Source organism: Lycorma delicatula, chromosome 8 (genome assembly GCF_047948215.1).
Source record: "Lycorma delicatula isolate Av1 chromosome 8, ASM4794821v1, whole genome shotgun sequence".
NCBI classification, from domain to species: Eukaryota; Metazoa; Arthropoda; class Insecta; order Hemiptera; family Fulgoridae; genus Lycorma; species Lycorma delicatula.
The window spans coordinates 70,476,402-70,723,131 of NC_134462.1; the positions used below are offsets into that span (position 1 = coordinate 70,476,402).

At 29.6% G+C, this 246,730-nt stretch overlaps 1 protein-coding gene across 1 annotated transcript; it reads left to right on the top strand.

The window, feature by feature from the left end:
- The first annotated feature begins 86,482 nt into the window (after nucleotides 1–86,482).
- LOC142329569 (glutamine synthetase 2 cytoplasmic-like) lies at nucleotides 86,483–236,029 on the top strand. Its single transcript, XM_075374255.1, has 8 exons — nucleotides 86,483–86,637; nucleotides 197,394–197,583; nucleotides 219,795–219,956; nucleotides 223,845–223,990; nucleotides 228,932–229,060; nucleotides 231,474–231,673; nucleotides 233,728–233,867; nucleotides 235,736–236,029. Exons 2-8 carry the CDS (start codon nucleotides 197,403–197,405, stop codon nucleotides 235,882–235,884), a joined length of 1,107 nt encoding a protein of 368 aa, XP_075230370.1. The 5' UTR covers nucleotides 86,483–86,637; nucleotides 197,394–197,402; the 3' UTR covers nucleotides 235,885–236,029.
- The last annotated feature ends 10,701 nt before the right edge of the window (nucleotides 236,030–246,730 follow it).

Consider the following 246,730-nt stretch of genomic DNA (forward strand, 5'->3'; position numbering starts at 1 on the left):
AGTGTTTCTTATAGTCTTTTTCATTGACTTGAATGTACTATGGAATATAATAAGGCAGTAATTTCAAGTATTATGAACACCATACACTTGCTGAAAGCAGTTACTTTCTTTCCATTAGACTTGTATCTCAGATGCTTTACACAATTTGGGACTGATAATGAAAATCATAAATTAATATTCTCATTTCTTTGCTATACAGTGTATTATAATTCCTGTTAATGTTATACTCATTGTTCCACAGTAATGGAAAAATAATAAATTAATAAAAATGCAGAAATTGTTTGTAATAAAAAAAAAATCTGATAATACAGTTGTAGAACTTTCCTGTCAAATGGCTTTTTTCTGATGCACAGCTTACACACTCAATTTAATTTAAACTATCATTTTACTTAACTATTTTTTGTTTATTTAATTTGATGATTTTAAGTAAAGCGTGTATGCATACCGCATTTCATTTGCACGACTATGGTGGTACTAGTGGCCACTTTAATTACCCTTTTACACTTAAATACTATTAATTTTTTTAATTCTACTGCTCACCTGTGATGTCATAACATAGCAGATGACTACAGCAGCTGTACGTCAGTGCTACACTAGAGCTCCTTTTGGTGAGAGGGGGTACTTTTGATGCAGTATATCCACTTAGCCAGTAGTTTATTTAGAGCACTTTTTGGAATGGAAGTACAATTTTAAAAAAAATTTTTTTTTTTTTTTGTGCCTGTTATCAGTATTCATCACTATGAATATCTTTAATAATCACTAGAAGTTGACAATTCAAATAAAAAGTATGAGTTTTATATACTAATGAAGCACTTTTTAATAAAATATTTCTGTATGAAAATAAACGTGTAATTTTATTTGACATCAAGGAAATAAGCTTTACTGAACTGAACATATTCAGTTTAAGTCATCAGGCTTCTTGTAATAAATTACAAATTTAATGATCACAGTTGATTATAAATTAGAAATTGAAGGGTTATAAATTATGAAGATTGTAAGTCTTCAGTAAATAAAGGGTGATTAGTTACGAAGATTATAAATTATGTTCAAAGATTGATTACAAACATTTTGTGAATTTTTTCCCTCGTATGATTATTAGTTTCCCCTAATAAATTTTATTCATGAGAAGGGATGTTCCCTTGGTTTAAGATTCATGTTATCTTTACCTTACTTCAGGTAAATTTTTATCAATCCAAATTACGTAGGCCTGCATTGCATTAAGTAATTATGGGCAATTTAAGTTGATATTTTAGCAGTTTTTAGACTTAATTATTTTTTCTGTTTACTCCCTAAGACAATAACAGTTTTTGTTATATTTTTTTATTCTTATTACTATAAAAACTATTTAAAGTAACCGTTTTATGTTTTTGTAGGTTTATCACTTAATTCTTGCTTCGAATTGTTATTTCTCCTTTTTTCATTTATTTATTTATTATCTTATGCATACTCTTTCCTTAGTGTCAACTGAGGATGATTTTTTCCAAAACTGAGATTACTGTTTACTTTTAAATTTTAAGTAAAACACTTTTGTAACTGGATTTTCAATGTAATCTTGCTTTAAAATCTATTACAATAACTATCTTTTAATTTGTAGTTGTACAATCTTTATATTTAATAACTCAGTATTATTATGATCAGTAGTGTGGTATTGATTGGGTTTTCCCACTTCAATTGGAAAAACTAAATGCATTATTATATTTTATTTTAAAAATTACCTTTAGCTTGGCTCATAAATTTTCTAAAAGCAATTTGCATGGCACTAGATGAACAGAAAGGAGAACAGTGATGTATACTGTTCAAAATATATACTGTATAATTCTGGGTTGTTCAAAACTCATTAAATGAAACTAATGTTTAAGTTAATTAGTAAACATTTGTTCAAAATTATATTAAATAAAAAAATTAAATAATGAGAATTGAAGTATGGGTCACCTCCTAGTAGTGTTTGTCGGGTAATGCTAAGAACTGAGCAAAATACATTTTTACCCATATGAAGGACAGGTAAACTGTAACTACTATTTTTAAAATGGAGACCGACTATTTTCAAACCCGCAATCTTCAGATCCACTCAAGATTTTCAGGTTCTGTACTGACCAAACTGTTCTTCTGAAGAAATTACAATACCCTGCTAGTTTTTATAAATTGAACAGGGTTTAATTTTTATTTATCATTATTGTTCTCATAAGCATGAGTTTAATGAGCCCAGGGGTCCAGGGGACAAATCCACCTGGCTAGCAGGGAAGAATGAGCAAAGTGAGCCCTGATTGGTTAGTATCCATTTAAATAAAAAATACATATTGCTTTATTAAAAAAGAAATCACATTGTTTTTTGCTGCCTACTTAGGCAGCATTTGTAATCTTTACATTTCTGCCAGTGATTTGTCATATAGTTATTTTAGTATTTTGTTAGTTCCAAATTACACAAATTTTAGTAAGAATCCTTCCTTATAAGCTCTTCACTTAGTTTAGAGCAACATATGCTTGGCCTTTCACAAAAATATTTTTACCAAGATCACAGCTTTACTGAATGTAACATTGCGACCCAGCTTAGGATTAATGGATCCATTTGAAGTTCAACATCCCGATATCTTTTAGTAGCATGAAAAGTCACACTGACAGGCAAAATCAAGATGTAGCCATCTGCATTTTTCATACAATTAATTATCAATGGTGTCATCATCAAATTGAATTAAAGCAGTGGCTACTCTATATCTTATAAGTAATCATAAGACTACACAGCTTGATCCTAAAAGCTTGCTATTTGAAATCTTGACTATACCGATCTGTTTACAAAACCATCACTGACAGATATGTAAGTATATGTTTGTATTTTTATACTCATGTCCCCCACAGCTAATTTTATTCTGTGTAAAAGAACAGCATTTTTTTATATCAATTGGAATTACATAATTTGGAAGCTTTCTTCCATATATGGCAGCTTTCCAGGATTTGTCAGTTGCAGCAATATTATTATATATTTGACGTGTGGTATATAAATTTTTGTCATTTTTAATCGACTTCAAAAAGTAGAGGTTGTAAATTCCACATATATATTTTTATGTTTGTCTGGACAACTTTTGATCAAAGGTTGTGATTTTGATGATTAACTTTTTAAATGATAGATTAGATTGTAATGGTTGCTTAATAATATTAGATCAATGGAAAAAATTAATGGGCAAAAAACAATTCTCTTTTGTCTTTTTCTTACTGAAGACTATTTTGAAAGCCTGCCCATAATTAAATTTAAACGAAATTACAAAGTTAAAAACCATAAAATAGTTTCTTTTAAATTGAATCAACTCCAAATTAAATAAAATAAATTTATCAAAATTGCAATAAAAAAGAAAATGATTTTTCCTCTACACCTTCAATACTCTCTTAAAAAACTTACTTTTTGAAATCAATGCCAAATTTTAAATGAATTATGAGTGAACGAGATGCAGATTTCAAATTGGCACCAACTTCAAAAAATAGTTTCAAAGATTGTATTGAAGGTGTAGTGGAAGAATTTTTTTTTCCTTTTCAGTGCAATTTTTTATGGATTTGGTTCAATTTACAAAAAGGGTTTTTATTTTTATTTTAGTTCTTCAAGTGTTCATTTTTTTTCATAAATTTGTTTTTATTCTTTTTTTTTTGGTAGTTTACGTTTTTATTTCTGTTTTTTTTTTTATTATTTGTTTTTACTGAAGATGATAGTTTAATAATCAAAGAATGCATTTAATAATAAATTTTCATCTTTCATAAACAATTCTCAACTTATTCTCTTTTTTAATTTATTTAAAAAATTGTTTAACACACCTGTTTTTTAACGACTTTTCAAAGAAAAGTACAGTGTTAATTTCGGTTACATGGTTTGAGCAGGGGGTGAAAGTGAAAATTAATCTTCTTTGCATTTTGAGGTATGAAAATACCACTCACTTTAATTGGGGTTTTGTTGTGTATATGTATATATGTATATATATAATATATGTATATATATATATGTGTGTGTGTGTGTGTGTGTGTGTGTGTGTGTGTGTGTGTGTGTGTGTGTGTGTGTGTGTGTGTGTGTGTGTGTGTGTGTGTGTGTGTGTGTGTGTGTGTGTGTGTGTGTGTGTGTAGGCCTATGTATAAAATTTTGTTGGTCAAAAATCTCCAAAACTCCATAATCAATTTTTTTTAAATTTAGATATGCTACAGTAGTGTATCTGAAGTTGTGGATGAGAAAATTTTGATGAAGATTGGTTGAGTCATTCTTGAGCTACATCCAATTTAAGGCTAAAACATTGTGGCTCAAAAATCTTCAAAATTACTTGATCATTTTTATTGAAATTTAGATATGCTGTCATGGTATATCTGAAAATTTTATGAAAATTGGTTGTCATCTTTGAGTTACGGTCAATTTAAAATTGAAAAAATTTGAACAGGGTAAGTTAGAAGCATAGTTTGTTATAATGCTGCAAATAAGAATGTTGATGTTTCTTTACTGCGAGTATCTTTTGTTAGCAATATTAAAGCAAATTAAGAAAAAAATATTAAAATAAAATAAAATTAATGAAAAATCAGTCCTCTTTTAAAAATATTCTAATCGTACATCATTTTCTTTAATTAAATAAAATATGACTAAGTAGCTTACAAAAAGGATATTATTAAATATTTCTAACTATTCATTTACCAAAATGAAATTTAAGTAGAAATTCTTTTGTTAATAGGATAAAATGATTTTCATTAAATAAGTTTTCAACAGCTAAAACAAATTTTAGTTAATGAATCTTGTGTTAGTAAAGGAATGGCTCAATCAACCCAGCATTTGTTGTTTGATCACCCTTCTATATAAGCTCTATATACCATACTATCCTGAAATTGAAAGGTCATGGGAAAACAAGCCTTTCATTAACTGAAAGGCTCTGTGGTACAAATCAAACTGTTAGATTGTGTGGGAGTTCAACTAAGTTGCTATATTTAGTAGCAATTTGTAGTATTTCTACTTGGAATAGTATGTCTAACAAGACCTAAAAGGAGTATGCAGTAAATTTCAATTCAATATTAACTCATTTAAAAATATAAAAAGTTAAACTTAAAAGGTTTACCATACACTTAGTAGAACACAAAGAATATGAGAGAGATTTAAATTCGATTTTATTTTAGGGGCTCACCCAAAAATAATCAACTTTAATAACAGATTATTTCACAGAAGTCTATATTATTTCTTTGATTGATCAATAAAAATAAAATTAAACATTATAAACAAACTTAAAAAGATCTTTTAATAAAATTCTTACTCATTGTATTTTTTCTTAAATCCCATGAAGTAACCTGCATTTAACCATCCATATATATATATATATAAATATTTGTTGATAATTGCCTCAAGGTAGAAAGATAGAGTTGATAGCCTAAGAATAAATGGGAAAAATGCCAATAAATCATTCACTGATACATTAGTTTTTATATTTTCAAATGATTTCAATAGACATGGAGGTTGTCAATTCAATTAATTGAAATAACTTTTTTTAACGCATTTTTCTATTTTACTTTTCACCAAACAGAACAATTTTAATATATTTTTTCTTAATATTTTGTTGAGAAAGTAAATCTAGTTGGGTCTGTTGTAATTTCTTGCAGATAAATGGGTGATTTTTCAAATAACAGTTTACTTTCCATATCAATGATTTGAAAACAGTATTTGCTTATTATTGGATTATAAATAAACATTTTTAAAAAACTTAGAACAAAATAATAATAATAATATATAGTTTTACATTCAATATTGTCATAGTTTATGCTCAGTATCTCTGAATCCATTTTCTCAACTTTTTATCAAGACTAGCCTTTTTTTCATTGTGTTTTCTGTGGGTGCTTTTTTCATAAAACAAAAATATTTGTATTCATATGAAATGTTTAAACAAATATTAAAATCAAATAAAATTTAAAAAAAATAATAATAATAAAAAAAAAAAGATTAAAACTAATACTTTTTCAATCCGTTTAAAATTATGTTTAGAAATTGGCATCAAATTGAAAACAAACTACCACCAGATTTCTAAACCTAAATTTTTAAAAACTTGAAATTTAAAACAGAATTTTAAAAAAGTATAATTTTTTAGTAGTTTTAAAAAATTTATTTTATTATAGTTTTAAGTTTATTTTACTACCTGTTTTGTTTAATGTGTATAAAAATAAGTAGAGATATTCTTATCAATAAGTCTTCATTTTGCAAATTAGCCAGTTTAAATACATTAAACTGAAATACAGATGGTAACAAAAATGACTTGAATAGCCTTCAAAAATATATTGATTTGAAGAACAAGTACTTACATTGAGACAAAAACAGTAAAAGATAACAACCTTGCCATTCTCTAGTAGTGACCCACTACTTCTTTAATATTGTATGAATCTTTACAGCTATTTATTAAATTCAGTTATATGAGTATGAAAAAATTGTATTCATTCTTTACGTTCAAAGTTAATTTTCACAGCTGGTTTTTCAAAGTTATTTAATAACCTTGAAATACATATTAGTGAATACACATGTTAATCTTACTTAAAAATAGGATACTACATTTCACCCCGTTAATTTATTACAATGACATACTTTTCATAATAAAAATTGTTGACATAGACAATTTATTATTTCTATGTCACGGACAACCTGTTACTTGAGTAAAAAAATAATTGCAATTAAAAAAATGATTGATTACCCTTTGTTTAATTTAAATACTATAATAAATGAAATTTTAAATATTTAAAGAAATAAATTAATAATATTCAAAATTGTTTTTATTTTATAAGGCAAACATACCCATCACTTTTCATTTACACTGATATAAGTGATCTAATATGAATAAATAACAACACCATTCCCAAGAACAATAAGCTACCTGTGCCGGGTATATTGAGGAAAATGAAGAAGTGAAAATATTTTTTTTCTACTTTCTACAAAACAGTTGAATTTACTTTCTCCAATGAGCAGGAGATTGAAGACCGGGGCCGTGCGTCTTGGTAGGTCAGGTGGGATGAATCCCCCACAGGTCGCTGCACGCACGGTATATTTCCTATAGTGTCTAATTTAGGTGCGATTATATGGGTCTCCCCCGATCGGTATATCACACAGTTTCTTTCCGAGCATGGTGACTTTCGGTTGAGTTTGGCTAAGTTTTGTTTGGTGGATTCGAGTCAATGCCCGGATTGCGGGACTGATGATACAGTGGACCACGTCCTCTACATCTGTCCCTGATACGAGGTCGAACGTTAACGAGTTGTTAGGAAACTTGAGAAAATACATTCCTTTCTGGTCCATATCAACTGGATAACCCGCGAGGAATGGTCTATAGTGGCTGGTTTTCTTTACGCCCTTGCGGTGTGTAGGTCTGCAGAGGGAGATTAATCGAGGTTCTCGATCGAAGTAGGATTCCGGGTGGCTAGGGTTCCGGCTTAGGCATTGGATTGGTTGGAGGTAGGCATATTGGAATCGTGCCACGGTTATATTGGTATTGTTTGTGAATCGATTTGGGGCTCCCGCTGGTGGGGGTGGCTGCACTTCCAGGGTATGGTACCCGTGCGACCGGAGGTGTGGCTTCCCTTCGCCGGTGGCGGTCCTTATCGTGACTTGGTAATGCCACGCAAGACACCACGATGGGACCTGGTTGGGGTGCGGGATTTGTCCCTGGCTCCTGCGCGGACAGGAATGAGGTTGCGTTCCCCTTGTTAGGTGACCTAAACTGGTCGACTTATTTGGGTGTAGGTCTGAATTTCTACGTTGCGAAAAACACAATTTGGATTGGTATGAGTGTAGCACTGATTTAACTTTTAACTCGATCGTTTTCTGAGGCATTCACAGTCACGAATGGTGTTGTCAAATCTGTACTAGGCGCGGGGTTCGCGCTTCGGCGGTTTCGGTTAGTTAGTTTGAGGGAATCATGTTGGGCTGGATGTGAAGATGTCCGTTTGATGCCTACGTGAAGGCGAAATTTGATATGTATTTACTGATGAAAATGTCTGCCGAGGCATTTACATCGGTGGCATCCCGACCGAGGCCTGGCTGATGACTGTGAGATGCAATCAGTTAGAGGTCCTAAACCCCCGGTAAAGCTTCTCAGGGCTTGGAATGGTGGGAGTGGTGTGGCGACCGGTATTGTCACAAGGTGGGTGTCTTCCCCCTACGGAGTTGGAATGACCATTCCTGAGATGTGTAGTTAATTGAAACCGAACCACCAAAGAACACCAGCGACCTGACATGAGATAAAGCAACTCACAAAAACTCTACAGCCGTTGCAAAAGATAACGAGTATCTCATGCCAGGCTTCCTCAGATAGATGAGAAATAAAGCGTTTTCCTATTGCTTCTGTAACTTTTTAATGAGTATTACCAAGCCACTTTTTTGAAATACAGCTGATAGCGCTACAAATGACACTGTTCATCACGGGAACAGGATGTACTAGAAGTTATGTCTAAAGTAAAGACTATTTCATTGTAAAAAGATTTATTCTGAAAACTTTATAAATATTTTTTATTTCTCTTAAACTACATACCTTAAACTATTTCTCTATATAATCGCCACATAAATTAAGGCATTTGTAGCGATACGCCAGCTTCAATATACCCTAGTCGTATTCTTCTGCCGCCAGTCCATTTAGCTATTGATTAACAGCATTTTTAAGTTCATCGTCACCCATGAATTGCTTGCCACTCAAAAATTATTTCAATTTCCCATACAACCAGTCCGGACTATATGGTGGGTGATCGTAGATTTCCCATCCAAACGTTCTCAGTAAATCACGTTTCGGACCCGCAACATGTGGACGTGCATTATCGTGCCGCAGGATGACGCCTCGGTCAGCCGCTCAGGTCGCCATTTTGAATGGCGCGCCGTAACTTACGTAGAGTTTCGCAGTAGCCTACTGCATTTATAGTCGTACCACGTGGCATGAAATCAATCAGCAATTTGCCAAACCGATCCCAAAAGACTGTGGCCATCAGTTTCCTCCAAATGGCTGTGGCTTGACCTTCGTTGGTCTGTTGGTGATTGAGAATGACCCCATTCACTTGACTGCCTTTTTCTCTCTGGCGTGTAATACAAAATCCATGTTTCATCGCCGGTAACAATCAAATTAAGGAACTTATCAACTTTTTCTGTGTAGCGCATTAAAAATTCCAAAGCAGATCCGATTCGGAATTTTTTGAGATGTTCCGGCAAGACATGCGGCACCCGACTTGCACAAACCTTCCTGAAGCCTAAATAGTCATGAACAATGCGACCGATAACAGCTCTTGAAACATCTGGAAAACGAAGGGCCAGGTCGAAAATCGTTGAGCGACGATCTTTTCTGATTTCATCATCGACGCGTTTCAACAAGTCCTCCGTAATTATCATGGGCCTCCCCGAACATTCTTCATCATGCACATTAATTCTGTTTTTTCTAAACCGTTCACACTCTTTTCGGACGTTTCTTTCATTTATTACATTATCACTGAACACAGCAACCAACTCTTATGAATTTCAGCCGGCTTAACGTTTTGATGGTTTAAAAACGTATGACTCCATGTATTACACAGTCGGGGGCAACATCGATTTTCCTATTTGTTTTATAACTAATAACTCACACGTAATCAAAGATACTGCAACGCGACAACTTACAGACAACAATTCAGTGTATACATTACTAACGTGGCCATGAACGTCACAGGTTCGCCAACCTTAAGGAGAGAAATTTCCCAGCGTTCTTTACTTTAGAGATATTCCTCTACATGAAGATATGTCTCATGAAGATCCTTATCTCAAAGAAATCATTTCTGATTAATAAAAGCTTTACTCACATGATTTATATTCATAGTCATAAGAAACAAGGCAGATAAGTAAAGTAACAAAATAATGTATCCCTTCTCTAGGAAACAATCCATTATGTATAATATCTGTACTCAGTTGGAAAGATATAATTATAGGCTACACAAATAGAGACTTTACAAAATTTAATTAAAAGAATACATTCTACACAAAACTGCATAATAATTCAAGTTTTAATTTGTAGAAAATTAAATCTAAATAAACAATTTTTTAACATCCCTTTCTTCTAAGTTTTTCTAAAGTTAGGTGCATGGAATTTTATGTTTTTTTTTATGGTTGGATGCCCTTCTGATACCAAACCACTCAGGCAAATGCAATGTGGAAATTTTTTGCAGCATGTGAGAATGTTTTGACTGGAATTCAAACTTAAACTTTCCAAATGAATTTCAGAGAAAATATCACTCCACTATGAAGATTGGAAGAATTAATATTATTTACATATTTCAAGCAGAAGCAAACAAAATCAAAAAGAGAACATAACTAAGGTGTAAAGGGATTCCCATTAAAAAAAAACACAAAAAAAAAACAATAGACCAAGATGGATATAAAAAAACCAGAAGTGGAAAATTTAGAAAAGATAATAAAAAATTATAAACCTGACAAAGTTATAAGAAAAAACGTACTTAAATATGTAATTTTTGATTCTATGAAAATGGTGTAAAACTAAATTTACCGGTTGCACATAATCCGGTTGTTATTGCAAGCCACTAAAATGGTTACTGTCTTGAAATGGTGAAACATTTTTAATGGCAATAGTATGTTTTTTCAGGTGTAAAAACTGTGTTCATGCAAAAATTTCAGCTCAATCAGTTCAATAGGTTTTTTTTTACGAAAGAGTAGCAGATTCACAGAAATCACTATATATATATATATATATATATATATATATATATATATATTATAAAATATCAGATATAAATATTCATAAGTTGAAAGTAATTCAAGTGAGAGTAACTGGAATGTGGAAAAGCAATAAAAAAATAATAACAGTAGACAAGTCAAGTCAAACAAAGGCAAAATAATCTCGAATCAAGCTCACCTTCAAAAATTCTGATGAAGTAGGTAGCAGTACGTTTATATAGAGTAAGTTCAGGGTTGTATGATTGTATCAAATCATTTGATAAATATTAATTAATTTTATGTTCAAAATTCTGGTGTATAAAGTTTAAGTGTAAACATTTGCAATTTTATTGTTTTTAGCTGAAACAAAAAGTGTTGGAAGATATTATATAAAACAAATAGAACTTTTACAGCAAGAAAATGAATGCTTGTTTGTGTAAGAGCATTTGTAATTATCTCAATTATTTAATTGTGAGTGTCTACTTCTGGCTAATTACCTTAACAGACGACCTCTTTAAAAAAAAAAAATCATTCATTTATATTTCATGTGAGGAAATCGTAAACAATTAATTTTAAAGTACTGAAATCACCCAACAAAACATGTTGATCACAATACTTATTTTAATTAAACATAAAGTAATCAAGCACTCACACAAAGATAAAGAATGGAACTTGCCAAGAGCAACTCTCTATAACTTGTTCAAAATTTAGTATTTTGTTAACACAGTGCTTTGTAATTTTTTTTTGTAACAGCTGATATTACTGCCAACAGAATTCAAACCAGCTGTAAAAGTATACTTGCATTCACATTTTTAACAGATATATATACACTCACATTAGCACACAAGCATCACATTTGTTGGCTGTAATACAAAATATCACAAAACATTTATTAATCATTACCATCAGCCAAAATTTTATTTAGTTAAACCATATAGTATTATATTATATAATTTTATTATATAAATTAGAATATATATAATTCTATTATATTATTTAATAGAATGGCAAATATACTGATACACCACTTATATAAATAAACTCATATTGTGTAAGGTAGTTAAGGGACGGTTAAGGATGGAATAAATTAATGCATATTGATAAGTGGTGGATAAGTGGTGCATGTGGTGTTCTTTATTAGGATGTCCGCAGTTCGTTCAATCAGTAACATCTCATTGAGGGCTTCATTGTTCACTACATGGAGCATATCATACTATCGACTATCTCATGCCTAAACATATGTGCAAATTTATTGCTATCATTGCTTTTTTTATACTAATCAACTGTTAATTCAACAATTACTTCAAGCTTTATTATTTATTAATCAAATATTTTAACAAATCGTTAGAGCTTTTTTTTTTTTTTTATAAATAGTATGAGATTAATAATAATTAACACTCACTATATTTCTATTGTATAATATGTAATTAAAAATCTAATTGGTGTTTTTTTATTAAAAATATAACTGTCAGTTATAAAAATTTGTAGCAATACTTTAAATAAGTATTAATTATTTAATGTACAAATACATGAAATAATGTTAAGGTAAAATAAATGAAGATAGTAGATATACAAAAACAATTACAAAGTAAATTTATGTACACGTTGAATGATATGCTGAAAATTCAGATTTTTTTAATCGTTTATCACAGACACTGCTTGCTTTTTAATGGTGTATAATCCTCCATTCTCAATTAGTTTTTTTTGTTTTTAACTTTTTTTTTAGGTTTTATCTGGGCAAAAAACGCTTTGCATTATCATCCCCTAGCCACAATCTGTTTGTTGTAGTAAACAAACATATATCACATTTTTTGCCTCAATTAAAATACTAGACTTTCAAACTGCTGTATGGTAATTGGCATGAATAGCTGATACACATTACAGTAATTTAAATTATTGAATATAAACAGATAGCCCTAAGAAACTGTAAAACGTAATATAAAAACATTTCTGCATCTCCTAGAATAGTTCAAATGTTAGCCCCCAGCTTAAACTTGTGACGCAATGCCACATAACAGATACTATTCACGAGGATGTGGTGCACTGTCAGTTGGCAGTCTAATTTTTTGCTAATTATATGTAAGGCCTTATTAATGGCATAGAGTTCTGCAACGAAAATACTTGTGATGCTGGGAAGGCCAAACATGCATGTTCTGTTGCCAACCACAAAACCACATTCAACAGAATCAACATTTCTAGAACTGTCCATATTAAATATAACATCAGGATTCATGTGATTTTTAATATTATAGAATTTGTTTTGTAAGATTACCGGATTTGTGTACTGTTTATTATACTGACAAAGATCAAAGCAGTAATTATCATGATAAGGCTGCCAGGGAGGGTAATAACATGGTCTTCAAGAAATAGTTTGCGTAAATTATCATTGCCAACAGGAAGTTCATACAGAAGTGCATAAATTGCCATAAAAAAATTAGGTCTACATAAAGACCGAATACATTGTGTACAGGAACTGAAAACCTCAGACACTGTTAAAAGAATGAGGTACTTCCAGTCATTTATCAAGCAGGAGGGAAGTAATGGGATAGGCATACTGGATAATGTGTTTTTTAGTGATAAGATGTATTTTCACTTTAGTAGTCATATCAATAGTCAGAACAACAGATATTGGATTTGTGAACAACACAAAATCCATACATCTTACATGAATCACTGCTGCAATCACAGAAGGTACGGGGGGGGGGGGGTATATAATTGCTCAACGACAAATAGTTTGCCCGATTTTTTTTTATGAAACCCTTGACAGTCCAGCATACCAGGATATTATTATGCAACTTGTAGGTCTTCTTTAGCCTTTCTTTTTCTTTTTTCCTGTTTAGCCTCTGGGAATTACCATTCAGGTACTGATTCAGAGGATGAATGAGGATGATATGTATGAGTGTAAATGAAGTGTAGTCTTGTACAGTCTCAGTTCAACCATTCCTGAGATGTGTGGTTAATTGAAACTGAACCAGCAAAGAACACCGGTATCCACGATCTAGTATTCAAATTCGTATAAAAGTAACAACTGTCTTTACTAGGTCTTGAACGCTGGAACTCTTGACTTCCAAATCAGCTGATTTGGGAAGACGCGTTCATCACTAGACCAACCTGGTGGGTTTTCTTCTCTAGCCTCATGAACACAATTGTTATCTGCAAAAAGATGAGGCAACATTCCATACATCCAAAAACTCCATAGAATTTTTGGAAGAAATGTTTGGTGATCACATGATCTCAAAGGTTTGTGGCCCCCTCATTCCCCTTACTTATCATCCACCAGACTTCTTTCTCTGGGGTTTTTGAAAGGAAATGTATATGAGCAAACCCACGTACTCTACAAGACTTGGATTGAGCCATTAGTGCAGAGAAGAATTCCATTAGCCCTGATTTCCTATGAAGGGTGACAAAAAATATGGTGCAAAGGGTTTGGACCTGTCTTCAGAAAAATGGTGGACATTTCCATAATTTGCTGTATGACATTACTAATTGTGCATAACTACAATCCATGAATCAAATCAATTGTGAGTATCTCTGTATTACAGTCAATGGTAGAATTATGGTACATAATTTCATGATGTGTACGATAAAATGATGCACTGTATTTTTTAGTTAACTATATAATCTGCAATGGATGTTAACAAACTGAATGGAATAAATTTTTTTTTGAATTTTTATTAATTCAAGGAAATAATGTGAAAGTCATGTGATTGTTTTTGAAAGCTTTTTTTACCCTTTGATATCCACTTAAAGAAAAAAAAAATTGAAATTGAAATAAATGTGATGACAGTTACAATTAAAAAATATATCCTTAAGCAAAACACCAACAATATTATTGACAAAAGTAAGAAGCTCTTCTTTCAAGGTTATACAAATCATATATAATTTATGAATAAATAAATATATAATTTGTCAATCAATCTTTAAGTCGATAAAAAATTATTCTCAGTCTGTAAAAATATTTCTACATTCAAAATTATAGAATTAAAAAAAAAAACAGAGGTTACAATTTAATTTTAAAAAAAAATACACAAAATACTATTGCATGTTACTGAAATTATAGTTTTTAAATAAAAATTAAAATATATCATTGTGTCTACATCATTTTCTTATAATTTTCCTTTACTAAAAACAAAATAGAAAACGGATAATCAATGCCACTCACGCAATAATAAAAAAATAAATAAATTTTTATTGACATAAGTTATTTGTAGCCGACAGATATTCTTTGAAGTAACATAAGTACTGTATATACGCTTTACTAAACTGTAAACGATTTTCTATTTTAGAAAATTCGTGCCACTAAATATTAGTAATTATCCTCAATTATCTAGAGAAAAAGTTGATCCATTATTTATTTCCTTTCATGTCATCAAATATATAATAAAGACAGGTAATTGGGGACCAATAGCCCCGGGTAGAGGTAATGTTGCAATAAATCAGTTTTTTACGTATATCTCCAGAAATATTCGTCATATGAACGAAAAATTTACAACAAATTTTGTTCGTCTTTCCAAGCTCTACAATTTAAGGACAAGCATGATTAACTTTACTTATAAATGTTTTACTTGAACTACGTTTCTTTGACAATGAAAGCCTGAAACCTAATATTTTTATGCGTTTTCTCTTTTCTTACAAAAGAAAAGAGAAAATCCCTTTTATTGATTTCACAAAAAAAAAATGTTAATGAAAAAAATCGTAGCGCTTAAAAAACAAAAAAAAAAAAAATTGTTGTAATTTTTTTTCATTCGACGGATATTTCTCGAGAGTGAAAAAACTGATTTTTTATTCAATTTTTAATATAATTTGTCCATTTACACGATTGGCGGAAAAATCGTACCCAATTCTTAGTTTATAATATAAAGGAAGGATAAATATTAGGTTGAATAGTATTATGATACAACCATCATTTTATTCACACCTCTAGGTAATCTCTTTTCTTAAAATTTTCATTTCTTAAAACTATAACTCTGAATACAAAACAGTTAAAAACAGTCAAATATTATTGTGTATAATTTTCACGTTTAAAACTGATAAACAAACCTTTTCGTCCGAGAACATAAAATATTGTAACGGGATCAGTGTAACGAGTTTTTTCATTTAAAAAGAAAGAAAGAAAAAATAAATAAAGAGGAATCTAGAAAGAACTAAAAGGGATTCTTTTCTGAGAATAACGAGTCCGTTTAACAATTTGTTCTTTGTAATACAATGGCACCTCCAAAAGCTGTTGTCCGACGAGAAAGAATACCAAATCGGGAAAGAATTTACAGAATAACGTAAGAGTGCGGACAATGAAAAGAATGAAACGGGTACTGGTTCGGCAGGCCAGGAAATATAAATACTGCCGGGGGGACCAGCGGGCAGAGTTATAGGATAGGAACGCAAATCACCAAATCCATTCATAAATAAAACATGAAAAAATTTATAATCGCCACTAAATAACCATCCTGACCTCATAGGGGAAGACACCCTCAGCCACCCGCTCCATTCCGAGCCCTTATGGGCTTTACCGGAGATCATCTTCGAAAACTTTTGACATATCCAGTCCGCCTCGGTTAGGATGCCACCGATGCGAATGCCACGAGTCCCATCGGTGTACTACTAGTTAATGAACTCAAAACAAAACATCTCACCGAGTCTTAAGCAAGACTGAAAATACCTAACTAACAAAGGAATTTAACTACCTGCCCGTAGAAATTAAAGTGAATTCAACACACAACACGAAACATAAAAATATTACACGGAACAATAACGACACAGTAACATTGAAACAAAATAAAACATAATTTATCAACAAAAAAAGCAGAATAAAAGAGAAATCTAAGCAGAGCTCTAGATCCCCTCAGAAATCCCTTCCTTTGCTAAGTACACTACAAAACTCTACACTATTGCCCATTCGGCCTGGCTCCTCCAGTTTACATGGAGATCCAACGCCGACCCGATAAGATCTAGCCGACAGATGGTCACCGTACGCATTAACTCGTATTTCGAGCACTCATAAAGAACATGGTAGGTGTCCAATTATCCCACACTGAGGATACATCCCAGAATCTACTAGGCCGAATTTCTGCAGTCTGTCTCTAAAAGCACCATGGACGGAAATAAATTGCGTCACGTATATATTAGGGTGCACCCAAGAGGCGTTCCGCAAACCAATAACATTTGGAAAGAGATCATGCGTATAATGTCCACCCTCTGTCTCATCTCACCTGGCCTGCCACAAGGTACTGCCACGTTGTTCAATTTCTCGAACTTTAACCGAAGTCAACTCACCGGACTTCTTAGTAACATACCGCTGCTGCTTCTCAGACACAATCAAGTCTACCGGTTTCACGCCTGCAATCACCACGACTGCCTCTCGTAAAATAGTACGGTAACCACCCATTACCGTTACAATAATAGGCGTTGAGCCTATAATAATATGTCCGGATAACTTTTATATTTTAGCCTCTCCGCCCAACAGGCGCAGCGTATAGCATAATAGCCTCGCACTCACCTTTATACAGAATGCTCATGGTCTTAAAGTTAAGACACCAATCAGGATTAACCACACTAAAAAACCAATAACCCGTCCGATAATAGAAAGACATAATAGCAAGGGACTTTGTCCAGGATCTGCGATCTATAGGGAGAAATAATAAACTCCCGCCATCCTTGCGTTCCGGACAGAGTTAGTAGTTTTGCAAGCCCGAGTTTGATGCAGCTGCGATAACAGTAAACGTGTGGTAACGACGGCCGAAGAGTGCGTCATAGGTATTCCATCTCGGACAGTGGTTGAAAACCAATAAGCCATTAGGGGAACTATTTATAATGTAAAATGGAAGTGACAGTATTCCTTCCATTCATCCATAAAGTGTAGAATAGATATTTTGTAAATAGTAAAAGTAATTATACGTGCGGAATTTTATGAATTTAAAATTTTTCTATTGTTATCTTATTGTTAATGCGATATTAATTCTTATCAGTCATTATAACGTTTTTAGTAAATTGGTCGGCATTTTGGAGTTTATAATTTAATTGTCATTAAATCAATTTTGCCTTTTTATTTTAAATACTATTTTGTATGTTTTATATATATTTATAATCGTTGTTATTATTATTTACGTTATATTAAATACTTTTAGAGTAATAAATTGTATTTATGATAAATTTTTACTTTTCTAAGCCCAATTTATAAAAAAAACAAAAAAAAACGATTAAAATGTAAAACTAGATACTTATTTAGATATTTAAACAACCATTATAGGTAGGTAATGAGGAATTATTCTATATATAAAACAAAAGAAAATTAAAAACCTAATAATTAAAATATAAAATGACGATAAGATAATAGTAATAGAAAATAAATACATAAACAATTTTATGTAACACTATCAGAAAGTATTTACACAGCGTATATAAAGTAAAACTTCCTGTTGAAAAAATTGTGCAAGGTTTTATATTGGTTTTAATCACCCCAATGGAAAGCAGAATATTTACTTAAGAAACTAGTTTTTTATTTTACTCTATAAATACCAAACATAAAAACATGGGTATATAGAATTATTCTAATTTAAAGCTTTTATTCGATTTTTATTAACTTAAATTAAATCAATTTTCTCATAATTAAATTCCCTATAAATATTGTCTGCAAGTCTTTATTTTTTCCTTGGTGAGGGGAGGGATTCCAATTACGGACAGAGTGATGGACTCGCTAACACGTTCCGCAAGATCTTGTTTATGTGTGTGTATTAACCTGCGCCCTACCAACTAAACCTCCACCTCAAAAATTCCCCTCCCGGGGCAATTCTTATTTGGTTATTACCAACTTAACAAAGCAGATTTACGCCAAACCTAAAAAAAAATCCCTTTCGGCACGCTGGAAGGCAGAGGTAGATTTCACCGGTGCTAAGTAGGGGGATAAAAAAGATTTCCACCTTAAAGTTAATTAAAACTTCAAATTTACTCAATTCGATAATGGTTGTAAGTGAAAAAAAGTTTCACATGTTTAGCAAACGACAAGGCCCATCTTACAATTCCAGCTACATTTTTGTCATCCCTTGCCGTAAGAGTTGGTCATCAAAGACTTCGTCCGCGATATTAGTTTTGAGTTTTATTTCACTTTTTTGACTTTTGTTTTAATAAATTTTTATTATATGATTAATATTAATTTTTCACCTTATAAGTTTTATTATTTTGGAGCTACTTTACCCTTTTATTAATAAAAATTCCGGGCGATGAAACGCTTAGGCGTTTTTCGACCCAAAACAAAAAAAAAAAACAAACAAACAAAAAAAAAAGAATTGGTCATATCAAAACTTGTTTCGGACAAACGTTTTAGGTAATATTTACAGGACTAACGACCACTTTAAACCGATTCGATGCTGTGATTATTAAGGAAGGTATGATTCTTTTTTGTCTTCGAAACCCCATTTTTTCCACCCCGTGGGCCAATGGTTGGTAATATCAAAAAACTTTACTTAGAGAGGTTTTAGGCCGTTATCCAAAGAATAATAGAAACTTTAAACGAATTCGATATTTTACTTAATAAGAAAGTTATAGCGATATTTTGTTCTTTTCGAAAAAGTCCCCTTATTTTCACCCCCATGGCCTGATTTTGGCCGTTAACGAACTCGATCGAGATTTTTGGACGACTTATTTTTTAAGGAACAATTTGAGAGTAATTAGCGCAAAATTACAGCAATTATCGTGTCTATAAGTAAGTGAAATATATATCTAAACGTATAATATATAAATAATATCTAAATTTATATATATACTTTTGAGCTGAAGGTGGTTTTGAAGTATGGGGGATTTGAAACGCGAAGATATGTCAAAAATTTTCGGGAAGTCTAATCAAGGGACCCATTACAATAGGTAGCTTTCTTATGAAATCTACCTAAAATGCTTTTAGATTTAAATTTTGTAATTTTACAACTAATATAAGTAACAGTGATAATGCACTAGTTTTTCTGAATTGTGACAATGAAGAAAAATTTCAAATGTGTCGTGAGTTATTTCTTTAATACAGAATGTCAATTTTAAAAGTGTATGATGTAGGAGTCTAAGTACAAAATTTAAATTTTGATGGTATTTATATCACACATGTGTTACGGAAAATTTTGGATGCATGTTTCCTAACAAACCGTTCATTCGAATCGACGGAATTAACCAAAATATTTGTGTTACATTAGATCCTTCTCACTGCTCTTAGAAAATAAGGCGAGTTAGGCTCTAAGGAAAATAAGTTCAGGTATTATGATTATTAAATCCAAAACCGGATTATTGGTTTTAAATGTATAGAATCACCTAATGAATCTCAAAAATAACAAGGGCTAAAACTTGCTAATACTCGTAAGTTATCCGGAAGTTATATTTTACAGAATACATACTAATATCTAAAAAAAAAAAAAATAATAAGGAAAAGCCGCTGCGCAGACGTAAACACCGTTGGCTGTTTAAATAATAATCCCTAAGGGCTATTGCATTTTTATTTATTTTAGTGTTTCTTCCTCTTTCTTTGGCAAAAGTCCGTGTGCGCCACGAAGTTTCCTCAACTTCTGGGAGTCGCTCGTGTGGGCCACATTCATCGCAACATAGGACGCAACATAATGGATTAAATAATTTTTTTTTCAATTTAGTTTATTTTTTGTTAAATATTTCTGATTAACATTCAATTTTTGTTATTTATTTTTATTCATATTTTTATGTATTTTGTTAAATAAGTAATACATTTGTTAAGTAAATTTGTAATAGAATATCAGTATTTGTTTTATTTTAAGTCAATTCATCAACACCGTCATACTTTTACAAATGTTTGTAAATGTTACAAATGTATTGCTTGTTATTGTATTTTATATTTCATTGTATTTCCTTTGCAAGTAAATAAATAAACAAGTTGAATAAAAAAAAATAAATATTTTTCGTAATACAACTAGATTAGAAATTGAACAATTTTTTTAGGGTTTGTACAGCTTGTATGGACTTTATTATTCCATATAAAACTTCTAATTTTTCTCAATAATTTGTGTCCGTAGAATCTCAGTATCGCATTACTTGCTCTTCAGAGAAGAAACCTGAGCAACATTTTTTGTCGTAACTTGAAAATAAAGCATACGTATGTTAATACGTTTTTTTTTTTTATGAAAGGAATACGCCTTTAAAGTACGGCAGAAACTTCCTGAAACACTCTGTAATTCTGTATGTGGATATACAGAATGATTCAAAGAAACGGGAAATTTTGAAAGTTGTGTTGGTTGCCGTGGGCGATTGGTATCACTTGATAAGTGGCGCCAGCCTCTCTAACTTAACCTGCCATTTAGTTGCCATGGATCCTTGGAGTGGTGCGCAACGTGCATTTGCTATCAAAGCGTTTTACAAAAAACAATGACAGTGTGGAGGGAGCGCGTAGAGAATTTCGCCGTCATTTTAATCTGAGACGGCACGACCGTGTTCCATCAGCACATGTATATCTAATTTTGAGAAAACTGGTTCGGCAATGAAAAAGAAACCTCCAGGCAGTGAGCGAACCGTCCGTACACCACAGAATGTTCAAGCTTTACAAGATGCTGTCACACGAAGTCCACATCGGTCAATCCGTCGTCTCTCAGTATCTTTACAATCGCATAGTTCAAGTGTTCGAAGAATGTTAGTGAAGGACTTGCAATTTCATCCGTACAAGTTGCAGATCGTCCAGGGACTGAAACCGAACGATGCAGTTGTGCGAGCACAATTCTGTAGTGTAATACTTCAGAAGATAAATGATAACGAAGGGTTTGTTCACGAACTGTGGATGTCAGACGAAGCGCATTTCCACCTCAGTGGATTTGTTAACAAGCAAAATTTCAGATACTGGGCACAAGAAAATCCTACGCAGCTACACCGGCGTCCGTTGCACAGCCAGAAAGTGACCGTGTGGTGTGCTATGTCATCTTACCGTGTTATAGGCCCTTATTTTTTTGAGGATGACAACGGTCTTGCGATTACAGAGACGTCGGCTCGTTACGTAGCCGTGCTTGAAACCTTTGTTGTGGAACAACAAAAGAGATTTCCACCGATTCTTAACACAGCCTGGTTTCAACAAGACGGACCAATGTCACATACTGCACGAATATCCATGGCAGCTGTACGCCGATTGTTTGGACAACGTGTCATTTCACGAAATGGTGACATTAGATGGCCTCCCAGATCGCCTGATCTCTCAGCTTGCGATTACTTTTTGTGGGGTCACCTTAAAAGCAAAATGTTCCACAGTCGACCTGCTACAACGGAAGAACTGAAGGCAAAGATCGGAGAAGCAATTGCGGAAATTCCAGTTGAGATGTTACGTCAAACCATGAACAATTTAACAAAGAGACTTTGTGAGTGTTTTCATAGAAGAGGAGGTCACCTGCAAGATGTCATCTTTAAAAAATAAACTAAAATGTATGTATCCTAAAATGGCAACATTTGTACAATTACATGAAATAAAATTCATTTTCTAAAAAAATTTTTTCATTAACGTTATTTAATTTTTTATATTTCCCGTTTCTTCGAATCACTCTGTATATATATATATATATATATATATATATATATATATATATATATGTGTGTGTGTGTGTGTGTGTGTGTGTGTGTGTGTATATACAGAGGGAGGGAGAGAGAGAGATTCACGAATAATGAAACAAACTTTCAGAATAGGATCTACTGGTGAAAATAAAGAAGAGAGATTTTTTCTACTCCAAGAATAAAATGAAATCATTCTGAAATTCTTGTTACCAAATTAAGATGGTTTTATACTGAAAAACTGAATAATATAAATTCCAGAACGGCAGGTTGTAGTTTTCGAGAAACTTGTTACATAGCCCAAAAAATTTGAGCCCATCACTCACGTTAACAAAATTAGCAGTCGCTATTTTGAAAATTTTATGGTAAAATATACATCGTTTCATGTAACAGCAAAGAACCTTACCGAAAAATTTCATAAAAATCATTAAATGCGTTACAAGTAACCGAAACAACGACAAAGGTTGAGTTAAAATAAAATGTCTCTCTTTTTGCTTGTTCAATAATTCCAAATAGTGAATGAATGTAAATTAAGAAGAAGACAAAAGCTCACTCATGGAATTTAATAATTTACAGTGAAATCTATTAAAATTAAAAAAATTAGAAATTGTCAAAGAAATATATTTGTATTATACATAATTGTTTTATCTCAGAAGATGATTATAATAATAGTGTCAAAAATAAAGTTCGATAAAAAAAGTTGAGAGAATACTTGAATTAATTTATTTTATTACTGAAGGAAATAGTATACAGCATGTTAACTGTTAAAAAAAAATTAAATACATAAATCAGGTTGTGAAAGATGACAGATGAGGAAAACCAAACGATTAGTTCAAATAGAAACGAATGATGCATGAGTAATTGTCAACTACCATTAAATATTAAACAATTAGACGTAAATTAATTTTATAAAATGTTAGTTAAAGAATATTATTCAGTAATTTTCAGTTATTTATTTAATTTTTTTTAATGCTACGTATATTTAGTTTTTTGTTAAATTAAAAACACTTGTAATATTTTTGTTTAATATTATTGTTTATATATATATATATATATATATATATATATACATATATATGTAGAGAGAGAGAAAGAGCTAGCGCCTTATGTTACAGCTCATTAAACATAATTTTATTAAATTGTGTAATTTTAACATTTATCCTTTAAGTAAAAGTAACAATAAAAATATGTTTTCTTCAATAAGAACAAGGTAAGCGAGTTAAAAGCAGTACTTCGTATATATATATATATATGTCATGGTGTAATATCCGTAACTTCGAATACATGAAATTAACTATAGATTAAAGAAAAATTAAACCATTTTACTAACAATAAAATACACATACTTAAAACAAATTAATACCTATTAAAAATTATTTAATTGCTTTCAGTAATATATTTATTGTATTAAAAAAAAGTAATGATAACATTTTATGTCATTTAAACCTAGATAAAAATAAGCTGTGAAAAAAAGTGTTATAAAATTTTTTTATTATAAAAATTTATTTATAAATATTTTAACGAGTTTTTATTTTATTGTAGAAAACTAAAAGTGGTTTGAACTCCTAAATGATAATAAAATATCACATTTACAACTCGTCGTCCTGTAAACCTCATTTGAATAAATATATAACAAAGTAAATTAAAATAGAATTATTTATAATAAATTGAAATGAAATAAAATTTTTTTTAAATTTGTGTGGACACCACGTGACTTCCTTGTACACCTATTAAATTACGTATACACATTTTTTTTTTTAATGAAAAGTACATAAAATTTTATTTCATTAATAACTTCTGATTTTTTTTTATTGTTATTATCGAATTTATTGGACTTTTTTTTACAATCAGAGGTTAATAATTATTAATAAATCAATATATTTAAATTAATAAAAAAGGAAATGAAGTCGGATTCGAACCTATGTGCCTTCGCCTTGTAAGATTCAAATATTTCATTAATTAAAATTTTATTTGGCTATAACTCTGGAACAAATGAAAATACGTACCACTTACGATATATTATTGAAAAACTCTCAATGAGGGCTTATTATTTCAGTTAATAAAAAGTCCAAAAAACAAATGTTTTGGATTTTGGGCTTTTTTGGACACTTTTGGTTTATTCGATTGAAATCAAAAGGGGAGGTGCACAATTAGATATTACAGCAGTCGTAAATCCAAAATTTCAACATCCTACGGCTAATCGTTTTTGAGTTGTGCGAGACAAGTACATACGTACGTACAGAGGTCACGCCGAAACTAGTCAAAATGAATTCAGGGATGATCAAAATGGATATTTCCGTTCAAATCTGAAAACTGAAATTTTTTCACGATCACAATACTTCATTTACTTCGTACAAGTAAAAAATAAATAAATAGATTACTATAAGGTTATAATGTAAATAAATTGAACATGTTTTATAAGTTTTATTGTACAGTAAAGTGAAAAAGTTGAAAGAAAAGTTAAAAGAGAATGGGAGAAGAGCTTAAACAGTAAACATATACGAAAACATAAAAATGGCCACTACAACCAAATTCATAAAAACAAACATTCTGATCTTCTCAGACGATATTGCAATTGTTGTAAGAGATGTAGACGAGGTTAAAATCAAAATTCAAAGACTATGTGAATGTCCAAACAAAATTGCTCTTCAAATTTCTTATGAAAAAACTAACTGGTTTTTCAATGAAGAAGAGAACAGAACTCAAACCCTAAAGATTTCCGACAACAAAGAAATAGAGTTAAAAAATTTTAATATTTCGGAGAAATCATAACACCGAGTATAACTGAAAAAATGGGATGAAGAATAGAATACGAAAAATGGAACCTGCCTATCATCGCCTGAAGAACATCTACAATGAAAAATTCCTTTCATATAACTCCAAATTGAAGCACTATAACACTTTAGTTCTACCGGAAGCACTGTATGGTGCAGAATGTTTGCAGTTTTTTTAGAACAAGAAATAGCAAAAGTAAAAAAAAAATAATTTTAAGAAAAATTTATGAACCAAATACAGGTGGAATTTACAAAATGAAAAGTGAAAAAATAGAAGACTTAATCGGGAAAAGAAGATTATAGTTTTATGGACATTTATGCAGAACGAACAACCAAAGATTGTCATAACATATATTTAATTTCAACATAAAAAAAGCCACAAAGACTAACCGGTTTAAAGAAATAGAAACAGATCTAAAAATATTAATCATTTCTAAGGATCTGTATGAAGACAGAGATAAATTTAGAAAAGTGATTCGAGAATGTAAGTTTCCACAGAAATAGAAAAAGAAGGGTGTAAACCTGAGAAGATGGACGGAAGAAAGGCGACAAACAACAAAGAAAAAGAATGAAAACCTTTTTGAAAAAGAAAAAGAAGTCAAAACTATGTAAACGAGTCCATAGTGGTCGGTACGAAAGAAGAAAAATATGGTAATTTAGTATTTGATTAATAATTATTGAAAAAAAAAAATATGTATATATATTTATTAATCTACTAAATAAATTATAAATATTTATGTAATTATGACCGTAAAATGAAATCAAAATCGGTCACATCATTTTAAACTCGAAAAGTAAGTAAGTACCTACATTATACTACTAGCAGTGCCTATTCAAAATGTGCTTACAGTAGATGTAGACGATTAAGAGAGAAATTTGTTTTCACATATACTATTAGATCACGTGATCAATGTGGACAAACAGTGGTCGACAATCATTGCACTACAGTCAATCATTTAGTACAGTCTGTTACATAAGATATTTTGTTTGTTACAATCTACGCGTAACATTAAATTATTTTTTAATAATTGTGTGTGTATGTGTGTACTCACGTGTGAAACAGTTTGTAATTTCTTTGTGTTTGTTTATTTGTTTTGCATTTACGTATACATATTTATTATATTTTTTTATTCATCTTTGATGAATAAACAAAAAGAAACAATCTTTAACACCCAGCTTAAAAAAAAAAAAACAAAAACAAAATTCTACGTAATAACCTACGTAGTGTTTTGAAAATTTTGTTTAATTTAATACATAATTAAAGTCTGCCATTTTTTAATATGTTTGGTTTTTAACAAACTTCAAACTTATGTTCGTATTTACTTTCTGTGAATTTTATTCTTAGTACTTTACTCAAAATCAAATTCTCTACAAGTTTATCTATTTAACAAAGTTATTTTACGTTAAACATAAGATAGTGTGTTTTTCGACCCCAACCTTATATCTTTTACCCTAGATTTCTCAAAAAGTACTAAAATATAGTCTGGGAGCTAATTTTTCAGGTCGGGTTTCATATAAAACCACTGAATTTACACCTTAATTTGTTCCCAAAAATTACAACATCGTTAATTTTACTGAAGACGCAGAAATCAGGGAGAAATCTTTCTCCAACTGACACTCGCGAACGAATTGTTTTCGAACCTACGTAAATATGCCCTGAAAGTTACATTCTGCGTATGTACCACCCTGTAAATTTATATATATATATATACCCATCTCATGTCAGATTTATTTAAGAAGCCGAGGGGTAAACTGCTTTCCCATTAATTTCTTTACCGAGCCAAACATTCTGTAGTACTTCGGTATACTAAGACAAAAATCAGGACTTTTTTGGGCTCTACAAATAACATTTTATCTTGTTCTCCACGGACCTGACTATGACAAACACAAATAAATCTTTTATTCTGATTGGTATTTAATAATACATTATACAGACCACGTTAAGAATGCATAAATATGGAACTCCGCGATTAAAATAAAAAGAACTGCCTCAGTATTTACCTGAATAGATCAAGGGAAATCGTGTAAAACCTTGATCAAGGCAGAATCACGTAATATACGATTAATCAAGTAATGGGTAAAAGATAGATGTGATTAACACATAAAATAATGTGAGAAATAAGACAAATACATAAAGATACTAAATAAAAAGATTAACTGGAAAATAATATATTATTTTGATAATATATTAACAAATATTCCAATGTAAAATGTTCTGTGTTTTTTTTTTTTTTTTTCATTTGTGAGGTCAAAAAATAGGTTATTTCATTTGAAAAATCTTGTTAAGCTTGAAATAAGGTCAAGGTGAAGGTAAAATCCAAGGTCACCATGAGGTGTTTCCCTCCACTGTGAATAACTTTTATTTAGATCTTTTTTTTTTATTGGGCATATTTTACGAGAAAATTACCTGGAGGCGATTAAAATGATACAATATATTACTGGCTCATTGAAGAAGGCATAGGGAAACTACTTCCCCGTTACTCTTTATAATAAATTTACCTTTGGTTGCTTGCTTTTTTTTTATATTGGATGACTTATTTTCGGAAATGAATTATGATTCATGTCAGATCGTCTATAACCATTACAGCTGTGGCACCAATCACAAATAACGTAAAGTAAGTTTACTGGTTAAAAACTGAGATTATATAATCTCAGTTTTTAACTGAGACCCTATAGGCTTTTTTGGGTAGATTTCGGTCCATCATTACATACATTTATACAAATATAGCTGAAAAAAATACAAATCAAAAACTGTTGCGATTTTTTATATTTTAAAGGAAATGATATTTACAAATTAAGGAAGTGAGTAATAATTCGGTTATATTAGTTTCTGTTGTATAAAAATTGGTTAACAAATCTTCAAAAATAGATCCGGTTACATTTTCAGAAGAGAACTAAACGGTTTAGTTTAAATTTATTTATTATTTAATTATAAATAGGAATCCCTTATTCCATTGTGTGTATGTATGTATGTGTGTGTGTGTGTGTGTGTGTGTGTGTGTGTGTGTGTGTGTGTGTGTGTGTGTGTGTATGTGTGTGTGTGTGTGTGTGTGTGTGTGTGTGTATGTGTGTGTGTGTGTGTGTGTGTGTGTGTGTGTGTGTGTGTGTGTGTGTGTGTGTGTGTGTGTGTGTGTGTGTGAAAAACCATTTGTTTCGGTCTCTACGGACTCTCTTTACGGTAATAAAAATGGCTTCAAAAGAAGCCTATGAATATCGCTAATCACTGTTTTTTGGTCAAGAAAACAGTAGTTCTACAGTGACCGGATTATAATTTTACCTCAAAAATGTCAAACGATGGTCGATCTAAACGGCATGAAGTTTTATAAACTTCATTTGAAATATAAAAAACGTTATTTTATTTTTGCATTAGAATAAAATTATTTTTGCATTCGGGAGACGATCATCTTGTTGCAGAAAGTTAATGAATTCCGAAAAATTATCGTGTACATTTAAAATTGTCTTTTTAATTTTAGCATTATCTGATTGCAAGAGAAACATTTTCCAAAGGCAGGTAAGGAAGATTTGGATAGGGGTTTTTTAAGATAGTCCTAAAATTCCTATTAAATTTATTCCTGAAATTAAGCGAATCGTTTAAAATTTATAACAAAAAACATAAATTTTTCTTTAATAAAAGTCTTCATGTACCGATTTTTAATGGAAGTAATAAAAAATGACTAATAATTTAATAACATGATAACTTCTGTATGGTGACATTTAAAAATAAATGTGGTTTAGATTACACCGCAAAAATTTCAAGAAAAATAATATATATCCAAATTATTAAAAGTTTAGCAATAACAAAGTCAGTGTGTGGTCAGATATATATATATATATATATATATATATATATATATATAAATCTGATACATATATAAAAAAACCACATTGATTTTTTGATTTTTTTTTCATTTACAGCTGTATTAGCAGCTGCAAACAAAAATATACGAATCATTGCTGCAAAAAAAAAAATAATATTAATAATAAATAATAAAATAAATATATATATATATATATATATTTTAAATAGAATAGAAAATATATTTTTATTTTTTTTTTGCAAATTTTCAAACAAAAAGCTCGATAGCGTTCACCATTTACTGCAACAGTGTCTATTGCTCTCTTCGAAAAAAAACGGCCCAATGACGCCACCACCCCATAATCCACGCCAAATAGTATTTTTGTTCGGATGTAACGATCACTGTTGAATCGAATGTGGACTGACATCATCCGAAATAAGGCAATTTTGCTTATTTACAAAGCCAAATAATGATGTTTACAAAACGATCAAGCCAAAAATTAGCCTAATCTGAAAATATGACTTTTTAAATGAAAATTTGGATCCACTTTTAGCTGCTCTAGGGTTCAATTAGCAAAGAATGGTCCTGTGATTTTAATTCTTGGATTAGTTAAATCTTATATAAGTGTTGACCAAAAGTAGAGAAATGTTTCTTCGAATTTTTTAACCAAACGTTTGGGCGATTATGCACGCCATAAATATCGTGAAGTGTATCATAAATATACACTCGTAGCCGTAACCGAGTCCATATTTCGATAATAAATTTGTATGATTTGTAAACATCGTTGAAACGAGTAGAGTTCCATGATGATTTGTCGTAAGCTAATTAAAACAAATGACTCATTAAAAGGTTTTAAAAAAATCATTGTCAGGACCACAATCTGCTAATTTTTTGAGTTCGATATGAAAGATCTCTTATATGAAATAAATATGTGTTAAGAGGTAGATTTAAATAATAATAGTAATTCAACGCTCAGAAATGGTATCCTCATGTAATATTAAATTTTTTCCAAATTTTCGATTAAAAAAAATTTAAACATTTCCTGTATATCCATTCATTGTAATATGTCTGTGTTCTAATATATATGGCCAATCATAGCGGTCCAAATTGATTAATAATATGATTAAAATTTTTAATTAGAATTCTAATTTTCAATCTAAATTATGTTTTTTTTTTTAATTTGAACTGAAAAACAATGTAAAAAAATAATAAAATTAAGAAATTATTACGTATATCTCCACCAAATTTACCAATAAAGAAAGTAAAAAATTCCTTAGCCTATTTTTGTTGACATCAAAACAGAGCGTGACGTTTATCGAACGTCAGAATCATGTTTTTTTTGGATATTAAGATAAATTGTTCGATGGAAACAAGAAAAAGAAGTACTACGTCAACCAAAGATACATAATGAATCCAGCATTAATTAATTTAGAACTAGAAAGAAGATTAGAAGATGTAAAACAAAAAATTCTAATATAATAAACAAGAAAATTGAGAGTAGGATAAATCGAATATTTTGAGGTTATAAGATTTGAACAAAAAACAGAAAAAAGAGAAGTGAACCAAATAAATAATGATAAAAAAATTAAATTAGATTTAGTAACTTGTGGACGGTTTTGTTTTTAAAGTAGTTAATTTATATATATATATATATATATATATAGAAAACTCTTTTAAAGTAGTTAATTTATATATATATATATATATATATATATATATAAATTAACTACTGAAGCAAATTACAGCGAGGTAGTCTCCTTAAATGTAAAAATTCAAGCTTCAGTTATCCAGAAAACTAATTATTCTAGAAAACAACAAAGAAATGCTCATCTCACTTCACATTTTCTTTTAAAAATCTCATTACTTTCGTTTTATAGTTTCATCCAACATTTTTAAATATATATATATTTTTTTTAAGTAAGCAACCGGAACTTATAAAAAAAATCTACTTTACAAAAAAAACACAATTATTTTTGAATTTATTGTTTTCACTAAACTTATCTTATTTTTTTTCAAAAGCTGGTTATGGAAAATGTTAATTTATTATTTATTTGACGAAAAAATGGATTTCCCTGTTTTGTATGATATAATTATACAAGTTTCTACCAATCTATTAATGTTTTTGGTTTTTTTAAATTAACCTATAACCATATCAATAAATCAATAGTTCAGTAGGTTAAACTAATGATAAATAGCTAATTTTAATAAAAAAAGTCAATAATAAATTAATTGTTGATAAGCGGTTACTTATCTTACGGTATGATGCTCTAATACATAACAAGATAATTTGTTTTCGCTCTAACTGTTAAGTTTTCTAAAGAAAAAAAAAAAGGGAAAATGTAACTGATTAAGCATATTCTATAATCTCATAATCCTATAACTTAAAATAAAAGAGGATAGATATCAGTTCGAAAAAACAAGTTTAGTAGAACTTTGTTGCCAAACCGAAGAAAAGAGCAAAGTACAGACATCCCCAGTGACAGCCTAAGTAATAAATAATTCAATAAAATTTTTAACCTTAATATATAAGCTGAACTCTGTGGTATAGTAGTACCATCTATGACTTTGATCCGCAAGGTTCGAATCTTGAACTGGTTTGGGATTTTTTCATTCGCAATTTACGTATGCTTGGTTGTACGTATATCTGTTTGTATACATATTTAAAGGAGGCCAAGTTTTACTCGAAAAGTACCTTATTTTAAAATTAGCTTGTTTTATAATCATCGGATAGGCAAAAGTCTTAGGTAGATGTTCGGTCAAAACAGCTTTTACCAAACTAAACCAATACCAATGACAAACAGTCCTGAAAATCCCTCCATGTTTAGCGAGGATCAAGTGAATGTTTAGTCAGAACTCATAGAATACTTACTAGCCGTAGAAATGATTTAAAGGCCCAAAAAAAAAGGATACGGACGGATTATTATTACTAAGAGATGATAAGTTTAGATGTGATAAATTAATATCTAACCCTTCCTGAAAGATATTTGACATTAGAGAACTGTCATAAATCTATGGTTAAAATCCTTACGGTAATACAATACCAATCCATATGGTAATAAATTTGCTGAATTTCGAAGACAGTACCACATAGCGCAATCCTCTTCTCACAACTGAGAAACCAATAACTGTGAAAGAATCCAGCACCCGAATAACATTATATCTGATGGTTAGCCGTATGATTTTCAAAAAAGTTCCTAAGTCATATGAGTGACCACATATTCAAATCTAAAATTTTCCGCTTTTTTTCAGAAATTGGTGGGGCAAAAAATAGATCATTCCATTAAAAAAAAATCGTGTTGACCTTGAAATAACGGTCAAGGTCACCATGAGATATCCCCTTCCAGTCCGAGTAACTTTTGTTTAGATCATTTTTTTGTATTTTGCGTAGTTTACGAAAAACTCGCCTGGGTGATTAAAATAAAACACTCGATATACCGTATACTACTATATATACTGTATATATTTATCTAAATATATATATATATATATAAATATATATATATATTTAGATAATGATAATAATAAAAGGATTTTTTTTTTAAATATACCGATATAAACTAAAATACAAATCTTAAAATCGACTTAATCATTTAATCTTTAAATATCGACTTTTACATGAATTCTGCAGTAATAAAAAAAAATCTATTGAAACAATAATTTGGTACCAACTTCAAAAAGGTATAATTTAAAGTAATATATTAAAAAGTATGGTTTTTAGTGAAGTTTTTTTTGTTGTAAGGTTTCATTCTTTTTTCCTTTTTCTAAATATGGTTAGGAGTAGAAAAAGACCGGTATTTGTATGGAAAAAACCCAAGTGGTGAAAAACCGCATTGATAAAAAAAATTTTTTATTCGCAATATGTATCTTGCAATCTGTTTAACTTGTGAACGATAGCCAACGCCGTTCCCCAATGAGATGAGGTTGACGTATGGCATATCAATGAAATCTAATCTTGTATAGAATCAAGCCGACCAATTCTGAGATGTGTGGTTTATTTAATCCCAACCACCAGAAGTATTATAGAGAAACAATTGTAAATAGACTGCTACCATTCCTGTGCTAAACTTCTATAGAATATGGAAAAATATATTATTTTTACTTTTCCGGCATCATAGCTCTAGAGCATTGATTTCCAAAGTGGACCAGGTGGACCCCCAGGGGTCCACGGGAGACTTGACGGGGGTCTACGTTGGCGTGACAAAAAAATGGGGGTTCACACTTCGTAAGCGGGGGTCCACGAAAATTCATCTGGTTTCGATAGTGAAGAACTAAAATGTTGGCTTGACTTTGCGTATCAATCTAGGCAGATAATGTTTTCAGAACCTCAACAAATTTTTTAACTAACTTCTGAATAACACTTTTCACTGGTGCATTCTTTTCAAACTTCTCCCTGAATTTTCACCACTGTTACTTGTAAAAACTTGCATATTCCATATTCACTTTTTTCGGAAGCTGTTAGTTCGTGGAACTCAGCCGTAACGCAAATTTTCATAGTTAGATCTAATCTTCACATTTTCCGTCGACTGGAAATATGGTAGAAATGTAACTGCAGGGGTCCACCGGAACCAGCAAAATTTTGAAAGTGGTCTATGAGAAAAATAAGTTTGGAAACCTCTGCTCTAGAGCTATGCTGGAATAGTCAAAAATGGAGTATGGGTTTTTTCATTTCTCGAGGTTCCTTGACCCAGGGACCCCCAAAAAAAACAAAAAAGTGGGGGTAATGTTAGTACGTATGTACATGTCTTGGCGTGCTTGAAGCTTAATAACTTTTGATTGGATAAATTAATTTTGATGAAATTTTGTACAGACTCGTGTATATGGGGCTATTTGTTGGTACAATTTTGGGGTAAATATCTTCAGGAAGTAGGGTAAATAGTTTCTTTGGGGTCAATTTTCTCAAAATTGTGCAAGCATAACCTCACTTTATATTAAGTTCATTACATACATGCATACTTATCTTACCATTTTTAAAAAAAATTCCCCCAAAATTCTCCCTTCTCTAAAAATTAAAAAAAAGTTATATTTTTATTTATTGCATATTGTTTAACCAAATTTTTTGGAAATTTATAAAAATAATTTAAATGTCAGAATGACATCATTTTTTTTTTTTGGACGGGAAAATAATAAATAGATAATATTTATAATTTCCTTATAACAGTCTACTCTAATGTAAACAATGATAATGACAAAAAGAAAAAAATTATCTTCAAATCATCTGGGCACGATATGTAATTTTTCGTTTAAAAATTTCAACTTTCAATTTTTAACTAAAATTATATACAAAAAATTGGGTGGGGCTGTGTCGGGTCACGCGGCCTTTGGTTTAACGTGAAACGTTATACACCTTGGATAAAGTTCCTCCGAGCTGCAGACCGATCAACTTACCTGTAGAGTTGAATGGGAGAGCCACCATCGTATTTTTTAAAAATAAAACTGAAAGTCTCCAATGGAAAATTTTAGTTCCTTCATTTAACTCTACAGATAAATTGGTCGGTCTGTATGTCAGCGAGTCATTTTTAGTGTATTGGATTGAAATAAAAACGAGACATTGACTGCGTACAAAATTTAATTTTAATATAAAACAGACACTAAATGGTACATGATATTTATTTCAACTAATATTTTACGACAGTTTTGTTCAATATTGGTCTCTGATATGAGACGTAAGAGACATAAGGCGTAATAAGCAGCGGTAGAGGTGCTTGCGCCGTCGGCGTCGTTCACTGAGCCCACCGTTCCAGCTTTGCGACATACCCGAAACAGTTTCGCTCGCTCGGCACCAGATATTCGGGTACCTGTGCGTGGCCCATAACCTCCCCTTTCCAACGATATGCGTAATTTATATTTCCGGATGGCTTTTGCAGCCGGAAATTTTACATATTTTACATTTTTTAATTTTTTACATATAAATATTGTCAAAATACAATTATTATTACTTAAATCGATCTATCTTGACAAAGTCTAAATATAAACACACGAATCACCGCGTTTTTACATCTAACTGTGAGGTACACTGAATGTAATTGAGCGAGAGCGCCAGTTTTGGCCGATCTGCGCTATGTCCCCTCCCCGCCAACCCACTCGCCATGACGTAAACTCAAAATCGTATCGGCGAGCTGACCATGTAAGTTATAAAATGACACCGCATTTACGTCTCTGAGTTTAATAAATAGTTAGGGAGTTATAAAACAGGACGATCCTTTTCGCTACTCTACAAATTTCTGTTCTGATATTCCTATGTTTCGATGTGACTTTAAAGACGTTTCACGTCAAAAACGTGTAACAGGATGAGAGGAACTTTCTTTGGAAACAAAAAAAATTTCGGAATCAGTCCATTTGATAAATAATAAATAAAGATTTTCGTTTTTGAATTCGGTAAATAAAAATATTAGTTTTAGATAAAATAATGTGATTTTAACTCTATGGACCTTACTATTTCAGAAACGCTTTTCCTAATAAGATAAACATAAAAATTTACCTAGAATAGCTAAATTAAACAGAAAAATTTCTCATAGTCTTACGTTATGAATTATCCCTGTTTTCCCAATGTAAGACGTTAAGCATTCATGATTCATATTTCTTTCGCTTGGCATTCTTCTTTACCCTCCAAAATTCTCTTTCTCCAAAATTCAAAATAAAAATTCTTTCGGAAAAGACCTTCTTCCGTTCTTCAGACCATTTCGGACGTTGTTGTTTAGGCTTCGGCGCATCTGATTTAACTTCCCATCTATCTATTTTGTTTCTGTATGTATTTCTGTCTATGATAATTCCGGCGTGTTCTAAATCTTTTTGTGTTTCTGCCAGCCAGGGGATAGCAACTTTTAATGATGCTAAGTACGCGATATTCTGTTGGTCAGTCGGTTTTTCATATAATTTATTATTATTACTTTATTCTATTATTATATTTTTTCTTTAATGCAATGATAGATGTTTAAAATTATTGTGATTTATTTATAACTGTAATATATTATTTGAGTTTCAACTGGTATGTGTAGGTTTTTATAATGAACCCACCGGGTTGGTCTAGTGGTGAACGCGTCTTCCCAAATCAGCTGATTTGGAAGTCGAGAGTTTCGGCGTTCAAGCCCTAGTAAAGCCAGTTATTTTTACACGGGTTTGAATACTAGATCGTGGATACCGGTGTTCTTTGTTGGTTGCGTTTCAATTAACCACACATCTCAGGAATGGTCGAACTGAGAATGTACAAGACTTATACTTCATTTATACTCGTACAAATCATCCTCATTCATCCTCTGAAGAATTATCTAAACGGTAGTTACCGGAGGCTAAACAGGAAAAAGAAGTAGTAAGTTTTCATAATGAATAGCATAATTAAAACGTATGTAATTTATAGCCTGTTAAATAAGATAATGTGATCAGATAAGATAATATAATGAGATAATCACAAACAATATGTCGTTCTGAGCATTCAAGATGAATTTAACGATCAAGATTGAGTGTACTCAACGGTACCTTACACGCAGATATTTTATACAACGCGCGCTTCACCGAGACAACTGCAGGCCGTTTAGTAGGCTGCTTTTATGAACGGTATTTTCTGTTGATCGAGATATAACAACAGAAAAATTTGATTAGTGGAATAAACAACACTTAATCACTGCCAGTTTTGCACAAGCAGTTTTAACTGGTACAATATATGAAACAAGCCTCATTCTTCCATTCTGTAATTCATCTATCATTACCTTTAAGCAAAAGAAGATGGAATGTTCATTCAGTAAATTCTGTTAAATTCGTAGATTTATAGTATTTCGAAATATTTTTGGAGAATTATATTGATGAAAACAAATTTTTATTATTATTTTAGGATGTCAGCGGCATCATTTCATGATCGATTTGAGTGTTATTACCTGTACTTCCCAGCATTGCCACTTTAACATTCATACCTGACGCGTTTCTGAAAACTGAAACAGAATGGAACATAATTTCTGGCAATCTTAGATTCTTAGCCCTGCGGAAGATGGCTGAGGGGCTCTGATGCTGTTTTTTATGTATAGGTAGAATAGCAACACAAATGGCTAGGAGCCCACTGGGGTGCTTACTTTGTCAAGATAGGCGTTTTAGCATCATCCCTGATTAGCTGAGATATTTGCTGTTAGAATGACAATGAACGTGTGGAGAACTCTGTGATAGAATTGCGATGTGGGAAGATGTAGGCATTGAGTATTGACCTCGCTCCTGAAAGCGGATCAGAGCAGAGAAAGATAGGTATGTTTTCATTAGAGCTTATTAAATTTGTGAATCTGTTTCTTGATTTTTTTTTAAGTACTTCCATTCTCAAAACTACTCGTACTTTTAGTACTGAGTCTGACTTTTATTTTTATAATAAAATAAACTCATCTCTGTATAAAACAATAACAAAAATGTATTGGCACGAATAGAAAACTCTTTTGGAACCAAATTTCTTAATTTTATTAATAAGGAACTATAATGTAAAACATTTATTTATTTTATTTTCTAATGTGTAAGATGCAATCTTTCAACTAGTGAAACCCCATGGTCAAACCCCCATGGTTCAAATAAGCAACGCCTCATGGTGCAATGAGATGAGGATGATATGTATGAATGTAAATGAAGTGTAATCTTGTACAGCCTTAGATGTATGATTAATTGAATTCCAATCACCGAAGTTCACCGGTATCCACTGTCTTGTATTCAAATCCGTATAAAAGTAAATAGCTTTTACTAGGATTTTAATCTCAGAACCTTCGACTTCGAAAATCAGCAGTTAAACAACTAATTTGCGATGACGAGTTTACCACTAGATCAGCCCCCAGTGGGCTAATTTGCACTAAAAAAAAAAACCAACAAACGTATAAATAATTTAATTATTAATAAAAAACAACAAAAAAAAATATATTTTTTATAGTAGGGAACAAATTTTAAGAAAACTTTTATAAAAATATTCATATATAGGTTAAGCTTAACAAATCTGCTTAAGTAAAGTTCTCTCTAATCTAATATCCCCTTCAACAAAGGCTAAAATAAGAAAAATAAAATTTCCAGAAAAACCTTTCTGCATTTTAGGTCCGGGGTAATTTAATTTTTTTTGGACATTTTCTGATAGCTATATATGAATTGTAAAATTTTTAAAGATTCTGAGAAATGTTTAAATCGAAAGAAGATAGGGCAAAAGAACAAATATATATTTCAATTTTAAGAGGTGGGGGTTGATTTTTGGAAAAAAATTTTCCGAATATTTATATATGCAATATAGCATATATGTATTATATGGATTATAGGTGTAAACAAATTTTGTTTAATAAAGTTTTTCTAGTATGCCTTTAAATAGAATCAAAATTGTTTTTCGGCGATATCCCCATCCCTAAAGCAATTTTGAAAAAATAATGTTCAATGCCTTGTATTAGAAATATTTGAGGCGAATTTGAAGAAAATTGGTTTTGTCAGACCTTAGATATAAGGCCATAAGCAATGCAACATATATACATACATATTATGTTTTTTTTTTCCTGTGCATGAACTAACTGGACTCTAAAACGTAAAGACTTACAAAACATCCGATATCCTATTTGTGACATGATCGCCATACTTTACCCTTTATTATAACTATATTCGCAATCGCTACGAAATAATAAATTGACTATTTTGTTGCACTCGTAAACAATTCTAGTATTATTGCTAGTGAACATACTTGGGAATTTTTTTTTAGCCTCCGAGAATTACCGTTCAGGTATTACTTCAGAGGATGAGTGAGGATGATATGTATGAGTGTAAATAAACTGTAGTCTTGAACAGTCTCAGTTCGGCCATTCCTGAGATGTGTGGTTAATTGAAACCCACCCACCAAAGAACACCGGTATCCATGATCTGGTATTAAAATCCGTATAAAAGTAACTGCCTTTACTAGGACTTCAACGCTGGAACCCTCGACTTCTAAATCAGCTGATTTGGGAAGACGCATTCACCACCAGACCAACCCGGTGGGTTTCTTGGGTACTTTACTCGTCCCGTTTACACAGTTACTCAGAGCTTGGGCAAGATCAGTAAAATGGTTTGTTTAATGAATATAAATTTTAATGCTGACGTTTGTTAAAATAATTTTTTACTATAGTCAGACGTAAAGTCAATCCAGTTTCACAAACAGTTGTTTTGCAACGATATAATTTTTTTAAATATAACTTAGCCCGCGTATTCCTCAGTGGGCTAGGCGGAAAAAAACGTATTAAACGGTAGGATCTAGACTGGTGGGTGTTTATAAGGCGATCAAGGTTAGTAAGTTTGTTAATTAAAGAAAAATAAGAGGTTAAAAATTAAGATAAAATTTAAAAAGAAAAATATATGATATTTATTGTGTAGGTTGTAATAACAATGTTGAGATGAAAATAATGGAGAATTTCGTCAAACAGGAAAAGTAACTAATCAACGTTGTGTGTGTATAATAATTTACAGTAACTACTGTGTAATTTCTTTTAGAGGATAGTTATTACAACAATAAACTGCGTCGTTTTTTTACTACTGAAATTGTCTCTTTTTAAGAATATCATACTTACGGGAGTGTTGTTAATCATTTATAAGATACGAAAATAATAAAAATTCATAGCTTATAACATAAATAATTTTTTATTAGATATATTGTGTACATATATTTTAAAAGACATATTAAACCGTAAAAAGGACAATAACTTTTATGCAATGATTAAGGCAGCATATAAATTCGAAAATAATTATTTAATGTATTTATTTTAGGGCAAAATACATCCTGAGATGTACAAAATATTAACAATATTCCGTGTTTGAAAATACAATGTCTATTTTAATGAAGATCGGAAGCCATGATAATCTTATTTTATTTATTAAGTAATAAATACATTACGGCAGCGCTATTTATATTTTAAATACCTACATAAGAATTTCATTAGTATCTTGATGATATTCGAATCTAAAAACAGAAAATATAAATTACAAATTACTTTAACTTTTTTTAACCTGAATAAGATCGTTTTCAATCGACCATGAAAGAAACCTAGTGACCACTATTATTATGTAATTAACACCAGACGTTTATCATCCATTTATTACTATATTAGGTAATACGACAATATTTAATTACATATAAACCAGTATGAACATAATTAAATTATTAATAACTATAATTAAACATCTATTCATGAATATATGGTTACAGTAAACAACCAATTATAAGGGAGTGAATTAACTCGCTTTCCGACATCTGGATGACAAAAACAATTATTTAAATTTTTTAAGAAATATTTAGGTATTATAAACGAAGTTTTTTTTAAGTGTCAAAAATACAGATCATTTTTAAGTGTCAAATATACTGCTTTTTTTAATTTTATTAAAAAAAAAACAAAAATAAACCCTTTTCCACCCCCATGGTCCGATTTTGCCCATTAAGAGCTTGACTAATATTTCGATAAGTTTTAGGCAGTTATCCAAAGAATAGTAAGAACTTTAATTAAATTCAATATTTTACTTAATAAGAAAGATATAGCAATATTTTGTTTTTTTTTTCGAAAAAGCCCCCCCCCCTCCTTTCAACCCCCAAGGTCTAATTTTGTCCATTAACGAATTCGACCGAGATTTTAGGTCGTTATATTTTATGTATCAATTTGAAAGTGATTGGTGCAAAATTACGGCAGTTATCATATCCACAAGAAAGTGAAATATAAATAAATTTTATATATGAGTGTATATAAAAATGTTGAACTGACGGTGGTTTTGAGGTCTGGGGAATGTGAAATGCGAATATATGTCGAAATTTTCCGGAAGTCGAATCATGGTACCTATTGTAATAGGTAGCTTTACCTATTACAATAGGTAAAACCTAAAAGTACTTAAAAAAGTAGTACCTAAAAAACAGTTGGTAAAATCATATTTAAAGAAGGCCAATGGAATGTGGTATTCTGTATTTCTACACTAAAATAAAATCAGAATCCGAGGAACGAGGTTAATTTTGGTAGATTGGTTGAACCCATCTATACGAACAGATGAATTTCGGTGCTGATTCTTAAATAATTAAAGTTATAAAGTTGATTTTATCAATTTTTTATTACATTTGAAAATACTTTTGTATATACAAACTGAATGTTTAATATACCTGAAATATTAAATTAATTATTTATACAATATTAAATGTTTACTATAATTGAATTATGAACTGGAACTCTTACTGAATGCGATTGTACAAGAATAATGCGATTGCCATTTGTAGGCGACTGGCTGGAACTGAACAAGAATGACGACTGAAAAATGAATAATGAATGACCACAAGAATGACGATGGACTTACTTAAAAAATGTTGCTGTAGCCGCTGCTTCGTCAGGAGCCGAGTGTATCCGAAAGGAGCCGAGTGTATCCGAAAGGAGCCGAGTGACGTGTAAGGAGCCGCTGAATCGTCAGCAGCCGAATGCATACGAAAGGAGCCGAGTGTACTGTATATATCCGAATGAATCCGACCGAAGCCAAAGATATTTAAATTTAAAAATCCTATTAAATACATTAAAGGTCCCACATTTAAATGATAACAAAATATAAATATGAAAAGAGTGTTTAAATATTAAGGAAACTAAAGTCCGAACACCATCATCAATTTCTATGATCTTTTCACGTTCTTTATTAAAAAATTATTAAGCTAATAATAAAAAAAATAAAACTGTAATCGAAATAAGAGAAGGAGATGAAAAAAGGGAAGTTCTGTTTCAGAAAGGTGAGGGAAAAACATAACGTTTGTCTCGTTTGTTTTTTTAGAAAAAGTAATACAAGAATTGAAAAAAAATAAGTGGTAAAATTATTCGAAGACAAAAAAATTAATAACATTAAAATTAGTTGATGGTTTTTTTGGAAACATTAAAAACGAGTTACAAGAAATTTTTAATGATTTAGAAAAATTGTTAGAAGAGTTACTTTTAATCTGACGTATATGATCGTTAGGTGTCATCTTACGGTAATATCAAAGCACTCCATGTGTCTTGTCTCCTCTGTGCTTTCATTGCTGGTGGTCTCACGTATCGAACTTGTCGGGACCCTGCTTTTATTTTATAACTTCAACTTTTCGGGGCCAGGGACCTGCACCAAGGGAGACTCAGAGGTAGTTATTCACCCCTGGACATCTTCTGCCAACTTGGTTCGAATGATCTTAACCAGCATCGTGGACATCGCGTACCACGATCGTTTGGCCTGTAGCGTAGTACCGATGATCGGGTATGCACGCCAGTTCTCTCCTGCATGCTTCCCTAATGCTGCTGAAACCGATCGCACACGAACACCGTGTGTTCCGCGGTGTTCTCCTCCCCGTAGTAATCGAATTCCGCTGAGGGTATCAGCGTCCGCGCGCACAAATATGCCTTGAAACATCCGTGACCGTTAAAGAACTGGGTCAGCTCGTACTCTAGTTCCCCGTTTTTTCGGCACAGCCATCTCTGGAGGTCCGGGATCAGTCTGTAGGTGCATCTGCCTTTCGTCGGTTGATCCTATCTCTTGTTACATGTGAACAAGCGATCCCTCCGCATTCGCCTTACCCATTTCCCTGTACATCTGCTCCCTCTACTGAACGAGGAAATCCAGGGGCGCAAATCCGGCCAATATATCGGTGGCATCACCTGAGATGGTCCTGTACCCGCAGCGTACCGGAAGGGAAACAGCCCTGTGCATCCGGTTAAGAATTGCATGGGCTTTCCCCCTCTGCAGCGCGACGGACCAGAATGGTTCTTCATACAGTACTTTTGAGAACACCACCCGAGACAAATACCTATTTGATGTGCGAGAACCTCTGTTGTTGGCCATTATCCGACCGAACCCCATTCCACCACTAAACCTTCCAGGCAATGCTCGAAAGCATCAAATGAACAATTTAGCGAGTTATCCAGACATCCAGTCGGTTTCAAACCGATTATGCCATCGACGAACGTAATTCTCTATCGGAGGATTACAATTAAGCTTTCCACGGAACGCACGTCGAACCGCAGCAACAGGTACACATTTAGCAAACTGCAAAACACAAAAGTCTTTGAGTTCAGAAGTCGTCATTTTTGCTAGATGGCCCTGTCAAACGGAAAAATAAGGAATCAACCTACGGCCGCTCGCACAACTAAAACTGACCTTTTGTTTCTTTGATTTCAGCCTTAAATCGGCTCTGTACACCTTTCCAACGAATTAAAACCCCGTTATTTTGTACACCTGATATTTTTGATCGTAGATATTGATTATACAGTTTTAAATCGACTACAAGAAAATGAAAATATATGTATTCAAAATAAAAAACATAAAATCCAGATACGTACACATTTAATAATAATAAAAAAAAATAAGATGAATAATTTATTCGGGTAAAATATTCTCAATTTGACTGCGTATGATGTTTTTAATAGTTCAAGCCTTATTTTTCTTGAATTGCATCGATTTTGATGATTATTTTTTATTGTATAAAGGAATTCATCAAAGGATCCTGTTGTATTTTTTCAAGACAAATCAAATTTTTTAATGTAAAATTACGTTGTCTACGAAGCCGATTTGAAAATATTTTTATTTTTTTTTTAGTATTGGATTTTATGATTTAACTCATATCGCAGATGTTATTCTGATATTTAAAATAGTTATTTTATTTAATTATAATGAGAAAAAAACACTAAAGTAAATTTATGTTATATAGATATAAAGATAATTTACCTTTTTTTCAATTTGAGGTTATGTTGACTTTATATTGGTATATTTTTCAAACGCGCTGATGCAGTGGATCACAGTGGTGAGAGAATTTAAAGTTGATGTTTGTGTGTAGGGTCTCCTAGTTACTTTTATAATAACAAATAAAATAAACATCAAGGTTATAATAACTTAATTTTCTTATAAAGAGAAAATGTATTTTAATATTAAATTTAAAAAAAATGTACCTCTCTTAGTTTTCACATTTAATTTAGGTTTGGTGTATTTCTTGCGCAAAAAAAAAATTATACAAAATAATTATACAGAAGATATTATACAAAATAAAACAAGGAAAAATCGGTCTTCTTGTGCAAAACTGCACAAGACATTTTATAGTTTATTTTACTTTTGATTTTTAACAGCATTATTGATATTTTTATCAGTATATTCACTGACGTATGAATTTAAAAATAAATAAATGAACAAAATAGAAATTTGTACTAAAGTAATACTGAACAAAATAATTATTACACTGAGTTCATCAAACAGCAAAATCCTTTTATTCTTTTTTCCTCTAACCTCTAATTTCATATTACGAGAAATCTATCGGTGAGGAAAAGAGTTGAAATTCAAATGAAGCAGCTTTCTGTTCTTGGAAAGGAGCAACGCTGCTTCATTATATTAGAAATATTACCATTCCTGGTCGTGAGAAGATGATGATTATATTTCAAGGTTAAAAATTATTATTGTTAATTAATTATTGCTTATTATTAATTTCCTTATTCAAAGTACAGCTGCTTTATCCTTATAAGTACTTTTTAAACATTACAGCTTATTTTCATAATTATATAAATATATATGGTAAGTAATTATATCATGTTCAGCGTAAAATATTTTAATTTATACGCTTGTTGATACGTATAAAATGGTACTTATTTTAATATTCTTAGTTTATTTCTCTTAGTATTTCTTTTATGAGTATTTAAATCCGAAAATTTCCTTAGGAAAAAACTTTACTTAGTTACTGTTAAATTTTAACAAATGCTAAAATAATATGTGATAATTCCGCAAAGCTTAATTATTTTGTCGATCCAGTTCCTCAGCAGGCTTACAGAATTCACTTTTTAGTTTCTTTTCATAAAATTTACTTTATTTAGATACTAGCAGACACGGCAATGCTTCGCTGTTGCTAGATTTGAGTATATATAGTATATATTTGAGTGTATATATATATATATATATATATATATAAAATAAGAAAAAAGTCTGTTTGTATATTTATTTGTTTGTTTCGTAAATACCTCGACACTGGCGCCACCTAGCGGGTATAGTTTTTGCAAACTTTTTCCTTTCACGTAACTAATATATATTCTGAATATAAACCAAATCGGTCCTTAAATACAACTTTTCTAAATGTCTCAACTCCAGTGCCACCTAGCGGGTCCAAACTGATTCAGAAACTTTCGCGGGCATGCGCACAACAACCACTGAAATATAGAAATACTGGAATGGGCACTAGCGTTAGAAATCCGTGCCAACAAAGATAGCTGATTTAGAGGTATACCTCTCTTTGTCAACAGTCCGTTCAAAAAGTTTGTGACGATCTCTCATCACAAATCACAAGTTATCTTTCATAATTCAAGTTATTGTAGAAAGTTTTTATAAAAACATTTATATGATACAATGATTAACTCAATATTTATTTAATATTCATAAGCATTGAAATTTTTCTATTAATTAATAGAATTATGAGATTTTATCACTTAATATTAACTACAATTAAGTTTTATGGAATCACTTTCTGAAGGGACGGTACGTTAGGTACAATGCGCATGCGCTGCACTGTGCGACAATGAAAACTATACCTATAAATCAATCTGTCTCACGTTCGTTTTCCGGTCACGTTGGACATAGGCAGTGCCCATTCCAGTATTTCTATATTTCAGTGACAACTCACCAAAGTTTCATTGCAATCGGATGAATGGTATAGTAACGCCTACAGGACAAACAAACACACATTCATTTTTATATAAATAGATAATATTATAATTTTCATGTTAAGTTTTATTCCACCTATTTGAATGACATAGCAAGGTTAACTTCTTTTTTATCTGTGTGTATGAAGTGTACCGAATTTTCACTGTTCGCAATTATCGCATGACTTAAAATATCTATCAAATTAATAATCCGATCCACGGAAACTAAATAATTTTTTGCGTAGGTATTTTTATAAACTGATTTTAAATTAAAAAGGTTTCAGATTTTTTCCCAAAAGAATTTTATAATTAGCTTTATTAAAATTAATTCTGATATATATTGAACTGAAAAAAGATATGTTTTTAAAAAAAATACACCTTATATATATATATATAAGGTTTTTACATCCCGACCAATTATTTTTTTAATAAATTGGTTTAGGTTAAAATAATGTTTTTAAAAAATAGATTTGAAAAGTTTTATTTTTGTTATGTTTACATTCATGACAATCAGGAATGATATTAGTTTAAAAATTAACAATTGCAATTTGATAATAAAATGATTTTCAGTCACAATCATCTTCAGTGATTAGTATTATTGACTTCACACCTGACAGCTAATGTTGCTGGAGGCTATATATTTTTTTTCAATCAGACATATAAATACTTAGAATGTAGTTGAATAGTTACAGCCACATTCGCCAGTCATCTCATGGATATATATCCATCAACACTGACAGCAACCTTGATATTATACACACACATAAAAAAGGACTGTATCTTAACACACTTGAGATTATAAAATATAATAACTTACAATATACCAAATGAACAATTAGAACTCATATCACGTATACTTTTCAATTACATTCTTAATATGTGTATACCTGATTGAAAAATAAATGCTTGCAGTAAATCAGTTGAGTGAGGTCAACGTAAGAATAGTAGCATCAATTATTGAATACGGTGACTAAGCTAAATGTTTAGATGTAAATTTTTAAATTCGTTTTATTATAAAATATGATTTGAGTTGTAATTATAAAAGTTTTCTTTTTAAATTAAAAGTTTTAAACTTTACAAAACAAAGATATGAAATATTGAAATGGAGAAAATATAACAAAAATGATTTCCATTGTAGACTTGACTGAATGGTTTATAGCCCATTTAGATATGGCACACAATTTTGAGGATGAGTGTAGTTGCTGCTTTAGAAACCCTGAATATTTTATTAAATGACTCTGCAGTTGTAGCAAAAATGTAAATATTGATATATCAATTCAAAATCGTTGATCAGTTAGGTGGTGCATCCATCCTGGGAAGAAATGGATTACACCCAAAGGAGTGTAGGCAGGATAGATATCCACTGCCAAAAAGGAGCCTATCTGGATGAAACTGCTTGTTTTGTGCTATAATTCCTCCATACGTAAAAGTCTTTTCTCCCCTCATTTGCCCTTTTTTCTAATCTCTTGTTTCTTCTTTCCTGTTCTGATTTCTATGAATGAAAGTCGGATCTTAATAAGTCCATTTTGAATATATAAATACCTGGAGAACCAAAGTATTCTAAGTATTATGTGATGTGTTACGAGAAAACTGATTGAATACCGGGTTAAGGTCGGCTGGGTGAATTGGCGGGCCTCCATTAAAAATCCTGATGACAAATGTTATCGCTGTTGGGGCCAGGGCCTCATGTCCTCGACCTTTCGCGGGACTAATCGCTCGGCGTTGTGTTATAATTGTGGGCAACCAGGTCATTATCGGGCTGCTTGTGGGAACCCACGTGTATGCGTTATTTGTGGGAAAACGGATCACCGGACGGATGAGTGTGCTGCCCGCGAGTGAGTTGATGCCCTGGTGTTTACAGGCTTTGTGGAAGGTGCCCAGTGTCTAGCTTTTCAGTTTCTCCTACGTGAGGGCGTTCCGGTTTATCGTAATACCGTGAATGGGGTACTGGACAGCCCCTTGTAGAGTCGGCGTCTGTCTACGCTTGGGTGGGTGGCCGTCGATGTTGAAACACGGGGACTCTGGTGCCCCGGAGCTGATAAGACCGAGTCCCGGCAGGTGCGACCTGTAGGTCGCGCTTGTTAGAGGCAGGCGCTTGAAAGACCGAGTCCCGGCGGAGGTGACTTTCGGGTTGGCTCCGTTTGAGGCAGGCAATGCAAGACCGAGTCCCGGCTTCCTGGGTGGGGTCACTGGTCACGACTTTGTCAGACCTGGTGGCTTTACACTGAGGTTAGAGGCAGGGCATGGACCTGCCTGTCATGCCAGACTTACAGCCGGTAGGCCGGTAGGCTCGTTAGAGTAACGGACACTCCCCCGGGCTATGTTTATGCTTCACGTAGATCCAGCTCTGGGGAGAGATGAAAAAGAAAAAAGTATTATGTGGTGGGAAGGGGTTCAGTCAGAAGGGTTGGAAAGGAACTTTGTTTGTTCAGTGCCCATAATGTATCGTCAAAACTCTAAAATATGTATACAGATCACGGAGATAACAGTTAACTTTAAATGACTTAAGTATAGTTTTGCTTACGGGGGGGGGGGGCACTTACGATGGAGAGTATGTTGATGAATGAGATACAATTCTGTGCTATATATCTGACTTTATCACACAGGTCCATCAACAGAAGGTTAGGGCTGCTAGGGCAACGAGGGCATGAGGAACAGCTCCCTGTTGAGCTGCTATTCATTTGTGCATGCACAGATGGGTAGCAGTTATGAGGCACAGGGACTCTCCTGTCCTCTTTTCTACAAGAGGACAAGAGAGTTATTCTTGACCGTATTCCCATCAAGAATGCTCTTTTGTGTGTTCTCATTTGAGGCAAAAAGGCATAAAGACTGAGTCCCGGTTCCTAGGGTGGGGGAACAGTAACGACATAATCGGGCCTGGTAACCCTGCTCTGGGAGTTAGAGGGCAGGTATTAGTAGATAAGATCCAGATGGCTTATAAAAGGACACTACCCCAGATTGTGTTATGCTTCACTGTGGAATCTGATTCGGGGAGAGAGGAAAAAATAGTATAATTTTAAATGAATTTTATAAGTTTTTTGACTCTTCTATTATTGAATAAACCAGGTATATCACATGAATAACAATTTAGTTTCAAAAAAGAATATATACAAAATAAATTAGTTTTAGAAGGCAGGCTTAAAATAAATAAACCATTTATATGGAATTTATGAATATGGAAAAAGAACTTTTGTAATATAGAATGTGATAAGAAATTTAAAATTTTAAGAAAATTTAGATTTAATACTGTAAAAGAACTATTTATAATTTTTCAGGAAATAAATACCAAGTATAAAAGTAAAAGAGAAAAAAAGGCAAGATTTGAATTGGAAAGAAGTAAGATAATATAGTTGGCCCAAATTTCTTTAAAGAATATAGAAGGAGCAATAGAGAAAGAAATTATTTTAGTGTGAGTTGAAATTTTTTCACCAAATCATCTTAAAAAAAATCAATTCTGCATCACATGAGATTCCACCAACCTATATTTCTAAAATGGTAGCCAATAAGTGTAAAGCAAATTAAATCAAAAAATATTTTATTTTCTTCAATAATTATGTGACAATTTTCTCTTATTTGCAGATAATATTATGTATATATTAAAAATATATACATAAACTTAATACTCCAGCCAGTGATGAGTCCTTCTTATCATATCTCTCTATTCTCTATAATTCACTTTCATTCTCCAACAATCATTCTTTTAAAACTATAACTACTTGATTCAAATATCTAATTGCATGTTCACCCTGATTTCTCCAATTTGATAACCTTTAACTCAAAAAATTTTAGTATCCTGATTTTTGTCCATTTTTTCTACCTGGGGAAATTACAGTATTCTTTTTTAAAATATATACTTTTTTCTTGACAAACAAAAAAGAAGAAAAATAAATCTGTATAAAATAATGAATTAAGAAGACTAACACAAAAAGCAAATGAGAAACAACTTGCAAATAAATGTTCAGGTATGGAAAATTTGCAAAGAAAAGGATGGTATGAACCACTATTTAAAAAAAATAAAAGTAACACATAAGATAAATGGAGGAAGAATTTATTAAAAGAGAACTAAAAGAGATTACTAGGAGAGATGGTGAAGTGTAATGTAAAGAGAAAGAGATATAAAAAGAAGGAAGAAATATATGAAATATTTATACCACTCAAACAGAAAGCCTTATAAAAGATAACGGTGAAATGGAAAATGATGAAGTAGCCCCTATTTCATCTTTTTCAGAATAAATATTAAGAAAAAACATGAAAACATGAATGATAAGAAAACATAAATAGGATAGAAAAGAAAAAGCCAAAGAATACCTACACAAAAGAAGGAAAAACTGAACTAATAAAAAGATAGAGATTTACAATATTAACAATAGATTGCAAAAATTAAAGTAAAATAGACACAAGAATAGCAGTATTTAAGGAAGAATTTAATAGATAGAAATAGTTATTATGGCATAAGTTAGAACTAGACTTGAAAAAGATTCTTGAGGATTATTTTGTCTGAAGTGTAGTTCTGTAAAAATGAGAAACATAGATACAAAGAAAAAGAAATGCTGGATAATTGGAAATACAGGTTTGGAGGATGTTGTAAAATATTAAATGGATAAACAGAGTAAATATGAAGAAATAATGAAAAGAGTGAAAGAGAATAGAAGTCTAATCAGAACAATTTAGAATAGAAACCTATTTGGCTGGGATATATTATAAAAGGAGAATCCATGTTTCTAACTACCTTGAAGCAAGGAAAAATAGTAAAATAAAAAATATGAACGTAAAAATATAAGAAAAAACTTAAATAAACACCAAAAAACAATTTAGTAATAAAAAATTATACTTAAATAAGGCGCAAAATTGTTAATTGTGAGGATGGGTCATATTTACCTTTTTGACAAATGCGCGCGTTTAGCTCACACCGCGGTCACCGCTCGACTGATTTCTTTTCAAACACGTTTAGAATACAGCGTTGGCTCCAGCTACTGAGAAGAATGGCAACGTCGCGCGCGTACGTAAAAAATATTTGCATTTTTAAACACACTGTATCATTTTGACCCAACCTCAATGACGCCGGGTTAAACTTAGTTGGATATTTTGTTCAATGAAAATTATAAATGTATTAAAATTCTACTATAATTAATATAATCATTACAGATTGTAATATAACAATTTTCAAAAATATCTACGGGTAACTGGGATAAGTAATTTTATTGGTAAATGTTTAATATACAGATTGATCAACTCAAATGGACACCAGATCTCAGAAACTATAAGATTATAAAAAACTTTAATCAGGGAAAATTCCCTAGATTTTTCCCTACATTAGAAATACAGTACTACCATTTTTGAAATCTTCGCCCTTTTTGCAATATGGCGGCCAACTTCATTACTTCAAATGGAAACCTAATGTTTTTATTACATTTTTTGGTAGAAAATATTATTTTAAAATATTTTTATTCTTGGGTATTTTTCTGTAAACGCAGCTGTTAGGGAACTAAGGAATTAAATTATAAACTTAAAAGAAGAATAAGACATCTTAATGGTAAATAATTATCAGCTGTTGCATTTTTGAAAAATTTCGTAGAATATCACAAAACATTGACCACAATTGTTAATGACTTTTCAGGAGAGCAACTGTTTGCATAACAGCATAATAATAACAGAATAGTAAGAATAATTAATTAGATAAAGCTTGATAAAACAGCTATTCTTGTAGTTAACTGTTTTATTAAGCTTGTTATTGTTTTATAACGACTGGGAAGACATGTTTAACACGTCTGATTTCCTGTGTAACTAACGTTGTTAGACTTAATTGCATTCTGCTGTAAAAATACAATTCTAATATCATCTGAAACGTGCATAGACAAAACAGTGAGTCATTCCTTTACATCAAAGTATGACTTCTGTAGGATTCATTGTAAAATTTTATTAGTCTGTTATATTTGTAAAATAATGTTTATAACAAATAGCACGTACATGTTATTTGTAATTGTACAAACATAAGTACACTCAATGATGCTGATAAGACAAATCAACGGAAGAAAAATAAATAAAATAAAATAACAAAATATTACATTGTATTTCACATTGTTGTGTTTTGTTACCATGACACACAACAACAACAAAATTATATAAATATTTACTTATATTTATACATTTTATACAGTTTGCTTTACTTTTAATATAATATCTTAAGATTAGTGTAAACTACTAAATATGTTACTAAATAATGTATCAAATTCGAGTTTAATAGCCTGTTAAAAAAAAAATGTATCTTTGTACGTATGTCAAGTACCACAACCAAACTGTTACAAGAAACCTGATATGGATACATGAGATATTAGTCACTACTGAAAATGACATAGTCATTTTATGTTATATAACATACTTTATGTTATGTAGCATAGTCAATGACATATGTTAGACTTATTTATATGTTAGAGAACGACTATGTCACTCTGAAGAACAATAGGTCTTATAGGAATAAAGTCAGCCTATAGTAAACTTTCCTCCAATGTCAGTCTTACTATAATAAAGTAAGGAGAGACGTAGTTTGTTGTCGGCTTCTTAATTGAATCAGATATACTAGTGCACATAGCACATCAAGCTTGTTCAGCTTGATGTGTTAATCACATCAAACTTGTTCAGCGTACGGTGGGTTAAAAAAAGAAACTTGGGTACTGTTATCTCCACAACCAGATTATTTTCACCTGGTCGTCAGGTTAATTAAATATATCGCTAAGTAAAATAATTCTCCATTCGTCTTACACATATCAGTGAACCTTGTACACTGATATGTACAACGTGTACACTCAGTACAAGGTACACATTTATATTCTAGTGTACACTCGTTTTCTCCTTTTCATAAAAAATTTGCAAACTGTCTTTTGTTTTTTAAGCTAAGGAATCGAGAAATGGTACAAAGAATTTGAATGCAAAAGTCATCTTCATCTTAACTCTATGTTTATAAATTGTTTGACAGCCAATTCCGTCAATCAAAGTTCGTTTTGAAATATAGCTTTACATGCTTTACAACCATAAGAAAGACGGGAATTATAGTATAAAACAAAAAATTAACGTACGCTTTTTAACCGAGAAGTAATGAGTTACATTTATTCAGTACATTTAATTAGCTGGAGAAACAAATTCTTATCGTTTAAATTATGAAATTTTGACTCATTAAATAAATCTTTAATAGAATTTTATATAATCTCGTACGTCAAATAAATGAAATTAATAAAAAATAAATACATTGCGAAATTTTTTTCGCGATATCCCCATCCCCTTAACGAATTTAAAAAAAATTAACATGATCAGTGTCTCTCATATATAGAAATATTTTAGGCAAATTTGAAGAATATTTTCTTTGTCAAACCTCAGATATAAGGTCAAAAGCAATGCAACACACACACATGTTTTTTTTGGTCTGGATAAACTAATTGGATTCTAAAACTTAAAGATTTGTTGAACAAATAAAAAACAATAATATTTTCAAAATAAATGTCCAAAATCTGTTCACCCACCTCAAAAAAATTTCTAAATAAATAAATAGTGGCTAAGTATACTGCGTCAATGGTATCCCCTCTCACCACAAGAAGCGCTAGTGTATAACAGACGTACAGCTGTTGTAGTCATCTGCTATGTTGTGGCGTCACAGGTTAGCGGTAGAATTAAATAAATGAATAATATTTAAAGTGTAAAAACGTATTTAAAGTGACCACTAGTACCGCCACACCCGCGCGAAGAAAATACGGTAAGCGTGCGCGCTTTAGTATGAATCATTGAATTAAATAAACAAAGAATATTATTTAGATTTAATTTACTAAACATTTGGCACCGTTGGTATTAATACAATTGTATAAATTAAATTTCCACTTACCAATTAATTTTATTCTTGACGACCGACTATTATAAACGTAACAGTTTAATTTAGAAACGATTATTGATTTGAATTTAAATTAATATCCCTGAAAATTCCTGAAGATGGAGTAACAGCTTCAAAAGTAACAATTTAAAAAGTTACACTTTTGAAATTGTTGGTAAGTGGAAATTTAATTTATACAAAAAGTATTATATTTAAATAAAATGATGAATATTTTAAAATAAGTTGTGTGAGTGTGTGTAAGCCGTGCATCAGAAAAAAATACCGTGTGTTGTTTGTGTTGTCACTTTAACTGACAACTGTGTTGTCAGTTTTTTTAATTTTAACTCTGCCGAATACGCAGGCTCAGTGGCTAGACGGAGAGAAAGCGTTTTAAACGGTATTAATATCGATAAATATTCATAAAATGTTTATTTTATTGTTTTCTAATGTCTATTTTTTTATTTTTTTTCATAATTTTATTATTTTTTTAATGCAATAATCAATATCTTTCTTCCTGGAATTAATTTTAAAAGCAACATTATTTTTATAAAGGTTATCACAAATACAACAGAAAAATAAAATTTTACAAGGATTCTTGTAAAATGTACAATTCACTTATCATGGAGATATATATTTTTATAACTGCATAGGTCATAAATAATTGGTTATAAACATGTTTATCTCTAAAAAAGAAAAATAATAAAATAAAATATGAAAATATATCTGCCAAACTAAAAACACTGTATCTTTTTAATAATTATTACTAATTATACAATTTTTTTTCTATAAATAAGTATTTTCAAAGGAAAAATGGAGATGTGCACTAAATTAAATTTTCATACAGATATTTCTATCACAAATCAAGAAAACCTAAAATTATCTATTTTTAATACCATCAATTTCTAATTAAAACCTTAAATAAACACATGTATTTATTAATCATTACAAACAATGTTTATTTATCAAAAAAGGGTAATTACTAAAAAATATGAAATAGGTCATTAACGTTCAATAACATTAAGCTCTGTCTTAAAAAATAAAATAAAATACGTATTCCATAAAAAGCTTTTTCATTAATGTGTTTTGACGCAATTATGAGTAATTTGTTTTAAATTTTAATGAAAAAATTAAATTTTTTTGATGAATTTTTTAAAATTATTTTATTAATGTTTAGACGGTATCTTTTACGGTATGTTTATAATGTTTTAATGACGTTTTTTTTAATTCCAAAACCGTAATTTTTTTTTGTTTTGCATTAACATTTATAATCAGCTTTATTATTCAATAAATATATATTTAATCTGTATCGCTACGATAAAATAAATACATAAACAATATTTTTTTCTAAAGTTGATCTTTTCAATACTCTTATCACATCTGTACTAATAATTATTGTATATATAAAATAGATTCAACTTGATCCACCCAAGTACAGAAGTGAATAAAATAAAATGATACACACAAACACACATACACACACACACACACCTTATTTTTTCATGCAATCTCTATAAAAGCGCTTTCGCGGCAACCCGGATCTTAAGTTGTGGATTTTTTCTTTTTTGTAAAATATTTAGGGTTAAATTATATATTAAACTTAAAATTAAAAATGATAAAATTAAAAATTTCATACAAAAATGTGACGTCAAGTATAAGATTCAGTTAAATTAAATAAATAATAATAATAATATACTACACGTTTTTAGCCAGCCAATATTATAATGAATTTAATTTTTAATCTTAACATTTTTATATTTTTAATTTTGAGTTTAATATGTAATTTAACACTAAATATTTTAAAAAAGTAAAAATCTACTAATGAATATGCGAGTCGCCGCGAAAGTGCTTTTGTAGAGATTTAATGAAAAAATAAGGCCAGTGTCATTTAATTTTATTCAATTCTCTACTTGGGTGGATCAAGTTGAATCTATTTTACATATACATAAACAATAATGCAAAAATTCTACCGACAATTTTGTCAAAATATCATAACTGCTCTGCATTACCATTTCAGAACCGCTCCACTTACTGTTTATTTAAAGACAATTTTTTTTTTAATTTAATAGGTTGCTTTACCTCTTAAAAACTTGGTACCAAGTTTTACTACAATACTGCTTAGCGTAGAAACACAATAATTTAAGAAATATATTATTTCAACCAGTTATTATTATTATTTAAAAAAATATATATTTAACTATAATCGTATTAATAATTGAAGTCAATAGCGACTTATTGGTGTAATGCAACTGTACAGGTAAATGTGTTGTCTTGAACACACTCAGGTCGACCATTCCTGAAACGTGTGATTAATTGAAAACCAACCACTAAAAAACATCGGTTCCCACGATCTGGTATTCAAATCCGAATAACAGCAATTATCTTTCTTAGGAATTAAACTTGAGAATCTTGACTTCGAAATCAGTTGATTTACGACGATGAGTTTGCCAATTGACCAACCCAGTAGATTTTTTTTTTTATTAATATACTCTATCTAATTAAATATAAATAATGTGCAGACGATTAATTTTTACCCTTTATATTGATCTGATCTTGATCTTTACCCTATATCAATATTAACTGATGTTCTATCGTGTTCAGAAGGAATCGTATAAATTTTTCAGTTAAATTACAATAAATTTGAAACTTAGATAAAATTTGGTTCATTATTCATTTTATCACTAGAAAGCAAAAAAATGTTGGTTTTGGCTTGAAATTTATAATTTTATAATTTTCTCTGCTGAATATAATGTATGGAAGGGTATATAAATTTCTGGTATTACAATAAAGATATTATTTATTAACTATAAATTAAATTTTATATTACATAATAAAAAAAAATTGAAAATAAAGTTGTTAGGTATTTTACTGGCATTGATTATTTATTCTTATACAGTAGAAAAATAACGTTAGGTAAATTTTTTGTTAAATCTGTTTCTTACTTTTTTATGTTCCCCATCTCTAAAATCATTTTCTAATAATTTTTTTTTTTGTTTTTTCTACGTTTATTATTTTGTTTTATTTGTTTTTTCTACATTTTCTTTTTTGGGACATTTAAAAATATAATTTACAGTATACCAATGTTCGGTATTGATCTTTAACAGAGAATTGAAGGTTTTCGATGTATCGGATTTACATCAGGATTTCTGAAAGAGTGAGACAACCCTAAAAAAGTGTTTTCTCTGTCTTAGATATTATTCGATAATTGAAAAGGTCTTTTGTTTCATACTTGTATGTTTTTTTATTATTGTTTAAGGGCTTATTTATACTAACCTAAGCGTAAGAATTCTCTACTTAAGATATTCTTAGTTATATCAAACTACAAATAAGTTTCTTAGCATGCATCTCTATGTGGTGATTATCAGTATTTTTCTGTATCTTTTCGTTAGTGGATTTAAAACTGTTAGTAGAGTTAAACAAAGATCATCAGTTTCTTAATTGAAAGTATATACGAGGGTTATTTTTTTTTCAAGGTCCGATCGGTCACGAAATAAAAACCCGTGCAAAAAACGGATGAATATTTGCGCATATGTGTTGCGCAGCGTCTCTAGTATGGCCTTCAATCACGCCGCGTCACTTCGTTTGGTTCTGAACACGCAGCTAGCACGTAAACATGTCTACAACAATAGCATCTCCCGTCAAGTGTGAAGTTCGGATGGTAATACCATTTCTTCAGGCTGAGGGGTGTAATGCAGCTGAAATTCATCGACGAATAAGTAATGTGTACGGTGAAACTTCAATGAATGACAACAAAGTGCGACAATGGTGCAGGAACTTTAAAGCAGGACGTACAGATGTTCCTGATGCAGGCGGTCAGGGAAGGAAGCGAGTGTCAACTGATGATCTCGTTGAGCGAGTGGATGAGGCGATTCGAGAAAATCGTCAGTTCACAATTTCTGTATTGAGTGATTCGTTTCCTGAAATTTCAAAGTCAGCTCTCTACACCATTGTGAGTGAGAGACTTCAATACCGCAAACTGTGTGCGACATTGGTTCCCAAGATGCTGTCCGACCATCACAAAACAATGAGAATGGACGCCTCCCTAACATTTCTCCAGCGCTACCACAATGAAGGAGAAGATTTTTTGAGAATTGTCACAGGGGCCGAGACACGGGTCCATTTCGAAACTGAAGAAACAAAAGAATAAACAGTGGATGCATTCTCATTCTCCCAGTAAACTAAAGAAGTTCAAGCGAACCTTCTCCAACAGAAAGTGTATGGCTACTGTTTTCTGGGACCGGAATGGAGTTCTCTTGGTGGAATTCAGAACGTGGCACGACCATCACTGCAGTCTCATACAGCGTAACTTTTCAACGTCTACGAAGGACAATTCAGAATAAGCGGAAAGGAATGTTGTCATCAGGCATTATCTTTCTCCATGACAATCCTCGGCTGCACACTGCAGCTGTAACAAAGAAGCTCCTGCAGCGTTTTCGTTGGGAAGTGTTTGATCACCCACCATATCGCCCGGACTTAGCTCCATCCGATTTTCATCTCTTTGCTCACATGAAACGCTAGTTAGGATGACAACATTTTGGCACAGACATCGAGCTGCAGACCAGCGTATAAACATGACTGAAAACACAGGCGGCTCCGTTCTATGACGAGGGTATTGGAAAGTTGATACCACGCTACGACAAATATCTAAATCGGAGTGGCGACTATGTAGAGAAATAGCGTAACTATGTAAGTACTTGTTACAAATAAAAAATTTTTTATTTTCACTGTGGTTTTAATTTCGTGACCGATCGGACCTTGAAAAAAATAACTCTCGTAGTAGAATTATTTGGGAGAAAATTAGCTAACTAGCTGGAAAGCGGTGCACCAAACTTATTACTAATTACACTTATTGGTTACTAACTTGGCGATTAATATTTATTATAAAGAGGATGCAGTGTAATTCCTCCCTTAAAAATATATCCTAAGAATTATAATTTACTACTAAAAATTCAATGTTTTAACTAACCTACTGGGTTGTTCTAGCGGTAGAATCGTGGTAGGAAAACCGCTGTTTAATAGCTGATTTCTTCGAATGTTTTGAGGTTCTAATCGTAGTAAAAGTAAGTTACTTTTTACGGATTTGAATACTGAACAGAGGATATTGGTGTACTTTTGTGGTTGATGTCGTTGGGGTTCAATTAACCACACGTCTCAGGAACCGTTGGCCTAAGTCTGAACAAGACTACACCTTATTTACAAGTCATATGTATTATCCTCATCTCACTGGATCATGAAGTTGCTTGTTGTTCACTAGTTGGACAAATTACAGCGTACACATTGGGAACAGAAAGTAAAAAAAGTTTGATGTGAACATCACATGACTTCCTTGTACGCCTGTTAAATTAAATATACACATTTTTTGCTGCACTTCATTTAAACTTATTTTATTTGAAAGTGAGATACGACCCACCAATTCTTTAATAAAGTGGACAGTAGATACAATTGCTGAAATATTAGTTTTTATTAACATCAAATATTTATACAATATTAATTCAACTATTTTACATGAAATATTAACATAGAGTAAAAGTCCCTTTATTAGTCGTATTAGTAGATCAGTATTATTCGTATCACCGTCAGTTGCTGATTAAAAAAAGTTTTAGATTTCTGGTGTGTAGTATAAATAAAATTTAATAATAATTAAACTATTCCCTTTAGTAAACTCCTGTATACTGGTTACAAATGTTAATTTCGACCATACGGTGTAAAATCTTCAGTTTTTATTATTGGATTATTTGGTGACTAATCAAAAATGAAAAAGAAGCAATCATACAGGATAATGAGAGATAACATGAAGAAATATATCTGAAAAAAAGACAACAAAATGAACTTGAAGAGGAAGAAAATGTTAAGAACAAAGGAAAATGGTAAATATAAAGAAAAGAAAATGTTAAAACGAGAGAAAGAATAAAAAAATTAAGAGAAGATGATAAATATAAAGAGGAAGAAAATGTTAAAACCAAAGAAAAAATAAAAAGGAAGAAAATGTTGCAAACAAAGAAAGAATAAAAACATTGACAAAATATGATAATATAAAGAGGAAGAAAACGTTTAGACGAAGGAAAAAATAAAAATATTGAGAGAGGGTGATGAATATAAAGAGAGAGAAAATTTTAAAACTACAGAACGTGTCACAGATTAAGATCAGAAGAATTATATCAAACCAAAGAGCGATTAAATGATTGGCAACAAAAAACAAATAAACGAAACGATGATCGATCAACTGTGACTTAGGGAGAATATTGTCCAATAATATAAGAGGAGTAATGAACTAAAAGACAAGAATTTTTTGCAATTTATTAAAGATCAGGCATGCATGCCTCTGTATATGTTGTTCTTGTGAGGGTCTATTTCTCAGTCTCTCTGTAGTTAACTTTAATGTGGATGAAATTAAACAGAAATTCTATAATAGTTAAATAACATTAAATATAAATTAAACTAGAAAATCCAAAAATAATTCGATTCAAAATTATAATTTTTAATTAATATTAAATAATCATATGTTTCACAAAATCTATTACATAAACACATATGTAATATGTGTTTGCCTATTAAATTACATACTCACATTTATAAAGTACATAAAACTTTATTTCACTAATAAAATTTTCATTTTTTTTTTGTTTCTTTATTATTATTGAGCAATTATTTAATGTATTTTTTTTACAATTACGGGTTAAAATTATTAATAAATCAATATATTTAAATAAAAAAAAAAGAAAAGGAGATGAAGTCTGATTTGAACCGATGTGCCTTCACCTTTAAGATCAAAATATTTCATTAATTAAAATTTCATTTGGCTATAACTCTGGAATTAATGATAATAAATACCACTTATGTATCGTTGAAAAGTTCTCAATGAGGGCTTATTACTACAGTTAAGAAAGAGTCCAAATATTTTAGATTTTGGGTTTTTTGGACACTTTTGGTTCAGTCGATTGCAGCAAAATGAGAGGTACACAACTAAATGTAATAACAGTTAGTTCTAAATTCAAAATTTCAACATACCGCGGCTAATCGTTTTTGAGTTACGCACCATACATACGTACGTACGTACAGACGTCACGCTAAAATTAGTCAAAATGGATATTTCTGTTGAAATTTGAAAACCGAAATTCTTCGTTATCATAATACTTCCTTTACTTCGTACAAGGAAGTAAAAAGGAAAAGAATAGAGGTTTTTCATAAATTGTATTAAAAAATGAGATGATAAAATGTTAAACGAAAAAGTTTTAAGCGACTGGAAAATCCTGTAAAGAGGTAAACTCGATCGCTGAACCATGTATTAAAACATCCTGATTTAATTAATTTGGCTAAAGATCAGAATAAATAAAACGGATAACCGAAGAAGAAGAAAATACTAAATATAAATATAAATTAAAATACCTGCACAAACTGTAAATGAACAGGTAATAGCATCAAATATCAAATGAGATGAAAAAAACTTGAAGTATAGATAAAATTGTAATGAAATTTTTTCGGAAAATCATCCCATAATTTCATCGAACCACGATAGGATTATGTTATTGTTTTCCTCTAATCCAAAAACTCACCTCTATTTTTAAAGAACAAAGTTTAAGATTAATTAATTTTTTTTTTTTCAGGAAAGATCAGTAAACTATTTTAAAATTAAAGAATATAAAAGAAAAATTGATAAGAAAAGAATTTATAGATAGATTTAAGCAGAAAATGGATTATAAGTGTAACATTTTAATTCTTTAAAAGAATTTGGGGGGAGAATAGAAAAATATCTACGTAAAATAAATTAATAATTTATCAATTAATTATAGTGTAAAATCAGAAAAAACTTTCATTATCTTCTACTGCTAATAATTATGTCGACCTACGTCAACTTTTATAAAATAAATTAGACTATTACTTTAAATTAAATAGAATTAATACTAACAATAAATGATGAAAATTGTATAAACAAAATTAATAAAACAGTTTTTTTGTTAATTGACGTTATTTAGCGTTAAATTTATGCATTATTTTATCTATAATTATATATTTTTTCTTGCTTACTGTAATTAGACATCTGTTTTTTCTAGACAATTCGATTAAAAATATATTAATATTTGATTTATTTAATAATTAAAAAAAAAAGATTATTGAAAGTAATTTAATACAAATTTATAATTAATTTTATTTTTAGGCGACTTCAATAAAAAATGAGAATGCTCTCAATTCAAACCATTTTTTTTTTTTTTTTTTTTTAATGTAAACTCGTATTTATCTTTTTGAAATGGACCAATTTCTATAAAATTTTTATTTCGGAAAAGAAGTTGCTCTGATAATCCGTTAACAGTTTTATTCATATAATTTTAAGTTTTTTTTTTTTTTAATTGACAACAAAGTTATTACACTTTTGCTGACATCGGTTATAGTGGAAAAATAATGATACACGAAAAAAGGTTTAAAACATTCAACAAATCCATATTTTTAAAAACTTTTTCTGTTCCGATACCCCCAAAATCACCTTTGAATAAAACCTTTTGATAAAACTTTTAAATTCTACTGAAAAATGTACAACCAATAAAAAAATACTTAAGATTTCCTTTTTTGGGGTGGAGGATTGAATTATGATGAAATTTTATAGTAATATTATTATTAAAAGTTTAAAAAGACCAATAAAACTTTTAAAAACATTAAAAACCGATATTTTTAAATTTGAATTGGCTTTTCTACCCCTGACATTTCCCCTAAAATAATTTATTTTGAGTCGTTAGCGCTAATACCTAGAAAGACATAAAAAATTCCGGTTAAAAAATATGCAATAAATAAAAAGATATCTTTTCGATTTTTTAGGGAACGAGTGAATTTGGGAGCAAAATCTTTTTAAAAGTGGTAAGATAAGCATGTACGCATGTTCTGATCTTAATATAAAGTGGGGTTATGCTAGAAAAATTTTGAAAAAATGAACACCAACAAAACTATCTACCCAACCCATTGGAGATTATCTTATACTTTTACCAATAAACTGCCTCGTATACACAATACAGGACCCGAAACCTTGAGTGATCTAAAAATGTGGGTTTCAAAACAGTCGGCCTCCATCTTAAAAATATTAGTTATAACTACCCGTACGAAGTACGAGTAAAAATGTATTTTACCCGGTTGTCAGCGTTACTCGAAAAATACCACTAGGAGGTGACCGTACTTCGTTTCCTTTTCTTTTTTTAAGTTTTTAGTCAAGTAACCGGAGGTAGCTGCAGCCAGTCGAATCGCATACACGCGTACAGTATCAGTGGTTGTGTTGGTTGAGCCGCCGCACCGTACACTGTCGCAACTTTTAAAAAATCGAAATTAAAAAAACCCAAAAATGGTTTTTAGATATTTATCTGAAGAACATTTCCAAGCTTCAATCTAGTTAATATCTCGTTTAATCTAGTCGGAAATTGGAAAAATTTGCAATCATGTTCAAATTTTTTACCTCTTCACCGCTTTCAAGGTGGAATTTCAAAAAGAAATCTAGAAATCCGTTGTTAGGTATTTACATGAGAATTACACATACCAAAAATCAAGTTGATATCTTCATTTGTTAACGAGAAAATAAAAATAAAAAAAATAGTAAATTTCATTGTTACTCCATTTTAACCCTTTAAACTGGGAATTTCAAAAATCCTTTCTTAATGTCCATTTACACAGTCAGAAAAACACTAACATGTAAACACATTTCATCAATTTATCTTCAATAGTTTTTGCTGAGCGTTGATGAATCAGTCAGGACAAGTTGTTTTATAAGTACAGTTAAATGTATGTTTTTTAATTATTCTTTAATTTCTACATTTTAAAGTTTGTGCCAAATTAACTACTAGTAAATTATTGACAGCTGTTTGGGTTTTATTTCGCTTTAACCTTAAAAAATGAAAAAAAAATGAAAGAAAATAAGTTAACATTTTTTTCTTTTTTAATTATGTTTAATTAATAATTTATTAATTTATATGGTATTTTACTTTATTTCTGTATAAATAATCTAAACAAACCGAATAAGTGTTTAATATCTGGTAAATATAATTAAATGAATTCATTAAAATACTTCATAATAGCTATTTTAAAATGAATACAGTTAAAGAAGAAGAAAATAATAAGCGATATTGTTCGTTCAAAGAATATATAAATATTTATTAAGTAAAAGTAACTAATAAATGTAAATATTACTATATCATGTTACGGCTAATAATAATGTGTATATACACACACACACACACACACACACACAACAGACAACGATCAATCACATTAATTTCTTTAAAAAAAACAAAAAAAACATCTTTTTACACTTTAATAGATGTGATAAAATTATTTGTAACATTATATTTCAGTAACAAAATGTGTACCAGTCATTATTATTTCTACGTTAAATTTTATAGGTTAGTAACACTTTCTATTATCTGTTAAATTTGCAGAAAATTATCTTTGAAAAGGAATGAGAAAGAAGCGTTAAATAACCTTCTACATCAACTGAACAAAAAAGAAAATAAACGTAAATAAAGAAAAAGGCTTGAATAAAATGCGTTATGAGTTAAGTGTTCCATACATCTTTTTATTCTTAGTTTATATGCAATCTACGAAAAGAGATAAAGAGAGCGAAAAATTATTACGGTGGGAATAAAAATTTTTAAACATAAATAGTATTAAGATATAATGATGATAAAAATCTGTTTGATGGAATTACATTTTTAATGAATCTCTTCTCTTTACTTGTCTTGTTTCCAGTACCTTTGTTTTGCTTTGATCAGGTCAATTGGATAATAAAACATGAACAAAATTTGTGAATAGGAAATTTATTTGTTTAGAAATCTTGTATTTTTTCTAAGAATAGTTTTTATACCAATATTTTAGGTGAAAATGAGCCGATCTCATAAGGAAATTTAGGCGGGATGAACAAAAGTTCCTAGAAGGTGAAAATCTACCTTAATCTATATTCTGGATGAAAATTAATTGTTTCATACTACAGTTCCTTTATCGGTTTACATTGGTGAGTCGCAAACTTACAGCGCTACTCTCCGTTAGGTAAGGTGATAGTTGAAGGCCCGGCCTAATCAATTATATTTTAACTCTTAACTAAACCTCAATATTGTCCCCGACGACCTTTAACTAACAATACATCCTGACCCGGCGATAAATGGATTTAATAAACTAAAGCCAATGAACAAGGGACTCAGCTGTAAATTGTTCCTAGATCAAGAAAGCAACACTAAATACTTGGATACTTTCGGGATATCATATAGACCACTCAATCAGATCCTTTATTGACAAATCGTCCTTTTTTACCATTCAATTCTTTTCCGTATAATTGATCCTTTATTGCATCCTGAACGCCGTAGAGGAATACAACCGCCTTGTGAACGATCCCGGCCGCCACACTACCAACTCCGTTCCTGGCTCTGATGGGCCTACCAAAGGTCATCTTTTAGACCCTCTAAACATCATAACACAACACAGTTTGGCCTGTGTAAGGATGCCACCGATGCAAATTCCTCAGAAGACATTTCTATCAGTGTATTTACACAAATTACTGTTGCCTCTGTATGGCCTCTTCGAACTACGACCACCTACCATAACTTACAATTCTCAACTATCAAATTAACCGAAGGCGGAAGCGCCGACCCTTCCTCTAACATCGAATTTTCACACATCTAACTTCAGTTAGACTATGCACTCACTTGATTGAGTCTTTAAACACTAAAAATACTATCCTCATACCAACAAAACAACTGTTGATCGCAAAAACGATCATTTTGTCCTAAAATTCAATTTACTCAAAGTCCTCTTGATTTAATTAAAAATTTGATTTAATTAAAAATCAAGAAACAGATTTACAAATTTAATAAGCCTCTAATGAAAACATACCCTACCTCTCTTTGGTATGGTCCGCTTTCGGAAACTAGGACAATGCTTACACCCTCCAGCTTCATCACAGAGTTCTCCGAACATCCATTCTCATCCTAATAACGAATATCCCAGCTAACCGGGGCTCGATGCCAATAAGGCTTTCTTGTAGTAAGCACCCAGGCAGACTTCTAGCCACCCGGGTTGCTATTCTATATATAATAGCATTAGATCCCATCAGCCATCTTTCACAAGACTAAGAATCTAAGGAAGCCAACTACTATGTTCCACTACATTTCAGTTTTCCAATTAACTTGTAGAGCAAAACCAAAATTAATCCTTGGAAGCTCTCTAGCTACTTTGGTACGTTCAGCTTCGTATCTTGAGCAGACATATAAGCCATGGTGCACATCATCAACGGCCCTACACTCCGGACACAAGTCTGAATTAATCAAACCATTTTTACAGCCAATGATCCTAGGTATGAATCAGCTATGAACCGATCAAAAGGCTTTGTTTACCTCAAACAATTAAATTCCTATCTGATAAAATTGAGTCTTCTTATTCATATTAAAATATACCACGAATTAAAAAATACCAGTTACTTATAGAAAAAAGGAACTGAAATTTTAATTATTGTGCAAAAGCTAACGCTAATTTTGCGGTGGTTCCCGTTGTACAGCATTTGATGATGCTCTATTGTTCTATTAGTTTATATTCTAATCAATCTGAAGGCAAGCTTATTTATGAAGAATACGTCACGAGTAGTAAGTTGTAGTAGCTTGCTTGGCTTATAAAACAGGGAATGAAGAAACATTTTAGTAAATTTAGGAACCGCTTTTTTTGTAGATATATAATCGCGTCATTTTATTAATTTCTCAAAAATTATCTAAAAGGTGGTTGGCCATATATTATTCTTAATAAGGTACGAGCTGTAAAAAATCTATACACTTCCTTTTCTTCTTCTTCTTTATCCCCTTTGTGCCGTTAAGTGTCTGGTCCAGCTATCCGTTTTTTCTAATCTTTTCGGTCCGTTTCCATTATGCTCCAATCCTAAAAAGTGTTTCCCCCTCTCATTTAGAATTCCAGTTATCTATTCCTCCCATTCTATTCTCGAGGGAATGAAAATTTACAATACTTGCCAGGCAAAATAATTATTTTTGAAGATACATTTCTTCACATAAGATATTTAAAGATAATGAGATTCATTTTTTCTGAGTTTCACGGCCATACATATGCGGGATTCGAATCCGGGACCTCCAAATGAAAGACTGAGACTCTACCACGCCGCCACAGAGATCGGCTCATGACATTCATGGTAATTTGGTTTTACAGATAGGCATTTTACAAAGAAAGTTGCTTTTGAATACACCCACGAGAGAAACCCAAAGAACTAGAAACAATACTCAATTGTAAGAATAAATTCAAAATTTGGTCGATTTTATTAACTATATTAAAATGGTGGTTATTATCTGCCGATATAATTAAAATTGATGGTCTATGGTAGGTTAAATATTTATTTAGAGATGAGCAATGTAGCAAACTAGCAGATGAGCAAAATAGCTATAACCGAGTAAAAACCGGAAATTCTTTTGACGTCCGTACTACATCCATTTCTGATATTACTCTCTTACTGCAACAAATTTCAAGTGTGTATCTGGTTACGGACTACAGAGTTATCTGTAATCAATATGTTTCCTAATCATCGAAGGAAACATGTTGTTCCAAGAAAGAAAGAAAGAAAGAAAGAAGAATACCGTTACGGCCAGTAAATTAAATGCGGTACTGGTGGTCGAGATAAACTTGAAGTTGTCTGTTATGGTTGGCATCTCTTCCTATAAGGAGAATAATTATTAAGCCACATACTTGTGAAAATGTTTCTATGTGCGCAAACCGGGAAGCTTTGCTTCACCCTGGGTTACATTTATGGAATTAAAAAATAAAATAGAACTACAACAAAATATCAAAGACAATAATTTAAAAAAATTGATGTAGATACCATATGACTTGCTTGTACGCCTATTAAATTATATATACAATTTTTTTTTAAATGTAAAGTGCATAAAATTTTATTTCAATTATAACTGATTTTTTTTATAGTTATTATTGAATTTATTATAACTTTTTTACAATCAGAGGTTAATAAATCAATATATACAAATTAAAAGAAAAAAGGAAATGAAGCCGGATTCGAACCGATGTGCCTTCCCTTTGTAAGATCCAAAATATTTCATTAATTAAAATTTTATTTGGATGTAACTCTGTAACCAATGAAAATAAGTACCACTTACTATATATCGTTAAAAAGCACTCAATGAGGGCTTATTACTGCAGTTAAGAAAACATCCAAAATCCAATTTTTTTTACATTTTGGATTTTTTTGGACATTTGCAAGTCGATTGCAATCAAAAGGGGAGGTGCACAATTAGATGTTACAACAGTTCTGAATCCAAACTTTCAACATTCTCCGGCAATCGTTTTTGAGTTATACGAGATACATCCGTATGTATGTGCATCTTTACGTACAGACGTCACGCCGAAACTTGTCAAAATGGATTCAGGGATGTTCAAAATAGATATTTCCGTACAAGGAAGTAAAACTTAATTAATTTTTTAAACATGAGTACAATAGGTTCTTTAAAAATTAAAAAGTTATTCCCTTTAAAAAGCTTTAAAAAAATAATATTTCTACTTAGATATTGCAGTAAAAAAACTTGCAAAGTTCCCGGCTAAGCCGTTCATGTCCTTGCACAATTTTACATTGCAAAACCTTTCCGGACTCGCCGTAAAGAGTTTGCAATTCAATCATTAAAAGTTTTATTTTAATGACATAAAAGATAATATATACATAATATGTATAAATATATATATATATATATATATATATATATATATATATATTCGCCGGAAATGTAAAAATGATGTAAAATGACATTATGTTAAACAATGTCAAACGTTAACTAATTATGTAACATAAGATAAAAAGAATACCTAATAAACGTTAGCTAATTGCATAACACAAGATAAAAAAAATATCTGGTAAAATATACATAGTTAAATTACTTATCAGGTCACAAGACAAATGAATATATTTGAAAGTTAAGAATGTATAATAAAAAAAAATTATTACATAAATCCTTTTAAAAATATTTAATTAAAAAAAATATCTGTTTTAAAATTCTCAAATTAATTATTCTTTAACAATTAAAACATTAATATAACAAATTAATTATTATTTTATTATTATATCCTCTTTCTTGTTTCACTAATGTAACAATAACAATAAAATAATATTTTTAGATGAAATTAACATTATTCATGTTAAAGTCATTTATTTGATTAAAAAATAATTTCATTCATTTCAGTAAAAAGCGTCTATAGAAATAAATATAAATTTGTATTTCAATCTTACAAAAAAGAAATTAAAAATTTACATAGTTATTATTATCAAATGAGATATTCAGAAGTCATGTTTTACAACATTTTATTAAATAAATAGACAGACTGAATAATTTATCAAGTTAAGGATAAATTATTAATTTTCTTAGTAAGTAGATAAAAAACCTGCTATGTAAATAAAAAATAAAAATATTCCAAGTATAATTTATTTTTTCTGTAATTTTTTTAATAGTTATTCACTGAAAGGGATAATTTTAAACACGGGGATTACCCTTCATGGAGAAATATTATTTTAGTATAATTCTTAGAACAAGTATTTCAATCTACAAAAAAAACAACCTAGATTGTGTAAAACTTCTGTTATGTAGCGCGATCCAGCAGAACAATTAGGTTAATTATCTATTCCGAAATCAACATAATTTTTTTAATATTAACGTAATATTTTTTTTTTTTTTTTTTAATAAACTTTTAGATAATCTGTTAAATTATTTATTTAAAAAGAAAGTTATATATGTGGTAATTATAAAACAGGATGTAGAATAATAACGATTTACTGATAACCCGTGGACTCAATGATACTGCAGTACATAGTATTTTGTTGTTACTCAATTTAAATTTAACTGGGCTGTATCATAGTCAATTATTTTTAACGATACCAATAATTTTATTTTTGAAAATAAAATTATTACATTTAATAAAAATGTTTAATTAAAGTCTCTTTTCCTTTATTGTCATACAATAACTTCTTTCTCAGCAAAGTTTTTGTCCGTAAATAAATAAATTTATTTATTAATGTACGTATTACATACCGTTGTTTTGAATAGTGCCCATGATGCTAGTTCTAAAAATTATTTTTTATACTTAATAACTAATGCTACGAAATACGTACATTTATATTTTTTCTATCCTAAGGTAAACTATGTATTTACGGAACTTGTCTGTTAGTGTCCCACCATCACAAAATCAACGTAACCAAACGCTCCCTGTCCTAGTCTAATTACCCTTAAGTATAAAATGCTGGGAGACTGTGACCAAGCAAAGGCAAACAACACTGAAAGTAAGGAAATACAAGTTTTCAGGTGATAGTTCAAAATCAAGTTATGGCAATAATACGGAAAACTTAAAATAAAATTGAAAACGTATATTTCTAATGAAATAATAATCGTCTAAGATAATATTATCAATAAAAATACGGTTACCGAACGAAGCAAGTGTTAGATTACGTTTGGTTAGGTTATGTATCTTACTAGCTAAATGTCTTATAACGTCTTATAAACGTGTCTTATTAGATGAATGGCAGGACGAGTGGAATGCCTCCGTAACGGGTCAATGTACGAGGCGAATAATACCGCGAGTACGTGCCTGGGTGCAGCGAGGCTTGGGAGGTGAACTTCTACCTTTTCCAGCTTTTGACTGGACATGGAGATTTTGAAGCCTACCTCCACCGCTGTAGTAAGAGGGATTCCTCTGACTGTAGGTACTATAGAATGTTAGACACACCTGAACATACTATTTTTCGGTGGAATATTTTTCGCTGTCCGTACAGGATTTGGGGTTGAGTAGACTTACCCCCGAATTGACCTGTGAATACATGCTAACTGGAAGGAGACAGTGGGAATCGGTTGTGAAGTTAACTATGCGGATTCTTAAGAATAAATGTTGGTATACAAGGGAGTGGGACGGCGTATGATAGGTAGGGACTTCGAGAGTAGCCTTGCTCGGGAGAAGGCGGCTCGCTGAGGTGGGCCATCTTTGATGAGCGACCGAGAACCCCTCTTGCTGGGATACAAAAGACTGTAGTCCCGGCTGGAGCCCTTCCTCACGGGAAGGAACCGGTTAAAAGCAAGGTAACATAAAAAGGACAGAGTCCCGGCCAGCTGTGGGCATAGCCGGATCTCATGGAGTCCTCCTGGGGGTTAGAACCAAGGCACCCATTGTGGATGGAGGACTAAGGCACCCAATGCTTTGGCGCAGGACTAGCCCAGTGGTAAGGAGAAGAAGAAAAAAAAAGGTTATGTTGATTAACCCTCCGAGTTGGTATAGTGGTGAATGCGTCTTCGCAAATTAGCTGATTTCGAAGTCGAGAGTTCCAACCTTCAAGTCCTAGTAAAGGCAGTTACTTTTATACGGATTTGAATACTAGATCGTCGATACCAGTGTTCTTTGGTGATTGGTTTTCAATTAACCACACATCTCAGAAATGGTCGACCTGAGACTGTACAAGACTGCACTTCACTTACAGTCATACACATCATCCTCTGAAGTAATACCTGACGGTGATTCTCGGGGGCTAAACAGGAAAAAAGGTTATCTTGATATCGTGTTATCGTGTTGATAAAGAGGAAAAGAGGAATAGTGTTTTTGTTTGTTCGTGATAAACCATATACTACCTGATCAATCAAATTTTTAAACTTTCACATAACTGAAAAGGTTTTTGGTTATATTTCATCTCGAAAAATCTCTAAAGAGTATATATATATATTGTTACCACACATATGCCTAGCTTAATATCGGCGGGCGAACACGATAGCAGCGGTGTAAGCCGGCGCACAGTATACAGACGCGCTGATGCAAGCATCACTCCCACCATAGTGGCGCTGCAGCCCCACCAATCTCAGGCTCCAATAAAAGAGCGTGCACGAGAGTTAATTTCCAATTCATCGTCGACCTTGCACCTGGAGAAGACCAAGAAGATGGAAGAAGACAGAAGAAGTTCCCTGGCCGGCTCAATGTGGGACCTCCCGGCGGATGCCAACATCCCCGCCGGAGCAGCAGGTCTAGCCGGCCCGCCAAGGGAGCCGCTGGACACGAACGCTACCATCCCGCTCCAGCTCCAGCTCGCCGGGCTTCAATCGCCTTGGTCGGCGGACTCAGCAGCAGGAGCCGGCCCAGCGTGGGATCGCTCGGGGAGAACCGCCTTGGCCGCGCCGGCGAAGGACGACCGACGCTGACCCGACAGTGCGGGGCTCTGGGAACCACCATTCTCACCCTGTAGTGGGGACCCAACTGCCGCTGAGGGAAAGCCCGTTCCGACTTCAATGAACGAGCCGCAACTCCCCGACTTCGCCGGAGACCAGCTTCCGGACCCAACAGCTCTTCTCAGAGCTAACGCAAAAAACAGTCCTTTTCAGGGCTACCACAAAGTTATGAATTACGAGCCGTCAAAGTCATTCGACGACAACAGCCCTTCTTAGAGCTACTATAAGGTTAATAACTACAACAAGATGTAGCCAATTGACCAAAAAAGTCCCTTTTCAGGGCTACCATAAGGTTAGTAAGTGCCACATGCCGTCGAAGCCATCGGCGACTATATATATATATATATATATATATATATATATACACGAGGTGTGATAAAAAAATACGGTGAATGAATTTTTATAGCGGCAACTGCCAACGCTACATCCATATGCTGTAATTTGTCCGATAGCGTGATCAACTGAAACAGGCAGGGACAAGTTGTAACACGTTCGAGCTTACCAGTCAGCTGCCAGAGCCGCTAGAGTGAGGTTGTGTTTATCGTGTCTGTCGCGCAACATGGATTTTGAAAATCATGTGTCAATTTGCACGGAGTTGAAGGGTCGTCTTCATGCAGATCCGGACTTAATGGCCAAAATTGTAACTAGAGATGAAATTTGGTCTATGGCTATGACCCTGATACCAAAATGCAGTGTTCTCAGTGGAAAACCAGTTCATCTCCTCGCCCTAAAAAGGCACGACAGTCAAAATCCAACATCAAGGTCATGCTCGTTGTTTTTTTCGATAGTGAGGGCATAGTGCGATCAGAGTTCGTTCCAAGGGGAACAACTGTAAACTCTGAATTTTATAAGGGTGTACTGCAACGATTGCGAAACGACGTACGAAGAAAGCGACCAGAAAAATGGACCAATGGCTTCCTTCTTCACCACGACAACGCGCCGTGTCACACCTCACTTCTCATTCGCGAGTTTTTGGCCAAAAAAAGTGTTCCTATCTGTCCACATTCGCCATACTCACCGGATTTAGCACCATGCGACTTTTGGCTCTGGCCAAAAATTAAAACTGTGCTTAAAGGAAAACGTTTTGACCACATTGCTGACATTGAGAGGGCCACGACCGAGCAGCTGAAAGCCCTTCCGAAAGACGCCTTCCAGAAATGCCTCCAGTCATGGAGTCAACGTTGGGATAAGTGCATTGCTAGCCAAGGACAGTACTTTGAAGGAGATTAAATCGAATTCTATGTAACCTTATTACTTTTTTTAATAAAAGATTATTCACCGAATTTTTTGATCATACCTCGTGATCAAAACATTCGGTGATCAACCGGATTTGTGCCGGTTGAAGCACAAATTTTAATGAATTGTAAACTGTGAGTGTCTATCTCAGTGTGAGCTGGGTTTGAACTGAATGATTATGAATATTTAAAGACCAATTTATAGATTTTTTGAAATTCAACCTTGAAAGGGGAAGAAGGCAAAAAAACGTTTTGCGTAATGATTGAAAATTTCCCATTCCCGACTATAGTAAATTAGATATTCAGTAGATTTGGGCTTGGAAATCCTCTTCAGATAAATATTTAAAAACTATTTTAGAGTTTTTTTATGCTGATTTTTTAAAGAAGTGTGGAAGGATATGGCGGTCTGGTTCAGCCAACACAGCCACTGGCACCGTTACTGTATGTGTGACTAACTGCACTTACCTCCGGTTTCTTGACTAAAAAACATAAAATAAAAACATTGACCGCTACGGGAAACACAAGTAACCATATAGCACGGGCAAAGCTGCGACGGGGAGCCAGTATATAATAAACGAAATTAAAGAAAAAGTGGAAATAGTAGGGATTGTTATCAAAACAACCGACGGGACAAACCAGGGAAAATTGATTTCACAAAAAATTTACTAATAAAAAACAAATTTCAGTATAAAAAAATTGAATATTTGTATTATTTATAATGCTTTATTATATTGAGATATAAGAAAAAAAATTCTTTCTGTTCTTAATTGGAAAGAATAAACAAAAAACTATAGAATGGATTAAAAAGTATTAATTTATGTTCGCATGTGATTAAAAAAAACTTGGCAAATTAAGTGTTATGCATTTCTAAATAAACTTATTCATTTAATATTTGAAGTCTTAGTAAGATGTACTTAGCTATTTTATAATATTATTTAAATTCAGAAGTTCATTGGCAACTATTCCAGTTAATTTGGCTTAGCCTCTTTTGGCAAAATTTCAAAATTTTATTAAACGATACGAATTCTCAGAAGTGTGTGTATATGTGCGTATGTGTATGTTTAAATAGAAATACTTATGCACTCATCACATCTTATAATTACTTTTTCCATCCAACAAAAATTAAACATACTCGAAATTAAGAGCGAACAAACTGTGCTGTGGCAGTGAAGATACAGGAAAACCAAGCGAGACTGAGGCTTTAAATACGCATTCGTGGCGGAGAGATTAGAAGCATAAAAAAATCCCTTCTCCGACCACCGAGGGTTTATTCATAAAATGTGTTGTTAGATCACGACTGTTTTGAGGAACCGGTTTAAATGTGTATCTTGTCCTTCCATTATCTTTCCAACCGGTCCTCCCTGCCTTCAAACTTCTTTCGTATTGGCTAAATTTTATACCAATTAGAATTGTGTATAAAATTAAGAAAAATTGGTTTTTTAAATTTCTAATGACGTTCATGTTTTTCTTAATTACACCTACTGAAATTTAAGAAACAATAATGAACCGCCAGCAGTAATTTTTTCTATTACTTTTAAACAGAAATATTGTATTCGCTATTTACATACTATTAGAATAATTTTAGTTTCAGTGTTTTTTATGTAGAACACTCGTTTCGCCTGCTCCGACAAATGAAGTTAAAAAATCTCTCACTATGTCTCCAGTCCGAAAGCAAAAAACATCAAGTATCCTCCCAGCTCTGATTCCATAATTAACATAAAATATATTGAATAGTAGATAAGAAATTCATTATACCTGAAAACCTATATTTTATAATTATAATTTTATCCCCCTATTTTTTAATATATATATGTATACACCCTTAGAAAAATAGTTGACATTCGTCATAATGTTTTAAAATATATTGAAATTTCACCCTTTTATAATATAAATTTGAAATATATATCGTAAATGAGTTAATATTATCTAAGGTTTAACAAATAAAAAAAAGGATTTATGACGTTTTATCTATATACTTCAGATATCAAAAAATCAATATAAATTATAATATTAATTTTATAAAAATGAGTACGACATTTGATTACGTAAAATTAAAAAAGAAATGTACTAATTAAGCTTTATAATGAGATTATAATAAAAATATCAATTTAAAAAGCCTTTACGATTACAATTTCAGTCCTTAAAAGTGTTTTTTAATACAATAATAAGTATAGGTACTTTTCGGAAAAAACTTATAATGGATTCAAAGATATTAACAATACTTAAATATTCAAATTTAAATTGTTTAGACATAATAATTTATAACAGTATATAAAACTCTAGCTAAGTCTATTAAGTCTAATACTTAATAGGTTTTCTCACAAATTCCTACTCATAGAAAAGTTTGTAGAGTTTGATGACAGATAAACAGTGCGTTCGAAAAGTTGTTGTGCAGTAAGGTTTAGAAGTATGTAGTGTATTTTTTTCTTTCGGCGTTAAGTTGGTTACCCTGTGGCTTCGTTGGGTGCTGCTAAATAATAAACCAAGACGTCAGTTGTTGAATTGTGATTGAAAGTGCTTCGTTTCATTTTGTGCTGTTTCGTTTATCCGAATCAATATTTGAGAGAAATGTAATGGTTCTTTCGGTAGAGTATACTCGATATTTCGTTTTTTTTACAGATGAATCGTGATTTCATCTGGGAGGATACTTCAGCTGGTAAAAGTGTTCGAAAACAAATCGAAACGTGTGTAGTGTTGTACTGTTGATGGAGGAGGTCATTTTCAACACCTTTTATAAACTATTCCAGTTATTGTAATATGCGTTTCTATAAAATAATGAAATAAAAATACAGAGTAATACTTGAGAAAGTTTCGCCATTACACTTCCATAATTCCAGTGCACAGCATCTTTCCGAACGCTCTGTATAAGATTGAGTAACGGACTTAAATAAAAACGTTGAGACAAAACGCCACAGAATACATGACTGTGGTTGACAACTAACCCCCATGAATTAAACGAGCGATCTTTACGCGAAGTGAAAATTGGAACTTGAGTCCGTGCGAGTAGAACCCGCATTATGGGATCAATCATTTTTTTTAAACTGTGATAGTGATCGTCAATGTGCTGTTCTAACAAACCTCACTAGTTAGTTAACAGAAGTGGAAATCAAACACAGCTAACAGATAAATTACTTTTTTACGTAATGTCTTTGATGAACGAATGGGCTTTAACGGAAGTCGTTTTCAGACCCTCTAACTGATTACACCTCACAGCAATAAGCCAGGCCTCGGTTGGGATGCCACCGATCTAAATGCCTCGGTAGACATTTACAACAGTGATTTTTAACTCAGCTTTTGTTTTCGCTGCAGGCCTCGTCCGGACATCTTGAATATCCTACATCGTTGCCCTCTGAACTAACTAACCGAGTTCGCGGAAGCACGAATCCCGTGCCTAGTTCCACATTTAAATAAGCTACTTGTGATTGTAAATGTCTCATATTAACCGCACTCGTCAAGATGGCGCAACACCTCACGGCTGCATGGCTAACCATGCCCTCGGCAGTGCAGTCGCCGTTCCACGACAGCTTATTATTTACATAATTCGCAATATACTTTTAACTTACCGAGGCGCGATGCCAATGCGCCTACCTCTGGCCAATCTAACTGTCCAGGCGATACCCTAGCCACCCGGGGTACTACTCTACTCTACCCCCTCAGCTGATCTGCTCGGTGCGAGATACTTCAGGAAGCCAGCCACTATTGTCCATTCTCTACGTGTCTTCCAATTGACCCGCAGATCCAAAAGGGAATTTACTCTTTCGAGTTCCCAGAGACTCTGGCCGTTCAGCCTAGTACCGGGGACAAACATAAAAGACATGGTCCGCAGTGTCATCAACTCCACAATCCTTTTTATGGGTTTCTATGGGGGACAGCAAAACAAGCAGTGTATAGCAACAGACCACGTACGATTGACGAAATAATAACTGCATTCGTACGAGACATTCCAGTACTTCAGCTGGTTAAAGTGTTCGAAAACAAATTGAAACGTGTGCAGTGTTGTATTGATGATGAAGGAGGTCATTTCCAACACCTTTTATAAACTATTCCAGTTATTGTAATATGCATTTCTATAAAAAAATGAAATAAAAATACAGAGTAATAATTGAGAAAGTTTCGCCAGTTCACTTCCATAATTCCAATGCATAGCATCTTTCCGAACGCTCTGTATAAAATTGAGTACCGGAATTAAATAAAAACGTTGAGACAAATGGAAACTTCTACTAAAATTCTGCACCCAGTGCCAGAATACTAATTCTTTTAATTTTAATAAAAAAAGCAAAAGTAAAAGACTACTTTAAAAAAAGAGATTACAATACTTTAAATTGTATACCAGAAATTTTAGGAGTTTAATATTTACAGAATAAAATAACAAAGGATGACTTAAGTAAATAAAATATAAATAATAATTTTAAATATATTTGGTGTAGAAATATTACTTTAAACTGGTTGATTATAGAGATTGCTTAGTGAACATCTTTAATATCAGAGAGAGCATACCTGACTGATCCTTAAGGTACCTGTCTATTATAAATATAAAAAAAACTAACAAAGTATTACATGAATTTACCGGCCAAAAATTTCCTTAACTAAACAAATTACTTAAAACATTTGCTTAAGTAAAATTTTATTTAAATCTAACCTCCAAAAAAAGGCTAAAATACGAAAATATAAATTTCTCAAAATGTTTTCTCGATTTTAGGTCCGGGTCAATAATTTAAAAAAAGTGAAGACATTTTTGATAATTCTATATATGAAGTATAAACTTTAAAAAAGACGTTTGAAAAATATTTTAACCTTAGGGAGATAGAGAAAGAGAATAAAATATCTATATTTCAATTTTAAAAGGTAGGAATTAAATATTTTGAAAAAAATTAATATAAATATTGTAGATAACAAATTTCCTTTAATAAGGTTTTCTCTAAAATGCCTCTGAAGAAATTCGAAATTGGTTTTTTCGCGATATTCCCATATCCTCCAAACGAATTTTGATAAAAATAATATATTCAATACTCCTTATATAGAAATATTTGAACCACATTTAAAGAAAATTGGTACTGTTAATCCTGAAATATAAGGTCAAAAACAGTGCAAACATACATACGTGTTTATGTAGGTACCTACGCAAACACACACACACACACACACACACATATATATATATATATATATATGTCGGAGAATAGAGTACAGTGGAGTATCTTCCGACAAAACGATGAGAATATTCTTTAGAATATCTGTATTTTTAGTAGTTTTAAGAAATGTACTATTACTAGTAATATTTTGTAAAATAAGGTTTAAATTGTTTTATTGCGGTAGGCTTAGGCCTAGGTAGGCACATGGTTGTCAACGTAGTCGGGATCCCAGGACGATAGGGGTATCATAAAATTAATAAGGAAAAGGAAATATGCAGTAGGTATATTATTTGAGAATATGGAGAAAGGGTAGTCTTGCTTTGGAACCCAGATCGAACAGACGTCCTGGTGATCGCGAATTCGTTATTTCCCTGAGCCTCGGTCTATCGCAAGTTGTTTTAGTATTGTTTGAGTTCTAAATTAAATTAATCTTATATTATGATTCGTGTACTGCTGAGTTATTGATGGGTGATAGTTATCATTTGTAATTGTTTCATTGTACGAGTTGTCTACTCATTTTTATTGGTTGAGCTTTATTATAGTCTTATATATTCTCCACTTGTAATAACAAAAGTGAGTGAAACACAAAACGTTGAATCCCTGACAAATCTCCTCGCCTCTCCGACATCAGAAGTGGGATCGTCTCCATCTGGTCCATCACCTGATCAGTGGAATACATTGTTTGAGTTTATGAAGTGTTGTATGCAAAAGCCATTATCGACAAAGAAAAGTGTTGCGTTACCACGATTTAATCCGGAGAGTGCGGGATCGGATTCTGTTGCTTGGTGCTCTGCAGCAGAACTGTGTCTATTAGAAAATCCTATTCATCGCGCAATGTGACGTGTTTCAAATGTGGGGTAGCTGGTCATATTGCGCCAAACTGTACGGCTCCAGGTAGCAGCCGTAGCGGTCCAGGGAACAACAAGGAGAATGGTAGCGTCGAACGCCGTGTGAATCTTTGCACAGTTGCAGCTCCTACTGGTATTCTAAACCATCTTGGTGAGTCGTTTCCATATTGTTTTGATTCAGGAGCGGAATGCTCATTAATAAAGGAATCGATAGCGATTAAGTTTTCTGGACGTAGAATTAATGAATTAATAATTTTGAAAGGCATCGGAAATGTTGTAGTAAATTGTAGCATGCAAATTTTATCTATTGTAATTATGGATTTGTTTACATTAGAGATTCTTTTTCACGTTGTCCCAGATGAATATTTGAGTTATAATATTTTAATTGGTCGAGAAATTTTGAGCTTGGGTTTTGAAGTAAATATTTCTCAAAATAATTTTAAAATCTGTAAATCTAAAGTAGTAAATGAATGTAGTAAATTCGAAATTATAAATTTTGATAATGTTGATACAGATGTTGATAAAAATGATAAAATAAGATTAGTTTCAATCTTAAAAGAGTATTAAAAATTCTTATAGATGCGGGATTCTCATTTAATTTTTCAAAATGTTCTTTTCTCAAAACATCTGTTTCATACCTTGGGTATGAGATTCAAGAAGGACAAGTTCGTCCAAACCCTCGTACAATAAACTCTTTAACAATGTTACCTGCTCCAAGGACCGTTACTCAGCTTAGACAGTTTATTGGCCTTGCATCTTATTTCCGACGGTTTGTCCCTAAGTTTTCACAAATCATGAAACCATTATATGCTCTTACCTCAGGTAAAAAATATATTGAGTGGACTGAGACACATGAAAACGCCCGACAAAAAGTAATTCATACTTTGACCAACGAACCCGTCTTAATTATCTTTGACCCGGATTATCCTATAGAACTGCATACCGATGCTAGTTCCGATGGGTACGGAGCAATACTCATGCATAAAGTAGACGGTAAAAATAAAGTTATTGAATACTTTAGTAAAAGGACAAGCCCAGCCGAGTCCAGGTATCATTCTTACGAACTCGAAACTATGGCCGTTGTTAAATCTATTAAACATTTTCGGCATTACTTGCATGGACGACAATTTACTGTTGTAACTGATTGTAATTCATTGAAATCTTCTCAAAATAAGATTGATCTTAATGATAGAGTCCATAGGTGGTGGGCTTATTTACAGGCTTTTCAGTTCGATATAGTTTATAGAGAAGGCAAACGTATGTCGCACGCGGATTTCTTCTCTCGAAACCCTTTGTCCGATTTACCAAAACAGGTTAATAAAATTGAAGAGAAACGCGTTAACCTCGCGGAACTATCGGTTGATTGGCTTCTTGCTGAACAACAGCGTGACTCGGAAATAGTAACCAAATTGCAAAGCGATGAGCTATCGGAAGATCTCTTAAAATCTTATGAAATTAAAGCCGGTACGCTATACCGGAAAATACAGAGAAAAGGCGAAACCCTTTGTTTGCCGATTGTACCCAGAGCATTTCGGTGGTCCGTCATTAACCATGTACATGAGTCTGTTATGCACTTAGGTTGGGATAAAACACTCGATAAGGTTTATGATTATTACTGGTTTGAAGGTATGTCTAAATACGTACGTAAATTTGTTGACAATTGTATTACTTGTAAACTCTCTAAAGCTCAGTCAGGTAAAATTCAAGCTGAATTACATCCCATCCCTAAGACCCGCATACCTTGGCATACTGTGCATATAGATATTACAGGTAAATTGAGCGGTAAAAATAATACTAAAGAATACATTATTGTTATTATAGATGGTTTTACCAAATATGTTTATTTACATCACACCAGAAAAATTGACTGTAATAGTGTTATTAAAGCTTTAAAGGCTTCAATATTTATATTGGGAGTTCCCGCTCGTGTGATTGCCGATCAAGGTAGATGTTTTACTGGGAAAGATTTTAAAGACTTTTGTAAATCTTTAAATATTAATTTACATTTAATAGCTACAGGTACTAGTAGGGCAAATGGTCAAGTAGAGCGTGTAATGAGTACGTTAAAAAATATGTTCACTGCTGTTGAGTCTAATAATCGTCCATGGCAAGACGCCATTGGTGAAGTTCAGCTAGCTTTAAACTCAACCGCGAATCGTATTACCAAATCTAGTGCGTTAGAATTATTAATTGGTAAGAAGGCAAGACCTTACGAGTTGTTAGTTGATGACAACGAAAATGAAATTGATATCTCTAATGTAAGACAACGAGCGATTGAAAGTATAGAGGAAAATGCTAATTATGAGAAGATTAGATTTGATAAAAATAAAGCGAAGGTTAATAAGTTTAAAATAGGAGATCACGTTTTGATTAAGAACGAAGAACGTAATCAAACGAAACTCGATAGGAAATTTAGAGGTCCATTCGTAGTAACAGAATTACTTGATACCGACAGGTACACACTAAAATCTTTAAGTAGTAGTAGAAGTTATAAGTATAGTCATGATAAGTTGAGAGAAATGCCTGAGAATTATATTCCTAATGAGTTGGATGTTTCCTCGGACAATGAAAGTTGTGCCGAGGAGACTGTTGATGTTGGTCCTGAAACAGGGACTATGGTTTAAAAAGAGACCACCAATGACGCAATGCACTAATGGCTGGCAGCAGGTCGTGGACCTGGCATTTTTATTTTTCGCACATGCATCAGTGTGTAGTCGTAACTGCAAACTAAATTAGTGGCTAATGTTAGTTTGATCAGGGCGCGATGGGCACCTGATGATGTGTCGGGCAGGTAGTTGTGGCAACTACAGAATATGTATGATACTGTATGTGGCATACAGGGTAGCCTAGAGATAGTGCAGAGGTCTATTGGTGGAGGAAATAAAATCTTATTTGACAGTTAAATGATAAGGAATAATGATTGATGGCTTTTCGATCTCTTGAGTACTGTACGATGACTATTTAGGATAATGAATAATTAATGGATTTCTGTTACTCGAGAGGACTTCTGAATCTATCTTTTGTACTTTAACTATTGTAAAATGCTTTATAATGACCGAGGTCAGTTGAAAACAAAAATTAAAATACCACTGTAACTCAATGTTTTAGATACACCCGAGGGCGTGTGATTGTCAGAATGGCCGTGTCGGAGAATAAAGTACAGTGGAGTATCTTCCGACAAAACGATGAGAATATTCTTTAGAATATCTGTATTTTTAGTAGTTTTAAGAAATGTACTATTACTAGTAATATTTTGTAAAATAAGGTTTAAATTGTTTTATTGCGGTAGGCTTAGGCCTAGGTAGGCACATGGTTGTCAACGTAGTCGGGATCCCAGGACGATAGGGGTATCATAAAATTAATAAGGAAAAGGAAATATGCAGTAGGTATATTATTTGAGAATATGGAGAAAGGGTAGTCTTGCTTTGGAACCCAGATCGAACAGACGTCCTGGTGATCGCGAATTCGTTATTTCCCTGAGCCTCGGTCTATCGCAAGTTGTTTTAGTATTGTTTGAGTTCTAAATTAAATTAATCTTATATTATGATTCGTGTACTGCTGAGTTATTGATGGGTGATAGTTATCATTTGTAATTGTTTCATTGTACGAGTTGTCTACTCATTTTTATTGGTTGAGCTTTATTATAGTCTTATATATTCTCCACTTGTAATAATAAAAGTGAGTGAAACACAAAACGTTGAATCCCTGACAAATCTCCTCGCCTCTCCGATATATATATATATAATATGTGTGTGTGTGTGTGTTCGCCACATATCGGCGCATATCGTCGTTTAACTGAGGAATTAGAAAATTTTGAAGCATTACATATAAACAATATCATTTACGGTTGCCTCCTGGAATAAAAACGGGGCGTTTTGTCTAGAAGAACAACCTGTTTCAGCGCAGGTTTGGTGCCAAGAGTAAGTTGTATGCCTACTAGAAGGCTCCCTATCGTACTGTCAACGAAAATCACGTTGAACTGAAGTTTTTGACTGCAAATCGTGAAACTAAAATACACAGCGTGCATGTTTGGCACCAGTAAATGTATCATCCATTTTTAACAACACTAGTGATAGCACTGTAGGCCGAATTTGGTACAATGAACTACGTGAGTCAAAACGTGAAATGAGACCTCAACCGATTCTGTAAGTTCTCAATAAATTTTTATATAATTTTAAAGTTGTGAAGTTCTTTTTGAGTCATCCGGTATATGGAATACGCACAATATCTTCTTTATGTGGCCTTCAAGCAGATTTACCCTTTTCTATACTATTCATTTTTTAAACTTTTGAAATTTTACAATTATTAAACGGTAAACTGAAGCTATTCCAACTTACGTTTGTTTAATCGTTTACTGAACGGTAAGCATAGACTTAAATTCCACCAAATAATTAAGATAGATGCGATATATTTTTTCTTTCACAGACATCATACTGCCACCAAACTACCAAAATCCTATCCAAAATAATACATGGGTAATATTTAATATTTTCCACAAAAACTTGATAAATCTCCTTCATTATAACTAACTAATTTCCTTCTACGTAAAAGAAAAAGTTATTAAACCTTAAATTTTGTGATTTTTTCCGAACCTGTTTCGTTTTATGACGTCTTAAAGAAAAACAGAAAAGTGAATTCGTTTTAGTTTTATATCTTAATTCATAAACAATCAAAATTCTAGAACAATTTTTCATCTTTTCTTTATTTTTTTTTTAAAAAAGGGTAAATAAATAATAAAATAAGTCACAAACAAGCTTAAAATATTGAAAGGATGAATGACAAAGTTGATAATGAAATCGAAGAATTTAATTATTAGCTAAAGAAAGGGATAACGTAAAAACAGCTAGTTGTGTGAGGTTTTGAAGGATTTTAGAAAGAGATGGGTATGAAAGGATAAACGAATATTATGCAGAATAAAAAATCCTGAAGACCACCACGGCAGTAGTGCAAAAAGAACAACAGTAATAAAAGTTTTAATGCTCTTCAGTATCATCATATGGGATTAGATTAAACTTTATACTTCATGCAAATCCTATGAACTTTTAGTAAAATCATTGCGGATTATTATAAGGGATTACGAGATAAGTTTTTAGAAATATTTATATAAAGAACATCAAGCCAGAGTAACATGTATAAAAGAAACCAACAAAAACAAAGAAAAAAGCTTTTAAAAAGTTTTATTACGAGAGAATGTAGAAAATTAAGAATAAAGTTTGAAACAAGAAAATTTAAAAGCATTTGAGAAGTTATAGAACAACTTTATACGAGTAATCAGAAAACTTATTAATTTGTAAAAGTTTCTTACTAATTCTACATTTTTCTAAATTCTAAATAAGTTTTTAACTTATCCTGGTTTAATTAATTTTGAAAAAAAATTGGAAGTGAAAAAGTTAAAAAAAAAAAAAAACTGAAAAGAATCAACACTATTAATCAGCTAATAATTTAAAAGATTGTATTTACTTTATCACTTCACCAAATACTATAATGGAAAGATACTGTTTCTAACTTTCATTCAGAAGATAATAGAATCAAATAGAAGATAGTAGAATTATTATACCCAGTAAAATTATCATTATCATCCTCAGTAACCTTTTATTTAGTTTAATTTCATAACTTGAATGATCAAGTAAATAAAAAATAATTAAGTTTTATATTTGTAGGAACAGAACGGAATGATTAAAACCATCAAATCAATAATTGATCTAAAGAAAGGAATTATAAATTATTTATATCACGGAGTTCATTAGAACTTCGTCGGTGGCGACGAAGTTAACAGTTCTAATCATGACCTAACCCAACAGTGAAATGAAACTGGGAAAAAAAATAATAAGTGTGAAAACATTTTATTTCAATTCAATTAGATTAGTAATAAAGAATACTTTCAAAAAATACCTCAAATTTTATTAAACAATGTTTTTTTTCCATTTGATGAATCGCGGGACTCGAATATGTCGTTTATTCCATTTTTACGGTGACTTTACGAATCGCGCTACTAGATAGCAGTGCTTGATACTACTAGGTAGCGTACAAAAACTTGATAATGTACTTGAAATAATAAAATTTAAAAGAAAATATACTACAGCTTGTTTTAATAGTAAATGCTGTTATGTAAATGAAAGTACTGAAGATAAAATATTTTTTTTAATTCCCATCAATTCTTTAAAAAAAGTATCACTTTACAAAAGATTATCCTTATTTTATTAAAAAAGGAATAAATAAAACAGAAACAAATTTGATTGGTTATTTATTTAACAATAAAAATCGAGCTTTACACTTACAAAGTAATAAGTGGAATATTAGATCACGAATTTTCGATTCGTGAAGGTCATTATACTAATTTTATTAAAAAAGGAAAAATATGGTATGAAGTGAGTGAATGAATGATATGACTATCAACAAAAAAAATTGGCCATAAAATTCAATTTGTTTGTTTTAAGGGAATACATTTTAGTAATATTCATAAGATAACAATCACTAATTCCTAAAAAAAAATAAAAGAATAATTTAAATAAACGCAGTGATATCCAAAAAAATTACAATGAAATTGTAAACCGTACGGTCGGAGTTTCGCAAGTATCATTTCTTCCGCTCAACAAACAAAAATTTCTGTAATATAAATAAAACGATACTGATATCAAAAAAAGTAAGACACTACATTTCTATTATCAAAATCTGTTATTAATTTAGAATTGTCTTTAAAAAAAAAACATGTTAAATATATGTTATAGACAATAGATATACAATAATTGATAATAAGCAATGTTTAAGCATTCCATATAATAAGCAAAAAAAAAAGAAAAATTTGTTACAAAACTCTTACCAGCCCGATTTCATTTATTAAACAACGAATAATCATAATAATTGTGTTATTTCTGTAAATGTGATATGTATTACATATAAACAAAATCGGGCCGGTAGAGGTTCTGTTATAAATTTTTCCTTTTTTTGCTTATATGGAAGACTTAAACATTGTTTATATATATTTAATATGTATTATTTTTTTTTTAAAGAAAATTCTAAATTAATTATTTATTTATTTATTTAGCGTGTGGCACTAAAACATAACACCAATTACAGTCAAAATTATAAACAAAGATTTAACAAACTAATATATGCTATCGATCTGGAGTCGCCATCAGGAAATCTTCAGGATTCCCTTCATAAGCTGTCCTATGGCAAACTTCTGTGGTGTGTCTGATAGTTTGATTTTCACCACACTCACAAAGGGGAGTCGGTGTTTTACCCCATTTATACAGGAAATAAGGCGCACCTACCCTGCTGAGTCCGTATTCTGATTAGCATTGACCATGTCTTACGTGGCAAGTCAAAAATTAATGACAGATTTTGATAATAGAATTGTAGTGTCTTACCTTTTTTGATAGCAGTATCGTTTTGTTAAAAACAGTTTTATTTATATTACAGATTTTTTTTTTTTGAGCGGAAGAAATGATATCTGTGAGAGTCTTACCGTACGGTTTACAGTTTCATCGTAATTTTTTTGGATTATAAGTTAATTATTATTCATCAAATTAAAAATTAATTTTTAAAACTACAAAATAATTAAACAAAAAATGTAAAAAAAATCCAAGAATGAAAATATTAACATTAAATTCTTGTGAAAAATAATTTTTATAGATGTATAAAATAAGGTAAGTTAAAAATCAAAATATGTACAAAAGAGAAATAATTTAATAAATAAATATTTTCCTTGCGTAAAGATATTAAAAATTCAAGTAGAAGGCGGTTAAACATTTTTAAAGAGTTCTTTTTGTCAAATTCATATGTTCGATTTGTTTATCTACAATGCGCGCGCAGACGGTTTACGAATGTAAATGACGAGTGACGGAGTCAAACGATTCACTCGCTCTGCGTTCAGTTCATACAGTACGCAAGTAGCAACCGATAAGGCGGGAGCATATCGTAAACGTATTTCGATAACGTTAGACTTGATACATATTTTTTTTATCTATTATAATCACACTGACTGAGTAAGTATATATGTTTTATTCGTATTTTAGTCTTTATGTATATATCTCTTATTAATTTTATATTACATATACTAATTTAAATTATAACTAATTTAGAAAACTAGATTTTCCGGAAATAGATTTTTTTTTTTTTTAAATAAATGCATATTATTATTAAACATATATAATAATTTCTTATATATTATATTTACAATAATTTTTTTTTTCTAAAATCAATGTTTAAAAATTAAAAAATGTTTTGTAGTAGAAAAAAAAACAAGTAATATTAATTTGTTTAACCAGTTCATTCATAGCCTATGTAATCTTATTGCACTGTATCTAAAAAAGAATTAAATTTTAAAAATTAACTTTATATTGTTAAATAAGTAAAATAACTACAACTGAGTGAATAATAAACAAATAATGTTAAATATTAATCTTGTAAATAGATTACCGTTATAAGATAATAATACAAAAATAATTATTATAACTTAAATATATTTACGATTAGTTATTTTCACGTTTAATTAATTATAAATTAATTTAAGTCGAAAATGTAATATTTTAATACGAAACAAGTAGCATATTATCCATTTTTTTTGGCTGAATAGTTAGCGTCTCGACATTTAGTGTGTAGGGGTCCCGGGTTCGAATCCCGGTCAGGCATGATAACTTCTCATATGCTACCAGTTTGCACTGGGCTAATGACCATAGCTGCCCGTTATTTCACAACAAAAAAAAGTAATAAATTGGCAATTAAGGTTTACGTAATTATATTTATGTAAGAAAAATTTATTTTCCAAAATATAACTGATAAATGCGTTATATTTATATAGATTTAAGAAGAATTAAATACGATTTTTGAAAGATGTTCAGTTTTTATAAACAAAAAAGATTGTTGCTGTTTTACCAAATAGAAAAGTATAATTTTAATGATTAAAAAACTTGGTTTTAGTGTTATAAATTTTAATATTTACTGAGCATATAATTCAATTTTACCACGCGCGCACGCACACATACATACATAATTAGTGATTTTGAGTTTAGTATTCCATTTACTTCTATTCAAAATGCTAACTACCAGCACATGCACAAATAGGCGTATAAAATATGAAAATTGGCTATAAATATACAAAACTACATGTGTCTTTTTTTAAACATATATAGTCTGTCTACAAAGAAAAAAAATTAGATATAATGCAAGTATGCGTGTTACTAATGAGCTACAAAGCATATTTATTTCAGTGGATTATTTTATGCTACTTATTTGTAGAAAATACATAAAACTGTTTTGAAATTATAATTGCAAAATTCGTAATTATAGGTTTCTTCTTATAATAACTATGACATTACAGACATGCTACTAACAAACTATGAAATTACTTTCGTAGCCTAATATTAATATTATTATTTGCACACCATTATATAACACATTTTTCAAAAATCTTTCAAAATATATTTTATCGAAGTAAATATAAAACTATATAATTTACTTGCGTAACACATATTTAAATACATGTGCATGAAAGTACAGTCCTAATAATAAGGAGATAAAGCCACACACACCAAAGATATACAGAACAGAAATTTAATGATAAGAAATAGTTATATAATTATATATCAATTGTTATCGTATGTTAAAACAGCTGTTCTTTTAGTTAAAATCAATTTAAAAATAATAAATTTTATTTTTTACTAGATTTAAATAGCCATTTTACTATTGTAATTTAAACATTTGGGATTAAATTAACGGTACCTTATCAAAAATATTCCCTTGAAGACGGATTAAAATAAATATTAAATTATAATCGGGCTTAAATCTAATTAATTTAAATAACAGTATTTTGATATTTCAATCAACTTTATTTATTTTTTAAATCTAAATTCTGAGTCAATAATTTTTTTAATTTATGCAAGAAAAGTTAAAGATAATTTATTATATATTTTTAAAATAGCTTTTCCTCATAAACATTTAAATAATTCAGTTTTCCCCATTATATTTATCATTTTTTTTATTGTAGTAGAAATTATTTAAAAGAATTGATCAGGCATTCATAAAAAATTTATTTCTAATAGAAGAAAAGAAGTTTTTTTTATAAAGCTTAATATACTTCGTCAACGTACAAGTTTACCGAAATGAAGGTGGTTCTCATCCTTACAAGTGCTCTGTTCTCTGTAGGAATTACTTCTAAAATAAACATCATTAATATCAGAGAAAGTTAATTTTTACTCTTATACCATTAGTGCTTTATATTCATCATATATATAATAAAGAATAGGACATATAGTGTAAAACAAAATTTATCGTTGTATATTGTTAAATAATTCATTGTATAAATTGTTCCTACTCAAGCCGGGCAATGTTTTATATTTTTGTTACATTGATTTTGTTTTATAAAATTTACGAAAGGATGTTTCAGTTCAAACATAATTTTTTTGTTTTCTTCTTACTGGATGGTATTTCTTTAATTCTCATATATATACATATATATATATATATTCGGAAGTTTGGGGATCTGTTTGTTTGCAACTGCATCACGCCAGAACCAATTGACTGATTGATTTCAAATTTTTAGGATACATTTGTTATCCCAGGGAAGATTTTAAACTATAGATCGAGCCCCTAGTTCCCTTGAGGGTGAAGTTGTGAATAAGAGATATTCATTTAAAGAAAAAATTATTAATCCTTTTACTCCATTATATTTCTATTACCATGGCAACAGAAATATAATGAAGAAAAATGACTAATTTTTTTTTTAATGAATATATATATAAAATATTTAATTTATTCTCAGAACCATGAGGATAACAAACTCGTCGGGGGTCCAGGCGCGGAATCACCTGGCTAGACGGTCGATTTAAAAAAAAAATAAAAAAATCTTTTGATTAAAATAAAGATATTTTAAATTCCTTTTTCAATTTAAAATATAAGCCTATTAAAAATTACCTCAATTATTATTATAATACTTCAATCATATTTAGGCAAAAATTTTAATATTTAAATACCTTTTGTGTTTTTTTTTTAACATGATGAGGCACTTCAGAAAAACAATTTCATATCTTATAATATGATATGATAAGCCAGTAATTATATACTATCTAATAAATTTAATTTACAAGACGAATTTTGCGATAATTTAAAATCTTTATATAAGATTTTTTTTTTTATTTATTATTAATTACGATATTATCTTTAAATATTTTAAGAGAACAGTACATTAATAGAATTAATGGATTAATCTGATATTGCGTAAATAAAAAATAATGAAGTATAATATTACAATCAAATAATACTATTATTTTTTTTTTAATTAATATTAATAATCAGTATGCCCATAACGTTTCTTTCTTAGTATAGATATTTGTTTAATGCCTGAAAACCACAGAACCCATCTGAATAATTATGTTATCAATGTAATTACTAAACTTTGAGGAAGGATTTATGTGTTAATTTATCGAATGACTTTATCATAAAGCGATTAGTAAAGGTTAACCCAATACTGTGATCACTTCCATAGAACTTCGTCGGTAAGAGGCGACGAAGTCAACGAACTACGTTTACAGTTCTATACATCACCTAACCTAACAGTAAAATGAAATGGGGAAAAAATTAAAAAGTGAGCATGAAAACATTATATTTCAGTTCAATCTGATTTGTAATAAAGAATACTTTCAAAAAACACCTCGAATTTTGTTAGACAACGTTTTTTTCCCCATCTAATGAACCGCGGTACTCGAATTTGTAATTTTATTCATTTTTTTAATGTACCTTTACGAATCGCGCCGCTAGATAGCAATACTTGATAGTACTAGTTAGCGTACAAAAACTTAATAATGTACTTGAAATAATAAAATTTAAAAGAAAATATACTACAGCTTGTTTTAATATTAAATGCTGTTATGTAAATGAAAATACTCAACATGAAATAATTTTTTAATTCCATCACTTCTTTAAAAAAAAAATGAAAGTATTAAGTTTACAAGAAATTATACTAGTTTTATTAAAAAAAAAAGGTATAAATGAACAGAAATAAATTCGATTGGTAAAATGGAATATAACGATAAAAATCTAGGTTACACTTAAAAAGTAATAAGTGCAGTATTACATTACATCACGGGTCTTCGATTTGTTAAGGTCATTATACTAGTTTTATTAAAAAAGGAAAAGTATGGTAAAAGTGAATAATATGAGTATCAACAAAAAAAATTGGCCGTGAAATTCAATTTGTTAGTTCAAAGGCAATACATTTTAATACTAAATCCATAAGATAACAGTCAGTAATTGATAAAAATATAAAAATAAATAAAAGAAAAATCTAACAAAATGCAGTGATATCCAAAAAAATTTACAATAAAATTGTAAACCGTACGGTAGTCTCGCAGATATCATATCTTCTGGTCAAAAAATAAAACTTTCTGTAATATAAATAAAACTGTTTTTAACAAAACGATAATTTTTTGGGGTATATTTTACAGTCCATTTTTTGTATATTAGTATTTTAAGGCACTAACTAAATAAATATGTGTTAGAGATAACTAACAATTCTGATGATAAAATATAGAAAATAAATTTTATTTTGATAGATCGTTAATGAATACCGAAAAAAATTGTACTCCATATATGAGAGATTTAATAAAAAAAATTACACGTTTCATAAGCAGTAAACTTAGTTTTTCATAACGAATTCAATGTAAAATAAAATTAAACAATTTACTTCTTATTTAAAATATACCGGGAGTCCGAGAATTGTCTGAACAAATTTGATGTCTTATTAGAAAGAAAGTAATAGTTCTATAAAAAAAAATACAATGAAATTGTAAACCGTACGGTAAGAGTCTCGTAGATATCATTTCTTCCGCCCAAAAAAAAATTCTGTTATATAAATATAACCTTTTTTAACAAAATGATACTGATATTAAAAAAGGTAAGACAGTACATTTCTATTATCAAAATCTGTTATTAATTTAGAATTTTCTTTAAAAAAAAATACATGCTAAATATATGTAACAGACAATAGATATACAGTAATAAATAATAAAAAATGTCCCACATAATAAACAAAAAATAGAAAAATTTGTTACAAAACTTTTACCGGCCCGATTTCATTTATTAAACAAAGAATAATCATAATAATTGTATTATTTCTGTAAATGTGATATGTACTACATATAAATGCTAGACGTATAGGTTTTAGTAAAATAACCTTCACGAATCTTCGATTCGTGATGTAATATTGCACTATTACTTTGTAAATGTAGCCCTCGCGTCTTCGCAAATCAGCTGATTTCGAAATCGATAGTTCCAACGTTCAAATCCCAGTAAAGGCAGTTACTTTTATACGGATTTGAATACTAGAACGCGGATACCGGTGTTCTTTGGTGGTTGGGTTTCAATTAACCACACATCTCAGAAATGGTTTGTTGTGGAAACGGCAGTTAATGCGAATATCTATCTGGACTTGTTAGAAGGGGTATTTTACCCTTAGCTTGAAGAGTTAATATCCGAAATCATATTCCAGTAAGGTGGAGCTTTTACCGCTTTGGTGTTTATTTGTGCGTGATTCCCTCAACAATACGTTCCCAAACCGTTGGATTGGACATGACAGACTTATCACTTTGTCTTCTCGATCACCAGATATAACTCCATGTTGTTTTTTCCTGTGGGGTTTCATAATAATGTATACACTCTATAACTGGTATACTAAATATTGATGACTTTTTTCTTTCTTTTTTTTTTAATATTGATGACTTAAGTAGGGGATTTTTAACGCATTTAAACTCATAGATGTGGATATGTTACAACGAAGATGGCATGAAATTGATACGGTTGGATATTTTGCAAATTACTAATGGTGCACACACTGAATGTCTTTGATTACAGATAGAAAAAAAACTTTAAGTTTTAATGTTTCTAAATTCATACAATCCGTTTTTTTATCTTAATAAATAAATTATTTACTCAATATCAAGTTAAGTTGATCACCTGGTATTTCTTTAACTAGAACATTTTTTTCATGTATTATGTTAAACAAAAACTTTGTGTAGATTATTTTGTAAAAGAGTGGAGGTGTAATTTTTGGATTAAAATAGCTCTTAATTGGATGGAATAGTTTGTTCTAAATTAAGTGCGTTTTATATTTTACAACGTCATTTTTATCTTGGTCCAGACCTTTTTATCAGTTTTGTCTTGGTCCAGACCGAAGTGATCATTGTTTTACCTGCGGTATGGCGGCCACGTGAGGAGGGACTGCACGCAGGAACCTCGCTGTCTGTCATGTAGATCGCACAGACATGCACCCGGAGGTCGAAGATGTAAGGTTGCGCCAGCACCGTGAATATGTACACAGCTGCGCTGTGGTATCTTCAAGGGACAGCCTCATCCGGGAGAAGGTGGGAGGCTCCGGCGTCTCATTTTCGATGATAGGGTGGGGACCCTCTTGCAGTGCCGTTGGGGGAAAGTAAGACGGTAGTCCCAGCGGGGGATCCCTTTAGGGTTCCTCGTTAGAGGCGAGGCGTTAAGACCGGAGTCCCGGTGAGGGGAACCCTTTGGAATTTCCTCATTTGAGGCATGGCAAGCAAGAAAGATGGAGTCCTGACTGCCTGGACGGGGTCTTGAGTCTTTCCGAGATAGTTTGAGGCGATGGCACCCCTTGGAGCTGAGCTTATTTTTAGTCGCGAATCCGGCTCCAAGGGGCAGGGAAATCGACGGGGAAAAAACGTCATTTTTATGTTATAATATTTTAAGTTGCACTCTATAACAGATAGTTGCGATTGAAATTTACAAAGTAGTAAGAATTTTTCTTTTAGTTCATTATCATCAAGGAATCCGTTCTATGAAAAATTTGATATCGAAAGAAGTATCAGGTAATTTGGCTTGTTTATTCATAATTACTTGTAAATAGATTTAAGATATAAAATAAACTAATAAAAAAATTTATGCCGTAATCAACAAATAATAATTAACTAAACGTTTAAAATTACTGAAGAGATAAATTATATTTGCAACGAAGTAGCACTCTCTATTCACGTGCATCGTATTTGCTTACATGTAAATGTGTGTGTTTATTTGACGTGGTGTATTATCAAAATATAAATATTAGCACTCAGCTTACATTGTAAGTAATAAACACATTTTCTTTTATATATATATATATATATATATATATATATATATATATATATATTACTATCTATCTATCTAGATTTCTCACAATTTAAATATTTTTATCAATATTCCATATAATAATATTTTAAATATCAATAAAAATAATCAATATATATATATATATATATTTTTTAATCACTTTATCCTCTATCTGCGTTTAAGTATATATTTTCCTGATGCTATACTAAATTAAAAATTGATAGATTCATAGTCATTGTCCAAAATGAATTTATTATATATACTTCTTAAAAAAATTAAGAATTTTTAATGAGATAAAATTCAGTTTTCTAAAATTTTAAATTCTTATATATTTAAAGAGGATGAGATTGAATGTTTTGTAGCGTGTGTGAAAGAGATGCCATGTGTGACCGGGATTCGAACCCAGGACCTGCGCGGGTGTAAGGCCGAGACGCTACCATTTGCGCCACGGAGGCCGGCAAAGAAGTTTATATAAACTGGATTTATTTTGTGTTCCATAAAGTTTAAATACTATGTACAGATATATTTTTAATTCATAATATCAGATAAAAACTATAAATCTTTATACTCTCAGAAAAGGTATTGATTTGTAAAGTAAAAATGATTACTAAACATTTTTTTTTTTAATTAACGTTTCTGTATAAGAAAAGATAGAATCTTAATTTAATTTTTTTTTTAAGAAATAAATTTGTATTCCAGAAAAATAAATATTTTAGATTTCCTTTTATTTATTTTTTAATTGTTTAATGGTATTTTATGAACAGGTTAATTAAATAGGGTTATTTTACAATATTATTATTAAAGGGTCTTTCAAATTGAAAATAAAATATTGACAGATTGTGGTGGTGACGACGATTTCAAGGATCATTTGTTTTTCAGAATTTTATGACAAATAATCATGAAACGCTACACAAATAAAAATGACAAATCTAAAAATTTATTATCGAAATATGGAATCGGTAAAAGCTACGTATCGTACACTTCGCAATATTTATAATGTGCATAATCGGCCAAACAAAAGCACAATTCATTATTTGGTTAAAAAATTCGAAGAGAATTTTCTCTACTTGATCTTGAAACACCAATTTACAAAAGAAATGAAATGAGTCAAAAGAATATTGCTGTTGTTCAAGTGCAGTTGTTCGTGAAGATCAAAATTTATCTTTGGTTTCATATCGTTCACAAGAATTATGCCTTTCTTCAACAACAAATGGCGAATTCTGCGTAAAGATCTTTATCTGTATCATAAACTATTCGACTAACTCAAGAATTAAAGCCGCGGGACCATTCTTAGCGAAGACGGTTTGCTGGTTGGTTTCTAGATTAGCTGAAAGTAGATCCAAATTTTCATTAAAAAAAAAGTAAAATAATCTTTTCAAACAAGGCTCACTTTTAGCTTGATGACTTTGGAAACAAGCAAAATTGCCGTATAAGGGATGATTGCAATCCAAAGATGATTCAACAGCAACCATTAAATCCGAAAACTATCACTGTTTGGGGTGGATTGTGGGCTGGTGGCATCATTAGCCCATTTTTTTCTAGAAAATGAGTAGGAAATGCTGTTTCAGTAAATGGTGAGGACTATCGAGCTATGTTTCGTGATTTTAGTTTGCAAATTTGAAAAATTTTGATGTAAATAATTTCTGGTTTCAACAGAATGTTACCAAATGCCACACGTCTGCTGAAACAATTCGGTTATTGCGTCAAACATTTGGTGATTCGATCATTTCACGAAATTGTAATGTCAACTGGCCATCATGAACATGTGATTTAACTACCTTAGACTTTTTCTTTTGGTGTTATATACAAGTAACAAATCTGTAGCAACAAACCGCTAACGAATGATGACTTGAGAGCAGATATTCGACACATTATTAGTGGAATTCGAGCTGATTTGTGTGAAAATCTCGCAAACATTTGTTGGTAGACTTAGCTATGTCAAGCAAAAAATAACGATATTGTTTTTCGAAAATTTGGTTGATATCACAAATATTTTTTTGCAATTTTAGTTTTTGCGCAGAAAATAAAAGACCCTATTTTAAAATGAAAGAAACATAATCATCTGTTTTGTTTTAAGAATGTAATACTTTATTTTACCCCTCTTTTTAGATTTATTTCAATTTTATTGCCTGGAAAACTTAACGACATAATGTTTTTCTGCGTTTTTAAAAAAGAAATTAATTGTGAATAAACACTCTCATTGTGATTTCGTTGACTGATTGTCTCTTAATTTTTTTTTCGGAACCAATGTTTTGAAGAAAAAAATTTATCCTATTAATAATATTAATTTACATTATGCATGTTGAATTTCTCAACGAGATAATTGTGAGAATTAAAAATCTTGGTTGCTGATTACTACAATTCTTGAGATGGTTTACCTTTCTAGTAATTTCCAGAGTTTTTTATTATCTCATCTGATGAAATTGGTTATTAATAAATAAAAAAAACATTATCGTTCATAACAATAAAATCATTGTATAAAATAATTTAACAAACAAAAAATTGTATTTTATGAAAATTAATTTAAATTTTATTTTAAGATAATTAAAATTCTCTAGATTAACATAAAAACTATTAGAAATAAAACAATTATTTTACGAATTGTTTTTACACTACGTTTTATAAATATATTTATTCGTTTATATGAACGTTCTTTTATACATTTGTATTATAAATACCGGGTTTAAATATTGTTAAACCAAGAAATATGTTTTAAAAAGGTTTATATGCATTTAACACTCTAAAACATAAAAAAAAGTTAAACAGAAGAACTTGTATATTTTTAGATTTCATTCTTGACATCATTTTAAGACTAAATGTTATAAACAAAACATAACCTAACGTTTAATAAAAATAGATTCTTGTATAATAATTGTAAACACTAAATAAATTTACGTTAACATACTGGCTATTTTAAGGAATTGAAGATACCTTATTATTTAGATAATTATTTACTTTTAGGTAGATTTCATAAGAAAGCTACCTATTGTAATAGGTACCATGATTCGACTTCCGGAAAATTTCGACATATTTTCGCGTTTCACATCCTCCAGACTCCATAAACACCGTCATTTCAAAAGCTTATTTATATATATATTTCACTTTCTTGTAGACACGATAACTGCCGTAATTTTGCAAATTGATACATACATATAACGACCCAAAATCTCGGTTGAGTTCGTTAATCGGCAAAATCGGTGGACAATGGGGAACTTTTTCGTAAAAATAAAATATCGCTATAAATTTTGTATTAAGTAAAATATCTAATTCGTTTAAAGTTCCTACTATTTTCTGGATAAGGGCCTAAAACTTATATAAGTAAAGTTTTTTGATATCATTGCATGTGAAATTTTTTCACGTGCAAACCATTGTCGTATTGAGTAAATTTGAAGTTTTAATTAACTTTAAGGTGGAAATCTTCATTCTCCTACTTAGCACCGGTGAAATCTACATCCACCTTCCGGCCTGCGGAAAGGGATTTTTTTAAAATATATTTTTTATTGTAGTGTTTATTTAGAAATAGTTGTTTTTTTAATTAAATAAAAAACAATAAATAAATTTAGAAAATAAATTTTTATTTTTAAATGGTGAGATTTTAAGCCAGTGAACAAAAATGACTGTTTCTTTTTTTTTAAATATACAGTGAGAGTCTATTTCATCTAATTCAGTAATCAGCTGATGTAGACTGTAACTAATACTTTTCTAGAAAAAAAATATATTTTAAAGTTGAAATTAAAGAAAAAATATTTTTCAATCTATTAAAAATTTATATTAAACATTTTATACAATTTAAATTTTCCTTCTAAGTTGAGGTAAAACGTAATTAATTTGTTAAGTGTGTTATTTATTTAGTCACAAATTAATCGTTATTTCGAATTACACTTTTCACATTTACACTTATGGTTTAAATTTTTATTCAATTACGCTTCTGAGTTAGGTTACACTATCTAATTCTTATCTTTTACCTTACTTGTACGAAGTAAAGGAAGTATTGAGATCGTGAAAAATTTAGTTTTCTAGATTTCAATGGAAATATCCATTTTGACCATCCCTGGATCCATTTTGATTAGTTTCTTCGTGACGTCTGTACGTATGTATGTACGTACATATTTATTTCGCATAACTCAAATACGATTAACCGTAGTATGTTGAAATTTTGGATTTAGAACTATTGTAACATTTAGTTGTGTACCTTCCCTTTTTATTGCAATAAAAAGACTGAACCAAAAGTGTCCAGAAAAGCCCAAAATTTTAATTAATGAAATATTTTGATCTTATAAAGTGAAGGCACATCGGTTCGAATCAGACTTCATCTCCTTTTTTTTAACTTTTTTTTTTAATTTAAATATATTGATATATTAACCTCTCATTGTAAAAAAAGTTTTACGATGAATAAATAATTCATTAACAAAAAAAAAAGAAAAAATATCAGAAATTTTAATGAAATAAATTTTTATGTACTTTATATTTTTTTTTAAATGTGTAAATGTAATTTAATAGGCGTGCAAGGAAGTCATGTATTGTCCACATCAGATTTTTCACATTTTTAAACATTTAAATTTTTTATAATAAAAGATTCAACAGTCAGAATTACTTTCTCTGATAGTAAGCATGAAAATTATACTGTCAATCCATTTAATAACACAATAAATTGTGTAGTTTATAGTTCTCAACTTTTCCCTGCATTTCAGTGGGCTTTACACGCTGATCTGCGAATGTATAATTCTAAAAAAAGTGTAAATCTTGCATTGAATGTCTGTTGTTTTTAGATATTCTTGCCTGCTCGCAAATTTATAAACTTAGAAAAAACATATACGAGTGGTATACACAGAGATAAAATTAACTACTGCAAATCATCACCTCTCAAATATTTTTAAAGATTTAACTACAATAGACAAAATGAATGTATAGAATTCAAATTTTTTCCGTGCTTAGATATTACAAAATTTATAGAAATGCTAAATTTAAACAAGAAAGAAACTTACTGAATAAATGTAATAGTTATTGGATATACTATTGAACCATACAGTTTTATAAAAGTTTACTGATCACTTAAAAACTACATACACCATTAACGACGGTATAACCATTAAAATCAGTAATGAAGGAGCAGAATAATAATGAAAAGATATTTTGAAAACTTAATTACAGTTATTAAGTATCTTGTGGTCTAAAAATAAATTTTTTTTTTTTTGTTGGCCAGAAATAAGCAAAATTAATTTTCCGGTCTTTATCATCTATTTAAATATGTAAGTAAATAAATCCTGTTTCCATTTAAGATAGCACACGAGTATATTAAAAAAAAAGTTTCACCTTCATAAAAGTAATATCTTCTAAAAATAGCACCAAAATCCGAACTCCATGGCGGAGTGGTAGCGTCTAGGTCCTTTATCCTGAGGTCCCGGATTCGAATCCCGGTTAGGCATAGTATTTTTCATACACTACAGAACTTCATTTATACGCTATTTCCATATTCCACGTACAAACTTCAAAGCTTCTGTGTAATTTTATCAACCAAAAAATAAATAAATAAAAATCAGAATGAAGACTGTTTTACATCCCCTGCATAAACACACACACACACACACACACACACACACAGAGAGAGAGAGAGAGAGAATATGTGTATAGTACGTTTTCCCTGCAAATTAATGGAAAATATACTATACAATATTATACACCACATTTACTGCTCTTAAATAATATTTCCTTCAGATTCTATTAGTGAGATAGGTATAAAATTATATTTGAAAATTAATTTAATTAATGTTATTATTTCCTTTATTTTAAATTAGAATTAGTTTCCATCACTGATACTTTTCGTATTTACTGTTAATTAAAAAAGTTATGAGAATTAAAAATCTCCATTGTCTCAATGTTAAAAATTATTAATATCTAATATAAATAATTGTATTTTTGCATTCTGAATAATGGTATAATGTTAATGATGTATTGTCAATTGTATAAATTATATTGTAACAAATATTAATAGATTTTAAGCCAAGTTTTCTTATTATTTTTTTTTTTTTAATTATTGAAGTATTGATTTTCTTCATATTTTATTTTAATTAGTAATCAACATTGTTTCATCTCTTTGATCAATATTATTATTTTCCGATCATAATAATTGATTGATTCAATTTTACATTCCGAAAGTGAAATAATGCAGTGGCGTCAAATTGTTAAGACTCGCTGCGCTTTTCTTACTATATCGTTATATATATATATATATATATATATATATATATAATATGTACCCCATTTAATTCGAATACTTCAGAACCTATAAAATTGAAATTTTACTAACTTGTCTAAAGTGACTCGTATAATTATAAAATAATGTATATATATTTTTTTAATTAAACGTTACGTATCGCCTCAGCAAATAAAACTAATTGCCGGCCTTCGTGGCGCGAGTAGTAGCGTCTCGGCCTTTCACTTGGAGGTCCATGGTTCGAATCCCAGTCAGGCATGGCATTTTCCACACACGCTACAAAACACTCATCTTATCCTCTGCGGAAAGAATTGCTTGACTGCGGACCCGGAGTTAAACAAAAAATAAATAAATAAATAAAATTAATTAGTCCAAATCAAATATTCATGTAATTTTTAGTCATCTTAAAGTCAGAATATATTGAGAGACTTACAAACTAAAAATTTCTTATAAATACAATTTATAATTCTAGGGACATATAAACAAAATAAATAATAAAAATAATAATACAATAATAAAAATAACAATAAGTATATAGCATACAAAATAGTAAAATAAAAAGGACAGGATTTATTTAATGACAGTTAAAATTACAAAAACCAGATTATAGTCCAATTTACTAAAATCGTTAAAATTACTGATAGAAACTAATATTGCATTAACAACAAGATAACAATAGAACAGTCTTAAGTTCATACAATTCACTCTCTGTAAATATTATTATTTTTACTGTTTACAATAAAACGTCCCTACTTTATGAATGAGTAGAATATTTCACTACTATTTACCAATAACTTAACGAATAACTTCCTGCATTCACCCACTGTTCACGCTGGAATACTCGTAACGTACTATTCACTCGTTGTTACCACATGCTTACTGGTACTGCCGTCACCGCAATCGTGCCGAATTCGGGCTTGCAAAACTACTCACTGTTATCGCTTGTTATCACGACTGCGCCGAAAACGGTCTCTCAGAACTATTGACCCTCTCCGCTGGACCTTATCAGTATTTATATCCCCTGGCCTGCAGAACCAGTACTCGTCTCATCCTTTTAATTATTGAAGCGTAATAATTTTCATCGTCTGCACCATTAGTTTTTCTTTAAATTTTATTTCGGTTGGATAACCCTTCTGGTCGAATAACAGGTTTTAGAGGGGCCACTGTTTGTATTACAAAGAACAAATTGTTAAACGGACCCGTTAATCTGAGAAAAGAATCCTTTTTAGTTCCTTCTTGATTCTTCTTTTCATTATTATTTTCTTTCTTTCTTCTTACCCGTTAACCCGCTCTGTTATACTGATCCTGTTACAATATGTTTATACCACCACCAGTGCCAAAAATGTGATTCTTATACATTATCGAATAGCAAAAGTAAGTTTATAATTAAAAACATTTCTTGTTCTTCTTCCCACGGAATTTTATTATCTTTTCCAAGGTCTGCCTACTACCCTTCTTCCTTTTAAATTGTATCTCACGGCTTCTAGAAAGTTCCTTCCTAGTTACAGTCTCCCTACATTTTCTTTCCATATCTTTCTATAATTGTATTCACTAAATCAAAACCGGGATCCCTAATTCTATGTGAATATTCTAACTTAGAAATGTGTCTAATCTAGCGCACTTTTAACGGCTAGAAGGAATTTCATTTTAGTTGCTTGCAATCTGTTCTATTCCCTTACTCGTATCGGCCAGTTTTCAATAAATTGGTAGGAATATAATACTATTGGCATTAACTGGTGTTCAGATTTGAATAGAATCGTTTAAAAATACGAAGAATTTAACCTTTATCTAAATATATAGCATTCTTTATGGCCGTAATTTAACGTTATATAATTTAATTGTTTAAGATAATTACATAATTGTTTAAAATACTTTAGAATCCTCGATGGTTAGAGCTAAATTTAGAATGAGGGACTCGTATAAAAATCTGCTCAATCCCAATTTTTTTATTTTAAATTAGTAATTTATCAATGCGTTTTGGTTATTATTCTTAATTACAAGACCGGCAAATTGGTGGTCAGTTTTTTTATTCTTATTCAAATGGTCCTGGCTTTGATTCCCAGAAAAGACGTGACATTTTTTATCATCTAAGTTTCATAACAAAAGAAATCGTGCAGTTTGATCTGTACCTATAGAGTTATTAATACGTTTGCTACGGCAAAGTTACATAATTTTGCTGTGCCATAAGGACCTTATCATCGTCCCACGTCAGGATTGTTTTTACACTAATCGAATAAAAAACTAAACAGAATCACTGGGTAGATCGTAGAAAAAGCCGCCATCTATCGAACCATACAAGTACTAAATCACTAGTAACTATAGATTTCCACTTTATTTAGTGGACGTCTAATCTTAGAACAGTTTTGAGTAATAAGGGGTCAAACATGACGTAAAGAGGTAAATAGTAAGAAAAATTACTATCTAATCAGAAATGGACCACCAAAAAAGATATCCATTCAAAAAATGCTTCCAAGCACTTTCTAAACAATCGAAAAGAGCATCCCGCTTACTTGATTCCTAACTAAAGAAATATTTTATTGAGGATTATCAATGATTATGCATTGATCAGCTCAAATATATGTTGTAGTAAATTACTTTTCCTTTATACAATAAAGAACCACCTCAGAACAGGCTCTGCGTATCTTAAAGATCTAGTCCCTAAATTATATAGCTTGTGGAATTATCCAATGAAATATAAACTAATCAGAAAATCCACTAATGGAGGATTTATCTTTTAAAATAAATTTTATTTTATATATGTTTGCGAAAATAATCTTAAAAGAGAATGCGACGTGGAATAGGTTACAGACGTTCGGTATAATTATGCTTTGTCCTTCCCTTTACATGAGCAAAAGTAGGTTAAGGTTTTTTCTTTAATGCTACGTTTTATTGATAAATAAGGTTTTCTTCATTTTGATAAAATGTTAAATTTTTTCCATTATTATTTTTTATTACTATTTATAATAATTATACTAAGTACATAGGCGTTCTGTATCTCTTAACAAACCGTTTTTTAATTAATAAATATAAAAAATCCCAGATTTATCGAGGATTAGATTGATTGTGGATCTTAATTATCGATACATAATTTTAAAACAGATTAATACCATTAAGTTCATTGATAATTGGGGTCAACCACTGTTAATATTGGCCTAATATTAACTCAACTGAAAATTTAAATTTAATTATTAAAAACGGCTTTCGATAATTTATTTTTTATTAGCTTACTAACTTAAAAAGTATTTATATCATAAAATTTTATAATCACTTATTTATCATAAAATGTAAATGTTTTAAACTGGATTTCTCAGTTGGGGTTACACACATTTAAGTGCAACTAGAGTAGATGAAACCCGGCCAAATATATTATTAACTAGCTGACCCGGATATGTGTCGCCATTGCTAGATTTGAGTAAATATATAGATTAAATGAACAAATGAAAGTTTGATAAAACATTAAAAAACAATATTACGGAACTCACAATATTTAACCTTTCCCTTTTTCCCTTCTTCCTTTTCCTCTTTTTCGTAAAAATATTTATTTTCACTTAACTAATATATATTTAGAATATGAGACAAATTGGACCATAAATGCAATTTTTCCAAATATCTCAACCCCAGCGCCATCTAGCGAGTCCATTTCCTTTTTGCATAGGTATTTCTTTACATGTAAGTAACACATATTCTGAGTGAGCCCAATCGGACCATAAATACAAATTTTCGATATCCCTACCTCACCGCCACCTCGCGAATTAATAGTTTGCAAAAATATTTATTTTTACAAAATATATATACTGAATATAAGCCGCATCGGATCATAAATACAATTTTTTGAAATATCTCAACCCAAGCGCCACATAGCGTGTTCATTTTTGAAAAAAAAATATTTCTTTTCACGTTACTAATACGTATTCTGAATATGAGCAAAATCGGACTATAAATACAATTTTTCGAAATATCTACCCCTGCGTCACCTAGCGGATCCAAACTACTTCAGAAACCTTTGCGGACGTGCGCACAACAACTCAATAAAGTTTCGGATGAATGGAATAACAACACATACGAAACAAACAAACATTGATAAGCAATGTTCCCCATAGGCCTGTTTCAACTTTTCAAAGGTCACACTCGCGGATTCCCCAGGTTTAACACAAAACATGATTGCACAACGTTGCTCTAATTTCGTAACACACAACTTCACTGATCACGCTGTCAAAAATAATGTGTTGGCTGAACGGAGTTGAAATTCGTACTGAGCATTTGGAAGGGATGAACAAACCGGTCTAGCACAGACCGGTAGACACAACGTTGCCAGATCGCTCGCAGTGTTACCAATCTCATTACTTTTCTCACACACCTCGTATATAAGATTTTAATATTTTGATATTTTTATTACACGATTGCCCAAAGAGGAGTGTAATATATTTAGGGTGTATGTATGTTTGTTTTTTTGACCGTAGCAGCTCAACGACTGAACTGATTTAGAAGTATATGACCTGCGTTGGAATCCTTACATTACCGGGAGTGTCATAGGCTATATGATATAAGTATGCATATATATATATATATGTGTGTGTGTATGTGTAGTAGTAGTAGTAGTAGTAGTAGTAGTAGTTGTGCATATTTTCCAGTTGAAGCAAAAACTTTAATGAACTGAATTAATGAACTGTGAGCCTCTATCACTGTGTAAACTCAGTTTGAACTGAATGATTATTCGAATCAGTCGAAATATTACAAAAATAATAGAATTAAAATTACGTTAAAATAAATAATATTAAATAAATTGAGAAGATTTCTGTTTAGTAATAATGGGCTTCCCGTTGGGACAGTGTGTGAGGTTAGAGTGGTGAGGTGATGCGAGCACCTCGTGCGAGGGTAGATCAATTATCATCATCAACTGGTAACAAACGGGGTGCCTCTGGGGGGCTGTTATGAGAGGTGCAATGGTGTGCTCTTATAATATCTCTGCAAACAATCTTCCGATTTTCAAAATTTAAACGAAGTATTTATTAATAGGTTAAAGGCTAACTTTTACATGTATCAAGTATACTCTCGATCAAATAGATTACGGTTATTCGGAAGTGTTGTTATATCTTCGCAACCAATCTTCCGATTTTCAAAATTCAAACGGGGTACTTGCTAATATAATGCAAAATCACGATGGAACCAAACAAACACAAAATTTAACTGATGTACTCAAAAATTGATCAAACATACACGATTCCTCAAAAAGGAGTGTAACGTATTTAGGGTCTATGTATGTTTGTTTCATCGTAGCAGCTCAACGGCTGAACTGATTTAGATATATGATCCGCGTTGGAATCCTTACGTTACCGGAAGTGTCATAGGCTATATACATATATATATATGTTTAAATAAATTTAAAAAGAAAAAAAATTATACTATATACAAATTATTATATACAAAATTGTCACCCACACGCTCTTTAATTATCCTATATTAAAGAGCAATGTTTTCTTTTGGCAGTCGCCTTTTATTTTTTTAATTTTTAATATTTATCTCTTATAAAAAAAGTTATGAAAACAATGTCTTTAATAACTTTAAAACACATAATCACTCATTTCATAACCTAAAAAATTGTACTTTTACTATAAAATTCTTCTCATTGACCATTTTTTCGTTTGATCACTTTTTTCTTTTATAAAAAATAGCAAAAAAGTAATTAAACCCCCCGCTATGTAAAAAAAAACATGCCCATGTAAAACAAACTAAATTTAATTGTTTAAATATGGCCTATTTATTATTCAATAATAATTTCTTATAATCCTCCTTCAATTCAAGTTTTTTTACCAATAATTTTCCGGTTATAAGCTACTTTCCAAAATAATATTTATTTCGGCTAAGTTTTATTTAAAGAAAATTAATAAATAAGTTTTTAATTTAAAAAAATATATAATAAATCTGGTTGTTATTTTTGACAGGCTGAGTTAAAAAAAAAGGTACAATAATATTAAAAAACCAATCATATTACATAGTGAACGAAGTTATAATTGAAAATAAAAATATGATTATATATTTATCGTCAGTACGGAAGGTGAACAATGATTTTTATACGAAAATAGCTTATTTTTTTTAAGACTAACTGTCCCCAACTTTGTTATCTATATTATTACTCGGCTATTACAGTAAATGTTTCTCCGTAATAGTTAATTTATAAAAGCTCGTGTGTACTTATATACGCTCGTAAGAAGTTCTACTTCTTTGGCGTGAATAAAAAAAGAATTTTTTACCCATTCAAACAAATTTGAACTGAGCCAAACGATTGATGGACGACATTAAATACCATGAATAAAAATTTGAATAAATAACACTTAAATTAAATTAAATAATGTTTATTTTATACAATTTAAAAAGTATTGAAATATTCGTTGTCATATAAAACAAAGTTCATCGAATATATTTGACGATTGAATAGGCAGGACGGTTATCAGCGGCTTATGAAATGAAAAATATGATACAAATAGTTTTATTTTATAATAGTGTATTTTATCAAAAATTTTTTTTTGGTAAATTTAAAATTATTTATGCAAAATCAAAAATTTATTTGATGTGTTATTTTCTGTTGTTAAAAAATATAATTTTACTCATAAATAATATTTACATAAATATAACCTCAAATCTTGATACACAATTTTCATTAAAAAAAAAAAATAAAATAAATATACGCTGCAATATAAATAAAGTTTTATGAATATGAAAAACAATATTCACGTTCAAAATATCCGTGTATATAAATATGCATTTATTACGACTCAATATCTGTTATGTTTACAACATGTGCTAATCACTTAATTGCATTGAACGACTGACTGAATTAGACACTACTCGCATGTGCGTGCAAACTAATCCACTTGGGCCTGCGCAAGTTTTCATGGTGTGTTAGATCGGCGCGGGCAACTTCCGTAACTTGCTGAAAATATACTCTGATCAGTTTTCCTAACGCGCCAAAACAAGTATAACTTCAATAATATTGTTTTCAAACACCATTTCGTTCTCATCTTATCAACAGTAAAAAAAAAACATTTTACTCATATAAGAGTACTTATATTTATTATTTATTATTTTTTCTTTTTAAATAACGAAACAAAGTTGATTAAAGAATTAGGATTATATGAGATAAACTAACACTAACCTCAATTTACTGTAGTAATTACGAAGCGATTTATTCAGCTTCAAACTCATCAAAAAATTCATAAAGTGATTAGTATTCTAAGTTGTTATTTTAGAAAAAATTCTTATTTATTTAGGACATTAACAATAAAATAAATCTAATTTTATAGTTAAAAAATAGTTCCAGATAACAAATATTATTACATTGTTTATTTTTTCGCATTAAGATAACCTATTGACTGATTTTACGACATCTGTATATAAACTATTATGAATAATCTATTACAGATTTATTTAACTAAGATACACTGACACTTTACGTCAGATTTGACATCTTTTTAAAAATAATGACGTAAGATCAAAAAACGAAAATAAGAAAGAAACATGGTAGGAAAATTAATTATAACTTACTATAAAGAATATTCATAGTAAAAGATGATTGATAATAAATTAAAAAACTGAATTCATATTTTATTTTCAACAAAGAAAAATAAATTATACAAAAGATAAACAAAATGTATTAATAATATTCTAAAAACCGTTGTTGTGAATTTTTTTATAATTAGGTCTACACTCTATTGTATAAAATGGTATTTAATTATTACATCTGGTAAAATTACCATTTTAGTAATTGAATTTTTTTTCCTCTGGGACCACCGTTAGGTATTGCTTCAGAGGGTGAGATGAATGAATAACAAGAAGTAGCATGTCAAAATGCCATGCCTGACTGGTATTCGAACCGGGGAACTTCGGATGAAAGACCGAGATGCTACCACTTGCGCCACGGAGGAATTCAAAATAATCAGAACAATATATTAACACAATGATCTTTAGATCATGTCCCTTTAGGCTTATGTCTGAATCGGGTCAGTCATATTTGGATTATTTTTAATAAACATATATATAATTAAATCAACACTTAATTTCATTTGAAAATAAATGTAATATAACAAATAAAATTATATGAAGGCATAAATTATATTAAAAAATACGAACTGTTTGGTTTTATATAACTCCACTTTTAATACCCAAAAAAATGATAAAATACGTTTTAAAAAGTACAACAAATGGTTTAGATTCAAAGTTTTTTATAAATGTTTATCTTATTCTATAAAACAAGTATTAAACATAGACAGAATTGCTAGGTTAAAAAATAAATAAATAACGCATACAAGAGGATACCACCCAACACCGTTATTGATTTATATTAACAAAAAAGATAAAAATGGGTAATCAATTTTAATACAAGTTGAAATAAATAAGAAGAAATACACAAAAATTGTTTACAGAGAATGAAAATCTGTAATTTTATTCAAATTTCTATTGTATAATTTATCATCGTTAGATTAAAAATAATTAATATAAAAATTTTTAAATAATTAAAAATAATATAATGGAAATAAATAATTTTTTTTTTTATTTGTATAGCCCAAATTAAACTAAATAATTTAATCAGCTGTGTGCGTGACGTGTTTGTTGATTATTTATAACCTTTTATCCCAAACAATAGAAGAATTCATCCTAACGCGGCTGAGGATTGGGCACACAAAACTATCCCACGCCTACTTATTTGGCTCTTCTCAGCAGAACTGTGAGGCGTGCTATGTAAATTGGTCCATAAACCAGTTACCCCTAGATAACACATTGTTCGAGTCTATTTGTTGTCAATTAAAGCTGGGTTCAGATGTGAAGGGTTTAATCCTACATCCTAGTATCTGTGATACTAGGATGAAGAACATAATTTAGGGGTTTTACTTATGAGATCCCTTATGGAGTACTGTGTGCATAATCAAAATGGTCTAGTGGTCATGTTCCTGTTTCGAAATTTGTTATCAAATGTTTGGTATTTATTGCCTAATTACTTATGAACTTAGTTTTATTTAACATGATAATTATTCTTGCTGTTGATACGAAATAAAATAAAAAATTACAAAAAAATTAATTTTTTTAACAATTTTCTTTTATCTGTTTCTCTCCTAAATTGCATTATTTTTTGGTTATCAGGATTTTTGTTATTTTTAAAATACACGTACAATTTTTTTTTTTGTAGTATATGATACGTCTTTTTTTTTAATATTAAATTTGTTTATTTTTTTTACAACCTGGTTTAGTTCTTATTTTTAAATTTAATTTTTTTCTATTTGATGATAACTACTTAACAACTGAAAATCGGTAAGATTTTTATTTTTTTATGAGCATTTTTGTATGCAATTTTATTCAAAAATCGTGAAATACAGTTCTTTGTAAACAAATAAATTTTTGAATAGTTTTTTCTGTTATACTTTTCTGTTCCAGTAACATTAACTGGACTTTCTACTAAATATTTCTGCGAATACTAATTACACCTTTAAATCGTAGAGTTATCAAGGTTATCCTTAAAATTTTCATCTTAGAAATGATTTAGTTAGCGATTTATTGGATACATAATTTGTGTTATTTGCTACAAAAATTTTTATTGAAAAAGTTTCATATGTAATTCGTACAGTCAACGAAAATTTTGTTAGGCGACCGAGTACTGTACATCCAATCAGACTTAAGTGTCGCTTTTTGTTTACTATTAATTCTGAAAATAGTAACAGTTTTGTAACTAATATAACAGGAAGTATAATTGTTTTAATCTACTGTTGACAACTGGTTGTTAACGTGTTTGTTCTAAGTTAACAGTCCGAAAGAAGGAGAGATAGTTTACGCTATCAGTTTATATAAGAGAAATTAATTCAAAAGGGTAGGCTTATTTATAACATAAATTTCATATTAATTTTGATAAATCTTTTTTTTAACGACAGCTATTGTTAAATGTTATTAAAAGTATAAAAATATGATTTTAGGAGGTAACAGGTTGAATAATACGAGGCTCGGCTGATAAATTTTGCACACTAATATGCTACACGGAGACAAAAGGTACTATCAAGTTGAGCGTGGCAGCCCATGACAGCTAAAATCCCTCTCTACAAACCTGCGATAATGCGTTGAAGTCCGTTCACCGGTTTGTTTTCAGTACCATTTAAAATTGTGTCGAGTACGGTCAATATGTCAACACCGTTAAAACAGCGCGCAGTAAACGAATTTTTAACAGCAGAAAATTTGAATCCTGCAAATATGTTTCATCGTTTAAAAGCGGTTTACGGTAGTGAAACTGTTGACAGAAGTACTGTGAATAGATGGGCATTGAAATTTCGCAAATGTGAAGCTGGTAAAGCGACAATTGAGGACGCAGCTCGCAACGGACAACCAGTTTCTGTGACTGACGAGAAACATCGAAAGGAGGTGCACGATTTGCATGAAAGTAACAAGTGAATCGCCCAGCAACGCATTACTATTCAGTTAGGCATACCTAAAGAACGAGTAGGCCATATTATCGAGTAATTGGGTTACCGTAAAATCTGTGCACGATGGGTATCGCGCAAACTCTGTGATGGCTCTCCGCAAGCTGACGTTTGAACCTATTTCGCATCCGCTATACTCGCCGGATTTGGTTCCGTGCGACTTCCACTTCTTCCCTCATCTCAAGAGGGATTTCGAAGGTGATCATTATACCACCAACGATGAGGTGAAAGAAGCTGTGACCACTTGGATCCGAGAAAGAGCGCCAGAACTTTTCAGTGACGGAATGCAAAAACTTGTCAGACGTTGGGAAAAGTGTATCAGTGTAGACGGGGGTTATATTGAAAAATAAATACTGAATTTTTTAGCTAAGTTATTGTACTTTTATTCATTTTTTATTTCATTCACTATCTCTTTTTCATTCCCATGTTACGCATATATGTGCAAAATTTATCAGCCGAGCCTCGTACCTAATGAAAATCTACCTAACAACTTTTTCGGAGAATGAGAAATATTAAATGCTATATAAAAAGAGAGCGTGAACCAATCTTTAGAGGATCCTGTTATAATAGGAAGTTACAAAGACCGAAGAGCTACTTTAAACTTTATCTTTTACCATCCATCCAGCAAATGCATAAGGATGAGAAATTTTAGCTCTTTTTTTAAACCATCAAACTTATTTAAAGAATAATCTGAAATCACATAAATAATTTTATTGATTAATAAATCATCATTATGTAGATTGTGAAAAACTCTGATTAAACTTTTTATAATATTTTTCTTTAAACTTGAATTCTTTATTCTTTTTTGGATTGCACTTTTTCATATTTTAAACGGAAAAGCATACACAAAATAAATTAAAATTGAAAGCGTGATTTTACTAACTTACTCAAATACTATTATATTTTACGTAGTAACATATATTTTTACTGTAATTTAGGTTTTTCCTCTTTTTTGTTTACTAAGGATGCACTTAATTACATCATTTTTTGTGCAGTAGTTATAATAAGTTCTTGTAATTAATTTATATCTCTTTATACTGGAATTATAGATATAATTACTTTTGTTTAAAGTCATTAAATTTCATAAAAGTCAATTGTATATAATTGCTTGTAATTTATTCTAACAATTCAACTAATCAAGCATAAATTACAAAATACGTAATAAAGTATCACTTAAATTTAATTTCAGTTATTATAAAAATATTAAAGATTACAAGTGATGTTTATTGCTGTAGGGAAATGCATTGTTTATATTCAATAACTCCGTTATGGGTTTATCAATTTATTTAATCAATTTTGAGAAGAAAAAAACGCTAAATTGTTAGTCTAAATGTTATTTTTTATCATTAAAAATAATTTAATTCCTCTTCAAAATTTCCTAAACATATTCTATTTACGTCTAGTGGTTAACTCGTCGCAGATCAGTTGTTTAACAGCTGATTTTCAAAGTCGAAAGTTTTGAGGATTTGAAAACTAGACAGCGGATACCGGTGCACTTTGGAGTCGTGAGTTCAACTAACCATACGTCTCAGGAATGGTCGATCTGAGTCTGTACAAGAATACACCTCATTTACATATCATACTCAAATCATTGAGCCGCGGGGGTTTCTTATTGTTTACTAGTTGAACAGATTACAACGTGCACATTAGAAAATAAAAATATATTGTATTTACGTCAACATTTTGAGGGAGAATAAAATAACATAAAATACTTTTTTTTTTTTAAATAAAAAAAGCAATCGATAATTCAAAAAGAAAAAAATAATAAGCTAATCTGCAACGATCACGGGTTTAAATTTCATTTAACAACTCATAATTAACAAAAAAGCTAAAAACATATATCAGAATAATTACTAAGGCTCATTGATTTTTAAATATTTAATAATATTTATTATTATTTGTAATTTTATATGTAAATGCTTGTATTACAAATCTAAATTTGTCGTTTTGTATTTCATGAGTGAATGCATGCGTGTCTTAACTAAGCTATAATATGCTGATAATTTTACTCTTATCATTCATGCAATGTAACCTAGGATTCTATAAACATGCAATCTATTGTATTTTTTTATTGCAAATAAAAGGATATATAATGATTTTAGTTTGACTAAAGTCTTTAAACTTCCTGTCTAATTTTACGCATGAAAAATTATATTCAATTTTGTAATTAGCCTATCAAAAACAATAAAGTAAATTAACAAATTGTATTGTTATTTTTTTTATTTTTATTCTTTAGTTAAATTATAGTATATTTGTTTAAATAAATAACGATTTAAATTCATGAAAAAGAATTATTTTTGTGCTACTAATAACGTTTGATTATCTGTATAAATAAATTGTAGTATTCGATTTAATAAAAATCTATGCATAAAATATTTTATTTTATTTTTTTTATTATTAAAAAAAGGTTTTTAGAGAATGAATAAAATGTTTCCTGAGCAGACAGAAGTATCGACAGAAAATTTGTTGTAGCTTATGGCAATGAAATTTACACTATAAAGTTTGTTTTTTTTTCCTAATAGACCAACAACAGTAAAACAAAACTAATACTACAGCGTACTTGAAATGAATAAAAGTAGTTTTACATAAATGTAAAACGCTACCGCATAAAATAAATTTTTTTATGTTTATACTTTATTTAAAAAAAGTAATAAAAATAATAGTAGAAGTAGTTTTTAAGTTACTATTTAGATTTTGTCTTTTAGAAGTCGGTGTTAATTTTTTTACTTTTTAATACCGCTTTTTAAACTTTATTTTATATATTTAACTTATTTATAAATATGAATAAACCATCAAAAATAGTCGAAAGAAAAAATCCATTAGAAAAGAAACGCAAAACTATTTGCACCTCTCATTAAAGATTAAAAAAAAATGGCGTAAAATTACTTCCCAGTCAAGATAATCTCGAATTTTTCAGACGTATATTATTTTTTCCGTAAAGGTTGCCACCAGTTTTCTTGTATTTTGAGAGGAAAATTATATATTGATAATTGTAATGATTAATTATTTCTGTCTAATTTAATTAGATAGGAAATTATTTTTTTATTATTTTTTCTTTTGATTTTATTAAATTCGTTATATATATATATATATATATATATATAAATTATGTTGCGAATGATTCACATAATCAACACCCAGCAAAAACTACGGAAAATAAATTAATAAAAATTTATATATACATTCTTTTTTTCCTGTTTTAGCCTCCGGTAATTACCTTTCAGATAATACTTGAGAGGATGAATGAGGATAATATGTATGAATGTAAATGAAGCGTAGTCTGGTACAGTCTCAGTTTGACCATTCCTGATAAGTGTGGTTAATTGAAACCCAACCACCAAAGAACACCGGTATCCACGATACCGGTATTCAAATCCGTGTAAAAATAGCTGACTTTACTAGGACTTAAACGCTGAAACTCTCGAATTCCAAATCAGCTGATTTGGGAAGACGCGTTCACCACTAGACCAACCCGGTGGATTGTAAACACATTCTACTTACGTTGTAAATGTACGTTAAAAAAGGACTTTTTCCGAGTTTAAAGGGTTAAAATGAAGATATCAACTGGATTTTTGGTGTGTGTAATCTTCGTGTGAATACCTAAAAATCAGAATTTAGATTTTTTGGAATTCAACCTTAAAAGGGGGTGAAGAAAGTAAAAAATTTTGAAAAATTGCAAATTTTCTCCATTTCCGATTATATAAACGATATTCGCTAGATTTGGTGTTGCAAATACTCTTCAGGTAAATATATGAAAACCATTTTCGGTGTTTTTTAAATTTCAATCTTTTAAGAAGTGTGACGGTGTGCGGCGCGGCGGCTAAAATAACACAGCCACTGCTAGGTATGTGCGTTGCAACTGGCTGCACCTGCCTCCGGCTTACTTGATTAAAAAACATAAAATTAAAAAAAATTGACCACGACGAGAAAGGCAAAACATAACCATATAGCGCTGGCAAACCTAATATATATAGTCAAATTATCTATACAGATAAATTAAAGTTTCATTAATCTATTATAAATTTTAAATAATCTTCTAGGTAAAATTTACCAAGGAATCATTATAGGAACTTCTTCAAAAAAATAATAATAATAATAAAATACGACTTACTGGTAAATCGTAAAGGCTTAAACACACATTATAAAAATAAGTTGAGTCAAAGTTTTTCCTCTTTTTTATTTGATGTCAGATAATTTATATGCAATAATATTTTAAGAGACTCAACCACTACTTAAGTGATAGCTGCTGCGTAGTGCATTGCAAGCGGAAGTGCACTTTTATCTCGGTGAACCGATATTTTAGAAAAAAATAGTAAGATAAGCACGCACACATGTAGTGAGCGTGTGTTATTAGATACTGAACCTATTGAATTAAATATAATTCAACAGGTTAAACTAAACTCAAAAAAAATTAAAAAGATATAATTAAACTTATAAATTATAAAAAATAAATTGTATATGTATGGGAGGAGCTTTTATATTTAGTTTACTATATAAAAAATTCAATATTGTTATTATTTGCAAATTACATTTCTGAAGACATTTATTTATTTTCTGTAAGTTAAAACTACCACGAGTAAAATTTTTTTAAATAAAATACCTTTTGAAATATAACGCCCTTCATTAGCTTTTCGCTCTTTATAAAAAAATAAATAGATAAAAATAGAATCAAGCCTCGAAATAAGTTATCTGTTGCTCAAATTCCTTTATCAGTTCCTTAAACTGATTAAAACATACCCGAAATATAAATTGTATAGAAGTTTACACCATATATATGCAAACATAAGAATTTTATAACATAGATTTTTTAAGGAAAGAAGAGTTTACGCGAGCAGTACTTCCCATTTTGAAAGCGCAGTTCACTATCATAAAACATGTTCAACTTAATATTTTATTTGCGTATAAAACGCGATACTTCTAAACTAAAACTTAAAATATTACTAACTAATTTTAGTAGTATTTTAAATTACTTGCGGTCAATAATTTACAATTTCCAAATTTCAGTAATAAAAACTCGGATGACTGCCTTCCCCAAAATTTCTTCTTTTCAATTATCGCATAATTTTTTTATTTATTGCATATTTTTAACTGAATTTTTTTTAATGTCTTCCTAGGCATAATGGTAGTGGAAGCGATCCAAAAAAAAAATATTTTTTGGACCATATTGGGGATAAGGAAGCCGGTTAAATTAAAAAAAAAATTTTTATTTTATTTTTTAAAACGTTTTTTTGTTTATTTAAATTTTTAATATTATTGAAAGACCCCCGCACAAAAAAGTAATCTTAAGTAACCTTTTTCGTTTATAATTATTTTTCCACTATATATGAAAAAATAACCGATGTCAAGGAAGTATTACAATTCTGTTTTCAGATTTTTTCTATAAATGAGCCGTTATTTAGGTTAAGAAAAGTTTAAAACAATATAACGTTTGGAGCCAACATTTGTTTCCTCCCTTCCTTCTGCAAAACAATAGTTATGTCAATTTTACTTTCCCGTAAAAATAGTGCTATAGCTTTAGAAGGGAAAGTATTTTAATCGGTCCAATTTCGGCATATGCGGTTTACACCGGACCTTGACGTTTTGACACCAAAAACCGGATGGAAATTTTCCAGATGTTAAATGTTTTTGTATTTGTGTGTGTGTTCGGTGTTGGCTTCTAAATTACCTTATATTTCCAGAACTAGTGGACTGATTTTGACCTAACTTGATCAGATTACTTCTATATAGCGGGCATTGTTGCCATTAAATTTTCAACTTAAGAGATCAAGGAGTTGAGTTGTAGAGCAAGGTCACCCTAGGTATTTCGAGATTTCGCCTAATGAAGGTCATATTTGTCTTAGACACTTTTGTATACAATTAAAAAATAATATTTGCAAAAAAAGCAATTTTTTTCAAAGTCGCACCTCCACCCGAAAAAATGCTCTAAACTGTTTTGACGACACAGGTTAGCAGTAGAATTAAATAAATTAATAATATTTAAAGTGTAAAAAAGTAATTCGGATCTGGCTGGTTGTCAAACTCGATCGCCCGGTTGACTCGGTACCTGTTGAGTTAAGCCTCGCGGATACACCAGTCTGCCGACCGTACAAGCGAAATTTGTTCTACATAAGTTGTGAAGTACTTTAGTTTAGTTAGTGCCGACCGTCGTCGCTAGTAACGCCATACCCGCGCGAATTAAATACAGTATGCACACGCGCTTTAGTTAGAATCATTGAATTAAATAAACGAAAAAATATTATATTTAAATAAAATGATAGATACCTTAAATTAAGTTGTCTGTGTATGTATGTAAGCGGTGCATCAGAAAAAACCACAGTTCTAGGACTTCCCCGGAACGCTGCTTTAGCCGCGTCAGGGGAAAGTCCTACACCTGTGTTGTCAGCTATTTTTTTTAGATGATGAATCATTTAGTTTCAATCTTTTCTCCAAAGGTAAAATGGAGTAAATATTAGATCTTTTTAAAACTATTGTTTTTCGTAATTATACCAAATTACAACATATTATTTTAATTAATTAATTATAATGATGATATTTTATTATTTTATATAATTAATTAAAAAAATAATATAAAATATTTTTAAAACTCGTATTTTTCTTAATAAATTAACAAAACAGAATTTAAATTTATATATAAAGCCTTATCAAATCAAACACGATAAAGTTATTTTCGTCGGAAAAGATTTTTCAGTTTTAATAAGATATAAAATGAGAGAAAGTGTTACCTCATTTTGCAGGCAACTATATGCAATTGAATTATAAAGGTGTAAAATAACACTGTAAAAGTCTTCCGACATTACTTTAATTTCCTTGTCAATTAAGGTAAGTAAAGATTCCACTGAGTAGACAAAGAAAAAAAATCATGTTTTAAATATAGCTTACATTTTCATTAAAGTTAATTTTCCAATAACGTGCAATTTGGTTGTTCTCTAAGGTGCTCTTTACATTCTCTGATGCTCTTTACAAACGATCTTTTCCTTTTTAGTTTTCGAAAAAGAACTAATGAATTTTCATTATAAAACGTAACAAAATTAGTCACATTTTGTTACGTAATGTTGTAGTACGCAATAAATGTACTCGATGTGTTTAAAAAGAGAAAATAACTAGTTTTACTTATTCTCATATTTCTATGCCTGTAAACATCTCGTGTTATCTCGCTTGTTTTTGTTTACCGTGCTCCTAAAGCTTTCTTTGTTTTTATAGCGTAATAAAAAATAATACATATTTTTTTTTAAATTTAATTTTGTTTTTGTTTTCAATTTACGGAAGGATATGCTTAACGCTCTATAAAATTAAAACTAAAACTTAAAATTAAAACGTAGGTCAACCGAATTATATATGTATATTTTTAAATCTATTTAGTTTACATTAAGTTAAGTTTTAAATAGAATCAGGTCAGGGGTTAGCTATTCCTTAAGGACAAAACAAGTTCTAATTATAGAGTAGAAAGTGCATTGCCATGATAAACAAGGAGAGGGAATGCTTCGTTTCTTCAACAGGAGAGCAAGTTTGTTTTTACGTAGTAAACCTCCTGCAGCAATAATTTCGGCTTCTTTACAATTATATCATATGTTGTAAAATAAAATATTATTACATTCCGTTGAGATAATTACTTTATCTAACAGTTATTATTATTATTATTATTATTATTATTATTATTTTCATGTACTTAATTCTAGTAAAAACATAATGTATTCTAGTAAATGCATTATTAAATAAATTTCTCAAAAGATATTAATCAAAATAAGCATTTTAATAAAATAGAAAATTAACTTATTCTTATTACGTGGTTTAATAATAAACTTACATAAATTAATATTTTAAAAACATTTAAATATGCACACACACACACACACACACAAACATACAAACACTAGCTGGTCAGGGCCGCTTCGCTCGTCCTTCCCGTCTAGCCAGAGGACTCCGCCACCTGGACTGTTTATTATCCTTATGTTTGTGAGAATAATACTGATAAATAATAATTAAAGACGGTTCAATTTATGAAAGTTACCAGTAAATTGTAATCTCTTCAGAGAAACAGTTTTGTCAGCTCAGGACCTGAAACGTTGAGTGGTCTGAAGTGTGTGAGTTTCAGAACAGTCGGCCCCCATCATAAAATTAGTATTAATAGCTGGTTATCAGCGTTCAAAATATAGTTTTAACCATATTTTGCACGGTTCGTAACGTTACCCGAAAATATCACGAGAAGGAGTTCGTACTTCGTTTCTAATTTTTTATTTATTTTTTATTTTTTTTTATGACGCGCCTTTAAAGCTACTTTTTCCAATAACCGGAAAGAGTTATCGAAAAAGGGTGCGACTTTGTAGAAAATTTAATTTCAAATACTGCAAGTGGTCTCCGAATTTGATTTGACGAACGGTTTGACAATAATAAATCTGAATATCGACAAGGAACGTAATCCGATTGTTATCGCAAGCCATTTAAACGACCACCATCTTGAATCGGTGAAAAATTTCGTAACGGCAATTATCCTGTGTTCTTTAAAGGTATAAATATTATGTTTAAGCCAAATTTCAGCTCAATCGATCAGGTAGTTTTTGTCATAAAGAGTAACAGATTCGCAGACACCATTAGGTTTTTATATGTATAAGAAATAGCAGCAATAAGTCGAGTCTGAAATAGATTATAATCGTTAAACAAGGTTGCTATTTACATTTGTACCGTTTCTTGTGTAATAACCAAATTCTTTATTTCTAACCTTCAGAGTTTGTGAAGTACTGAGACTGCAAATTATTGCACAAATTCATTTCCCAAAGGAAATTTCTACTAATTGTTAAACAGTGGATCCGCTTAAGATTGACTGAATATCCCTCAGCGATCTTGAAAAAAAATGGGCCAATAGAACTGCCTGCTCCCATGGCACATTAAACAATAGTATTCTCTGATACAATGGTTGTTCATACAGATTTCTAAAGTTTGACAAAAACGAGCATTCAGGTAGTTAAGAAACCATGAGATGTGAACATTCTCCGTTATCATGACATCAAAAAAATGTCTTAATAACATTTTTTTGTTAATTAACAAGGAGTTAACAGGAGTTAATCTATTAGATTAACTCCTGTATTTATTGGTTACAAAATAAACTATCTGATTTATTAGGACCAATCAGACTGTCTTTAAATATATTATATATAAGACGGATGAGTATCTTCTTTTTTTAAGCAGTATGACAGCTCTTACATATTCAATATTCAATGAGTTTGAATGAACATTCATGAGTTTTCAATGGTCCAGTCGTTTTCAGATCATGTACTGAACATTTAATCCACATTTTCTTTTCAATAATAAAACAGTTATGTAATTGAAACTGATACTCTTGCCTTGTAGTCATTAAAGTAATGTCTCGAAATGATCTCTGAACTTGTATCATTACAATTTAAATTTTATAAAACGATTTGTGCAAACATGCGATATTGATTAAGTGTTTCATCTACATTTCATTAACTGCATTTAAACTGTATACAAATAATAAAACCTAACTTCAATTCCTCTTAGATAATAAGTGTTTTCAACTACAAAAAAAATTCCCTTGCCTTATTTATATATATGTATAATTATTTAAAAGTGATTAGAATAAAAAAGTAGCTATCTGGCTAATTTTATATTATAAATATTATTGAATATTTACGAACAAAAAAAAGCTTGGTGTAAAACACAAAAATATTTTTTTATAATTGTAAAACTGACAATATTTTAGTAATATTCGTAGTCAATAATGAATAACAATACACAATTGATTTATTACAAAATATAATAGAAATTTTAAATTTACAAATAAAAATGATAAAGTCTTCAGTCTATCATTTTTATTTGTCAGTTTAATATAAAATAAGTTACATATTAATTCCCCTTAGAAAGTGAATTAGTAAACTTATTTTTATTTATTTTTCAAATGTAAAAAAAGTGACACCTTTAAAAAACGCTTTAAGAATGATATAATTATCAATTAAAAAAAATTTTATCACATAAATGAAAATAAAATATTTCCTAATAATATTTATGTTTCAGAGACTGAAAATATTTTTATATATGATAAAATAAATGTATAATGAATATTTTATATGTATGTACAATATGGCATTAAGTAAAGATTTTTGCATCTGAAAAAAGAATTAAAAAAACACAGATAAATCTTAAATCTCATATCAAAGATAAAAATATATTTAAAATAAATATTTTTAACAACCACGGATATAATATAGTATCTAAAAAATTGATATATGAACACCATTAATATAAAAAATATGTTAATAACTTAACAACATCAAAATACATAAACAAGAATAGTCGTAGAAAAATACAATAATGAATGCAGATCCGTTGAACGGAACTGAAGGGAACGCAACTGTATCGGAAGATAATTATATCTCCCTATTTTTCGCAGTCTGACAATTTATCCCTTCCTGCTGGGTTTTTCCAATTAAATGACGTGTATTCATTTTTACTGGGGGTTAATATTTATGTTGTTTTTAAGATGAAAGAAATTTGAAATTGCGTTCCGATTCTTCTTTAGATCGTGAATTTGGTAAGATTCTATCGGAGTTATTCCTTGGAAGATTTGAATAAGTTTTTCGTCCTTTTTCCGAAAGAATTACCTTACATTCTTTCGTGTGAAGGCTTTTTGGTCTAGTGTCTTTTGTGTTTTCTCGTAGCTGAATGATTCAACACATGATTTTATTCTCTTGGTGATCAATCCTCAACTATCAAATTAACCGATTCGCGGAAGCGCGATCACAGCGTCTTCCTCTAACACCGAAGGTTTCACACAAAAGCTTCCTATATCTAACTTCAATTAGACTATACACTCAAATCATCACTTGATTGAGTCTTTAAACATCAAAAGTATTACCCTCAGATCAACGAAATTAGTCCTCTCACCAACAAAGTAAGCATCCAGGCGGGCCTCTAGCCATCCAGGATGCTATTCATCTATACATCTATAACAGCATCAGACTCCCTCAGCCATCCTCCGCAGTGCTAATAATTTAAAGAAGCTAGTTTAACCAATTTAACTATTAAATTTGGAAAATAAATTTTCCAAATTTAATACCATCAATCCCCGCATAAAAAAGTTTTTGAAGAATTTATTTTGAACCAGTTCGTTTATAATAATCAAAATACAGGCCAACATAAAGTGCAAAGGCGACGTTTAGGGCCAGGCAGGCAGCCTCTTTGACTAGGATACTTTGGCTCGCCCGCACGCAAGAGCCGGGAAGTCGGGGTGCTTCTGATGATGTCACGGAGGACCCTGATGTTATGAGAGGGCGCGTTGAGGGGAAGGAGATGCGAAATGTATATCTGGAACCTAGTAGATTAGAGGGCCAAGAAGGACAGCTCCCCTGTGGAGGGTCATCTAAGCTACCCAGAAGCGAAAGTCGGGTTGTTCCTATGATGCAGGGGAGAGGCCAAGTCAGGTGGGGGCAATCAGCTGCCACGACACGATCGCGATAATGCTTTAAGGCTGTACCGGTCACTCTGTGTTTAAAAAAAAGCATAAAGTGCATCCATCTTCCAAAAATGTCTGTAACTTTTGTGTTTTCTTTGAAACAAAGAGGTCTTTGAACATTGACATATGCAAAAACCCCGATACCCAGAATTTTGATCGATCGATTTTTTTTATATTAATAAAAAAAAATAAAAAAAAAAAAACAAGAATTACGAAAAGAAAAAAATAATAAATTTTGATAGATTTAATCAGTGGAATAATGACTTGACATTTTCTTCATAAATAAATAAATCATTAATAAATTAAACATATATAAACGATTTTTTTTTTCAATGAACATAACAGAAAGTTGTAAGTTAATCAGTGACCAACGAATAAATCTAGGTAAAAAAATATTTTCCGCTTATAAGCGTTTTTTTTAACAATATAATTTGAAAATACGTATTACGAAAATACAGATACGTAATACAAAATTAATTACTGTAACTGCATTAAATTAGAGCTGCAAAAGAATATTATTAATATATTTACCATCATATCGTCAAGTACTTTTTAATGTGTTCAGTTTACTACTACGTTATATAAATCCATAATTAATAAATTTTATTATTATCTGATCATAATAATAACGACAGTAATAAGATAAAATACAGATGATGTTTTAAAGATAAAGATTGTCAATATTATTTAAACAGGAATATAAGTTTATTAAAATATATTTAAACATGTGAAGAAATTTTATTAATTATATTTAATTATTTTAGATTAAATTGTTTTTATGTTCAAAATTTATTTTTATGCTAGATTATTTAAAACAATGTTTTTTGAAGAACCCTTTTTTATTTTTTTTTACTTTTAGAGTCAGTGGTTAACATTTAACTGTATTAAATTATTTTGTATTAATCATGATTTAAAATTTAAAAATTAACCAGCATTCGTTTCATTAAAAAAAAGGAAATCTTTAATTATGAATAAATAAATCGTTTAAAAATCGTAAAATATTTAAATAAATTCAAGCATTTATTTAATTACTTATAATTTATCATAGTTATAAAAATGTTGGCAATAAATTACTTCAATTGTGTCTAGTTTAGTCTTCGTTTGCATTTAAATAACAGAATGAAATAAAAACAATTGCTTTATTATCTATTAAGATGGAAACAAATCAGCCAATAAGATATAATACAAAATATAAACTATACAAATTGTAAACAGAAACTTGACAGCATAATTGCAACAGGAAAAGTTTACTGAAATTACAGTAAATATCGTTTACAGTGTGACCTCCAAGGGACAAACGATTTTAGATCATTATAACCGATTGTCACAATAACCGATGTTTAGGTAGCTTAGTGGTACTATTTTAATATGCAATCTATACGGGCATTGTAATACAGTAATAATAATAATTATTAGTAATAATAATAGTTGTATTTCCGCAAAAATATTATTTAAAAAAAACTACGCAGTAATAAATACAAATACGATAGAGCAGTGATTCCCGAACTGGGCGCCGCGAAATATTGTAAAAGTTTCATAATTAATTGAACTAAGACATTTATAATTATTAATTTAATGTTAATAAAGTAAAAAAAATTATTAAGATGCATGAGTTTTATTTATTTGCATCTCTTACTTTCGAGTAGTCATACTTTTGCTTAGCGTATGGCGCCATGGAAAACCTTCAATTGGACGTGGGCGCCGCGACTCAGAAAAGTTTGGAAACCACTACTGTAGAGTAAAACAAGAAAGGGAAAAATTGTAAAAATTACTTTTTCTGCAACAATTCGGTTATTTTATTTTGTTTCGATCATTTTGTGCTGTAATGCAGTTTTTGAAGGTTTTTTTCTAAATCAAAACAAACACTGTTTTTCATTGGAAATTTCTGTAAAATTAAGAAATCGGCGAACTGTTTTTATTGCCGCTAAAACTTCTGGAAGATTTGGCGGGTTGATATCTTCATCGTTGTCACTATCGTTACCTTTGTTATCATTACCGACGTTCCCGTACATTTCTACTGGTACTGAAACCGTCATCATCTGTTACAGTTTCATGCATTTCTAGATAATGCCAACCTCTTGATAATCTTCACAATGCATTTGACAACGATTGATCTTGCAGAATTATTGGCCCATTCCGCTAAAGATTCTTCATATGCAACGTCAGTAACTTTGCCATCGTATGGTCAGAATAGTTATTTGTGTTTTCTTTTTTTTATCTAAAACCTCAATCGTTAGTAAAATTAGGTGTTTTGTGTAGTAGACTTGTACCGACTAGATCATGCCTTGATCTAAAAGCTGTAACACCGCTGTTGTTTTCAGTGGTAAGAACAGTAAAGTTCTACACGGAAGATTTTTGACGTATGTATGAGCTGGACACTTTTCAATGAGCAGCAGTATTATGTCACTTTCAATCTTTAATTAACGCTCCCATTTTTGTAATCGATACGTAAGGATATCACTTATCATCCAGCTTTCTTGTTACTTTGTACATAAAAGGAAGCGATTTCAAAATTTTAAAACATCAGGGTTTAGCACTTTTCTCTTCAACCAGATTTTTTTTTTTTGCCAGTTCCAGTCACATTTGTTGCAATTAGTACTGTTAGTCTTTCTTTTGATAATTTTCCACTCTAATACGTTTCGCCATTAAACCGAAGGATTTTTTCTGGCCTCAGTTTAAAAAAAGGACCGGATTCATCAGCATTACAGATTTCTTCGTCCAAATAGCCTTTTTTAATTTTTGCTAAATGATTTCTAGCCATTTTTCTGACACGCTGGTCGGAGCTACTGCGGCCTCGCCACTTATTCTCTCCGATAAGATATCGTGACGCTGACGGAACCGTTGCATCCAAGCTGAGGTTATTTCACGTGGTCTACCGAATTTTTCCAGAAAAATCGTTCGCCTTAGCTTGCAATACAGGGCCGCTTATAGGGATATTACTAGCCTTCTGGTATTTAAACCATTTTAACAGCGCTTGGTCTGTCTACATCATTATGTTGACTAGGCCGTAATCTTTTTGATTTCATAGAATTTGTTTCAAACTTTTTCTTAATTTTTTCACGGTTCTTCCTTATCACCTATCTTGTCAAATGACCTACGCTTAATTCTTGAGCAAGGTCCTTATTAGTTTTACCATTCTCTTACCGCCAGATAATGTGCGCCTTTTCCTGTATCGTGAATGTTTTTCGCGAAGTCATAATTAAATCACTATTAAATGAATTACACAGGATATGTAAAATAAAATACTGTACCCGTACGATATTTTACGCTCACAGCTAAAGATTAATAACATCTGAATGAGACTGCTTCAGTTTACAATAATCTGATACAGGAAGAAGACAAGAAAACAAGAACTATAATTCATACCATACGTAAGTAAAAAGGAAAAGGTGACTCATTTTAACCGTCAAAACATTTCTGTAACTACAATATTTATTTGGGGTTTAAAAACCTGAAGAAAAGGTGTCAGATGAATCGGTGGAATTTAGAGAAGCTTGAGGAAGAGGAGGTAAAGAAGATTTTTGAGGACATCGCAAGAGGTCCGAGTAAAAAAGATAAGGTAGAAATGTAGAAGAAGAATGGGAGAATGTTAAAAAGGAAATTCTTAAATCAGCAGAAGCAAACTTAGGCGGAATAAAGAGACTGGTAGAAAACCTTGGGTTTCAGACGATATATTGCAGCTGATGGATGAACGTAGAAAATATAAGAATGCTAGTGATGAAGAAAGTAAAAGGAACTATCGGCAATTAAGAAATGCTATAAACAAGAAGTGCAAACTGGCGAAAGAAGAGTGGATTAAAGAAAAGTGTTCAGAAGTGGAAAGAGAAATGAACATTGGTAAAATAGACGGAGCATACAGGAAAGTTAAGGAAAATTTTGGGGTACATAAATTAAAATCTAATAATGTGTTAAACAAAGATGGTACACCAATATATAATACGAAAGGTAAAGTCGATAGATGGGTGGAATATATTGAAGAGTTATACGGAGGAAATGAATTAGAAAATGGTGTTATAGAGGAAGAAGAGGAAGTTGAGGAGGATGAAATGGGAGAAACAATACTGAGATCTGAATTTAAGAGATCATTAAAAGACTTAAATGGCAGAAAGGCTCCTGGAATAGACGGAATACCTGTAGAATTACTGCGCAGTGCAGGTAAGGAAGCGATTGATAGATTATACAAACTGGTATGTAATATTTATGAAAAAGGGGAATTTCCGTCAGACTTCAAAAAAAGTGTTATAGTAATGATATCAAAGAAAGCAGGGGCAGATAAATGTGAAGAATACAGAACAATTAGTTTAACTAGTCATGCATCAAAAATCTTAACTAGAATTCTATACAGAAGAATTGAGAGGAGAGTGGAGAAAGTGTTAGAAGAAGACCAATTTGGTTTCAGGAAAAGTATAGGGACAAGGGAAGCAATTTTAGCCCTCAGATTAATAGTAGAAGGAAGATTAAAGAAAAACAAACCAACATACTTGGCGTTTATAGACCTAGAAAAGGCATTCGATAACGTAGACTGGAATAAAATGTTCAGCATTTTAAAAAAATTAGGGTTCAAATACAGAGATAGAAGAACAATTGCTAACATGTACAGGAACCAAACAGCAGCAGTAACAATTGAAGAACATAAGAAAGAAGCCGTAATAAGAAAGGGAGTCCGACAAGGATGTTCCCTATCTCCGTTACTTTTTAATCTTTACATGGAACTAGCAGTTAATGATGTTAAAGAACAATTCAGATTCGGAGTAACAGTACAAGGTGAAAAGATAAAGATGCTACGATTTGCTGATGATATAGTAATTCTAGCCGAGAGTAAAAAGGATTTAGAAGAAACAATGAACGGCATAGATGAAGTCCTACGCAAGAACTATCGCATGAAAATAAACAAGAAGAAAACAAAAGTAACGAAATGTAGTAGAAATAACAAAGATAGACCACTGAATGTGAAAATAGGAGGAGAAAAGATTATGGAGGTAGAAGAATTTTGTTATTTGGGAGGTAGAATTACTAAAGATGGACGAAGCAGGAGCGATATAAAATACGGAATAGCACTAGCTAAACGAGCTTCAGTAAGAAATAGAATTTGTTTACATCAAAAATTAATTTAAATGTCAGGAAAATATTTTTGGAAGTGTATGTTTGGAGTGTCGCTTTATATGGAAAAGATTAGAAAAGATTAGAAGCTTTTGAAATGTGATGCTATAGGAGAATGTTAAAAATCAGATGGGTGGATAAAGTGACAAATGAAGTGGCAAATAGATGAAGAAAGAAGCATTTGGAAAAATATAGTTAAAAGAAGAGACAGACTTATAGGCGACATACTAAGACATCCTGGAATAGTCGCTTTAATATTGGAAGGACAGGTAGAAGGGAAAAATTGTGTAGGCAGGCCACGTTTGGAGTATGTAAAACAAATTGTTAGGGATGTAGGATGTAGAGGGTATAATGAAATGAAACGACTAGCACTAGATAGAATCTTGGAGAGCTGCACCAAACCAGTCAAATGACTGGTTTGAAAAAAACAATAAAAAAAAAACAATATTTATATACTACGTCAATGAGTCACTTCTATCTGTCATTATAAACGATAAAATGTTGCATTGCAGTAGGAAAATATGTCATAATAAGCGATATGTCACTACAACCCGATGTCGTTGTAAACAAATATACACACTGTATTTACATATTAACATACCAAACCAACCAAGAGACAAGTTTATGGTCACTATATCCGATATTTCATTTTATGATGTTACTATAAACAATATTTACTGTACGTATATTAATGGTATATGGAGAACTTTATGGTATTACTGCAGTAAACAAACATCGAAAAGTCTATTAATCTATTTAGAAACATTTTCCTGTAATCTTTGTGCAAGAAATTTATCTATGCGTTATGAAGGTACGTCCTCAATCTATTGCCTTCAATCAATGTTTTTTTCAAAACAAAAATACGAATTAATTTTATCTTTCTTTCGTATATAAATTATTACTGTAGATATTATAAAGGCACAGTGCACCCTCAATTTACGGGTAATTTTTTAACGCGATTTCAGTTATACGCGTTTCAATAAGTTAGGAAAATGATTTACGTTACGCGATAGGTTTCACTAATAAGCGGTCGCACGGTCATTAAAATATTTTGTAAAACAGACAAAAACACTGTAGTGCAGTACATATTTTGATTAAGAGATTAAAAATCCGCACATTTATCAGTACATTTATCCTGTACTAACAGGAAATGCCTATGAGTCATTATAATGAACCGTGCACTGCTTTCACAATCATCGTTCATTCCCAGTTTATGTTAATCTACTTGTGCCTATGTACAAAGACACTGCATTAAATACGTCTCGTTAATGTTTTTGAGTTTTTGTGTGTTTTCCAGCTACGCTCGTAAGACTGTTTTTTTTGTACTGTACTGTTCCTTTACGTACTGTGATCAAAAATGAGTGCTGTGTTAAAACTTAAGAAACGAAAAAAAGTTTCATCATTATTAGAAAAATATAAATTCTAAATCATCTAGATAACAAAGATACTGTGGTGTCTGTAGCTAGAAAGTATAACTTAAATAAATTTTCTGTGCTTACAATACGGCTTAATAAAGACAAAATACGCCAAAATATCGCTTGGTTTGTGCCAAGGTCGTTTTGCACTCACGAAATCCGATATTAGAAAAAGTCGAAAAGTTGTTAGTGACATGCATTGAAGCCCAAACTCAAAAGCATACCCCATTAAGTTCAGCATTAATTCGGGAAAAGGTATGTGGCTTTATTGCAGGGTGTCCAGTGAAACAAGTAATGAATCCAAAATTTATACCAATAGTTCAAAGAGTTTCAGTTTTAATGCTAGTAAGGGCTGGTTCGAGAGATTTAAAAAGACAGAGTTTGCACAATGTGAAACTTCGAAGTGGAAAAGCTTCGCAGATTTCAAAGCTGCTGAACAATACCCAGCACAATTTTTAAGCATCATAAAGGAGAAAGGTTACGTACCAGAACAAGTTTTCAATGCAGATGAAACAGGTATGTATTGGAAAAAAATGTCAAAGCGTACATTCCTTTTTAATGAACAGAAAACCGCACCGGGTCATAAAGCATTACAGGATCGTTTAACGTTGTTGTTGTACTCGAATGCGTCTAGAGAGTGCTTGGTTAAGACTAACGTTTTTAAACCAGAGGTTAAAAAATACTTAGCGTCCAAAAATCTTGCATACAAAGTTTTGCTTGTTCTAGACAATTTTACGGCTCACCGAAACGTACTACTGAAAGAAGCTAATGAAAATATCCAAGTTGAATTTCTACCGCCCAACACTACACCACTTTTGCAACTGCTTGACGAGTGTGTAAATTCAACTTTCAAAGCTTACTACATTCGTCGAACTTTTACAAAACTTTTAGATGACATAAAAGAGGACAAATCTTTAACTATGAGCGAATACTGAAAAAATACACAATTGCTGATTGTATTGCAGATGTAAAATAAATTTTAGACAAGTTACAATAGAAAATATTTAACACCTGCTGGAAGAAGGTATGGTTTGAAACGGTAAAGCCCTGGTCAAAGAAAGAACGTAACAAAGCCATAGAGGATAGAGATGAAATAAATAAAGATGTAGAGGATACTAGTAACGAAATAGTCAACATTGCCAAATTACCAGGAGAAAGATTTTTAGACATACAGGAACAGGATGTAAATGAAGAATTAAGTGACTCGGAACTTATGGAAATGATAGAAAACGAAATCGTCGTACAAGACAGTGACGAAAATGAAGAAGAGAAAATTTCGATAAAAAATAAACAGTTACTTTAACAAATTTAAAAAAATTTGTAAAAATGGTGGAGGAATTGGAAGAATCTACAATTGCCGAAGATCGATTGATGGAGCGTACTTTGGGGTTTTAATGAGAACTAGAAAATATAGTTGCACCATACAAGGAAGAACAAAGAATTTTACTAGAAATCGCTACAGTCCATCATTACTAGTTTTTGTAATGTTAAGTATAAAAAAACTAAATGATAATAAATGTTAAATGATGTTAGTGGAAATAATCTACGTACAATAGCCTAAATACAGTACATATTTTTTTCTTTTTAAATACATACATTGTACTGTAATATCATTATAAGAATACAATGATACTGTCATAGTAAAATAAAGTACAGCCTTTTTTGAGTACAGTAATTTACGTGTATCATTTCTGTATAAATTAACAAGAACCTAACCTGTATTTCTGCATTAAATGTGTCTCAATTTACGCGATTCCATTATAAGCGGAAGTTTTCCGGAACGTAACACCCGTGTAAATTGAGGGTGCACTGTGTAAAATACTCTTCCAAGTATTGATATAACTTATCTTGCTTTTTATTCATGATAAAAATTAATTACCTTTGCCGTGTTGAATCATCTAATTACAAATGCCCTAGAGTACAAAATAGTGTCACGCAGCCTGATAGACATAAATATCACTAATGAATTAATTTTAAAATCGTTGTTTTAAGTAAAATACCTTTACCTATGAAAATAGGTTTTCTATAATTTTGTAATAACTTTTTTGTTGTAGATTTTAAAATAAATCAAATAAACAGTTTTTTTGTGGTTAATTCACCATATATCTCAAACTTTGTGTATATTAAATGGAAATTTTAAGCGTATGAAAAACACTGTACAAGAACAGGATTCGAACCCGGAACTTTCTGGATGAAAGCCTGCAAGCTATTTAATGATAGGTATCATTAATAAAAAAACAGGTAACGATTTTATAAAATCGTTTCCATATAAATTTTGATGAAGGACTCGCACAATGATCCTAAAAAAAATTTAAAAAAATCCCCATCCCATCAATAAGGAAGGTATGAATAGCAATGAATAGAAAAAATTATGAATATTCTCACGAATATTAGAGAAGTAGTAATGGACGTCTCATTTATAACCTTTCTTAAAATTTTCAGCTACGTTTTCATAGTTTGCAATGAGTGTTAATGTTCAAGATGATTTATTAAAATAATTTCTGCAAGATTATATTATTGGTCATACAAATATTGATTTGCCTTATCGTTTTAATTAGGTGACTTATGGTCTGGCTGTACGGAATGCTCTGCTATTTCACTATTTCTCTTCTATTTTTACTTTGTATAGAAGATTCCTGTAATATATCTCATGTGAATAACATCAGTGGTTAATAAAATATTAAATTGTCATGTACATAATTTGAATACAATTTTTATTTATATGTAATACTACTGTATTATATTCCTGCCAAATTGAAGCAGTGTATACGACCCATCATCTCACTATAGAAAGTGGTACATTAATCTATTATTTACCACAATCTTTCTTATAATGTGATGTAAATAAAACACCTGACGAACCAATCACAGTTGCTTTCTCTGAAAGTAATGATCTTCACAATACATCCTGACCCTCTGGTGAACAAAATGAAGGTGACATTTAAACATCTGAATATTAAATAGTTTCTGTAAGTATGGCCCGATAATACATAACTTTTTCTTAAAGTATAGAAAGCAACGGGAAATCAGTTCACTCCTTACATTCCATATTAAGCCTGGCATGAGATGCTTGTTATCGTTAAGTACAGCTGTATCATTTTTAGGAGTAATTTATGATTCTTTTCAGGTCACCTGTAACCGTTTCAGTTGTGGCATTTAACAAATGAAAACAAAGTGAATATGTATGTTGATGTCATTTTAATTTTTAATTTTATTTTCGTGAAAATCCAGCGAAATTATTTGTAAAACTTAGGGGAGAATACATTAGATATTTTTCTCACTCCAAACAAGCTGTAACTTACACCCGGTAGTAATTAATCTACGTCGCTTCCTCGTACTCTTTTTCTTATTTTTTTTATCAAGTCGCAGGTTTCTTCTCTTTACGTTTCTTGTAAATGGCTGTTTTTTGTATTTTTTATAGGTCCACGTTTAAAACAAAAAAACCTTTTTTTTCTCTTTTTTTTTTATTTAATGATAAAAATGTTAAATATGATTAAAATTGAAAATAAAATGAATCATTAACTAATATTTTGATCACTTTTCTATCTAAAGTTTATTTAAAATTATCTAAACTGATAGGAAATTAACTCTGATAATAAGTGCAGAAAAAACACGAATAGACATATTATGTTATTAAAAAATAAAAATTTTATCAGCTTAAACGAGCAGAATTTAAGTGCCAAGAACCTTAGAAAGGTCATGTATATAATTTCAAGTTCAAGTTGATACGCTAATCTAATTATATAAATTAACAAAATTTAGTTAGTCTGGTACATTGTAATATCACGTTTCAATGTCATACTAGTTTCAAGTTCAATGCTACTATTATTTGTTATACACGAACCAAACATGTATCGTGTGATTTTAACACTACTACTACATAAGAATTTTAATAACGAAGGTCAGATTTTTAAAATCCTTTTTATAAGTAAGAATTACGTTAAATAGTTTGTATATTGTAAATAATCTTTAATATAATAAAGGAGAACTTAAAAGTCAATAATTCAAACAAAACTTTTTAATAAATATGGTTGAAAAAATTAAATAACTTTCTGAAATTAATTAACGTAATTACGTGATATAAATTAGACACAATGTATAGAAAATAATTAACTGCATATTTCTTAAGTTGATATATCATAAATTTTGTCGAAAAAAAGATTCCATATTAAATTTTTTTCATATAACTATTTATTTATTTTACTCCAGTAAGCAGAATCGCTCTTATTCATAGCTTAATGAGTTGTATAATTATAAAAAAAATCTCAACAGTAACAGAAATATTTAGAATTTTATATTTTTGTTACTTATATGATTTGCAGGTTATCGTTATAAAATTTGCCGTGGCGGAGTGGTAGCGTCTGGGCCTTTTATTCGAAAGTCCCGTGTTCAAATTCCAGTCAGGCATTGCAACTTTCATACGCTGCAAAATTTCCATTTCTTATTCCCACGCACAATCTTCGAGGTTATATGATGACTTAATTATAAAAAAAATTCTCTAAGCATGAATAAGTGTCTAATCTGTTGAAGTAACAGAAATTTACTTCAACTTTCTGTTTGGGGGGAAAACGTTCTTTTTTGAGGGAAACTTTATTTTCCCTTCAAAAAAGAAAAAAATTACATATATCTGGTAGATTACGAATAAAAGCTAGCAAAGATTGAATGAATTTCCCGGTCACGTCAGGTAAAGTCATGATTACCAAAAAAAAGAATTAAGCATCAAAATTCCAAATAAAAAAATCTTTTAATTTTAGGAACTTCCTGACTCTTGGGGGAAAATTTAGGAAAAAATTATTTATATAAAAGTCATCCCTAACAAAATAAAAATTAATTTAAAAGAGAACTGTTTAAAAATATTGAAAAAAATAAAGTATAACTTTTATGAAAGTAATGAAAAATCTACTTTAATTTTAATAGCCCTTTAAGTGATGGAAAAAAATTAATAATAAAAATTAAAAGTTACGAGCCAAAAACAAGAAACAGAATATATATTTTTTAGAAGTAGGGAATAAATTTTAAGAAACGTTTTCTAAAAATATTCATATATAGGTTGAGCTTCACAAATTTGCTTAAGTAAAGCTTTCTCTAAATCTAACTCTCCTTTCAATAAAAGCTAAAATAATTTCAAAAAATTCTTAGAAAACGTTTTGTATTTTAGATTAAAGATCTATAATTTTAAAAAGTTGAAGACATCATCTTTTGATAATAAGAAGTGTAAAATTTCACAAGAAAATTAAAAGATATTTAAACCGAGGAAGATAAAGCAAAAGATCAAAAAACTTATATTTCAGTTTTAAGAGGTAGGGGTTGACCTTTTGAAAAAAGAAATTGGTTTGTTTATATATGCATTGTAGATAACAAATATGCTTTAATAAAATTTCCTCTAAAATTCTTCGGAAGAGAATCGAGATTCACCCCTTTAACGAATTTTGAAGAAATATTAATGTGAAAGGTGCCCCACATATACAATATTTGAGCCAATTTTGAATGAAGAAAATTAGTTCGGTCAATCCTGAAATGTAAGATCAAAATCAGTGTGACACACATACAGATATATATGATTTTTTCGGTCTAGATGAATTACTTGGACGCTAAAATATTTCTTTGAATATATAACCATTCATAAGCCATATTAATAATTGTTTACGATGCTAAATACGTAAGAAAAAACATAAATATGAATGATGTAAATTAATTTTTTTTTTTTTAAATATGCAAATAATAAAATTATGAAATTTTAGGAATGAATAAAGTGTTATTGTTTTTGTAAATTACGTAATTAATTAAAATATTAATTAATTACGTCAATGTTTACCAAAAATTCAATGTACAAACTAGATTAATATGTAAAAATAAAACTAATGTGTTAATAACCTGTTTTTATTAAAAAACATTTGTAAACATATTTATTACTGTGTTGCTGCTTCATTGAAGAAAACATTAACAGCAAAATAAATTATACATTCCATTACTTAAATATTAAAAGCTTAATACAAACATTCTTTCTTGAACAATACTCGTATTTTCTTCGTCATTTATTGCGTGTTAATTATTAAGTTATTTTTATTTAAAATCAATGTCTACTTCAATTTTTTTTTTTTTGAAATTAGCAATGAAAAATTATTAAATTGGATTGAATCAAATTTAATTATTTCTAATTATTATAAATGTAATTGTTATATATTTATGATGTTCTTTATAATTATAATCTATAGTAATAATATTATTTTATATATATATATATATATACACACAAGTATATATAATTTTTTTTTGACATGTAGACATCTGCAATTTATCCCCTCGAAACAATGAACAAATGTGTTAAATGTCTGTGCTGAATGAAAGGAGAGAAACCCTAACAGAAATTAACTTTTATATTATCTGGTTGGCAACTTGTAACAGCTGCCATTGAATGATAATGTAATAAATTTTTGTAGCATAGTAAAAATGTCATTCCTGACCAGAACCTTCGGATGAAAGTCAGATACACTACTATTTCAACGCGGATTTATATATTTTAACCATTTTCACTGATTGTTCTATTAAAATATGTACAGAAATGAAATTAAATAAAGACGACTTGTTTAAAGAAAATTTTGTACTCTTGTTATTTAAGTAAAATAAGATTACATTGCTTTTACCCATCGTAGAAACTTTGAATTAATATAAGGTAGTAGCAATTTTTGCATTAAAAGAAAATTCAATTCAATATTCTATTAATATAAAATAAATTAGAACGGAGATTCAGGTTAGTCGGCTGATGACCTTTTTTAACCTCATATATCAGTTAAATTATTTCGCCAAATAATCTATGTATAGAATTTACAACTACAAAATAAGATAAAAAATTATACATAAATTTTTATTTCATATCAGTGGACCTCTATATCAATGGACCTCTATTATTAATCATAAATTAATTACAATAATTTTTTCTTCAAATAAATTTATTAAACTTGAAATTTTATAATTATTTTAAAACTATAAAATTATCCTTTATCAATACTGTTATAAACAATATATATTGTATGTAACATACATTTAATTTTTAAAAGTTTTTTTTATTTTAGCAAGATCGTAAATTCTTGAGCGGTAGCCAACAAAAAGTCAAATGCCCCAAGGTGAAAAGTATACACCCACAAAACAACCTTGACAATGCATTTTATTGATTTTTTTTTTTTTTTTTTTTTTTTTTTTTTTTTTTTTTTTTTTTTTTTTTTTTTACCTGACAGTCAGTATATCATAATAATTTCAAAATTATATAGCAAACCAAACAAATGACTGGCTATGTAGTGTACATAAATAGGTGATAAAAGTGTTATCAACATTTCTTGGTTAGCAATCACGTAAAACTTATCGATAAAATAACTGGATTCGTTTGTAAAATAACATTAATTTGTTGATAATAAAATAATAACGCAATTATGAGACATGCTCTTCCTTGTTTGTAATTGTTTGATATAAATTCACGTTCAGTTATTATCTTCATTTAAAAACTTATTAGTAATTATTTACATGGTTAATGTTTTTACAAAAATACACTTTTTATTCAGTAAAATAAATACAGTATTAAAAATAATTTTAAAAAATGACCACGTATTACGTAAGGATGGGACATCCCATTGTCTACTGTCCACCATATTAATGTTGTAACTTTAATCTTTCTTCTCAATGACCAATCAAACAAACTACTTTCTGATTAATACATATAAAATAAATTTTTTCTATTTGTTAATAGTTAATTTTTACTTCTAAATAAATATCTTGAACTCATTTTTGTAATCATATAACATTTCTGTAACCGACTGATAGAATATTTTTTTTTATCTACGTTTTTGTAAGATTTTATATTATCGTTAAAATCAAACGAAAATGTTAAAACTTCTCTATTTAGCTAATAACTGTACTCTTCAAAAAATATATTAATAAAAAGCTATATGAAATGAAAAAAAAAATTCTTAACAAAAATGAGCGTTAAAGATATAGGTGTGTATGGTGATCTCTATACATGTCTTCTACTCATACTAATTTACAGCCTTCAAATTGTCTTTTTTTGAGCTCTTGAATCTTCAATCTACAATCTCTTCTTTTTATTAAGTATTTTTCATTCCGTTTGCTATTTTTTGCGCTAAGTTTTAAGAAATTGATTATCACATATTACTGTTTTCCAAACATTAAATGTTTGTAACTGTTTCAAAACTTCTGAACAGATGTAAATCTTAATGTTTTCAGTACAACAAACCGTTTTCTTTAAAAAAAAAAAGAATTGATATAAACTTTTATAATCTATATTTATAATTCTTATTCTATTTTCTATTTCTTTTTATATTTTTTATTGTTGAAGATCAGTAAGTTTACATTGTTTGTATGCAACATCGCCGTTTCAGACAAATGTAAATTTCTGCATTCTTTTACACCTTCTTATACCTTCTTTTATACCTTTACATTTCTCGTAAAACTATACATATAAAATTACACATGTTTCTCTCAAAACCATTGTACGTTATTCGGATAATAATTTCTAATCTACATTTTTTAATTCATCCTATTCTTATTCAATTTTTTTATATTTTATTTTGTTATTGATGTCCTTAAGGTTTAATTATAATTATATATATCTTCTTTTATTTATTAAAACAATTATAACCGCTTATATTGGCTCTCTACTTAAATAATTCGTGTTCAAGTAAAAAAAAAAAAATATTGTATGATTTATAGTCGGCTTAACATCCACACCCACTTTAGAATCAGGGAGTGTAATTTTGAATAAAAAGAAAATAAAGAAATCTTGTTTGAAATAACTACCATTTATGAATGTCTACATTATAACCGGTTAGGAAAATTGATCAAGATTTTTAGAATCATTAAAAATTATTAAGAAATAATTTGTTGAATAAAAATATTATGCGCATTTATCAGATAATTGTAGGCGATGTGATATCAGATGTTAATCCCTCCCAAGTAGTGCAGCTGTTGAGCAAGAATAATAAAATCCCACACAGGTTTATTATAGGAAAAGAATGTACTCCTCTTAAACAAATATACTCCTGTACATCAGAGGATACCAAATCAATTAAAAAACATAATATTCGATCTTATAAAATGATATCAAGCTGTGCGTAGTACCACAAGCAAGACGTTGAATAACAAAGCTAGGAAAAATACACAAGTGAAGTTCTATAAGATTGTGGTCACTCCAGTTCTTGTTTATGGAAGCGATTCATGGGTTACCACCAAAAGACAAGAGAATAAGATACAAGCAGCGAAGATGAGATTTATAAAAAGGGTGAAGGGTTCCACACGATTAAATCGGATTTATAGTGAAGACAATGAATGAGTGACAAATTACTACAAACGAAGAAAGCAACACCTGGAAAAAATGTCTGAAAATAGAATTCCAATAATATAAATACAAAATTATCAGCCACGCAAAGGGGAGACATTGGAAGACTACGTAAAAGATGGCAATAGCCATCATTGTGAGTTCGGAACAGGCGTAAGCCTAATAATTGTGTGTAAGAAAAAGAGAAGAAAACAAATGACATCTTTACACTGTAACTGCGTAGGGATTGGTCGTATAATGTACATCATTACATTCAGAGAAATTATCTAACTATTGCTTTTATATCTTAAATCTTTATATACGTTAAAACTATATGAAATGTTGGGTCATATATTGCAAATCAGCAAATTAATTTATCCCTTTGTTTAATAAAACAATCCATTATAACTAATCTTTTATACACACAACTGTTATCTCAACTGAGTAGACGAGATTAAATCAGTTACTAATTTGTTATTACAAATGAAATAACTAAAAAAATTGTAGTGAAGAATGTTCATAAAACTAATCAGCTCGAAAAGCTAATATATGATACTTACCAATGTTACCATTAGCTGTTTATATTAGTAAAAAATCGAATGAAAGCCAACAGATTGGATTACATCATATTATTATAGGGTAGGAATTTATATAAGATTATGATTATTATTATTATTATTATTATAGGAAAAATAAATCAGTTTTTTCTTCAAAAGCTTTAAATGTATGATTATATAATAGAAAAGCGTAATTTGTTCAACTTGTTTATTTGGTATAAAAATCTTTTGATATTTTTATTGATTATTTTGTGTACTCTGTCAACCTTTTAGTAAGTGATTTTGTTTATATTATCTATAATGTCAATATTTATTTATGATTTTTAGATAAAAATAACAATTAAAACCTCGGCTCTTATAATCAATATTTCACTGCAACCGAAGTTATTTTAAGATTACCTTTATAAAGAATTTATTAAGATAACTGAAAATCTCATAATTTCCGAATAGATTTACAATATAAAACCTTTTTTTTTAATAAAATAAAATAATACTTTGATTTACACGTCCAACTTATATACACGTTAACTCACTATCACCTACATTATACAATGTTATCTGTCCACTATAAAGTTACATATTTATCACATAAATATAAAAATTACATTTATAAATAATTACTATGGCAGTACAAAATGAATTTGATTAACCAAAAAAAGTCGAATATATTACAATTATTATTCATTTAAATCTAGAAGAAATAAATAAATCTTAACTTTAAAGAAAGAATTAAATAAAACTAGAGGTTATCATTACAAAGAGAAAGAGTTATCGTAATTTTTTTTTATTTAGTAAAGGTTCAGTAATTTTAAAAAAAATAAAAAGATACTGAATCAGCGAACATATTTAATTAATTAATAAAGTAAAAAGGAGGTTAAATCATAATTATTTTTTTTCTTTTATGATAAGTATAATTAACTTTTTTTTTTTCTATTAGCATGAAAAATTATAAAAATTAATATTAAAATAGTTTATCAATTTTTAGATATTACTGCAGTGTCATTTATTAAGTTGAGACAATTGTTTTATAACAGAAAAAGAATATATAACTCTATGTATCCAAGTTTTTTTTATGTTTGTGTCTGATATAAAGCATTTAAGTAAAAGCGGAATTAATTATATTTACTCTTCTTAGAGTAACTATATTAGTTATTAAAATAATATTAATGTGTAAACAGAGTAAAAGTGTCAGTTTTGGGGCTCACATTTCAGTGAATTGTCATCCTGATGTAGGATATCCCACGAAGGAACGGAGAAAATTTCAAGATGTGTTCCAATGATGAAAATAATGAAAAAAGTTAAAATAAATATAGGTCTGGAAATGCTTTGTTTTCAAGTTACGGCTATCAAAATTTCGCCCGGATTTCAGTTCTTCTAATAAAAAAAAGCCCTCCTGTAACTCGAAAACAAAGCATTTCCAAACTATGTTTATATGAACTTTTTTCATTATTTTCACCAGTAGAACATGTTCTGAAAGTTTCCTCCTTTATTCGTGGGACACTCTGTATAATAGTAAATTCTGTATGGCGAAGAAGGCTAAAACAAAAGTATAAAATAAAAAAAAAAGATAAGTAAAAAATAAAACACCAGTACGATTGTTTAATTATAAAAACAATAGGATGCAATACTTAATGATAATTGAAAATGAAGCAGCAAAAGTGAGAAAAAATGGTCAAGGTCAGAAGTAGTTTTGTTCATCATCTCGTACAGCCTCGTACGAGTATGTGAATGCAATTTAATGCATTACGATGCAGTACATTCAATTCTATTTCTACCAGGAATAAATAAAATTATTTTTAATAATTTTTTTGTTATAAACGCATTAAAAATCAGATTAAGTAAAAATTAATATTATCTTTGAAAAATTCTATTACATTATTACTTCCTTGTACGAAGTAAAGGAAGTATTGTGAAATATTGAAAAATTTCCGTTTTTAGATTTCAACGGAAATATCCATTTTGACCGTCCGTGAATCCATTTTGACTAGTTTCGGCGTGTATGTATGTATATATGTATGTACGTACGTATGTATCTCGCATCAAAAACGATTGGCCGTAGGATGTTGACATTTTTTATTTAGGACTGTAATAACATTTAGTTGTGCACCTCCCTTTTTGATAATCGACTGAACTACAAGTGTTCAAAAAAACCCAAAATCCAAAAAACATTGGGAGTTTGGACTTTTTTCTTAACTGTAGTAATAAGCCCTCATTGAGGCTTTTCAACAATATATTATAAGTGGTACTTATTTTCATTGTTTCCACAGTTACAGCCAAATTAAACTTTAATTAATGAAATATTTGAATCTTAGAAGAGGAAGGCACATCGGCTCGAATCAGACTTTATCTCCTTTTTTTAACTTTTTTTTTTTTAATTTAAATATATTGATTTATTAATAATTATTAACCTCTGATTGTAAAAAAAAAATTGACAATAAATAATAATTCAATAATAATAATAATAATAAAAAAAATTCAGATATTTTTAATGAAATAAAATTAATATCATTTAAAAAAAATTAATTAATATCAATTAAAAAATAAAATTAATATCATTAATAAAAAAAATATGAAAAAATATCATAAATTTTTAATGAAATTTAACTTTATGTACTTTTAATTTAAAAAAAAATGTGCATATGTAATTTAATAGGCATACAAAGAAGTCATGTGGTGCCCACATATATTTTTGTATATTATTTTCTTCCGACTTCATGTTACCTGTTTATATTATTTTGTTTTAGTTTGCTATTCTAATACTGACTTGTTTACAATTTTTTTTTTTTTTTTTTATTGTTTATAACAATAAATAACTAACAGCTATATCCTGATGAGTGTCATTAGTTAACAATATACTCTACAATGACGTATAATGATATTCAAGTTATAACTACATAAAATTATAGCAATTATTCGCTTGGAAAATTGCCATAATTTAAGTTTATAAAACAAACTAAACTAGAGCACAACACCCTCACATAACCAACCAATTTCATTTTAAGCTTCTCTGCACGTTCATAAAATATATTTTATATATTATTTACAATAAAAAAATAAATAATAAATAGATTAAATATGCAACTTTTTATTTTAATTCTGAAATTAACTTTTAATATTTTTAATATATAATTTTAATATATTTTGTTAAAAACATTTTATAGCAACAGAAACGTGTAATGATAGTGGAAGAAAATGTTTTCGTAAACGCTTCAACACAAATCGATTTCAATGTTGCATGAAATCCGTGTTCAGAAAAAAACACAATATTGCAATCTTTTTATTATAGATCCTACAAACCTAAAATAAATAAATTTATACACATACCATATGGTAGCTTCAAATATATCTTTAAATAATAACAGGGAAATTATTGTTTAACAAGTTGGCACTATTCATGAAATGATAATATATGGCCAATGTTGCGTTCTTGTTTTCTTTCTCTCCCACAATAACAGCTACGAGTTCTTTTTATATATTTATTATTACACCAAATTGTACGTTTAACTCGTCATTTAGTCATTTCATTAATGATTTTCAAAATTTCCATCAATGAACAGGGTAAAAAGACGATATTTTGAATTTTATTTCAATTTTTTTTTTTACTCGATTTCTTACTATAAATCAATTCTGAAATAATAATTATGATACAAGGATGCCGAAGACAACACCACAGGTGAAATGAAGCAACTGAAAGAGAATTTTAAGAAAAATTCCAGTAATTTTTCAAAACTTTACTTTGAAAACGTTTTTTAAAATTACTTTGAAAATGAAGATAATTTAAATTTTTTTAACATTCACAATTTTTATAAAATATACATATCCTTTGAATTTTTAACAAAAACAAATTATGCACCACCGATTCAATGATTAAATCAATCCCAATTATATATCTTCTTACTTTTTTCAATATATTTATAGTCCATTTCATATTAGTTGATACCGCGTCAAAACACCTGCATAATCGTTTAAATTTAGCTGTATACATCGAGACTTATTTTCCAACATTTTACTATTGTTGATACTCAATTTTTCTTTATATTCTACATTTTGAAAGTTTTAAATCTAATTTTTTTCAATATCTTTCTTACAAAAAAATTGTTATTGAAAATTATAATATATAAAATCGATTGTATTATATTACATATTGTGTTTTAATTTGCTTATAATATATTTATTTGCTTAATTTATTTCGCACTTCTACTACATTTTTGACCATTTAAATCTTTGGTAATTAAAAATTTATATTTTTACCTGATTTGAATCGGACATATATATTTAAATCACTGTCAGCCCTAAAACAAATTCATTTTAAAATTGATTTTCAACAGGAATTTTACAGTTTGGAAGTACTAAAACGGTAACGATCGACAGTTGGATAATTTTAATTACAACAAGCTCACATTAAAGTAAGACTTCACAAAGCTCATTTACAAATCTAAAAATAAATTAATCTGAAATACAGTATACAATTTGTCAATTCTAGTTTAATATGAAAATACCAGCAAATCAAATAAACATCATTTTTTGTAACAAAATAAAACGTTTAATAAATAATGCTATAATGAATAATGCTTTCTCTAATATCCTTTAAACTTCATAAGTTCCAATTTTTATCATTACCCCAAAACCGAGAGTATGAGGTAAGATAATAGTTAAAACCGGTTCATTGAGTATCAGAAAAAACTATTTTTTGCAAAAGAATGTTTAAATAAATAAAATGAACGCAATTTAAATTGAAAAAAAAAATCAATTAAAAAAACCGATTTTGCTATAAGCTGCATACGTTAAATGGTATAATAATAACGGTCAAGGGAAATATTTAACACCAATCACCCCTGAAAATTGCATGTTATTCTTTGGAGCAAGACATGCATATTAAGGAAAATTAGATGTTAAATAAATAACTATTATTGCCTTCACTGTGGAATTTTATTATGCCAAGCTCATTAAAATTTAGAGTATAGCCTTGATATTTTCAGTGTTTTAACCACAGGGAGAAACTCTGACTAGTAATAACGTTTATACTTCAGATACTTTACATGCGTCTCAGCAATAATAAAAATAGTATAAAATAAAAAATAACCTATCCCTTTATAAACAAATATTGTTCCCTTTAGAAACAATTCAGTGTAATATAACACTGGGGAATAAAAAATAATTTTTTTTGTCTCAGGAAGAAAAATATGTGATTCTGGTAGTATTTTTTCTTTTAAATTCAAATGTGGTATCGGTTTTTCCCAATCACTCAAGGTTTCCGAGAGATAGGCATTTATAATTTCATACATGTTAATACTTTCTGCATTTTAACCACACAATATTCAAACATTTGACTCACCTAGAAAGTAATAAATAACGATTTTCTGCTATATTTCGTCTGTGGAGCATTCCTCGTGTCTAGGATTCAATTTGCCTTGATACCTCTTTTCCATAGCTGAAATCTCCTGATTAAAATGTTCCCCGTGCTCATTGCTCCTGCCCCAAGATTTTCCGGGCACAAATCTAGGTGCAAATGCAGGAACTGTACGTTTAAGGACATATTACAACTTTATTTTTATAAGAGAGTTGAAAATGTCACGGTAATTTTCCGCCTTTCCATTTCCCAAAAAATCTGAGTAACATTTTTGAATACTTGCCAAGCTACTTTTTCCAGTTTCTCAAACTTTTCATCGTGCATTAGTGATCGTATTTGTGGACCCACAAATATTCCTTCTTCAATTTTTGCATCTCTGATTTTAGGAAATTTCTGTTTTAAGTATATGAAACCAGGAGTATTGCCCATAGCCTTCACCAAATTCTTCATTAATCCTAGTTTGATATGTAACGGAGGTAGATACATAAATTTAGGATTACACAATAGGTCATGTTTCACATTTTTCTGTTCAGGAACGAGTGATTCTAGTTTAGGCTATTCTTCTTTAATGAAATGGTTTTTTTCTGTCCTGTCCCTACTATCCCATTCTCAAAAAAAAACAGTACTTTGTGTAACCAAGCTGCAGACGAAAAATAAGTGCAATTACCTTCAAATCGCCCAAATATTCCATTCATACACTGCATATTGAAAATTGTCCAATACAAATCTATAGTTTTCATATGTTTCTTTCATACTAGCAGAGTGAGCCACAGGTACTGATGGGAATTTATTTCCGTTATGCAAAAGCGCAGCTTTTAAACTAGCTTTAGAGGAATCAGTGAGCAAGCGCCGTTCTGTTGGGTTGTGTTCATTACAAAGTGTCTCCATAAGAGAATAAATGTCATTACAAACACTAAGCTATTTTCTTCACAAAAATAGTTTTTAAAATCAGAATGACTATTACGATAAGAACAATCTCTTTGTATTATTTTAAAGAATATTCCATTCTTTTAGCCGATAAGCAAGCATTTCAGACTGTTTTTTAGACAACGTTAAATCTCGTATATAATCGTTAAGATTTTCTTGAGTAAATAAATGATGTTCAGATTAACTGCTCTGTTCAAAAGTTGTATCACCAGAATCTGTGTTTTTTCTTCCTTACTTTCATCAGATTCTGAGCTCTCTTCATCTAATGTCACATGTTCTGGAGGCTTTGGTATATGCAATTCTTCGCAGTGTGGAACTGGTCTCATTGCAAATTAAAAGTGTGTACACCAGTGTACGTTTTTATTTGACGTAACCCTTTAATGTTTGTTAAGCAGAAATAAGTCAGAACAGTGATCTTTGGGTTCCCTCCAAATCATAGGGATAGCAAATATTATGTGGCGTGTACCAGTTTTCCATGCGTGAGAAGCCTAAAACACGATAATCAACAGATATGTGGGATCCAGGTCCTGGCTTGGTCCCCGACATTACACCCAAAATAAAGTTCATAACACCTTTTTTCAAATGGAGTAAGGTTTCGCCTTTGGGACTAGAGGGTCACTTTACCACATACATAACAAAATTTGTTAGGATGATTTAAACAAACTCTAGTCATTTTGTAATTAACGAATAATTAAAATAAATAAAGTTGTAAATAAACAATACACAATAATTCAGACACACAAAGCACTCACAATGACGTGTTTACTGGTTCACTACTATTTCACAACTGGCATCGTTCTGATGAATGTGTGCTACACTAGATCACGTTTGTACATGTCTATTCACGTCTGAATCTGCACAACAGTAGCAACGCTATCCTTTGAGTTAGCTCATTTACTTCTATAATTTTTACAATGCTCTAGTCTAGGAGTTTTTACTTGATAATGGACAAATGGACGAAAAACGTTTTAAAATATTAAAAATAAAACAAAAAAACTGCGGGCGGTGTAGAAATTCCGAATATGTATTTGTAAACAGGATAAATAACTTCATTAAGTACTAGTGAGACAAAAATCATGTTGACCAGTGTAATTTATATATATATTAGTTTCATTCTCGTTGAAAAAATAAATTAAAAACTGTAATTATTTTATGTCAAATAAAATTTCCTTATATTTTATATCAAATTAATATTCATTACGTCGTCGCAAATCTGTTGTTAAACAGCTGATTTTCAAAGTCAAAGATCTTAAGGTTCAAATAGTGGTAAATTTTAGTTGTTTTTATACGAATTTGAATACTAGACAGTGGATACCGGCGTACTTTGGTGGTTGAATTTCAATTAATCACACGTCTCAGGAATGGTCGGCCTGAGTTTGTACCAGACTAAACCTCAATTGCATGTCATTCATATCATCCTCATCTCATTGGTCTTGGAGGGGGGTTGTTTATTGTTCATTAATTGAACAGTTTGCAACGTTCACATTAGGAATAAATAAAATAATAAAACGATATTTCTTATTAAGCATATGGTGAACAACTGTTTTTTTTTTTTACGCACATGTTATTAGAGAACATAGAGAACAATACAGTCATTATCTAATTAAAAGTCAACCAAATGCGTGATCTGTTTTTACGAAATACTTATACATTACGACTTGTTTCACTACACAAATATAACGAGTTATTAGAGTACAATATAAAAAAAATAAAATAAAATATTGTTTACCTGTTTACATATTTGATATTGAGTTACATATTATTTACTTTAATAAACAGTTTCAAGTAATAAGATTTACATTTTATTATGCAATATATATATATTATGCAATATATTTATAAAACATTAAAAAATAGTATTATAATAAAAAAAAAAACTATGATAGACAAGATTCTTAGAAATTTCTCTCAGATCCTGTTTGTTGGACGTTGGCCATGAAAGTAACTTTCCTATCGACCTTAAACACTGGTTGTTTATTTATTTCATAATTAGTATTAGTTGCCTTTGTGTAGTTGTAAACTTATAACTATTTGTTATGTGATGAATCGAATTTATTTATACAGTAATGTTGTATTTAATTAAAATCTGTTCTTATATTTTTTTATTAAAACTTTAAAACATTAATTTATTCAAGTAAAATCTTTAAATACCTAGACTGTTTTGTATATTTCTTGTTTACTTTGAAAAAAAAGGAGATAACATTATACGGAAAAATGTAGCAGATAGGTAGGATGTATACACGAGTTTAAACTCGCTCGTGTATACATACATTTTATTTCCCCGGTAGTAATAGTATACATAGAAGCGCACAACTTTTTTTAAATTCACAGACCACTTTGATAATTTGTTTACGTGTCGTGAGCAAAACGTTGGTAAAAATTATGGACCGCTTTTAGGTTCAGCCACCCAAACACTTGTCAATTTATTTCTACTTTTGAAAATTTATTTTAACACTTCTTTCTGAACGTAATCTCTAAAATTGAGGAAAATATTCGATGTGTGTGCTCATTTATATATCTTTTTAAAGATAAAAAGATTAATCAACGTTATTTTTTTTTTAAATATATTTATTTGTAGTCTCATCAAAAATTAAAGTCGTTAGCGACTTATTAGTGAAATGTAATTGTATTGGTAACTGTGTAATTTTGAACAAACTAATTCCTGAGACGTATGACAATTTCACTCTGTTCACTAGAGATTTTTTTTTTGTGCTGGATGAGAGAAAATCTGCGCCTAGACGCCCAGCAGGCCGCGCTACTGAGTGTGTGAAGTTTCCGTCAGAGACGAGGACTCACTTAAAAAACTCCCCCTTTGAAACATTACGCCCCAGTACTACCTGCCCCGATAGCATTAACCCGGGACTGTTATTCACCACACGGGTTACCTGAAAACCGGGTCAAGAGTCTCACATACCTCATCGATGGCAGCGATCGAAGGGCCCCTGCCACCTCCGCATACAAGTTGTCCCTTCCCGGTCTTCCCCATGTATGCTTGATCCTTCTGCTGGACAGGATCTGTATCTTCTGCTCTTTACATACAGCGTACTCTGGGAGACGTAGAAGACAGACCGCTCTACCGCACCCTGATACCAATAGGTGATGCCAAACAACATGCTTATTGAAGATCCAGGGAGCGGGTGGATCGAGAAGTCCCAAACACTTCATTAGTGATGGCGACCCGGGGACCCCTATCACTTCCATGCACGGGCTATCCCCTCACCACACCCAACAAGGGGCTGGTGAGGGGGCATTCACTCCTCCAAGGGCGTTTGCTTACGAACTTTCCCAAACCATTCCTAACATTTTTTCCACCCGCGCTCGCCCTGCAGCATAATCCGAACGACCGCTTCCGGTGAGTCAAGAACCTCGTTAATCGGTCGAAACCTCTCTCAGCTTGGACACACGAAGAAAGTATGGGTCACATCATCATTGCTATAGTATGAACATCCAGGGGTAGGTCTTTTCTATAGAGATTCTTTGGTTACATTACTACTCTCACAGAAAGCAATTTAAATTAATACAACATACTTAAATGCTTTACTACCATTAAGAAGAACCGCGATAGATAATGTAAAGTAACAAATTATCGTAGCTCTTTCTCTTATGAAACGCTTTATATTCGTATGCTTTTATGGACTGTCGCAATAGATTTTTATTTATTATTTATTTCATTCTAGATAAGGTATTACCTGAGTTTCAGTCTTTATCACAAACTTTTAAACTTTAAAAATAAAGTTTTCATCAGAAACGGATCAAAACACGTTTTATGATAAAACCTTATTGAATTTATTTTTGTTTTAATTTGGTACTTTTTACTGAATTAAAAAGAATTTTATGATTTTTTTTTAAAGAAAATAAGTAAGGTTGTAAAGGTGTTAAACATGTTCAAAAATGTTAAATTCTTTCCAAATGGTTGGTAAATGGTAGCAACGTCTTTTCCAGCCCAAAAAACGATTTTATAATCTAATTAACATATTATAAAACGTGTTCAGTAAATACTGAATCTGCACTAATAAAATTTTCTTTAAAAAAAAATAATAATAGCTCATTAAATATACGTTGTTAAACCATTAATAGTAAATAATTTAAAAATATTTTGGTAGAAAAAAATTAATTACCGTTAATAGCACACAAACGTTTATTGATGTGATATTAAAAAAAGGACAAAAAACTCATCTTAAAATGATTAATTTTGCGAATGAAGTGTAAAATAATTTTTTTCGTTTAGGATTACCTAATACGGCAACAGCTGTTGTGTATATTTTACTTTTATTTTATAAAAAATTATTAGAATTATTTCTTTATTGTTTTTTTCGTTTATTTATTTATTTTTATATGTTTTCCGTAATATCTTTTGATAATAATTTTTTAGCTGTCAGTCTTTTCATCCAGTTTTAGTTTTTAACTAAATTTTTTTAAACGGTTTTCTTATTTTACTTCTTTTTTTTCAGTAACTGTTATCATACTTTGACTAAATTCTGTTTTGTTTCAGTGTGGTAAAAATTATTATTACGCAGAATCCAAAATTATAATTAATTCTCCTAATATTTAACTTTTTGAATCTCTAAAAAAAATAAAGTAACAATTTTTGATCCATAACTAATATATAAACTGTAGATAAATTTTGTTTATGAGCACGTAATTCTTCTAGAAAGACAATTTACACACGCGCGCGCACGCATTACGAGTATATACATATTTGAAGTAGGAGTGTATTCGGAATTTTTTAAAAACCCTCCCTTCTGCTTGTCTGCTACAGTATATTCTGGAGACATTAGTTCGTCCAGTAGTTTAACGATTATATTTTACAGGTATCTAATATGTGATATTTAAGAGGTAGGTTAAAATAATCCTCCGTTGGGGAGGGGGTTCTTATTGTTCACTATCATTTCTTTATCTTGTTTAGCCTCCAGGAATTACCGTTCAGATATTACTTCAGAGGATGAATGAGGATGATATGTAAATGAAGTGTATAGTCTTGTACAGTCTCAGTTCGACCATTCCTGAGATGTGTGGTTAATTGAAACCCAATGATGTAATATTCAAATCCGTTAAAAATAACTGACTTTACTAGGACTTGAACGCTGGAACTCTCGACTTCCATATCAGCTGATTTGGGATCTAATGAGGAACCCCCAAAAGGATCTCCCACCGTTTCTATGGTCTTGCCTTCCCCCCCAAAGTTGCTGCAAGGAAGTCCCCGCTCGATCAATGATGATGAGATGCCGTAGCCTCCCACCCCTCCCGGACGAGGCTTTTCTTTCCTGTTTAGCCTCCGGGAATCACCGTCAGGTATTATTTCAGAGGATGAATGTATAAGTGTCTTGTACATTCTCAGTTCGACCATACCTGAGATGTGTGGTTAATTGAAACCCAACCGCCAAAGAACACCGGTATCCACGATCTATTATTCAAGTCCGTGTAAAAATAGCTGGCTTTACTAGGACTTGAACGCTGGAACTCTCGACTTCCAAATCAGTTGATTTGGGAAGACGCGTTCACCACTAGACCAATCCGGTGGGTTAATTGTTTTCACCTGTAGAGATTTCTACTTAAAAAAAAAAATATATATATATATTAATAAATTTATATTCAACAGATTGTTATGTAAATATACATAAAAACGTATAGAATATTTATTACCACATTTCTGATGCTGTTAATTTATCTATAATATATAAACATGTATAAAATATGCATATAATATATTAAATCAAATCACACAAAGATGTATCAAAACTTATTAATAATCAGATCAAGTTAAAAAAAAAATAACTGACTGAGAATTAACATTAATATATTATGTACTTATTTATTATTCTGTTAACGAATTATTACAGCATACTATGAAAGATCTTTCGTTTGCATTTAAATTAACAAAAAACAAAGTCAGTATCAGATTGTATACTAAATTAAATTATATAGGTAACCAATTTATTTTTATTATTATTAATAAATTTTTAATTTCATTAATTCTTTTTTTTAATAACAAAATGATTATACTTTTAAAATATTAAAATCTGAAAGGATTAGAAAAATTTCTGTTTTATATTTCCATTATAATCCTTCTTAGATAAATTAAAATATAGCTGAATATATTCGTGTATATATATATATTTATATAAACAACTTTTGTTCGAAATATTTCATTAAAATTCAAAAATAAAAAAATAGGTGGTAAAATTGAACGGGATTAATATTATTAGTATATGAGAGATGAGCTTAATATTCTTAGTCTCATTATTTGAGATTAGAAAATATTGGATTAAAGTGCATTCTTGGTATTATTTATAGGATATAAAGAAATTAAATTTTTTCATCAAAAGAATACCAGTTATTATTGCAGAATAATATCTGCAATACTATTCTGTAATTTTAGCCTAGATTTCTGTACCTCTCATATTATCCTTTACAGCATTCCATTAAAATTTATTTTCTCTCAAAATAATTTTGAGCTATGTGGTAAATAATTACATTTTTACGATTCCTTATTACGTGGAGTATAAATTAATTATAGCAATTCGTGTTTAAAACAAAGAAAGGCAACGTTAATTGTTTTAAACTGTTAATGTTATTGATGGCAAAATTAGAATTTTTAATAAAAACATTTCAATGTTAAAGAATTCATAATGAATCTAAGAAGTTCGATATTTCATATTGGTCGTATTATATAAACTGCGTTTAATCTTAACGAAAAGCTGCAACTAGCTGAAATGTATGTAATTTCTTACATTTTTTATTACAGTTCCAAAGAAAGAATAAAAAATTGTAATTTTACGTTGAGTTGATAAATTTATTAAGGTCATTCACATAGTGTTACTGGCGGTTTCTAAGCTCATTATATTAACGAAAATAATTTTAAAAATTCATACAAACATGAGGTCTGGAACTGCTCGGTTAGCGAAAGATTTCACCCTGATTTTATGGGCAGAATTAAATAAAACCTTACTGAAATTACATGAACCCAGAATAAGGTTTAAACTTGATGGATTCTTGTGGTATTTTGCCTGATGAATAAAACAGGTTCAGAATCATATCTCCAGAAGTTTTCATAATATCCGACTTAAAACAGAAAAAAATTGTTGTTTACAAACACGTTATTTTTAGGTTAGTAATAGAAAATCTTTGTAAAATTTATTATCAAAACTTATAGAGATTTTAATTCTAAGTAAATTGATCTAAAATACCCCAACAAAAACCAAATAGAAGTTCAAGAAATTTGATTTTATTACTTACTTTGATTTTAACTTTTATTTGTTTCCTATTAGGCTACTTTACATCAGTTTTCTCAGAATTAAATTCTCTACAAGTTTAGAAATAAATGTTATGCATCTGTTAGAAATTTAACAAAGTTTTTATATTATAAACTTAAAAAAAAACGTGTTTTTAGACAACAAATCGTTCTGTTTTACGTCAGATATGAAAACTAGTGGAAATGTGGTTGTAGAATCTGTTTTATTCAATCTGTCAGGTTAAGACCATAAGAAACCATAAAGTTTACCCCTTAATTTGGATTCCTAGAATTCATTATGGTCTTATTTCATTCTGCCAAGGAATCAGGGCGAAATCTTTTGCTAGCCGTAACTCGCTAACAGAGTGTTTTCGGACTCATGTTTATACGAAATGTTTTCTCTAGTAGAATGAAGCGCCGGTATGATTACATGAATCACTACATATACGCTCGTGTGTGTGTATATGTATATATATATATATATATATATATATATATATAGTTTATTCATACAGATACAACCCAAAACAAACGCCAGTTCTACACTTTTAAATTTATTATTACAGGTAAATACCTGCGAGGCAGACTTTTTCTAATACTGTACTAGTCAAAACCTATAAATCACGTGAGTCCTCGTCCGTACGACTGGGTCAATAGATTTGCAGCAGTAAAGTAAGCATGCTGTTTTCCCAAGCCCAGCATATATAATTGTAGAACATTTATTCACTCTGTCTTATTCTTAACGTCAGAATGTTTTTGTGATTAATTTTTCCGATAATGCAGTACCAAATAGATCGAATAATTTTCATTTAGTGTCTAAATTTCATGAAACAAGAAATTTAGTTGATCGTAAACATGATGGTCTCGGTTAGCGTTACATGATGACAGTTTCATGATATTCGTTAATAGCTTTATCGCTTTCCAAGAAACTTACTCAACAGACTGGACTTCTTGTCGAAGTTATTTACAAAACTATTCAAGTTACTCTCGTTTCGAATTTGAATATTGCAAGAACTTTGGGGGTTGGAAACGGACTTTATCAGAGGACTTCATTAGTATAGATCGCTAAAATATTTCATTCAAGGTAAAACATTTTCGACATTGTTTATTATTCAAATGAAGCAAGATTTAATATTTCTGGATACATTAACACCAGAAAAGTATGAAATTCTTAGAATCCTAAAAAATCTATCACGAGAAGTCAATGCACTCTCAAAAAGTTGATATTTGGGGTTTTCGCGACAAAAAGTGTTCGCAACAATTTGTTTTAGAGAAGTATTACAAATTCAAAATGTTATCTATTTAGTTTCCTCTAGATCAAATAATTAAATTACTCTCGTCGTTACATAAAAGCAGTTTATTTTACACGTGGATTGCTTGACAATGAAAACACACCGTATAATAAATAAAAAAATTCGTAGAAAAAGTAACAATTAAAGTAAAACACAAGTAAATGTAGAATATATAAATAGAGTAAGAATTAACGGAACGCTAATATTGGTTTCGAATATGAAATTAAACGAAGAAATAACTTCTGTTTCCATGTTTAAAGACTTTCCTGTAGTTATATCATTTTCTTTCGACGTGCCGATACGTCTTAATTTGATTAAGTTATATAAATATTTCTACCTGATTTTTTTTTTAGTTTAAAAAATGCAACAAAAAATACAAGCGAAATTGAATTTTTGAAATATTTTACTTTAAAGATTTTTTAATAAAAACAGGTTTATTTAACACAATAAAAATATAAACACAGTTTAATTTTTTTTAAATCTCAGATAATATAAGTGGTTTACAAATAATGATAATTAGTGCGATAAAACTACTCTTATAGTAAAAAGTTTTTTTTTATATTTATTGCTTTAAGTATGACAATTGATGAATATGAAATCCATTTACTCACTTACTGCAGCAAACTGTTTAAATAACTTTTTAAACAGTCAGTTTATTTATACTATGTTATTATATCCTATATCAATTCTATTTTTTTTTTCTTATATAAACAAACCCATTAAAAAACTGATTAGGTTTTAACGCAACAAAACTAAAAAAAATGTAACGCATTAACTAGCATTCCGTGAGAATTCAATAGTTAATTTTTATGCAGTATTTCTTTATCTAAGCCTAACTTCCTTAGTACTATTATATTTATAAAACTAATTTTTATCTTTAAATAAATTATTTATATTTTTATATAATATTTATTATTTTGTTTCTCTTTATATGAATAGGCTAACTTTTTTTTTTCCTGTTTAGCCTCCGGTAACTACCGTTTAGATAATACTTCAGAGGATGAATGAGGATGATATGTATGAGTGTGAATGAAGTGTAAGTCTTGTACATTCTCAGTTCGACCATACCTGAGATGTGTGGTTAATTGAAACCCAACCACCAAAGAACACCGGTATCCACGATCTAGTATTCAAGTCCGTGAAAAAAATAGCTGGCTTTACTAGGACTTGAACGCTGGAACTCTCTACTTCCAAATCAGCTGATTTGGGAAGACGCGTTCACCACTAGACCAACCAACCCGGTGGGTTGAATAGGCTAACTTAGGACCAGCAAATATCGCTTCTTTCTAACCTCTTTTTTTTTCCATGCGTTTCTCATTTTTTGGCATGGCTTCGCTTTTCCTCATCTGTCCACTTCCTTTCTGATTTCCTTTTTCCTGTCACAAAAACCTTTGCGTTATAAATTATTCTTCGGAAGTTATTTCTGTCGTAACAGTCTTCTTTCAACCTAATCTTTTGGAGATCCTCTTCTATCCTTTTAAGGTAGTTCGACTTACTTTCCAGGTTTCATAGCTTGTCAAAGATTTGTTTATTTAGCCTGTCTGGATTCATCCTGATCAAATGCCCCAAGAAATTTAATCTTCTCTTCCTCACCGCTGTTTATAGTTCTTCTTGATTTTGATAGATCTTGTTAGATTTCAGTTTGTATCTTTCTTCCGTTACTCTTGGTTCATGTATGCGCCTTAATATGCTTCTTTCGATCCTGAGCAATTTTTCGAGATTGATTAGGTGTAATGTTTCAGCCCGATACTTCGATTGAATATTTGAAATATTTATTCGTTGTGCAATACATTTAAAGTTATTAAGTGAAATTTTTGTCATTAAATAATTGTCATTATTTAATGACAATGTATTTTGTATTTAATGTAAAATTCTAGTGCTTTCTAGTTATATATAAAATAATTAATAAAAGTGACTGATTTTTTTTCAAATAATTATAGATTACTTTAATGAATTATGTTAATTAATACGAAATAATATAAGAGGAAAAGAATGATTTTTATTATTTCCAAGCAGCATTTATCAAGATTTTTACAAAACGGTTCACTTTATTCTTAAATTAAACCAACAGCAACTATAACTATATAAAAAAATTATTATACAAAAGCTCCTATTTAATTACTCCACTTAATTACGTAATAAAAAAAGATTATATAACTATTTTATCATTTAATAGATGCATGGCATGAAATCTGAGCAGTTATTTAGTAAAAAAATACTGCTGTAAATTACAGAATAGCTAATTAGTTTTCGGTCTAATTTCATTTATTTTATTTTAATTATTGTAATTGTAGACAGTGAAAGCAACAGCATTCATAAACTTTATAAAATAAAAAAATACACACGCGCGCGAGTATAAATACATAAATCCATACAAGTAAATTCATCGATCATATTCAGTAGACCATCTTGTTAATTAGATCTTAACTTATTTAATACAAAGGACCAACACATGCAAATATATAATACTGGAGTTTTGTTTCTATATAAATTATATCATAAAAAACTAATTAAATATTTAATTAAGAGGGTAATCAACTTGATGTAGGTTGATAGCGTTTGATGTTCTATCTAGTCTGAACAACAACGCGAAAACAGACAAATATTTTGTATTTTCTTTAATGCTGCTTTGTTTTTGGGAGAATTATAGATATTTCTTTCTTAATTTTTATTGAAATCTATTACTATTTTATTATTTTCTTAATGTTTAACTTTACAAAAAAAAAAACTTTTCTTCTTCATAAAATTTGTAATCTTTATTCAGTTAATCGAATCGGATGAATAAAAATATTTTTTTTAATAATAATATTGAATAAATATTAAGAAAAATATTTATTAAAAACAATTTTATTGAAAATTAAATAAAATATGATCGTATCACTTGCTGTCATTGAGTATTTTATTGATCTGCTCCTTTAAAAATTTAATTTAAATAATATTTACTTTAATATAAGTTCATTGTCAAGTTAAATCTTTTTCTACATAAATAGCATAAAACATGAATCCAAATTTAGCATTAAGTTATATTAGTGTATATTTTATATTATTTATTTATAAGAATTCATAACATAAATCAAACGCACGAAAATGTTAATAATAAACTAAAAAGTGGAAGAAAAATATTGACTTATGCATCAACTATTAAAAAAAAAACAAACAAGTAATTTAACAAAAAATAAATACATTTTCAACCAATAGACCGAAAGTAAAAATATAATTTGAAAGCTTATTATTTTTAATTTTAAATTTGGTGAAGACTTCAGATACGTCGAAATTTAAGAAAAAAAATTGTTTAGTTTTTAGTGAAGATTTTTAATTCGGTATTTTATTTATTTAAAAAAAAAAAGTGTATTTTATTCTCATTTAAAACATGAATCGGGCTTCAAAACCCATTAAATGTATGAAAAAATATATTCTCATGAATCATAAAGTGGAAATATCTATATTTGAATAAAAATAAAAGGAATTAAGAAAAAAAAAATTTTAAAATGCTACTGATCTTTAAGTTAAGGCAGTATAAGTTTTTTTTATTACAAAATTTCCAGCCAATTTTCTTAAATTATTTGAGAAATAAAATACAATATGCCGTATATTAACTTTATACAAAATCAGACTACTCCATAGTGAGTGGTAGCCTCTTAGCCTTTCATACGGAAGATCCCGGGTTCGAACACGCTAAAAAAATTTCATTCTATGTTCCCACGTATAATTTTTTAATTATATAGTGAATTAATTACCTAAAAAAACTAAAACATTATATGATGATGACACATGAATAATATTTTTTTTTAATTCAAATCAATTACATAGATAATTTTATTATTTTTTGTTTATAAAAATTTTCAAGTAAACAGGATCATCGAAGTCACATTTTGTACAAAATAAAAATAAAATAATGATCAAATTCGGTTAATTTACTGTAGAGCAACCTCTTAAATATACATAAATAAAAATACATATAATAAGAGTCGAACTCTTCTTCGTTTAAAGTTGTCTAAAAGTAAAGATTGTTTGGTTACTTAGAGAAATATTTTTTTCAAATATGTGTATATCGATAAAGAAATAAAGCAAGGCGATCATAAATTAGTATAACAAAAGTAATATTACGAAATTATATTAATATAAACAACGTTAATAATTTAATTTTAAATGTTTAAAATTACACCATAAAGTAATAGATAATTAACCTTAATTTCAAACATGTAACGTTAACAGTATCATCCAATTTAATAAAATTTTAACCCTACGTAGTTGAAAATTGAAGTACACTAACCCGTTGCTGGGCATCCAAATCCCTTTGGTGACAAAAACCACAAACCACTGGGAAATACATCGTAAGATAAACTTTATGAAATATTAAAAGAGTCTTTTATAAAAAAGGTTTCATATATCATAAAAATAAATCAAATTCTCTTTCTTTTTCACTCTATAAATTTTATATGAATCATTCGCACGTGTATGTAATTTATGAGAAAAAATAATTATTATGAAGATTTTTTGGGTAAGTATATATAAAATTTGATTTTACTTCTACATTTAAAAAAAATGCTTCACCATAGCAATTAGATTTTAATCAATATCAACAAAATAATGAACAGATTGTATTTTTGAAAATAAATAGAGCTCTAGATATGAATTGAAAACATCATATTTATCCTTCAGTTTATCAATGCTTTTTTTTAAACTAGTAGATGCTTGTAAAGCAGATTGAATAATTTAATGTATTCTAATGTTAGAGTAGCCTAAGTTAATCTATTTTATGTTAAATAGGAAAACAAGAATACCTTTAAAACCCGTTTATAAAAATTTAACTTAAAAATGAAAAAAACAACTGGTTATTTGAGTTGTTAAACAATTATCATATTCCGACAAATATAGCTATATTAAAGGGGAAATTATGGTGATCATGTCAAAAATGTGGAATGGAAAACTTTACGTTTTAGGAACGAACTAGTTCATCTAGACCAAATAATATATATGTGTGCGTACGTATGTACGTTGCACTGCTTTTGATCTTATATTTAAGGATTTACCGAACAGATTTTCTTCAAATTTGGCTCAAATATTTATAGAAATTTTAATATGTTTTTTTTGTCTTCAGTCATTTGACTGGTTTGATGCAGCTCTCTAATATTCCCTATCTAGTGTCAGTCGTTTCATTTTGGTATACCCCCTACCCTACATTCTACATAACCAACAATTTGTTTTACATATTCTAAACGTTGCCTGCCTGCACAATTTTTTTCTTCTGCCTATCCCTCCAATATTAAAGCGACTATTCCAAGATACCTTAATATGTGGCCTACAAGTCTGTCTCTTCTTTTAACTATATTTTTCCAAATGCTTCTTTCTTCATCAATCTGCCGCACTATCTCTTCATTTGCCACTTTATCCACTCATCTGAGTTTTAACTTTCTCCTATAGCACCACATTTCAAAAGCGATTATCTTTTCTTCTCAGGAACTCCTATCGTCCTAATTTCACTTCCATATAAAGCTACGCTCCAAACATATTCTTTCAAAAACGTTTTCCTGATAATTAAATTAAGTTTTGATGAATACATATTATATTTCTGACTGAAGGCCCGTTTCGCATGTGCAATTTGGTATTTTATATCGCTCCTGCTTCATCCATCTATAGTAATTCTACTTCCCAAATAACAAAATTCTTCTACCTCCGTAATCTTTTCTCTTCCCATGAAAAATTATACTCTTAGAAAATATTATTTATAGAAAAAATGAATATGATCAATGACTTATATTCAGCTATATTGCCTTATATATTGATCTATTGATCAATTAATTTCTTTTTTTTTAATTTGTTAAGCGGTGTGAAGAATTGCTTTCTTGATATGGTTTATCGCGAAAAACTAATTTCGATTTTGTTCAGAGGAATTTTAGAAAAGTTTTATTACAGATCTGTTACCTACAATTCATAAATATAGAGTGTATCACGAAGTTCTTCCGGGACTTTCATAAAATATTCTACTTGTGAAAATAATGGAAAAAGTTCATATAAACATATATCCTAAAATGTTTCGTTTGTGAGTTACGGCTAGTGTAAGATTTTACTCGGATTTCAGCTACCCCGTTGAAATGAGGTCGTACTGAAGTTTTTTGGACGTTAATTAAGAAAAAGAATTAGTAATTTTTTATGGTTTTTGATCTGAAAATTGAATGAAATAAGACCCAGAACCGTATCTGCAGTAGTTTTTGAGAAATCTGGGGTTAAAATCAATAAATTGGGGTTAAAGACCCTGTTTTTTTAATTTAACGTACAATAACTTTGTTGAATGGGTAATAAACACGTTAAACTTGTAAACAAAACTAGTATAGAATTTAATTCTAAACAAAGTCGTGTAAGACAACTTAAGTTGAATAAAACAAAGAAAAGTTAGAAAAATTCTAATTTTATTTAGAAACAGTACATTACTACATTTGTCGGAAAATTACTTATTTAACTTTTTTGGATTTTGGGATTTTTTTCGTCACTTTTGATCCAGTTGATTGCAATCAAAAGGGAAGGTGTACAATTAGATGTTACAACAGTCCTAAATCCAAAATTTCAACATCCTACGGCTTTCGTTTTTGAGTTATGCGAAATACACACGTACGTACGTATAGATGTCACGCCGAAACTATACAAATTGGATTCAGGGATGGTAAAATATTTCCGTGGAAATCTGAAAACCGAATTTTATTTTTTTTTTACTCGAGATGTTAGAATAAGAGTAAAATGTCGTACATCTGTTGTCATTTTAGGAAATCTTATTCGGAATTGTTTTCTGTTACTAATGGAAATTTCAACGTAAAGGAATTTTAAAAATGTTGTATTGAATTACAATAAAGAGGACTATTTAAAATTTTTCTAAATCTTTAAATGGAAAATAAAGTCACTAAACTGTTCGTAACTGTCAAGTAACATCCACTTTTATAGAATATACTTCTGCGTTATACCTTAGAGAATTAAAAAACAATAGTTGGAAAGTTAATAAAGAAACGAACTTAACAAAAAAAATTAGAAAGTATAGGACAAAATAATCTTCTCTAAGAGCAAACATAAAATTCCTGTAGGAATCACAGTCATTCTGCCCAACATTCTGACCTGTGGAATGTTGCTTAGTGACGAATAAACACAGATAGGCCAGTTAATCTAAATAAAAAAGACAATTAATCGCTTGGAAATGATTTATAACTAAACCAACTATAATTCAACATATAAAACAAACAATTATTCCGATCATTATTCAATAATATATAACTTATATAAGTGACGTTAGAATGGGTTTACTAATCCGATGAATAAAGGAAATACCACACCATTTCCTTTTAAAGATCAAGGAAAACCATGGAAAAACCCTAGATCTTAATAATATCATAAAATATACAACTGATTATTAAATAAAGGTATAAAGTGGTTTTAATAATTAAAAATAATAAATGCATGAAATAACTGTTAAGTAAAGAAGTAAAAATATTAAATAAATACAAAAAATAGGATTTTAGAAGGTGTTAATAAAGATTATTTGAACACATTATTTTTAAACGTTAAACAAAAACGCAGAATATTCAAGGTTTTTTAATTATTATTATTATTTAAAATCTCATTGACAGTAGTAATATTGGATTTGTTAAAAAAATCTTGAAATTTTTTATATAAATTGGTTGTAAAAGCTTTTAAATGGAAGAGTAAAAACAATGACAACAAAGAATAAAAGAGACTTTCTCTTAAAGATAAGCTTCTTTAGTAACTAAAAGCATGGCTCTTTGTTTCTTGTAGAAAGGAGTACACTATATTTTATTTTATATTATCTTTCTTATAGCTATGAACCTGAAATGCAGGCAGTCCACTCATCAAATAAAGGTTTTTCTGAAAGTAATGATATTGTTAATAAGTACTCCCTGCTGTAAATATGTTGCTGTCATTTATAAAGTTAAATAATATGATTGCCATGTTGATGTGTATATTTAGCTGAAGAAAGGAAAACAAAAAAAGTTTTTAGTACTCATTTTATAATAACAAACCTGACGTAGAATAATGTTTTAATACTGTAAATGGCTAAGCCGTTTTCGAGAGTGACTTGTTTCTTCTTACAGTTATAACGTTCGTAAATCACTTGGGATAAAACTGGCGCCGGTTACCGCTGCTTTCTTTAAAAGTAATAATCCTGAATATACAGCTAGTCTCTGCGGTGAACAGAAAGAAATGTCAGTTATAGGATTGAATATCATCTGTATTTCAGTAGGTTTGGAATACTGATATGCAAACGTATATTCCGATCAATTAAAGAAGGCAATGGAAAACTACCTTCGCTCGTTATATCCTTAGTATACCTGGCATGGGATGCAGGTTATTCTTAAGAATGAATAAGCCATTTTTAGGAATGACTTGTGAACCCATCAGGTAGCCTATAACTATTACGGTCGTGGTACTTTAAACATACACACATGTAGTATTGTTAAAATATTCATTTCAAACTTTAGAAAAAAATATCCTTTGATATTGGTGCGGAGGGTTTTGAAAGTCTTCTTAACCTTGTTAACTTTTTAACAATTGAAAATGAATAATCTTATCCATCCTCCCGTTTTTTTGGGTGGAATTGTAGGGAGAAGGAGGCTCAACAATGTTAAATTACGCATTTTTAAAGCCTATTTAAAAGAAAAAAAAAACTTTTTAAACTGGAAATCGACAAATTTATCCGTTAAAAAATGGCGATTGTTCAAATTCTGAAGTAATATTATTTGTATGTACCGTAGTTTAACTTTTTTTAAAAAACTAGTAAATTATTATTGGCAAACTATCATATTTCTAGTATTATTTAGAAAGTTTTGTTAGCTGATACTAAAAAATACTAAATAAAAGCAAACGGTAATTACGTATTAACGCCACCGCAGCTACAGCTTTATTTAAAAACAAAGTAGTCAATCGGAATTCGGTGGAAAATGAACAGTCTCTTTATTAATTTTAATAAATGGTTAATTATATTTATTTATTTTATAAATATAATTTAACCAAACTTAACCTACGCTCGCTTCGCTCGCTAACCTTGACTAATTAACACCGTAATTTTTGAGTACTTATTTAATAATTCAGTAATTATTGCAATTATTTATTATTTAAATAATCAAAACACTCCTGTTAATTAGTTATTGTTTTTAAATAAAGCTGTAGCTGCGGTGGCGTTAATACGTAAGTACCAAGCAAACTTATAACTAAAATTAACCGATAACTAATATATATTAAAAAGAGATTTTTTTACTTACTGGTAGTGTTCCCGTGTACGTGATAATGGAGATCACGGGAAAATTATAATGAAATATTTATATCTGCTTAACACATTAAAATAATTATTACTGTTTATTTACTATTATTCTTATTTTTTTGTTTCACACCCTCTCCCCCGGGCTGGATCCACAACAAAGTAAAGCCCATGGGGTTGTCTACTGAAACGGGCCTCCCTGTTCGCCGGCCATAAGTTTAGTCCGACAGGTCAGCCCACCGGTTAGATCTTTTCATTGCCTGCCTCTAAACCCTAGGGTGCGGTATCCAAGCCCGACTATGTCGTTCCTGGACCCCACTCCAGAAGCCGGGACTCTGTCTCGAATTTATTATTTATTACTATATTTACGCTATACTATTCTTATTTATTTATTTACTTATTAGTATTAAATATTTATAATGCAGCTTAGCAGCCATAAGCACCATGCTTCATCACCTAAATAAAATGTTTATGTTATTAATTTCTAATACTGCTTTATTTCATTTTTATAACCGCATATTTTCCCATAAAAACGTTACTAAATGTAATAAAATAACTGTAAACTCACTAATGTTATAATAGTGTGTACAATCACATATGCCATATCCATATTTCTTATTAAATATTAATAATACTAACAACATATAAAACGAGTTTAATTTCTATTTGCAATTTTCATTACTTTTTTCTTCCACAAAGTAGTATTGATATCAGCGGTTTAATATTTTCAGTGTTTTAAAAATTAAAAGGATTATAAATATATTTTTAATAATTAATAACATAATGTATTGTCATCTCCTGTGATATTAATACGATAAAAACTGACTAGATTAAGAAATATTTAATAGGTTATTGCTGTTTTTTGTGACGTGTTTTGTTTTACTCAATACAATTCTACAGTCGTGGCAAACAGTATGGTCTGTAGAACTTTAGGACTTTTACGGAATTTCCCCCTCAAAAAAAAAACCACTTAATTTTTTAACCAATCAGCCAAAAACGATGTAAATTAATATCCAATAAGAATTAGGTGGGAATATGCATGCTTCAAAATAAAAAATAAAAATTGGTAGTTTTTGTTTCTCCTCCCCAAAAGTTTGCAAGTTTTTCACCTTGAGATAACTGAAAATAGCAAGAAATATTGATATTAACAATAACCAGGTTAGAGATAACCCCATAATCAGTTATAACCATTTATATTACCATTCTTATAACCATTTATTTTATAAATATAATATACCAAACTTAACGCTCGCTTCACTCGCTAATCTTACTAATTAACAGTAATGTTTTGAATATTTAAACAATAAATTCAGTAATTATTGCTCCAATTATTTTTTTTCATTTTATTTATTTCTTTTTTTTGAAAATGCTATGCCTGACCAGGATTCGAACCCGGGACCTCCGGATGAAAGGCCGAGACGCTACCATTCGCGCCATGGAAGCTGGAAATTACTTATTATTTAAATAATGAAAACATGACTGTTAATTAGTCGAGGTTAGCGAGCGAAGCGAGCGTAGGTTAAATTAATAAATTTTTAATAAATTCAGTAATTATTGCGATTATTTATTATTTAAATAATCAAAACATGACTTTTAATTAGTCGAGTTCAACGATCGAAGCGAGCGTAGGTTAAGTTTGGTTGATTATATTTATAAATTATATATCTATAATTATAAGCAATAATTCTTATATGTTTAATATGTAAAATATGTTAATATAGAGAATTTTTAATATTTGACTGGTATAAAAGAGCATGTTAGTGTGTTATTGGGTTATTTCTCCAACCGGGTTATTTTTAATATCAATATTTCCTGCTATTTTGAGTTATTTCCTGTTATTTTGAAACATGCATATTCCCACCTAATTCTTATTGGATATTAAAAATATATCGATTTTTGGCCCATTGGTTAAAAAATTAAGTGGTTTTTTTTGGGGGGGGGGGTGGAATTCCGAAAAAAGATTCGAACTTTATCAGGACGTAGGGATAACACTGTTTTTTTTACAAATATCTATTGATTTTTACAACAAAAAAGTATTCAAATCTTAATTTCTAAGAAAATTTGTTGTATTTTTTTTTTAAATAAAATATAACCGAATTGTTAAGTAGTTGCATTTTTTGAAGCCTTTTTCTATGAAAAAAAAAATTATACTAACCTTTCGCAGTTAACTTTATAACTAAATAATTAGTAGAATTTTTTTTAAAAAACACACTTTGAAAGAGAAGATTTAGAGAAATTATTTTCCTATATGCGTTTTCTTTTTTTATTGTACTTTCAAAATTCACCGATTACCCAAAAAAAAAATCAGATGTATAATTATACAATTTGATATACTGTGGTATGAAATGAATATTAAGATAACGAAAATAATGACGAATATGTCAGTAAACGATTTGATAAAAGCACGGACAAATTAAAAAATAAAACAATACAGGTATTTACATACTACATCAACGAAAGGTTACACAACGAGAAATAAAAACAAAAAAAGCAATGGATAAGGTAATATCTAATGGAATAGTGGAAAGGCTGAAGGAATTTCATGTACAGAGATGGAAGAGATTGGAAAAGATTAAACGGACAGAGCGAAAAATGAAGTAATGAGAAAAATAAACAAAGATTAGATTAGATTAATCAGAACAATTCCAAATAGGAAAGCAAATTGGACAGTCATAGGAGAAGAATTGATTAAAATATTGCTAGAATGATGATGAATAGTGAGGGTGAAAAAAGAAAGGTCGTAAAAGAGTAAAAATTATAAATCATCTAAAAGAAAATTATTTTATTTATTTTTAATCTAAAGAAAAAATAAATACCACCAGTAGAAAAAATAAGACAATTTGGCATAAAAAAGCTCCCGTACACTTTTTTTGCAGGAGTAAAAATTAAGAAATTATGATTAAATTATTAATTTATCCATTTTGTCTTACTGTTTACGGGAAGGTACCCAGTTTCCAAGCTATTCTAGCATAGCGCGATTTTGTTGCTTATTGTAAAATTCGCTAGCACGCTTAGTTTTGCTCGTAGAAAAAAGTACACTGGAGGTTTTTTATGTAAAATTATTCTCGGCTACCTATTGGTGCTTTTTATTTCTACATGTAATGTAAAATAAAGCCGCTATTGGCGAAAAACTAAACATTTTTCCTTAATTTAATTTAATTAAATAGTTAATTACTCATATCCGCTAGGACACACTTTTATTCTACATATTTTTCCGAACCTATTTCAATAATTTATTTGCTGTAGTAAATTTTTTCGAGGTTAAAATCTCTATTGATAAAGCTATTAAGACAAAAATACTTTAAATCTTGTGAATTTAGAAAAAAATATTTTTAAATAATCTAGAATGTAATTTATAAAAGATTCATTTCAAAAAAAAAAAAAATGAATGCATTACTTATGGATGAAAACTCAACATATATGAACAATTAGCAAGGGGCTTCACATAAGAGGTTGTTAGGACTGTACAGCCCATAGAAGGTTAGTTTAATAGAGCCCTTGAAAAGTTTAAAAAAAGAAAATAAAGCAAATGAAACTTCCCGACCCATTTAATTTAATTTCTCTAAAGATTAAGATAATAAATCTAAAATTTGTTTAGTTTATATCTATATAAATAAAAATGTAAATGACGTCACACCTGTTACAAGTAAAAATAGGCTTTTTTTTAAAAAAACAGCGCTATCTGTTGAAGTAAAAGCAACACACGCTTTAAGAAATATTTTACGATTTCATTTCAATGTTTCGGATATCTGTGTCCTCTGTAGACTAAAAAAGTACTGTACCGATTTATGCACGGTAATAAAGGGAGAAAGGGAAAAATCGGAAAAAGGAAAATAGAAAAAATGGGAAACGTGGTACTTATATAAAAGAAAAGTGGAGGGAAGGGAAATAGGGAAAAGAGAAATGGAGGGACGGAAACAATTGGGGGAATGGAAAGGGGAACGCGGGGAAAGGAAATATTATAAAAATTAAAAAGGGAAAAGGAAAGGGGAAAAGGGAAAGGTTAAATTTTGTGAAGTTCCTTAATGTTCATTTTGTTAATGTTTTATCAAACTTTCAATTGTGTTCATTTAATCTATATATATATACTCAAATCTAGCTATAGGGAAGCATTGCCGTATCTGCTAGTCAGAAATAAAAATATTGATGAATAAATGCAATGATTTAAATATAAACTATTTATGTGAGTAATTGGATGCAGTTATACACCGGTGAATTTTGACATAACTAGTCTGGATAATTAAAGAAAAAATCGTAATCTTTTATTTATAAATGTTAAATAAAAAAAACAAGCAACGATGTTGAAAAATTTGATTAGAATTTAAAACTAACTCGTACTCATGAGATAAACGTTTAAAAATAGTTTTTAATAAAATTAACTAGATTGTTTACATATGATATTTAAAGTATTTTTTTTTTTTATACTGATCTATTAAACTGGTTAAAATTTATAAAGATCCAAACAAAATTGAACATAATACTAATAGTGTACTCTGTTCTGGTGTTTTAGAAAATGCATTTAAACCTATAATAAAATTATAATCATTTTAAAAAAAACATTGTACGTGCTTAAGACCGCACGGCCGAAATGAAAACTTCTATGGCAATTGTAATCGTTTTCAAGCAATATATATATATATATTACAATAATTATTTTAATGTTATAGATAAATAACATTACTTAGACGAATCAAGAATAAGGCATAAATTAATATAATATACATATATATATAGATAAAATTACTTATTTTCATTCGTATAGTCATTTTACCTTCAATGTGTTTAATTATATAATAATAATATATTAATTATTTTGTTCGATCTTGCTGTGGTTGATTTTGTAAATCAATAATTTCTTTAATATAATCATAATGTAAGAATGAAACAACGGGTTTGTGGTAACTAAGATATAAGATAAATACTTTTGATTGAAATCTGTCTAAATTTATTTATTTCTTAAACCAGTTTTCCACCTACTGCCGGGTGTGTGTGTGTGTGTGTGTGTGTGTGTGTGTGTCTGTGTCTGTGTGTAGGCAAATGCAATTACTGCTGCTGGCTTGCCAGGCCTGACGTAGCGATAGATGTAGTGCAATGTAAATGTAAATGTATCGGTAAACATGTAGTCTGAAACAAACTCAGGTCGACCACTCCTGAGACTATAATATATGTTCTATATTTTGTTGTAGTCTCGTTTGGGTCATTCACACAATAAAATTTAATGTTGTTTTTAAAAATCAATTAAAGTCTTAGATATTGTAGTTACAGGAATATATATATATATAAAATATGTACGGATTTTTTTTTGAGGGAAGTTTTTTCTGGGCGAAAACACTTCGAAGTTATCATCGCCCGAACACTATGTATTTGTTTTTTTTTTTTTTTTTTAACTAAATGTTAAAAATTCACAATTAAAAATTAATTAAAAACAAAAACATATTTAAAAACAATTAAAATACATCTTAAAATAAAAAAGGCTATAGTGTATGCCAAGATGGAAATAAAAAGACAAAGGTTTATCACGCTATATATGATTGCGATAATAAAATTACCATTTGCTTTACGGAAAACGACGTAAATAGCTTAAACACAGGATTTAAAACTTTTAAATATAAACAGATGGTTCTAAGAAATCGTAAAACATAAGATAACTTCGTTTCATTACTACCTAAAATTGTTCGTATGTTAGCCGCTACGGAATGCACCCATTTAGCTATGTGCCTAATTAATAAAAAGTACGCGTATGCTTTGAAATATACTGTCGCATCCCATATGTGTGAGAAATGCATAAGTTTACTTACATACACAATGCCTGAATTACTCTTCAATAATATTTTTCAGTATTAGAACGATGATACACTTAACGTATACACTGAAATATACTTAAAGTAGTTATAAACGTATTTAATGTAAAACGAAACAATCAAGAACAGAAGCCTCATACAACTAACTTTTCTCTCTCGTTCGGGCAAATTCGGCTTCCCCGACTTTATCCGAATGAGCGTATCATACAAAGCCTTATGAATCGTACTTCACTACCCAGCTGACACTTTCTCCATCGCTCGGCTGAGCTCGGCTCTTCCCGAATTTAGCCGAATGAACGTTTCACCTCCTCGAAGCCTGACAGATCAGACTTACTCCCACGCTTGAATAAACACAGTTCGCCCGAGTTTAAACAAATGAGCGTTTTACTTCAGAACCTGACAGATCAGACTTTTTCAATGCTCGTCCGAAAGTGCACGAAGAAGTTTTCAGTTCAAAAAATTATCAGAAATAGAGTTTTAACTTTACATACTGTATTATAAATAATGATTTATATCTTTCTATAATTTATATATTACATTTTATAATCAAAGTTCATTTAATTAAAGAAAATTGTGTTAATTGAGCTTAGATAAAAGTAATTTATATTTGTCGATTAAAACAGGAAAATTTTAATTCTTACATCATAATCTATTGAAAATTTTCCATTATTAAATAAAATATACTTTGCAACATTTATAAATAGATATTTAATTTATATTAATATTATTAATAATTCTCAACAATGTTTTTTTCTGACAAAGTTTAAAAATTATAACAGTTCAAAAGTTAAATTATTTATAAAAAAATAAACTTCTAGTGTGAAAGGTTATAGTTTTTAATGATAACCAACTTCATTAATAGAGGCTCCAATTCGAACAATTTTTTTATATTTCTATATATTATAATAAATGAGCAATTTAATTTGAAGATTTTTTCTTTAGATAATTTTTTTAACGAAAAAATACATTATCTACATAGAAAATAATTTATTTTTGTTGTCAGTCGCTTGCTTACTTATAAATTGATTTAGCGTAATGATACTTACATCTCATCTGATATTCAAATTAATTTAAGTATTTTACTTAGAAAATTTTGGATAAAAAAATTAGGACATATTCCCCAAATCCAGAAAGCCTCAAAATTACCGTAAACCTGCGTCTCGTCTTTGGTTTGCTTGCAAATTTCTTTGTAATCATGCGGACAATATTTTTCTAAGTCTCTCAACATTTTAAATAGAAATTATTATTCTTTTTGTTCCACAACTAGTATATTTATAATCGTCCCCTTAAGTGGAATCGTAAGTAAATCTTTTCATAACAAGCACATGATAGGAGGTTCCTTAGAAACTCCCACAATCCGTAATAATAGTTATCAGTAAGCAGTAATCGTAAACTTCCTTAGTAGAAAAAAATATATCTGCCAACACTTCATAGTCATAAAAACAAACAATCAAGCTATAGTTAGTCGAACAAAGAATATAACAACTTGTAGCTGAAACTAAAAACTTAACTAAATAAAGAAGTAAACAAAAATAACATCACCAGATTTGACGATAGTAACTGCAATCTGTTATTTGAAAGTAAAACCTACTTTTAAAAAACTGAAAACAATTTTCAAAGAAATTATTTTTTTCAAATTTTCTTTAATTTTTTTTTAAAGTAAGAAAGAACCAAATTAAATGTTAGAAATATTATATAGATTTTAATTTTGCGCCAATTTTAAGAAGTAGAAACTTTTAAAAATGTTTTATTTTTAATTAATTTAATATTTTTAATATTATTTGATAAGCTCATCGGCTGGTCTAGTGGTGAACTAGTCGTCGCAAATCACTTCTTTAACAGCCGATTTTACCTCAGAATCCTCTTATCCTACAAGGGTACTTTTATACGGATTTGAATATTAGACAGTGGATGCCGGTGTACTTTGGTGGTTGGGATTCAATTAACCACTCAGGAATGCTCAGCCTTGTTTGTTACAAGTTTGTAAAAGACAAAACCTCATTTACATGTGATACATTTCACTGGTGCTTGCTTATTGTTCACTAGTTTAATAGATTGCAATGTACACACATTAGGAAAAAAATATTGTATTTCATAGTCTAAGATATAAAACTTTTCATTTACTCTGACTCCCTACAACATATATATATATATATATATATCAAAATCTCACCACAATTTCAGCTAGTTAAAAAATAAATAAAAATAAAACTATTAATAATACAATCAATCACTACGAAACACAAGCTTCTATCACCAAACTTCATGACTGATTAAATTCTTCTGATAAATCAAGCTAAATAGAAACCAACGCATACATAAATATAGTAATTGAGTTAATCCAGATTAAAAAATGTTTTAGATTCGCGGGTTTTCCAGTGAAAAAAGAACCAGCAATCTGGAAATTATTTTTTCATGGTTAACTATATTTTCTCTAGGTTTTCTCAACTTTGAATGAAATCGGTTCATTCTAAGTAGTACCCGATATACTTAATGCACCTTATAGTATATATATATTTAAACACTAATACAGTATTGCGTGTTGTTAATCACTGCCAACTTTGAAATAATAATTTTTCAAATAATTTATTTATTTCTGTCATTAATAAAGAAATTATTATCTAATTCTTATTTATTTGCTTTTGTTTTACGGTTTTCGTGTAATTTCCAGTTCTTATACTTTTTTATGGCAATTTTTAATAGTAAATTTTGTTTTTACAAAGTTTTCACATCATTAAAAAAAATTTGGTTTTTGTTTACATTAAATAAGTACTTTTCTGCCAAACGTAGTAATGTACTCTTTCTAAATAAAATTAAAATTTTTCTAACTTTTCTTTGTTTTATTCAACTTATCTTACACCAATTTGTTCGGAATTAAATTCTCTACAAGTTTTGATTAAAGGTTTTATGTAATTATTACCTATTTAACAAAGTTATTGTACGTCAAATATAAAAAACCGAGTTTTTTTACCCCAAATTTCTGAAAAACTACGACAGATACGGTTCTCAGTCTTATTTTATTTGATTTTTCAAGTCAAAACCTTTAAGAAATCAGTAATTCTGCCTCATAATTAACGTCCAGAAACTTACGTACTAATTTCATCGGGATAGCTGAAATCCGAGCGAAATCTTTCACTAGTCATAATTCGAAAACAAAGCATTTTAGAACCTATGTTTTTTATGTTATTTTTCCATTATTTTCACGAATAGAATACGTTATAAAGATCCCAGGAAAACTTCGTGAGAGTTTTATACACAAGTACTTGTATAAACAAGTACGAACGTTCATCCACCAAATAGTTCCAGAAAGATGTTTGTTTTTATTTTTGTCTTAATGACTCCTAAGGGTGTGAATGTGAAACGTTAACGTTAAGATTTATTAAAAACTTCATAGATTTTTTTTTTCATTGATATTTCTTTTTTATAAGCTATATAAAATTGACGGAAAAATAAAATGGAATTAATAATTTGTAGACTAAATCAGGAGCATTTCGGATGCATTTATCTACACTATTGTATTCATGTTCTTTTCTTAAATTAATTTTAATTAAAACTTAGCCAAAAAAATGGAAAAATTACAAAGATATTCCAACTTAATGTAAAAGTTAATTCTAAAAATAATTGTTTCAATTAGAACACAAAAGGTAGAGAAAAAATCAATACTATTAATTTTTAATTTTTTTATATGTAATTGAAGAAGTAAAACCCTCATTTTATAAATGTGAAAACTAATATAAAATTACGAAATAAATAAATACTACATCTTAGAAACGTGTTTTGTAATACAGATCATTTATTTTAACAGTGTAAGCTAAAATATAAAAGTTAAGTTTGAAGTAAGAAAAAAAAAATATATATATATATATATATTAAACCAATAAATAAGCGAATAAAAAGTAATACAGTACTTATTCAGTCATGTTTTATAGCACTTGTTATTGGGTACGATAGCTGTTGCATTTAACTTTCTTTCTTTTATTTAACTTTAAACTTGTCGAGCTTCACTCATTAATTATATTATTTAACTTGTCCGTACCAATTGAATATATTGATTTGTTTTTTTTTTTATTAAGGATCTAATCAGGATAAAAATAAACAGGCTGTTTAAGGATCCTATAAACAAAAAGAGGGAGAAAATAAAATACCTTTAACCTAATTTTTATTATTATTATTTTAAATTTATCTAATTTTAAAATATTGTTTTTTTTTATAAATTATTGCTTCTCATAGTAATAATCAAGAAATTTAAAAGTTTTATTCTTCTATAATTGATTTTTTTTAAAAAACCATATAAATCGAGTTTTTTAAATATTTTTTTTTTTAATGATATAATTTATTGATGATTACACACATATTCAAGGATCTTATAAAAAAAACATGTAAATGATAAGAATTATATTATTTTTCTTTCTAATTAAATACTCCATTATTTTTTAGTATATCAAGTAAAAATTATTGAAATCTTACAGCGTGTAATCAGTTTATTTTTATACTATTGTTAATAATGAAAATATCCCAGCATAGTATCTGTTGCAGTCCTTATCTATTTCTCAGAAGCGAAGTTTGATCAATATTAAGAGAAATATTTCCTTCTTATTTTATTACATTCTTATCTGTAGAAATTTTCTTTGGTAAGATGGAACAACGTTAACAAATTGTATGAAATAGATGCTCTAATAAAGCACTAAATTAAAAAAAAAAAAATTCTTTATATTTATTGCCGTGAAAGACCAATATCTGGCAAATACCTATTTTAGCCGGTGAATGTCAACACATATCAAATACGTCGGTGAAAAATCGAAATATTTGCTTATTCCTACCATCGCCTGTGTATGTCGACAAATACAGATAAGCTCTGGTAGGGTTGAATCCATTACTACAAATTAACAAAAAAATCACCCAATACCAATCTCTAAGGTAATTATATTACGAGAAAAACTCGTAAAAAGAAAAGTTTAAATTTAAGCCAAACGTAAACTACGATCGCTTCGCTCGCTAACCTCGTCTAATTAACATTAAATATACAAATTATATATGTTATTCTCTAACATTGCTGTCGATTAATCAAATTCACCCAATTCACTGATTTAAAAAGTATTTTCTAAAATTTTGCAAATATTTATCAATTAAGTGCAGTACATAAATAATTTCATTAACTGTGTTGATTATTTTGTAATATTGATCGAGGCTTAACAATTATTCCTCAAAAAAAAAAAAATTCTCATGTCTGAAAAAAAAGTTCTCATAACTGATGATTATCCCTAAAAAAAATAGTTGCATTCGTTTAATTACGTTGGCAAAAAAAAATCATTTCATTTCACTTTGCTGTTCTTGAAATATCAGTATTTATATTTTTCACAAAAAAATTTTACGATTATTTTGATAGCCGAAACAAAAATTAAATCAGATAAATATTGGTATATTTGATGTCATCTTTCACATAGTAAAATATCGCTTAAAACCATTAGAAATATCATTTAGAAATCAATCTCTAAAGCCGTTTACTAAATTCGTTACCTATAGCGTATATAAATAATAATTTGTCAAGAGCAAAGTTATGCAAACCTACAATGTTTTTTCTTTCGAAATGTTTATTAGTCTCATGTGCCTGATGAAACGAATCGGTTGATACCAATTTTATTAAAATCATTCTTTAGTTACAATAACAAAAACAAACATACTACCCGAACATGCTACATTTTCCCTTGCGTAATCAAGTAAAAAGCAAAAAGAAATCAAGATTATTTACTAATTTTATTTATGTTTTTATAATTAAAAGCAAACATAATTAAATGATGGTTAACCAAGTAACGTACAATGAAAACTTAAATTTTATTTAATATATAGTTTGTTAGTTTAGTGGTTAAACTCATCATCGCAAAATCAGCTGATTTTCGAAGTTGAAAGTTCTAAGGTTCAAGTCCTTGTAAATGCAATCGCTTTTTATGGATTTGAATACTAAACTTTGGATACCGGTGTTCTTTGGTGATTGGCTTTCAATTAACCACACGTCTCAGGAGTGGTCGATCTGAGTCTGTTCTGCAGCTACGTCAGGCCTGGAAAGGCGGTATCAGTAATTGTATTTTCCTACATACACACACGCGCACACACACACAGATAGAGAGAGAGAGAGAGAGAGAGAAACAGACAGACTAATTTGGCAGTAGATGAAAAACTGATATAACAATATGTTGTATATCAATATAATGTTTGTTTGGAGAAAACAAGCATATATTTTGTTAAAAAAAAAAGGCAATAGAACAGTGGGTATTAAACACCGAACGTTCTGCCTGGTGCACCTATATTGAAAGTAGATTATGTGATTAAACTTTTAAATAAAACTATTTCATTCATTTATATAGCATGATATCTCAAGCAATTGCTAAATTACAAAAACGTAGATATATATTAAATTATAAGATTTTTGATTGAACGGAATTTAAAAAATAGTTCTAGTCGTTATCAAATAAAATTATGATTTACATAATTATTACATTAACAGGTAACTCTGACAATGAATGTATCATAAATGTTTTAACTTTATGCGCATTTAATAGGAACATAACTACTTGTTAATTCAACAAAATATATAAATTTTACAGTTATAATAAGTATGAATTATTTCATAAAATTATAACCATTTGTATTATCATGTTACGTTATAAAAGATTGCTAATTGCTTTAAAGTAATTTTTTATGAGAGAGAAATTTTTTATACAGTTTATTTTTGATTAGAGTAGAAAAGAACAATGCAGAAGTTGTTAGTACACATGAAGATTTTTTTTAAGTATAACTTCTCAAGAAATAAAGTGTAAAATCATATATTCTATCCTTTTATATTACATGAGCACTCCAACGTACGCACACCACCAACTTTAATTCCAGAGGGTAAAATGGAATATGAAACGGTCAAATTACTCTTCTGTTTTCTAAACAAAAGGCTACTTTTTTCAAACATAAGATACATTATTTTTCTACATGAAAAATACGATAAACAATTCTTCTACATGAAAAATACTTTTGGGTGACAAGAAAAGATATTAATTACTATAACATGACAAAATAGAAACACAAAAAACGTAAATGTTACAATATAACATCTTTATGAATGTACAAATCGTAATTGCTTTAATAACTTGCTTGGCCTTGAGCCTTTGATTACGGCCCGCAACGTTTGTAAATTTGATGATGAAAAAGATTTTAATTTAGCTATGTAGTTGTTTTACATTGTAAAAAAGCACTTCATACTAACTGCTCTGATTCTTAGAATCAAAAAACTGATTTACTAATGTCTGTTAAACAACGCCGCAGAAGTATATTCAGTCTTTGTTTCTTATTCTTTTAGTTAGTTGAAACAATCTACGTACATAGTTTTAAATTTCCTTTTCGATTCTTTTTTTAGTGTGCACGTACGTTTTATTTTAAATGGAGCGTTTAACTTGTATAAAGCCGACGCATTTTCTTATTAAGAAATTTATAAAAAAAAAGAACAGCGCAACCATTCAAAGATAACTCAGTTTTTTTTTAAAGCCGCTAGCTATATCAACTTATCTCCAATTTCAGAAGACGAACAAAGCTTTAAACCAGTTCTCTTTAAAATTTCTCTTGCTTCTAAAAGAAAAGAACTTAACTTTTTTTTAAATTTAGAATTAAAAATACATTTAATTAAATTTAAACATAAAATTTTGATAAATTCTATTTCCTTTTTTTGTGAGCGAATAAAAATTATTATCTCCCGAATAAAGCAAACTATTATACCGTTTTGAAAAACAATAATTTAATTTTTACTGAATAAATATTAGTATAAAATCAAATAAAAAAAATGTTTAAAGTAGCTGCATACAGAACAAACAGAAATAGAGTAAAACTACGTAAGAAAAACTCTATCGCAGCGAGTTAGAAGGGCGGGTTTCCAGTTTTAGGTAGCCTTGAAAACGTACTCAAAAATTCAGATTTTTACCTCTAACTTCGATTTCTATGAACTGATTTGCTTGAACGTTTTCCACTAGGTTTATATCATATTACAAACTTTCATCAAAATCAGTTAAAAATTACTCCCAACAAAACGAAAAAAGCTGACAATGTACCCAAACCCCCGTTTTTTGGCTCTAAACTCGGTTCCTGAGAACCGATTCGCTTCAAAATAAATAGGACTCTATTCCCAATATGTTTATAACACCCTACGAAATTTCATCAAAATTTGCTAAGTTTGCGTCCTGTAGAGCAGACGAAAAAATCTCATACATACATACATAAATATGTATATAAATTATGACGGGACGCAGTAACGATTTCCAGATTCTTTGGAAATCCAGTAATAAATAAAATGAAAATATAAAAATCCAGTAATTCTTTAGATTTATATTTCAAAAAAATTAATCATTAAATAATAATGTACACTATAGTATTTTTATTAGGTTCGGTTTTAAACTTATTTTATTGTAATAAAATAACTTATTTTATTGTAATATTCATTTTAACTCCGATTTCACAAAAATTTTTAAAACAATTAAATTGAGCTTAATAAATTTTCTGTAAACTATAGTCATATTAGATTGATAGGCAGGACGTTCTGGAACGACATCTTTGAGTAAATCGGGAACTGGCTGTTGTTTTTGTTATTTGTACGGATATTTCCGGTCCCCTAAAGTGGATGAAATGCTTCGTAAGTCAAATAACTTTCGTGTAGAAAAAAGAAAATACGATAATTATAATTCTCTTTAAAAAATTTTGTTCTATCTGTAATTCTCTTCGTCTATTACAAATTCACAAGCGATAATTGTAATAAAAGTTTAAACCGTAATTTACCACCTGTTAATCTTCGTTTACCTAGGTTAAATGCAAATAATTAAGCAGTGTACCCGCATTTTTTATTATATTGTCAATAGAAACTTTCTTATGTTCAAGTTATATACATGTATATTATGTTGTATTTATGTCAAGGAATAACTGAATAGGTTACATAAAAATAAATAAATACAAACAATGCATACAGAATAAATAGCATGCATTTATTATACACTTACAAGCTCAAAAGGATATTCGTATCCCGTTAGTTTTCTTGCAAGTAACGAATTCTAAGTATCACGCAAGAAAATATTTCATAATATTATCAATTTAGTATATCAAACGAAACAATCCAAATTTTTACTTATTTCGATAAAAAAATTATATAATCTGATACACGTAAGTAATTAAAGCCAATTTTATTCAATTATGTTTTAAATCTAATAAAAATGGTTCTATAGATATTTCCTACGAAAAGAAAATTACATCAATATTTAAAATACTTAATTATTATTTCACTAAAAATTAACTTCTAAATATTTTAAAATGAAAAAAGTTAGAAATAAATTAATAACGAAATAAATACAGAGCGTTCGGAAAGTTGCTTTGCACTGGAATTATGTAAATGTATAGCAAAACTTTCTTAATTGTTGCTTTATATTTTTGTTTCACTATTTTATTCAAACGGATATTACAATAACTGGAATAATTTATTTACAAAAGGTATTAAAAATGACCTCCTCCAACATCAATGCTACCACTGCACACGTATCAGTTTGATATCAAATACTTGTACTAGGTGATGTACTGGTATGTTTCGTACGTATGCCATTATTGCAGATTTTTTCGTCATATACGAAAAAAAAGGGGTGATATTTTGCGATACACTACTTGTTTCGCTGCCTCTCATAAAAAGTAATCCGAGGAGAGTCAGATCGGACGATCTTGAAGGCCATAAACCTCTCGAAATGATTCGTTCATCAAAGACATTATGTAAAAAAGTCATTGACCTGTTAGCTGCGTGCGCTATGGCGCTCTCTTGTTGGTACCAATCGTGATTGATTACCACTTCTATTAATTGTCTAATGAGGTTTGTTAAAACAGCGATCACTATTAACTGTATTTTCAAAAAGATTGACCCATAATGCGCGTTGTCTTCACAACGACACATACTCCAATTTTCGCTCCGTGTAAAGATTGTTCGTGTAATTCATGGGGGCTATTCGTCGAGCACAGTCGTCTATTTTGTGAACTAATATAACCACCCAGATAAAACTACGTTTCATCTGTAAAAAACGTGATGTCGAGGATACTTACGGAATTTTGTTCAATAAAACGTTTAAATCAGTAATGACAATAATTTAGTCTTTTGTCATGATCTGTAGATTTCAGTTCTTGAACGCACATTACTTTGTAGAGAAAAAGTTTAGGTTCTTTTCTTACAGTTTTATGTGCGGTGGCAAGTCCGACCACTTGTTGCTTTGCTAACTTACGCATTATCTTTGATGGACTTTCCCCCATGTCATCCGAAATATGAAGCAGTTTCTTTTCGTTTAATTTAGGTGGTCTTCCACTTCGAGCAGCGTCTTCAATAGAGCCTGTTGCCTGAAATTTTTCGATAAGAGTTCGAACTGCATGCGGTTAGGAACAGGAGTATATGGAAACTTTTCAGAAGACTTGTACTTTACTAAATCAGTTCTTTTCAACTTCACGAAATACGTGTACAACGAGAAATGTCCGTTTCTCTACCGGAAGAACCATTACGTTTCTCGCATCTGTTGATTCCGATAACAGAAACAACACGAAACGAAGAAGTCCAATCATAACTCAACAACTGACGTCTTTGTTTACTACTGAGGAACGCCCAACGAACCCACAGGGCAACCAACTGAACGCCAAAATAACAGAAAGCACCTCATAATCCTAAAGCGTACTGCTCAGCGACGTTTTTGAACGCTCTGTACAGTACATTAAATAAATAAGGTAAAAGGTATTAATATTTTTATCAATCAGGCAAATCTTTAAAAAAATAGTAGATCAGATTAAAATAATAAAAAAATTAATATTATTTATACTAAATTAAAAATTTGTTTTTCGGAATTTATTAACTCAAAAAGGTATGATGTAAACAATTTTAGTAAAACCATCATATAATAAATTAAAAAAAAAAGTATTAAAGGTATAAATGATTACAGAAGCATATGGTGGGACCCTTAATAGGATTTACATACAAAATAACATTTTTAAAATTAAAAAATTGTTTATATATTCGCTTAATACCGGTTTTATACTAGTACGATTTTGATGAAAAAAACAATATTTATTCATACAAATTATTTTTTATTTATTAAAAAAAATAAAAATCAGTATTATAATTAATAAATACTTATTATTTATTAATTTAACTTAAAAAAGTAATCATTTTTAATCCCTGATCGTAACGAAGCGAAAAAAGGATTATGTCTTTCACTTGTGCGGTTACGTTCACGATTTTTCGGTTCCTATCGCAGCTATCGACTTTATTTGCCATAATTTTTAATTTTTTACTTCATTTTTGTAACGTCAGGGATATAAAAAAAAAAATTAATTTTATACTTGTTTTTTCCTTCGTTCTATTTAATACAATAAAAATGTCCATTCAATAAGGAAATAATAAGGACCCACGATACGCATTTAATTTTAATCACTAATTAAAATTTTGGATAGTCCAAGGGATAGATCAGTCTATAGACGGTTGTGAGGGGAAAGCCGACAAAATAAACTTTTTTTTTTTTTGGAAATATCTAAAAACACTACTCATTTTACAAAAAATATATTTAGATTTTATTGAAATTTGAAAAAAAATTCTCTAGATTTGATGTTCTGTTTTATCCCTTGAAATAAAAAAAATAACAATCGAGTTATGACTGTTTAAGGTTTTGCTTTATTTTAAATAGAAAATTTTTAGAACCTTCATTAAAAGGTCTGTAAAGTATCAATAGAATCTATCCAGGAACGAGTGATACTAAATCAAAAGATCTCTTAATAGGACACACGGTATACATAAAGCTAGTAAAGTGTTTTATATATTTATATATACACTTATACATAAATACTGAAATCTGTTATTCAAGAAACTTTTATTTCATAATCTACTTAAATGAACATAAAAAAAATATTTTTTTGATTTGAAGATGTTATCAATCGACCACTATTTTCTTTACTTAAAACTGTTTATATTCTGGTTTATTTGCGTGATATAAATAATTTATTTGATATTTATTTAATGAAAATTGGGGAAAGAAAGAAACTTGGCTAAATTTGTCGTTCATCACAGAAATTTATTAGTTAATTTTTTTTTTTCATTTAGTGTTTTCGTTTTTTATTATTATTAGTATTCAGTTCATTTGAAGATAGTTCTGCTTTATAAAAAATTAATCCATTTAAAACATAAGTATCCATTATAAACATATAAACTGGCAAAGTAGTGCATGCCTTATCCGGATATTAATAATAAAACTTATAAGAGAGCCAACAAACAAAGAAGAAAATATATAATTTTTGAAGGTGAGGAATAGATTTAAAAAAGGAACTTTTAAAAATATTAATACATAGATTAAGCTTAATCAATTTTCTTAAGTAAAGTTTTCTATATATTTAACTCCATCTTAAACAAAATTGTAAAATAAGATAAATAAAATTTTCAAAAACATTTCTACATTTTAGGTCCGGGATCAATAAATAAACCAAAGATTTGCAGGCATTTCTTGGTAGTTCTATATATGAAGTATAAACTTAAAAAAGGTTTGAAAATATTTAAACCAAAAGGATGTAGAACAAAGATATAAAAAAATATATATTCAATTTTATGAAGTGAAGATTGATTTTTTTGAGAAAAATTTGTTTGGATTATTTATATACCCATTGTGAATAACAAATTCATTTTTATAAATTTTTCTCTAAAATGACTGAAGAAAATTGATTTTTTTTCGCGAAATCCCCCTTAATGAATTTTGAAAAAAATATATGCTCCATTATAAAAATATTTGAGTAATATTTGAAGAAAATCGGTTTGGTTAATCTTGAGATACAAGATTAAATCATTGCAACACATATATACTTTTTTTGCCTTGAACTAGTTAGAGCCTAAAACGTAAAGATTCGCAAAAAAACCGATACCCCATTTTTAACACGATCCCATACTTTCCTCTTTAATAAGCGAATATTCCAGCTATATTCGCTGGCAAAATAATATTAAAATATATATTCGTTAACAATTTTCCTTATTTTTTATTATATATAATTACATAAAGAAATAAAATGAGTTACAAATATATGGAAATTTTATTTAAAAATTTGTTTTATATAATATAATGTAAAATGATATTTAAATTTAACTACAATCGCATCGATGGTAACAGTGATTAGCAACTTAAATAAAACTAAGTGATTACAAATATTTAAACAATAAACACCAAACATTGGATAACAAACTGGAACATGAATAACAAATATTGGAACATCGCCACTAGACTATTTTCACTACGCACACAGTAGTATTCCGTAAGGGGATCTAACGTAAGCAAAATCGCTAAATTATGTAACTAATACCACTATCATAGAGAAACCGCAACAGTCTTTCGATGTATTTTTTCCGGTCGAGAAACCCCTTCATATCTAAATCCAGGTTTAATTAACAGCGAATAACCCGAACATTGGGCAATCTATGAGTAAGTGATTTACGAACCATTTTACATTACACGCCTCAACAGCCTTTGGCTGTTCTGCTGAGAACAGCCAAATAGTTGAGCATGGGTAAGCTTTGTGTGCCCGATCCTCAGCCGAATTAGGATGACTTGGTATCATCTGTTGTTTAAGATAAAAGGTTTCTCGAAGACATTCTTCCAGATTCCACGTAAGGCCGCTGGAGGACTCAGCAGTCAAAACTTATTCCATTGAGTACATAGTTTTTGATTCGGACTGTCTTCGTGAAGTCGCTCCACGTGTGAATTCTAATCAGAGCCCATTTGTTGCCGCTCTCTTGGCAGCGTCAAAGCGCGTTCGTTCATGGGGATCGTAGTGGCCCGGGACCCATATGAATTCCACTGTTGTTTAATCTTGAGACACGTGTCATAGATAATTTGAATGGTGAATCTTATTAGAACAACATAAGAAGTGTATATTACTAATACAGATGTTTATTAACATATTTTATTAGTTTCCATTTACAGTAAAATTTCCTCATTCTCGAGGGTTAGAGTCCGTAAAAATGCCGCGAATACAAAAAACCGCGAGTGTAGAACGGAACTAATACTCATTTAAAGAAGAATGATTAGGTTCTATGTAAAATGAAAAAAATCACGCGTACTTACTTAGGGCAATGTTATTGATGAAATACAAACGGCAACATTAAATATGAGCAGTGATTTAGTACAGTACATAGGTATACTACACAAGAAATGTTTAACAAAATACAGTATATTTCCTAATTTATTTGTAAGCACTTACCGAACTGTTTAATTTTTAAAAAAACTCACTACAGTAAGTACAGTGTGTAGTGTATTAGAAAACGGTATTACATGTTCAAATCGTACTCGGTAATCGCTTTAAAAAGTCAAGAAAACAGCACTACAGTACTACGTACACTAATTTTAGTTACAGCACTACTTTAATTTTAGTGTACGTAGTACACTAAAATTAATAGTAAACTTTAATTTTAGTGTACGTAGTACACTAAAATTAAAATTACTTTAAAGGAAATTTACAAAATTAATTTACAGTATTTTGGATTGCATTTACAAAAATTTGTAATTTTTCCTTGTATCGCTCTTGTTTTAAATCCGTGTGAAGTTCTGTGTATTCTCGCATGGCATCTTCAATTTTGCGCTTGAAGATTAAGCTTCTATTCAAAAATAGATCAGCATCTATAAAAAACTGGATATGTTCATGGGCTAGTTTAATGCCTTCGATAAGCGTTTTGACATTTAACTTTTCCAGGGATTATGTTCTACCTCTACAAGTTCATACTCTACCTGCATCATTAAATCTTCTTTTAATATTTCTATTTTTTAATGTCACTACAATAACGTAATGTACGCGAATACGGAAATTTTAGCCGCGAATATAGAAAACACATCGCAAAATATTGCACTGCTAATAACAAAGCTGCGAATACGGGAAGGCCAAATAAGGAGATTTCATTTAAAAGTTTCTTTTTCTGACGAAATTGTTCTTTAAATTTTAAAGACTTATGAAATAGAACACTTACTACTATTTTCTAGAAGCAATAATAGTTTAAAAGAGTTTATAAATAATAAATATAATTTATCCTTCATACTACTGTTGTTACTATTACATGTGTATCCTATCCAAACGGAAACTATTTTCTTCGCAAAATATTAATAAAATATTTAGCTCGTTTCTTCCAATTTTAAGACTGTCCTATTTTTTTTTTTTTTTTAATAATATAAAATTAAAAATTGATGAAATACATTTATTCTATACTAAATGGCTTATAATAAATCGAATTCATTATTCCTTTATATTAATTCAATTTAACTGAGTAAAGCATAAACAAACAGCATTTTTGTGTATGTCTAATTTTTTTTTTTTTACGTATCCGTTGACAACACTTAGCGGTTACACTTACTTTAATAAAACTTTCCAGAATCTTTCTAGTAAACACTGGAAGATAGACATGGGCAGAACAATGACGAACAACCAACATCACTCCTTCAAAGAATACCACTATAAATAAAATCTTTTAGGAAAATACCAACATAAGAAATATTTACGTTTTTTAATCAACTTCAATAAAAGATATTTCATTATATATAAAATAAATCTGGTGAATTAAGTTATAAATTTATTGGTAAAGAATAATTTATTTACTAAATAAATCAATTTCGGTGAGGTTTTCTTTACTTTGTAGATGAAATTCCTCTATGGTCCAACTAAAGTTATTTCCTAACAACTTAAGTAGACGATTTGTTAAACCAAATTTTTTTTCATTTTTCTAAAAAATTTTTCTACACTGACCATTTGAAAATATATTTTTTGTCATCAATAATCTGAAATTTAAATTATTTTCGCCTGAAAATTAGGTGGAAAACTTAAAGTAAATAAAATGATATGTATACCTGCATTCAACAGAACATAAGTTCACGTTCTGTTATTATTTATTTATGTTATTTGTCTGCATTCCTTTATTTATATATTTATTTTTTTTATCAAGATACAGGTTTCTCCCCTTTTTATTTCTGTTACTGTAAAATATATATTTTTTTTAATTATAAAAATTTATTTAAAAAAAACTGTTTTCAATATATATTATATTAATAAATTCCCTCAAATTATGGGTGGAATGCAAACCCATTGCTTAGACGGGACTTTTAAGTACTACTTTCAATAAGTTTTGTTTTTAGATAATCAAATTTTGTTTAAATTAATAAAATATTGGTTGAATTGTGTATTTGAGAATATAGTATTAAAACTTTTACAGCGTAAGCAAAATTACCAGGTCATATCGGGATTCGAACCCGGTACCTTCCGGATGATAGGTTGTAATGTTCTACTACTTCTCGAAGGAGATAGGTATTTATTTCTTTTGTTATAGAGCAAATTGCGACAATATTTTATATAATAAAGCAGTACGCAAGTCTACTATACACAGATATTAGTATAATAATAACAATCGTAAATACTTAATAATAATCTTCAATTTATTAAACGGATAAATAAAAAAATAGGTCGTTTCCTAACGATATTTACAAATTTATCATTATTATTTCTTCTACTACACTTACAATTAATTAGCTCTGATGAACTACGCAGCGTACTGGTTAACAAAACGTAATATTAGATCGGCGGATAATAACCCGAGGACTCAGCTAATTATCCGAAAACTATTTTAATTATTATTTTATAATAAACTAAACTATTTTACGAAAACTATTTTAATACACCTATCTAACGACACTTGTACATTGTTTTCATGTGGTAAATACACCACTACAAAAAATCTTTGTTCGTTTTGTCTTTCAACATTATTCTATAACTCCTACTTTAATTATTTATTACGATTTTATTTTATGTAAACTTTTTTTATAAAATTTTTGAGTACCAGATGATTGAAAAAGGACTTCACAACTTTAGAAGCCTTTAAAAATTTATTTAGATAACTTACAAATTCGGTTGAGGTCTCATTTCAAGCAAAACGCATCAAGTTTTGATTCACGTAGTTCATTAGTATCGACTTTGGCCACCAGCGATGTCACCAGTGTTTTTATAAATGGATACATTTATTAGTGAGGAACGAGCTCGATGTGTTTTGCGGTTTCACAATTTGCAGTCAGTAACTCCAGTAATTTTCGTAGAAAGTACAATAGGGAGCCTCCTAGTAAGCGTACAATTTACTCTTTGCAACAAACCTGCGTTGAGACCGGTTGTTCTGTTAAATATACAAAATTACTAGGACGCCCACACATCCCTGAAGCTGCTGTGGAACAACTCAGAAAAAGCTTTTCAGGCGTCCAAAGAAATCAACTCGACGTGCGTCAAGTGAGACTGACATTCCACAAATGACTGTTTGGCGCCTTATACGTAAACTATTGTCCTTAAAGCCATTCCAGCTAACCGAGGTTCAACACATTACAGATAACGAGATAGTTGCTCGGCTGCAATTTTATGTGGAAATGATGGATAGAATTACAGACAACGATACATTTTTAGATTATGCAATTTTTAGTGATGAGTCAAAGTTTCCCATTAGTGGTAAGGTGAATATCCATAACTGCCGAATATGGGTTAGCGAAAACTCTCATGAAACTTTGCAGCACATTCATGATAGCCTTAAGGTCAATGTTTTTGTGCCCTAAGGAAACAAAGACTGTACGGCCCGTTTTTCTACCAGGAGGCAACCGTAGATGGTATCGTTTATCTGAATATGCTACAAAACTTTCTAATTCCTCAGTTAGACGATGATGATCAAGATAGATGCCATTACTACTGGCAAGACGGGGCACCACCTCACTTCCATCTAGAAGTCCGAGATTTTCTTGATACTCGATTACCAGGTCGGTGGATTGGTCCAAATGCAGGCCACCTCGTTCCTCAGATTTGATCCCACTATATTTTTCTTTGTAGGGTTTCATTAAATATCAGGTTTATGTACCGCCTTTGTCTGCTAATCTTGTTAAGTCTTTGAATTGACGCTGCAACTGCAGAGGTAACGTCCGACTTGCTGCCCACAGTCTAGAATGAAATTAAACCCACTGGCTTGGTCTAGTAGTGAACGCGTCTTCTCAAATCAGCTGATTTGGAAGTCGAGAGTTCCAGCGTAAAGTCTTAGTAAAGTCAGTTATTTTTAACGGATTTGAATACTAGGTCGTGGATACCGGTGTTCTTTGGTGGTTGGGTTTTAATTAACCACACATCTCAGGAATGGTCGAACTGAGACTGTACAAGACTAAACTTCATTTAAACTCATACATATCATCCTCTGAAGTATTATCTGAACGGTAATTACCGGAGGCTAAACAGGAAAAGAAGGAAAAGTCTAGAATGAAATCGACTTCGAGTGGGATGTATGTCGCATTAGAAATAGAAGCCATATCGAACCAAACTGAATATTGGGTGACAAATTTGATGTGTTTTCTGTGTGAAATGAAACCTTAACCTTATATAAGTTATCTCAATAAATTTTTATATGCTTTTAAAGTTGTGAAGTTTTTTTGAATCACCCAGGTATTATGAAAATGTTCTATAACATAAATTAGATAATAGCAAGTTATAAAAATTTATTAATCATAATTTTAAACAAGTAATACGTCAGTGTAACATTTAAATAGATTTTCATGACAAGATTTCATTAATTTAAATAAATTTTCAGCCTAATCTAATCGTATACATAAATTTAAAACGACTATACCACTCTTTAATTAGATTGCTATCTCTCTTTAACACAACAGCAATAAAAATCAGTACTCCTCGTTCATTTCAATAAATATTTCGCTTAAATTTAAAATTGAATGAAATTATAACATTATTTGAATTGAATTCACATTTAAATCAGAATTTATTACATAAAAATGGTAATAAAATTGAAGTGATACAAAGAAGAAAAATGATTATTTTTATTACGTTTTTCTTTCTTTAAATAGTCTAATCTTGTAATCTATTAGCTCATGCTTATTCTACTGCTTATCATTGTAACATGTTTCTTTTAACAGATTTAGTCACGGAAACATGAAAGATATTTGTTATTTAGGGCAGAAATAACAGTACGTTGAATTTTTTTGTTTTTATAGTTTATTTACAGAGAAGTAAGAATTTTATTACAATAAAACAATTCGATGACCTTTCTGAAAAATGTATCAGATATTTAGGGTGATACAACTTTTTTTTTCTTCTTTTTTTGCTTTATTTTAAAGTATTTTTATTTATTTACTTGTGTATATTCATATAAAATACTAATACTATAAAAAAATATATATATATGATAACCTCTCTTATGTATATGCACTGATATGGTTCATTATTTAAATTAAGTTTAAAATTAGACACACCAAATAAAGTGAAAAACACGTCAGATAATGGATTTGTCACATTTTTTCACTTTTTCATAATAATTGTTCATTTTCTTCTACTGAACTGAAAAAAAATTAAAATAAAACTTTCAAAATAAAATTGACAAACATTCGTTTTATGGAATTTTAATTTTATTCTTTTTAAGTATTAAAGCAATGAACATTTTATATTCAGGATATAATTTTAACAAAAATTAAAAAGAAAAATGTCTGCTATACCAAATATCCTGTATTCGATTCCCGGTTAGGATTTAAAAAATTTAATAAATCACTTCAAATGCAGTCGGTAATAATCATGTTGATAAACTTAACAGAAGGGAAAAGGTTTTTATTTACAGATGGAGAAATTCACAAATTTACGTTTTATCTTAGTAGACGTTATTTACATCAATTTTCTCAGAATTAAATGCTCTACAAAGCTAATTAGAAATTTTATTTCTTTACTGGTAAATTAAGAAAGTTATTTTATTCCAGAATTAAAAAATGTATTCTCCGACAAACTTTTTTGTGTTTTACCCCGTTTTTCTTAAAACGTAAGCGAGATAAAGGTCTAAGACCACTTTTATTCAATTTATTAGATAAAAAACGAAAAGGAAGCACCAAATTTACCCCTCGATTTGTACCCCAAGAATTTTAGTACGGTTTAATTTCACAGAGAGAGCAGAAAGTAGGGCTAAATGTTTTGCAAGCCGAATCATTTTCTAACCTATGTTTATATGAACCTTTTTCTTATTTTTGGCTATAGAATCATCTCCCAAAGAGATTACCGTGTAAATACATATATATGAAATATTTTTAATTTCGTTCAATCAAATTTCTAGACACAATATAGAAGTATATATTTCAAATAAGCAGATTTTTAACTTTATTCTATGAATTTAAATAAAAAAGTTTAGTTTTATTGATTTATTCTAACAATAGATGTTAATATCTCAAAAAATCGACTATAAATATATCAGTAGAACTTTTTTTAGCCTTATAATATGGCAATAATAAATTATGTATGAAAAATACAAAGAAATGAACTACGCGCTTTCTAAACACCATCATTAAATTACAAGTGTTTAATTTATTTATTTCATTAAATTGAGCTTTATATATATATATATATATATGTGGAATAAAATATTTTTTATTTATAAATTTATCGAATAACAAATCTTTTTAACACAGAATAAACTATTACAGTAAATTACTATAAATAATTTTATAAAATTTTATTGTAATTATTGATTTTACTCTCATATTATATAAGCTAATAATGAGAAAATATTGTATTTAAGGGAAATCTATTGTTTCGACTAATAAAAAAAGAAGAAAACCTGTGTTGTGAAAAGAAATATTCCTGAATGGTTTTAGTAATATGTCAAAGTAATACAGAATAAATTATAGTAGTTTGATAAAACATTGGCAACACTGTTCAAGTCGACTTTTGGTCGAACTATTGCATTGATCGGCGGGTAAAACTGAAGTGCGTGATATAAGAATGAAGTTTAAACGTTTACTTTAATAAAATTACAATAAAGGACAGTGAAAATTACTAGTAAATTTATAGTCAATTCAAATAAATGACGGGGATTTAAATGTGAATATCAAATAAATATAATTTTTTCTTCATTATATACATATATATAATAATAATACTCTCTATATATAATAATATAATATATATATATATATATATATATATATATATGTGTATTATATATTAGCAAAAAGAAGTAAAGGATAAGCAAAGTTTATTTTTTATTCCAGTAAATGATAAATTATGCTCCAACAGAGCATAAAATAAAATATAAAATAAAAAAATTATAAATTTTAAATATTTCAGTCTTGTCTTTTTTACTTCTATAATACTTTTAAAATTTTAATAAGCCTTTGTTTTAATTACTAATTAATTTATTAATTTTAACCTCATTCTTCGTGCTAGAAAAAAATCTGATGTGTTATATTACTTAAAAATTTTGTTACGTAGAATATACAATTTTGTTTATTTATTTTAAATAAATTTTCTTAAATAAATAACTTGTTGATTGCTTTACCCAAATTAGCTGTACATCACAGTAATAACATTACCCTGTTAAAATGAATGCTTTTTCTCCCATTTATTACTTCCTTGTACGAAGTAAAGGAAGAATTGTGATCGCAAAAAATTTCAGTTTTCGGATTTCAACGGAAATATCCATTTTGACCATCACTGAATCCATTTTGGCTAGTTTCGGCGTGACGTCTGTACGTACGTATGTATCTCACATAACTCAAAAACAATTAGCCGTAGGATGTTGTTATTTTGGAATTAGGATTATTGTAACATCTCTAGATCTGTACCTCCTCTTTTGATTGCCATCAACTTAAATAAAAATTTTCAAAAAAGCCCAAAATCCAAAAGGTTTGGATTTTAGAATTTTTCTTAGCTGCACTAATAAGCCCTCATTGAGCGCTTTTCAACGATATATCATAAGTGGTACTTATTTTCATTGGTTCCAGAGTTATAACCAAATAAAATTTTAGTTAATGAAATATTTAAATCTTACAAGGGGAAGGCACATCGGTTCGAATTCGATTTCATTTCCTTTTTCTTAACTCTTTTTTTAATTTAAATATATTGACTTATTAATAATTATTAACCTCTGATTGTAAAAAAACTTTTACAGTAAATAATAATTCAATAATAACAATAAAAAAATAATGTAAAAAAAACAAAAGTTATTGGTGAAATAAAATTTTATGTACTTTTAAAAACGTGTATATGTAATTTAATAGCCGTACATGGAAGTCATGTGGTGACCAAATCAGACTTTTTTATTTTAATTTTCAGTTATATTTTTTCTACACAAAATTTCATCCTACCTTAAATTCTGTACAATTATAATAAAATTAAAAAGTGAGATATAAATTTGAATAACACAGTATTTCAGTGAGCGAGATACAAATTGGTAATCTCTTAAACAAAGCAATTCTGATTAGTTACGTTTGTTCGACAAAATATTTAAATATAATTAACCGTTTTAAGTTTCCTCCGTACCTTCATCTCTCATTTAGTATATATTCTATTATTTCTACAATTAAACAAAAATTCTAGTATTTGTTTTTTAATTTTTTTTTCGTTTCAAAATTACACACAATAATGAATTTTCAAAATAATTATTTGTAAAACGATTTCTCAGATTTGATCTTTAATGTTAATTATTTTGAAAACTTTTTTACACATTTTACTTCTACGTATAATCAAAATTAAATAAAGAAAATTAAAATCAATATTTAACCATAGCAAAAGAAAGCGATTATTTAAAATGTCGTTGGGTTTACAGTTGTCTGATATTATTGTAAAAGTAAAAATAGTACTACACCACCAATAAGTATTGGTGGATAAGAAGAGGATAAGATGAATGACAATTTTTGTAGCGAGTGAAAATGCCATACCTGGCCCGGATTCGAACCCGGGACCTCTGGATGAAAAGCGGAGGCGCTACCACTCGCGCCACGGAGGCCGCCGTTATTTTAAGAATTATTGTACTAATTAAATGTCATAAACGTAACGGTTATATTAAACCTCACATTCAAAAATTATTAAGAATAATAACCAGTTCATCCCAGGCTTATTAAAGAGAGTAAAAAGTGAACTGGTTTCCGTTGGCTTTTTTATTGAGCTGAATATACTGTTACACATCAGTAATCTAAGTGCATCAAAATGCCTTTGATATTCAGTCTGAAAGAGACACCTATTTACTTTGTTCTTTATAAGGATTAGCTTAGTTCATAATTGGAATTAGGTAGTCAACACCTTAAAAAAAAAAAATTACATTGTATCTCTTGTACCTCAGATGTTTTACATGTGTAATAATTGCTAAAAGACTGAAAAAAGTAGGGTAAAGTAGAGTAACATTAATGTACGTTGTGTAAAAATGCATTTCATACACTGTTTCTAGTCGTTATGAAAATAAATTCGCCCAGTAAATATATACATACACACTTTTTACAGTACAAAATTTTAATTTTTATAAATTAAAAAAAAATGTTTAGTGATCTTGTTAAAAATTAACTCATTTTTAAAAAAGGAAATTATTAAATTTCTTTTTGTACGTTGAATATATTCAATCAATAAAATTTACAGGAAGTAAATGAAATAAAATTCCTGTAAAAGATCAAATAATTAATCAACAGAAAAAAAATTATAAGAAATTTCGTTTTATCTACACATTCAACATGGTTCTTGTCTTTCATTTAAAAAAAAATCACGTGTTAAATATGTAAAATAAAGATGGATGACTTTTCTTAACTAATATTATTAATTTTTTTAATTTGAAAAAAAATATTTTTTCTTAAACAATATTTTATATACTCCTATATAAATTTTCATTTTATTTTTAAAGTTGGTTGTATATAACCGTTATAAGTTCATAATTCTGGAATGTATTATTTAACAGTCTTACGCCGAGCACTAATGAAGTGGATCGGTAATAATCGATAGTGAGCCAATTATTTATTTCTTTACTAGTAACAAATAAATGTATTTAAATTATACATTTAATATAATTATAACATTATAATCTATTTTGTGTTGTATTATTACAATACGTATTACATTATTGTATTATTATTGTTTTAATAAGAATTTCCACGGTTTTTATCGATTTTTCGAAGAAAATTTCGGTTATTAATTTCGGTCGCATGGGGGAGGGGTGTTTAAATGAATGTTCTTTAGATCTTGAGGTATAATGAGTACGAAAATACCATTCACTTAAAATGGGTTTTCTTATATATATGCAGAGTATAAAATTTTGTGGCTCGAAATTCTCCAAAATTACGAGATCAATTTCCGTGAAATTTGTATATGCTATAGTAGTGTATCTGAAGTTGTGCATGTGAAAATTTTATGAACATTGGTAGAATCGTTTCTGAGACACGCTCAATTTATTGTCGAAAACAGACAACATAACCTCAATTTGTTTCATAAAACGTAAATTTTGATTTCACTTCGAATATTCTACTTTACTAGTCTTTTCTTGATAATAAAATAATAATAAGAAAAGATTTATAATAACAAAGTTATAATATAACAATTATAAGTAGTATAACAATTATATAACGGAAAATGGGTAGTAAGTACATCCTTCACAATTAGCACATCTCAAAATATACTTTCTTCCCATTTGTTCAAACAAATTTTATATGTTGAATCTATATTAGTTATCTTTTTAATTTCTTTACCCAGAGAAAATTATTAAAAAAATTATATTTTAAAATTTATCAGGACTTCCGACCGAATGACAATAAGTACATGATAGGGGGTTCTTAAAGGAAATCCCATAAAGTCAATCCTTTAAGTCAATCCATAACAAAAGTTATCAGTAAGCAATGTTCATAAAGTTCATTAATAAAAGAATATATCTGCCTTCTCTTCATAATTCATAAAAACAAAAAATAATTACCGGTAAACAAATAGTCAATAAAAACAAATAATCAAGCGATTGGGAGTCGATAGACACATAAAGTAGAAATTGACAAGAATTAAACAACTTGTAGTTATAAACAAAGAAGTAAACAAAAAATTGCAACACTAGATTTGGCGATACTAACTGCAAATTGTCATTCGGCAGTAAAGCACATGGAAACGTTTCAACCTTCGAACGTCCGCGCTGTTATCAACAGATTGATTGCTACGTATTTGACCTGATTTTCTAGACGTTAGTGTGTAACACTGTACTATTTCACGTTAAAATATTTGAAATTGATGATTTTATTGATTTAAAAAAATTATGTATAAATATTCAAATATCCAATTTGTCCTAATCTTTTGACAAATTTTTCAAATTTGTTTAAATTATAAAGCATTGTTGCTAAAAAAATAAATAATTTTTTTTTTAAATCAAAGAAGAAATGTTTAGAAAGACTTAAAATAATATTACATATTGATAATCTTCATCTGAGATTTAGCAAAATCAACTGCCACAATAGTAAATTTGGTTTATAACCTATTGTGCGGAGTAAAATTAAAATATATATATATATATCAAACGCTTAATAACAACGTAATCTTAGTTAATTAGGTATAACGTGTGAATCGTATTTTCTGTAGAAACATGAATATTTTTTAAAATTAATTTTTTTTTATCAGAATAAAACTGAATAACTATTAAACAATACTGCATTAAAATGTAATAATAATAATAAATTATAATAAATGAATACAAAATATTCATTGACACAAATAATTTTTTCCTTTATATTTCAGGTAATGCCACTTTTCAAAATTTTAAGACTGTAAATTATACATTTATAATGAGTATTTTAAACATACTCGAAAACGATTACAAGAAAATATGTTATTTGATAAATTAATAATAGTTTTTTTTAATAATTTTTTTATATTATAATTAACAAATATTTGTTCATTAATTAACAAATAATAATTAAGGATTATTCTAAAGATGTAAATTTAAGAACTATTTTAAATAATAAATGATACAATTATAAATTCATGGATATTACCATATTAACAGAGTTGCATATTGTAATGCAAATTTGCTTAATAAAAAAGTAGCAAAATGACAAGTAATATTAAAGAATAAACGAAAGTTATTTATGACGATTATTAAGTAATAAGATTGATTTTTTTTAAAATGTATATTTAATAATACTAGGAGGTTTTGTTTAAAAAAAGAGATTTTAATTGTATTATTGTTTCGTTGTTAATTAGCATTGAAATGTTTTATCTATTATATTGACTTGTTTTTCTTCTTCTTCTTTTCGTTTTTTTAATAGACAGATTAATATTTGAAATAACTTAAAATATTACCGAAATTAATTTATTTAAAAAAAGATTTAGTAGCTATTAAACATTCAGATTAATTTTCTTATAATCTACGTATTTTTTAAAAATTATCAAGCTTAGAATAATTTGTATTTTCAAAAATCTTTGTTCCTATGAAATATTTTGGGTTTTCTCCTCATAACCACTCAGTTACCAATCTTTCCAAATAGATTTTAATGAATAAAATTAATAAAAATTACCAGATTTTATATTAAATGAATTTGGGAGATTATATTTTAATTTCTCATAGAAAATATTTCTGTACTATAAGTGTTAAATACACGTAAAATAGTTAACACTACTGTTTAGTACTGATTGACCCATAAGTAAAAAACCATCGTCTAATTAATGCAACGTCATGAGAAAAATACCGATTTTTTTCATTTCTTAGGCTGTTCTTTCCTTTCCTGGGCGAAAAATATTAACATAATTTCAACAGCATAATTTCAAACATAACATAAAATGTTTATGTTAAAAAATGTTAATGTTGTTGTTAAATTTACATGTTTTTTTAACATAATTTCTTATTCGTAACTAAAACTTATAAAAAAATCTGATGTGGAGAAATAACTTCCTTGTACGCCTATTAAATTACATTTACACACTTTTTTTTAAATGAAAAGTGCATAAAATTTTATTTCATTAAAAACTTCTGATATTTTTATTTTTTTTTGTTGTAATTATTGAATTATTATTCATCGAATAATTAATTCATTTAAATTTAAAAAAAAGTTAAAAAAAGGAGATGAAGTTTGATTCAAACTGATGTGCCTTTCCCTCCAAATATTTAAGAACAAAATATTTCATTAATTATGGTTTTATTTCATTCTGGAACGAATGAAAATAAGTACTACTTATGACATATCGTTGAAAAGCTCTCAATGAGAGATTATTACTACAGTTAAGAAAAAGTTCAAAATCCAAATTTTTTTGGATCTTGGGCTTTTTTGGACACTTTCGGTTCAGTCGATTGCAATCAAAAGGGGAGGTGCACAACTAGATGTTACAACAGTTCTAAATCCAAAATTCAACATCCTACAGCTAACGTTTTTGAGTTATGCGAGATACATATGTACGTACATGCATAATTCAAGTTAATATACAAAAAAATCGCTTACCAATAATTAAATTCGAAGCGTTCAACACCTTTCTGAATTAAATTCTATCTTCAGAAACTCTCATATTCGTCCTATTTGTAATAGTAATTAAAACTTCACAAAAAAATTATAAAAATCGTGGTATTTGCTTAAAACATAACAGTTGGTCGTCATGTGTTATAAAATTATGTCAATATAAACGTCCTGTCAATTTGGTGGTCTCAACTGCTGTCTGTTTTTGTCTGTTTTCACATTTGAGATCACCAAATTGACAGGAAGTTTACGTTGACGTAATTTTATAACATATGATGTCCAACTGTTATGTTTTAAGCAAATACCACGATTTTTTATAATTTTCATGTAAAGTTTTAATTACTATTACAAATAGGACGAATATGAGATTTCCTGAAGATGGAATTTAATTCCGAAAGCGTTTGAACGCTTTTAATTCAATTGCTGGTAAGCGGATTTTTGTATTTTAACTTTAATTATATACTTATACCAACGGGCCGTGCTTAACAAAATTATTATACATACATACGTACGTACAGACATCACGCCGAAACTAGTCAAATTTCCGATGAAATCTGGAAACCGAAATTTTTCGCGATCACAATACTTCCTTCAGGAATTGAATTTTTTTTTTCACTGAATTATTTTGGAATAAAATAAAATTTCGAGTAGTATCTATAATATTTTCATTTTCAATAAATTTCTATCTTCAAAAAAAAAATCCGTCAGAGAACAAATTTTTTATCAGTTTTTTTTTTTGTTGGGAGCGGATGAATACAATATCCTATCATATTTAACGTACTGTTTGGAAATTATATTCTTAATGAGTCATACTGATAGATATTGTGACAATCCAATAGTGTTTCTGATTACGAATGGAAATTTAAGAAGCTTTTCTTCCCAATACAAAAAACGATTCCGTTGATTAGTTCACAAGAAACCCCTCTATCGTATTATGTCAAGGACATCTTCAGTATAGATATATCAGGACCTAACCGACAATTTATAGAACAGAAAACCAGTAAAATAGGTTTCAGGACAAAGAAAAGCGATGAATAATAAGAAATGATGTTTTACTCAGAATGGAGCCGCAAACGAAGCAAATAACCCTATCTTTTCCCCCCAAGACCATTACGCATTGCGCATTCTAAGTGCCTGGCCTCTAACCTCCCGGGACCCCACAGGATCCGGCGATGCCATGCTCTGCGGGGGTCGCTCACCCAGTAGACCGGGACTCGGTCTTTTCTCGCCATGCCTCAAACCAGTTTCCCTCCAAAGAGGTGATCTAGCCGGGTCTCTGGTCTTTTCAATTTTCCCCGAACTTAAGAGGTCCCTGGTCAATCATCGTGAGCGGCCCACCTTTGCGAACTACCCTCTCATGAGCAGGGCTACCCTCGTATTTCCATACATCCAGAATCAAACCCCATCCCACTCCGTAGCGTTTCTATCCTTGATCTGTATTATTCTAGTTACCATAGAGACTACGTTATCCCATTTATGTTTTCCTTTTAGCATGTACTGCAGTGTGTTTTTCGAACCCTATCTAAAGGACAGTTAAAATACCGTAATAGGCAATGAACGTTCATCCCCCACACAATTCTACAAGAGATCGGAACATTTTTATCCAACACTCACATTAATTGGTAGCAACACTTACTACTAATTAATGATTTTGACTTCAACAGCTCTATATATACTAAAAAAAGTTTTTCCCCGAAAAATACAGGCAATCATTACAGGCAAATTTTATGATTTTCATTCTAGCTTATACCGATAAGTTCACTGTAAAAAAAAAACTTTTGTAATTTTTTTTTTAACAAGAACTGGCTAATACAAAGAGTTGATTTACACACATCACCCCAATATTTCTCTCATATTAGACAAACCTAAATAAATATTTTAAATTATATATTTATAAACATATACATAAGACATTTTAATAATTTGTTTTACTTCTTTTTTTCAGGTATAAAAAATGGCTGGGATATTGGAAAATTCCCCAAATTATAAGCTAAATAAATCAATTTTAGAAAAATTTTTATCACTTCCACAACCTCCAAATAAAATTCAAGCAACATATATATGGATTGACGGAACAGGCGAAGGCATTCGTGCTAAGACAAGAACATTAGATTTTGTACCAGAAAAAATTTCAGGTAAATATGCATAAAATTATTTTTTTTTTCAGTTATAAGGAAAACAGTAACAAAATATATTTAAAATTTCATATATATCTGTAATTCACACAATTTTTTCTGTATATATCAGGTAATTCACACAATTGTGTAAATTACCTGTTTAATATTCTGTTTATTACAGTTGTAACGATTAAGTCATCAGATTATTTGTGTGTGTGTGTGTGTGTATGATGCAATTCTTTACCTGGTATAAAATTTTGTTAAAAATAACGATGAGATTTAATGGTAACATGCAAAAATGAAAATTAAATTTATAACTACTGAGTTAAATATATATATATATATATTTAACTACTGAGTTAAATAAATATATATATACACTTGCAAACTTAAAGAAGCATAATTATGATGGATACGTAAATTATCCAGTTTCTCATCCGTAATAATTTACCGTACCGTTCAAGAGGTTAGGGTATTTGCCAGAAGGAAAATCAGCTTATTTATTTTAAGAGAACCGAATATTTTACTCAAGCTTTTCTAATAAGTAAAATGTTATTATATTACGGTCCTTTCTGATTCTTTCAAGATATAGAAGTAAAACAACAAAATCAGAGTAAGTATACCCTTCGAACATCATGATTTTTTTTTAATATTAGAAAATGATTAACGATTTATTTTTATATATGGAAATTAATTACACTAATCATATATAAAATTTACAACAAAATTTTTTAAAATCTATTAAAAGATTGTCAGTATATACGAATGTACTTTGGTGGTTGGGGTTCAATTAACCACAAATCTTAGGAATGGTCGGCTTGACTCCGTACAAGTCAACACCTCATTTACATTTCATACATATCATCTTCATCTTATTGGTCCAGGGGGAGTTGCTTATTGTTCAGTAGTTGAAAATAACTACTTCAGGAAAAGAAATTACTTCAACATTTTCAAAATCTCGAACAGAATACACGAACTCTATTACAACAAACCAACAAAATAGATACAAACACAGTGATTCAGGAATATACAAATTAACTTTTAGTGATTTCTTTAAATATTACATTTGACAAACATGACGCACATTCACCGACAGATATAAAGGATACATGTAACATTAATAACAAAAAAACTTTACACAATCATGACGTCTACCTGTGATCCATACCGACCAAAATATCGGGTGATTGGTTCTTTGTGCATTAATAATTTCTGTAAAAAAAAATTGGTTATTATAAACAAATAAAATATCAGACAGAACATTACAAATTTATCGTTTTATTATCAATAAAATCAACCGCATAACAGCATTTTCCTACTGAACTTTTCCGCTGCTATTTATTAAACTAAGACTATAACGTACTTTCGGCCTGATTTTAATTTTAAATTAGTAATGGAAAAATCTGCTAGCTCCAGGACTATTTCGACACATCCTAATAACAAATTTAATAATGCAAAAAATATAAAACAGTTGTTGAAATAAAGTTCAAGAAAATCCAAAAAATTTTCAAAGAGAGTAAAAACAAAAAAAAAACTACGTGCCTATTGCTATTTTTAAACAATAATTATAAATAGATTAAAGGAATTATTAAAAATTAATACATAAACAAAATGTAAAAAATAATTACCTAAATTTAATACTTTCTAAAACAATTAAAAATACTTATATTTATAAAATAAAAGTAAAAATTTATATAAGTTCTTTACGAGCAGTCCAAGTGGAAAGCAAAAAATATTGTTTATATCATTATATTCACGTTACTAATCCAGAAGAAATATTACCTTTACTTTAATTCAGATTTTTAGATATTTTTGCCCTCAGCAATTTTATTCAGAAAAAGAGGAGAAAAAACTGTAATAAATAATTCAAAGTATAATAATTTGTAATTAAAAAAAAAAAAAATAGATTAAATTAAAAATGTTAAATAATGAAAATAATTTACCTGTTTTTTTTTTAACTGGATTTCTTTATTGAAGATCGTTTTTTTAAGTCTCGAGTAACTGCAAAAATAATTTTTTAAACTAATGACATGAATTATTTTAAAAGTAATATTGTTTAACACATCAGTATTATAAGACTTATATTTATTCAGACTACTAAATTTATTTAGCTGTAATCAAACCGCATAAGTTGCAACAGTCAATCGCATTTTCTAAACTTATTTATATAATTATTAACTGTAATTTATTCGTTTTGTAATAAATAAATATTTAAAATTTGTTGATTAAATTTTCTTTTTTTACAATATTTAATTAAAAAGAATTTATAATCCAATCTTGTGGTCAAAAGAGTAATATTTTACTTTCAAGGTATAAATTTTTTTATTAGTTTTGATATTATCCTAAAGGTATTACAGTAAACCGGTCGATATGAATATACACAATTTTATAAATGAAATATTCCACATAAATATTCGTACGTGAACTTATTAAGTTTTTTTTTTAATTTTATTATGACTAGGATAACTTTATGTGTATATATATATATATAAGGATAATTTTGTTCCTTGTATATAATCACATTAGTAGGTTATTATTTAGAAGGTAAATTTGTTATACGTACATATGTATCATCTTTACCTATAAAGTAACTTGTCCTGACTGACTGGGCGATGATTCATCAACGCCCAGCAAAAACTGCTGAAGATAAATTGATGAAGATTTGTATACACGTTCTTCTTACGATGTAAGGACACACTAAGAAAGTAGTTTTTTGAAATTCCGAGTTGAAACGGTTAAAATGGAGTAACAATGAAATTTACTATTTTTTTAATTTCTTGGTAAAAAATAAAGAATTCAACTTAATTTTTTGATATGTGTAATTTTCATGTAAATATCTTAAACAAATTTCTAGATTTTCGAAATAGGTCCTTGAAAAGGGGTGAGGAAAGGTAAAATAGTTTGATGTTTGCAAATTATACCCATTTCCGACTGTATTAAACGAGATATTCTCTAGGTTGGGGCTTACAAATATTCTTCAGGTAAATATTTTAAAAGAATTTTCAACGATGTACGGCGTGGCACCCAACCAACTCAGCCAATGTTATTGTATGTGCGACGTGACTAACTGCACCTGATTCCAGTTACTTGACTAAAAAGTAACAGTAATTATAATTTTTTTTTAAAAATGAGATACGAAGTACTGTCACTTCCTAGTAGTGTTTGTCGGGTAATGCTAAATATCGGGCAAAATACATTTTTACCCGTACGAAGTTCGGGTAACCTACTTATAACTAATATTTTTAAGGTCGAGGCCGACTGTTTTGAAACCCACATTCTTAGATCACTCAGAGTTTCGGACCCTGTACTGACCAAACTGATGCTTCTGAGAAAATTTAAGATTTTAAGAAAAATATTTTTTATAAATTGAACAGGCTTTAATTTTTATTTATCGATATTATTTTCACAAGTATGAGTTTAATGAACAAAGTAGGTCCAAGGGACAGAGCCCTCTAGCCAAACGGGAAAAGTGAACGAAGCGAGCCACGACCGGCTAAATATCTCCTCACTACAATGGGAAATGAAATGCAAGTAACTAAGTAGCGTGGGCGAAGCCGCGACAGGGAGGTTATTGCATGTATAAAAGAACATGTCCTTACTGACTGACAATAATCAACGCCTAGAAAAAACTACTGAAAATAAATTGATGATTTGTATATAGGTTCTTCTTGAGAGTTCTTGATTTGGTGTAAGCTCACACTAAGAAAAGATTTTTCGACCTTCGAAAAAGTGAAAAAAAGGTAAAAAATCTCAAACAATGATCGCAAATTTCCCCTAGTTCCGACTATACTAAGCAAGATATTCACTCTATTTGAGATTGCGAACACTCCTCAAATAAACATCTAAAAATCATTTCAGGGTTTCTATTAATTTTAAAATTTTAAGAGATAAACATAAATTGTTTTTGTCATTTTATGTTACCGCTATTCAAGCAATCGTTATAATATTTGGTAACATTGTAGTGGTAATTTATGTTTGTAATTCTGATTATGTATTTCGCTAGTGAAACCGCGACGGGAAATCTAAAAACCAATTAGTGGGTCTTGTACTGACCAAACCGTTGCTCTGAAGAAATTACAAAAAACTAATAGTTTTTTTAAATTGCACAGGATTTTATAAATTGTATTTATTATTATTATTCTCACACGTATGTGTTTAAACATCTTTTTTTAAATATGCTAGTTTTCTAGTTCAGAAAAAAACACGAAAAAACTTAATTTTGAATTTTTTGAACCCAGGGGGGTTCCAGACGGCTAGAAGAAAAAATAAAACAAAGCGAGCCCTCATCGGCTAAACGCCCCCTGACCGCGACCGGAAACGCAAGTAACTATGTATCAAGGACAAAGCCGCGTCGTGGGATGAGGATGCTATTACATATATATAATTTTCATATATTATGTATCTAGATATTATAGATAGGTAGATATGATAGGTATATTACAGATAATTCCAAATATATATATATATATAGAGCAGAAAATTACTAACGCTTCAAAATATCTTATTCCAATATACACCTACATTCAAAAAAGCAACATCTAACTGTTAATTTTGGCATATGATTAAAGTTATACTTCTTAAAACTAAAATATTTTTAAGTGCTGGACGTTAAAATGTGAATTTTTTTAAATTTTAAATATCTAATTTAAAATTTTTTTAATGTTTTAGATAATAAATGTAGAAAAGGAGTCAAATTTTTGTTTGTTTATACCACTCGAAAAAAGTTATGCTAAAAAGTTATTACAATAACACCAGTTAGGAAAGCATTTAAGAATTATTTACATAAATTCTAATGGGCGTTTCGATCGAAACAAACAACCTCGTTGGTGGAAAGTCCAAGCTAAAATCAACAGATTAGTTTTTTCAAACAAAGCTCTTCATCTAGGTTGGCCTTCACACTCTTCTTGATTCCTTTTCTGTTTAATAGTTTTTCTATGTCGTATCATAAAAATTAAACAATTCCTTTAATTTTTTAATTAAGATAAATCTGATTTTAATAAAAAATAATTTCACCGTTTTGTTACCCATCTTTATTCCTTTTTATTTTATTACCTTCCTGGCATCATGCTGCAAGTAGAAAATGATGTAATCGGTCAAAAAATGGGGTATGGAGTTTTTGCATCTCTCTACATATCGTGACTCAAGGACCCCAAAAATCAAAAAAGGTTGGAAGTATGTACGTGCGTTGGCTTGTTTGACGCTTAATAACTTTTGACTTTTTATGAAATTTTGGCACAAAGACTCGTGTATACGGGACAATTTGTTGATAAAATGTTGGGAACAATATCCCCAGGGAATGGGGTAGATAGTTTCTTTGGAGTCAATTTTCTCAAAATTTTGCAAATATATCCCTACTGGATATATTAAAACTACATTATACTCAGTACTTTACTCAGTATATAAACCACATTAAATTCAGTACATCCGTACGTGTTTATCATACATTTAAAAAAAAGTCCCCAAAATGTTTCCCTTTCCTCAAAAATCTAAAAAGCTTTCTTTATATTTATTTACTGCATATTTTTTAACCGAACGTTTTTTTGTCTTCGTAGGAAAGTTTTAAAAAATCGATTTTTGGAATTTTTTAAAACTTTTTTGGTTTATTTAAATCTTTAATAATAATATTACAATAAATTTCCACTATAATTCACCCACATCTCCGAAAAAGAAATCTTAGGTAATCTTTTATTGATTGTACATTTTTCAGTAGAATTTTTTTTAGTTTCTTTCGTTTAACACTAGTAAACGTAAACAAATCAAAAACTTTCTTGGGAGGCGATTTTGGGGATGAAAGAGCAGAAAAATATAAAGAATATTAGTTTTTTTTTTTAATTTTTTATAACTATTTTCATGTATCATTTTTCCACTATATAAAAATAAATAACCAAACTCAGAAAAGTGTAACAACTTTGTTGTGAACTTTTCTATATATATATTTAATTCTCTTTTTGGATACATTTCATCATTTTTTTTTTTGTATTTAGTCTTAATTTTATATAATGAAATTTTTTTCCTAGAAATTAATTTATTACGGTATAAATTTAATTAATTTAATGATTATCTAATCGGAAAACAGTACTGGAGCTCCGTAAATACATTGATACTCTGTTAAAGAATGTCATATATGATCCACTTTTTTTTCAAATTGTAAAATGGAACCTTTAAATATTTATTTACCGAAAATCGGTGCAGTAGTTCGGATGTTACAAAATCAAAAATAAATATAAAAAAAAATATATACATCCTCCTTTATGGTATAATTAGGTAAAAATAACCCCTCCCCCATTTTACGTTAAACTTTTATTATAAATAACAAATTAATAAGCAATCAACAGAAATAATTAAATAGCAATATTTAATTTTTATAATATAAAAAATAATTGTTAATGAATGCATGTAACACACTTGGTGACACAAATTATTATTTACAATGTGATAGATAATATGAAGTGAACAAATACAAATAATAAAAATAAAAGATAATACAATAATAAGAGACGATAACGTCAATTACAAGCAACGTACGTACTTTCACTTATTAATTCATAACATGTTTATGAAATAAATGGTGGGGCGGAATACTTTATAAAAAGTAAACAAAACAAAAAAAAATTTTTTTTTTAACAGTATAAATAACAGTTATTATTACAACATTACATATATTACTATGTGTTAGGAGAGGTTAACAACTTGTTATTTTTTTTTTTAGTACATCATTCAGAAGTTTCCTTTTTTACGGTTTTACACGTGCAATCTTTCATAATTTTATTTATTTATTTATTATTTATTTACAATTTAAAACTTACATGATCATCCGTCAGACCTAAGTCTGTCGACAGATATACTAAAGAATTATTATTATATTATTAAGTGGTTAATGCAATAACCAATTTTATGTAACAACTAAAGATATTATTAGTTTTTATAATAGTTATAATAGTAGTACAATTATAAAAATTAATTTAACAAAATTAAACTATATATTTAAAAACTAATGAACAAATTATTTCTTTAATATTTGTAATGTATTAGATTTAGTAACTAAAACTATATTCAAGAAACAAAACTATACTTAATTTAACAACTAATTACACAATTAATATCTTGTTGCAACAATTACATAAAGAAAATAAATAACTAAGCTTTAACCATTCAACAATACATTATTTATTGATTTACAATAATTATCAACATTAAAATAATAACTATAATCATGTTATAATTGTCTGGACTACCAGTATAAATCCAACATGAATCCTGTTAGTACCTATTACGTTATAGTTAATGCCCACTCAATGAGAAGTTTTTTTAAATCATTTTTTTCATTTTTACATTATTGAGGTGATTCGGTAAAGAATTAAGTAATGCAGGAACAACATACTTCTTTAATCGTTTACCATAAGTATTATTATATCTATCTGTAATAAAGCTAATTGCTCTCAAATTGTATCCACTTTCTACATTTACTCTGTATTCACTGTTGTAAAAGTTCTTAAAAATATTTAAGAATTTAAATAGACCTCTAGCTGACAGAAACCATGTAAGATTATTTAAATTAGTGTCATAATTGTTATCAGAATCATAACGAGCAATATCTTTGAGGACCCTATTTTGTATTAAATTTATTAATTTATTAGATAATCTGCGGCTGATCCCCATGCTGTCAAGCCGTATCAAATAACAGATTAATTAGGTCTTATGTTAATAATTAAAATCAAAATTGAACTAAATTTTAAACAGAATAAAAATAATCAGTATCAAATAATCCTAAAATGTTCGTTAATGAAGATCTGAGGCACACACACCTTTTACTTATATTTTTAAACAACAAATTTAACACAAATTTCCGATGGAAAACATTTGAATTGGTGAAAATAATAATCTAATATTCACTTTTCCAGGTTTTAGATTTGTACCTTAAATAGTAAAGAACTATTACAGTTGTTTACCCTACAGAGTTAAGCTAGTGTGTATAAAACATAAAATGTATTGTCTCAAGTTATAAAATATACCCTTAATTTATTTTACTCTAGTTGTCCAGGCTTTTTAATGACTGAAAGATATAAAGTAGCTGAATTACAAAAAGTACAAGGCAAACTTTACTTTCTTTGCCAAAAAAATTTCTGTAAAAACAGAGATCGTAATTTTAATTGTTTTACTGTAGTTTTATCTAAAAATTTATATTATATTTATAAGTAAGTGGTTAAAAACCTGTTTTTAGTGCTGCAGTTATTATACCGGATTTATAAAAAACAATATCAGAGTTTAATTTGTTTTAATATATCTTTGGTGAGGCGTACGGTGTTGATTTAAGGCTAGATCATTGATTCTCAAATTTGTTTGTCCGCCGCCCACACTGATAAACAAGCATTTCTCTTTAAAGTGGAATATTTCGGTTCAGAAAAATTGTAGAGAGATATACAAAAAATAAATTAAAGCTAAAGTCTTCTTTTAAAAGATTTCAATCCAGTTTACTGAAAAAATTTCATTTCCCCCGTGCGCTCAATCAAACACAAATAAAAATTTTAAAAATGTTAAAACTTTTCTTCTCACTGATTTTTTTTTTTAATTTGATGATTTTTTAAATCTGAAGTATACTGTCAAAAATTAGAGTATTCAAGCTTTGATTTTTTTTATTCCTCTCTTTAAGCCTCTTGGATGTAAAGTTAAAGTAGTTTGAATGCAATATATTTTATCATAAAATATAGGTGTCCCTTTAAAGTTTTGCACTAGTGTAGTAGGTATTTAATTATAGTTTGAAATATCAGGAAAAATAATTTTTGCCTTTCTTTCTTTAATCAACCTTTCTAGACCGCCTGAACGCCCCCAATTTTCTGTGGGCCTTCTACCGCGCTCCCCGAAGGCCTCCAGTGCCCACAAGGGGACGTAATCACTCATTTTGAGAACGAATGGGCTAGACTAAAAATGAGCAAAATGGACAGTTTTAGTTCTCTCATGGCTGTAGATTGATTCCCTATCTTTCCGCTTGACAGCGCCACATGACAGTTTTAATGTATAAAACATTATGTATTAACTAGTTTAATACACAGTTAATACTGGTAAATAGTCTAACAGTTTGTCATTTAAACAAAAAATAAAGTGTGTTTTTTATATTGTCATCGCTAAATGCTTTCTTCTTGAATTGGCCACCTTAGGATCACAATAAATACCTTAATCATTTTTTTCTTCCGACTACTTTTCTTCCCAATATTTTAAATATATATATATTATATTTTATATATATAAGGAAACCCGAATTTAAGTTGATTGTATTTTCATATTCCTCATACTTCAAACCATACAGAAAATTCATTTTCACCCCTCAATCCCACTTGCGACCGAAAGTAACACCGTACCTTTGTTCGGAAGGTAGGTAAAAAAAATAACTACAAAATAATTTATAATTTTGAAAGGTTTAACAAAAAATATTTGAGCATACATTAATGCATACGTTAAAAGGGATAGAGAAGATTCAGAATTTAACAAATTTTTTAATTACTATTATTTAAAAATTCATCGACAGAATAATATTGTTTCTGAAAAGAAATTTTTTTAATTACATTTTAAATAAATCAGTTGGAGAATCTTTTAAATAGTTCGATAATTTATTAAAAATGGCATCGGAAAGATAGTAAGATCCTTTCTGATTTTGAAATCGAGAGTTTCAGCGTTCAAGCCTAGTAAAAGCAGTTACTTTTATACGGATTTGAATACTAGATCGTGGGTACCGGTGTTCGTTGGTGGTTGAGTTTCAATTAACCACATATCTCAGGAATGGTCACCCTGAGACTGTACAATACTACACTTCATTTACTCTCATACATATCATCCTCTGAAGTAATACCTGAATGGTATTTCCGGGAGATTAAACAGAAAAAGAAAGAAAAAGTTCTGTGGTCTAGTTTAATAGAGGGAAATATTGTTATTTTTACTTTCCCGTTTATATTGCTATACAGAAGGGAAAGTATGGTGATCTGTTAAAATTGGGCATATCCGGTTTTCAGCGAATCTTGACGAATTGACCCCTAAGGATACCAGAAAACCGAAAAATGTACATACTTATGTATGTATGTATGTTATGTTGGCGAGTAAATCGCCTTATAGCGTTGTTGTGCATATCTCCAGAACTAATTGACCGATTTTCACCGACTTGGCTGTAATATTTCTATAGTACAGGCATTGATGCTATTAAATTTTCAATTCAAAAGTTCAGGGGTTGGGGAATGCAGGAGGAATAAGGGAAATCATCTCCAGATTTTGCATAATTAAGGTGATATATTTTGTTTTATCATTTTTTGAATATTAATAAAGTAAACAACTTTAAAAAAAAAATCTTTCGTTAAATTTCACTCCCATCCCTAATAATGATTTTACTACTGAAGAGTTACAGAAGGTAGTACAAGGGGTGACTTTTATTGCACTTTTTTTTGTGAACAGTTATAAAAAAAATCTTTTGTGTAAGAAAGAACCTTTTTGCTAGATTGCACCCCCATTTCAAAAAATAGTAATAATTTTCCAACGATGTAGAAGGCAGTATAGTGGGTCTTTTTCGTTGTAGTTTTTTCTATTAGCATCTCGTTGGATCCATAAATTTATTCCCCATCAAAGTGGGATCTTAACGGCCAGATTGCTGCTGTAGTCGTCTATGTTGTGACGTCACAGATGAACGGTAGAATTAAATAAATGAATAATATTTAGATTAATATTGAAATTTATTTAGTGGCCGCTAGTACCGCCACACCCGCGCGAATGAAAGACGGTATGCGCGCGCGCTTTAGAATCATTAAAATAAATAAAACAAAAACTATTGTATTTAAATAAAATTATAAATATTTTAAATTAAGTTGCGTGTGTAAGCCGTGAATCAAAAAAAGCTACGTAACGGTAAAGTCATACAACTGTATTGTCAGATTTTTTTAAGAATGAATGATTATTCATATTAGCAAAATTGCTTATTCATAAATATATAATCACAAGGATAGATTAAATTTTTTAATTTTCTAAACATCGGTCGACACAATTCATATTTATGGATTCCAAAAAAAGATCCTGAAAGCCCATTTTTTAACTTGATTTAGTGGTTCTGACTTTTGAGGGAGCTTCAAGTGATGATAATATATATTTCAGACGAGAATATACGTAAGCAAAATAAATATTTGTGATAAAGAGGTTAGAGTTTATGGTATTTTATTAATAATTACACAACATCCACGAGTAACATTTATCAAGTGCAATTTATCATTTTGGTTTTTTCATTTATCACGTAATCAGCTCACTAAATATCAAAGATTTAATTGACAAATTTTATTATTTCACATTTCTCCTCAGTATCAAGCAATGTAATTTTTCGCTGCAAAGTTACCAATATATAGCGTTTATATAATTAAAGTCTTTCTTTTAAATTGCTAAATTTACATTATTTTTTTTTGTCTAGTTATTTGACTGGTTGGATGCAGCTCTCCGAGATTCCCTATCTAGTTTTAGTCGTTTCATTTTGGTATACCTCCTACATTCTATATCCCTAACAATTTGTTTTACATATTCCAAACGTTGCCTGCCCGCACAATTTTTTTCCTTCAATATTGCCTGTCCCTCCAATATTAAAGCAACTATTCCAGGTTGCCTTAATAAATCTGTCTCTTCTTTTAACTATATTTTTTCAAATGCTTCTTTCTTCATCGATTTGACTGCAACACCTCTTCATTTGTCACTTTATCCACCCTTCTGATTTTTAGCATTCTCCTATAGCACCACATTTCAAAAAGATTCTAATCTTTTTTTCTCAGGTACTCCGATCGTCCAAGTTTCACTTCCATATAAAGTTACGCTCCAAACATTACTTTCAAAAATCTTTTCCTGACGTTTAAATTAATTTTTGATGCAAACAAATTATATTTCTGACTGAAGGCTCGTTTCGTCTGTGCTATTCGGCATTTTATATCGCTCCTGTTCGTCCACCTTTAGTAATTCTACTTCCCTAATAATGAAATTCTTCTACCTCCATAATCTTTTGTCTTCCTATTTTTACATTCAGTGGTCCATCTTCGTCATTTCTACTACATTTCATTACTTTCGTTTTGTTCTTGTTTATTTTTATGCGATAGTTCTTGCGTAGGACTTCAACCATGCCGTTCGTTGTTCCTTCTAAATCTTTTTTACTCTCAGCTAGAATTACTATATCATCAGCAAATCGTAGCATCTTTATCTTTTTACCTTGTACTGTTACTCCGGATCTAAATTATTCTTTAACATCATCAATTGCTAGTTCTATGTAAGATTAAAAAGTAACGGGGATAGGGAACATCCTTGTTGGACACTCTTTCTTATTACGGCTTTTTTCTTATGTTCTTCAATTATTACTGTTGCTGTTTGGTTCCTGTAAATGTTAGCAATCGTTCTTCTACCTCTGTATTTGAACCCTAATTTTTTTTAAATGCTGAACATTTTATTTCAGTCTACGCTATCGAATGCCTTTTCTAGGTCTAAAAACAAAGCAAAAGTATGTTGCTTTGTTTTTCTTTAATCTTCCTTCTACTATTAATCTGAGCGTTAAAATTGCTTTTCTTGTCCCTATACTTTTCCTGAAACCAAATTGGTCTTCTCCTAACACTTCTTCCACTCTCCTCTCAATTCTTCTGTACAGAATTCTAGTTAAGATTATTTATAGTTGTTATTTTATAGTTTCATAAAAAAAAAACTGAAGCAAAAACTTATGTTCATTTCTGTTTTTAACAACGATTTATGTTAAGTTTTCTATTACTACGTATGAATGATAAAGTATATTTTAATTAAATTTGCAAAATCAACTATTTTAACCAGTTATAAAAAAAATATTATTTAAATACAACAAAATATATTTAAAATAAATTTAATATATCCATTTCAAATTCCCATGCACAAGTTTCGAAATTTATATGATGAATTAATCTTCAAAATAAATGAACAATATATAAATTTTATCAAGAGCAGATAATCAAGATGAGAATATAAAAGAACCCGCCAAATTTAAAAGCAATTACAAAAATAAGCCTATATTACAATTCAGACAAGCATCTAACGAATTTAAAAATATTAAGTTTGTCAATTTTGGTCACACCATCTGTTAAAAATAGAATTAATTCTGAGTTAATTTAAATATCCACGTAATGTATTCAGTCAAGAAGAGTAAGATGTATTATTTTATGGCAGTTATCCAAGATGACATGAGAAATGCATGCATTAATCTGATGTGCACCGATTGCAAACGATAAAAGACGACTTTTTTACAGGTGATTACTGTCCCTCAATGATGATGTCAATAGTAATACATTCTTTAATGCGACATAGAATCAACTAGTATCAATCAGTAGTTTTACTAAACATCTATCAACTGTTTCTGAAAAAAAATTTGTCATTATGGATCATAAGCTCGACGAAAATCAGGGGCTAAATGCTGGCTCAGACGTGACTTTCTACTAAGTCGATAAATATTTCATAAAAATTCAGACAGTTAATACTAATTTCTGAACTCGTCATTTAAATAATAAAATCTGCAGAATTGGCAGAATCTGCCGATCACCGTGGCGGAGTGGTAGTGTCTTGGCCTTTCATCCGGAGGTCCCGGGTTCGAATCCCGGTCAGACATGGCATTTTTCATACGCTACAAAAATTAAATTTTCCATATCCAACGCATAAGTTTTCAAGCTTATGTGACGATATCAACAAGCAAAGAAAAAAAATTTTCCTCAAGGAAAACTTGTTGTCAGATGGGCGAATCCTCCGTATTGGGTGGTGGCCTGTAGAGTCACACAGCTGACCTTCAGTGGCCTATGTTTCCAGTGCTGGAGTCCAAGCCATAGGGCTCAATCTTATTGCGGCCCAAACAGGAGTGACCACTGCTTTATCTGTGGAGAGGCCGGCCACTTGCGCAACGACTGCAAGCGAGAAGCTCGCTCTCCCTCTTGCAAGTTGCATGGACATGCACCCGGGGGTCGAGGTTGTAAGGCTTCGCCCGTGTCATGAGTCGGCGGTGCCTGTCCTGGCTTGGTGTTTGCGAGGGACAGCCTCGTCATGGATAACCCACCGGGTTGGTCTAGTGGTGAACACGTCTTCGTAAATCAGCTGATTTCGAAGTAGAGAGTTCCAACGTTCAAATCCTAGTAAAGGCAGTTACTTTTATATGGATCTGAATGCTAGATCATGGATACTGATGTTCTTTGGTGATTGGGTTTCAATTAACCATTCATCTCAGAAATGGTCGACCTGAGACTGTACAAGACTACACCTCACTTACACTCATACATATCATCCTCATTCATCCTCTGAAGTAATACCTGACGGTGATTCCCGGAGGCTAAACAGGAAAAAGAAAAAAAAGCCTCGTCCGGGAGGGGTGGGAGACTCCTGCGTCCCATTATCAATGATAGGGCGGGGACTTCCTTGCAGCACCTTTGGGGGGAGGGAAGGTAAGACCGTAGACATGGTGGGAGAACCCTTTGGGAGTTCCTCATTAGTGACGAGACATAAAGACTGGAGTCCCGGTAGGGAGATCCCTCTGGGGACCCCTCATTAGAGGCATGGCATGACAATAAAGACGAAGATTCAGCTGCCTGGTTGGGGCTTTGTTCCCACCGAGGTAGTTTGAGGTGATGTCACCCCTTGGAGCTGAGTTTATGCTTGACTGGCACCAGGGGGAGGAGAAAATTACATCATGCGATGGAAAAAAAAAGAAAAAAAGAATTTTTTTTAGTTTTTGAATCTATTTAGATCAAAGGAAATGTGTCAAAAAATTTTATGAATTGGCAAATGTTCTTTTTTTATGTGGATAAGAGGCAAAGGTATATTAGCAACTGATTAAAATTATGAAACAATTTTGCTATGTAATGTAATCTGAATTTTATTCTAAATAAAATAGTGTTAAATTAAAACTCTATGTTATAATAGTATACAACTAGAATGCTTTTGTCATTATCAGTTAAATTTTTAAATATTGCCTAACCTATCACATTTATTTTAAATGTTTTAATTTAAAATCTTCTACAGACCTATATTTCTGCTAAAAATGTTCCTCCTCCCACAAAAAAAATGTAAATAAATATTAATAAATAAATTTCATAATTCACGATTAAGCACAGAAAAGGTTGGAACAAATAAAGATTCATTATGATAAAAAAAAGTAATTAATTTTAAAATCACATTGTTTTATATTAAAGGTATAATTATTAAGCAAAATGAAATATGAGCATCTATTAATGTACATTGTTTGAAATGTTCTTTTTTTATGTGGATAAGAGGCAAAGGTATATTAGCAACTGATTAAAATTATGAAACAATTTTGCTATGTAATGTAATCTGAATTTTATTCTAAATAAAATAGTGTTAAATTAAAACTCTATGTTATAATAGTATACAACTAGAATGCTTTTGTCATTATCAGTTAAATTTTTAAATATTGCCTAACCTATCACATTTATTTTAAATGTTTTAATTTAAAATCTTCTACAGACCTATATTTCTGCTAAAAATGTTCCTCCTCCCACAAAAAAAAATGTAAATAAATATTAATAAATAAATTTCATAATTCACGATTAAGCACAGAAAAGGTTGGAACAAATAAAGATTCATTATGATAAAAAAAAGTAATTAATTTTAAAATCACATTGTTTTATATTAAAGGTATAATTATTAAGCAAAATGAAATATGAGCATCTATTAATGTACATTGTTTGAATGAAAATAAATTAATGAATATGAATAATAATTTTATTATCAGGATAATAAAATGTCATTTGAATAAGTATAATATACAATTTCAACTTTATAATGAAAACCAAGAAAATTGGATTCAATAAACCAGGTACTTTGTTGAGTTGATAACCTTGAAATTACAAGTACAGTGTATTTAATTTATAATATCAGATAAAGAAGGTCATCTTCAATAGTTAAGTCTTTAGTTTCAACTTATAATAGATTATTATTTAAGAAGGTTACTAATGTTTTAATATTTATGAATTCTTAAGAAGCATAGGTAATACAACACCTATTAGATTTTAAAATAACGTAATACATTAATAAACAACTGTTAATTAGGCTACTATTAATTATTTTTCTTTTTAAATAATCATAGATATAATTTTGTGTTTATTTTTAATTAATTAGTTTACTTCTTTAATACAAGAGAAACCAAATTTATTTATTTATGCTACATAATCTATTATTACAAAAATACTCAACACAAAAATAAAATCTAGCCCACCTAAGCCAAAAGTCTTATGGTGGTTAGCGAGAGCCACATAACAAATCTGATTAAAAAAATAAATTATACCTTTATATAATCTCAGCAGCTATATATATATATATAAAAAAATGACTGATATATCAATGTAGTAATTATTAAATGACAAAAAAATAAAATTTGATAAGTCATGTAAAATTATCAATAGCAGTAGTTAAATATTTTTAAAAGTATAAATAGTTAACATTTTTGTTATTTCTATCATATCTAGATACTTTTATTCATGCACTTTTAATCAAATATCTAGATACTTTCATTTTATCATGCACATTATGATATACTATAATATCACAATGGACTATAATAAAAAGACACACATTTCATTCGATTCATGAAATGTAGTTATGCACAACTAGTAATGTCTTACTATAAGTGTTAGAAATGTCCACCATTTTCCTGAAGGCAGGTCCGAACCCTTCACACCATATTTTTTGTCATCCTTTGTAAGACAGCAGGGCTAATGGAATTCATTTCTGAAATACTGGCTTGCTCCAGGTCTTATAGATCACATGGGTTTGCTTGATATACACATCCTTTCAAAAAACATCAGAAAAAGAAGTCTGATGATGATGAGTCAAGGAAATGAGGGGCCACAGACTTTTTGATATCATCCGATCATCAAACATTTCTTCCAAAAATTCCATGGTGTTTTTGGATGTATAGCATGTTACCCCATCTTTTTGCAGGTGTTCATAGTGTTCATCAGGCTGGCGAAAAGCTACCAGTTGCAAAATTATATCCTGTTTTTCCGGACTGTCAAGGGTTTCATAAAATAGAATTGCACACACTAATCATTGTTGAAAGATAACACACCAAACCCTTACCTTCTGTGAGTGCAGTAGCGATTCGTGTAAGATGTATGGATTTTGTGTTGACCCAATATCTGTTGTTCTGACTATTGATGTGACATCTAAGGTGAAAGTATCCCTCATTTCTAAAAAAAAAAACACCTTATCCAGTATGTCCATCACATTACTTTCCATCAAGTTGATAAACCACTAGAAGTAATTTATTCTTTTAACAGTCTGTGGTGTTTTCAGTTCCTGTGCGCAATGTTTTCAGTATGCACATAGACTTAATTTCTTTGTGGCCTTTTATGCACTCCAATATGATACTCCTGTCTGCGATGATAATTTACTCAAGCTTTTTCTTAGAGACTGTTCAAGTAATGCAAGTAGTGCGCGATAAAATGATCACACTGTATTTAATTAACAGTATTGCACACCTGAAACATAATCATATCTCTCATATAATGCTGTTTGATATTAAGGAATATGATATCACCATTTTTAGTCATTCGTGTCTGTAACTTGTGGAAACCAAAAAAAAAGCTGGCAAAATATTGTATGACTTAACAAATTTTTCATTGCAAAAATTTAACATTTAAATATAAGTAACAAATAACATTTTGAGGCCCAAGGTAGCAATGGATTTTTTTTTTATTGATTATAATGATTACCAAAATAAGATTAAAGCATCAAAATTTCCTAATTTCAAATAAAAAAAATTGTTGATTTGGGAGCTCCCTTCATTTGTAGAGACAATTTGGTAAAATTGTTTTTATAAAAAAGTGATCCTTAAAAAAAATAATTGTTTAAAAATATTGAAAAAATGAAGTATAACTTTTATAATAGTAATGAAAAAAATGCTTATTTTTTTGGATCCGAAGTATATTGTAGGGGGTTAAACTATTTAAATTTTAATCTCCCTTAAAGTGACACACAAAAAGAAAATATCATTTTTATTAATCAAAATTAAAAAGAGCCAAAAAAACACAGTATTATATTTTTTTAAGAGACAGGGAATAAATTTTTTTTTAATTTCTGAAAATGTTCATGTAGTACGTTAAGCTTAATAAATTTAAGTAAAGTTTTCTCTAAATCTAACATCCCCCTTAAATAAAGGCTAGAATAACAAAAAGAAAATTTGTAAAAAACTTTTGTATGTTTAATTAAGGTTTGAGGTTAAAACTTTTGAAAAATTGTTGAAATTTTTTGATAGCCACATGTATGATGTATAAAACACCAAAATAACTTTTTTTAATATTAAAACTAAAAGAAGATAAAGCAAAAAAAATTAAAACAAAAACATATATTTCAGTTTTAATAGTACTTATTTTTTGAAAAACATTTTTTTGGACTATTAGTATATGCATTATGGGTAATAAATTTGCTTTAATAAAGTTTTCTCTAAAATGCTTCTGAAGAAAATCGGGATTAGTCTTTTACGATATCCGCGAATTGCTTACCGCTCAAAAATTATTTCAATTTCCCAAACAAACGGTAATCAGAAGGAGCTAAATCCGCACTATATGGTGGGTGATCGTAAATTCCCCATCTAAATGTTCTCAGTAAATCACGTGTCTGACCCGCAACATGTGCTTCACTAAATCAGTATACTTTTTTTTTAAATCTATATTTTCCCTGCCCCCGGAGCTGGATTCGCCACCAAGCATAAACTCAGCTCCGGAGGGGAGTGCCCTCGCCTCAAGCTACCTCGGTAGAAACAAAGTCCAACCCAGGTAGCCGGCACACGGTCTTTATTTTCGTGCCACGCCTCTAATGAGGGGACCCTCCCACCGGGTCTCCGGTCTTTACGCCCTGCCACTAATGAGGAACCCCCAAAGGGATCCCCCACCGGGACTACGGTCTTACATTCCCTCCCCAGAGGTGCTGCGAAGGTTTCCCTGGCCAATCAATGACGGGAGGATGACGGAACCTCCCACCCCTCCTGGACGGGAGGTTCCCCACAGACACTCATCAGCGCTAAGCAGACGCCGCATCTTATAGTGCAGGTGAAGTCTTACATCCCCGCCCCCCAGGAAGCATGCCCTTGCAACCTACAGGAAGAACACCGAGCCTCCCTCCGGCAGTCTTCCGCAGGTGACCAGCCTCACCACAGGTAAAGCAGTGGCCACTATGATCAGGCCCAGTACAGGAATTGGCTCTATGACCCGGCTTCCAGCAGCGGAAATAAAGGTCTTCAACTAAGCGCCTCATGCCACCCATCAAATACGTAACTTCCGTTTCCCAGATGTCTTTCGTAGTTCCTGCCCCACCACCATGTCATCATCGGACCATACTAGAAGAGGTGGGAAATCCTCTTCAAGTCCTCTACTCCCTGCAACGTCAACTGCGACTAAAGCCGGTAAATCAGCAGCCCGTTGCTGCCTTCTAGCTGACGTGTCTTTCTTAATCATCTCCCGGCGCCTTCCTAACAATCGCTCCTCGCGCCGAAGTTCCGTCATCTCTATATCCGCTGAACTATCACTCCCACTGCCATCGGAGGGAACCTCACGCACCAAAACCCGTGAAGCCCCGGACCGTCTGCCCGCAACAGGAATGAAAACTTCCCCAACAAGAGGGGACGCGGCCTCGGACCTATCCGATTCGGTCATAGTCCAAAACTAAGTTAAACTTTTTATTAAAATTCAACCCCCTTCAAGTCAAATGTAAAAAAAACTAATATTATCAGCAGTGCAACCAAGCAAACAGTCCTTGGTTACCGTGGGCCAAACACAAAATATATATATTAAATACGTTATTTAAATTAAATAAATCAGCGAAACGGAAACTAAACACAAAATAAATGTTATATAACGAAACGGAAGAAAACTTAATGTATTTAAAATTAACGCAGAACGAAGAATAACAGACAGCCAAAAACAGTCTACCGCGAACAAAACAAACTATAAAAAAAAAATCAAGAACGTAATAAATAACGAACAAAGCTATTAAAAACAACATAAAACAACGAAAAACGAACAACAAAACCATAAAATAAAACCGTAGCCACGCAGAGCTAGGAAACCCGACTGCATCCAACAAGAGCCAGACATAACCTCTAAATCGTAGTACTTGTCACCTTTTTAATTTACTTTGTCACTATTTTTTCTCTTTTTACTTCCATATACAAAGTAAAGGAAGTATTGTGATCGTGAAAAATTTCGGTTTTCAGATTTCAGCGGAAATGTCTATTTTGACTAGTATCGTCGTGATGTGTGGACGTACGTACGTATATATTTAGGCTAGCTCAAAAACGATTAGCCGTAGGATTTTGATATTTTGGATTTAGGACTGTTATAACATCTAGTTGTGACCTTCCCTTTTGACTGCAATCGACTGGACCAAAATCCAAAAAATTTGGATTTTTCTTACTGCAGTTATAAGCCCTCAAGTTATGAGCCCTTCTCCTCTTTGCGAAGTAATCACCCCGCCTGGGTGCTTACTTCGCAAAAGTAGTAGTTTTGACATTTGGCCCCAGTTAGCTGAGATATTTGCTTTTAGGATGAGATGGATGTGTGGAGAACTCTGTGATGGAGCTGCGTTGTGTGAGAGTGTAGGCATTAACCTCGCTCCCACAAGCAGACCAGAGCAGAGATAAATAGTGTATGTTTTTATTAGAGGCTTATTAGATTTCTGAATCCATTTCTTGAGTTATTAAATCAAGAGGACTTTGAGTAAATTAAATTGTAGGACAAAATTGTCGTTGCTGCGATCAACACTTATTTTGTTGGGATGAGGATAGTATTTTTGGTGTTTAAAGACTCAATCAAGTAATTATTTGAGTGAATAGTCTAATTGAAGTTAGATATAAGTACAGTTTTTGTGAGAACTTTCGGTGTTAGAGGAAGGTGCAGGGATTAATTTGATAGTTGAGAGTTGTAAGTTATGGTAGGTGATTGTGGCTGGAAGAAACCATACGAAGGTGAAAGTAGGTTGTGTAAACACACTGATGGAAATGTCTGGCGAGACATTTACGTTGAGGCATCCTGACAGAAGCCAACTGATGACTATATTATGCTATCATGTTTAGAGGCTCTAAAAAACAACCTCCGGTAAAGCCCATCAGGGCTAGGAACGGAAAGGCGGTCCTCGTTGCTGCTCAACCTGGTGTGGCAACCAGGATTGTCACAAGATGAGTGTCTTCTCCTTCAGGGGTGAGGATGTTGAACATAATAATTATGTTAATACAAAGTATGTTAAACTATTTTTATAAATTTTTTTGGTATTTTTATTATTTATTTGGTGGTCAGTTTTATAAAACCTAAACATCAGAAAGCCAGTTTTGGTAATACATGAGCATTATAAGGTTATTTGTTTCTTTTTTAACATATACATCACAAGAGTTATCAATAATGACTATTTTCTACTGTAAGTGCCTGCTTATTTTTTAGGAATTTTTAAGATTTCTGAATGACATTAAACTTTAAAAAATACGAATATTCACTTGTATTCTCCAGGAAACGATATAAAATACTGAAACTTAATTATTTGAATCAATACAGATGCGAATGATGTTTCATTTTTATTAAGATTTATTGAAAAATACCTTAAATTATTTTCTCCTTTCATTACTTCTGCTTTACTACTACTTATTTGGAAGAGGTTTTAAAAACTCTGTGTTTAAATTTTGACATGTAAAGATGCAAGTAAGGGTCTTTTTTTCTTCATTCATTTAATTAAAAATGAATATTTGTTGTATAACTTTTCAGATAATCAAAATACACTTTTATTATTTTACACTCAATAATTCGTTAAATGGAATGAAAGGAAAAATGAAATATACATAATCAATATGCATTTATAAATAAAATTTTTATTTACCATATCTAGTATCCCCAAGAATGTTTTTGTGATTAACATAATCCTACACTCTTTTAAAATTAGTACCAATTTGTCTTTGTTTCTGTAGAATGTTATTTATTTGTTTCACATTCCGAAACAGATATATTCCTGTAAATTTAACAAGTATTTGTTAAAAATCACATATTTTTATATAAATTAAAATTTTATATATATATAAGTATATATATAAGTAATCCAGTTTCATGAATTTAAGTAGTAAAATGAAATGAAAATATTCTTAATGATAACATTCTAAAAATGTTACTATAAATTAATTTTATTAATTTTTACATTATTAATTAAAAGTGATAACTTTAATTTTGTTACAGATCTTCCAATTTGGAACTATGATGGAAGTTCTACATATCAATCAGAAGGAAGCAACTCTGACACGTATCTTTACCCTGTAGCAATTTTTAAAGATCCATTCCTTAGAAATGATAACAAATTAATTATGTGTGATACATATAAATATAATAAAAAACCAACAGGTATGCAAAAATTTAATTTATTATGTTAATTTTGCACAAAATTTAATTATATAAAACTAAACTACATAATTCTCAATGTTAGATAGAAATAAGTAATTTATTTTAATGAAACATTGTTAATATTTAATATAATAACTAAGACCATTTAAAATAATGATTATATATATATTTTTTTTTCAATTAAATAAATGACACACAGTAACCCTTAGAATATCATCTCATAGTCTGTACACCTGATAACCTAGAATGAATGACCTCAGTGTACATGAACTCATTTATATGCTTGGCTTCATTACAGAGGTATAAATAAATGAGTGGTTAGGAGAAAACATAGATGAAAGCTTGTTGTAGAAGAAATAACATGTGATGCAATAATACAAAGTGTTCTGTCCATAAAAAAATATAAAGCCAACTCTCCTCAGGATATTAGTTATTTATATTCATAACTCTAAGAAAATAATTTTAATTTAGTTGTAACATATTATCTATAATTCAATATGAATTTTGTTAATATTATAATATAAATATAAAATAAATTTATATTTCTACAAATAAACAATAAAAATTTGACAAACACTGACTTGTAAAGAAACTAAAAAGAAAGAGAAAATTCTTAGGATTGAAAAAAATGGAGGGAGATCAGTTAAAAGACAGATTCAGCATTTTATTCATTAAAACTATTTTTTATATATCCTAAAATCTAATACTTAAAAATTCTGCCTATTGAATAATAAAATTAAATTTATATAAAATGGATTTATATATATTATTGAATTCCATACTCTTGTGGTAAACTGTTTGTACTTTTGTCATTGACATAATTTTTACAGAGAGGAATATGGACAAATACATTAACAAAAGAATTGATTTTTCTAAGTTCATATGTATATATATATATTATATATATATATATATAATATATATATATATATAAAGAAAAACACAAACAAATACCCGTCTAGTTTGTTGGAATTAATATTTATTAGCAAAACTCATCATCTGTAAATCCATCAAAGTAGCAAGCTCAATATAAACTTCCCAATTTACACAATAGGCTTTTTGAATAGATGGATTCATCATCAGTTACAACATACTTGGAAAGTAATTTATGGTTGCATTTTTATACTATTTAACAACCACTCATTATCACATTTAAAAACTGACAGTTGTATAGTGATCAACTGAATTAAGTTCCGATTACAGTTAAGCAATTAAGCTATTAAAATATTAATCCAAATTTAAATAATTTATCATATTCAAAATAATATAGATAATAATAAACTTAACTGTTTTAAAAAACAATATATTCACTAATATAAGTACACATCTATTAATGAACCAGTGGATTTTGAGTATGAAGAATTATTTGAAAAGATTCACCTGTTTTAATAAATAGTTTATCTGTAACAAATATTTAATTCAGTTTTTCTGGGCAACTATCAGTTTTTACATGTAATAATAGTAGTGCATTACGTGATGTAGTAATTAATAACTAATAATGAAACCATGTATTTGGAAACACTTTTATATAAATTGGTTAATTTGCATTAATCTTGCTATTTTAATATATTCATTTATATTTGAGGTAATGCTCCTTGTTAAACCCTTGAGAGTAATTAAGTTATTTGTTAGAAATGTTCAGATTTTATTTAAGGAAAAATATGTTTTGACCCCTTATAGTTTTTCTTTGGTATTCAAATTTCAAAATATTCAATATTATTAGAAATATTAAAATTTCTTAATTTAAGATATTTCTACTTTAATTTGTATTCTGTGAAAATAACTAAAATAAATTAAAAGCTATCTCTATTTTCCTGGTTGAATAGAAAGTGGAAGAGTTAGTTATCTTGAAACTGATCAGTCAGTTAAAATCCCTATTAACACACAGGTTATATCTTTAAACTGGTTTTGAAGCGAGCAAACATAGGCTATAATAAATGCAGTCCTTCAAGGTTAGATATGCAATTGCAATAATAACATTTACTTTTAAGCAAACATAGGCTATAATAAATGCAGTCCTTCAAGGTTAGATATGCAATTGCAATAATAACATTTACTTTTACTCAGTCATAAGGAAAAATGCATTATTGGTATAATAAATTTTAATAGTTTAAGAGAATTTAATAAAAAAAGACTAAAACTTAATATCACAGCCAGAATGTTTTGCCCTTATTATCCCAATATTTATTATTAATAAATACAGGTGCATATAAAGCACCTGAAATTCAAGAGATACCAGCCAGAGCTGCTACTATTAGATTAATTATGTTCATTATACATACCCTAAAAACCTACATCAAATGAAATGGTGTAGAATATAACCCACATTTCAATGGGATTATGTATTTACCTGCAACGGTGATTTAAGTAAAAATAAAAAAGGCAACCAAAAAAAGCCACCTCACTGCCCAATTTCTACAATAAGTGCTCCTCATTTACTAACAAAGTAACAATGAAATCCACTAAAATAAAACACTTTTTATTCTTGACAAAGCGAATAATAAATTTTTATTATTTCTGTAGCGACTTGTGTCTCATGAAAGGTAAACTTTCAAGTTATGGAACCTAACAGATTATGGCCTCAGAGTGAAGTACATCATACTTGTATTAAGATATTTTTTCACTGTAATTCTCTGTAAAAAATATTTTTAATATAAATGTTTATTTTAACTTCTATAGTTTTATTTAATAAACAAAAATTCAGTTTTCACTCATAAGCTGTATCCATAAATGTACGTTACACTGTTAACACATATTTTATATATGCATGCTTGTGTGCACACACACTCACAAATGTATATACACATTCAAAGATAAATGGGGAAGTCACCTTCAAAAAACTATTTTTACTATTATAGTTTAAATAGTAATTAGTGTGTTATATTTGATAGTAGTAGTGCATTTTATTTTCAAGTTTTTATGATTCTTTCAACTTTTTATCATATATAGATTGAAATAAATATTTAATTCTAATTAGTACATTATAAACATTAATCAGAATGTAAACTTGCACTACTCCTTGGATGAGAAAATATATATTCACTATTTATTATTTTACTAATAATATTTATTTACATATTATTTATTATTTTATATTTTATTTATAAAAATAAAAGAAAAATTGAAGTGACTAAAAATTCACAAGTGATTTTTTATTAACACATTAAAATAATAATAAATGTCTAAATAATACTAAAACAAATATGTTAAAGTGTTAAATAAATAAAACATGCACAAAAATACACCAGTTTAGAAAGCATTAATGAAAATTATTTGAGCAAATGTTATTTATAAACATTAAACAAAGATGTATATTTTTTCCTGATATTTTTTTATGTTAATTAAAGACATCTTCAGGGTAATTAGAAAGTGAAAAATCAATATTTTTATAACAGAAAATTTTTAATTTAAATTAATTTATAAGAATTTTGTTATTAAAAATGGTAATGAGAACATATTAATGCCCTTTCTTGAATGCTAAATACGTATTTACCATTTTTTGGGTAGGTGCATTGTTTTAGGTGAATTAAAAAGGTTATAGCTCAATAGCTAGCTGGTAATAGAATATTTGAATGGGTGAAATTGGGTTTATATACTGGGATTTATTCAGGTGGCATTAAAATATAGAGAGAGTATGGGTAAAGAATTCAATTTTTTAACAGGTATTGTTCTATTATTAATCTAATGTGTTCACATGCATGTAAGTATTTTTACACGTAGCAATATTTATTTGAGCTTCCATGAAATATATTTTACATGTAGCATGAAATATATTTTAAGTATTCAAAAAGCGAGCTGTATAGATTTATTATTTCATAAAAATTCATTCATTTGTAAAATTAATATTATCATAAAAATAATAACTTCTAAAATTAATGTTAAAAACAGATACAAACAAGCGGTTGTCTTGTTTGGAAGCAATGAAAGCAGCAGCTAATCATAAACCATGGTTTGGTATTGAACAAGAATACACATTATTAGATATGGAAGGAAGACCTTTTGGTTGGCCAAGAAATGGATTTCCAGGACCTCAGGTAATTAAGTAGATTGTAAATATAAGTAGTTCTGTAAATAAAAAACTTTGCTTATTTTGTACTGAATTTTACAACTGGCTTCAATAATGGAATATAATCAAGAAAGTGAAAATTAAAGAAAACTGTTGGTTAGAAGGTTTGAACTAGTGTCAAAACTAATCTTACTCTATTAGCAATATCATAAGTACTATTTTTAGGGAGACTGGATATCACTGACAAAGAGTATCATGCAAATATTTCCAATATATCCAGTAAAGCACTGAGTAATGTCCACACTGTCCAAGGAAGAGTAGCTCCATCAGAAGTGGATGGGAAACCACATATCAACCGATCAGGTGCAGTGGGTTGGCAACCGAAAGTCCAGTACACCAGTCTTCTCCTTCTTTCCTCTGCCTAAAGAAGACAAAAGCCCAACAACTGATCCAATAAAATTTCAATCAACTGTATATTTACAGTAGATGTCCTTTACACCAAACTTACTATAGTTATTTTATTCCTAGAATAAGAAAATTACTCCTAAGTAAATAAATGAAATTAGAACCGTTGTTTTTTTTTTATATTGAAATGGTATCTAAAGTTAGGGGTAAAAGTTATTTAACAAAAAATGTAAAGAGGAGGAGATGTAAAAAGATTAGATAATAACTTAAGGAACCATATATTAATTATGTAAGCATGAAAAAAATTCATTTTAATAAATCTTATTATTAAATAATCTTATGTGCAAGGAAGGTATAAATATTCTTACATAATATCCTGATAGAAATCTGTAAATTTTCTATCTTTTATATGTAAAATTTGAATCAAAATAAATTACATAAAAATTTTATAGGAAATTTCTAATTTTAAAATTACAAAATCGAAAAAATGTAACAAATTTATTAAAAAATTACTGTTTCCTTTGATTTGATTCTTATCTACAAAAAGTAGGTAACATTAAATTTCTATGAAGAGAAAAATTAAATTTATAACATTTTGTATCATTTTCAAAAAAAAATATTAAATTTGCTGTTTAAATTTTATATAAAAAACTGAATAAAAGATCTGGTGCAATTATATTAAAAAATATCTTTGATATTTAAGGATTTCTCAATTTATTGATTTAAATATAAAATATAAAATTAGTCCACGAGTACTATAAAATTAAAAAATATACTTTTTATATATAAAAAGACAGAAGTACTACCGCCAATTTATATTGGTATGTAGAGTCAAATAATTTTTATGTAAAATTCTCTTCTATATTTCATACATATATATGTATATATATATTTATATGATTGTACAAAAGAATTGTAGAGTAATATGTAAACAGAAAAATGAAATAACTATCTAATTATTAACTAATAAATAATAAGCCCAATGATTTGTCATTGAATTTATTATAATTTTTTTGACATTGAATAAATGATCATTTTGTTGTTGGATTCATTATTGTCAAAATTTAGAAACTTAAATATCTACGTAATACCTACATTGTAATAACAATAAAAGTTCAAAATTAAATTTTTTTATGAGGAAAGTTTCTTATTTTTTTCTTGGACAAAAGTATTATGTAAGAATTGGATGAAGGATCTTCTATAATATGACAGAATATCATATGTGGGATGAGGGAATAAAAAACATAATTTTATGCTTATATAGTTTTTGGATGGTCCTAAAGAAGTTGATTGACAGTAAGTAATGATTACCTTAATTGAAAGTGTAAGACCTAAGGGAAAATCCTGATTGATTTGGATAATGTTGATGAAAGTATATATACACTAAGATTATTATTTCTAATAATTATTATTATGATTATTAGTTCTATGAAATTATAGATGATGAAGTCACTAATATTTAGGCAAATTATACATCAAAAGATGTTATAAAGTTGTTAAAAGATATATATTGTCGCATGTTCACGGCTCGATCAGGATATTGAGAGATTGACAATTGAAAATGTTTATATAATTACAATTTATTGGTTTAAAAACATAAGTAAAACAAGATAAATCAATAATAATGACAATAATAATAATAATATTAGTAAACAACAATCACAAAACAAATAAATAAAAAGAATTATATAATCACAACCACAATATTAATCAGAATAATAGTAATTATAATAACAACAGACAATAAAAAAAATTTCACAATATTATTTAGAATAATGACAGCAATGGCAACAGTAAACAATAAGAATAATCATAATGTCAACAATAATAATAATAAACAGAGATTACATAAAAAACAGAATTTAAAGTAATCATCAGGATTTATTCATAGGTAGATAAATAATGAAAACCATAATTCAGTCCCATTGACAAAAGATATAGCATTTCCGCTAATCTTAACACTTTTAACCACTAGTCTTGTATTAACAACAATAATACAATAAATAAGGCAAGTATAAAGTATTTTCACTACAAATACCTTTGCTGTTCACAAATAAAACTACCCTAACAGTTTATGAACAAAATTTAGTACATTATCCCTTTCACTTAAGAGTCTTACAGTAACTCACTGAACCATTACTTGTGACGTTACCTTAGTTGTGTCGACATAGTTTACTTTCAAATTCACTCCGTCACTGACCTCCTCGCAGAATATTCTTGCTGACTGATGTCTCATGGACTTATTCACAGAACTCACATCGCAGACTCTCCTCGCGGAACTGACTTTTTACTGATTTTCCTCAGAATATTTATACTGCTAGCCTCTTTACCTGCTGGACCAGACCCAACTCGAAGCATGATAATGATTGACCAAGCCCCTTCGTTCCCATGCATTCCTAACCTTGGTTCGGTAACTCTTCTCACGGAGCAACATTTGTTTAGGTGTGTCTCAGTGGGCAGTGTTACGAAAGACAATAGTTAAAAGGACCTGTTATCTTTACTAAAAGGGTTTCTTTTAGCCCATTTTTGGATTCCTCCCGTTATTATATTTTCTACTACTTTCTTCTAAGTTGTAGGAATCCGTTACACTGGTCTTGTTACATATATATATGTATGTATTAAAACTGAAATCAGCTGTAATAAAAATATTAATTTAGACAAAAAATTCCAAGTTTATATATGTATTAAAGACATATATGTACACATATACACTTTTTATAAAACATATTTAAGTGTATGAATGTAATGCACCAAAAAAAGGAAAATTTGAAGACATAGAGATATGTTAAAAATATTGATTTAAAAATGTCTATCAAGATTTATAAATTTTTATTGACAAGTACTCCAGATTCATAAACTATATTAATCAACGATTGAAGCCATTACTTGATGAAAATCCATCACGACCAAAATAAACATAATTTATGTTTTTTATAAGTTAATTATTTTGACATTTGAGAATAAACACAATTAGATAATGTTATTGCAATGTAGCATTTATAGCTGCTGATAGTGCAGTATACTTATACGCTAGGAGTTAAAATGTAACAAATTATATTACATCACTGAATTTTCAAATGTATAATGGATATAGAATATTAAATACCATTAATTGAAACTATTACAATATTAGTAGTATAGTAATTAGTCCATTATATTAATTCTCGTATGTAAACAATAGTTTTACACACAAGAAAATCAAAATATTAAAAACTGTGTATTTCATAAAATGATCTCAGATCTGTATTTTTCTTCTCATAATAATTCACTGTTTATCCAGTTTTTACAATATTGTAATTATATATTTAAATTTTAATAACTGCATTTTTCCACCTGCAAAACTCATTGTGTAAATTACAGCTTATAATTTATTTTCCCATGTATTTAGAAAATTAATCATTCTAATAAATGTACATGCTAATTACTGACAATTTGCATGATAAGTTAGCTTTTGATTGTAAACATAACTTCCAAAAATTATCAGTAAAATAACATCATATTCAGTAGAGTGAAGATCATTAAAATTAATAACCTGAAATTAGAGCTCTCCTATAGATAGGTCATAACTATAATTTTCTCCTGTCGAGTAGATGTACTGCAATGACTTGTTTCACAACAGAAAGGGATTCATTAAAATTTGTTTCTATCTGTCTCAGGATTTATTATGGTTATGTGCATATATAATTCATGTAAAACAGAAGAGGCAAGATCAGGTTTACTTTCTTTGAGAGTAATGATATCCAATATACAGCCAATCCCAATTGTGAACAAACAAAAGGTGTTTCTTCAGAGGGCTGGATATAAATTACATTTTAGAGGTGCTTTGCATATTAATATGCAATGCAACTGTTTGTTTGGTCCAATGAAGAAAAGAATGGAAAATTACTTCACTTCCCATTATCCTGTTAAATGTGGTAAAGGGACTTGATATTCATGAAAATATCATTTTCAGGGATGACTTGGGACTTGCGTCAAGTTGCCTACAAACATGATGGTTATAACATTTAATAACCACACAATTATTACAATTATAAAAATAAATCATACAATAGAAAATATTTATTTGTTAGTACAGAAAAATATTTCCTTTGATCTCACTCACTTAATAAGAATCTACAATTCTGAATAAAAAAAAAATTAATTTGATACAGTCAAATGACAGAAAAGAATAGGTTGGCTTTATTATTCGGACATACAACAAAGCTAGCCAGTTGTTATTTGTTTTTGCTTACATTCATTTGATAAGATAAATACATACAAGTATAAAATATGGTTATATAAATTTTTATTTATCTATTTCGTAAAATAACTCAAAAAATAAGTTTTTCTTTGAACACAACAGTATACAAACACAACAGTATAGAAAAGGTAAATATTTTTATATACTCATGTATAAAAATACATATTAAATGATGCTACATGTACAAAACTCCTTCTGTAAACAATATTCACATGAATGTTATGTGTTTTTATTATATACTACAGTAAATATTTACTCGACAAATGACTAGTTTGCATGTTATTATTCAATAATCCTATTTTAAAATAATTTTTTTTTTTTCAGGGACCGTATTATTGTGGAGTAGGTGCAAATAAAGTATATGCTAGAGATATAGTAGATGCACATTATAGAGCATGTCTTTATGCCGGTATTAACATATCTGGTACAAATGCAGAAGTTATGCCTGCACAGGTATGATATTGTATAATTATTTACTTTAATATTTTCCTTTATTTAAATAATCTTTATTATGCCCCATGAACTACCTGAAGTACAATAAGAAGCTTTCTCTGGTAGTAATAATGTTCACTAAACTACCAGTCCCTTCATAAAACAGATTTTATTTACAGGAATGAAAGTCCTTTAACTCAGCTGGGGTTCAGTACATATAGATTACTGCAAAAGTTTTATAGTTTGTAAAGAAGACAACAGGAAAACACTCATCACTTTCCAAAATATCCTTCTACATAATACATGATGTTCTTGAGGATACTTGTGCAATATTAGATGTTATCTAAAGCTCTTGCATTTATAAACTTTAGATTTTGTTCAATCATGAAGAAGATATTTTATTTTGAGTGAAACAGCAAGTATAATGGGTTTTCCCCACAGAAAGGCAAACATTAATTATTATTAACTTCACACTTGTTCAGTCAATTATAGCTGTGATGAATGTAAAACAGGTGAGATATAGGTGGCAATAGTAGATTTATTTAGTAGTAACGAGAATAATAGTATATTCTGTAGGACTGTAAGAAAGGAATGGGAAACTATTTCATTGATCAGATTCCCTAGTAAGCCTGGCAAGGGATGATTGTTATTTTAGGGAATGACTACCATTTTTATGAACAATTTGTAATTCATGTCAAGCGAGTCACCTTTAAACATTAGGTTATAATATTTAAATGCATCCATTGATTATGTTATTCTTCCTTTATTCATATCAGATGATATATATGTGGGGCATACAATCAACCAGTATTATTTTTATACAATCATTAACTGTAGTGATTCAAGTTCATGACACAGCCCATGAAATATATGGGTATGCTGTTTAAAACAGATAATGCATACACATTCATAGTCTCATAAAATAAGTAAAATTAGATCACATTTTTAGTAAGAAACTAAACAGCTGTTAAATAATGAAAAGTATCTCATAAAAATACATTTAAATAGTCATTTTTTATAATTTATGGTTTAAAAATCATAATCTTTTTTCTTTACTCAGAATTAGCCATTCCTTTAATGTATTATAACGCCCACAATACCAACAAAATTTTATCTTGTTCTATTATTTCAATCTATTAAAAATTGCCAATTTTTCTTTAATGTCCACTTTTAGAATTCATCACCAAATTAAAAGCAAATATAAACAACTTACTAACCAATAATTTGGTACCAACTTCTCAAAGTGCAGATTTTAAAAAGTGAAAAATGATTTTGTTTTTCTTTTAAATAAAAAGATTGTTATCATTAAAACCATGATTGTTTTTTTTTGGTATGTTTTATTCTTATTTAGAATATTAATAGGCTAATAAATAATGCTACCTATATAAACATAAACCATTTTCATGGGACACAAAGTTGAGAAACAAGTTTTTTCTTTTCTTTTTTTTTTTGATAAAAATAACAAAAGAAATATTGAAAAACAACATACAGAGATCTCTTCTGAGTAAAAATTAATGCAAAATCCTGGGAGGATTTATTTTTTCACCCTAAATTTTCCATAAATATTTTTAAAAATACTTGTAAAATCAAAATAACAGGCAACGTACATCTGGTACATAAATCCAGTCCTAAGTAGAAAAATATCTCATCATTTATGAATATAAAGTAATTTTTTGTTTCATCTACTTAGATAATCCACAAAAAAACTTAAGCGATGACTACCAGTAAGACGCATCAACAAAAACGCATCAGCAAAATTTGTCTATTATATAAAGAGTATGATTTGAACAAAAAAAAGAAAAAATTACATATTCATCTAATTGACAATTCCTTTTTGAAGTCAATTAAAAGATAACTCACAACTATCATTTAAGGTAGACATATAATCAACTTAAATAATTCCTTAGTTAATCCAATTTGTATACACATAATACACTGTAACTGCTACATTTTTATTATAAATCATCCAATATGATATAAGTATTACTTTTCATTAAAGTTAATAATTAATACCTTTTGTGCATCTCTGCTTTTCATCAATAAGGTAAATAATGTTGATGATTTGAATTCTGGTCAAGCATACTTTTTATATTGCTAACAAATTAGTTTCTTATAAAAAGAAGGTAAGATAGCCGCAATGGAACGTAGATCTATAGTTACTAAAGAAAGTGTAAATAAATAAATTCAATTAATATTATGAGGTAAAACACCATTAATTCCAATAATATTCAATATTAATGCTACTCGTATCAAGATTTTTCCATGATCTCCGTTGATCCTTCCAGACAAATTTTTGTTCTTTTTGTCACGCATATAGTAGTAAATCACTCCTGATTAGTACCAAATCATGTAAATTTCATCTTTAACAACTAATCATTATTTTATGTTTTTAGGATATTAAAAATAATTAATTTGTTTTTCTGTGCTATTTCAGTGGGAATTCCAGGTTGGACCCTGTGAAGGAATTTCTGTTGGAGATGAACTATGGGTAGCTAGATATTTATTACATAGAGTAGCTGAAGAATTTGGTATTTGTGTTACGTTAGATCCCAAACCAATGCAAGGAGACTGGAATGGTGCAGGAGCCCATTGTAATTTCTCTACCAAGGCTATGCGTGAAGATAATGGAATTATGTAAGAACTAGAATATTATGCAGTATGTTTTTAGTAAGATCAATTATAATCATTTACAAAACTCAAATAGCCATAAACAAACAATGACACCTTTCACTACATCCACTTCTCAAAGAAATTATAGTATAGATTTTGCAGTATGGAAATATATACTAGTTAAAATTAAAAAAGTATGTCAGTTCTTAATTAAGACAGAAAATAACAGTAGAAAATGGCATAATGATGTCATAATAATGTAAAATACTACTCCACTGAAGTTGATTTTCATTAAAATAAAACATTCTTCCTCTCTTAATAATGTTAACTTCCTTTTAATCTCAAAAATGCCTCTTAAGAGAGAAAAACAGACAAATACTCTAGATCAAACAAAGAGAAGACTGTGTTACAATAACGTAGAGTGGATTGATTTTTCTACAAAACATTATCCTTAATTTAACATTTACTTTTAAATGTTTAAGTGTATTATACTCTTAAACTTGTAATTGTCTTTTATTTTTCATAAAATTTTCTTGAGATGTACTACAACAATTTGAAAATGCAAATACAACACAAAGATACATCACAATATTTCCATGTTGCATATACCATATAAATGGTGATGAATGTATATATCATATACATATATATATAAAACAACATATCCTGACTAACTGATAATCAACACCCAACAAAAACCACTGAAGATAAACTGATGAAAATTTGTATGCACATTCTTCTTATGGTGTTGTAGAACGCACACTATGAAAGGATTTTTTTTTTTAAATTCCGAGTTTAAAAGATTAAAATGGGGTAACATGAATGTTTACTATTTTCTGAATTATTTTACTATTTTTTTTAATTTCTCAGTAACAAATGAGGATAACTTGATTTTTGGTGTATGTAATCCTCACTGAATATCTAAGAACCAATTTCTAGATTTTTTGAAATACAACCTTGAAAAGAATGAAAAAGATAAAAAAATTTAAACGATGATTGCAAATTTTTCCCATTTCCAACTAAACAAGATATTCACTCATTTTGGGCTTGTAAGCAATACTCTTTAGATTAATATCTTAAAACAATTTCTGCGTATTTTGAATTTTTATATTTTACGGGGTAAGAAATAAATTGCTTTTTATATTTATGCTGTACTACGCTACCACTATTGAATCAACCTATGAGATTTAGCAACATTGTGATGGTAATTTATATTTATAATTCTGATTATGTATTTCACAGGTAAAGTCATGACAGGAAATTGCTAGTATATAAATATATATATATAATAATTTTTATTAATTTAATATTATTATTTATTATTAATAAATTTTATTACAATCAGTAGAGGAAATAAAAACGGGCAAAACATTTTCAGCTTGTATTAGTGTGCAAGCATACAGCCAGGTTAATTGTCTTCATTTAACCCACCAGGTTGGTGTAGTGGTGAACTTATCATAAAAAATCTGTTAATTTCGAAGTCGAGAGTTCCAATGTGCAAATCCCAGTAAAGGCAGTTACTTTTATACAGATTTGAATACTACAACATGGATACCAGTATTCTTTGGGGGTTGGGTTTCAATCAAGGTGTCACTTTATCAAAATAAAATACTTAATAAATTCTGTAAGGAGTAAAATTTTATCAGACAAATAATTACAAAGATATTATAGATTAAAAAATTAAGATGGCTGCCATTTTGAAATTTTTAAAGGTATTATTTTCAAAATCTTTTATTTTGTAGAATAAGGCACTAGTATTGCCAAATTTAATTAAAGTAGGTTTACCCGTTCTGAGAAATAATTTTTTTGTTGAAAATCACAAAATGGCATCCAGAAGGAAAACAAATCAAAATAGGACTTATGTCAATATGAACTTTTTAACTTACTTTGGTCTCCTGAATCAGTACCTGAAGTTCAGAGAATATGTCCTGGAACACCCCTATATAATAAAAAGCCTTACACAAAATATTATTATTGTACTTTTACCTCTATTTACATCACCTCTAATATTATTTTCCTCTTTACCGACAATAATGTCTGATGACCAATAACAACTTTTTTCCTTCACTTCATTACAGTGAAATTGAAAAGGCAATAGATAAATTGTCAAAACAACACCTTCGTCACATTAAGGCCTATGATCCAAAAGGAGGGAAGGACAATGAAAGAAGACTCACTGGAAGACATGAAACTTCTTCCATTCACGACTTCTCAGCTGGTAAGTTAATTAATGAATTGCTCAACCGTATTGAAATTTAACGTATAAATTCTAAAGTAATATTTTAATCTATTAATGCAAAAAAAAAGTTAAATCAAATTATAAAATAGTGTGATTTTCCTATGAGTACTTTAAAACATTTGAAAATAAAATATATATTGTTATTTCTGCTACAGTTAAGCACTATTTTTTCATACAAAAAGCTCTAAGACAAATGAAATAACTAAGTTTATCATTAATAACAGCATTTTATTTTATCAGTGTAAGAGTTATTAAGTTTAAAATTTAAATAAATACATTTAAACCAATTTAGATATTTATGACGTAAATATTTAAATAACAAAAATTGACTTGTCAGCCTTGATAATGGAAATTTAACATATAATTACCTTTAAAGGAAAAAAAATTTATCTTTTCATGGTAATGATAAATTTCTCATTTATCGTTGAGAACTTGTACATATAACTAGACAATTATTTTGTAATCAGGTACATTTACAAAATTGTACATATAAGTTATTAACCATGCAATAACTTGCATTCCAATTTATAATAAATTTGATTTCACATTTTTATGAGCTAGCAGCCAACACTCTACCAGCTGTTGATTTTAAGTACTAATTTAGTATTTCAGAGCAAAAATTATTCAATTCAATATTTATTTACATAAATCTGAACAGAAGTTTTAGAAAAGTTAGAGAATGTAATTACTTAATATATATAAGACAAAGTATTCATGAAAACAGCGAGGACTGAAGATATAGAACTGGGCAATCAAAAGAAAGAACTTTCTATTATTAAAAAAAAATACTAAATTCTGGTGAAGAGTATCAACCAAAAATACAACTATTCTAGTCTATGTTTACTGAAGCGAATTGAAAACTGTTGTTTTATATTTTTAAGCATACTAATTTATAGACACAAAACTTAAAACTTTCCAATAATTAAATTAAGCACATCCAATAGTGACATAGGTTTCTGCTTTAACACTGAACCCACGAATGTTAAAGCTATAGTTACTCCTTTGAGTATTCACTATCTTAAATTTATACACCCTCCTAGAAGTTATGATCATTATATTACAATTAATTTTTAATGTTTTGAGGAAAAAAGTCCTTTTCTTTTTCTTTAATCCAATGTAGGCCCACATGTGGCTCCATTTTACTGTTCTCTTAGTTCAAAAAATTATCACAAAATTCTGTTCAAAGATTATTTTTTTAAATAAAATTTATTAAATTATTTTTTGTTTTTAATTTAACTATTTTTTTGTGGTTATGCCAATGAAAAAATATTTGGTCTGTTAACATAGTTATTTTGTATTGAAATATGTTTGTTTCTTTTATTGTATCAAACTTTTCTAAAATTAAACAGAAACATATATTTTCTAGTACAAAGATAACACGCTCAAAATTACAAAAAATCCGCTAGAAACAAAGCAATTACAACTGATACTAGTTGCTTTTCCCAGGTACTACTACAAGCAGGTGGCATAAGTATAGCTTTCATTGTAAAAAAATACAAGTAAACAATATAACATCCAATGCAGGACCTGTTTTAAAAACATTTCAACATGCAACCACTGAGAGAGAAGGTATATTTTTATTGGTACATATCTTATAAAAACAACATAACATATTTGTAATGATAAGTTGTTATCTTAAGTGTACTCAAATTTTCATAATCTATTACTCAAAACAAAGCATTGATACCTAGGCTGTAATCATTTCTTATTTATATCATATTACTTATTGCATAAATTTGATACAACTCCAAAGGTTTTCACAACTCATAAAAAAACTACAATGAGTATTAAATAAATTTAAAAAAAATTAATTAATAAATAAGTAAAAAAAAATTATTTGTTTTTAGGTGTCGCAAACAGAGGTGCAAGTATTCGTATTCCACGTGGTGTAGCAGAGGACAAAAAAGGTTATCTTGAAGACAGAAGACCATCATCTAACTGTGATCCATACAGCGTTACTGAAGCTATTGTTCGTACAGTATGCCTCGATGAATAAATGCCTTAAAAGACAAGCTGTGCCTTCGTTATACTATAAGCTATTTTATACATACAAATATAAATAAATAATGTAAAGTGTTAGTCCAGCATTTATAATCAAAATATTCTTTGAATATATATATATATATATATATATATATATATATATATATATATATATATAATACGTATTCAATTTAAGGGAGGGTATAATTAGTTAAAATTAATAAAAAAAAGAAATATACTGCTGTAAATGATGGCTAAAATGTATATAGTATTTTTAAACATTAAGAATGTTAAGTTTTTGTTTTATGAGTAATTACTATTAAAATATTTAGACATATCTAAAAACTATAAAGTATTATCAGTAAAAATAAAATTCTTTTAAATTGATTTTAATTTTAAAATTTGTATAATATAAAGTAATATATAAAATGATAAAATAATATATTAACATATATAAGTATTAAATAAACATTTTTATCAATTTTAATATTATATATTTTATGATAATATAAAATATATTACAGTTTTTATAATATTTTAAGAGACTTATTTTTCTATAATTAACACTATGTCTCATAATGTTCAAAGTTATATTATATTTTAACAATGTTGATTGCATATATTATTTAATTAACTATAAATTGTAAAAAAAAATTACATAAATACATTGTATAATATAAAAAACCACATTTGCTTTTATTTCATTCATCTGCCAACCTAAATAACTTTATGTTGCAAATTTACAAAACAGATTTTAGTAAATAGAAAAGGAAATTTTTTACAATTAGGGATTCGCCTCCAATTTTGATAAAATTTGATTTATACCTTATTTAGGACCTAAGTTATTCATTACAATTGAGATTTTTCATAGGAAACTGCCTTTCATCAGAGTTATGTCTCTCGTAAATTATGCAGTACCCTCACCAAAAATTTTTTAATTCAACACCCTACAAGTGTAAAATACATTATTTACTGAACAAATAACTTGGTTTAAGTGAAATTCGGTTGAGTTTAGTTAAATTTAGGTCAAGGTTAAGGTTAGATTAGGTAACTAACAATTGCATGAGTGTACTGAACTTCATATGATATCAGCATAACCAAACCAAAGATAACGTACAAGCATGAATGATTTCTACATGCAGAAAGCCCGCCATGCAAGATACCGCTAAGGCTGTGATTATCAAGTTTTGCGGAAAGTCCTTCGCCGACCTCCTGACGTCAGTTAAGCAGGAGATCCCGATATGGAGATAAAAGACAACCTGTCTATAAGGAGAGGCAGCAGTGACGAAATACAGATGTGCGTTAAGGCGCAGGCATCGATGCTGAGTCGCTACGCGAGAACATAAAGAAAAAGGTTGCGGGAGCAGATGTGATCTTCAAAGGGAGAGCCGATAATTAGTCTTTGGTCCACGTGAAGGACTTAGATGCCGAAACAATGTCCCGAGATGTGAAAGAGGGCGTCTCGCGTGCCCTTAGGGGCAAAACCTCGATGTTAGTTTCGTCCCTCAAGCTGGCTTTTGGCAATTCACAAAAGGCGACCGTAGCCTGTAGATACTTCTCGTAAGCTCCACGCTATGGACAAAATCGAAATCGGGTGGGTCAGCTGCCGCATCACCAGCCGGGAGGAAATACTTTAGATGCTGGCCACCTTGCTCCTAAATTTAAGGGCCCTAACAGTTCGCGCTTTGTTTCAACTGTGGCAAGGCTGGCCACAAACTGTCTGGCTGCAAAGAAGCAAAAAGGTGCGCAGCCTGCGAAACCTCCAGTAATAGGACTGGTAGTAAAGAATGACATAAAAAAATAAAATGAAAGTCCTCCAAATTCATTTAAACAGGAGCCGGAAGGTCTAAAACTTTATCTCAGTGGTCGCTAGATGGAAAAAAGCAAACTCCTTGCTGTGCGGCAAGCCAAATATAGCTGAGAGACAATGAGTCTGCGATGCAGATAGAGCGCGGCCGTTATCGAGGTCTCTGGTGCCTTGGCGGTAACTCGCTCGTCAGCGGCCCAGTCTATGTCTGACTAGAGACTTCAAGGACGGTGTTTAGTTGTTATATCTCGCCGAACTGTTCATTCGATATTTTCGAGTATTGGTTGAACGGTTTAATGGTGGAGGTGGGTAAAGATTCGGCAAAAATGTCTTGATAGGAGGCGATTTCAATGCTAAATAACCGCTGTTGGGTGGAACGGTAAGTGACCGCGCTCAAAACTGTTAGGAAATTTTTGGTAGGCGTCTTCCCATTATCGACAGGGCCACTCTGTTGAGTTGCGCGGAAGCTCTTTTTCCTCGATGCGGCAAGACAAACCGCGAAGAAACAGCTGCCATTGATAACCCAGCCGTCACCACAGAAGAACCTGTAGTGGCCAGTTTTAATACCAAGCACGGTAAGAGTCCTGGCTTGGACGGCGTGCCTTGGAAGGCCTTCGAGCTTATTGTAAGACTCGCTCCGTGGAGCTGGAATGGTTCCCAGAACTGGAAGTTCGCCCGGCTTGTGCTCCTCTGCTGAAGGAGGAAAACAAAGCAGCGAACCAGGCCGATTTGCTTGCTCAATTTACTGATGAGCTTTTCGAAAGGGTGTTAGTTAATAGGCTCAATCAAGAGCTGGAGGCAACTGGCGGTCTCAGCAACCTCCAGTTTGACGTCCATAAGGGTAGGTGAATTGTAGATGCCATATCTAGACATGATCAACGTCCAGGCCAGATCGGGCTCAAGCATACGCGTTTGATAACGGCGGTGCGCATTCAACGGTGTGTGTGGGGCACGATATTCCGTACACTTTAGAGTCGCGGCGTCAACCGGTATCTGAGGAAGATAATCCAAGGTTACCTCTCCGAAAGTTCGGCGATGGGTAGTTCTACCGAGGGAGAGGTACGGATTGGAATGAGTTACGGTGATCCACAGAATTAAGTGTTGGAGCCAACACTGTGAAATATCGCATATGACTAATTCCTGTCCGTTGTGCAGTCCTTACGGGCTTTTCCGATGACGTGGCACTCGTGTAACGACGAAATCGGGATGGGCGGTGATGGACACTGAGGAAAAGGCAACAAACATTATTGTTTCGCGTCTGCAGGAGATCGGACTTCAGCTCTAGCTGAAGAAGATCCACAAAGTGGTCGTGGTCGGGTAGGCGTAAGCTTAACCCGATTTCATCTACGGTTGCTACCACAGTAGTCTACCCTGCAATGAAATACCTCGGGATGTGGATAAACAAGAACGCCACGTAGTAGAAATGATTGTCAGAGCCGAGAAAACGGTTGTCGTTGATCGGATAATGATCAACATCGGAGGTCTCCTTAAATCGAGGCGGAGGGTCTAGTCTCAGGTGGTGCTCCCGAAAGTAATGTGTGAAGCCAGAATCTGGTCATCACGCTGGAAACCCGTGCAATTCTTAGCCGGGTGCACACGACTGTCTCCCTTCGGATACAGAAGCATCTTAGCCGATGCCGCCGGCGTAATGCACGGATTTGCGCCCTAATTTCCTCTTTTAGTAGAGGGATATGTACAGGGGAGTAGGTAAGGCGGATGTGGAGGCATTGCTTGTCTGCAGGTGGCAAGAGAGTGGGATCAGTTGACAAAAGGCAGATGAACCTTCAGACTGAACCCAGACATCCACAGATGGCTGTGCAGAAAACACAGGAAAGTAGTTATCCAGTTCCTTACCAGTTACAGTAGAGGAGGGCACCACAGAGCAAATGGTGTTCATGTGCAATCAGTTCCTGCAGTATAGGTAAGCATGCAGGCCTTGTGAGAGGTGAAACTTGATAGTAAATCTTTTACAGTAAAAAATCAGGGGTTTCATCAAGGTGGTGTCTGAAATCCCCAGAGAGCTGTAAGTTTGGGAAGATCGAAATTGATATAGTCAATAGTTATAAATATTTAGGGGTCACTTTTACACTGAAATTATCTTTAGGGCGAGCACATCTGTGACCAAATATCCATTGAATCTGGAAAAATTTTATGATTAAAGATAACTTTTCATTATTGACCAAAAAAGGCGTTTTTGAAGAAGCAGCTTGTAAGCCAATAGTTACATATATGGTGAACAAGTATGGGAATACCAGTGATGAAGTAGAAACATTTCAGTGTTTCTTTTAAAAACGAATATATTCATTGCCTGTGTACTCCTAATCCAAGTACATGTGTTTGTTTTTGTAGACATTAACGTTAAATTTCAAACATATAAAATCTTTATTCTTACCTAATAGATTACCAAAGAAATTAGCCAAGCTGGTAATTAAAAGTAAAATTTCCTGGCAGATTTGAGAGAAAAAGTATGTACATGATTTGAATTTCTTAAAACTACAGAGCGATGAGTATTGGCAGGAGAAACTAAACCTAATCTTGGAAAAATTAAGGATGAAATGATTACTACCTGGATGGAATGTGTAAATGGGTCTAAGTATCACACAATTCATTGAAAATTTTATATTCTTCATGGAAACAAAGATTATATGTATGAAAAGTACTCAGTAATTTTTTTAAGTACAGTATGATGTAAGATAAGGAGTGCTATGCTCCCTCTAAAACTCAAGGGAGGTAGAGAGTATAGATCATTTCACAGGTTTGGTTTTAGAAGTTATTCATAGACTGTATCTTGGGTGTAGAGTAATAGGGTGATTGAACTAAATAAGATATAATGACTGCTTTAAGGTACAGAAAAAATTTAATCAAAGAATCTGATTTTAATTTTGTTTATATTACTTAATAAAAATTATATAATTTGTAAAACTAAGCCAACCTGGCAGATGACCATAGGGTAATGCTAAATATGTGTAAATAATTTACAGGTACACAGATCAAATTGTGATATTTTTTGTTTCATTATATTTCATAATTCTTTTGCAATGCATATTTTTGTGATTAATAAACACATTATTATTAATACACAATGATAATATTGTATCACAAATAATAACCATTTCAAGGTAAAAAATGTCTAGCCACATACCATAAATCATATTTATCCTACCACACTATATATAAAGCTATATTACAGCCAAAAATAAATGGTAGATGCTAGGAAATGAATGTATAGAAATAAACTCGAAAAAGATTGAATTTTATTAAATTTTATACCCAAATTTTGCAGAATTATGAATTACCTAACAGGCTTGGTAGATTCTTTTATGATTGAATAATTTTTTTTTAATAAAATAAAATCTTTAAAATCAAAATGTTTTTGTTTGAACAACAAAAAATCTTTAAAAACTAAAGAAAGAGCGAATAACTAAGAAACAAGAATTTAGAGGAGACCAGTATTAAATTTGATTTTGTTACAGCTACTACCATAAAATAAATTAAATTAAGTCACACGAAATTAATTTTAAACTGAGATATTAATTAAAATTAATGTAAAGTTCTTTTATTTGTAAAACTTATGTAACTTATATATACATATGACTATGAATAATATAATAGCTGAAGAAAGAATTTTTGCTGTTAGTGAATTTTTCAATAAAAATTTTAGTGTTTTGCCAGGACTACAAGAATTCTAATTAACATTTATACTGTTGGGGAAAATATTTTTAAAAATCAAACATTTGAAATCGAAGTACATTTCTTGATAATTCATTTCAGTGTATAGCCCATCTAACTTTACATAATTAAACCTAAAAGAAAATAACCTAATTTAATTAAAAAAATTGATTAGCATAAAATTTATATATGTTAATGTAATAAGTAACAGTTGTACAGTTAGTCTGAGCAGTATTAAGTCATTCCAAAAAATTAGACAAAGTGATCCTTAACATATACCAGACTTATTGGGAAAATTGAAAGTCGTTACCCACTGCTTTCTTCACCGAGCCAAACACACAGTTGCACATCAGTATTATAAGCCCACTGAAATGAAAATAATATTCAGCTCTACAAGTGATACCTCCATTCTATTTTATCAACATAAAATGGCAATTTACGGGTAAACACCTATACAATGAAATAAAAATCAAATGTTATCAATTTTATAAAAAATAACAATAAAGATTTAATTAATAATTTATCCACCTTCACTCTCTTCTGATGATATTTATTCTAGAAGTATATTATCATTCTCAGTCACAATTGGGGAATTTAAAGTACTGTGGATGGGTACCATACTAACCAAAATACTTGTCTGGAATTATTATGGTTTCACAGAAGCATTCGAGATCATTTTTCTTTTCATGATAATACTATAATGGTAATCCACCTATACACTAATTTAATATATTACTGTAACATCTTTAGTATCGATAGTGATGGTTAAAAACAGATAAATGTGTTTTTACAATAGATCTTACTAAGAGATTATTTTACAAATCTAAGTGCCTAAATATTTTACCAGTTTACCTTCTCATTAGCTTAATCATATATTATCTTATCATTAATACAGAAAGGGCACTTAAAGATGCACCATTTTGAGCATCTTTATATAATGCGGGTTTACTTTATTTATATGTCTGTTTCTAAGATCGCTTGCATTACAGAATATTTCCATCTAACTATTCATTCCATAAATAGGCATGTATTTTCTGACTACTGTTTAAGTTAAAAGGTAAAAATATTTACACTATTAACGAAAAATTACCGCAGAATTTGTAAAGGATACTGCTTGAACTCGTATGAACATGCATATACTTCTCTGAATAGAATAGCGCTGGCACATGAACAGAGCACTGCTTCAACTTCTGTTTGAACATGCATAGACTTGCTTATTACCTCTAATTATAAAAGAGCGGTTTCATTACACAATAGCATTATTCTTGCTATTACATCAGTAGTGATAACAAGTGTAAGTTCATTCACTTCAGTGTGATTTCTTAATTTTTAATGGTAAGTCATCTATAATTAAGCTGTTGTTTATTTTGAAGACACTAGTTTATTGTAAATCGAAACAATGAAAGCATTTTTAAATAAAATAAATAATTTATTTATCCAAAAAGGCTGTTTATTGAATCAAATTTGAATGTATTCTATAGGTATAATAATTTATATTTTTGTTTTGTGAAATTGCTTCGATAAAACACATTTTAAAATAATATATTTGAATTATTGAACTGAATAAAATCTCAAAATCAAGCATTATAAAATTGTTTTTAATGACTATTTATGATTTGCTGTACTATTTGTTACTATAGAATCCATTTATAATAACACTAGACTTTCTTTACGTTCACAGGATACAAAAAATATTTGGTGTAGAGCAAAAATATTTCTTATGTCGACTGACAGAATATAATTTTGAAGTTATGCTAATTACGGTTTTAGGTTACTTAGAGCAAGGACAAATCTTTATTTCTTTTTATATTATTTTATAGTTTACATTGTTTAATTTATGTGCATGCCACTTCCAGAATGTCTGATGGTCAAAGAAAACTGTCAAGTTACCAGTACAAAAAAAAGAAGGCTAGAAAAGGAGCTGAAAGGCAAAAATAAGCTGGCACATTAAAAAACTGTATCCAGAGTTATACCAAAACAATTGAGTACTCTGAGAATCCAACATCAAGCAGTTATAAAAGAAAATATGAAATCGTCAGAGGATGATGACAAATAAAGGGATGAAGTTTCTAGATCAATTGGAACTGACGACACTCTGACTCTACCACCAGATAAAAGCATTGAAAAAATTGACACCAATGTGACACCCACAGAAGCGTTCTACAAAATTTGAATAGAGATACAGTATTGTGGCCTAGAATTTTAGGAGATGCCGAAAGAAGTTTTTTAGTAAGCCAAGGTCCACCTACCATTGCATAATTACAAATTTCCTTCCGACACTGGCTGACATTTTAGCGCAAATTATTATACACGAATTTTAAGCAATGGAGAGCAAGTTTTATGAGACTGACTAGTGCACTCTCTTTGACAAAATTGCGTTTACTGCTTCTGTTGCAAAACTTTTGGCTGTATAGCTCTCTTTCAAAGGAGGGTTTTAAAAGTTGGTTTTAAAAGCACCTCGGCGAAACTTTAAAAGAAGCATGAAATTTCAAAAAATCATGGCTAGAAATGAAACAAAGGTTAAAGTATTAAAAATATAGATGCAGCCGCTCAAAGAATTATTAATGCTGAAACAAATCACTGGAACGAGGTGCTTCAAAGAATCATAGCAATTACTAAAATGCTTGATAGATGTGTTCTGGCTTTTCAAGGTACAAGTGACAAGTTGTTTGAGTATAACGGTAATTTCTTAAAAATAGCTGAGTTACTATCTGAATTTGATCCCATTATGGAAGAGCATGTCTGTAGAATGTTCAAAAAAGAAGAGACTAAAGCTTACTATCTCAGGAAGAATATGCAAAACAAAATAATAGATCTGCTACATCAAAGTGTAAAGTCTCAAATTACTGATGAAATAAAAAAATCCAAATATTTTCCCATAATTTTAGACTGTACTCCTGACATTAGTAAGGTAGAGCCTAATTTGTAATCAGATATGTTTCAATCAGTAAATTTGACGCGGATGTTAAAATTAAAATTAATGAAAGCTTTTTAGACTTCAAATATCAGTTGAAATATCCACCAGAAAAACAAATGTCTGATATTATATTTGGAGAACTTAATAACTTGGGTTTAAATTTGCAGGATATCACAGGGCAGGGATATGACAACAGGTCCAGTATGAGAGACAATAAAGCAGGAGTGTAATCTAGGATTAAACAATATAATTCGCGTGCATTCTATGTTCCGTGTAGTAGCCACTCTCTCAATCTTGTTGTTAATGACATGGCAAAAGCATCCTTGGAAGCCACTAATTTCTTCAACATGGTACAAAAAATAATTTACTTTTTTCAGCATCTACTTTTCAATGGGCAATACTTTTAAAACATGTTCAAGGTTTAACTTTGAAATCATTGAGTGACACTAGATGGGAGAGTAAGATAGAGGCCTTAAAGCTTTTGATTCCATTTGGGAGATATATACAACACCTTGCTAAGCATTTACAAAAACCAAAAAATTGATTATTTAATAAGAGACAAGGCCTCGGGTTTATTAAATTGTATTAAACAACTTAAGTTTTGGTGTTCATCAGTTATTTGGCATAAAATACTAAATTCCATTAATCCAGTAAGCAAGTTAATACAAACAAAAGATTTTAATCTAGCCTCTGCACTTGATCTTTTACAAAACTGCAAAATAATTTTCAAGAATCTTCGATCGGATTTGTACTTTGATGAAATTATTATTGATGCAAAAGAATTTGCTACTAAAATTGACATGGAGGTTAATTTTGAATCAACACTAACACGACACCGCATAAGAAGAAGAAAAAGAAACTTCTCATACGAAGCATGAGATGAACACACCCAAGATCCAAAAGAAAAATATAAATAGATTTTTTTGGCTTTACAGCCAATCAAGCACTAAATGCACTAGATGCTAGATTTGAACAACTTAGTAACCATGGTAACTATCTTCAATTCTTATATAATATATACAATTTAAATGCAATGTCCAAAGAAATGCTACTAAAATACTGTAAGAATTTAGAATGTATTTTAACTGATTGTGATTCTGTTGACATAAATGGGGTAGAATAGAACAGGAAATTTCAGAAGTATCTGCACTTTTGGGCAAAAAAGAAAGCCTAAGCAATGTACTGAACTTAATTACAAAGTTAAATTTTGCCCCAAACCTTACTATTGCTTTAAAAATATTGCTAATGATACCAATAACTGTAGCAAGTTCTTAAAATTAATTAAAAACTTTTTACATTCGACTACTCTATAAAATCGTCTTATTGTATAAAATGGTTTGGCCATTTTGGCAATTGAGCATGATATTACTGATCAAGTAAATTTAAAAGATGTAATAAAAATGTTTGCAGAACTGAAATTAGAAAAAAAGTGTTTTTTGTATTTTAGTGTAGTTGATGTTACCTTATTTTATTTTTCAAAATAATGAGATTTTGATTGTTTGTGCAATAATACACGTTATTGCGATATAAAAACCATATAAAAAATTATATCATTAATTTGTGGCTAGGTATAGACATTTCTTAATTAATTTCTACTGTTTCGTACTGCTTGACTATCAGTATTATGTTATGTTACACGTTTCTTTCTAAATATATGCTTTTATTAAAATTTAAATAAAATGATTCAATTTTTATTGAAAATAAAAAATACGTACCTTTATTTTTTTAAAAATATACATATTCTTAAAGGGCAACAATTTGTCTTTTTGTCTGGGGTGATGTAACCGCTAGTACGAGTGCTGCAACAACATACTAAATTTTTTAGCATTTTGCACTTGATAACAGCAATTATATATAAAAATTTGAAAGCCATTTGGGTTTGGCCATAAATATTTAAAGATAATAATAAGAAGCAAAGAAAACAAAAATATTGCACTCCTCAAGCTTAATTTTATATTCATTTTTTATCTATACCCTTGTCTTAAATTGAAAACTGCAAGCCAGATCCCAGAACATCAGTACAGATTTACATTAAGTATAACAATAACAACCAAAAACGTTAATAGTTACTCAAATTCCATTATGAATACCTTCTGCTGCAACTTATCAAAGAAGGAAAGACATAATATATGCATATTTAAACAATGTACATTTATCAAGAAAAAAATCAACACCAGTATTAGAAACTGGTCAGCAGAGAACAAGCCAGGTACATTCAGGATTCAGAATCCACAATAGGTTAAAATCAAAATATTTTATTATCTTGTAATAAATTAATTGTATTTTAATATAAACACACTCAAATACATCACAGCAAAACATTGAAAAACTGCTTTGTTGTATTTGGCAGTATGATAATTAACATTATTATAAATGTTACTCTATAGAGCGGAAATTGTAAAGTTTCAGCTGCACTAGAGACTGCGGTAACACCTTTCTCATTCATACAACACAATATTTTGCTGA

What these genes read in the sequence shown, in the direction of transcription:
- LOC142329569 (XM_075374255.1), top strand. Translation starts at nt 197,403, where the DNA reads ATGGCTGGGATATTGGAAAATTCCCCAAATTATAAGCTAAATAAATCA. An exon ending in TGTACCAGAAAAAATTTCAG is followed by an intron (nt 197,584 to 219,794) that starts GTAAATATGCAT and finishes ATTTTGTTACAG; the next exon opens with ATCTTCCAATTTGGAACTAT. An exon ending in CAGAAGTTATGCCTGCACAG is followed by an intron (nt 229,061 to 231,473) that starts GTATGATATTGT and finishes GTGCTATTTCAG; the next exon opens with TGGGAATTCCAGGTTGGACC.